We start from the raw sequence: 237,999 nt of genomic DNA, 5'->3' as shown, positions 1-237,999 counted from the left end.
TTCATGGCATTTTTAGTTTTAAGGAAGTCCCTTTTTACCGAAAATCAAGCTTAGGCGGAAAGTGTTGCCCTGATTAGCTTGTGCGGAGAGAGAGAACTGTAAATAGTCTCTTACACTAGACGATAATTAGGTTTCAATGACCATTCGATGCTCACGCAACAGTTAACGTCCACTCAGCCAATACATATTTTAGTTCAAAGCTTGAAACAAATATATAAACATAATAATCCCCAGGCTGTGGGCCATGTCGTATTCAAGTAATTATATAAAAAAAACATATGATATGAAGGCTTTTAGTAATTACAAAAGTGATAAAAGTGCTGAAAATTTTGAATTATTTAAATTATTAAGAAATAAATGTAAATGCTTAATTGATACAGCGAAAGAAAACTTCTTTACAGAGTCTCTTGAAGCTAACAAAAATGACTCAAAGTCACTCTGGTCTATTCTTAAGAATCTTGGTTTACCATCTAAGAAAGGATTATCTTCCTCTTCTAATATTTGTCTCAACATTGATGGAAATATATGTTTTGATAAGGAAATTATTGCAGATTCTTTTAACCATTTTTACACTACAGTTGCCTCAAAGCTTGTTGATAAATTACCAACTTGTGTTCTTAAGTTTGGAAAATCATTTGTCATTAATTTTTACGCTAGCATTGGTGTTAAAGCTGCTAACAGTTTTTCTTTTTCTTTAGTTTCTGAGAACCAAGTACTAAAATATTTAAACCAGCTCAGTTCTAATAAAGCAACAGGTTTAGACGGTATGCCCTCACGTTTTGTGAAAGATGGGGCCTCGATTATTTCTCAACCTCTTACTCATGTTATTAATTTATCTCTTATACAGGGTGTTGTTCCAGATGATCTCAAGTCTGCTAGGGTTGTTCCTATTTTTAAGAAAAGTGATACAACCTCTGTTGGTAATTACCGTCCAGTCTCTATTTTGAGTATTTTATCTAAAATTTATGAAAAGGTTGTATATGACCAAGTTGAGTCATACTTCAAGGTTAACAAATTGTTATATAAATTTCAGTCTGGTTTCAGAAGTGGTTTTTCAACGGACACCTGTCTCATACATCTGACTGATTATATCAGGTTGGAAATGGATAAAGGTAATCTCGTAGGGATGATTCTTCTTGACCTCCAAAAGGCCTTCGACACTGTAAATCATTCTATACTTCTCATGAAATTAAGTGCAGCAGGTCTTGGTGATGATATATTAAGGTGGTTCAATTCATACCTTTCAGATAGACAGCAACTTGTTGATGTTTCAGGCACTCATTCCGGTACAGCCCCAATATCATGTGGAGTTCCACAAGGGTCAATTCTAGGTCCCCTGCTCTTCCTTATCTATGTTAATGATATGTCTGCTGTGGTTAAAAATAAGCTCCTCCTATATGCAGATGACTCAGGTATTCTGGTGTCTGGTAAGTCTAAATCTGATATTGAAAGGTTATTGAAAGAAGGTTTGCATCTGGTTAGTCAGTGGTTGGTTGACAATAAGTTGTATCTGCATTTAGGTAAGACGGAGTCTATTCTATTTGGTTCTAGGCATAAAATCAGGTCAAACTTTTCTCTTGATATTTCTTGTAATGGTACCATTATTGAATCTACATCTTCAGTCAAATACCTAGGGGCTACATTGGATCAAACGTTGTCCTTTGATACCATGGCTCGTTCAGTCATTCAGAAGGCCAACTCCAGGTTAAAATATCTATATAGAAAAAAAGAATATCTCACTCAGCAAACCAAGAAACTTCTTGTCATGTCTTTAATCCAATGTCATTTTGATTATGCTTGCTCTATATGGTACCATAGTCTCACAAAAATGTTACAAAATAAGCTCCAAACCACCCAGAATAAGTTAATGCGGTTCTTTCTAGGTCTCGATGCAAGGGCACACATTGGGCCAGAACATTTTCGTTTGCTCAACTGGCTACCAGTCAATAAACGTGTAGACCAGATTGTTCTTGGCCATGTTTTTAAGATTCAAAATGGTTTGGCCCCTGACTATATGGGAGAACATTTTATCCCGCAGGCCTCTATTCATTCATACAGGACCAGGTCAACTCAAAAAGGTGCTTTTGCTGTCCCCAGGGTCAAAGGTTTCGGGTCAAAGTCCTTTTGTTACACGGGATGCTCATTATGGAACAATTTACCCTCCAGTATTACACAGATTGACAGATTGCCTGTTTTTAAGTCATCTTTAAAAAATTATTTATTAGAAAATCTGTAATTTTTTATGATGGTGTAATAAATGATGCTATCTGTGATATCTAATTTATTTCTTACACATTTTTTAATAGTGTATTTTTAGGATCTCATAATTAATAATGATATCTGTGATATCTTAAGTATCAAAATGGTCTGTGATATACATGCATAGTATTTAATATATTTATTTAAATTATGTTGGTCATTTTATTGATGTAATTTTGTTTAATATTTAAGTGCCACTCTATGTCATGCCACCAGCTCAAAGGACCACAATGGAAATATGGGTTTACCCATTTTTGTGTTATCCTTGGTGTTGGTATGTATGTAATGGTATATTTATTTTCATGTATGTTATATTTTATATTTTGTACATGTTGTAAATGCCCTTGTATGCATTCCTTGCCGAAATAAATCTATCTATCTATCAAGGTTAACAACTTGAAACAAATTTACTGGCACAAAATGTTAAGTGGTATTCAAGTTTAATGCAAACTTGATGATACTTATATCGATGATGGAGAGAAGGCGGAGGAAATGATGCGTATGAAAGGACGTTTCTGATGTTTAGAATGTCATGCTGTCGTTTTATGTTGCAGCGTATGCTCCTTTCGTTTTTAACCAATTTATGCCTAGCGTCTAGAAAAAAGGCCTTGGCAAACAGCGTAGACACAGATGAGACGCCGCATGATGCGGCGTCTCATCAGGGTCTGCGCTGTTTGCTTACAGGAATTTCTATAAGAAATATTCTAAATATAGAAATAAATATACTAGACAACCCTAATTTTGGAAATAAATTGATCCAATTTAGAAGGATGGGAGAGTCCACTAGGCATAAATGGGTTAAGTTTATTTTGTACAGCTGGCGATGATGATGAGAATGGGTATTGGCTTTACAATTGTTTTTTTATCGAGATTCCCCACCTACAAATAGTTCTGATATGTTATCCCGCCCATAGTTATTAACATTTGCTTACAGAAACGGGCAGATCAGACTCCGATGAGCTTCTCAAGAGTTGGTTAGGCTACCCTGAACAAAAAAGGAGAGAAGGTAACTACATTTGTACATGAACAAAGCTCTGTTCATGAGATCCTGGGATCGAACAACATTTCTATAGATAAGGGCCCGTATTCAGCAAACAATTCTTAGACTTAAGTCTAAGAATAAAGAAAATTCTTTAAATTAGAATATTCAATAATTTCTTTAATTTTGAATCAAACTCTGCAGTAAACACCTCTTTCTATATTATTCTTCATATAGAACATTTTGTTAATGACATAATCACCAGTGGAGGCATGTATATATTCAAACACTGAACACATTTTTCTTGGTTCTAAGTATATTCTTTATTCTTAAGTCTAAGAATCGGTTGGTGAATACGGGCCAAGGTTAAATCAAGATATAATGATGTCTACTGAACTATATCCGCTTCGAATTGCATGGAGCTATAGATAGATAGAAATGTTCTGCTTACAAAAAAACAATATTAGCAAATTTTAGTAATGTTTGCTTGTTCAAAACTTTTAAATTTTCAGTTTACTATATTTGACGTAGGCACTCGGAATCGCTTGATCGGGGATAATGATTTCTTACCACCACTTTGTTTTTTCGTTTCAGTGTGCACTTGCACATTTTTCCAATTCAGTGTTTTATTCTAGACATTTTATTGCAGTATCTAACAATCAGATTAGCAAAACAATGTAGGTTTTATGTGTAAATATTTTGGTTAATATATACTTGTGTTATTAGTATGTTTAATGTGTTGATATAACTTGTAAAAAAAAGGAGAATAACTTGGAAGTGCTTATTTCCAATGATACAATAAGAGCTTCCGAGTTAGCTCCCATTTCAATAAGTTATAAATAAGTAATATGTTTATGATGTAAGGATTAACTTGTCTCTTGTAACTCAAAATTGAGTGGCAGCAATGATTGTGTTTTATGTTTTGAAGTACTTGTCTATATGCGATTGTATGCAATAATGCTGATGAGACTATAATGAACTAATAAACTTGAAATTATGATGTATCGTTTGCTCGCTTTTTCACGTTTCAAAATTCGATTTCTTCCAATTTCATAGAGCATATAATAATTGATTTGTTACAAATACCATGTATCATGTATACGTATAGTAGACAACTGTCAGATACAAGGACAATTATTACCAATATGAAAGTATCAAGCCACCTTAGAATATTTCTCCATGAATGTTTCATTTCTTTCCGAACAGGTTCCTCTCCGCAAACACGTGCATATGTCAGTCGATGTATTAGTTTTACAAGCGGAAATCGTATATAGTCAAGAACAATAGATGATAATTAGGATTCATTGACCATTCGATGCGCATGACACAGTTAATGCCCACTCAGCAATTACATATGTGATATGAGTTTAAAGCTTGAAACAGTTATATACATGGTAGACATGAAATACCCGAATGAGGCCAGTTTATATGCAAGGAAGAAAAAAAAAACATATGTAATATAAGTAAAATAAATGAAACAAATTTACATGCACACAATGTAAAATGGTTCATAGTCAATGCAAACATTTTGATAATACAGAATACATGCACTTTTATTTCTTTTGCTTATTCGTCAGGGGTAAGCCAGCTGTCTATTCCAACACTTCTAAAAATAATTGTTAAACATTTGACTAGATTGCAAAGAAGTTTCATTCATTTTTTCATTCATTTGCAATTCAAATTGTCAAAAAATGTTGACGGTGTTGGCGTTGATACTAATCATGATAAAAATGAGTATGGTGGTATTACGACAATGAGAATGCTGATATATATAATATATTATGTTTATTCATTTATTTTAATTAATATATATTTATATATTGAACAACAGCGATGATATTTATTCTGATTACTTAAGCAAAATTACGGTTTTATATTTAATAGTGTTAACTTCTATGACGCATTTGCATATAAAGGAAAATCTTTCAAAGACACCTACGTTTATTTAATACAATGTCATTGTAAAAACGATTTCGAATTTTCGTAGAACTCTTTTTGTAAGTATACTTTATTGAAAACAGCATAAATATCATTAAGGTGTATATAGCCAATGTAATGACGGATGGAAAGGGATATTGTGTAATGACAGTGAGATTTCAAGTGATATTATGGAACACAACAAAAACATAAAAAATATCATATACACGTATGTAAATAAGATAGGTTACGTCCGCATATAAAACTGTAGACATCTATGACCTAATATCACATGATTGGAAAAACTTACAAATGCCAGCGAGCTTAATAAATATAAAGATATTGTAACAAACGATTTACATACATTTTATTGTTAAAACGACATACACGTATTTGTTTTCAGACTGCCCAATCGGACGTTACAGCGTTAACTGTCTCAAGGAATGCCATTGCCGTGTGGGCCCATGCGACGCTGTTACGGGCGCATGTAGTAATGGGGTCTGTCAAGACGGATGGAAGGGAATAGCGTGTAATGAAAGTGAGATGTTAATTGATTTTCCTGAAACATAAACAAACATAAAACAAATATATCAAATTCTTTAATCAGATCGCTTCCGCATTTAATACTCTAATAACCTTCACTATTTACCTTTTTAGAAACTTAAATGTTAAAAGATGTGTTTGAGCACATATATAGCCTACATCAATGTCGGTGTAGATTTAGACAGATTATTTGATGAATTAGTTAAGCATATTTATTACTTTCGTTCACGAAAATGGTACTAATGGTAATTACGTAGTTATACAGTAATGGAAATACACACTTTACAAAGACATTCGGGCTCAATCTGTGCAATGTTTATTGGAATATACTATTAGAATTTTCGCAAAGTGAATTGGGATTTCTCCTGATAAACTTAAGTACACGTCACACATGTTGCCAAACTTTTCAAAGCACTTGCTCACTTAGGTGATCTAAAATGGAGCGTTTACACATTCATAAAACAATTTGCTTTATAGAAACTTTTGTGGCTAGCCGCTGGTCTATATGCCATTGCCACGACTTCATAATCTGCAATAATAATATTGGTACCTTTCGCAATGCGCATCTTGATGTGCGCAGTACATCTGCATCGTATGTGCGTCACTGTATGTGACTGAATAAAAACATCAGTACATCAGTACCACAGCTAATACTATCTTACAAACAAATAACTAGTTTATGGAAAAAACGAGACACGCGATTTTCCTCAGACAAAGAAGGTTTGAAGCGTGTGTTATTCCTAACATTTATAGACGGAGCCTAGGTGGAGCCTTTGATTGAAAGAAAATTAATCCCAATATTGTTCGTACTTGCCTAACAAGACACATTTTCATAATTTATTCTGAAGTTCTTTAAGCATATGTGAACAGTTATGTCCTGCACCCGTTCATCACATGTAATCATCACAGAGACGTGAAGATAAATGCAATTCGTAGCGTTTTTGCTTATAAATCCTTATAATAAATAAGAATGGTTTGGAAGAAAAAATAGTTGATTATTTTACAAATGTCTTACCTTCAATCGGCTCTTAACTCCCCAATCGTATTGAGCAAATGTAACTAATAGAGATTGCCTCGAGGGTACTTATAAAGCCATTCGGCATTTGAGCACGTCATGCTGTTAAACCATTATTTTAAACTCCAGATCATGTTTTATTCAGATGTGTGTTTATTAGACATCGTATGTTTTATGCCAGCTCCCTAAGTCAATGACAAGGACATTTCAGTTGATGCCTCGGAATGAACAGAGACGGAATCACTTAATGCCCGTCGTAGATCTGCGATATCTTTCAATGAGCTTTCTCTTTTGTTCTTTTGTTCTTTCACAAATGATCTTGCTATAAATATTCACTATTATAGTGATGTTATTGATGTATTCTCTACTATATCTTTAATCAAAGTACTGACAGTACTGGTATGACGATGCTTTTAAAGAGGATTGATATAAAAGCTTCTATTTAAATTTATCTACATCACCACAATTGTGTATGTGCGTACAAAAATTTTGGGTAGGAAAAAAATGGGTACGAAAATTTTGGCTACAAAAGTTATGCAAAAAAAAAATTAAGTACGTAAAAAGATTTGGTTATGAAAAAAAATTGGGTAGGAAAAAAATTGGGTACGAAAAAAATTTGGTTACGAGCAAAAAATTTGGGTACGAAAAAAAAATTTGGTACGAAAAAAATTGGGTACGAACAATGAAGGGTACGAAAAAAAAAATGGGGGTACGGGGAAGTGGTACCCGAGGGGAACTTGATCCTTTCAGCGAAACTGGGACGCGGGTTACATTCTCGATCAAATATAACAAGAAATATCTTTAAAAAGGTATTCGACGTGTATTTTCTGTACTACTTATCTTAAAAAACTGTCTGTTACTGTAAAACGTGTGTGGGTTATAACATTACGTTTCAGCATATAAAATCACAACTTGACATGCTCTTTAATTACAGCATGCTCTTTAATTTAACATGTATATCATACCAAACTTTATATTTCGTTGTTTCATTTCCTAAGTTAATGATGCTATGTGTACGGACGTGATTTTACAATCCCATGTGCATGAACATATACTTTTTTCTGTTTTGATTATTGTTCTTTTTCTCTAATTCAATAAGCTAAGGCATGTTTGTTCGTTAAGTACGGCAATAATTTCGTGATGATTCCCGATCGAAAGTGGGTATGAGCACATAGTCGTAAGAGCACTTGAATACTAGAGTTCGCCCATGAACACATGGTAAGGTTAACTAAATCTCCGCGATATGACCTAATATGTGTTTAAAACAGCAAACAATATCCAACAAACGAATGAATTGTCAAACAAAGTATGTGCACTGATGTGGCTCTGTAATTTATGTTTGAAAAGTTTATTAAATATGCAAAATGAGAAAACACGCAGAAGAGCGAGTTTCACAGATATGATACGGCTATTATGCTGTTTATATACCATAGTCGCTACAACGTTTACAAATGGCAGGTTCAAATTAATTCGTTTTCTTTACACTCATGATCGCGTTGAAAGTTACAACTACTACTGCTACTACTGCTACTGCTATTTCTACTACTACTACTACTACTACTACTACTACTACTACTACTACTACTACTACTACTACTACTACTACTACTACTACTACTACTACTACTACTACTACTACTACTACTACTACTACTACTACTCTACTACCACCTACTACTACTACTACTACTACTACTACTACTACTACTACTACTACTACTACTACTACTACTACTTCTACTACTACTACTACTGCTGCTGCTACTACTACTACTACTACTACTACTACTACTACTACTACTACTACTACTACTACTACTACTACTACTACTACTACTACTACTACTACTACTTCTTCTACTACTACTACTACTACTACTTCTTCTACTACTACTACTACTACTACTACTACTACTACCACTACTACTACTACTACTACTACTACTACTACTACTACTACTACTACTACTACTACTACTACTACTACTACTACTACTTCTACTTCTACTACTACTACTTCTACTACTACTACTACTACTTCTACTACTACTACTACTACTACTACTACTACTACTACTACTACTACTACTACTACTACTTCTACTACTACTACTACTACTACTATTACTACTACTACTTCCACTACTACTACTACTACTACTACTACTACTACTACTACTACTACTACTACTACTACTACTACTACTACTACTACTACTACTACTACTGCTGCTGCTGCTACTACTACTACTACTACTACTACTACTACTACTACTACTACTACTACTACTACTACTACTACTACTACTACTACTACTACTACTACTACTACAAGTACTACTACGACTACCACTACTACTACTACTACTGCTACTACTACAACTACTCATACTTCTACTTCAATAACTACCACTACTAATAATACTACAACTACTTTTTACACTATTATTTCAACTAACACCACCGCTTATTATATTTCTATGTTCACCTCTTCTTTTGTAATGGTACTTCTTATACTTCTACAAATGTTTAAATTATTACTTATCAGCACTTGTAGCAATATAAGTATAACTTCGATCAACACTGTAACAACCACTATTACTGCAACTAATGGTACAAATACTTATACTTCTGTTTCTTTTTATACTTATTCTCAAATTACTTCCACTACAATAACTACTTGTGCAACACAACATGAACAACTACTACTCAAACTTTTGATACTTCTAATACGTTAACTTTGTCTACTTAAAGTGTTTCGTCTGCATACACGTACTTGTGCATACACACCTGCAACAGCTACAACAACAGAGACAACAACACTACTTTATAGTACAATAAATAACAAAACAACAACAACAAGAACAGCAACAATTACGTCTACATCTTTTATTAATACTACTTATTTACCATAACTAATATTTCAACTGCTACCAGTTGTATATTGTTGTGTTCTTAATACAAATGGTGTTAATTGTATGTTGAGCCAAATCCGTTAAATAGCATGATTTTATTCAAAAATAAGTTCCATATCTTCATAATGGTTACTTTTTAGTTAATGCAATAGCCAAGGAAGCCAAGGAAGCAAAGGAAGATACAATGCCATTGTCGAAAATACTAGTTATTTCGATTTCAACGACTTGCGGAGTAGGGCTGCTGATAATTTGCCTCACCGTTGCTCGTGTGTGTATCGGAAGGAAGAAAAGTACGAAAAGTAAGAAACAGTAATAATTATTGTGTCATGTTCTGACAAAACTGGGCATAATGCATGTGCGTAAAGTGCCGTCCCAGATTAGCCTGTGAAGTCCGCACATGCTAATCAGGGACGACACTTTCCGCTTAAACTTGATTTTCGGTAAGAAGGGACTTCCTTCAAACTAAAAATACCATAAAAGCGGAAAGTGTCGTCCCTGATTAGCCTGTGCGGACTGCACAGGCTAATCTGGGACGGCACTTTACACACAAGCATTAAGCCCAGTTTTCTCAGAACAAGACTCTTATGTGCTAAATGAAAGGTGCTGAAGTCTTGTAAACAAGAAGGGGTTGAGTTGATACTTGTACTTATTTTATTGCACGGCTGTTAATCACGGGCGCCACCTCTTTTATTAAGATGTATTGACACATGCGCCTATTCTACTTGCGCGTTGGCGCTAAGCACCGGATGTTTTGAAATGTCACGCTTAATGCCACAGAGTGATTAAGTTAAATATGCCTTTTTAAAACACATTTCGCATTTTTTTTGCAAATCGGGCATTGAAATGTGGTTCAGAGAAGATTTATTCAGAAACACATGTACAGAAACCTATTAATACCCACTTGGAAACATTCATAAGTTTGTTGCATGGTGAAGTTTTAAACAGAAAAATGTTATTTGCCTGTGTGACGAGCAAGCTTCCGCCCAATGAAATTGCTTACAATTTTTTACCATTTCTTTGACTATGTATAAGTTCTTCTATTTACAAAAAGATTGGCTTCTTGTCGATTCAATAGATTATTTGGTATTTTTCCAAAAACTAATTGAGGCAATGCCAAGGATGTGGAGCCAATGCACATTGTCAGCTTTAATAATTGTCGGAGTTGACCATCCACTTTTTGTGTCGTATTTTAGGTTAAGGATTCGATTTTATCATAATTACATTTAATGCAAACAGTTAAGTATACATGATAATGAAGAAACGTGTGTTGCAAAGAGATTTTGAAAATTTCTGCCATTAAATATATTACAAAACTGGAAAGAAAATTGTGTATAATTAAAACAGGTTACCAATTATTGCCGGAGCTATCTTAATTTTTGGCAGATGTGTGTACGAACAAACGGCATATTTTAGCCTATTTAAGATTCCTTTACCTTTGCCTTTTAGTGAATTAAGCAAATTGAATAGGGAACACAACTCAACGTTTGTAGCGAAAGTCACATCTTTAATTATTTTTGTGAATTATGCTTTTGTATAAACACATTTGTTGTAGCAAACAGTTTTTTGTGAATGTCAAAAACTGAGTAATTAAGTGATTTATTTAATAGTTAATATTTTGGGATTATATCGTATAATATGTTTTCAAGTTATTGACTTCTTAATTGAGCTGGTAATTTATACATTAACATGTTTACATCTTTTGTATAGTATGTTTACATCTTCTGTATAGATTTGAGTCAAAGTATTGATGATGAAAATTAAAATGAAATATCAAAAAGTAACATTATCTATCAAATGTAAGTCATGTGATAATTCATAAATCGTACATTGGCGCAACATGTCCTGAGCGCAAATTGATTGCATTGACTCCATCTCGTTTAGAAAAATACAAAATTATCTATTATATCTGCAAAAAGTCTATTTGTGTGCGCATGCAGCAACTAGCATATGTTGAACGCAATCGTTTGATGTCGTTCGTGAATTAATTGTGTGCAAATTTGCTCGTTACACAGGCAAAAGACATCGATTGCTTTGAAAAACTTCACAAAGCCACAACTTAATGAGGTCCTCACGTTGTCAAATGTTTTGTGATTGTACGTTTCTGTACATTAGCGGATGAATTTATATGTGTCTTGTTCTGAGAAAACTGGGCTTAATTCATGTGCGTAAAGTGTCGTCCCAGATCAGGGACGACACTTTCCGCTTTAATGGTATTTTTAGTTTCAAGGAAGTCCCTCCTTACCGAAAATCAAGTTTAGGCGGAAAGTGTCGTCCCTGATTAGCCTGTGCGGACTGCACAGGCTAATCTGGGACGACACGCTTACGCACATGCATTATGACCAGCTTTCACAGAACGAGACACATATTCGCTGAAACGCATGATATTGCCCGATTTTGAAAAATATTGCGAAATATATTGGAAAAAAACAAACAACTTAACCTGAAGAATTATCCTTGAAGCTTCATAACATCCGGTTCTGAGCGCCACCTAGGAAGTAGCATCGGCTCATTTATTAATGCATCGCAAAAGGTGGCGCCCGTGATTGAATCGTACATAAAACGATGCAATTCTGTTTTTCTTATATATTATAACCATTGAGTTATTTATTTGCCATTTACTTTTACTCCCTTGTTTAGTGTTTTATTTGAATCGCGATGATATGATATGCATGGTAATTCAAACACATGTGTTTTGTGGTTAACTATGTACTAAGTGTTAGGTTAGACTAACCATCTACCGATTTAAAAATATTATGTTTTGGATTGACCCTTGCAAGGCGGTAATACATGTTTTAATTCGTGTCTTATGGGAAATGTTTGTATTGTATGTATCGTCGTTCGTGTATTGTATAGACGCTTGGCAAATAAACAAAAAGTGGACGTTAACAAGAATATTTCTCCTTAGGTTCTGTTCTTTATTTTATATACGCTTGGTGTACAAACACAGTTTCAGACATTGACCAGACATTTATTTTTACAGCAGAATTTTCTTTGGAACAATACCAATATTAAATAATAAAAAAATTATCTAATTTAGTAAATACGCTTTTAAATTCCAGATACAAGGAGGAGGTCTCAGAAAGCCGTTCAAGAGTATGTTTTAAACACATAACCTATTGTTCTAATTTGGATATTGAAATAATATAAATAATGTGCGAATATAAAAAATAAACATTGTATTGAAATCACCGTTATCAATAAAATTATATAGTTTACAATATATTGAAAACTTCGTTATTTCACGTTTAGGAATAAACCAAAACCATCGGATAGTCATCAAGGTGAGTGCTTGATATACTTCAGATATCATAATATATTAAGTACTTAGTGACCCATGCGTTATTTTGGAAAAAAATATTTATTCTAAAATTTGTCTCATTGTGAATACATGTTTAGGGAGATTCATGTAATGGGTTCACTAAATAAAACGTTCACATAATTGTATGAACCGGTAAATGACAAAACAGTTATTAATGTGTATGACGTGCTGCAACCTTTTGCTAGCTTTTAATGACAACTGTAGTATATTGTTATCGCAGAATGTAATGAGAACAACGGCGATCATTATGATGTCTTGCCCGACGTTGTCCTTGACGACGGTATCGTTCCTTATAAAGTTATCTCCAATGACATAACAAAACGTATGGCAAAACCTATGCAAACGGAATTCCAGGTAACATTTACATTGATACTTTTTGTTGACATATATATGGTTTAATTTGCACTATACATCAAATTGTATTCGTTTATTCTTAACTTTTTTAAATATGTTAATGTAATAGTCAAGAATAACTGAAATTAGAATACAAGCAAAGATATTCTTTATCTTGTTCGGATTGCAATATTTAACTAGAGGCTATTAGAGAATTTCATGCAAACTAATCGAAAGCCTAAATTGTGAGATAAATAAATAATAACACTGCAGTTGATACAATTGACAACATTTTGAAAGGCGTTGGTTGAAAAAAAAATCAACCGTTTAAATCGCTATTGTGTTCCTTGTCCGGTCCAAAGCAGTTCAAAGCAGTGAAAACTTATCTTCATTTAGGTTTTACCTTACTGGCTTGCTTTGTCATGGCATTAGGTTGACATGCGTATGGTCGAATGTTGTCTGTTCTAGTGACGTCTTAGCAGTGGCATTGTTCCAATATTGTCTTTCAATTTATCAACAGATGACAGCTACGCATCTGTACACTGATTTGTGTTTGCGGCAATCTAACATCACGTCACCAGCACCATCTTATGTATTTGGCCGAACGACTGAGAGAGAAACTTCAGTTGAGACAAATTTTGCAGTTGTCGAAGAACTATACGATGACGCTATGTCGAAGACAAAGAACACGGCGACCGATGAACGTCTTAATGTCGCTAAAGGGAAAGCAACTACCGCAGAAGCCGGAAAGCTTTTTCATTACGGTAAAGGTGAAGCAAACTTAAAAGTTGAGACAAACAACACAGACGCCAAATTGCAGGAAAACGCAGACAAAGGGGAGACATATAACGCAGACTTCGAATTGTTGGAAAATTACAGTGAAGATGAGAAACACAAAGAATTCGATAACAAAGAGTACTATTTTGTAGACAAACAAGAGTAAGAACATACGTTTTATGAACATAACCTTTTATTCAAATTTGATATTTCAATGATAAAAATGAAGTGTGAACATAAAATAGTAACAATTGTATTTAAAGCATCGTTATAAATAAGAGTATGTAGTTTATCATATATTAAAAACTCCATTATTTCACGTTAAGGAATACATCCCAACCATCGGATAGTCCACAAGGTGAGTGTTTGATATCATCGGATAGTCCACAAGGTGAGTGTTTGATATCATTCAGATACTATAATATATTAAGTACACAGTAACCCCTATGTTACTTTTTTTAAATAATATATTTGCTTAAAATATTTTCCTCACGGTAAATATGGAAATGTACGTGATGGATTCACATAAAAAACGTAGACATAGTTTTATTAGCCGGGTAATGAAACAAATTACAGTTATTAATGTGTATGATGTGTTGCAACCATGTACACGCATTCAATGACAACTGTGATATATTGTACTTGTAGACTTTAATGAGAACAACGGCGCTCATTATGAAGTCATGCCCGACGTTGTCAATGACGACAGTATCCTTCTTTATGAAGTTATTCGCAATGACGTTACAGAAAGTAAGGTATCACCTATGTACACGTCATTCCAGGTAACATTAAAATTGATGCTTTTAGTTGACTCAGATATGGTATAATGTACCTAATACATAAAATTGTATTCGTTTAATTGTATTTTTTATCTGCCAATGTAGCTGTCAAGAATAACTGAAGTTAGGACAAAGCATATGTATTCTTGATCTTTTTCGGATTGCCATATTTTAACTAGAGGCTACTAGAGCAATTTCATGCACATTAATGTAATCCTTACTTTGTTGATAAATAAATTATTACACTGCAGCTGATACAATTGGAAACATTTTGAAAGGCGTTCGCTTTAAAACAATACAAGCATAAGCACGACTATGTGTGATATAGGTTTGCCTGTAAACCATTTAAATCCACATTGTGTTCCTTGTCCGGTCCAAAGGCAGTGCGAAGCATGTATAATTATCATCAGTTTAGGCTTTGTGTTTTTTGACGTACTGGCTTGTGTTGTTATGACAATTGGTATAGAAGCGTATGGTCGAATGTTGCATTTTCTAGTGACGTCTTAGCAATGTCATTAGTCCTGGTATGTCTTTTAACTAATCAACAGATGACAGATACGCATCTGTACACTGGTTTGGGTTTTCAGGAATCTAGCATCATGCCCCCAGCACCATCTTATGTACTGGGACAAACGACTGAGAGAGAAACTTCAAATGAGACACATTTTAACGTTGTCGGTGAACTATACGATGACGCTATGTCGGAGACAAAGAACACGGCGGCCGATGAATGTGTTAATGTCGCTTAAAGGAAAGCAAATAACGCAGAGGCATAACAACTTTTTCATTACGGTAAGGTATGGGGACGCTTAAAGTTGGGACGAATAAAACAAACGCCAAAGAGCAAGAAAACGACGACAACAGCGAGGCAAATTTAGCAGACTTCGAATTCGGAAAATAACAGTCAATTGGAGAAAAACAAAGAATTCGAAAACAAAGAATACTGCTTTATTGACAAACAGGGTACATATAAAGGCATTGCTTCCGAATAGAGCATGTGTTGATATAGCTTATACTCGGTCAAAGTTTAAATTTTTCAACGCCAATTTACATGCAAGTGTTGCAGGTATAAATATATACTACTATCATCATGCTGGCTTCATCAAAATGAACGCCCAAGCAATTAACCCCTTGATTTCAGCATTTCTAGGATAAAGCTACCACGTACATGATTAGAAAGTTAGTGTATTAATTTACATGACTTCACTTTGTGTTAATGTGGTACGTTCGTTGGTTTATTGCTGTATTTCTTTTTTGAAAAGATTATGCTGTGTGTTGGCTTTTTAAATATAGACGGACTATTTTTAAATAGTGAACGATCAATAAAGCACTAGCTCTATTTGTCGCACAAATATATGTACCAATGCTCATAGTTAAGGTTTATAAACCTGACTTACTAATTATATATCAACACATTTTCTCAAACGAGTTTAGATAGGAACATTGTTTGAAGCAGTAGTAGAATCACTGCGAGCTTTTTTCGCGTAATCCCATGACGCGTTGACAAAAATATGGCTGGAGATATGCATGTAACTATTTTCAAAAAAAGAATAAACGATACTCTTTAAAAAAAAACACGGTTATAAACCCTCAAAGTTTATAAAGGATATTACGTCAATTACTTATGCTATTTACCATGTTACCCCAAAGGCAGTATGCTGTTTGCGATTCAAAACAATAAAGCCCTTACGAAAACACAAGTGTCATCTTACAAATATTTTACATTTGTATTTCTTTTTCTTAAAAAAGCAGTGTGTGTTCACAATTAATAAGGTCTATTTAACACAATAATTTCAAACTGCAATTATATTATATCTAATGATGTATCTTAAATATAAAACCATGTTTATTTAAAGGTAACTTTAGGATGTCTGACCGTACTTTATGTGCTGTAATATTTAAATCTTATATTCGTCCAGAGCTTATTTCTGGTTTAAACATAAATGTGTCGACAGTTATGGTTTGCAATTCAATTCTTAAGATCAATAATGTTGTCATGTTTTTTTCTCAAGTAAATTAAGTACGCATGCTGTTATGTTATTCTAAAAGAATACTCCATCTACTATAGTGTATTACTTTATCATAAGTGTTTCCTTAACGATGATGTGACTTTGACTTAAATGCAGCAGCATTCTGGTACGAAATATTTTGGTAAATTAACGTTATGTGATTGTTTATTAAACTGCAAGATGCCTCTGTTTATAAAGACAAATGGTTTCCATATTTTTATCAAGGATTCCAAAATTTAAATATCAGGGTATATAACCAGGCACAGTGGCTCTGGAACATGCGAGTTGTATGCTCCAGATGCGAGGAAAATAGCTTTCCGAACTGTCCGTCCAACAGTCAGGAAGTCCGTACTTTTTTGTTTCCACTCTCTAGATGACGTCTACGCCAAGTTTGAATATGGGTCATTCCTGGTCAAAACCTAGGTCACGGGGTCACTAAGTGCGATTTAAACATTCAGCATGTTGTACGCTCTCTAATTCCTCTAGTGATCATCCAATCCTCATCAAACTTGGTCAGAAGTTTTATCTAGATGATCTCTAGGCCAAGTTTGAACTAGGTCACGGGGTCACTTAGTGCGTTTTTTAACATTCAGCGTGGTGTCCGCTCTCTAATCTCTAGTTTACTTCCGATCATCACCAAACATGGTCTAAAGTTTATATAGATGATCTCTAGGAAATGTTCGCACTTGGGCCATGCCGGGCCAAAATCTAGGTCACGGGGTCACTTAATACGTTCTACACATTCAGTATGGTGTCCGCTCTCTATTTCAAGTAGTAGTCATCCGCTCTTCATCAAACTTGGTCATAAGTTTTATCTAGATGATCTTTAGGCCATGTTCGAACATAGGCCATTCCGGGCCAAAAACTAAGTCACGGGGTCACTAGTGCGTTTTACACATTCAGCATGGTGTTCCCTATTTCAAGTCCTTTTCATCCGCTTTTCATGTGGGGGTATTCGTCACGTCTGTGACAAAGCTCTAGTTTTCACATCAATTTTGTCCGGAGCATAACTCAATACACCGGGGGGAATAAGTGTACGTCGGATATATTTCTTGAATTCGTTTGTTTTGACGCTAAGTGTTAATAAGTTTACAATCAGTGTTTCTTTTAGCCATTAGCATTTTTAAAATGACTGGAATTTTACCATATTTGTTTTAAGTATTTTTGCATGCGTTTGCTATTCTGTATGTTTTACATACTTTGTAGATTTTATTCTTAGTTCTATTTCAAGTCATTTTGTAATTATATATTTTACATTGCATCAATTGCTTTTTGCACGTTAGATGTTTAAATGCACCGAGTTGATCACATATTATATTGTATGCATATGTAAATCAGCATTGTTTACTCAGACACATGTATTCCATTATTACGTGTTTACTGCACGTTTTCTGACATGCAACTATAACAAAAACTAATTATATTAATGTTCTTAAGTTTAAGGAAGGATTCAATTCGAATAATTTGTTGTTGAACGTTGCTTTAATTAATTGCACATGTTCAGTGATTGTTTAACAAACTTCCATAAACGAGTCCTGGAACTCGATGACTTGCAAATGTACGAGTCCAAAAATTGAAAGAACGAGTCTCAACTTTTTTTAATTAAAGAAAACTGTTACAGAAAGTTGTAAAACTGGCTTTTATACACTTAAAGCTGTTGAGAACCCGCATACTGATGATTATTAAGATATTTTGCAAGCTTCAAAATAAAATTGTGTTAGAAATCTCAATGCATCATTGGGACTCACATAATTTAAAACTTTGCATCCTCACTGATTTTTGTGAGTCCAGGACTCGGGACTCGCAGGTAAAAAAAAATACTGCATTTTATTGTAGCAAACTAATAATATGTCGAACATGTTTTCCCACTTCTCTTCTGATAAGTATTTGGTTTTCAAAACATATGTGCGAAATATATATCTAAATCTGATTTTTTTTTTCTGGATTATCAGTTTTGTGTTTGCTTTGTCCTTCTCGAACACATTTAAAAATCTTTTTCAAACCTTATGTAAAACATTAAGCATGATTGTATTACTTTGTACATTTAATGACTGTGTATTTGCGCATTGATATATTCTGTATAATACTTTAAATAGGCGAACGTAAATCTAATCATTACGTGAACAATAAACGTGTGGAAATCTTTAAATAAAAACGCGATTTCAATGCTCAAAAGTTAATGTCGCATAAAACGAGTTCCAATTACGATTAATTCGTTATCTTTTCGTCACTGTTTTTGCGTTAAAATTGGCGAAATTTTCTTAAGGTATCATGGAATTAACAGCAACACTTTCTGTCCAACCCGACATGCTACGTGCAACTTTAACTCTTGGAAAGGAATACATCATGTGCTAAAATTTTACATTCCTAGTTACATTATAAAGGTCATGTACGCTTTATACAATTAGTCTATTTTAGTGATGTTGTTTGTTTACGTGTGTTTGTTTTGCAACCATTTTCAGGCGTTGTATATTGCGGTCGCTATAAATACGCTGGCTGAATAGAAACACATGTCTAAATTTCTAACCCGTACTTACTATATCTTATTTAGTATATATCAGTGATGTTATTTAAAATTTACAAAAGAATATATATTTGAAAAAGTAAGTTCATCATTATAATTAAATATTTGTTTTCTCCCGAATGCATAAATTACACCATTAAAGTGATATTATGGGCATTTTTCACTGTTAAATTGAGTTGAAAAGAATTAACAGGTCAAAAGAGTTAGTTATTATGTGGTAAATGACCAATTATCCACAACTTATCTTGCTACCAGTTTTTCATAAAAAAAATATATATTATATTAGATATTTTACATGACTCACCCAGTCCTCTAAGCCGAAATGATCCGTAAAACAAAATTGTGTCTTTGTGTCGTATGAACGAATCTGCACGAAAACTACATTTAGACTCACATCGTACATCGAATTATTTCTGTTGTCAGTTGTCAAAACGAAAGTACGGTTGATATTCAAATGCATTATTTTTCTATTTCCGGGATATTGTTTTAGTATGTTGATGCTGCATTTACAAATATAAGTGTATATGAAGTGAAAACACCACAAATAAACAAGGGTTGCGATATACACCTATAAACATAGCATATACTGTTAGATGCCCATAATATCACTTTAATTACACCAAATTAACGAACAACAACGTTTATTTGGTGTAATTAATACTTTTGGTTAGACCATGGTTGTGTGATGGAAATTTGACAGTTGTATCCCTTGTATACATTTATAGTATGAAGAGGTCTTAAAGGTCACTGTGGTTAAGCAAGAAATTATAGTTGATTCATGCTTTACTTCGCATCGTTATTTTGCTCTTTAATTATTCAGGGGTGTATTTGTGTGCTTTTTCTCGCACAACAACGCTTTTTTTGTTGCTAAGAGATCGTATGTAACCTCACCCATGTCTCATTCATCCGAGGTTTATGTATTTAGTATATTCATGAGATTTTCATCATTATATCACAAGCATTCGTAAGTTATTAAGGAGAAAAAAACATGAAGTGATTTTTACTAATGTAGGAGCACTTACACTGACCAAACAAATGCATTATCAAATTCTAGCCGAAGTCAAGTTAGTGTTCGAAAACAGTTACTGTGCATTTATTGTAAATTAAATCTTGAACCTCAACCGCATCATAAGCAATCATGGGCGATGTATCGCTACAAGGTTTGATTTAGTAAAAATATCAGACGTGCGACGCGTGTGTGCGTACAACATCTGTGACAAATCAATATAAATATAAATTTAAAGGGTCCTTTTCACAGATTTTGGCATGTATTGAAGTTTGTCATAAAATGCTTTATATTGATAAATGTTAACATTTGGTCTAAAAAGCTCCAGCAAAAACAACAATATAATTCAAAAAAGAGAAGAAAAAACCCGCAACTGGAATCGAACCACTGACCCCTGGAGTCCTGGAGTAAAAGTCTACCGCTTAGACCACTCGGCCATCCGTTCTCATACAATGTGTGTGGTGTTTTATACTTTTTATAAGCAATCCTCGTAGTATCACACAATAGAACGACAGAACTCTTCAAAATTATTCAATCGTTTCGCGTTGCAACGCTTTATAATTTTCAGGTTTTTAAATCGTCTAAAGATGCATATAATGAATATTTTGAGCATGGTTAATGTTCAGTATTACTGTTTCCTAACACATATCATAAATAAAACGAAAATTTGCGAATCTGAAACATTTTTAAAAATAAATTTTCATTTTACCAAAACGTGAAAACATCCCTTTAAGTACTATAAGATGAAACAAATGTATGTTACGCCTATCTTCGGAACGCCCCTTTTTGCAATCTCTTGCACGACGGTTACATTACATTCACCTCTGTGTTGGGCTCAGAACGGACTATTGTTATGAAAGCGTCTCATTCATGGCATGAGCATTCCAAGCGTTCATCATTGAGGTTACAGTATACTAAACAATCTCTTGCACGACGGTTACATTGCGTTCACTGCATTAAAGAAAACAATCTCATACCATGATATCTTATATCAGTCTTAATTCATTAATATGATAATAGGTGCTGCCTAATTTACGGGCAAAAGCTTATTTAATAACCACGTATCGTAAAACATATTTGGACATTATTGTGTACAAAACATTATAATTGTTTCAATAATAAAGTAACTCAGCTAAAATAAATCTTATGTTTTGCTTGATGAAAAAAATAGCGTTTTACATCTGCCAAGCTTTAACATTTAATATCTCATAATTGTGTGCTTTTTCAGCGTCTGGAATTTAAAGCTGGTTCGGTGGCTGCGGCGTAGTAGATATGGTGTCTGCTTAGTGACTTGGGGGTCTCGGCATTGATCCCTTAAGTGGAAGTGGTCTTTAGATAACCCTTAAGATGCCAAGTACTGGTCCTACCCAGGAAACAGGTTATTTCATCAAATGTCTCAAGTCAAAGTAAGCTGTTGATTCAATCATAAACTGATGTAACATAATCAAAATAATGTAATGTGCCAGACCAATTTTGATTGACAGGATTATCAATGTATAATTATGTGAACTGTAGGATATCTTACTTATTTTATTTTTTTTGCAATTGAAATATTTCATTAATACCGGTATCTCCCAAGGTAACAGGGTTTTTTTGCAAACTATTGTCGCATAGTTTAAATAAGGTTTCCACTAAAAACGAGCCATTTTGTAGTAATTCAAAAATCACAGTTTAAACTGCATACACTAAGTTTGTAGCTGTATGGTAAATATTTGAATGCAAACAAACATAAGGTTATATCATCCATATTTATTTTTTTAATTTATACATTTTTTTTACACAAACAACACACACATATATTTCAGTAATCATATGATCTTATCGTCCCCCTTCAAAGGTGAAGGGATATTGTTTTGGCATTGTCCGTCTTTCCGGCACTTTTGTGTCCGGAGCCATATCTTGGAAGTGCTTTGGTGGATTTCATTGAAACTTGGTATGAGTATATATATATATATATATATATATATATATATATATATATATATATATATATATATATATATATATATATATATATATATATATATATATATATATATATATATATATATATAAATATATATACGGATAACAGGATGATGCACACCAAATGACATTGTACACCATCTGTTTATAACGGAGTTATGGCCCTTTGTATACATTCTGTGTAAATGCAGCATGTGGGGGTATATGTCACGTCTGTGACAAAGCTCTAGTTTGGCGGGGGATATCAATTCAACGAATTTGCTTGTTTATATGTCAGTCTGTCAAGGCTTAGAAGAAGCATGTTAATTATGTTAGTATATTCAGTCCATATAATTATAAAACTTATAGCTTAATGCATTGCGATACAATATAAATAGTGAACACTTCACATCATTTATTTGCAAATAAAAGACTAGTAACACAATCAGTAATGCTTAAACACTGTCATCAACTTACAAGAATATTTATGTATTATGTAGTTACAAAGTGATGTTATCTTTTGAAAAACTGTTGAATGAATTCCTTATGTATCACAATCCATTCAATGCATTATGAAAAACAAGAATAATACAGAATAGTATGCAGTTTATTCAAAACAATATAATAAACATACAATTTTATAAATAAACAATGCTGGTTTTTTACTAGTGTATAAAATATTTATCATGGGACAACAACAATAAACAGCCAATTTATTATTATAGCTAGTTGCTACTGTTTATTATTACACTGTCTTACTAAATGATCACAACGTCTACGTATGGAATTCTTTTACCAACTTGTGGTAAGTTGTTTTATTGCAAGTTTAACATTTAGTTGCAGACACTGGTCGACATATAGGCTAAATTTGCATCCGAACAATCGCTTTTCTTTAACATATTAATTGCCTTCAAATCGTTAATTTAACAACCCATTGACAATGTTTGCACATACGTGTTTTATAATGTGACAGCTGATTTTTGTTTTCAGAGAGACAGATATAGACTCTACAAAGTTCTATAAGAGTTCACATATTTTCCTTTGAAATTGAAGTAAACTTACAGAACCAATTAACAAGATCACCATGGCTAAAAACTTCATTCCATGGAAACTTTGATAGTTCAGGAATCCCTCCTTTGTTGATTTCTGGAAACCAACACCATCAGTTTTGCTCAATAGAATGGCTTGTGTGATGTCCAGTGCTTGGCAGAAAAGCTTCTAAAATGGAGAACCAACAGTGAGCACAAATCTTAAAATTTGATAAATGATGCAGGCGTTTTGTAAAGTGTTTTGTTTAATTTTGAACAATCTTGAATATTGTGGTACGAAAATCCGACAGTGTTAGATTTAGGGGATTTAGGCCTAATCTGTATATAGTGATATGTAACCTCGGCAAAGTGAGACACAGCAAGGTGTAAATAAGTTGAAACTAAGCTAAAATACAAAACAGTTAAATCGCAATATCGATACATTTTGTAAATAAACTTGTTTCTAAAGGATTACAACCGCAACTTACCAGATTATTGCTAATGATCACATGTAAAACTCCTTTCTGAGAACGAATGCAAATTGTGTCATGAACTCTGACATGTGAACAGCACGTACTGTAGGGTGGCGCATTTGAAATACCGCGAGAATACCTATGCCGACTATAATATTTTAAATGACATTATTTTTAAACAAGCGTTTATTGATTTATGAGGATAATAATAACAATCAGAAATCAAATATATCGAAGCAAATAGATTCGAAAGAAATCTGGATTTATGCAATACATTTAAGACGGGTTATATTACGGGAAAATATGTTTCCCAAAGTTATCGCGTTTTGTAGTAACCAGTCTGTGGAATATGAGTTGTTGCCCGTTACGGCTTTAGGCCGGGAAACAGGCAAACCTGAAGAAAAACAAAAAATTGCATTTTGGCGGTCAAAAACATATAATACAATAACATAGAGTACGATTCGCTACTTAATAATTACTGCCATGCCATATTATTTCATGAGGAATGCATCTGAAGTGCGTGGAATGATTCCATCTGCGTAAATGGGCAATAAAATAGTTCCAAAGAGTTGCATTAAAACTCGCAAGTTTTTGCACGATTTATCGTACATTTAAAAGTCATATTTCTTAATTTAATGCATGCGATCTTAAATATCCAATCAAATATACATCGAATGCGTTTGCTCGGTTTTACCTATTTTATAGGCAAAATTATGGCAAGCTGAGCATTTCGCACAGTTGTATGTGAGAGCAAGGAACGACAACTCTGCGTGGAGATTGCCCTTTTTGCTCTAGTTTACGGTCTTCGCTATCATTCTGTATTCCGAAAACGCAGACGACAGATATCGCATAAGTACAAACCTGTGTGTGCGTGTGTGTGTATTTAGAAGTTAATTAAATGAGTTCTCGCCATGCCTAAGGCTAAGGCTGCATAATAAGTCTATAAGTTGCGTACCTGTGAAAAGAAATTGGTGCACGTTGTTTACATAATGGCAGACGTGGAACTATCCTCCGATGAATATCCGGGATTTACAGGTACATTTCCATCGAAACCAGTTTGTATTCATATAGGAGAATGCGATGTATATCGGTTTGCTAAAATATGTCAGTCCGTCTGTAATCCCTATTATTACTTGTGATTTTCGCTCTGTTCAATTAGGTATCGCTATTTTCACAGCAGTTGTTATCGAAAACTGATCTAATTGATCTATTGGCGCTTGTTTCGAAATATATTTCATTGTCTTGAGTATATACTTTCATCAGTTGATCAGTCGGGATAAGCATTTTAATTTTAACTGATTACACAATTTTTCCTATTCACAGATAAAAAAAACTTTGATTTTCGTTTAGGTGTTGAATGCCCGGAACCATTTATTACAATGCCACCACAACCCAAAGTTCAAAAGCCAGGCCAATTAACGCCAGAAAAAGTACAGGAGTATTTTAACCAGGTAAGATAAAGATATAGTAGCATATTTAAACGAAGAACAAAGGTTTATTTAGCAAAAAAGTTAGCGAGGTATACATTTACTTATTTACATTCACAATCATTTATACGCATTATTACATTAAAAGTACTGTTTATGATGAAGACAGTTTGTTTCAAAATGTCATTTGGTTTAATAGATAAAATATAACAAACTTTAAAGTTCGATAAGGCTACATGTTGTTTTTTAAGTGTTTTACATGTACGATGTGGTTTTGATTTTCTTACCATGAGTAATTCAATATTCGTTGTTACAGTATACTGTACATATATTGCAAATACAGACACATACAGATTTGCAAATCATTGCATGACCTTGAGCTACATGGCAGTCAAACTGTACAGATCTGATAAAAATGTTATCAATCCAGATAATTATTTGACGGCGTGTAGCTTGGCTTTAATGGGATGGGGTTGCCCGCCTTCTTTCAGTCTTGGCCTGTCAGATGTGCGTTTTAGGCGCTTAAAAAATTAAATAATAACGTTTCGCAAATCACCGTTCTCATAAACAAAAAAAGATAAATGTTTTAAATGAACAATCGTTTAAAATTATTTGATAAATATATTTTAATGTTTAAGCTGTCATTTTTCATTTAAAGCATAGCAAAATGTGTTAACGCTATTGAAAATGACAATTCACCATTTAGTTGTTGCACTTACTGTTGTTTATACTTTCCACTATACCACGTTGTTTATATGACCGGCATTTTTTTATATCGTTTAGTAATTTATTACTGTTTTGGCAAACGAATGAATAAGGCTTCCCCTTTGCAAATAGGCCAATATTCCCTATTAATTTACACTCATTTTACTAAAACAATTGAGGCTGTCGGGTCATCAATATATGAATTTATAATTATTCGTTTTATAGACCAGTCATTTGAACTTTTCTATCGTTGTTGAGCATTGAACAATTCACTTTGTGAGATTCTGAGATAAAAATTGATATTAATATATAGATCATTAGCCCATTTATGCCTAGCGTCTAGAAAAAAGGCCTTGGCAAACAGCGTAGACCCAGATCATGCGGCGTCTCATCAGGGTCTGCGCTGTTTGCTTGAAGGAATTTCTGTTAGAAATAATCTAAATATAGAAATAAATATACTAGACATCCCTAATTTTGGAAATAAATTTCTGTTTCTTCTATATTCTTTTACAAAAAATCCAATTTAGAAGGATGGGAGAGTCCACTAGGCATAAATAGGTTAAAGGTTTCGCGATCGATAAGAAGCTTAAACCCTAATTGCACTAGTTATGCACTAGTTCTGCACTTCATAATAATCTTAGTATATATTGTATAAAGGTTGACTAATATCAGTCTTGTTATTTGGCGAAGTTAACATCACGTAAGGTCAAATTAGATTCACTGTGAGATAAGTTGACATTGTGTGAGTCCAATTTTACGTTCCGTAAACGTTATCATATAACCAACATCGGGTCGATATAGACATGTGTGCTGGTCACGAATAAACAAATGCAAATTAATCCCTGAATTTAGAAGCATTAACAAATTGCCACTTGTCTTTCTACTCTATATGGGAATAATCCCACAAATATAATATATAGAAGCCGTGCTCTTGGAAAATGGGGTTTAATGCTTGTGCGTAAAGTGTCGTCCCGGATTAGCCTGTGCAGTCTGCATGTGCGTAAAGTGTCGTCCAGGATTAGCCTATGCATAATGCATGTACGTAAAGTGTCGTCCCGGATTAGCCTATGCATAATGCATGTGCGTAAAGTGTCGTCCCGGATTAGCCTATGCATAATGCATGTGCGTAAAGTGTCGTCCCGGATTAGCCTATGCATAATGCATGTGCGTAAAGTGTCGTCCCGGATTAGCCTGTGCAGTCTGCATGTGCGTAAAGTGTTGTCCAGGATTAGCCTATGCATAATGCATGTGCGTAAAGTGTCGTCCCGGATTAGCCTGTGCAGTCTGCATGTGCGTAAAGTGTCGTCCAGGATTAGCCTATGCATAATGCATGTACGTAAAGTGTCGTCCCGGATTAGCCTATGCATAATGCATGTGCGTAAAGTGTCGTCCCGGATTAGCCTATGCATAATGCATGTGCGTAAAGTGTCGTCCCGGATTAGCCTATGCATAATGCATGTGCGTAAAGTGTCGTCCCGGATTAGCCTGTGCAGTCTGCATGTGCGTAAAGTGTTGTCCAGGATTAGCCTATGCATAATGCATGTGCGTAAAGTGTCGTCCCGGATTAGCCTATGCATAATGCTTGTGCGTAAAGTGTCGTTCCGGATTAGCCTATGCATAATGCATGTGCGTAAAGTGTCGTCCCGGATTAGCCTGTGCAGTCTGCATGTGCGTAAAGTGTCGTCCCGGATTAGCCTGTGCAGTCTGCATGTGCGTAAAGTGTTGTCCAGGATTAGCCTATGCATAATGCATGTGCGTAAAGTGTCGTCCCGGATTAGCCTATGCCTAATGCTTGTGCGTAAAGTGTCGTCCCGAATTAGCCTATGCATAATGCATGTGCGTAAAGTGTCGTCCCGGATTAGCCTGTGCAGTCTGCATGTGCGTAAAGTGTCGTCCCGGATTAGCCTGTGCAGTCTGCATGTGCGTAAAGTGTCGTCCAGGATTAGCCTATGCATAATGCATGTGCGTAAAGTGTCGTCCCGGATTAGCCTGTGCAGTCTGCATGTGCGTAAAGTGTCGTCCCGGATTAGCCTGTGCATAATGCATGTGCGTAAAGTGTCGTCCAGGATTAGCCTATGCATAATGCATGTGCGTAAAGTGTCGTCCCGGATTAGCCTATGCATAATGCATGTGCGTAAAGTGTTGTCCAGGATTAGCCTATGCATAATGCATGTGCGTAAAGTGTCGTCCCGGATTAGCCTATGCATAATGCTTGTGCGTAAAGTGTCGTCCCGGTTTAGCCTTTGCATAATGCATGTGCGTAAAGTGTCGTCCCGGATTAGCCTGTGCAGTCTGCATGTGCGTAAAGTGTCGTCCCGGATTAGCCTGTGCAGTCTGCATGTGCGTAAAGTGTCGTCCAGGATTAGCCTATGCATAATGCATGTGCGTAAAGTGTCGTCCAGGATTAGCCTATGCATAATGCATGTACGTAAAGTGTCGTCCCGGATTAGCCTATGCATAATGCATGTGCGTAAAGTGTCGTCCAGGATTAGCCTATGCATAATGCATGTGCGTAAAGTGTCGTCCCGGATTAGCCTGTGCAGTCTGCATGTGCGTAAAGTGTCGTCCAGGATTAGACTATGCATAATGCATGTGCGTAAAGTGTCGTCCAGGATTAGACTATGCATAATGCATGTACGTAAAGTGTCGTCCAGGATTAGCCTATGCATAATGCATGTGCGTAAAGTGTCGTCCCGGATTAGCCTGTGCAGTCTGCATGTGCGTAAAGTGTCGTCCAGGATTAGACTATGCATAATGCATGTGCGTAAAGTGTCGTCCAGGATTAGACTATGCATAATGCATGTACGTAAAGTGTCGTCCAGGATTAGCCTATGCATAATGCATGTGCGTAAAGTGTCGTCCAGGATTAGCCTGTGCAGTCTGCATGTGCGTAAAGTGTCGTCCAGGATTAGCCTATGCATAATGCATGTGCGTAAAGTGTCGTCCCGGATTAGCCTGTGGATTTTTGCTAAGAAGAGACTTTTTCTAAATGAAAAATACCATAAAAGCGGAAAGTGTCATCCGTGATTAGCCAATGCGGACTGCACAGGCTAACCAGTGACAACACTTCTTCGCTTGATTGTTTTAGTGCTCTAACTACCATGTTCATTTTTTGGAGAAAAACGCATGTAAATGTTCACCCGTTTGTAAAAATGTGAGAGCAAAATGGAATCGAACAACTTCTTCTGTGACGACTGAATCTTGAATCCGATTACATCATAGTAAATATCTCGTTCTCACGAACACTGCGATATAAAAAAAACTTGTTTTTAAAAAAACTGGAGATAAATCACTATAGCAATAAAGCGATGACTTTACACACATGCAGTAAGCGATTCGCATTACTCTCAGTGCTCAAACTCGTAAAAACACGTCAGAAAACATGCTGTTTAATTTACTCAATGTTATATTGACGGTATTGTACAAAAGAATAAGGGTACTGATTTCAATGTCTTTATCCATTATCTGTTGGTTTTATAAGTGTTAACCGTGTCAGCAAATGCGCGGAAGGGTCGAACAGACTTGACACCTGAAAATTGTCGATTAACATTGTTTAAATATATTAATTTATGTAACATGTTAGAGAAGTCACATTACAATATATATTATATATCATTTACTTTATTTCAATAGTTTGCTGTTTATCTCTAAAGGCAGTTTTTATCAGATTTTCTGCAGACGGAATGTTATATCGTCATTTGTAAATGTATGTATTAATAACAAAAGGTGAAAGTAAAGTTGTGCATAAAAAATATGCATACTTATAAATTACATTTAATTTACTAAAAAATCAATGATATTATTGAGTTTCAATTTCAATATTTTACTGCGATTGGAATAAAAGTCGCATTTTGGAAATGGCTGGGTGCCTACGCTGTTTCCGCCACTTTTTAATCCTCCTGTGGGAGTTGATTACAGATTGTCGAAATGACAATTTTTCATTTTTTTTGTCCAAAATTAAAAATGTAAATGAGCTCTATCAATCTCGGAGCCAAATATTACTTATGGCGTACAAATAATGAAAATACTGTTGCGTTTATGAATACTTCTCACTTGAAATTGATTAAATTTTAATCCGTTACAATTGAGTAATTTGGAATGTTTCTGTTCTTTTTGTTACATAATCACTTATATCAAGTGTAACACGTGAGAATCCAAGGACAGCCTGTTGATCCGACTCACACTGTTTCAAGATAATCTGGGGAAAACCTGTTTAAATTTAAAATTATATTGCTATTGTTATGAAGCCATACAGTGTCGTTGTCATTTTCTTTTCTTTGTTCTTAATTTCAAGAACAACGTTACTTGCACCCTTTTTTTATAAAAGAATATATAGAAGAAACAGAAATGAAATCGAGTCTATGAATCTGATAAAAAAAAGACAAATGAGCTAAAAATGAAGAAACTTGCATTATTTATTTATGTCTTAATGCGCAAAGGATAAGTAAAAAAAATATTCACAACTCATGCATGTATAATGTAACATGTCTGTATTTTGTATTTTAGGTCGTTGGCCTGTGATTACGAAATAAATTGACTTGTCATGTCTTGCATTGCCTTTCCTTGTCAATTAAAGGCATACGAAGAATGCCAAAATCTGTGCGCCCTTTAAACCCGCGTTCACAAAATTAATACATCGAAATAGTATAATCCTTTATGTGATAGTCACGTAATTTATAAAATATATCTTAAATCGATATAAATTTAATTCTTCAAAAAGTACGGATTGACAAGATCAAGTTCGTAACTCTATTTGTTTAATGTCTAAAAAAAATGCGTAGCCATATACTGGAACTGCCCGAAGGAAGACATGCTTCTTTTGATTTACACCGTAACGTGGGAGGAAAACGACTTCCTTCCATATTATAATGATATGTAACGGATGCTTAACAAAATATTGCAATATGTTATAGGGATTTACAGTGGCGGATGGATTCTTTACGCCAGAAAAAATAGAGCCATGCAAGCAATCGTATTCCCGTCTAATAGGTGAAATCGCGCAGAAACTTTACGATGCTGGGAAAATTAAAAGTATGCGTATGTGCAGTGCATGGCCATGAGCTACATACCCTTGAATATACAATAATTATATGCAAACACAGAATGAACATAAATTACCAATTAGCGTTAACTTTTGTTTTCGTCGAGTGTTCGTGCTTGTTACCCTAAAATACTAATTTATTTTATTCTGGAAATTTTATCAATTATTTTCGTTTTCAGTTCTTTTACAATATTCACTGGTTATTAATGTTTATTGGTAGGTAACTACAGATATGCATGGAATAAAGCGCATCGAAAACAATGATATATTTCCATGAAAAATCGTATGTCAAACATTGCGGCTCAATGTAAAAAGCCTCTTTTCTCATCCAATTTCTTTTATAGTTGAAGCAACCGCAACTTCGTATAAACGTGACAAGAATGGACAAACTGTATTTGCTCATTCTATTCACATATTGTGACAATGTGCATTTTGAAATCAGAAAACGAACTGAAGAACAATAACCCAATTAAGAAATCAATGTCACAATTCAAAGTCAAAAGTCGCATATTATGTAAAAGGCCCAGCATATGTCTCCTAGAAAACATTGTAAACCTTTTCGTAAATGTCTGGCTTGGCGTTGTTAATATAACGTGTTGTTACATGTCAAAAACCACATATTATCTAGAATCAACCTTTTGATGATTAAGTCTCTCTTTATTCAGGATCTCTTTAGGGTAAAGCTAACTCGTTATCACACTGAAAACAGCAAATTCGAAGTGACCTTTGTCAAGCTTTTAATGATGACTTGTCTAATTTGGCGTTTAAAGTGTAGAGTGTTATCGCAGTAAATATATTCTTCGATTTTTGTCAACCTTTTAAAAAATTATGTCTTTCCTTTGGTGAGTAAGCTAAAATTAATTATCACAATTATAACAACTCAATGTTGTTTTAGACCATTGTGTACGAGTAAATGTTAAATTGTTTTCATCATACGTGGAATAATAACTCGTAATTACACTAATTATGAAATTATGCTAAGCGAATGTTAAACAAAAATAGCGTGCACAACAGGTTTAAACACCACGCTTCAAATAAAAAGTGTATGCCTGTCACTTGTCATCAGCGAATCCGTTTCAACTTAAAGGCTGTGTTTTAAAATTGTATGATTTTTTTTTAAATATTGCACTATGTGTCCTATTTTTTGTAACATGTAATATTTCTATTCCACTTTGTTCCCTGTCCTGATATAATGACGAAAAATCATTTTAAATAGCATATAGTATATATTGAAATAAAATATAAGAAATATTTGGAATTTGCATAAGCCAGCAGTCCAGTACAAACAGTGTGTATTCTTTAAACGTGATACAATCCACCTCGCAGGAGCAACACATGTCGGACTGTCTGTGTGCGCATCTTCAGTCAAAGTCAGAATATGTTACCGAAGTTTGTCAGTTTGCTTTTTATAACACAGTCTGGCACAAATTATCCAGCCGGAAAGAAATCTGCGTCATAATGAAATGCTAATATACCACATAATTCTAAATAGTTAAGAAACTTATGTTAGATACATGAAATGCTATTTGAACACACATACAACATAAATGTACGGAATCCGGATAGTGCCATCTATAATCTCGCACTTCTTTCATCCAGGGCGACACTAGACACACGAAGTGATACTTGATATTTTTCTTGACAGTCGCGGCGTTGCACGATATTTTTCTTGACAGTCTCGGCGATATATTTAACACGATATATCGCCCTTGTGTCGGTAGCCCAAAAGGCGATATATCGTGTTCAATATATCGTGCGTCGACGCTACTGTCAAAAAACTATCGTGCGTCGCCGCGACTGTCAAGAAAAATATCGTGCGTCGCCGCGACTGTCAAGAAATTAATCGTACGTCGCCGCAAATGTCGCGCAAAATATCAAGTATCGCTTCGTGTGTCTAGTGTCGCCCTTTGAACGCGACACTAGACACACGAAGCGATACACGATATTTTGCACGACAGTCGCGGAGACGCACGATATTTTATTTTTCAAATATCGCCCATTTTATCCGAATCTCGTGTATCGCGGTCTTATTTCAGACCGCGACACTAGACACACGAAGCGATACTCATACTTTTCGCGACAGTCGTGGCGACGCACGATATTTGTACTGTTCAAATATCGCTGTAATAATATCGCCTGTCCACTGTCAGGTTTTCAAGAATATCGGGGGACACAAAAAGGTGATATTTTCACGTCATCAAGCATGTGCATCATGTCGTATATATATCTTTTGATATACTGTTATTGTATAATAATGTTTATTTCTGATCAGCAATTAAAATGTATATGATTGATATAGCAAGCTATTCGCTTCTTATACTTCAATCTGGCTATAAATAAATATTTAGTATTACATACATTTTTTATATAAACGTATATTTGATGATAGGAAAATCGCTTGGAATAACGATTTTGAATATAAGACTGAGTTCCCAAGGTTATGTTATTAGTTGTTCGATTCTACAGTTCAACGTGCATTACGTGCTTTTGTTTAAATCATATTTGATATGCACAAAAGTAACAGCGTGAACTTTATCTGAATATAATTATATAATAGTCATTTATATTTTATCTGGAACCCTGTTAAGCAATATGAAACAAACGTTTTTCGCCCTTCAAAAGCGTTTTTGTTAGCCAATATGAATATCATAAAATTGTTGCTTGCACTGTATGCAGTTTTATTTTTGCCGATAATTTATTTGATAAAGCATTATAAAAGGTAAAACAATACCAGCAACAAAAATACCGTCTGATTAATGTATCAACAGACTGGACATTCATGTTGCTCGTCAATAATCTAGATAACCTATCAATGACGATTTCAAATGTACTGAAAATAATTCTTCCATAATAACGATATATTCAACACGATATATCGCCTTTGGGCTACCTACACAAGGGCGATATATCGTGTTAAATATATCGTGCGTCGCCGCGACTGTCAAGAAAAATATCGTGCGTCGCTGCGACTGTCATTAAAAATATCGTGCGTCGCCGCGACTGTCAAGAAAAATGTCAAGTATCGCTTCGTGTGTCTAGGTGTCGCCCTTGATTAAAGAAGTGTGAGACTATAGATGGCACTATCCGGATTTCGTATAAATGCGATTTGATGTTACATCATGTATTACTTCAAAATTAGAATAAACGCCGAATACCGTTTAAAGATATTTCTTGTTAAACCTTATAACGTTCAATTGTCCATTGTTGCATTGCTAGTATAACGAGTTATTCGACTGAGAACAAGCACACATCCTCTATGACTTATTGCTTATCTAACAGACTTATACGAAGGATACAACATGAGTGATCGCCTCATCAAACTGGAACAGGAGTGGCCGGGGGCAGTGGTCATGTTGCTAAAACTGGGTCAGCTCACACCGGTAACTGTTTTGAAATTCCTTTTGTCATAACCCGAGGTTAATCCGTTTAATGTTGTCTTTGAGTGGCATGAAAAGACTCAACATAGCTTTAGCAACCTTATACGGTAAGGATATCTGTAAGTCTTTGTTAACTTAAATAAAATTGATTGTATCAAAGGGCAAATACTTTAGGAAGAGTCAACACATTCCTCTTGACCATTTCCTTTAAAAAAATATTTTTGTTAAGTCAAGCCCCTAACTATCAGGCAGTTCATTTACAATCATGTACTCGATGCTCGCATTGTATGCTTTACCTAGGAATTCGCCGCACTTTATCAGCACGAGCGGCTTCTCAACGCCATAGAGCAGCTAGTGGGACCGGAAATAGGGGCCAGCCCAGTGTGGAACACCCGTCCTAAGACCCCTAACCACGCCGAAACAGAAGTCCCTTGGCATCAAGGTAGGTACTTGACATTAGTTGCATGTTGCGTCCTGGAGAGCCACTGGTTCGTTCCCTACCCTAGGGGTGTTCACAGAATCCTCTAAAAGGGACTTGATGTCAGATTTAGGCTGGCACGAAACATATCATTACATATGTTAACACAAATTTGTTTAATGTTTCGAAATGTCTAAACTAATTATAATAGCAACAGAAAAGGTTCAAGTTAAATTATCGCCGCCAACGGGATTCGAATCTAGGACTTATTTAAGCAAAAACTAGAGCACTACCACTTCTAAACGCTTGCTAACTATGAACATTGATTATAAACCTTATTATTGTACTTACCTTTTTTCTCAATTGTTATCGAGGAAAATAATAATTATTTTACTGATTGCGAGTGATGATTATCCTTTAATGAACCAATATTGTTAACGTGTGTCCTAGTCAGGAATGTTATTTCACATTTTGTTCTGAATAATACTTAAATACATTCGGCTTTTCACCAAACAGTGAACACGTCAGATTTAATCAACTTCTTTGGTGTACGCATGAACGAACATCTACATGTACACAATCATTGTATTTTAACAATACCCGCCTATTTAAAACACAGATTCTTTGGTGTATGCCTTATACAAACGTCTACTAGAACACAATGATTGTATTTTAACAATGCCAGCCCATTTAAAACACATTTCCTTGGAGTACATCAAATAATCTTTTTCAATTCTTAAGATGACGTAACTCAGTTCCTTTATCGCATGTTTTAGAAACGTTTTGTCTCAATAAGCGAAACATAATTCATGGTTTGAATGCTCACAGAATCTGTGTAATTCAACAAAGAGGACATCGAATAAACGTTCACAATTATAACTGACTATTTTTTTATGCCCTATTTTTTAACATTGTAATAGTCTTGAGAAACAAAAAATGTGTGTTTTCTACACTCATAGATTCTAGTAATGATGCAAATTATTCGATTTTATAAAATACTATATCAACTGACTTCATGATACCCATAAACGCGCGGAGTCTTTCAACATTGCTACTCCTCATTTAATGCAACTTTTACCTGAGAATGCCGTGATGATCATACATAAAATTGTTTCAATCTACTCACAGACTCGGCGTACTTCGACAAGGACAGCTACCGGATGTTGATCGCCACGGCTTGGATCGCGTTTGTTGACATCACTCGTGATAATGGCTGTATGCAGGTTCGATACCACCTCACCCTCCACCAACATCCTTCAGCTAACCCCACTCCCGTCATACCGATTTGGATAGCACGAAGAGTTTCCATGTTTAATCCATTTATTTATGCATAGTGGACTCTCCCATCCTTCTAAATTGGATCAATTTATTTCCAAAATTAGGGATGTCTAGTATATTTATTTCTATATTTAGAATATTTCTTACATAAGTTCCTTTAAGCAAACAGCGCAGACCCAGATGAGACGCAGCAACATGCGGCGTCTCATCTGGGTCCATGGGTTAATAATACATTTTTTTAATTTTGAAATTAGTCTTCCGATATGTTACTAATCATTCTTATGATTGTTGTCCACATAAATGCTGCCATGCTTCTTTAATCAATTGGCAGTTTCGGTGTATCAAAATAAAGAACACTTTGAAAGCTTGCAAGGAAGAGCATGCATCTCAAGTGTTAATTATGTGCAGTATACATTTAGTTTAAAATAGACAGTTGATTAATTAATACCAACTACTTATTTTGAATAAGATTGAAATACAGGAATATTTTAATGGCTGCCAGTGTTGACAGACAGACAGACAAACGGACAGACAGACAAACGGACGGACAGACAGTCAGACGGACGGACGGACGGGCGGGCGGGCGGGCGGACGGACGGACAGACATACAGACAGACAGACAGACAGACAGACAGACAGACAGACAGACAGACAGACAGACAGACAGACAGACAGACAGACAGACAGACAGACAGACAGACAGACAGATACACAGACACAAAATAGTGAAAAGATAAACAAACACGAATAAACGGACAGAAACACGCCCACAAAGAGACATCAATATTTATAGATTACTCAAATAATTCCGAAATAACATTGTGTTTATGCTTAGTTTACCTGACTAAATGACATCCCCTTTACCAACGAAGTGAAAACTAATGGTTTAATGATTTAATTGGTCTTTTGTATTTATCCGAACAACGTTTTCTAGTGTTAGCGCAACTTATTTTCGTTATGCAGTTTGTAAGAGGTGGTCATAGAAAAGGAATGGTTTGCGTCCACGAATGTTGTGACAACTTCTACCTAATGATCAAAGATGAAGAGCTGCAGAATAGGCTAGGTAAATAATTTAATGCATTTCTTTAAACCATTCTCCAAAGCTGAACCAAATTTGACCAGTAATAAAATTTAATTAAAGTCGGATATATTAAAACGGCTGCGGACGTATGCCCTCCCGTCACATTTGAGTTTCAAACTGACGTATGGATTCCCGCTAATGTCACCCTCCGGGGCAGGCCAGGGCAGGAACCATTTAAAACATTAAAGCTTGGATACCTTAGTGTGTAGTAATGAGCCAACATTGTAAAAATATAGTACGTCAAAAGAATGTTTTAATATTCAATAAAAATCATTATGTACTCTGTTTCACTTATCAATATGTGAAAACTTAATGAGACACTGATTAGAAAGTATTTAGGTTTAATATCCAATGTGGCGTATGAACAAGCGAGTGCGTGTTCGTATATTTCCGAGACTGCATCTGGCCGGCTTCCATACGCAACTGTTGTACGGGAATGTGTAAATACTTGTTTTGACCTAGGAGACTTACACTTTTTTTTGTTTAAGAAAAGTGAAACGACGTGTTTTGATGTATAACATGGGGGAGCACTTGTTTTGGTTTATGACAGGTGCGAACCCCGATACTGACTTCATTTCGTGTCCGGTGAAAGCGGGCGGCATCGTCTTCTTCAACAATATGACGCCACATCGCAGGTAACGTTCTATATTTACAATGAGCTCTGCAACTACGACAATAAGTGCACGTCACTTTATGTTTACTGGTAGCTTCTTAATGTTTATCGTGGCTTCTTTATGTTTACTTGTAGCTAATTTATGCTTTCTTGTAGCTACTTTATGTTTCAAGTATCTTCTCCATGTTTACTGGTAGCTTCTTTATGTTTACTGGTAGCTACTTTATGTTTCAAGTATCTTCTCCATGTTTACTGGTAGCTTCTTTATGTTTACTGGTAGCTAGTTTATGTGTTCTATTAGCTACTTTATTTACTAGTAGCCACACAATGTTTACGGGTAGCTGTTCTGTTTTAACTAGTAGCCTATTTATGTTTACTAGTAGCTACTTCATGTTTACTAGTAGCTTATTTATGTTTACAAGTAGATAGTTTATGTTTATTATTACTAGTACTAGTAGCTGCTTTATGTGTACTTGACGCTACTTTATGTGTACTAGTAGCTACTTTACATTTACAAGTAGCTTATAGGTAATTAATGTTGACTGGTAGCTAATTAATGTTGACCAGTAGCTGTTTAATATTTTCTAGTAGCTTCTGAATGTTGATTAGCAGATATTTTATGTTCACATATAGGTTCTTAAAGTTCACTAGTAGCTACTTTATGTTAAGTGGTAGTAACTTTTTGTTTACTTGTAGCTGCTTTATGTTAAATAATCGCCATTTTATGTTAAGTAATAGCCACTTTATGTTAAGTACTAGCCATTGTATGTTTAAAAGTAGCAACTTTATGTCAAGTAGAAGCTACTATATGGTAACTAGAAGCTGCTTTATGTTCAGTAGTAGCCACTCTATGTTTGCTAATAGCTACTTTATGTCAATTAGTTGCTTCTTAATGTTAATTAGTAACCTCTTTATGTTTACTAGCATTACTTTATGTCAAGTAGTTGCTACTTTATGTAAAGTAGTAGCCACTTTATATCAAGTAGTTGCTACTTTATTGTTAAGTAGTGTCAACTTTGTGTTTGCTATTAGCTATTTAATGTCAAGTATTTGCTAACTTATGTTTTGTAGTAGCAACGTTTTGTTTACTAGCAGCCACTTAATGTTTACTAAATAAGTAGAAACGTTATGTTTGCTAGTAGCTACTTCATGTAAAGTAGTTGCCACTCAATGCTTACTAGTAGCTACTTTAGGTCAAGTAGTCGCTACTGAATATTAAGTAGTAGCTTGTTTAAGTTAAGAAATACCTTATTAATGTCAAGAAGTAGCCGCTTAATATTAAGTAGTAGCCACTTAATGTTAAGCAGTTGCAGCTTTATGTTTACTTGTAGCTACTTTATGTCAAGTTGTTGCTTCTTTATGTTAAGTAGCAGCTTCTTCATGTTAAGTAGTAGCTTCTTTATGTTAAATAGTAGCAACTTAATGTGAAGTAGCCACTTTGTGTTCACTAGTTGCTGCTTTACGATAAGAATAGAGCCACTTTGCTTTCACTAGTGGCATCTTTATGTTATGTAGTACTTCGTTATGTTTAGTAGTAGTAACTTTATGTCAAGTAGTAGCCACTTACTGTTAAGTACTAGCAGCTTTATGTTTACAAGTAGCTACTTTATGTCAAGTTGTTGCTACTTTATGTTAAGAAGCAGCTTCTTCATGTTAAGTATAAGCTTCTTTATGCTGAGTAGTAGCCACTTTATGTTAAGTAGTAGCACCTTTATGTTTAAGAGTAGCCACTTTGTGTTAAGTAGTATCTTCTTTGTGTTAAGTAGTAGCAAGTTTATCTTTAGTCACTTTAGTCACTTTTTGTTTACTAGTAGCTTATTTATGTTAAGTAGTAGCTTCTTTAAGTTAAGAAGTAGCAAATTTATGTTAAGTAGTAGCAGCTTTATGTTAAGTTTTAACAGCGTTATGTTAAGTAGTAGCAGCTTTATATAAAGTAGTCGCTACTGAATGTTAAGTTGTAGCCACTTTATGATTACTAGTAGCTTCTTTATGTTAAGTAGTAGCTTCTTTGTGTTAAGTTGTAGCTACTTTATGTTTAGAATAAGCTACTTTATGTTAAGTAGTAGCGTCTTTATGTTAAGTAATAGCCACTTTATGTTACGTAGTAGCCACTTTATTTTTTTACTAGTAGCTCCTTTATGTTAAGTAGTAGCGTCTTTATGTTAAATAGTATCATCTTTATTTTAAGTAGAATCTACTTTATGTTAAGTAGCAGTAGCTTTATTTTAAGTGGTAGGTACTTTATGTTAAGTAGTAGGTACTGTATTTTAAATAGTAGCAGTTTTATGTAATGGATTAGCATCTATAAGTTATGTAGTAGCTACTTTTTGTTCAGAAGTAGCCAATGCATGTTAAGTAGTAGCAGCTTTATGTTACTAGTAGCTACTTTCAGTGGCTCTTGTCCGTCAACAATCTGAAAAACGTATGGTTTACAGGGCTCCTTGACAGCTGCTTTTTCTGTTGTAGGTAACTGTAAATTCTACAAGGCCCTGCTATTTTGTAATTATAGAAAAATACATTTACTCTTTTACAATAACGCAATCATGTAACCATGACAATATTCGCCTTAGCACTTTGATATCATTCTGTACAAGGCCTACGGAAATGGCATGCACAAAATGGGGTGTGGATTTGCGCACGGAAATTTTTATATCTTATTTAACAAAGGGCAATAACTCTTTAAAAGATAACGCAATCGCGAATGCTTGAAAATATGCGAAGTAGCACTTCGGATAAATATTGAAGATAAGCTTTTCGAAATTCGTACGCATATTGCTGGAGGAGTTGCTTGCAGAAGCGTTGTATTTTATTTAAAACAAAGATCTATAACCCTTTACAAATAATGCAATCGTGAAACCTTAAAAATAAATGCGATGCAGCACTTAGAGAGACAAAATAATTATGTAAAATGTTTGCTAAAATCGCACGAAACATATAGGAGGAGGAGTGCAAATAAGTTTTTATTTGCAATTAAAATAATAAATAATCGCCAAACCTTAACGATATGCGCTGTGGTTTTTGGAGATGAAAGTTGGAAAAAAATCTCATGCAAAATGTAGGGGGGGATGCGCAAAAAAAGTGTGACGGACGGAAGCTCGATCACACGAACTCATTTCCGCCTTCCATTTCTAAATATTAATATCCCTACACGTTTTGGCGATATCAATATGCATGTATAGGACTCTTTTAATACGTGTATTCTATTCCCGTGCATGCTTACAGTCTACCCAACCGGTCTGATCACATCCGGTTCGCAATGGATCTGCGGTATCAGGACGCGAACAAACCCTGGGGCTTTTACGGTATGAGCAAGGGAATCCTTCTCCGCTCGCCGTCACATCCGGGTCACGTGCCTGATTGGGACTTTTACTGCAATCAGAACCGTTACTCGGAGATCGAGAAACGTTCGGTAAGAGACTTTGATGTTAGTTCTGAATGTCACTACAGTCTGTATTTCAAATTCGTGTACAGCGTTTCAGTTTTGAACTGACTATTTTAGTTCCATTGTATTTGTGACATGAGCTTTAATAGACGCATTCGAGTCCATTCTCCGGGAAGAACCAGCACTTAGCGTCGTTACTATTGGTTGCTCGGAACCTCCATATCGCACAGCGAATACCATAACTTCAACAAACGTCTCTGCGACACGTGGATTTTTGCGAAATAAAATAAACGAATAAAGCTGTGTTAAAGACTCCCAAAAAATGAAAATATTCAGGATTATATCCGGCTTGTTTATTTGATAATGATATATAATAGTACGCAAAATTACGTCCAATGGTTTCTAAGCAAAATCGATAATACCATGACGTAGATAAAAAATAAACCACCACCAACAACACGTAATTGGATTTGGTGTGAACGCATGGATTTGACTTCAGTAATTCTCGGGCCCAACATCCGCGCAGCGATACAACTGATACCGAGCATACCGTTTATTGGCATATGGAGGTAAACGTTACGCGGAATCTGGCTCGGGACTAGTATCCAAACTAAAAGACAATGTGACCTCTTCTTATGACCCATTACGAAAATAGATGTAAACTTTCAAGAATATCATCTTCTGCCTTCATGCTTGGGATTACCTTTAAATGACACTTGACGTTCAATAATATTTCGCAGCCCGTCGCACATTTAACCAAAATCTACGTCACAGAAACATAATGGGATTTCACTGTGTAACACCAGTACTTGTACATCTTGGACCTTTCAACAACAGTTTTGCGAAGCAAAATGGTGTGTTTTATTTCTAGAAAAAATACATATCCTGTACATATTCAAGGTATTTGAGCTTTTCTGTGCATTTTAAACTTTATTTCACGGTGAACTTTCTTTATGATTAACTTCTCTCCCCCCCCCCCCTCCCAACCATCTGAGTAACCGTTGGGACCGCAATAGCAGAATTGTTGAAGGTCCCTTCTGAAAACAAATATTTAGACTACGTACTTTCAATACCTTGTGTATATATAAAACATTTACCAGATATTCCTTGTGAATATCATCGCAGAGCATTGGTCAAAATATACTTCAACACAAACAAACCATCCAAACAGTCTGGTAGTAACTGTTATGGGTTGGAGGTGGAGTAGGGCCCGGGTGGATCAACAAAACTGTTTTCTTTGGGCAAAGTCAGATCTCTGTACGTGTGTATGCTTTCTTAACACTGACGATATATTACGTCACCGCGTCTTCCGATGTTTTTTTTTTAAATGTCAGGGTGACCTTTCGGACGGGTTGAACACGTTCCTGACCGGCCCACACATGGAGATGTGGAAGATTGTAAAGGCGAGTCGCCACACGGAGCAGTACTTTAAAGAGAAACGTGAAAAGGAAGCGCAGAAATGATAAGTGTTCCGAATAACGAAATGCTAGTTGCTCTTGTTCTAAAATGAAATAGTATAAATGTTTTATGCTATCGTATATCACTGCAGTAACTTCATGAGCATGTAACAATGATCGTTTGTAGTTTTGTTTACAACATGAAATGTTTTATACCAGATTATTGTTAGTGAAAATAATGCATTTTAATAAATGTGTGCACGTAACATGTAATTGCTTTTTTGTTAATCAATTTCAATTAAATTAATATGGCATGATTTTTGTTAAATTGTTAAAGCTTTACAAGTTAACTGTATAGTATTGTGATTACAACACGTTACTATTTATATTTGTATATCCGTCGCATTAGCAAAATCTTCAATCGTTTTTGATTCACCTAACTGTAACGTAACGTATATTCCCTTCTACAGTTTTTAGTTTGTCTATTTAGACGGATCTATTTATTTTAAAGAGAAGTCGTTTTAACGTCAAGTACCATGTCAACATGTATACGTTCTGTGTGAACTGTTGAAAAATAAAACGCCAGTCAAATATCTCGTTTGTTTGTTGTTTGTCGGCACTGTTTAATCAAACCTGAAGCAAGCCAGTCATGTTAAATCGATCCGTTGTTTGGTTTAGAAGATGTTGTTTTGTCGTTTAGTGACGAAAATATAACAAGGGAACCAAGCGGGGATTTAACCTTCTGGCAAAATCGATGGGTATTTTCTCTATCCCCATATCAGAGATTAAGTTTATGTAGTTAGATTGTTTGTGTTATGTTAGCTTGTGATGTTCACATTTTCTACAGTATTTCGCTCATATCGCTGCGGCCAGTCAACCTTCTGACGCCTTGTGGGTAAACTGGTTTACCAGTATGGAGTGGTCAGTGACATACTATGTCTATGAACAAGGAAAATGGTTTACCAGTATGGAATGGTCAGTAACGTACTATGACCATGAACTGGGTAACTGGTTTACCAGTACGGAGTGGTCAGTAGCATACTATGAACATGATCTGGGTAACTGGTTTACCAGTATAGAGTGGTCAGTAACATACTATGACCATGAACTAGGTAACTGGATTACCAGTATGGAGTGGTCAGTAACATACCATGACCATGAACTAGGTAACTGGTTCACCAGTATGGAGTGGTCAGTAGCATACTATGAACATGATCTGGGTAACTGGTTTACCAGTATGGAGTGGTCAGTAATATACCATGACCATGAACTAGGTAACTGGTTCACCAGTATGGAGTGGTCAGTAGCATACTATGAACATGATCTGGGTAACTGGTTCACCAGTATGGAGTGGTCAGTAGCATACTATGAACATGATCTGGGTAACTGGTTTACCAGTATGGAGTGGTCAGTAACATACTATGACCATGATCTGGGTAACTGGTTTACCAGTATGGAGTGGTCAGTAACATACTATGAACATGATCTGGGTAACTGGTTTACCAGTATGGAGTGGTCAGTAACATACTATGACCATGAACTAGGAAACTGGGTTACCAGTATGGAGTGGTCAGAAACATACTATGACCATGAACTAGGAAACTGGTTTACCAGTATAGAGTGGTCAGTAACATACCATGACCATGAACTAGGTAACTGGGTTACCAGTATGGAGTGGTAAGTAACATACTATGAACATGATTTGGGGAACTGTTTTACCAGTATGGATGGTCAGTCACATACTATGACCATGACATGGGTAACTAGTTTACCAGTATGGAGTGGTCAGTAACATACTATGACCATGAACAAGTTAACTGTTTTACCAGTATGGAGTGGTCAGTAGCATACTATGAACATGATCTGGGTAACTTCTTTACCAGTATGGATTGGTCAACAACATACAATGACCATGACATGGGTAACTGGTTTACCAGTATGGAGTGGTCAGTAGCATACTATGACCATGAACTAGGAAACTGGTTTACCAGTATGCAGTGGTCAGTAACATACTATGACCATGAACTAGGTAACTGGTTTACCAGCATGGAGTAGTCAGTAACATAATGTGCCCATTAACTGGATAACTGGTTTACCAGTATGGGGTGGTCAGTAACCTTGTGGGATAACTTGTTTATAATTATGGATTGGTCAGTAACCTTGTTGGTAAAATGGTTTACCAGTATTCTTATTCTTATATGATTTTGTACACAATGCATACAATGTATATTTCGGCAATATGCATACTCATGGTAAACCGGAACTCTCTGAAAACCGGAAGATCAGGCCGGTCCCCAGACCGTCCGGTTTACAGAGAGTCTACTGTATTGTATCAGAACACCCAATGCTGACGTGTACAATCTTGTGCAAAATCAGAAGCCCAAAGATAGCGAAGTAACATGATATGCGATATACAAATAATGAAGTTTAGCCCGCCATTTACATTCCCTGCATACTCCACGTGTGTAATTACCGAGATAAGCAATGATTAATTAACTTTGTGTGCTCGTCTCGTATAGTATGATGTTATTTACAATTACCATCTGTATAGCCATCTGATATCATTTTGATGCATGTAGCCGTCAATTAATTAATAAGATATAAATAGAAGGTACACTGCCCTATCTGATCTTTTGGTATTTCGTGTTCAATTATTATGCCCCCCTTCGAAGAAGAGGGGGTATATTGCTTTGCTCATGTCGGTCGGTCGGTCGGTCAGTCGGTTGGTAGGTCGGTCGGTCGGTCCGTCCACCAGGTGGTTTCCGGATGATAACTCAAGAACGCTTGGGGCTAGGATCTTAAAACTTCATATGTACATTGATCATGACTCGCAGATGACCCCTATTGATTTTGAGGTCACTAGGTCAAAGGTCAAGGTCACAGGTGAAGGTCACAGTTACTGGAAATAGGCATTTTAAGGATTTAGCATGGTTCCAACAAGGAAAACAACTACCGTTTATGCATGTTCTTTTTATTACAGCATTTGCCTCCCTTTAATTCATTTAAAATCTCATTTTACAGCAGAGATTCCAAATCTGATCTGTAAATGAGCCCCATATTTACTGCCAGTGCTAGGTTACCTTTTCCCATTTGATCATTCTTAAGTATTGGTATTGTAATGCTACTGCTACTGCTACTGCTACTACTACTACTACTACTAATAGTACTACTACTACTACTACTAATAGTACTACTACTACTACTACTATAGTACTACTACTACTACTACTACTACTACTACTACTACTACTACTACTACTACTACTACTACTACTACTACAACTACTACTACTACTACTACTACTTCTACTACCACTACCACTTCCACTACCACTACCACTCCTCCTCCTCCTCCTCCACCACCACCACCACCACCACCACCACCACCACCACCACCACCACCACCACCACCACCACCACCACCATCACCCACTACCGCCACCACCACCACCACTACCCCCACCCCACCACCACCACCACCTTCACCACCACCACCGCCACCACCACCACCACCACCACCACCGTTCACAGTGACAAAAAACGTATTCACACAATGGCTGCTACTACAACTTATAGCCCATATAGGGGGGCATGCATGTTTTACAAACAGCCCTTGTTTCTTTATTGTGATTCTCGGTGTATAGACATTTTACGCACGTGTAACCAGTACATTTTGACAGGTATGCGCTACTGTATTGCCCTATGGAATTGTACAATGACTGACGTACCTGTTCATATCGTGATTTCATAAACCTGATAAATTCAGTCAACTACATTTACTTTTTGGTGAGGCAGACAGTATTTTTATTATATACAATCAGCATCATAACTCGTATGCCTACCTATTGATATATCTCAATGTCGGGTCTTATTCTCTAAAATATGAGGATGCCAAAGTTTTGATTTACATCCCCGGATATTATATGATCACACGACGAATTGGCAGCCATTCTCATATAAATTTAATGCAAAAGCATTCGTCCACAAGGCATACAAGCAAATGGCGGTATCTTTTCTGTTAAGCTTAACACGATTTATGACAGAAATCTCTAACTCACCTTGATTTACGGGTAACCGATTACTTGCAAACTCGTGCATCCATTAAACTCTTAAGTACCGGCCGTTACTTTTGAATAACGGGTAGCCGAGTAACCATAGATTCGTGCATCCATTTAACTATAGGGTACATTTAAAACAGGAATTTAATGCGCACATATAGTTAGATTTTAACTGCGCTACACGCGACAGAAACATATTAAATTTTTACCCTAAATTACATACAACCTTCGATATATGTATATACAAACTTACCACCATCTCTACCAAAACGCAAAATACATTACATATATATCTAAATTACTTTTTTATTGTCTGTCTCACACATTAACCCTATGTATATTCGCAATTAACATTACTTTTCTTATTTATGTGCTTATATTCCTAATTTTTTAATTGTATAAATGCATTAAACCATATAAAATTAATCAAGTATACTGATTTTTGTGTACGTCTCTGAATTCTCATCTATGTGAAGGTTCCTAGTTCATATCTTATTTAAAATGACGTAAAATTCGGATACTTTCTAATTTATATGACTACCTTCTAATTTCCTATATTATAATACAAACAATATTAAAAATTCTTCAAACATCCTTAATTACGTATACGCCTCTAATATCTGTATTCCCATAATGTCAAATTTAATGTAACATTATTCTTATATTCTCATTTCCTCATACGTTCTAATTTCATGAAAATTTGCAAAATATCAACAATTAAAAATGTATTCATCTTATACAGAAAAAATGCGTCCGTACATAATTCTATATTCAAACAATCCAAAAATATAAAAAAAATCTTAAAAAACTCTCGATTGTTTGTTCGCCTCAAATTTTTTTTTCCATAACTCATCAAATAATGTAAAACTCAAATACATTCTTATTTATTCATTGTATTCTCAATTCACCTATATTTATGAAAAATTTACCGATTAATTCAATTTATTTTTGATTTTGATACTTGCAAAATTTCTCCGTATCTAATTTATTATTATTATTATTATTCTTTTTAACATCTAACTACGTGCAATTCTTTAAAATAATTCTTAAAAAAATTCGTTGTCATATCGCCTTTAACTTTTTATTTCTTACTTTATAAATTTTGAAAATCGCTCTCCCAGTTTGCCACAATTTATGAATACGCTGACCGTTTTCCATGTCGCGTTGTAATTGTTCTGTTTGCTCGTGATGTCCGTTTAGTGGATTTTTTACTTCTAGGTTCGCTTCTGGCACGGCAACCATTTAAAAACTGTGTGGCATAGCTGACAGAGAACACAATGACACGATAAACATAGACAGAGTCAATTTCTGATTTCTTTACGTTTTATTTCTGCTTATTAACACAACATAACGTTCGATTATTATATAAACCAAATACTGCTCAAATTGTGCGTTATGTTACATTATATACCAATTATGTATGCAATAAAAATGGAAATTTGATGTACTAATAACAACAAAAAATGGGCACATTCGATCGAAGCCAAACAAAAATAAGATACTATATTCTATAACTCCCTTCAGAAAGACGAGTAAACGTTAAACAATATGGCAAAGCCAGTTTATTGTAATTATAAACAAATACTATTACGTACTCGTTGTTTCTAAAAATGGAAGAATAATACCTCTCCTAAGTGCAGATTAATTGCTATTTACACCTTGAGTAATGCTACTTTTAAACAAGCACATTTACATAAGTAATAATGGTTCGAAGTAATGCCTGTGCCACTGTCTGGTTAGTAGAGCGTTCCTGAGTACATGTGTGATTTATATAAGAACAGAAGTCGGTTCTCTCAAATGTTAATCAGCTTATTCATAGATTCATTGACATGACATCACAAACAGTCAATACAGCCAGCAACTGTACATATACATATGTTAAAAGATAATGACTTCGAAAAATACTTCTATACTTAGTAATTAGCACCATAGCGAAGCGGAAGACTTGGAAGGACATACAGCTATGTGTTTTTTTAATAATGGCCTCTTAATACTATAATATATGCTTTAAAAGTATGATTGTTTCCACAAAACTGACCGGCGCAATTTAGGACCCGACCCGACAAATAATTTTCATTACAGGATGAAAAGTCCAGCACCATAGCGAAGCGGAAGACTTGGAAGGACATACAACCATGCTTTTTTAATAATGGCCTCTTAATACTATAATATATGCTTTAAAAGTATGATTGTTTTCACTATCCCGACCGGCGCAATTAAGGATCCGACCCGACTAAAAATGTTCATTACAGGATGAAATTTTCACACATTTTAACTATTCGATATTTTTTCCTTCATTCGATAATGTTGGTTCTATAAATTTAAATGTCACTAACATAAAAAGTTAAATGTCAATATTGAAAATTTCTGCACGCAAGTGCATATCCTTGGCAAGTGGTTAATAAATCTGTTATTAAAAAAATTAGGTCAAGAAAACGAAAGATTAGCCGCCCTACCAATCCTATTTTTGTAGATTTTAACGGAAACAAAACAATATGTTTTTAGCTGTTAAAGAGGGTTAAGAAAATCTGTAAGTGAATGACGAGTCTTTCATTCTCTGATTGAACACGGTGTCAAAATACTCGCTCTGTGCGACTGTGAACCAGTTCTTCCAGTCACCGACTTGACCTGAAACATTATACATTAAATAAACACCCGTTTAATGTATACGGTTACTGTTTGTTATGACGTTCAATTCAAAAGCACCAACACCAAACAGACACATCCTTAATACATAGGATTGTAGATCCAAGTTGTAAATCATCAACTTACTTATAAAGTTATAACACAATTAATTTACAAAAATAAACAGTTCACTTTCAGTCATCCTTTAATAAGCTACCCTTCTTAAGTGTCCACTAGCTATAGATTTTACACACACACACACGCACACTCACGTCCTACATAAACCGGTGTCGGATCTATTCCCAAGGCTGTTCTAAACCGTTAATCCTATATCATTTATCATTCAGTTTTTACAACAATAATTCCATGTCTGTTTTTCCACTTCGCCATTACAATTATATTACGGACATCTGTCTTAAAAAGAGCAATCTGTAGAAAAGCGTGATGAATATTTCGCTGATTTAGAGACCCTGTCTAGCTTCAATTAAATTTTTGCCTGAGCAGAAAAAAAAATAAACTGAAACAAGAGCTGTGTTTTTGAAACGAATGCCTCCTACTGCGCCGCGTTGAAGCCGCACGGCAACTATTTTAGAAAAAATGACCTTTGACCTTGAAGGATGACCTTGACATTTAATCACTCAAAATGTGCAGCTCCATGACATACACATGCATGACAAATATCAAGCTGCTATCTACAACATTGCTAAAGTCACGACCAAGGTTAAAGTTTTGGGACAGACAGACAGACTCACACAATGCCAGGCAGACAGGCCAAAATCAATATACGCCCGATCATTCGATCTGGGGCATAACAATTCCGGGATAAAGCTTTTGGTTTACACTCTCAATAGATATTAATTCCAATTAAATGTCACCTTTCCGGTACATCCCTGGCTTTGCATCTTTCCAGCCCTTTGTATTTTCCAGTGGGTCCTTTTCCTTCTTCATTGCACTAAAATCACATTTGTCCGCAATTTCCGCTATCAGCTCCGTGGACGATTTAAGCCCCAGAAACACACTAAGGCGACCTATTTCGGAGATTGGGTCCTAAAATTGTTATTTTTAATATATTGGATAATATTTTCTTCTTGAATATGCCTTAAAAAATTAACAACTTACTTACATTAATTTCAGTCAATACTTGGTTTTTAATTTAATGTTTTGAATACAATATTTCAAATGACATTTAATTGTTTGTGCGAGTCGCTGAGCGAGTTATTTTTTAACACGTTTTAAAAAATCTCCAAAAACATACATAATTGGAAGTCTAAACATCGAGCAACATACTTTCAATGCCATAATACCCATTTTACTTATACAATTAAGTTAATTGACTTATACATATAATTTTGTTAGATTTTATTTATTCAAGATTTTTTACGAATAAAGCTTTCAAGTGAATACATTAAAATAGACTTACCGATTTCATGTCTTCGTAGCTCATAATATGAAACGGATGTCCGGGGTTGTCACGAATGATTTTCTCCCAATCAAGAGTGTATTCGAACCACGAGCCAAAGTCAACTGCAAAATAGGGTCGCCGAGGCGAAATTGATATGGTGTCCGCCTAGCGACCGGGAGGTCATGGATTCGATCCCCGATATGGGGGCGTTCTTTAGATATCATCCATAGACACCAAGTACTGGTTCTAATTCCAGCAAACGGCATTGAGAGCGTTTCAAATAAGCGTTAGGCTTTCAATGCGATGTAGCTAAAATAGATGAAGGTTCAAACCTAACTGCAAAATGAAATCGTTAAGTATGTTAAGTATTATGCGTGTATATACAGTGATAATGTTTTATTGATAAAGAATATATGAAAACTGGCCTATAAATATCATGATATTAACTTTAAGTCACTCTATTAACTAACACTCAGAATCTAATGTACCATGTTCCGTCTTTCACCCATCCCTGTATGAAATATATGACATTTTTTCGTATAAATCTTGGGTTCAGTGTATTTATTTATAAAAAGCAATGACATCAATGATGTTTTGTGGGTTAAGAAAGTAAGTAAATAGTTTGCGCACAAAAAAACAAAATGTTGGTAAACATTAAGAAAAAATAGATACACCTGCTTCGAAAAAGTCCGTTATGTTGTCAATAATGTGTAAATATTCACTCTGAAACGTTTTGCTGGTTTTTATTAGTATTTTTGAAGATATGTTCATAAAGGTATATCAAAATAATAACAAACAAATAGTGGTTTCTTTTAAAAATGATCACTGTACAGATTTAAAGGAAAAGTAGCTTCCTAGTTACAAAGGAAATCTGATTTTTAAAGTTTGTTTTAATGGTAGAATTAATTAAGTTGAATGCCCTATGGTTGTAAAAAGTATGTTCCTTCAGGATATAAAATCAATTTGCATGGCTGAATAAACAGGTTTAGAGAATGTATATAATTTTTGCAGTTACAAAAACAAAATCAATACGATTAAAGAAAATTCTTAAAATTTAAATTCAATAGAAAGCACAATTAGCAGAGAAGAAAGTAGTACCTAGTCCTTTCAGAAACCGGTTGACGTAGTTCTCAAATTTGCCGTTGAATTCATATTCGACGATTTTGCTATGGTGATTAAAAAATGAGACGCAGATGTCCTTTGGGTTCCTCTGGACGAACACGATCTTGGTTTTGTTGGATAAAGTGTCTTTCGGCATCAAACGGAGGGGTATGTGCGTGTTGAGGACCCGGGGAGACGGGATGTTCCTGAATTGCTCCTCAGTTAGAGCCTCTAGCATAGCAGTCTCTGAAACAAATAGAGACTCGTTTCGGTATAACTAGGCGTTATACATGTGCGTAAAGTGTCGTTCCAAATTTGAATGTGCAGTCCACACACGCTAATCAGCGACGATAATTTAAGCTTTCGTGTGATTTTTTGTTTGTTTACACGAGGTCACAACAACAATCCAATCCAGACGCTAAGTGTTGTTTCTGATAAGATTGTGCGGACTTCCCCGGCTAATCTGGGACGACACTCTACGTGCATGCATGCGGACTTCCCCGGCTAATCTGGGACGACACTCTACGTGCATGCATGCGGACTTCCCCGGCTAATCTGGGACGACACTCTACGTGCATGCATGCGGACTTCCCCGGCTAATCTGGGACGACACTCTACGTGCATGCATGCGGACTTCCCCGGCTAATCTGGGACGACACTCTACGTGCATGCATGCGGACTTCACCGGCTAATCTGGGACGACACTTTACGGGCATGCATTCTGCCCAGTTTACCAAGAATATTTGGTACGCTGTAATAGTTGTAAAGCACCTAAAACAAGCCTGAATCGATTTTATTACGAAAGCTGTTATAACAGATTCACACTCAACGGCTATTTGTATAAAAGTTAACAAATTCATGTTTACGATATAAGCGTAAAAGTCGAAAACGTTACTGCATTTTTTAAAGGTTAGCATCTTCATCTCTCGACTAACTGGACTAACTCATCGAGTCACCGACCGTACAAGCGATTCATATGTTGTCACAAAATACAAGGTACAGGTGGAATATGTATGCGTCTGTGACAAATATCTGGAAAATTGTCTGTGAACACGACTTTTTAATGGACCTTCTTTATATTGGGTTGCTGTAATTACTTCAAACATATTTGCAAAAAACACGTTACTTCAGAAACACTACCTTGATCTTTTTTACAGTGTAATAATAGCTGAACACTTGGCTCATATCATTTTTACGCATCTATACACCAATATCATCACAACGTTGTAATGGCTGCCGCAAATCCTGTGCATTTTAAATGAACCTAATCTCTGATTTTTTTTGGGACTCTTTTTATCTCTCAACTGATATCAATTATGACTTGCAAGGGGACAATTTGGAACATCTTGAAACCTCGCAATAATTGATGTATGGGATTTTATGAAGAATAACTGAAGAGTATGACGATTTCAATCCAAAGTTGTATTCAACTGAACTTACGTGCATAAATAATTCAAAGCCTTCACACTCGAGTTCTTATTTTAAACATCTTGTTAAAACTGGTTTTACTTGTGCGTATAGGTATTGATTGCTAATCCGGCGACTCATATAGAATGTCATTGGTATTTAAAAGAAACATGGCACTAGATAAATATTGAAGATAAAAATTTACAAAGGCAACATAATGTTGCCATTTATTGTTTAACTAATTTATTTGTAATTAATTTTTGCGAATATGGTGTCCACTGTGTGAACAATTAAGTATACCAGGACGGTTTAAGAATTTCACGTGGTGCGAATCGTTAAATGACAACAACCTGTTACCTTTAATCAATTTAACTCTGTCGGCGGACTGGTTTATCAACATGGACGACACTTCCCATAGCCAGTGGGTACCTGAAAAATGAAGAATGTTTGTGATGATAAATATACGCGTAATATGGATAATTAGGTTGATACACATTACATAACGAGGTCACCTATCATTACGCACAATATAGATGGTTTGCATGTCTTTAAATGTATGTTTTTGTACAAATGACTTTAATACATGACTTCATATAAATGTCTTTGAATGCATGTCTTTGTATGTATGCCTTTGAATGCATGTCTTCGTACACATGTCTTTGAATAAATGTCTTTGAATGCATGTCTTTGTATCCATTGCTTTGTAAGCATGTCTTTGAATGCATTCTATACATGTATTTGATGCATCTCGTTGAATGCGTGTCGTTGTATGCATGTCTTTATAAGCAAGTCTTTGTAAAGGTGTGTTTGTATTTATGTCTTTGTAAGCTTGTCTTTGTATGCATGTCTTTGCATGCATGTATTTGTATGCATGTCTTCGTATGCATGTATGAATGTCTGTGTTAGCAGGTCTTTGAAAGTATGGTCTTTGTAAGCATGTTTTGTATGCATGTCTTTGTATGCATATCCTTGTATGCATGTCTTTGTAAGCGAGTCTGTGTAAGCATGTCTTTATAAGCATGTCTTTGAATGCAAGTCTTTGTTAGCTAGTCTTTATATGCATGTCTTTATATGAGTTTCTTTGTTATTCATGTCTTTGCAAGTGTGTCTTTGTAAGCATGTCGTTGAATGCATGTCTTTGTAAGCTAGTCTTTGTATGCATGTCTTTGTATGCATGTCATTGTATCCATATCTTTGTATTCATGTCTTTGTATGCATATCTTTTGATGCATGCCTTTTTATGAATGTTTTAAGGTCTTTGTATGTATGTCTTTGTATACATATCTTTGAATGCATGTCTTTGAATCTATGTCTTTGTAAGCATGTCTTTGAATGCATATGTTTGTTTGCACATCCTTGTATGCATCTCTTTGTATGCATATCTTTGAATGAATGTCTTCGTAAGCATGTCTTTGTATGCATGACTTTGAATACATGTCGTTGTAAGCTTGTCTTTGTATGCATGTCTCTGTATGCATGTCTTTGTAAGCGTGTCTTTGTTAGCATGTCTGGGAATGCATGTCTGTGAATGCATGTCCTTGAATTCATGTCTTTGTAAGAATGTCTTTGTATAGGTGTCTTTGTAAGCGTGTCTTTACATGCATATCTTTAAATTCATCTCTTTGTAAGCATGTCTTGGTATGCATGTCTTTGCGAGCGTGTCTTTGTACGCATGTCATTGCAAGTGTGTCTTTGTAAGCATGCACTTGTATGCGCGTTTTTGAAAGCGTGTCTTTCAATGCATGTCTTCGTTTGCATGTCTTGGTATGCATGTCTTTGAATGCGTGCCTTTGTATGCATGAGTTTATGCATGTCTTTGTATGAATGTCTTTGTATACATATGTTTGAATGCATTTTTTGTATGCATGTCTTTGTTAGCATGTTTTGTATGCATATCTTTGAATGCATGTCTTTGTAAACAGATTGTGTATGCATGTCTTTGAATGCATGTCTATTTAAGCTAGTATTTGTATGCATGTCTTTGTATGCATGTCTTTGTTAGGTTGTCTTTGAATGCATGTCATTGTATGCATATCCTTGTATGCATGTCTTTGTATGTATATCTTAGTTCACAAACACATCATGATTTTGGAATACAATGGAACTATTTGTTATTCATAAATGATACAATTCAAATATTAAAATACGTTCTTATCATTCTCGAGACAAAGAACTCTACGGTGTAAAAGAAGTCGTGAGCCGGAGAGAAGTAAACTGAAATACAATATCTATTCATTTGCAAATAAACGTGTTAGATCTTAAACAATCGAAATTAAGTTCGCATTTATATGGTTTTCTTTCGGAAAATAAAAAAAAAACAAGGTTCTCGGATGTGTGGCTATGGTAATGGTCCGTCAAATATAATAGTATTGGTCCTTTTTGATAAAAAAAACGATTTTTGTAGCATAAATGCGATATTTAAGATTACTGGCCTATAAAATCACGAATGTATCGTTTGTGTCTTTTAAATGTTGTTTATTTGATGAAAATGTCCATAATTAACGCCTTGGTTAACATTTTTTTAACGGCATAAAATGATCGTAGGATCTTTCATAGAACAGGAATCATAACTCAAAATATTTTCATATAAAAGTTGATTAATTTAAAATTGCGTTCATTATTCCAAATTCATGAATTATCTGCGTCGTTGAAGTTGGAGATGAGTGTACATATTCTTCACGATGAACAAATTATCTGTTATCAACATAAAATCCGATAACTTAGCTGCGCATGATCATTATTTGAACATTAAAGGGAGTTAAAGTAGTTGCTAAGGCAAAATAATTCGCAGTAACCACGTTTTATCGGTGGGCGCGTGAGATTAATTTGTATGGATGGAATCGACTTCCACCGACATAATAATGTTATAGATTGCATATGCTTTGTCTGCTAGCAACCCATAAGCTAAGTCAGTACCCAAAGCTTCAAAATGAACCACCGATTGAAATTAGTCCTGGCAAAATCGGATACATGTCTACGTTTGCGTATCATCGATTGTTAGTGGTGTGTGGCCTTCGGATGAAAAAAGTAGTTCGCACGATTCTGGAAAATTGCGTTTCTGTAGACCGCTGCCTCTAATTAAATAATCGTTTTAAAATACAGTACTTATTTTGTAAATAAAATACATGTAGCAGAGATGATCGTACCTGCTTTTGGGTAGGCACAAATAAATACGTCGTCTGGCTTGACTTGCCAGTTTGGAATCCTTCTGAATTCTTCCTCTTGTCCATTCTGGAAAACCTAAGCATGTTTTGCGTTTGAAAAATAATGTGATTGTAACTGGTAAGATTCGCCCGACAATCGCGTTTTAACATGGCAGACAGACTAGACGACTCAAAAGAAAATATTAAATGTAGGCAATTCAGTTGAAAATATGCTACTTTTTCTGATTCATGTAACAAGATTATTGATATGGAATAGGTAAGTATGAAATATTGTTATTGTGCCGATGCTAAACATTTTCCGAACAACATTCAAATTGCAAAGACAGGTAAACTAATATTGTTTATAATAAACAGAGACTTCAATCGATACCTGTTGATATTAGTAACAGCAAAATAATCTTGAACAAGAGGGCCTTAAATGCCCAAAGTCGCTCATCTGAGATAACAAGATATTATTGGGAAAAATCTTCTGACCGAGTTTCATAAAGATCGGAAAATAAATGTGGCCTTTTAGAGTGTTAACAAGGTTTTACTATACCCATTTAAGGAAAAATGCCCCGCACCCTGGCAGCCATGTTTTTCAACCAACCGGCATCATTTTTGAACTCGTCCAAGATATTATCGGGATGAATCTTCTGACCAAGTTTCACGAAGATCGGACAGTAAATGTGGCCTCTAGAGTGTTAACAAGATTTTACTATAGCCATAAAAGGAAAAATGCCCCCCCCCCTTGGAAGCCATGTTTTTCGAGCAAACATAATTATTTTCGAACTCATCCAAGCTATTATTGAGACCAATCTTCTGACCAATTTTCATGAAGATTGGACAATGCATGTGGCCTCGAGAGTGTTAACAAGGTTTTACTGTAGCCATATATAACCATATAAGGACAAATGCCACGCCCCTAGTGGCCATGTTTTTAAAGCAACCAAAACCAGTTTCGAACTCATCCAAGATATCATTGGGACAAATCTTCTGACCAAGTTTCATGATGATCGGAAAATAAATGTGACCTCGAGAGTGTTAACAAGATTTTGCTATAGCCATATATGGAAAAATGCCCCGCCCCCATGGTAGCCATGTTTTCCAACCAACCGACATCATTTTTGAACTCGTCCAATATATTATTGGGTTGAATCTTCTGACCGAGTTTCATGAAGATCGGACTATAAGTGTGGCCTCTAGAGTTTTAACAAGATTTTACTATAGCCATATATGGCCTTATAAGGAAAAATGCCCCGCCCCTCGGCAGCCATGTTTTTCAAGCAAACGTAATCAGTTTCGAACTCATCCAAGATATAGATAAGAAAAATCTTCTGACCATATTTTATGAATATTGGACAATAAATGTGGCCTCTTGAGTGTTAACAAAGTTTTACAAAAGCCATATATAAACTTATCAGGAAAAATGGCCCGCCCCCTGATGGCCATGTTTTTTTAAAGAAAATAAAACAATTTTCGAACTCATCCAAGATATAATTGGGACAAATCTTCTGACCAAGTTCCATGAAGATCGGAAAATAAATGTGGCCTCTAGAGTGTTAACAATGTTTTACTATGGCCATATAAGGAAAAATGCCCCGCCCCCTGGCGGCCATGTTTTTCAACCAACCGGCATCATTTTCGAACTCGTCCAAGATATTTTTGGGATGAATCTTCTAACCAATTTTCATGAAGATCAGACAATAAATATGGCCTCTAGTGTGTTAACAAGATTTTACTATAGCCATACAAGGAAAAATGCCCCGCCCCTCGGCAGCCATGTTTTTCAAGCAAACGTAATCAGTTTCGAACTCATCCAAGATATCAATAAGACAAATCTTCTGACCATATTTCATGAATATTGGACAATAAATGTGGCCTCTAGAGTGTTAACAAGGTTTTACAAAAGCCATATATAAACTTATCAGGAAAAATGCCCCGCCCCCTGATGGCCATGTTTTTTGAAGAAAATAAAACAATTTTCGAACTCATTCAAGATATCATTGGGACAAATCTTCTGATATAATTGGGATATAAGTTCTGACCAAGTTTCATGAAGATTGGACAAAAAATGTGGCCTCTAGTGTTAACAAGATTTTACTATAGCCATATAATAAGGAAAAATGTCCCACACCTTGGCAGCCATGTTTTTCAAGCACAGATTACCATTTTTGAACTCATCCAACATATCATTGGGACAAATCTTCTGAGAAAGTTTCATGAAGATCGGAAAATAAATGTGGCCTCTAGAGTGTTAACAAGGTTTTACTATAGCCATATAAGGAAAAATGCCCCGTCCCCTGGTGGCCATGTTTTTCAACCAACCGGCATCATTTTCGAACTCGTCCAAGATATTATTGGGATAAATCTTCTGACAAAGTTTCATGAAGATCAGACAATAAATGTGGCCTCTAGTGTGTTAACAAGATTTTACTATTAACATATATAGCCATATAAGGAAAATGCCCCACCCCTTGGCAGCCATGTTTTTCAAGCAAACGTAACCATTTTGAACTCATCCAAAATATCATTAAGACAAATCTTCTGACCAAATTTCACGAAGATTGGACAATTATTGTGGCTTCTAGAGAGTTAACAAGGCAAATGTTGACGCCGCACAACGGACGACGGACGACGGACAAAAGGCGATCACAAAAGCTGACAATGAGCACGTTGTGCTCAGGTGAGCTAAAAAGACTGATAAAACGAAGCGCCAAGTCAAAGAATGTCGTAACATCAATTCATTATTAGATATAGAATAATAAAAAAAATATGTTAAACGGTTGTGATATAAATGATATTTTAAAATAAGCAAACATGCATGTTTACTCCTAAAACATGTACTTAACTGATAACAGTTTCCTTATCTATTAGGATCCGTTCAAGGCCACATTCGCCAAAAATCATAAATACGGCGTATTGCCTCAAGATTGAAATCAAAATGCATTTCACCTCATACTTAACAACAACTTATATGTTATTGTTGCAATTTGGACATTTACTGCTCGGGTTCGAGCATTCGTGGTTGATACGCTTCTCCTGACAATTTTTGTATTGACTAATAAACAACATTCATGTATATCAACTGTTTTTGATGAAAATTCCAAAAACACCGCCCATGCAAATACCGTATCAAACGTCCCTGTAAGGTATCCGTCAACTTCTAGCACGCGCAACGTCTCACCGGAACCGTCGTCGATGTTCTTAATTGGCATATTTTGGTTTTAATACCGGAACTTTCGTGCGCATTGGAGGTAAAAAGAAGAAGAAACATTGTAAATGTAAATTCAAATGGACATGTGGTACTTGTATATTACGCGTTGAAAGATAAAACATAGATCACTTAACATTTCTCTTGTATTTCTTAGGTTTTTTGTCTAAGAGTGTTTAATTAATTGTTTTTTTAACCGTGTGTTATTTGTGTGATATTTCACCATATAACTATAAGCAAACGGCATTCTTAACAAAGCCTGGACTTATTGCAAACAGGCATCTAGCTTGAGTAGTTGTATTCTTACAATTCATGGAATCTCCTCACAAACCTGTTAAATACATGAAGTACACTATAACATATTCGTTATCCAGTCTCAAATAAGGACACTTTTTAAATCCTTTTTGCAAGTTGCCTCGGTCTTACCTTTAAATGTGAATATAGTACAGATATCCACAGAAGAAATGGTACATGGACACGATTGGACTAAAAGTTTTGCTATAAGTTGTCTTCCAATATCATTCAACACAACAAAAAATCATATACGCAAAAAAAAGCATGTAAACATATCGTACACACAAACTTATGCTTCTACTTATCAACCGATTATATATTGCCTACCAAAGAACTTTAACGCCACGCACTAACAACAGACTGAAGAAATTGATATTTCCTATATACGAATTGACATCTCGCTCAATATTATCCGCGTAAATCGTATGCCCTAGGGATTAATGCACTGGGAAAATGAACTTGGGTCAATTTTCTGGATTCAATTTAGAAATCTCCGTCAAGACAGCTAATTCTTCATCCTAGCATGGCAAAGGCATACAGGCGGAATAGCTGACCGGGTTCTGAGAACGAGATATTTAGCAATGTTAGACACACCGTTATAGATTCGCTTTATATAAAATCTTAAGACGAGTATGAACCTCGGTCTGTGAAAACGGGGCTTAATAAACATGCGCTTAGTGTCGAACCAGATCAACATGAGCAGTCCGCTCACGACACTTTCCGTTTGTTTGTGCAAAAGACGTATTTCTTAAAGAAAATCCGGTTAAGGCGGACATTGCCGCCCCTATTTAGCCCACGCAAAAAATGAAATGATCATCGTATAAAAGAGCAGACGGATATCAATTCACACAGATTTTCAGAGCAATTTCAGATCACATTCTTTTGGAGCAAAGAAAACGTTATACAAAAATATAACAATCCATTAACAAAAGACTGCAGACGTGTATATCCATTCAACTTAATCGATTGTGGTGTGGAATTTCAAATTAACTTCTAGTTCATAATTGCACACTTTATGCTAGATCTAGCTTTATTTATAAAGACAAAAAAAACTGAAAAATGCACTATCTTTGCAAACTAAATAAATAACCATAATTTCAAATTAACTTCTTGTTCATAGTTGCACATTATATGTAAGATCTAACTTTACTTTAACAAAAAAGAAAAAAACACTATCTTTGCAAACTGAATGGATAAACAATTTTAATTCGCTATGAAGTTATAAATTATTGACACTTCAAAATCATAAACAAATCTGCTTTTAAGTTCCATTCGTGTTCAAAAAATAAATTACAATACCGAAAGAGGCAATGCATTTTTAGTCGCAATCATGTTCGTAACTGTGAAAGTAACTACCAAATACTTTAGAATCGAATGGGATACACGGGTTACCAGTATATACAATATCTCAATATAAAATATGTGAGACATTGAGCGCGACACTTTACTATCACTTTTACATAAAAAAGTTTTTAAAAAAAAGTAATTTGTTGCCACTAATCCGACCGATCGTACTTTTTTGGTGGCGACCCTTACCTTTGTTTGATTTCCAGATTTAATATTCGAACAATTTTGCTAGACTCTCTTAGAAAACTACAATATTTGCGATCATATGTGCAAAATTAGATCATGGGATTCGTTAAAAAGACAACAAAACAATAACACCGACCTACCTACACTAATTTTTGGCGATGTAAGTAAAAACGAATTACTTTGATTGCCCTATGATTTATTCTTAATACCCACTAATAAACAGGAATCATATAGGATAAAGTTTTTAAGACCAATCTTGCATGTGCCAGCACGTGCGGCTTAATCGAAAAGAGCACTCGCTTTGGTTTAATCGTCATGATCTTTACGGCACCACCTGCATTCGTTGTTAATGTCGACATGATGAAGCACAAATAAAGTAGATTATAGATAAAGTATACGAATGTTCAATAATGATGAGATCTATTTATCAAAATACCTCTTATACGATCTTGTCAAATATTTGTTAATAAATATAAAATGTGTAAAAAACTTGTTATACATATATTTCAATATAAACTAAAATAAAAGTAAAGAAGAACATGTGTCGAAAAATGCTAAATAAGCCAGATATTTAATTCTGAAATCGAAAAAGGCTGTACAGCCGAATTCGCCAGCATGTATATCATGCATGTACGATGTGAATCTAAATTTAGTTTAACGGTTCATTTGAAATTCCTGCAGCTATATCGATTCATACGACACACGAACACTTACTAAAAAGACGAATGCATCGGTTATTGTAGGAAAATAATTACGAATTATCTTCGTCACAACCGGCTCGGGGCGCTAATTTGTATTTGCTGTATTTTATGAAATTCGTCTTAAATGTATCATTTTTCTTGCATATTGTGTGTTATTATAACATATTTGTATCAATATTTTACAATTCAGCACATATAAAAATCGTATATACCCGCTTTAACGGTCAAAAGTATACTCAATGCTTCATAACAACACAGGTTTATTTGTGTACTAGATTCTGTAGATCCGCTGGTAGTTAATTGTGTACACTGAATCGCGGCCGTACTGTAATGTACTGAAATGTAGCATGTTCTTACACATCTAAATAAAATGTATATGCGAAAAAGCAATAACTTGAAAACTTACCTCCCTAGTAAGGTATCCTTTAAGTAACGGAATCAAGTATTACTTTTATGAAAAAGTTTGTGTACCAGTTAAACCTAACCTTGATATCAATGAAAAGTCAGTATCGGAGGCGTTTATCTGTGTTCTATTTTAAGCACATCCTTCGTTCTATGTGCATACATGTAGGTGTAAATAAAGTTGATGGCAAATTCAGTGTATGGCGTGAAAATTTAAAGGGGTGTCTTTGCAGATTTCTTTTGCATTTTTTATACATGCCTACAATTAATACGGCGCCAATGTGGTAACTCAGATTGGAACACATACACTGTTTAAATTTAATTTTTAGTAATATTAATTTATTAATTAAAAAACATAATACCTGTGTGATACAAATTTGCCATCATTATTACGATTTAAGTTATTTCAAACATCTGTAAAACAACATAAGTGATCTTTATTTTTAAGTCAGATGGCAACCAAGCAAACAAAAAATGTATGTATTTTAATGAGACCGCAATGAGTCAACTGATCGAAGAGTTAGTTCTCTTATTATTTAACACTTCAATATCATACCAGTAAAAATGAATGTCATTAAATTACAACATGAATGTCACATAGTAACAGTTCCAGATCTCTTACCTTGACATAAACCTTAAACAAGTAATAATATGGGAAAACCCTAAATTCCCAACACATACAGAAAGCACTATACATACATCTGACAATATTATGACTTGAAGATATACTTGTAAGATACAAAAACAAGTTTTGCATCAACAGCACATCAAACCGCGAAGGCTGTTCAGAAATTTTCAAGACAAATTTGTAAATAACAAACTCTTTCTTAACCTTTAAAAAATATCTTTAATAATGGATTCAAAATATAATTTGCTCTGATTAATTTACGACAAGAGGGCCATGATGGCCCTTAAACTTTAAAGGGATCTTTTCACGCTTTGGTAAATTGACAAAATTGAAAAAAAGTTGTTTCAGATTCGCAAATTTTCGTTTTAGTTATGATATTTGTGAGGAAACAGTAATACTGAACATTTACCATGCTCTAATATAGCCATTATATGCATCTTTTGACGATTTTAAAACCTAAAAATTATAAAGCGTTGCAACGCGAAACGATTGAATAATTTGGAGAGTTCTGTTTTTGTCGTTAAATTTTGTGAAACTACGAAGATTGCTTATATAACGTATAAAATACGTTTAGCATGTGTTCTCGGCGGAATAGCTCAGTAGGTTTAAGCGTTTTTACTTCAGGACTCTGGCAGGACTCCAGGGGTCACTGGTTCGAAACCTGCTCCGGGCAATGTTCTTTTCCTTTTTTTAATTTTATTCTTGATTTTTTACTGGAGCTTTTACGATCCAATGTTTACATTTATCAATATAAAGCATTTAATGAATAAGTTAAAAAAATGCCAAAATCTGTGAAAAGGCCCCTTTAAGCGTTCAACTGACTTTCAGGTATAACGGATATCTAAGACTTGACCAAGTGACCTGGTTTTACTTCACCCAAATTCAAACATGGCCCTGACATTGTGAATTAGAGGATATTCTTAGATTTTACACAATAGCTCATCATGACACTCAGGGGCTCAGGTGATCTAAACAAGAGTGGTCTCTAGAGTGGTATTTACGGGTTGGAAATGAAGCCAATTTACAACTTGAATCTAGTATGAAAGGTCTTCGATTAAATTTAACTTTCTGAGGGACTGCAAACACATCAAAATACGTATCAGTGGTAAACAGTTTAAAGTTGACAACGCCCATCACATGACACAGTCGACAATGTCAGAAATAGGCAGATCCAGTTTTTGGATGCAATTTATCCAGATATGAACTTGGTCTAGATATTGTCAAGATCAAAATGCTCAACAAGTTTAATTAAGATTTAGTCATAAATGTGGTGTGCTAGAGTAGTAACAAGGATATTCTTACATTTTACACAATAGCTCATCATGACACTCAGGGGCTCAGGTGATCTAAACAAGAGTGGCCTCTAGAGTGGTAAACAGAATAAACCTTTCCCACTCGCAGTCTGTTCAGGTTTTATGCTGTTTTCTGCTATTCAGTATCTAAGGGTTGAAAAAGAAACCGTTAAAAATTGAATCTAGTAAAAAAGGTCTTTAATTAAATTTAACTTTCTGATGGACTGCAAACACATCAAAATACGTATCAGTGGTAAATAGATTAAAGTTGACAACGCCCATCACATGACACAGTCGACAATGTCAGAAATAGACAGATAGGTGAGATAAAAAGTTAACATTCCAAATTGAATATGCCATAATTTGCATAGTGTTAAAAATAATGTCAAGACACAAGAGGTTAAATATACAATGATACTCAATGTAATACTGATAAATAAAAAGACCCAAGTTATAAACATGTCAGTAGAAAACAGAGTAAATATTCATGTTGTGCATAGTTACCGTTTTCTTTATCAAATACAACATGTATTAGCAAAAAACAAATCAGACAATCCTTGTTTAAAAACGTTTGCTGTAAGTCGAAAAATCACACTCTTACATCTGAAAAAACTCTTTCTGTAGCTGACTGTATATTGCTGTATGCAAGATATACTTAAGGCATAGGGAATAAAAGTCATGAAATTCTTAGTTGTTGCAGGTGCTGGTATTTTGGTATATTTTGTATAGTATTGCTTTCTATAACATAAAATACAGTTCATCCCATGTTTTTCAGTCAAGCTTTCTAACCCAGATTTCGACATTTATAACAGCCAAAATGATGGAATAATTTTCTGCCAAATGACCGGTATGAATAAAACTCTACTACTGCATTCGTCAAAAATGAAAATTATAGAAATAAAACATTTTGTTTTTTTCAACGATGCTAACTGAATGATGAGTTTGAGCAATTTGCATCTCATAAACATAATAAGCAGGTTCAACAGCTCAAAACAAAACTCTCAAAAATCAATAAATTAAGTTGTACCAATGTACATTTCTACTAGAGGGATACCTTTTAGACGTGATACAATGCAAGTTAAAAGCATTATCCAATAACGAATGGTGCACAATGCATTATTGCAATACGGAAGCTTTCATTATGAATCATTCATGTAGCGTTTTGCAATATAGGCGTTACATCTATGTTTTAAGGTTGATTTGTTCAAAATTGTTAATTGCACAAACTTAAGACTGCGCAAGTGTCCGCAATTTAAATTGAGTGAATTGGTACCCAGCAAATTACCGGTAAAGTGATTTCACAGTACCTTCATATTTCTACATAACTTCAACTGTGTGTTGCCAGGGGACTCACATAAGATATACATTGTACCACTGTGTAAATAGGATAATGTGATTTCTTAAAGGGACCTTTTCACAGATTTTGACATGTATTGAAATTTGTCATTAAATGCTTTATATTGATTAATGTAAATATTGGATCTAAAAGGCTCCAGTAAAAAACAAACAAGAGGGCCATGATGGCCATGAATCGCTCACCTGACTTACCTTGCTTCATGAACTTAAACTTTATTAGACCCATATACAATCCCAAGCCAAATTTCATTAATTAATACATTCTGACAAAATTTCATTAAGACGTGATGAAAACTGTGGCCTCTTTCATCTACACAAGGTTTTACTAAAATTGGCCCGGTGACCTAATTTTTGACCCCAGATGACCCATATACGATCCAAAATCAGATATTTTCAAGATAAACATTCTGACCATATTTCACTAAGATCATATGAAAATTATGACCTCTATTATCTTCACAAAGTTTTTCTATGATTTTACATAGTGACCTAGTTTTTGATCCCAGATGACCCTAATACAATCCCAACCCAGATTTCATGAAGATTAATACTTTTGCAAATTTCATAAAGATTTGATGAAAACTGTGACCTCTACTGTCTACAAAAGTTTTTTAATTTGACCTAGTTTTTTACCCTAGATTACCCAAATTCAATCCCAACCCAGATTTAAACAAGACAAACATTCTGACCATATTTCATCAAGGTCTGATGAAAACTGTGACCTCTATAATATACACAAGGTTTTTCTATTTTTTGACCTAGTGACCTAGTTGTTGACCCCAGATGACCCAAATACAATCCAAACAGGGATCCCCTGGCCCAAAAATTTCTGTAGCCAACATTTTAGCCAAATGGAATTTTGTGTTGCCAAATTTTAGAAACTGTAGCCAAAGTTTTAGCAAAGCATTCGGAACCACCTGTTGTAAGTCTAGGCTAAGGAGTGTTAAAGAAGAAACTACAAAACGACGCTTTAATATGTTTATTACTATAATCATCATGTGTTCATAACAAAATTAACAGTTTACAACAAACCATTTATAGAAGTACATAGTGTGAAACATTTCTTTGAACTTCTTTGTTCCCCCATTAAGTACCATCTGAATTTGCGAAAGAGTGGACATGCTTTTTTGGAGAATTTGAAAGAATTTATACACAGAATTCAGAATCTCTTGGTATTTCACCAAATATGGAATGGTATCGGCTGCCATGGCACAACTCAATGCCAACCGATGTGCTATGACGTGTGTTGCCAACACACCTGGTACTGCACGCTTCAGACGGGAGACTACCACAGAATTTCGCCCAACCATTACAGAAGCCCCGTCAGTGCTCACCCCACATAAATTTTGAATGTCAATTCCCTTTTTACCAAGCAAAGTAACTACATTCCCATGTATGCTCTCTGCATTTGCTCATTGAAGTTCAGCCACAACTAAAAAGTAAGTATGTGGCAAAGCCATTCCAAACTCATCAGTTTCCAAAAGTCTAACATAGGTCACTAAATTTTGCTTCACTGACATGTCTGTGCTCTCATCGATCGTGATACTGTACTTGCATGATGTCTGTATCTTCTGGAGAAGATAACTCTTCAGAACGTCTGCCATACAGTTTTGAAATTCCGACACACTGGAGCTGTGTTCATATGACGTGTGGCTGTCAACTCGAAGGTCATTGAGCTGTGCTGCACCCTGAAAATATTTAAATACAAATTTGCAACCTGAAAATATAATTTATGATATTTAAATATATTTTGCTCAATATTTTTAGCAAACTTAAAAAAATTATCAATCAATTTAAAATAAATCAAATTTGTTTTAAAGATGTTTTATTTATTTGTTACCTGCAAGACACACAATCTGTTCAGGTCTGGAACCAGCGATGATGCGAGAGTATGTTGTGCAGCAAAGTACACATTAGTCATAGCCGACACTACAGCTGCTTCACTTTTGGATATTGCTGCAGCCTGCACATTTGTCATTGATGTTTTACGACTAGAAGATTGTGGGGCCTCTTTGTGATCTGAAATAAACAAAATCAAATATGCTTAATTTAAAAACAAAAAGCTCATTTTGAAAAGTGTCAATATATATTTATTATGAACATAACAAAATAGTAGTGTTATTTGTAATATATTATTCATATATTTATGTATATACATTTAAATATTGGTTGCCATTCTTTTTATTACCTTTTGATTTTTCGTGTTTTGAAATGTTGTCTTTTTTCAACATACTACACCCAGATGTGAATGAATTTGATTTTTGAAACTGTATGCATATTTTTCAATACATCGTTTTTGATTTTGCATTATAATCTAACCACTTGAATTCCGAAAGCCAAACATCTTTGAATGATCTATTATCAGATTTGATTTTTTTTGAGACCGGGTCGTTAGATTCGTCAGAGTCCAAAGGACGCTTATTGCCTATGGCCGCCATAATAACAGTCGCAAGTTCCGACACTTTATACCCGAAAATGTCAATGGTTTTATAAACGTTCATCTATCATCAATTACAATTGTAGCTAAAGAAACTTCAGCGTACAGTTTATATAGTATTGACATACCTGTACGCTGAAGCCAACCGCGTATCGAAAGTCAACCAGAGTCGTAACATATTTATGTCACGCTATAAATCAAAGAAAGCTCATTTTCTTGGATACATTTCTACATATATTGGTGAATTAATATAAATTACTGCATCGGGGAATATTTTTAGGTTCAAATATTTCAAATGCATCTTACAATAGATGAAAATAACTCTCATCAGTCTGAAATTCACAAATTTGTCGCCATTGTCGCTTTGTCACGTGACGAGTTTTCATTTGGATACTTTCGGGTCGACCTTGACATTTTTTGCTGAAATTGTATACAGTACTTTCGTTTTCTGAAATCTATTATTTGTGATTAACAACTTACGTCTGGTGGATTATAAGACTGATTTCAGTGTGAATCAGGTAGTTTTAAATAATATTTACTTTGAGTTGGTAATTACACAACAATTTATTTACAAAACAAGCCAGAATAATCTAAAATATTGGGGAATGTAATTCTGAATTTGAAAACTCTTGAGCACATGGTATGTTACTAAAACTAGAAATAACGTCATATGACCGTGAAATCTCGGGAGATTCGCATTTCAAGAAAGTCTCATATCGCTGTTTTTCTCGATATGTAAGAGCAGAATAGATACATTTTAAAGGTTCAAGATAGTATTTTGTGAAAGAATATATCTTCAGTTAAGGTTCATGTAGAGGCTTCAATTTGACAAATGTGGGACCCCTAGAATTGAACTCAAATTTGACTAAAGGAGGAGTGCCACATTGAAAATGTATACATATATGCTTTAAAGGATGTTTTTCATTCAAACTGCTGCCAATTTTGTACATCAACGTATCATAACATCCACAAAATCAATCAAAATACAAAGCGATTTTAACAATAAAATATACATTATTTTCAAAAATCTGAATCAGGTTTATTCCACGTATTTTGGCGGAAAAATATATAACTAGTGATTAATATCGACAATGACGAGGGCAAGTTACGCTTAAATAGTAGAAAAAGTTTACATATCTAGAAATATCAAAACTCGAACACATGTCATTTCATCACCATGGGGGCAGCCATTTTTACTCACTCATCGCCTAATTGACATTCCAAACGGTTGACGATGATAAATGCATTGAATCTTTCCGTTGATGTTTGCAAACTGCACGATCAGACCTCATAAACACTCAAAAGAATAACTATGTAAGAAGCATTTCACCAATGTTTACAATCGTTGTCGAATCACATTACTTATATTATTGCGCATAAAATAGTACGCTTACAGACTGACAGAAAGATCGATACGTAACTCCGTTCAATTCATCACGATATACTTTTATAATGATGATATATAATAATACATCGCTTTAACAATCTAAAAGTAGAAATAATTCGTTTAAACGGAGTTTTTAATAACGCAAGTGAAAACAACGGAAGTTGGATGGATATTCTGTGAGATGCACTTCGGCTCCAGAAAAACAATACAAATAAACTAAAAAAGACGTGTAGGGGATTATTTTCAGCTGGAAAATATTTGAAATAGGGTAAGTGACGATATCTCTACGTGGTCATTTCTGTTATTTAGTGCGATCTCTTGCTGATTAATATTAATAGTTGTTTTACTAGTTGCCACCCAACTGTCAAAATAAGTTATTATGTGTTTTCTCAGGTATGTGTATACACATACCCGGTTTTCTCACAACTGCACGTGGTTTCGACCGATTTGTTTTGCACGTTTTCTACGGAGCACAGCGATGGCCACGCTTTCAAAATGGGTAGAAGGAATCGAAATATAAAATCAATCGGTTTGCCAATTTCTTTATATTCCTTTACAATTGTTTATGTCGTCTGCAATCTATTTCAATTTGAGATGGTTTAAAATTTGCAATTTGGTTGAGAGGTAAATAACAAAATTGTTAAGCCTTTGAAATAGAATTGTGACTCTTATTATCCACCATACCTGGATTTTTAAAAAACTGTTACGTTTTAGTTATTTTTAAAACTTTATTTAGGAAATTTTTCCAAAAAAGGCAGTTGAATAAAAACTCATTTGTTGTTTTATGACAATAATTTTCTGTGAAATGTTGCTAACTTGACCTTGTATATGTAAATAGCTTTGTATTTATTCAACTTAAGGTAGTGCATATCCTTCCTAACTTAAGATTGAGAATTTGTAAATTAGTGTAAAAATGTATTGGTTTTAAACCAAAATATGAATAAAGCACACAAATATTGAATGTCAAAAATGTGATTATGTTATTCTATCCGTCTTAAGCTTTAAAATGATATATAGTTTGACCATACTGTACCACATTGAATGAAGAAAATATAAAGCGAAGTTTTAATGAATTTTATCCCCCCCCCCCCCCATGAACCTTAAAAGTGAAAAATGTCAATCTTTCCGATCCAGTTGTTGATTTGGGCCAAGAACTGCATTTTAAAGCTTTTTGGACCGGTCTTTGTTAACTGTCAAATTTTCGGGGATTTCTGGTTGACTTTCCTAACCAAGATTTGATCAAGACAAACATTCTCACTAAATTTCATAAAGATTGGATGAGAAATGTGACCTCTATTGTCTACACAAGGTATTTCTATTATTTGACCTAGTGACCTAGTTTTTGACCCCAGCTGACCCAAATGCCATCCCAACCCAGATTTCATCAAGATAAACATTCTGACCAAATTTTATAAAGATTTGATGAAAACTGTGACCTCTACTGTCTACACAAACAAATTGTTGACGGACACACGCACGCACACACGCACGCACATACGGACGCCGGACATCACACGGTCACATAAGCTCACCATGTCACTTCGTGACAGGTGAGCTAACCAAACTTAGAAAAAAAAGTAATCTTCAACTGGGCTTGAACCACTGACCTCTGGAGTAAAAGTCTATCGCTTAGACCAATCGGCCATCCGTGTTCATTCAATGAGTGATGCATTTTATACGTTATATAAGCAATCCTCGTAGTGTCTCAAAATATAACGACAACAACATAACTCTCCAAATTCTTCAATCGTTCTGCTTGCAATGCTTTATAATTTTCAGGCTTTTAAATATTAAAAAGATGCCTTTAATGGATATGATCCAGAATTCGTTGTCCAGGAATTTCTGTTACATCTCAAAATGTTTGGTGTCCAGGATTTTCACAACATGATACTTAAAATAAAATGATGTGAATATTTGTATTGAAATAAGACGGTTGTACTGTGAAATTGTCAAATTCATATTTAAGATGTGTACCCTTATATTATGATGTTTTGTTTTCCCTGAATTTGGAGATGTAACATGGACTCGATGGAAATTTATGCCTTTAATTTTGGAAATAGATGAACAGTTCTAATGAGATTCATTCCTTTCTTGAATTACCAACAACTTCATGTTCCTAGCATAGATTTTCCACTCCAAAGTGCCATGACATTAAAATATGTGCAATTTTAATCGAAGATGTAACTGGACACAAAAATTGAACATTTATTCAATAAAAACATTAAAATAATCAAAAGTTTTTCCTTTCTTTGATTCCAAATGAAAGACTAGTTACTTAGAAACATTTAAAACGATAGCAGTTCATAATTCTTGATTATAAATGACAATTCTGACATGTTTTTAGAAATCAGAGACTAACATTGGACGACAAAATGACTCTCGTTATCTCGATGTCAAAGAAATCAGACAAATTGCGAAGAGATAACCGAAGTTTATCCTATTTTCACCTTTTCATGTATGTAGTTTAATGCTGATTGAAAGAAATGCTGAAAGCTCCTATATTTCAGCATTAATTCCAACCTGCATTAAACAATGTTAACTAATTGGTTAGCTAATTGGTTAGTTAATTGGTTCACTTTTCAAAATAAAAAACTAAGCACATTACAGAACTTAAAAGGGGCTAAACACCTTCAAAAATTAAACCACAAATCTGATTTTATATCAATATATGAATGACAAGGAATATTAAACTATATTCAGTGCATATTGACCAATCAGATAAACGGATTTTAACTTGCAGGGTAATAAAAAAATAATAGCTTTTAAGGAGACAGATAGTAATTAACATATTATTTATTCTGAGATTTTCACAGACTAAAACAACAGCAAACTCTAAACTGCAAACATGGTATTTCTCCCTCTCTCTCTGCTTCACTTGTCTTCCTTGTAACCTGGAAATATAGGATGAGTTACATATTTTTAAAATTCAAAACAAGAAGTCAAAATAAAGTCAAAGACGGGGGAAATGCTTCAAAATCTGAGAAAACAAATGTATGTAGGTAAAGGTTTTGTTTATTATAGTGTCACCCCATTTAGAAGGGTAAGTCAGTCTGGCTTATGAGACACTTCCAACTGATTATACCAAGTACCTCCCAACTTCTATCACTAGGCAAGATGCCAGACGGATTTCAGTCACTAACCATTAATTTAACTAGCTCGCGGCTCAGGAACTGGCCATTTTATAATAAGTCCCAAAAGAAACATTTCCTGGACAAACGCTCCCTCTTGGGCTCGAACCTTCAACCTCCCGGTCCCAAGGCGGACACCTTAACCATTAGGCCACAGTACATTTACAATGTACATGTCACAGTTGATGCATACTTAATGTAACATTAAATACTTCAACTTACTTTCAAATCTGTAAAGTAGCCGACGACCTAGCTTGGACACTTTAGGTGGTTCCAACTTTCTCTGGATATCTGATTCAAGGTTGGTATGCCTTATTTCATTCATAACCCATGCATTATCTTTATATTTCTTGAAGAATATGACCCACGGCCATTCATCCACCTAAAATGTAATACATGTTTAGTTGTTAACTATTGAGTTAAAGTTGCTGCTTATATAGTAAAACAAAAGCTTCTATACTATTGTTACTTATAACAAGTAAGGTGTTTCTAGCTTTAAAACAAATGCTTGCTTGATTCAATGGCATGTTTAGCTGCTTCCTATTAAATGCTCACTTCAGTACTTAAGTGTTGTTTATGGTTTGGAACAAGAAATTGTCTCATTAAAAAAACACCTTTATTTGAAATTCTGAATTATCTCCAAAAATCAAATTATAAATTTATTAAATATATACATGTATACAAACATATTAAAAGTTTGCCAGACATTGATTTCAAATTTCAAAGACAGTTCAATATAGTTTCAAACTAGAAAGAAAATGAATTCTTAAAAATAACTGTGAATGACATTAACCCTTTGCAGCATATACCCATCTTTTATGTTACTACTCAATTTAAAAAAAACAGTTCCAATGGTACACATTTCATAGACATAACAAATTTTGTTTTGCATACCACTATATAGATTATACCAGTATAAAGATTAGTAGTGAATAGCATGAAACAAGATCAGCCGGCTGATTCATGCTATCCACACATGGCATTTTCAATTTCATTTTGACCGCCATGATATGACCGAAGCTGTTAAAAAGCGACGTAAACCCCATCACTCGTCACAACACTATTCTATTTTCTTAATTAGAATAGTATTAAAATGATGTACCTGAATGAAGTCATCTGGTCACTGGCTATGTGCTCTGTCTGGTCACTGGCTGGCTGCTTGGTCGGGTCATTGGCTGTCTGGTCACTGGATGGCTGCTCGGTTTGGTCAATGGCCGACTTCTTGGTCTGCTTACACAGAGACTGTTCGAGCTCCCTGTCGTAAAACACATACTTATACATACATAAAACTTATGAACACTGAATATGTCTATGTTTATTTGTTTTGAACCAATGTGTATGTATGGTAGGACCACAAACGTACATCAGGTACGTTGAAGGCATCCCAAATCTTGCCCCGACCGAGACACAAACCTGCACTGTGAGGGCCCCGAGAGTTTAGCGACCATAACCTCTGACCAACCCCTATTGCACTTTTAAAAAATGTATCAAAATAATTTAAAACCTGTAGACTTGGTGATCCTAACCATTAAATATTTCGAAGACTATGAATTATGAGGACTTGGCACAACACTATTCTATCTTCTGAGTTGAAATAGTCTTGTGCTGAATCCTTAAAAAAAACTGTTTAAAAATGTATTGAAAAGATGTACCTTAATGAAGTTTTCTGGATACTGGCATACTGCTGGGTCTGGTCACTGGCTGACTGCTGGGTCTGGTCACTGGCATACTGCTGGGTCTGGTCACTGGCTAACTGCTTGGTCTGGTCACTGGCTAACTGCTGGGTCTGGTCACTGGCTAACTGCTGGGTCTGGTCACTGCATCAGACGTAACATGGACATCAATTGCTAGTGTCCAGTTACATCTCTTGGCACAGACATCAGGAAAAACATGTGTTTGTTAAATGCAGATAAAAGAAAAAGCATTGCTGATCAATGTATGAACTTACCTGCACTGCAACCATTTAAAGTACTTATAACACTTTGATGCACATACAACTATTACTTGTGCACATTGAAGATGTAATTTTGACACCAAAACAAAAAAGTCCCTGTAACAAAGACACAACTCATTGCATCAATGTTACATCTTAGAAAGCAAACTCAATTAGAACAGTGTATAGTTAATTTATTGTATGAAATAAATAGGGAAACAACTCAGGATGGAATGGATTAAAAATGTCATGATGATTTTCTTCCCAACAATTAAATGATCAGAAATTGCCTTCTGATAAGACATGGCATGTAACTAGGACACGACGGGTTTCCCAATTAATTGTAGTCCAAGTTACATCCTTTATGTCGAAAATGTAGTCCACGTTACATCTTTTGTTCAAACACTGTATTTGGTTAAACATAACAATTTAAAACATGGAACAGGGTAATCTCTAATTTGTTTCCATCCAGGCACAAGTATGTGGGAAAATATAAGTCGTAGCAGACAACAAAGACGACTAAATGCATTTTCATTCCTAAGATGTAACTTGGACACGACGTCTATTTTGAACATCGCCATTGAATCTTGCAGTTCTGTCGTCCTTTATTCATTTGCATTTTATTTTCGTACCAAAGTCAAATCATAATTCTATTCGAATTACTTTAAAACAATAAAACGATACCTAAGGCATGTCGTTTCACAAAAAAACTCGGATGTTTAAGGCTAGGTTAGGTTATTTCAGACGTAACTCTCTTCACTTACCGAACTCGTGTCGAAGATTCGGCCATGTTGTCAGCTTTTGTGTACACAAATTCGTTGAATGCGTTCTACGTCATCAAATAATGTGTGCAGTTATTTTCCGGCGCCTTTGCGCAACCGATATGTGAAAGTAAACAGCGTTATCGTAAAAAAATTGATTTTTCGAGACGTAACATTTTGGACACAAAAGGTCGCCCGATTTTATTTTTAGAAATAGCGGAAATGTAACGTTACCCCCCCAAATTGATTTATTCTGATGATGATTGTAGGTATTTTGAAGGCAACACCGTACCATTGTAAGCACTGATTAGACACAGACTTAAGTGTAAAACTTATATCTGTAAAGACGTAACAAATTGGACTCGAAAATTACGTCTCGAAGGACCAATTTAAAAATCTATTTTTCTTTTAAATGGTTTACAGAGGCTCTTCTATTTTGTAAGCATGCTTTAGGGGTTCCATCTGTTAATTGATTATTTACTTTGTTCAAGACGTAACTCGGCATAAAGATGCAACATTAAACGCGATTTATGCACTATCAAAAAAAATCTAAAAAAATGTCCACATTTTCACCACATTATGTGGATTTTCCCCTGATCGTGGAAAGCTGTAATTACATTTACCAGTGATGATATTCGCCAGTTTAATGCACTTATCCATGAAATAAGAAACTACATGCACAAACAGCAGGAAGTTAAGGTAAAATGTGATTCTTTGAGATGTAACAGAAATTCCTGGACAGTGAATTCTGGATCATATTTCAGAGCATGGTTAATGTTCACTTTTACTGTTTCCTCACGAATATCATAACTACAATGAAAATTTGCGAATCTGAAACTTTTTTTATTTTGTCAATTTACCAAAATGTGAAAAGATCCCTTTCAGAACAATCTTTTCTAAAAAGCACAACACACACTTACCATAAATAAGAATACTGAAAATGCAGTGTAAATGTCATTGAGCTTTTCTGTTTTGATAAATAGATAAATTGCTAAGACTGCAACACAATGCGTGTTCCTTGATCACGTGGAAGTTTAGTAATTCTAAAAAGGAACATATCAAGATTTAAAGGTTCAGTGAATCTTCCTTGCAGGCAGGTGGTCCTAGGCTCAATACACATTACGGGAGCAATCTACATTTTGCAAAAACACAGATTACTGGCGCTTTCAAGTAAAGCAACACAAACAAAGTCACGAAGGGATGGCTTTTAATGACCTGTAGCTAAAACATAAGTTAAAACTAGTAGAATATTGGATGCTCTTGTCAATATTCTACTAAAAATACTGCAGATTAAAGTTAAAATCTTTCCAAGCAATAGTGAGAATGGTTCCAGTTTCACACATGACGTAGCACATTAGTTTAGCTAGCTTTGAGCTTCCTTTTTCATTTTGTAAAATTGGTTTTTATTATATATCATACTAACTAACTAACCTGGACAGAAGATGTAACTATCAATCTATTTTGATTTCATTCCAAATGATTAAGTAAAGGCACGAAAGCTGCATAGTTGCAATAAAAAATCATTTCTGTAATAAATCATTCTTATTAATTTAAGGTTAAAATCATGCAAATTTATATACAAGAATGTATCAATTCAGAAAATTAACAACAATACAAAAACACCAGAATGACATACTATTTAAAAATGCACCAAATATGTTCTTCACAAAGGTATACATACATAAGGTTATTAGTAAAAACTTATTAATTATATAAAATATAACATATATACAACGTAATATCCAACAATTAAATCTATATTTATCAGAAAGCTTCATACTTCATGATACTGCCTTCCTGTTCGTATATTTTTTTAAAGATTTGAAATACATGTTTATTGATTGATAATGTAGTTTGCACAATTTTGTAATTATCAATCCATACTTGGTCACTCTGACTAGCAAGTACAATCTTCTGAGCATAATCATAGAGCACTTAAGGAAAATTGTGTTAAGGTTACCATTTATGATTATTCTTTTGCGTCAAATAAAATCATTTCTGCTCAAATTTGGTTTTTGCCAAGTCAAGACATTTCTTTTAAGTTATCTCTTAAAAAATGTGTGGATATGGGCCCTCGGGTCAGTTCAACGTCCCGCTATGCAAAGACATGCCTTTAAAGATATGCATACAAAGACATACATAAAAATTCATGCATACAAAGGCATTCATTCAAAGATATGCATAAAAAGGCGTGCATACAAAGATATGCTTAAAGAAATTCATACAAAGACATGCGTGTGAAGACATGCATTCAAAGACACGCTAAAAAGAGAAGCATTCAAAGACATGCTTACAAAGACACGCTTGTAAAGACATGCTTACCAAAATATGCATACAAAGTCATGCTTACAAAGACATGTTTACAAAAACATATATACAAAGACATGCACACAAGGATATGCATACAAAGACATGCATTCAAAGACATGCTTACAAAAACATGCATGCAAAGTTCATTTACAGATATGCGTAAAATTCGAGCTTCGACATCGAAAAATTGATTGTAAATGAACTGCCTTATAGTTATGGGCTTTACTACACACCACTTTCGTTTAATAAAAAGAAATGTTCAAGATTTGTTGAAAATTCTTAAAGGGGCCTTTAAACGTTTGGGTAAATTGACAAAATTGAAAAAAGTTGTTTCAGATTCGCAAATTTTCGTTTAAGTTATGATACTTGTGAGGAAACTGTAATACTAAACATTTACCTTGCTCGAAAATAGAAATTATATGCATCTTTTGAAGATTTAAAAACCGAAAATTATAAAGCGTTGCAACGCGAAACGAATTAATAATTTGGAGAGTTCTGTTGTTGTCGTTATATTTTGTGAAACTACGAGGATTGCTTATATAAAATAACAAGAAATATCTTTAAAAAGATATACGGCGTTGATGTAATGTTTGCGACCAGTAAAAGGAGATGGAATAAAGCGACCATGTATTTTAATGAAGGTAGTGAGTGATAATAAGATATTATATTTTAATGTTTTAACAAATAAAAATGAAGAACAAGAAGAGGTGAAATTGTATGTTTTATTGTCAACAAATATTGTAATGACTAGGTTTTCATAATTGAACGAGTAATACATAATTTCAATAGGAAAAGAAAACATATTCGCCACTGAAAAACTATGAACAATATGTTGGAATGAAATAAAAGATAATGTGTTATAATGTGTACAGATGTTAGTAGAATGTAAACATAAAAGACTCAATATTGCAAGCATCATAGTGATATGATTTTTTTGCAGAAAAACAGAACTTTACATAAAAAATGAACAAAACAAAGTACAAAGAAACATATTTACACTAATAAACGCAAATATGGATTATAATAAATCAAAACAGATATATTTCCAACACCTTTATATTTCCTTAGTATCGCGGTCTACCGCCCCAAACCCCCGCTTTGTCAATATTGGTAAATAACTGCACACCGGTAAACTAAGGAGAAACGTTTCGATGTAATGTTTAGAGGATGTTTTGTATCATGACAGTTTTTAATTTATTGTAATTTACATGTAATTTACAATATATTCATATTTCATTTTCAGTTCAAATGATATGCATCCAATGTTTAGTCTGGAAACCAGACTACCAATGTTTACGGTGATTTTTGTATTATTAGCCAATGAACAATTCGGGTTTATTCATTTCGGATCTATCGTGAATGAAGGTCATCAAAGGTCAAAAGTGACGTTAAACAGCTACGCCGAAAAAATACATCTTGCATTGTATCCGGAAGGATGGCCGAGTGGTCTAAGTAGTAGACTTTTTACTCCAGTACTCCAGGGGTCAGTGGTTCGAGCCCTGCTGAGGGTTACCTGTTTTCTTTTTTTAATTGTATTCTTGATTTTTTACTGGAGCTTTTTATATCCAATTTTTACAATTATCAATATAAAGAATTTAATGACAAACTTCAAAAAATTCCAAAATCTGTGAAAAGGCCCCTTTAAGCGAATCTAGTAATATATAGAGTACCATTGGTTTGTTTGTTTATACATGTATTTTGGATTATCATGAGGCATAATTTTCAATGCTTAAATCATAGATGCACATGTTTAATTCCAATGATTGTTTTGGGACCAGCTGTGGAATTTACATTTATATTGGGATTGTGTGTATATTTTTATTAACTTACATTAATGGTGTCCACTAGACAGTATATGATTCTATTTGATAATGTTTTTTTACAAACTGTTTGAAGGTGAAATATCAAAAAGCAATCTGTAATAAAGTGAAAAACAATAACAGAATTAGGATTTTAAAACTGCCAATATCCGTTTTTCATTGCATGCTTTTGGTAGCTTAATTACGTACTTACCTACAAGTCTTTATATTGTACACACAGTCATGTTTATGATGTTTGTACTCATGCAACCAAAAATAAAACATCATATGTATCACTTAACATGAGAAAACGAAATTGAAAAAAAAAATCATTCAAGATTTTCACCATTTCCCACTTCAATAAAAAAATGCGAAAACTGTGTCAAATCTCTATGTAAACATTATTTTTCAGTTATTTGTTGTTTATTAAAATAAGTGTTTAAAAGGGTAAGTAAAAAACACATTGAGTTTTAGCTGAGATAGTATGATTACGCAAGAAGTGATGCTGAATACGAATTAAAAGCAAATATATTTATTCACATTGACAACAATCTCACATTTTACGCACATATCATTTTGCTAAATATTTTTATAGAGCTTTAGTGTACTTTATTTCATTAACTGTCGGCGCAGATACGTTATTTTATATCAATAATGTATGCGATAATAATGAGAAATTGAGATACTAATAACAATAACAAATTCGCACATTTGATCGAAACCAAACAATTCAAAAATAAGATACTATATTCTATACCTCTCTTCAGTAAGACGAGTAAACTTTAATCATTATGGCAAAGCCAGTTTACTATAATAACAAACACTTACTTATTCGTACACGTTGTTTCTTAATAAGAAAGAAACAATACCTCTTCTAAGTGCAGATAAATTGCTATTTACACCTTGAATGATGCTACTTTCAAACAAGAACATTTACCCAAGTAATAATGGTTCGACGTTTAGCCTGTGCCACTGGCTGATTAGTAGAGCGTTCCCGAGAACATTTGTGTTTTATATAATTACTGAAGTCGGTTGTCTCCAATGTTAATCAGTTTATTCATTTACATGGCATCACAAACAGTCAACACAGCCAGCAACTGTATAAACACATGTTAAAAGTTAATGACTTCGAAAAATACTTGTATACTTAGTAATTAGCACCATAGCGAAGCGGAAGACTTGGAAGGACATACAACTATGCTTTTTTAATAATGGCCTCTATCTTAATACTAGTATATATGCTTAAAAAGTTTGCTTGTTTCCACTTATCCGACCGACGCAATTTAGGACCCGACCCGACTAATAATTGTCATTACAGGATGAAATGTCCACACATTTTAACTATTAAATATTTTTTCCTTCATTCGATATTGTTGGTTATATCAATTTAAATGTCACTAACATAAAAAGTTAAAAGTCAATTTTGAAGATTTCTGCACGCAAGTGAATATCCTTGGCAAGTGGTTAATAAATCTGTTATTTAAAAATTAGGTCAAGAAAACGAAAGATTAGCCGACATACGTATCCTATTTTTGTAGATTTTAACGGAAACAAAACAATATGTTTTAAGCAGTTAAAGAGGGTTAAGAAAATCTGTAAGTGAATGACGAGTCTTTCATTCTCTGATTGAACACGGTGTCAAAATACTCGCTCTGTGCGACTGTGAACCAGTTCTTCCAGTCACCGACTTGACCTGGAAAAAAATAATCAAATAAAACACCCGTCCCCTGTGTACGGTAACTGTTTGTTATGTATGACGGTCCGTTCAAAAGCACCAACTCGGCAATATTCCGAATCAGACAAATTCTTAATACATAGGATTGAAGATCCAAGTTGTAAATCATCACCTTACGTATGACGCAAATACACAATTAATTTACTAAAATGAACGCACACACTCACATCCTACCAATGTCGGTGTAGGATCTATTCCCAAGGCTGTTCAAAACCGTTCATATTATATCAATTACAGTAAACCATTAAGTTTTTACAACAACCATTCCATGTCCGTTTTGCCGCTTAGCCATAATAATTATGTAAAGGACATCTTTCTTTAAAAAAAAAACAAGCTGTAGAAAAGCGTGGGGAAATTTTCGCTGACAGTACCCTGTCTAGCTTCAATTGAATACAGGTTTTGGTTTACTCTCTCGAAAGATATGAATTCCAATAAATGTCACCTTTCCGGTACATCCCTGGCTTTGCATCTTTCCAGTCCTTTGTATTTTCCAGTGGGTCCTTTTCCTTCTTCATTGCACTAAAATCACATTTGTCCGCAATTTCCGCTATCAGCTCCGGGGACGATTTAAGCCCCAGAAACTCACTTAGGCGACCTATTTCGGAGATTGGGTCCTATAATTGTTATTTGTAATATATTGGATAATATCATCCTCATGAATATGCCTTCCATTTTTCAAACAACTTTTATTTTCTACGTAAATAAATTTCAGTCAATACTTGGTTTTTTATTTAATGATTTAAATACTCAATTATATACGTTACAATAATTCAAATTACATTTTATTGTATGTGCGAGTCGCTGAGCGAGTTATTGTTTAAAACCCGTTTTAACAAATCTACAAAAAACATACAGACTTGGACGTCTACACATCGAGCAACATACTTTCAATGTCATGATACCCATTTCACTTATACATTCAAGTTAATGGACTTATACGTATAATTTTGTTAGATTTGGTTTATTAAAGGTTTTTTTTTACAAATAGAGCGTTTTAATGAATACGTTAAACGATACACTGTGACCTTGACCTTTAACCTAGTGACCTGAAAATTGATATGAGTCATCTGCCAGTCATGATCAATGTACCTATTAAGTTTCATGATCCTAGGCGTAAGCATTCTTGAGTTATCATCCGGAAACTATTTTACTGTTTTGAGTCACTGTGACCTTGACCTTTGACCTAGTGACCTGAAAATCACTAGGGGTCATCTGCCAGTCATGATCAATGTACCTATGAAGTTTCATGATCCTAGGCTAAGCATTCTTGAGTTATCATCCGGAAACTATTTTACTTTTTCGAGTCACTATGACCTTGACCTTTGACCTAGTGGCCTGAAAATCAACAGGGGTCATCTGCCAGTCATGATCAATGTTCCTATGAAGTTTCATGATCCTAGGCGTAAGCATTCTTGAGTTATCATCCGGAAAACATTTTACTGTTTCGAATCACTCTGACTTTGACCTTTGACCTAGTGACCTGAAAATCAATAGCGGTCATCTGCTAGTCATTATCAATGTTCCTATGAAGTTTCATGATCTTATGTGTAAGCATTCTTGAGTTATCATCCGGAAACCATTTTACTGTTTCGAGTCTACCTGAAAATCAATAGGAGTCATCTGCCAGTCATGATCAATGTACCTATGAAGTTTCATGATCCTAGGTATAAGAATTCTTGAGTTATCATCAGGAAACCATTTTACTATTTCGAGTCACTGTGACCTTGACCTTTGACCTAGTGACCTGAAAATCACTAGGGGTCATCTGCCAGTCATGATCAATGTACCTATGAAGTTTCATGATCCTAGGCCTAAGCGTTTTTGAGTTATCATCCGGAAACCATCTGGTGGACGGACCGACGGACCAACAGACCGACGGACCGACCGACATGAGCAAAACAATATACCCCCTCTTCTTCGAAAGGGGGCAAAATATACTCACCGATTTCATGTCTTCGTAGCTCATCATGTGAAACGGATGTTCGGGGTTGTCACGAATGATTTTCTCCCATTCAAGAGTGTATTCAAACCACGAGCCATAGTCAACTGCAAAATAGGGTCGCCGTGGCGTAATGGATATGGTGCCCGCGTAGCGACCGAGAGGTCATGAATTCAATCCCCACTGTAGGGGCGTTCTTTAGATATCCCAAATTGACACCAAGTACTGGTTCTAGGCCCAGGAAACGGCATCGAGAGCGTTTCAAATAAGCGTTCAGGCTTTCGATGCGATGAAGCTAAAATAGATTTAGGTTTAAACTAACTGCAAAATGAACTAGTTAACAAGAGCTGTTTGTAAAACATGCATGCCCCCCATATGGGCTGTCAGTTATAGTGACCTAGTGACCTGAAAATCAATAGGGTTCATCTGCCAGTCATGATCAATTTATCTATGAAGTTTGATGATCCTAGGCCTATGAGTATTCTTGAGACATCATCCGGAAACAATTTTACTGTGTCGAGTCACCGTGACCTTGACCTTTGACCTAGTGACCTGAAAATCAATAGGGGTCACCTGCGAGTCATGATCAATGTAACTATGAAGTTTCATGATCCTAGGCGTAAGAATTCTTGAGTTATCATCCGGAAACCATTTTACTGTGTCCGAGTCACCGTGACCTTGACCTTTGACCTAGTGCCCTGAAAGTCAATGGGGGTCATCTGTGAGTCATGATCAATGAACCTATAAAGTTTCATGATCCTAGGCCTATGCGTTCTTGAGTTATCATCCGGAAACCATCTGGTGGACGGACATACGGACGGACAGACGGACGGACCGACATGAGCAAAAAAATATACCCCCTCTTCTTCGAAGGAGGGCATAAATATTGCAATTATTATATGTTTAATTACAGTGTTAATATTTCATTGATAAAGAATACAATGTATATGAAAACTGGCCTATAGATATGATGATATTAACTTAAAGTCAGTCTATTAACTTACACTCAGAATCTCATGTTCCGTCTTTCACCCATCCCAGTATGAAATATATGACTTTTTTTTCTAATAAATTTTTGGTTAGTGTATTTATTTATAAAAAAATCAATGACATCAATGATGTTTTGTGGGTTAAAGATTAAAGTGAACAGTTTGCGCAGAAAAAAATAAATATTGGTAAACATTACGCAAAAATAGATGCCCATGCTTCGAAAAAGTCCGTCATGTTGTCAATAATTTGTTTATAATCTGAAACGTTTTGCTGGTTTATATAGTATTTTTGAAGATGTGTTCATTAAGGTATAACAAAATTATCACAAAAATATAGTGTTTTCTTTTCAAAATGATTACTGTACAGATTTTATGGAAAAGTAGTTCCTAGTTACAGAGGAAATCTGATTTTTAAATTATATTGTCATAACTTTGTTATAGTGGTAGAATAAAGTAAGTTGAATGCCTTACGGTTGTTAAAGTATGTTCCTTCAGGATATAAAATCAATTAAGCTGCATGGCTGAATAAACAGGTTTAGAGGAGGTATATAATTTATGCAATACACGAACAAAATCAATACAATTAAAGAAAATTATTTAAATTAAAATTCTAAAGAAAGCACAATTAGCAGAGAAGAAAATAGTACCTAGTCCTTTCAGAAACCGGTTGACGTAGTTCTCAAACTTGCCGTTGAAATCATACTCGACGATTTTGCTATGGTGATTAAAAAATGAGACGCAGATGTCCTTTGGGTTCCTCTGGACGAACACGATCTTTGTTTTGTTGGATAAAGTGTCTTTCGGCATCAGACGGAGTGGTATGTGCGTGTTGAGGACCCGGGGAGACGGGATGTTCCTGAATTGCTCCTCAGTAAGAGCCTCTAGCATAGCAGTCTCTGAAACAAATAGAGACTCGTTTCGGTATAACCGGGCGTAATGCATGTGCGTAAAGTGTCGTTCCGGATTAGACTGTGCAGTCCGCACACGCTAATCAGAGACGACACTTTACGCTTTTATGGGAATTTTTGTTTGTTACACGAGGTCTCAACAACAATCCAATTTAGGCTTTAAGTGTTGTTTCTGATAAAAGTATGCGGACTTCACCGGCTAATCTAGAAAGACACTTTACGTGCATGCATTCTGCCCAGTTTACCAAGAATTTTTGGGACGCTGTACTGTAAAGCACCTAAACGAGCCTGAATCGATTTTATTACGAAAGCTGTAATAATAGCTTCACACTTAACAGCCATTTGTATAAAAATTAACAATTTCATGTTTACGCTATAAGTGTAACAGTCGAAAACGTTACTACATTTTGTAAAGGTTAACAACTTTATCTCTCGACTTACTGGTCTAAGTCATCGAGTCACGGACTATACAAGCAATTTATATGTTGTCACAAAATATAAGGTACCAGTTGAAACACTCCAAATAATAAAATCGACTCGCATTTGTAACGCTTCACAATATGTATGCGTCTGTGACACATATCTGGAAAATTGTCTGTTTGCCAATCTGTGAACAGTATTTTAATGGACATTCTTTATATTGGGGTGCTGTAATTACTTCAAACATATTTCCAAACAACGTTACTCTAGAAACACTACCTTGATCTTTTTTACAGTGTAATAACAGCTGAACACTTTGCTCATATCATTTTAACGCATCTATACACCAATATCAGCACAACGCTGTAATGGCTGCCGCAAATCATGTGCAATTTTAATGAACCTAATCTCTGAAGTATTTTTGGGGACGCTTTTTATCATCTTATATCAATTATGACTTGCAAGAGGACAATTTGGAACATCTTGAAACCTCGCAATTGATGTATGGGATTTTATGAAGAATAACTGAAGAGTATGACGATTTCAATCCAAAGTTGTATTCAACTGAACTTATGTGCATAAATAATTCAAAGCCTTCACACTCGAGTTCTGGTATTAAACCGCTTTTACTTGTGCGTTTGTATTGATTGCTAATCCGGCGACTCGCACATAATGCCTCTGGTATTTAAAAGAAACATGGCACAAGATGAATAATGAAGATAAAAATTAATAAAGTCAACATAAGTTATCGAATGTTGCCATTTATTGTTAAGTTATTAATTTTTAATTATTTTTTGCGAATATGGTGTCCACTGTGTGAACAATTAAGTATACCAGGACGGTTGAAGAATTTCACGACGTGCGAATCGTTAAATGACAATGTTCAGTCTGTTACCTTTAATCAATTTTACTCTGTCGGCGGACTGGTTTACCAACATGGACGACACTTCCCATAGCCAGTGGGTACCTGAAAAATGCAGAATGTTTGTGATGATTAATATACGCGTAATATGGATAATTAGGTTGATACACATTACATAACGAGATCACCTATCATTACGCACAATATAGATGGTATGCATGTCTTTATATGAATATCTTTGTACGAATGACTTTTATACATGTCTTTATATAAATGTCTTTGAATGCATGTCTTTGTATGCATGCCTTTGATGCATGTCTTTATATAAATGTATTTGAATGCATGTCTTTGTATGCATGTCTTTGAATGCATGTCTTTGTATACATGTCTTTGATGCAATTCTGTGAATGCATATCTTTGAATGCATTTCTTTGTACGCATGTTTTTGAATGCATTTCTTTGTATGCACTTCTTTGTAAGCGTGTCTTCGAATGCATATCTTTGAATGCATAACTTTGTAAGCATGTCTTTGAATGCATGTCTTTGTATGCATGTCTTGGTATGCATGTCTTTGAATGCATGAGTTTGTACGCATGTCTTTGATGCATGTCTTTGAATGCATGATATCTGTGTTAGCATGTTTTTGTATGCATGTCTTTGTAAGCATGTCTGTGAATACATGTGTTTGTTTGCATGTATTTATATGCATGTCTTTGAATGCATGTCTTTGTAAGCTAGTCTTTGTATGCCCGTCTTTGTATGTGTATCTTTGTTAGCATGTCTTTGAATGCATATGTTTAAATGCTTGTCTTTGTAAGCATGTCTTTGTATGCATGTCTTTGCAAGCGTGTCTTTGTAAGCATGTCTTTGAATGCATGGCTTTGTAAGCTAGTTTGTGTAGGCATGCCTTAGTGTGCGTGTCTTTGTAAGCGTGTCTTTGAATGCATGTCTTCATATGCAAACCTTTGTATGAATTTCTTTTAGCATGTCTTTGTATGCATATCTTTAAATGCATATCTTTGCATGCATGTTTTGTAAGCATGTCTTAGAATGCATGTCTTTGTATGCATTTCATTCTATTCATGTCTTTGTATATATGGTTTTGTAAGCATGTCTTTGAAAGCATGACTTTGTATGCATATCTTTGTAAGCATGTCTTTGTAGGTATGTCTTTGTATGCAAGTCCGTGTATGCTCGTCTTTGTATGCTCGTCTTTGTATGCATGTCTTTGTATGTATGTCTTTGTATGCATGTCTTTGTATGCATGTCTTTGTATTCATGTCTTCGTATGCATGTCTTTGTAAGCGTGTCTCTAAATGCATGTTTTTGTTTGCATGTCTTTTAATGCATATCTTTGTATGCATGTCTTCGGAATCATGTCTTTAGATGCATGTAACGGTAAGCATGTCTTTGTAGGCATGTCTTTGTAAGCGTGTCTTTAAATGTATGTCTTTGTATGCTAGTCTTTGAATGCATATCTTTGCATGCATGTCTTTGTAAGCATGTCTTTTTGAACGCATGTCTATGTAAGCATGTCTTTGTATGCATGCCTTTGTAAGCGTGCCTTTTTCAGCGTGTCTTTGTAAGCATATTTTTATATGCATGTCTTTTTATGAATATTCTTACATGAATGCCTATAAATGCATGTTGTGCATGTCTCTTCAAATCTCACAATCAAACAAGTGCATCCAAAATTTTCATGGCGCTGATAATCAATTAAAAAATTTACCGGATGTTGAAACAGTTCAGAAGCACGCCATGATTTTGGAATAAAAAGAAACTATTTTTCATAAATGCTAAATATTCAAATGTTAAACCCAAATCGAACATAATACATCCTGATCATTATCTAGACAAAGAAGTCAACTGTGTAAAATAAGTCACGAGCCGGAGAGAAGTATATGGTTTTGTATCGGACAATTAACAATTATAAGTCTCTCGGATGCGTGGCTATGACAATGGCCCGTCTAATAATATATCATGGGTCCTGTTGTGAATACAAAACGATATTCGAAGTAGCATAAATGCGCTATTTATGATTACTGGTACATACAATCACTTATGTATTCATTTGTGTCTTTTAAATGTAATTCCTTTAATGAAAATAACGATAAATAACGTCTTGGTTAACATTAAAAACAGTCTTTAAATAAAATTGTCGTAATATCTTCGATATAACAGGAACCATAACTCCAAATATTTTCGTATAAAAACTGATACTAGTATATCTAAAATAATAATATAATGTATGGCTTTTTAAGATTGCGTATCGGAATATATTATCGTTAATCAACAATTTTATTGGAAATCGATGACTTACCTGCGCATGATCATTATTTGAACATTTTATAGAGTTCAATGAGTATACGTGTATCATCGGTGGACGGTTGAGATGTATTTGTAATGGTGGAATCGACTCCCACTGCCCTAATTGTGCTATAAATTGCATATACATGTCTGCTTGCAACCCATAACCTAAGTCAGTACCCAAAGCTTTGAAATGCACCAACGAGTGAAATTGGCCTTGGAAAAACTGATACGTTTGAGTAGTATCGATTGCTATATGTGTGTGGCCTTCAGAGGAATAAAAACAGTTCGCAAGATAATGGAAAATTGCGCCTCTTAAGATCGCTGGCTTTACACAATCGTTTTAAAATGCAGTTCTTATTTTGTAAATGAAAAACATTTAGCAGAGATGATCCTACCTGCTTTTGGGTATGCACAAATTAATACATCGTCTGGCTTGAGAGGCCAGTTTGGAATGCTTCTGAATTCTTCCTCTTGTTGATTCTGGAAAACCTAAGCATGTTATGCGTTTGAAAAAGAATATGATTGTAACTGATAAGTTTCGTCCGACAATCGCTTTATAACATAGCAGACTAGACGACTCAAAAGAGAATATTAAATGTAGTGGGAGCAGTGGTCTTATGGTAGGACGCTGGCTTAGGGATCGAGAGGTCCCGGTTCGAATCCCGCCCTGACAACTGGAATTTCATTGAGCAAGAAATTTATCCCACATCTTCTCCTCTCCGAAAAATAAGCCAATGTGCCGTGGCTGCATACTTCGCCAAGCTGCTAACGGACGACTTTTGACTCAGTGATCAGGGACAAAATGTAAAGCGCCTTTGAACGCACATCTCGAGTATGAAAAGGGCGCTATATAAATGTGGTATAAAAATGTAGGAAATTCAGTTGAAAATGTGTTACTTTTTCTCGTTCACGTGACACGATTGTTGATATGGAATAGGTAAATATGTAGTATTGTCTTTGTGCCAGTGACATTTTCCGAACAACTTTCAAATGCAAAGAAAGGTATTATCATTCTTTAAAAAAATAAAAAAAATAATAAAAAAAACCAAGCGCCCAGTTAAAGAATGACGTAACACCAATTCATAATTAGTTATACAATATAAATACAATATCTTAAACGGTTGTGATATAAATGATATTTTAAAAGAAGACTTTTGCCAAGCAATTTTAAGTCCCCTACCTCCCCATATTGCCATCTGCCCATGTTTCATGAAAAAATATGAAAAAAAAGTTATCGCAGGATCCACCATTTTCTAGGCTTTTTGTTGCCATAGCAACCAGAATTCTTGACGTAGGAATACAATGAAATGACGTGCATAATCGCCATATTGCCATCTATCCATGCTTCAAGTTTCATGAAAAAAATATGAAGAACTTTTGAAGTTATCGCAGTATCCAGAAACGTGTGACGGACTGAGAGACTGACAGACAGACTGACGCACAGAACACAAACCATATAGTCCCCGGTAGGGGACTAATAAGCAAACATGCATGTTTACTCCTTAAAAATGTACTTAACTGATAACTGTTGTTTTTCCTTATCTATCAGGATCCGTTCAAGGACACATTCGCCAAAAATTATAAGTATGGCGTATTGCCTCAAGATTGAAATCAAAATAAATATCATCTCATACTTAACATCAACCTATGAGTAAGTGTTGCAATGTGGACATTTACCGCTCGGGTTCGAGCCTTCGTTGTTGATACGCTACTCATCAAAATCTGTGTATTGACCAATCAACAACATTCATATATATGAACTTTTTAGATGAAAATTCCAAAAACACCTTCCATGCAAATACCGTATCAAACGTCGGCGCAAAGTATCCGTCAACTTCAAGCACGCGCAACGTCTCACCGGAACCGTCGTCGATGTTCTTAATCGGCATACTTTGGTCTTAATACAGCAATTTTCGTGCGCCTTGGAGGTAAAAAGAAGGGGGAATAATGGTAAATGTAAATTTAAATGGACATGTGGTACTTGTATGTTACGCGTTGAAAGATAAAACATGGATCACTTAACATTTCTCTTGTATGTTTTAGGTTGTTTGTTTGATAGTGTTAAACTAATTATTTTTTAACCGTGTGTTATTTTTCTGACATTTCACCATATAACTATAAGCAGACGGCACAAAGCCTAAACATATTGTCGACAGGCATCTTGCTTGAGTAGTTTTATCCTTACAATTCATGGAATCTACTAACCAACCTGTTAAATATATTAAGTAGACTTGAACATTGTCGTTATCCAGTCTCAAATAACGACACTTTTTTAAATCCTTTTAGCAAGTTGCCTCGGTCTTACCTTTAAACGTGAATATAGTACAGATACCCACAGAAGAAATGGTAAATGGAAACGATTCGACTTAATATGTTGCTATAATAACTTGTCTTCCAATATCATTTAACACAACACAAACTCATATACGCAAAAAAGCATGTAAACATATCGTACAGACAAACCTTTGCTTCTACTTATCTCGAGTATATATTGCCTAACATGAAACTTTCACGCCACGCACGAACAACAGACTGAAACAATTGATATTTCCTATATACGAATTGACATCTCGCTCAACGTTATCCGCGTAAATCGTACGCCCTAGGGATTTATACACTGAGAAAATGAACTTGTGGCAATTTTCTGGATTCAATTTAGAGATCTCCGTCAAGACAGCTAATTCTTCGTCATAGCATGGCAAACGCATACAGGCGGAATAGCTGCCCGGGTTCTGAGAACGAGATATTTAGCAATGTTAGACATAAAGGTAATCGTAAGATGTGTATGAACCTCGGTCTGGCAAAACGGGGCTTAATGAACATGCGCTTAGTGTCGAACCAAATCAACATGAGCAGTCCGCTCACGACACTTTCCGTTTGTTTGTGCAAAACACGTATTTCTTAGCGAAAATCCGGTTAAGGCGGACATTGCCGCCCCTTATTAGCCTACGCAAAAAATGTAATGATCATCGTATGAAAGAACAGACGGATATCAATTCACACAGATGTTCAGAGCAAGGTCAGATCACATACTTTTGGAGCAAAGAAAACGTTATACACAAATATAACAATCCAATATAAGAAGACTGCAAACGTGTATATCCATACAACTTAATCGATTGTGGTGTGGAATTTCAAATTAACTAGTAATTCATAATTGCACACTATATGCTAGATCTAGCTTTATTTATAAAGAAAAAAAACTGAAAAATGCACTATCTTTGCAAACTAAATAAAGAACCAATTTTAATCTGCTATGATTTTATAAATTATTGACACTTCAAAATCATAAACAAATCTGCTTTGAAGTTCCATTCGTGTTCAAAAGATAAATTACATTACCGAAAGAGGCAATACATTTTTTTAGTCGCACTCATGTTCGTAACTGTGAAAGTAACTACCAAACACTTTAGAATCGAATGGGATTTACGGGTTACCAGTATATACAATATCTCAATATAAAATATGTGAGACATTGAGCGCACCACTTTACAATTACTTTTACATAAAAAAGTTTTTTTAAGTAATTGTTGCCCTAATCCGACCGAACGTACTTTTTTGGTGGCGACCTTTACCTTTGTGTGATTTCCAGATTTAATATTCGAGCAATTTTGCTAGACTATCTTAGAGAACTATAATGTTTGCGATATGTGCAAAATTATATCATGGGATTCGTTAAAAAAGACAACAGAACAATAACACCGACCTACCTACACTACTTTTTGGCGATGTAAGTAAAAACGAATTACTTTGATTGCCCTATGATTTATTCTTAATACCCACTAATAAACAGGAAACATACAGGATAAAGTTTTTAAGACCAATCTTGCATGTGACGGCACGTGCGGCTTAATCGATTTAAGAGCACTCGCTTGGTTTAATCGTCATGATCTTTACGGCACCACGTGCCTTCGTTGTTAATGTGGACATGATGAAGCACAAATAAAGTAGATTATAGAAAAAGTATACGAATGTTCAATAATGATGAGATCTATTTATCAAAATACCTCTTATACGATCTTGTCAAATAATTGTTGATGAATTATTGAGATCTATTTATCAAAATACCTCTTAAACGTTAACAGTCAAAAGTATACTCTGCTTCATAACAACGGGTTTATTTGTGTACTAGATCTATGTTAAGATCCGCTGGTAGTTAATTGTGTCACGGAGTGTATATTGTAATCTAGAATCCGTGATTGTGTACACTTAATCGCGGCCGTACTGTAATGCACTGAAATGTAGCATGTTCTTACACATCTAAATAAAATGTTTATGCGAAAACGCAATTACTTCAAACTTACCTTCCTAGTTTGGTATCCTTTAAGTAACAGTATCAAGACTGTTTTACTTTTATAAAAACGTTCCTGTACCAGTTAAACGTTAAACCTCGATATCAATTGAAAGTCAGTATCGCTTACGATGCGTTTATCTGTGTTCTATTTTAAGCACATCCTTCGTTCTATGTGGAACATGTAGGTGTAAAAAAAGTTGATGGCAAATTCAATGTATGGCGAGAAAATTTAAAGGGGTTTATTTGCAGATTTCTTTTGCATTTTAATACGTGCCTACAAGTAAAACAGCGCCAATGTGGTAACTCAGATTTGAACACATATACAATGCTTTAATTGAATTTTTTTATTAATAATTTATTAACTAAAAACTAAATACCTGTGTGGTACAAAACTGCCATCATTATTAAGATCTAAGTTATTTCAAACATCTGTAAAAACAACAACAACATAAGTGATCTTTATTTTTAAGTCAGATGGCAACCAAGCAAACAAAAACGTATCTACTTTTAATGAGACCGTAATGAGTAAACTGATCGAAGATTAAGTTCTCTTATTAAGTTATTAATACACACTTCAATATCATACCAGTAAATATGAATGTCATTTAATTACAACATGAATGTCACATAGTAACAGTTCCAGATCTCTTACCTTGACATAAACCTTAAACATGTAATAACATGGGAGAACCCTAAAATGCCCAACACATACAGAAAGCACTTGACACACATCTGACAATATTATGACTTGAGGATATACTTGTAAGATATAAAAACAAGTTCTGCATCAACAGCACATCAAACCGCGAAGGCTGTTTAGAAATTTTCAAGACAAATTTGTTAAGAACTAACTAATTCTTTACCTTTAAAAATATCTTAAATAATGGATTCAAATATAGTTTGCTGTTATTAATTTACTACAAGAGGGCCATGATGGCCCTAAAGCGTTCAACTGACTTTCTGGTATACCAGATATCTGAGACTTGACCAAGTGACCTGGTTTTTAACCTACTTCACCCAAATTCAAACATGGCCTTGACATTGTGAATTAGACGTAATAACCTAGATTTGAACTTGGCCAAGATATTGTCAATATAAACCATAATAAAACTGACAAAATATCATCTGTACTGAGTCATTCATGTTGCTATTATGTTGTTATTAAAACTCACAAGGTATTTCTCATATTAGACCTGCTGACCAAGTGTTTGAGAGCATGTGAACCAGATTCAAACTTGGTAAACATACATGTATTGACAATATAAACATTTTGAGCATGTTTAATTGAGATTGAGTCATGATTGAATGGTAACAAATATCTACAATTTAACCTAGAAATCAAGTTTTTCCATTCACATGACACAGATTGGAGCTTGGCCTCGATATTGTCAAGATCAAAATTCTCACAAAGTTTAATTAAGATTTAGTCATAAATGTGGTGTGTTAGAGAAGTAACAAGGATATTCTTAGATTTTACACAATAGCTCATTATGACACTCAGGGGCTCAGGTGATCTAAACAAGAGTGGTCTCTATAGTGGTATCTACGGGTTGGAAATGAAGCCTATTTACAACTTGAATCTAGTATGAAAGGTCTTCGATTAAATTTTACTTTCTGAGGGACTGCAAACACATCAAAATACGTATCAGTGGTAAACAGTTAAAAGTTGACAACGCCCATCACATGACACAGTCGACAATGTCAGAAATAAACAGACCAAAATAGGTGAGATAAAAAGTTTACACTCAAAAATGAAAATGCCATAATTTGCATTGTGTTAAAAATAATATCAAGACACAAGAGGTTGAATATACAATGAAACTCAATGTAATACTGATAAATACAAAGACACAAGTTATAAACATGTCAGTAGAAAACAGAGTAAATCTTCATGTTGTGCATAGTTACCGTTTTCTTTATCAAATACAACATGTATTAGCAAAAACCAAATCAGACAATCCTTGTTTACAAACTTTTGCTAAAAGTTCATATTAAAAACACTCCTACATCTAAAAAAACTCTTTCTGTAGCTGACTATATAGCTGTATGCAAGATATACTTAAGGCATAGGGAATACAAGTCATGAAATTCTAAGTTGTTAAAGGTGCTGGTAGTTGGTACATTTTGTATAGTATTGCTTTCTATAACATCGAATACAGTCATCCTATGTTTTGAGGTCAAGCTTTCTAACCCAGGTTTCAACGTTTATAAACAGCAAAAATGATGGAAAAATTTTCCGTAAAAAAAAATATTTCTATTACTGCAGTTGCAAAAAATGAAAATCATAGCAAGAAAACATTTGTTGTTTTTTTTCAACAATGCTGACTGAATGTTGAGCTTAAGCCATTTGTATCTCATCAACATAATAAGAAGGTTCAATAGCTCAAAACAAAACTTTAAATCAATAAATTATGTTGTATCAATGTATATTTCTACTAGAGGGATACCTTTTAGACGTGATACAATCCAAGTTAAAAGCATAATCCAATAACAAATGGTGCACAATGCATTACTGCAATAAAGAAGCCGTCATTATGACACATTCATGTGGTGTAATTGCCATATAGGTGTTAAATTTATGTTTTCAGGTTGTTGCACAAATTTAAGACTGTGCAAGTGTCCGCAATTGAAATTGAATGAATTGGTATCCAGCAAATTGAAGTGATTTCACAGTAATTTCACATTTCTACATAATTTCAACTGTTTGTTGCCAGTGTCAAACATAAGTTATTATACACTGTAAATACTGTGTAAATGGGATGATGTGATTTCTTAAGAACAATATTTTGTAAAAAGCAAAAAACACACAAACCATAATTAAGAATACTGAAAATGCAGTGTAAGTGTCATTGAAGTTTTCTGTTTCGATAAATATCAAAGACTGCAACAGAATTGGTGTTCCTTGATCATGGTGGAGTTTAGTAATTCTAAAAAGGAACATATCAAGATTTAAAGGTTCAGTGAATCTTCCTTGAAGGCAGGTGGTCCTAGGCTCAATACACATTACGGGAGCAATCTTAACATTTTCCAAAAACACAGATTACTGGCGCTTTCAAGTAAAGCAACACAAACAAAGTCACGAAGGGATGGCTTTTAATGACCTGTAGCTAAAACATAAGTTAAAACTAAAATGTATATTGGGTGCTCTTGTCAACATTCTATCAAAAAATATATGCAAGACAGAGGTATATTTAACATTATAAGTAGCAAAAAATACTGCTGGTAAGGGTTAAAATCTTTCCATGCAATAGTGAGAATTGTTCCCGTTCTGCACATGACTGAGCGCTTTATCAATACATAATTAAAGCATGCCTTGAGCTTCCTTATTCAATTTGTAAAATTGGTTTTGATTATATATCATATTAACTAACAAACCTGGATAGTACATCTAACTAGCAATCTATTTTGATTTCATTCCAAATGAGTAAAGGCAAAAAAGCTGCATAGTTGCAATACAAAATAATTTCTGTAACAAATCATTCTAATGAATTTAAGGTTATAATCATGCTAATTTATATACAAGAATAAATCACTTCAGTAACTTAACAACAATACAAAAACACAATAATGACCACACTATTTAAAAATGCACCAAATCCGTTCTTCGCAAAAGTATACATACATAAGATTATTATTAATAACTTACTAATTATACAAAATATAACATTAATACAACATAATATTCCACATTTAACACTATATTTATCAGAAAGCTTGATACTGCATGATTTGTTTAAAATATTAATCCAAGTCTCTGGTGGGAAAACCCGATTAGAATTGTCTCTTGTACCTACATATTTGTGTGTTTATTGATATAATTATCATATTTTATTATATCTATATTATTATAGATATTTTGGCCTACCTGTGAATATTTTTTTGTTCAAAGATTTAAAATACATGTTTATCGATTGGATAATTCGAGTATTTTGAACAATCTTTAATTATCAATTCATACTTGGTCACTCTGACTAAGCAAGTACAATCTGCTGGGCAAGTTCATAAAGCACTTATAAGGAAAATCTTAAGTTGTTAAAATTAAAAAGTAAGATTATTCTTTTGCTTCAAATAAAAACAAATTCTGCTTAAAACAAAAATATTTTTTAAGGAATTTTTTCCAAGTTATCTCTTAGGACCTTTGTGAATATAAGCGCTCGGGTCAATTGGAATGGAATTTTATGAAGCAAAATCCTACCAACCTACCCATCCTGAATAAGTATACCGGTAAGTACAGTATAACTTGAGCATTGATTAGGGAATACTTATGATAACTCAAATGCAGTTATATGTCCCGCCCATGCAAGTCTTTATTATTTCAATCAGAAATTACCACCTTTACGCTTGAACAAAGCTAACTCTGGCATGTTGGTAACTGCTACATGCAATATTGAGATTCACCCTCTAGATCTTGAGGAGGTTATTTATACATCTGTGTAGGACTGTCTGATGGGTAAACTATTCACACCTTGTAAAAAAAATGTATAGCTGTGAACAAATGATAGAGATGTGTTATCAAAACAAGTCAATTAGAAGACTTTAATTAGTGTAAATAGCAATTGTACTCCTCTGATTTTTGGTTTACACTTTACACAGCTAAAACTAGATAATAATAGGTGGAATGGATATTATGTTGTATGAACAAGGTGTAAATATTGTTTAACATAAGTTTAACTTCCATGAATTAAAATTTACCCCATCATAATACCAGCATTAACAAGATATCACTCCATCTGATACATTTTGGTGTAATGAACAATGTATAGCAAAAACGTGCAATATAGAGACATAATTTAGTTAATTTCAGTGGAAATAACTAATATATAATTGTTCACAACCAACGAAGAAGTAGAGCAAGGAATAAAAGTTAAACAATTATTTTATGGCCCCACAGAATAAGTGAAACAGGAAACAATTATTATTTATTTTCTAGTCCCAGCAGCATCCTCAATTGTTTTTCTTCTCCTCCTTGACGATGTAGATGTAATTCTGGCTGCCAATGGCCACCCTAGGATGGCTGCCCTTGTGGTCATTGTCCAGGCAATAAACGCTATGAGCCAGGTCCAGCAACTGACCGGTGGTCTGAGAGCAGGTAAACAAATTAACCAGACTTTTGACATACACAGTAATACGATTATAACAACCGTGTCCTGCTTTGCACATGTTCATCGGCAATTAAAAGTGGGGATGAAAAGTGTCGCGTTGCGATGACTTATTCTAATTTTTATATCTGGGCCCCACAAACTTATCTTATTTTATGTCGACCAACATACAGACAAACAAACTGACTCGCAATGTAGCTGGATGAGTAATATTTTAAGGCAGCCTTTATGAGCATCATGTCTTAATTAAACCACAGAGTTTAAGTGATTTTCCAATACAATAAAATCTAGTGAATTTGTGGTTGGTGCATGGATGCAGATTCTATGCAAAATTATAACAAACCAAGCTGCAGGCTCTCTGTTTGCTTTCAGACTAAGCAATACATTGAGGGTCCTTCTAGCAATAAGGCTCTCTGTTTGCTTTCAGACTCAGCAATACATTGAGGGTCCTTCTATACAGGCTCTCTGTTTGCTTTCAGACTAAGCAATACATTGAGGGTCCTTCTATACAGGCTCTCTGTTTGCTTTCAGACTCAGCAATACATTGAGGGTCCTCCTATACAGGCTCTCTGTTTGCTTTCATACTAAGCAATACATTGAGGGTCCTTCTATACAGGCTCTCTGTTTTCTTTCAGACTCAGCAATACATTGAGGGTCCTTCTATCAATGATTATCCTCATATTAAAATATATATGTTTTTGTATAAAAATGTGTACAAATTATATTGATAATCCATCAGTCAATTACTGAAGTAAAAAGGTGGAGAATAAACTATTACAGGAAAACATTAACAAACATACCATGATGTATGATACGGTTCCCTTTAATTATGATTCTTGTCATAATTGTTCACATAGAAGTGTGAATAAACTTTGATTAACAGTCTGAGTCTATCTTTGACTGAGACCGAATTAACCAACACAAACTTATAGCAGAAAGCATGAACAAACTTACATTGAGGGTCCCCCGATCAATGATGCGGGCCATGTTATGGTTATGTCCCCCTGATATGATGCTCTCACTTCCCAGCCACTGGCAACAGTACACCATGGTGTTGTTGAGGGGTTCTGGGGGAACATCCTTTATCTTCAAGGCTGTGTTGAAGTCCCAGATCTGTGAATTATGGAGAACAGTTCAAAGAAGAGCATACAGACTTGTAATTCTTCAAATCAGTTATACTGTTACTAAGAATGAGATATAGCATAGCTCTTGAAATGATACATGAAGTTAACACATTTCTTTATATCAATCATGTTCTTTAACAACCTGTGCATTATGAAGATATATAGTTTTTATTCTGAACTCAGAGCAATATGGGGTTTTTCAATTATTTATAATAGAATATTGAAATGACCTAAGCAAATGAGGTTGTTCATTACCATTCAAAGTAGAGTTTCCTCAGATCTTGTATCAATATGCAAATAATAAAGGTGAAAGATGTGCAAATAACAGTACAAAGTTGTTTGTAATTCACAATTGGTTGAGTACCAAATAAAGCTTATAAAAATTCCTGTAGCGCTTCTTATCAATTTTCATATAGATTATTTTCTAAATAAGAATGTCAAAATGGCTCTTTTTTTTACTGAACCAGAAAACCATATTTGAAGGATTTCAATGTTTCCTCAAGCATATTTCTAGCAACTGTTCTTCTGAATAGTTTCTTCCATACCACTATTTATTTGAGATGCAGCAGATAACTAACGTATTGAACTGTGTAAATATTATTGTGAACGGTGAATGAAATAACTCAAAATCCTCAAAATGTTTAAGAATAATTTCAAAAATGTCATATTGCCCATACACATAACTTCCTTAAAACTAAAGGAAGTGTACGACTTTAAAGCTTACATTTGTTACATAAGCTTCTAATTAAATAGATTTACCGATGTTTGTTAGTATTTATATTTGATTATCCTATGTTAAAGCACAATATATGTAATAACAAATAATAATGATCAATTTATGTACCTTTTTTTGGAGAAGCCACTTTAAGTTTGTGTTGTATTGCTTGCAGCAATTTTTTTTTTAATTTTTGCATTTTACTTGTTTCTTTATTCATTATGTTTTCATTTTCTAATGTTTAAAATTAACTTTATGTGAGAATGATAGTTATTTCTCTTTTTCAAAAGTCAACCTTTAAAGCCCATAATCACTCAAATTTCCAGCAACGATATCACAACATTTACGAGGGAACGCAAGATTGGCATCAGGCGCCAGCTTTGGAAGCATGACGTACTTCTCATAAATACATCTTGCCCCTAAAGCTGCCTTAAGCAAGTCTCGTAGTTCTCATAAATACATCTTGCCCCTAAAGCTTCCTCAAGCAAGTCTCGTAGTTCTCATAAATACATCTTGCCCCAAAAGCTGCCTCAAGCAAGTCTTGTAGTCCTCATAAAAACATCTTGCCCCCAAAGCTGCCTCAAGCAAGTCTCATGTAGTTCTCATCAATTCATCTTGCCCCTATAGCTGCCTCAAGCAAGTCTCGTGTTCGCTTGTAAATGTTCGGATATCTTGGCAGGAAATTAACATGGAATATATTGTCGCACAAAAATAAAAACGAGCATTTTGTATCGCAATAAGTCTATGTTACCATATCACATCTATCGTCGAAATTATGGCTATTGCTGGAAGGAACGCTGATTTTATATGGGTACACTTTATTTTTTGAAATTTTGGTCAAAATTAGTTGATTTCAATCAACCAACAATTTCAGTCAGAGCTGCCTGAAGACAGTGAGCACAACTTGATTTTATACTATGTCTATTTATAAGTTACCTGTAGAGTAATCCCTGCGCACCAAGAGCCAGTCAAGATATGATTGTGCCGCGGATCAATATCGATGGCGTCCCCACATATATGAGGTCCGCTAATATGTCTAAAAACAAAATAGAAAAGTCTGATGATGACATTCAGTGTTTTCTGGAAGCAACAGCAGCCAGCGATTTCACAGGTTACTTATAATCTTGGCGCCGGCTGCTTGCCCAAAAATATCAGTTCAATTTACAGCGCTAAAAACGCCCGTTTTAGTTCTTAGTTGCTGGCTTCTTTAAAAATATAAATGGCTACTCACAATTATATGGAGAACACTGGGTCACCTTACATGTATAAATAAAATCATGACACAAACACTAAAGACACACTCAGTTTCATGCAATTTTTTCTCCACTTGAATCTGGAATTGCGGATGAAGATAGTCTGAGATATTTAAGAAGTTCAGCTGCCTTGATGAACTGGTAAACTTTTGCATTATTAAATGTGTCTTGTTCTGATAAAACTGGGCATAATACATGTGAGTAAAGTATCTTCCCAGATTAGCCTGTGCAGTCGGCACAGGCTAATCAGGGACGACACTTTCCGCCTAAACTTGATTTTCGGTAGGGAGGGACTTCTTGAAACTAAAAATAACCATAAAAGCGGAAAGTGTCGTCCCTGATTAGCATGTGCGAACTGCACAGGCTAATCTGGGACGACACTTTATGCACATGAATTAAGCCCAGTTTTTTCAGAACAAGACACAAATTCTAATGCATGTTCTACATGTTCAGATTTGATTCCATTGCTTTCCACAAATGTTTTAGATATGTGTCTTGTTCTGTGAAAGCTGGTCATAATGCATGTGCGTAAAGTGTCGTCTCAGATTAGCCTGTGCAGTTCGCACAGGCTAATCAGGGACGACACTTTCCGCTTTTATGGTATTTTTAGTCTCAAGGAAGTCCCTCCTTACCGAAAATCTAGTTTAAGCGGAAAGTGTTGTCCCTGCGGACTGCACAGGCTAATCTTGGACCACACTTTACGCACATGCAATAAGCCCAGTTTTATCAGAACGCGGCTCATATAACTATTAACAATGTTGTTCAACAAATAAATTGTAATACATTCATTCAAAGTACTAAAATGATGGCTGCCATAGCAGGGCAAATATTATAAATATGGAAAATAACTGGATCTTAGTTTGAAATGTAAATGAACTTAAGTTGGCTAAAAACAAAATAAATAACCTTGCCAATCACAAACACACCATCTATAGCCCTATTTAGATGCTACATAATATTGCTTCTCCTTGCGATAACATTAAGCCACACATAAATTACATTGTTGCAACATTCGGTATTAAAATGGGATTGCACTAACAATATATTCCTTTCAACTGATCTGTTAATTTCATGAAAAAGCTAATAACATACATATTGATTTTAGATAATAAATTTTGTATTTCAAAACTATTGATGCACATGTTATCTCAATTATTCCAGCCATCTCATAAATGTATCAATGGCAATATGAAAAATGCATTTGAAAACAAAGCCCTATTTACCTCTCATTGAAATTAATATTTCTTTGACAAAAGAAAGCACTAACTTTCCGTAAAAATACTATTATGTGAGGTCAGAATAAGTCTTACATCCATGTTTCACACATTGAATGAGGCCACACTGTATACATGTATACTTCATACTGGTAACTATATAGTAAACTGTAAATATCTTTATTATGATCTTTTACATTTTGATAAATATTCAACAAATGTATCATTTAATTTGCATTTTAATCAATTCAGAACATATGATTTTGGATTTGGCATTATTTCAATTTTCCATTAGATTAACATTTGAAGTTTGAGACATACAATGTTTAGATAGAAATGTGAGGCAATGGTCACAACTGTAGATTTGTATTGGATTTTAAGAATTCCTCTACAAACACTTATTAACTATTAACTTTACTGAGAAAATTTTTTCTAGCCTTAAACCAATAATAAAACATTGAAAAACAGCAATTTAACTTACAAACTACAGTAGGTTTGATGTGTATTCTCATCTCACAAAACACAGTGACTAAAGATTTCACTACACCATTGTTAGCATCAAACTCTGCGAACGCTTGAACCTCGATCTAGCAAAACAGGGTTTAATGCATGTGCGTAACGTGTTGTCCCAGTTTAGCCTTAGGGAAGACACTTTCTGCTCTTGTGGATGTTAAGAAAACAAAATCCAGTTTAGGCGTAAAGTGTTGTCTCTGATACAAATTTGCAGTTTGCACAGTCTTATATTAGACAACACTGGTACTTAAATTCAGCACATGAATAAAGCCCAGTTAACCATGAATGCGACTCAGTTAAATGGAGCCTTGTTCTAAAGAAACTGGGCTTAATGCATGTGTGTAAAGTTTCATCCCAGATTAGCCTGTGCAGTCGACACAGGCAAATCAAGGACTATACTTTCTGCCTAAACTTGATTTTCGGTAAGGAGGGACTTCCTTTAAACGAAAAATACCATTCAAGCGATAAGTGTTTTCCCTGATAAGCCTGTGCAGACTGTGGGACGATACTTGACGCACATGCATTAAGCCCAGTTTTCTCAGAGCATGGCTCAATGTTGCTTTTCTCTGGCTTGGTGCACCACAAGTACATCTTTGTGCTCACGCGACTTACTTATGTGAGTGCCTTTTCCGATCATCCCAATACTAAAATACAACATCGAAAAATAAACAAATATGGTGATTAAAGAATGAAACGTAAAGAAACACTGTCTTGCTGTAACAAGCTTTAATACCAAGGAATTACAAATGTGCAGAGAAAAATATGCATAAAAGATGCATATTATTCAACCATTAATGTTTAAACTAACATTTATTCCAAAGAACCTCATTTTGTTGACAACATTACTCAAGAACAAGGCTGACAGTGTCAAGTCGGGTTTGCCTGAAGAGTTCAATGAATATTGTTTTTAATAAAATGATAACATGTTGGTTTCTTTGTCATTAAATGTGTAACAGCTGTAGTGTTTCCATTTATCTCCTGTCTATGTTTATTTATTTCTGAAAAAAAAGACTAGCACAGTATCCAATTAAGTCCCTAGATAGTAACCACTTAATGAAGGATTTATCAATGTATTACCTTGGTATTAAGGAATGTCATCGACCACTATGACAGCGTTTCTAGATGTAAAATACAGAGAAAGACTTACTTTTGTGAATGTTTCAATCTATCATCCCAGTACTGCAAAGGAAGGTACACCGTTAACAAATAAAACCATGTTGACAGACAGTTGAAAAAATAATGACAAACCATCAATGCATTTTGTAAATCTACAGTTATTTTGAGGCAATCAAAGATTTTTATGTTTGCCGTTAAAAAAAAGTTTATTGGTTGTCATTTTAACTAATGCTTGTTAAACACGTTTTATAATAAACATTAAATGACTGGAAAATAATGTTAAAATAGAGATTTGAAAGACTGGGTAACAAACTTAATTGAAAAAACATTTTTTTAACATTCATTTTTCTCATGTTAAGGGATACATTATGATGTTTTATTTTTTGGTTGTATGAGTACAAACATCAAAAACATGACTGTGTATACAATATAACGACTCCTTGGTGGGTACTCATTTAGCTGCCAAAGGCATGCGCTGAAATACTGATGTTGGTATGTTTATAAAAAATGTTTTTGCATATTTTAAAATCCATATTCTTTCATTGTTTTTCACTTTAATTACAGATTGGTTTTTTCATATTACAACTTCAAACAGTTTGTAAACAAACATTATCAAATAAAATCATACACTTTCTTGTGAAATATAGAAGTTAAAAAAAAAACAACAACAAACATTCCAATATAATAGTAAATTCCGCAGCTGGTCCCAAAACATTTTTTTTATTTAAATTTTAAAAAAGGCCTTCCTTTATGATTATGTAAGTAAAATGTGTACTTTTGAAATTTGTGATATAATTAATCAAGTACCAATGTCTAGTTTCTACTGGGTATCAACATATGTTCATTATATACTTTTTATTCATTTTCTTCCCAGTATTTATATAGATGGGATCATTCGGAGTTCAGCAACTTAAGTCCATATTCAAGTAGAGCTTACATGGACAGTATCATCCCATCCCCCAGATACAAACACATGCGGGATGGTGGGGTGGTACATCAGCGCAAACACGCGACACTTGTGGCCGTCCATTATGTCCCGACCATCACTGAAACAGACATACAGAAAACAGACTCATCATTGGGACAAAAAGACTAGGCAAACCCAAACTGACAAAACAAGAAACAACAATTGCAAAATCCAAAAGTCTATGTTTTGAAAACTGGCATTCAAATGCTATTCTCTGAAGATTGTCACCATATAACTTGTCACAGAAACAGCTGGGCTTAACACTTTGAAACGAAAGACCAAAGACCACAGGAAGCAAATAACAATTATTAATTACTGAATCTGAAAGGCTATGTATCCAAGACTAGTACTTAAAATTAAACACCCTCTACAAATCAGGACATTACTTTCTCTAAAAATGTATCAACTATTACAAACACTTTTAAAATAATAAATTTCAACTGATAATTATAAATAACAATGATATTTACAGTTATCTTCTTTGTTATTAATTAATCTTTTTTTATTTTAATTGAAATTTTTGTATTTGTTTGTGAAAAATAGTTAGGGTTTCATTACAGATTCAAATATGCCAAAATATTTTTTTAACATTAATAAAAAGAGAATTCTGCCTCAAATTTGACTGTAACCTTCATGTTCATAGGTAAATAACAAAGGAATATTTTGAATACTGGGTATAAAAAAAAACCTGTCTTGTATATCAACAAATGATGGAAATGACAAATTTCAATTAATTACTAAAAAAATGATTAAGAAATTCCTGCCACAAAATAAAAATTTTCATGCGGACTGAACAATCAACTGACTGACAAAGTGACTCAAATATGCCCCTCTGAAACTTATATAATATACAGTCCAAACTGAGAACAGCAGTCAGTCAATGGCAATGGCCAAAGTGACCATTATCAACAAGTGACTGCTGTTCTCAGATCGACACTTTTTAGATGGCTGGCCATTCAGTAGTTTTGCTACATCTTTACCTAATCTACAGGGATCATATTTTTTCGGTTTTGTCGGTCCTAGACCGATTGGGGTCATGAAAGACCGATTGAATATCCCAAACAGTCGGTCCGATTCTGTTTGCTATTAAAATTCCCATGTCATGAAATTGATTACACAGTGTACATACTAACACACCCTAATGACATTCTTATCTCGATTAGGTGTGATAAACCATTCGCTGCAGTCTCTAAACCGGTCAGGACCGGTTTATTGCACGTCAGACCAAGAATCAAAAACTTGTGAACAGCGGATTAAAGACGCATCCGAAAAGACGCGTCTTAATGCCCGCGCTGTAACTAAACAAAACATGCCGATACATTTTCCACCAGCGTAATAATCCAGTAATATAATTTTTATGAATGAAAGTCGCCGATCTGATCGACAGAACAGCCGAAAGTTATTTTTATGGGAGGAACTTCACATAAAATTATAGTACACAAGAAAAATAATATACATTGAATAAATCTTTAGTAAAACCGTGTTAGAAACGAAATAATTCGTGTACTTTATACTTTGTTGTTGAATATCTCACGACCGGAAAATTAGATGCGTGGTTTCAAATGCTTCGCTCTCGTGATTTAATCCCTACGCATCTAAACTATCGGACGTGGTCGTGGGTATTTGACAACAAATTAATTCTTAATTATTTGGTTTGTTGTTGTCAGTAGCCTACCTACGCACAGACATTTGTTTGGATCAGTGCATGTTTGTAAGATATTATCGAGTCGACAACAATTTAAAACATCGGTATAGACTTACACAGATTAATAATATTGACAACGATGAAACAAGTCTGATAAAACAGCACACGAAACAACAATGAAATACCAAATGATAAAACCAGTTGAGAACTTGTACATGTTTTATACCACCTTCATGAATAGCAAAATCAATGGTATATTTTTTAACGTAATTTGTCATGATTTCGGATGCACATTTTTGGATACTTTTCCCCATTTATATCCGGACCGATTGATGTTGCGGGAAAATATGATCCCTGCTAATCTATATAAGTATATCAAGAGGGCCTGAAAGGCCCAAAGTCGCTCACCTGAGATAACAAGATATTATTGGGACAAATCTTCTGACCCGTTTCATGAAGATTGAAAAATAAATGTGGCCTTTAGAGTGTTAACAAGGTTTTACTATAGCCATATAAGGAAAAATGCCCCGCCCTCTGGCAGCCATGTTTTTTGACCAACCAGCATCATTTTTGAACTCGTCCAAGATATTATCAGGATGAATCTTCTGGCCAAGTTTCATGAAGATCAGACCATAAATGTGGCCTCTAGAGTGTTAACAAGATTTTACACTAGCCATATATAGCCATATAAGGAAAAATGCCCCGCTCCTTGGCAGCCATGTTTTTCAAGCAAACGTAACCATTCTCGAACTCATCCAAGATATCATTGAGACCAATCTTCTGACGAAATTTCATGAAGATTGGACAATAAATGTGGCCTCTAGAGAGTTAACAAGGCAATTGTTGACAACACACAACGCACAACGGATGACGGACAAAAGGCAATCACAAAGCTCACCATGAGCACGTTGTGCTCAGGTGAGCTGAGAGAAAATTCGCTGTCATATACTTAAAGTACGTTATATTGTATCATTCTGATTCTAAGAATATGATGCCAAAATCTTGCAACAATTTATTTAGTTTGTTATAAAAGTTGAAATTCAATGTATGTTTTTCCATTAATTAACCATCACTAATCCTATTATTGCCATCTTATAACAACACTTGCGAGCTTTTGAGTGTTGTTTTTAACACTTTATCAGCGATAAAGATCTATTGACTTGAAAGCGCTAATGCTGCTGTGTCGTTATGACTGCAACAGATAATTGCTACTAATACACATCGTTATTGTTATGTGCACCTGTCTCGTTTGTGTTTTTACTTTTCGCAACTCGAAACAACTGACGTGTGAACATTGTTTTCAGTTCAAACATGACTTTTGGAATGAAATAACCTGGCCATAGGCTGTTATGGACAAGTGACCGTTAAACTTAAGCGTAATATAGAGTTATTATCATTGAGGGAGGAGGGGCATCCAGGCTGACCGTTGTCTGCAATTGACCATTATTCTCAAGTGACCATTAGGTCACTTTTGACTGTATATATATAGATGCATCAATTTGTGTTTATTATTCCCCGCCATAGGCATAGGGATTTTGTTTTGGTGTTGTCTGACCATCCGTCTTTCCATCCGTCCGTCCGTCCGTCCGTCAGTCCGGCACTTTTGTGTCCGGAGCTATATCTTGAAAGTGCTTTGGCGGATTTTATTGAAACTTGGTATGAGTATATATATATATATATCGATAAGAGGATGATGCACACCAAATGGCATTGTACATCATCTGTTAATAACGGAGTTATGGCCCTTTGTATCTTTAAAAAATGCACTTTTGTGTCCGTAGCCATCTTGGAAGTGCTTTGGCAGATTTCATTGAAACTTGGTATGAGTATATAAATGGATAAGAGGATGATGCACACCAAATGGTATTGTACACCATCTGTAAATAACGGAGTTATGGCCCTTTGTATCTTGAAAAAATGCTTTTTTATATAAGCTTAGAGATATATCTCCATTAACACAAGAGCCAGAGCCATGAAACTTGCCATAGTTGTTCTCAAGCATCTGGGGGTGCTTCACATTCATAATCCTAGGGGCTAAGGTCAAGGTCACACATTGAGGTCAAAGGTCACAAATTTGATGAATTATTCATATTTTAGTCATTCCTTAACTATGCATCAAGGGATTCTGTAATAACTGTCCACAATTGTTCTCCATTATCTAGTAGCTAAGTGTCAAATATAAGATCTTTTGTGTCCAGAAGCACATTGGCAGAGGATATCAATTCAACGAATTTGCTTGTGTGAAAAATGTCACAAAGTATATCATTTTCAAAGCTAAACAAATACATGCATCATACCTTGGTTCTAGAGTGGATACTTTCTTTTGTGTTTCAAGGTCATAAAGATGTACCCGTGGGTCATCTCCTGTCGTGCAGAACAGTGTGTTCTCTGGGTTGACGGCCAGAGTGAGGATCTGACTATGGTCCGGATCATTGATTGTGTGGAGACATTTTCCCGACGTGTAGTGCCAGAACTTGATCAACCCAGAAGCATCTGTTTAGAGTTATACAAAGTGTTTACTGTTTACTTTGTCTATATCTATATATTATATGATACGAGACTATAAGGTGATATTCTCTGACACTTGGTCTGTAGTTGGATATATATATTTAAGGGTTTCAGGCAAGGGAGGCAGGTATATCCCCTTTCTTTTTTTACCAATATTTTAATCAACACCAAACTATCTTACAATAAACTTAAAACTATTCAAATAAAATTAAATTGTAATTCCTCTCTTTCTTTTGAGAAGCATCCACCTTCACTTATCTAACGGAAGCCTTGGCATGCTTGCTGTCTTTGAGCGTTCAAAAATATAATTATGAAATGAATTATCCCTTTCCGACTCATAAGCAAAGTAAAAAAGCTATGTGCAAACAGCATATAACCAGAACAGCCTACGATTAACTCGCAGTCTGTTCAGGTTTTATGCTGTTTGTTGCTCATCAGTATCTAAGGGTTGGAAATTAAGCCTTCAAACTTGAATCTAGTAAGAAAGGTCTTTAATTTAAATTATTAAATTTAACTTTCTTAAGGACTATAAAATGCATCAAAATGCATATCTAAGTGGTAGAGGGTTAAGTCAGACATTGTAAGCTTTTGCCAAGACCTACAACGGTCTCAAGGTACTCTTACAGCATGCAATGACAATCCTCTTGTGCTCTGGTTTGTCAGTGGGCTCGAAATGCTTGAATCTGATCTGGGTCACGGGGAGCCTTGCCTTCATTGTGTCCTCGTCCTGTAGACTGTGCAGGCAGTTACATGTCAGAGGCTCTGTTTCGTAAATCTGAAAAATATTAATGATGTATTAATTGCAAACAGGGTTTATGTGTGATCAGATGAAAAAAAGTAAAAAAGAAAATCTTAGCGCTTTTTGCTATGTTATGGAATGGTCTATGAGAAACTTATGAGATTCAATCTTTTTAATAGAAAGAAATAGGATTAACATGTTTTTGCCTTACACTTCAAATGGTCATTATTGTGACTGCATAACATGAGACGTATAACAAGGACAATTGTAAAACCAGAACGATACAATTTCTTTTCCCTTGTACACTTTCAATTACTAAGATTACAAATCTCTGATTTAACAAAATTATGCTGCAGTTGCCAGTTTCAATGCTTAATTTGCACTTTAATATACAGTCCAACCTGCCCGAGCGACCGCCTGTTAATAGCGACCAACAGTCAATAACGACCACACCAATTTCCTCCCGAACGATTTCACTATATATTGAACCTGCGAATAAAGCCCACCTGTGAACAAAGACCAACGACCACCCTTTTACATTCCCAAATCTCCATTTTGATAGCTTACAACGACCACTGCAATCATAAAAATCAATGATTTCGCAACTTTCAAAAAACTAAATGGCCGCCAGGACGCTGCGTAGTCACGTGATAAACATCTTACCAGTGGACTCGTCGGTCGCTATGGAGATATTGGCAAGTGACAGTTTATTGCACTCGATAGCAGTTGTTTGTCTATTTAACATGCATTGCTAATTGGTAGTCGCTTGCTTCTTTTATGCATTTGACAGTTTGTCAAAAGTGTAAAAATTTGCCTATGTATTTAAGTGACTCGCGATTAATGTTCTAATTGCCGAAAATATCAAAGACAAATTTGGGGCTTTCATAAACTCATTAAGGAAATTAACGGTTTCATATCATTTACGATGCCTATTAAAGACAAACATTTTGATAGTCATTCTCTTCTTAAATTTCTCCGTAAAAAGACGTTCATAGATTATAGAAAAGTAAATAGTCAGTCCAAGTTAACCACCATGGCTTCCAAGCGTAAGTTCTTGACGTTGGAAGAACGCGTTAAGGTCATTAGTTTGTTAGGTAAAGGACACAGTTGTAGACGAGTGGCTAGTGATCTTAGTGTAGGAAAAACTCAAATTCAGAGCATTTTAAAGTGTTAACATGAGATTATGTTGTTTCTACTGGTACGTTGAGTATCTGTCTGGAATCTTATTCTTGGATGTTTTCAGTCTTATATAAATATGAGCTGTCATTCATTGTCCACTATTGTCAACTATACTGGTTGTGTAGTAGTGATTCATGTATATCATGTATAAATGTTTGCTATGTTATGTGTATTTTGTACTTTGTTCTTTGTAGAATTACATGTACATGTACGTATACATGTATGTCAATAGTTATTTATACAGTATATGATAAATTAAATAAATAATAAAAACATAAGGGAATAGAAATACAACATGTAATAAATATACAAATGTAAAACAAAACTGTGTTTTCAATCCTTTATTTTATTATACATGCATAAGTATTAACACATTTAAACAATAGAACACATACATAGATACGGTACCTGTTAAAAAACTACTAGCATATTTTGCAAAGTTTCTATCGACCCTGCGAATAAAGACCACCTGTGAACAAAGACCACAACGACCAAATCCCTTGAGTGGTCTTTATTGACAGGTTGGACTGTACTCATATTTTTGATCTCACACTTTTGAAACTGAAAAATCTCCATTTTTCAAGAATAAGAGAGTTTAAATCCCTGATTTATTGATATTGAAAACTTGAAACTAACAATAGTTTATATGCAGATTGATTATGTGTGCATTAGAGCTGTAACGATTCGGTTTGATGCATCGAAAAACCGGTGCAATGCCGCATTTCGATTTCGATACCAATACGGCATATTTCGATTCGATTCACTGAATCCCGATTGATCTGCATTTTAAAAGTTACTTTCCAAATCTGTCGTCTAAACGTTCTTGTCATTTGTAATACGTTTTGTGATTGGGCAATAGCCAATATGGCAACCAATGAATGAATGAATAACATGCTAAGCATTACATCAGCCAGTAAAATGGCTTCCTTAAGCCAGCCGAAAGACACACCGTCAAAATTAAAATCATAAGTATGGTGGGAACATTTCGGGTTTCGCGAAGGTTCTGAAGCAATAGCAACTACAAAACGCGTTTTGTTGACGTAAGTTACCCATATGGTTCGTTAACTAAACTGTGTCCATTTTGTTAAGAAGTCAACTGGAAATTTGTTTATATACTTACATGTTTTTTGTGTGTGTTTTTTCTGTTGAACACATAATTATGTATTACATTGTGCATGTTATGTTATTAAGAATAACTTAACAGGAAGCTTTGTTCAATAAATTTGTTACTTATAAAACAATGTTATGTTTTGTTTTTGTTTTCAAAATTAAAACACTTTAAATGTACAACATAATAACTTAATAACAAATACCAAGCATATTATTTCATGATCTGGACAAACAAAACATGAAATAGTTTGAAAAATAAGCAGGAAATTTAAAGCAGTTTAATTTGAATCGAAAATAATCAAATCGGACCATTTGGTATCGAAATCGAATCGAATCGAATGATAAGTGAATCGTTACAGCTCTAATGTGCATGATACATAACCATGTCTACTGTAATTAATTACATGCACTAATTGTTTATGTTTTAATCAAAGCCAAAAATTAAGACATGCTTATCTGTAAGCACTTGAAAACTAATTTAATTCAGTTATCAGATACCATAGTGCATAAGACACTTTAAAGTTATTTGAAAACAAATGTACTTATTCATAACCAAAATAACTGCACATTTCAATGGACTTTTTCACATTTTGGTAAATATCAAAGGTGTGTCATGCTTTGACTTTTAAAAGGGTAACACCTCAGGACAGGAACATTATTTTATTTTCATTTTATTATAACTATTTCAAACAATTTCATTTCTACAGTTATTTTTATTTAATTCATTTAGAGACATTAAAAAACAACAACACAAAGTTCTTTGATCAAGTTTTATTATCAAGTTTCTCTTTTTTTTTATAGTAAAAATGATGTAAACTTGTATTAATCTTTTATTATAATTTGTACGTTCAACTTAGGCTACAGGTGTGTGATTCTACTGATGTGCTGTTAATTTATAACTATGAAATGTGCTTGCCCTGTCACACCTTTTATACATGTGTAAGTCATTTAAATGTATGAGAGTGAAATTTAAAATAATTTATGTTAGTCTGAATTAAATTAGAAAACAACACGTTTAATGTTTGCTGTCTTACTAGCCAGTATTTCTAGTATTTACCCACAAGACAGTTAAAAGTTCAACATGGAGTACCCCTACATTAGTAACTGAGTAATTTACCATTAAACAAGACTAGAAGCAGAAAATCAGTTTTGATACAGAATTCATATTCTACTCAGCTCTATTAATAGTGCATTGAAACATAAGAACCCTCATACAAAAGGTAATATTTTTTCAATCACATTATAAATATAGGCACGCAATCGGCATTCAAACATTTGACAAATTTAATGAATTCAATTATGGAGTTGTGCCATTTCTGTTGATCATGAATATAGATAAAAGCACTGATGGCCTGACCTTTTTCCTCCTGCTAAGATGGTTTATAACAATTTTGTTCTATATGACACAATATAAAGATTTAAACCTAGATCATGGATGTGATGATTTATTATTTAATATTTACATGAATAGAATCTGATTTAATTTAACACAAACCAATGTACCAAATCAAATATCTTTTTGGCAAATGCTAATTAAAAATGATTTTTTTTTTTTTTAAACAAGTGTGAAGTGTGAAAAAAAAGCTTTTAAATTGTCAGCAATTGCGTACCAACAAATATCAAAGACAGAGTCGTGGCATTTTATTTTATCTTTTATTGTCAGAGACCATTATGAAGCCCTATATTAGTATTCCTTTCTAACATATTACATGTGAGATAGATGGCTAAACACTGTATTAGTTAAGTTGGAATATGACATATTGGAATGGACATTATTTTGGTGTTTTTTCTCACAAAACTGTTTGTTGTGTAAGGTTAGAGTATATTGCTCATATTAAGTGTAAATTTCTTATGTAATGAACAAAAGTGTAAATTTCTTATGTAATGAACAAAAATATCTTCATGACTTTTAATTCAAAGTAGAATTAGTTTTAAATTATTTTCATTATGTTTTTAAATTGTGTACATGATGCAATCAACATCATTTTAATTTGTGCCCATTTTTAAAAGATCCATTATGCTACAATTTTAAGTCTGCAGTGTTGTGGTCAATCTGTTTCAATGATGCAATCATACATTCTTATGTCTATTATACTAATTAGATGTCAAAAATCATAAATTTAACTGTTCAACTGTTAATAAAAGCATAGTTCCAACATAATTTTATTCCAATGTTGATATCTTTTTCCATTTTCATAATTAATGATCTGTCTCGTCAGTGACTGAACAATAAATATCCAAACATTCAGTTATGGCATCTGATTATCCCTGCTGTGTTAAGTAATTCAAATTTCAATAAGCCATTTTATTTTACACTAGCCTTATCAATCAATTGTTCCTTGTTCAATTTTCCATAGATATAACAATGCCCAATTTATATTATCACATGACTAAACAAGGGCTGTTTGTAAAACATGCATGCCCCCCATATGGGCTGTCCATTGTAGTGGCAGCCATCGTGTGAATACGTTTTTTGTCACTGTGACCTTGACCTTTGACCTAGTGACCTGAAAATCAATAGGGGTCATCTGCGAGTCACGATCAATGTACCTATGAAGTGTCATGATCCTAGGCAAAAGCGTTCCTGAGTTATCATCCGAAAATCATTTTACTATTTCGGGTCACCGTGACCTTGACCTTTGACCTTGTGACCTCAAAATCAAAAGGGGTCATCTGCGAGTCATGATCAATCTACCTGTGAAGTTTCATGATCCTAGGCATATGCGTTCTTGAGTTATCATCCGAAAACCATTTTACTATTTCGGGTCACCGTGACCTTGATCTTTGACCTAGTGACCTCAAAATCAATAGGGGTCATCTGCGAGTCATGATCAATCTACCCATAAAGTTTCATGATCCTAGGCGTATGCGTTTTTGAGTTATCATTCAAAAACCATTTTACTATTTCGGGTCACCGTGACCTTGACTTTGAGCTAGTGACCTCAAAATCAATAGGGGTCATCTGCGAGTCATGATCAATGTACTTATGATGTTTCATGATCCTAGGCCCAAGCGTTCTTGAGTTATCGTCTGACAACCACCTGGTGGACGGACCGACAGACCGATTGACAGTCCGACCTACATGAGCAAAGCAATGTACCCCCTCTTCTTCGAAGGGGGGCATAAATATGCTCACATATTCAAACATCAAGTATCTCTGATAAATCATAATCCATATGTTAATCCCTCTTTCTCTCTGATGTTTCAGGATGATTGATTGTTGTAAAATAACGCTTGTTGAATTAAAAACTATGATTCACATGCATCTATACAAACATTTAGAATTAAACCAGATACAAGTTGCAAATATACTCTTTGACTACTTAATTTAGCAGACATTTTAACAGAGATCTACCATGATGCATGCTGAAAGTTGAACCAATTATAAATTATAATCAAAGTACTGACAGTACTGGTGTGACGATGCTTTTGAAGAGAATGGATATAAATGCATCAAGTTAAGTTTATCTACATCACCACAATAGTGTATGTGGGTACGAAAATTTTTGGTACGAAAAAATAATGTGTACGAAAATTTTTAGTACAAAAATTATGCAAAAAAAATTGGGCCCTAAAAAAATTGGATACGAAAAAAAAATGGGTATGAAAAAAAATTTGGGTACGAAAAAAAATTGGGGTATGAAAAAAAATTTGGGTACGAAATAAATTGGGTGCAAAAATAATTTGGTACGAATAATTTTGTGTACAAAAAATTTTTGGGGGGTATGGGGAAGTAGTATCCTTGGGGAACTTGACCCATTCAGCGAAACTGGGAGGCGGGTTACATTCTCGATCAAATATAACAAGAAATATCTTTAAAAAGATATTCGACATGTATTTCTGTAAAAAAAGTTCTGTTACAGTAAAACAATTGTGGGTTATAACATTATGTTTCAGCAGATATATTCAAAACTTGACATGCTCTTTAATTACACCATGCTCTTTAATTTCACATGTATATCATACCAAACTTTATATTTCATTGTTTCCTTTCCTAAGTTAATGATGTTATGTGTACGGATGTGATTTCACATGCCCATGTGCATGAACATATAATTTTTCTCTTTTGATCATTGTTTTTTCTCTAATTCAATAAGCTTAGGCATGTTTGTTTGTGAAGTACAGCAATAATTTTTATGATGATTCCCGAAAGTAGTTATGAGCACATAGTAGTGCTGCAACAATACGTCAAAAAGCGTATTGCTATATATTGTCAGTTCAAAAACCCGTATTGCAATATATCGCAATATATTGCTTACTTGTACCAGAATTATAACTCGCCAATAACCCGATAATCCCGTATATTCCAGTTTTAAAGCAAATTCTGGTAAATGTTTACTATAAAAATGCTCAAGAATAACACAAAACACAAACATTCACCAATTTTCTTAAATATCAAATACATTTTGGCATTTGTTACTATTTAAAGATGTGATGAAATAACTTCCAATCGGGCGTTTTTTTCCCCACTGAACACGCGTAAATCGCCTGATGTGATGTTCCCGTTTTATACAACACAAATACACCCACACTTTGCACGCGACGTTCTACATGTCTGTATAATTTTCGCGTGCTTTTTATTGAGAAAAAGAATAAAGCACTTTTTTATTGTCGCGTTAGCATTACATTTCGGAAGCGTGTTTCCGAAATTCGGATAACAAATTTAATAATGCTCATTTCAGAATCGAATTTAGTTGTGTGTAATTAATTCAACGATAATTCGTATAAAAGCATAGAATGAATGCTCCCATGTAACAACGCTACTCTGTATAATAGACTTTTTAGAATGCCATTTTTACGTAAAAATTTATTTTAACAAAATACCGCTTTGTTTTGTTTACCTTGATATCATTATTTTGGATGGCTTTTCTGAACGAAATGTAGATGCATGTTTGTTAAATTTTCATACCGGTATGACGAAAATCGTATCGCAATACAATATGCGGATTGCGTATTGCGATATATACTGATATACCGGTATATTGTTGCAGCACTAGCACATAGTCATAAGAGCACTTGAATATGTGACTTCGCCCATGAACACATGGTAAGGTTAACTAAATCTCCGCGATGTAACCTAATATGTGTTTAAAACAGCAAACAATAATCCAACAAACAAATGAATTATCAATCATCGTATGTGCACTGATGTGGCTCTGTAATTTCTGTTTGAAAAGTTTATTAAATATGCAATATGAGAATGCATGCATAAGAGCAAGTTTGATAGATGTCGTACGTTGTTGTTGTTGTTTTTCTTTTTATTGAGTGCACCGGGATTGTCTCCCATATGGCCATCGCCCCCAGAAAGACGTGTTAGTTGGTTACGGGGGATAGTGCAAGATACAGGAGACAACCCGTTCCAGAGGTGACCCTGGGTCTTTTAGTGCCCGGTGTATAGCACCTAGTACACTGCACCTCGGTTTAACATCTCATGCGAAAGACGATTTAGTAGGTTAGGTGCAGCGGGGGATCGAACCAGCGATCTCTGGATTGTGAAGCCAGTGTGTTACCACTAGACCACGGATCTGCTACGATAGGTGTCGTACGGCTATAATGCTGTTTATATACCATACTCACTATAACATTTACAAATGGCAGGTTCGAAATAATTTGTTTTCTTAACACTCATGATCGCATTAAACGTTAATTATACACGTTTTCATTCGCAATTTATTTACAGAATCACAACAAATGTCGAATACAATACAGAAAATGCATAGTTGTTTCATTGATCTATAAACATATAATGGATTGAATATAACTGATTTAAAATTAACGTTTTTAAACTATTATTAAATCTTTTTCCCACAATATGTTGTCGTATTTATAGCTGAGCTTCCTTTACCTTTATCAATGATAATCAGCAAGTTATGCCGATTAGAAAAATCTCAATCGGACTGGCTCGGTCTTTTACATAGGTCTACATTGTGAAGAATTTTTTCATGGTATGATAACTTAGACGAGCTGCTTTGCAGCATCGTCAAAAACAGTGAGTGCATCACATTCCTGTAATCAAAATATACTTTAAATCTCAGATTGCTTGGCATTGTTGTTTTGTTTTGATTTTTATCAACTTTAACATACAAAGCTCTGTTCGTTGTTTCACTACAGTTTTTCTTAGACAAATTATTAAGAAAATAAATTACAAATTCTAAATTGTCTATATTAATTGGCTGTGTCCCTCAAAACGAAATCTAAAAATTTACTTCAATCGGATGATTGTATAAAATATCTCAATACAAATCATTTAATGCAAACAAATATTTGCTCTGTTGATCCCAATCATGTTAAAATTCAGTGATTCAGTGGTGTGCAACAGTTTAAGTGTTGAACTATTTGGCACTAATGGCTAGCTGAATAACGTGTGAGAATTGTGACTGGGACTGTGATAACAGTTCGAGCAATCCAATTATTCGACCCTTGCCAATTTCAGCCATCCAAAAGAAATTTATATGAATATATAGCAATAACAAGAGCACTGCATAACGGGTGCCATGCTCGGCTGCAAAAGCCTGTCAGAATTTTTTTTTTTTTTACTTTTTTTTTTTTCGAGGTCACAGTGACCTTGACCTTTGATCTAGTGACCCAAAAATGGGTGTGGCGTGTAGAACTCATCAAGAAGCATTTACATATGAAGTTTCAAAGTTGTAGGTGGAAGCACTTTGATTTAAAAGGCAATGTTAAGGTTTTTGCGCGACGCCGGCAGACGACACGACACAACACTTCACGACGAGTTGGCTATGACAATAGCTCGGGTTTTCTCCAAAAACAGCCTCGCTTAAAAATTGGTACTTCCAGGAGATTTCAAGCCAACCAGATATTCGAGCCAAGCAAGTTCAAGCCAGGGAGTTTTGACAGTACTTTCTACAAAAGATGCTTGATAAATCAGCACCACAGTGCCATAAAGCACTTTAAGATTTGTACATCAACCAAATGTCAATAAAAAGGATGTGGAATCAATGGCATGATCAATTTTAGTCTCATAAATGTTGAATACTTACAAAACAGATGTTTATAACCCAATTCAACCTCAAGAGTTAAAAAAGAAGTTGAAAGCCTGACAATTCATACAATAATCAGGAGTGCATTTCCTGGGTAGAAGCACTGTACATAAAGCGTCTTTTGATGATCAGGGACACTCTACCAGAGATTAAACTCATTAATTCTGTACTGCACAGCAGTGACAACAGTGTTCTCCAAAAACACCGGCAGCTGGCGATATCATCTGTTACATTCAATCTAGAGGACGGCAACTTTTCCCCAAAATATCAATTAAAATTGCACAAAAACATCCATCTTTTGCAGTCTCCGGCTACTTTGAAAATATAACTGGCTAATCAAATTTTTCTGGAGAACACTGTGACAAGTTCCACCATTACCAATTAGGTTAACTCGCCCTAATGAGTCCATTTTGCCCTTGAGTCGGACATTTTTATCTTTGTCGTTTGCAAAGATAAGTTCAGAAAGCACTTTGATGCATTAGAAGTCTTTTAGAATATATAATTAAATGTACGTTCTTTCTTTATAAATTCAAGTTTGAAAGGCTTCATTTCCAACCCTAAGATACTGATGAGTAGCAAACAGCATAAAACCTGAACAGACTGCCAGTTACCATTTTTACTCTGCTTCTAAGTGAGAAAGGGTTAACCAGAACACCTGTGTCTGACAATCAGGTAACCTTAAAACCAAAACAATAACAATTTCAGACTACCCAGACAATATACTTTGGGTTCAAACAAGTCAAGCATACATGATTAAGCCCTAACAGATCATTGGAGTATTTACGTATTATATGATAAGACAGTCATGAAAAACCTGATTTTTTGTTCACAATAGACATGCGCTAAGATTGTTATCACTGCAGAACATAATTGCTTGCAAACATGTTTTGTATTCAAAATAAGCTTTCTAAAACCTTGAATGGTCTTCCCCCTGTAAAATTCATGTCAATAAGCCAATTTGATTTGATCAAATTTAAATATGAACCAAATAATGGAGACTTGACAACATTTAAATTGAAATTTAAGAAAAATGTTCTCCCTAAATTGTGCATTGATTATATTTGACACAGCATAATACTCAATCAAACCGTTGAGGTAAACAAAAATCATCATTTTCAAATTTCATAATAAAATAATATTAATGTATATAATAATAATATGATACTTATATAATAATAATACAAGTAAAACATTGAAAATACGTATTATAATGTTGGTATTGTAAATGATAATTAAAACCATAAACAAGTCAATATGTTTACGTTTATTATAAACTTAAAAACAACAACATTACAGGCTATTTTAATAAACATATTAACAACAACAATTCTTATTTGTCTAACTAAAATTGTTAATACAATCTATACCACATTTGGTAATGCATTTTATATCATTTTAATTCATAAGTTGACTTTAATAAATAATTTTATTCATTGACCATTTGTTTGTCCAAGGGTGCTCTGTAAAGCATTTTAGTATGTAACCATGTGCTTTTGTCTATAAGTTAAAATATAAATGCATTGCTGGGTAACTTAATTGTTTATCAGTGTTTTATTCCAGTACATTTTGGGAATAGGTCCAGGCCCTGTGAATTGCCAAAATCTACGACATTTAATAAAAAAACATTATGCTCAAGAATACACATTCAAAAGTACAAAAAGTATTGTTTAAAAATATGTATTAATGCAGCATGAACAAATGTATAGATCTAACTTAAAATGTATATCCATATCAACAACAGCAAAGTTCTTTGTTGCAATTTCATGTATGTACCAATTAGCTGGATTGAAAATTATATTCTACACATGTTTTTACATTAATTTAAGAACAATGAAATAGGTAGCAGAGTATGTATACATTGATGTAGGAACAGGGACTAATATATTACAAAGAACAAAAGACAATAGAAAAAAATACAAGGCAAAAATCTAAAATACTTAAAATATCACATAACCAGCATTATCATGTCCACTTTCAATAAAATATTTTACTGAAAACAAAAACAACATAAATATAAACATAATTAAAATTTTCATATTTTGAAAGGAAGAATACTTCAGAAAATGGGTCGAGGGATATAAGACTTTTAACTTATCATTCAAATAAATCCGAAAATGATAGTAATTTCCAATCCAAAATAAAACTTTTAAACAATCCTCAATGACCCATTTTCACTTTAAGAATATTGGAACCAGGTAGCCGACAGAGAAAAAAATCTGTCCGCCAAGAAAACCGAAAAAGAACAACCAGTCAAGAAATCCTGAAATCATTGGCCACGTGACCTTCTTGCCTTGGTCAGAGTTGACCTCCTTGCCTTGGTCAGAGTTTGAAGAAATGGACCAATCGTCTTCGGAGGAATGTGTTTCAAAGGGTTCAACAGTATGTGTGTTTTTACAGGCTTTCTTACATGACTGTATGCAAGAAAATAAGCTTTGGTAGATTATCGGCACTTTCTCGGATTTGTCCTTGTGGTAGATTCTCACAGTTAATATTGTGGTGACGGCCATAGCCCCACTGAAAACCATCATTATGAAGGTATAATAGCTGAGGAGAGACATGGGTGCTGCAGCAGATGGAAGAAAACCCATTATCATGTTCAACAGGACAACGTAAGAGAGGTAGCAGGTAACAGCAAATCCAACTCTTTCACCTGATTCTGTTGGTAAGATGAAGGCAAAGGAGTTCAGGACCCCAAGAATAATAACCGGTGTAATAATATTGATAATGTAGTACATGGGTCGACGCTTGATTTTGATTCCAAGCGAGAGCATTGACACATCATCTTCAACAGTGCTCTCAACATTTGTCTCGCGTATCTCCCATTCTCCATTTTCATCAAACTGCTTGAACGTCCAATGATTTATGGAAGGGGTAATATTGACTTCATTGCTTGGGTAGCCCCAAATGGCGAGCTTTATCACACATTTCTGCGTATCAAAAGGATAAAACTTCACATCAGGTGAGCATCCAACCCGTGTTGTCACCCAAGGCATCCAAGTGCAGGTTTTCTTTTTATAATGGAAGCGTATCCTTGTTTTTGCGGCATGGCCAATTTCTTCAAAATATGACAAAGAATTCAGTATCATTATTGGTGGTTTCCACATAAGGTCATATTTAATTGTGTCTGAGCCATCATAATTTTTAGTGTTTGAGGTATATATGTCTGCTACCCACTCCAGCTTTAGGTAGCCACTAACTTCAATGTATCCATTGGCCTCGTCAAAATCATTGATTGACACTAAATTCCAGGCCACATTAACGGAAAGAGTTAGATCACTGTCCGAAATTGGTCGAAGATTATTATTGTCATTAATCGTGCCTATATCTTCCGCTACCACTTGCAAATTTGCTTCTTTGACATCGTCAAAAGTTACTGCATTGACACATCCAGAAAATTCAAGTATGAAATAAAAACAAATGAATAGTGATCTTAGTTTCACAGAAAACATTTTTTCATTGACACTCATTATTGACCATCATCAAAGAACAAACTGACCTAATGTTTGAAAGTCATGGGATTGCCTTTATAAAAACTTAACATCGCAATTGATGATTCATCTTTTTTTCAACCGAATTATAATATAAGCTTCTTTTGCCAATCTGATATGTTCATTCATCTGACAGATAGATCAAATAAATATTAAACATGCCAAACCTCAATTGACTTTAACATTCAAACTATTTTAATAATCATTAGTATAAGACGTTCATTGTAAACTACCATTAATCTAAAGTAAGGACAATGTACCAGGAATAATGATTCTGATCTGATATTCAAATAAACAATTATCATTAGAAACAATTGATATAGCTAAGTGAATCAAAAATAAATTTGATACAAGTAAAATGAGAGGGCTCAACGGTGACCCCTACTCCTTGGTTGGATTTCAACAAATAAAGTCACTATAATAGCACATTAAAACACCTGCTGAATTGGGACAATGACAGGGCATTTCTTCAAACAAAAGAATATATATTTATAGGCCAGTTAAGCGATACTCAAATTAAAGTATTAAACCCAAATTATCTCTTTAAAAATCAATAGTTGGTGTTAATTGTTTAAATAATAACTGAAAACTGACATTTATACATATTAAATCAGTGTATTTAAACACTAGAATTTTTAAAATGTTTATGTGTACCACTTGTTTATATTGTCTTCATCTTTAGCAAATGTGAAAATTACATTTACTCATACTGGCCTATTGGCGGAAAATGTTTTCAACTTTTCATTTGACATTAACAAAGGTCAGCATAGGTCACAATCTAGGTCAGAAAGCTATGCCCCAAAAATAATACTACATTGTTGACAATCACCCAAGGAAAATGTGTATAAAACTATTTAAAAATACAAATCAGTGAACTTTGAGCATATTTTAAGTTTTTCAGTGTGTTCAAACTTTACAAAACAAGAGCACCGCCTAGCGGGTGCAGACCCTGCTCATCTATTTTTCTTTTTCGGCGTAAGCTGTATTAAGCCAGCTTTTCACCCTGACTTGACCTTTGTAAGTGTCCAATAATATTCAAATAAAATTTCCCGCGGCTAGGTACGAATGAATACACTTCATTTATTCCATTGGCTGATTTAAGAATAACACCAGAACATTGGAAACATATCCGCGTCTTTGTAACACTGTTTTACTGCATGAATCAACTTTATCTCTAATGAAAAGGCTCAATAGATAGAACAGTTTTACAATCAATTTTCGAAATAAATACAGTTTGTGCGTTCGCCTTTTATTTTCAGAGAATTACCAGCGCAAAAGCGTTTATACTAAAGGCTATATTCTCATATTTAGTACTTACTTGCATTGCATTTCAACCCGCTAGGTTTCGGGTCAATTCGCGGCCAGTATGTGAAAGTCAGAGTTTATATACAGTTCATCACCGGAGTTCGCAGAAGGGGTTGCGATCTTTTCATTGAAGGAAAAAATTGGAATCTATGCTATTTTTGTCTGATGGAGTAAATAGTTTGTTTAGTTGCTTTGTCGATATATCAATATTTTAGGCACAGCTGTTGCCTTGGTCGTGTACAGTTGGCGTAAACAAGCCGTCGTTTCAGCAGCAGAATTGTTACCTAACTTTAATGCATTGCATTCCAATCCGCAAGGTATCAAGGTCAGTTTGCGGTCAGTTGCAGAAATCTTTATATAAACGCCGTCTCGTAAACTTTGTGCACTTGAAGTCTGTTTTGATCAGAAAGATACTAAATAAAGATATTCGGCGATATTATTGTGGTATGTCAATCATCGATTTTTAATATGTTTTCAACATTTGCATGATAAGGACCAATTTTGATAAAATTAATTAGAAATATTTATCCATTTAGACAAGTTTATTAAGCATGAGCACAATAATTCACTATACTATAATTATGCAATTAAATAAGATTCGAGTATTGCTGGCTGACCTATATGCACTCGTTTATTTTCATGTTTCTTGTGTTTTTCTATTCTGTAAATATAGATATCTGACTAATAATATCACATAAGGCAAAATAAGCCACGAAATCTGGCGCAACACCCCGTAATTGATTTGCTTGTGATGTAGCTAAGAACTGCGCAGAAAAAAGGCACCCGCTACTTTTTATCTCATAGAGATAACTTTTGATTGTTCATAAACATCGACCACAATCAACGCCGTATATCTTTTTTTAAAGATATTTCTTGTTTAAAGGTGAAGGGACCTTATTAATCTCAATACTTCAATTAAAAAGGGGGAGGGGTGGGGTGGAGAGGGGTGTATAGTGTGGGGGTGTGGTCATTTATTACATTATCTTTCAAAAAAGAAAAACTATATATTTATGTTGTTTTTTGGGGGGGGGGGGATTCTTGGGTGGGATGGTTGGACAGTCTTTCAAAAATAAATTAATAAAAATAAATATTTGTCTTTTCTTTTTAACCACATTTCAACAAAAAAACAAAACATGGGGGAGGGGGTCAGGGGGGGGGGGGGAGGTTTGAGAGGGGGCTTAGTGTGGAAACTGGTCATTTATTAGATGATCTTCCAAAAATAATAAAGAAATGGGGAAAAAATATGTATTTTCTTTTGGGGGGAGGGATTTTATGGAAGAGAAAGACCGCCAATAAAATTCATCACGAGAAATGTAGCACGTGTTGAATATTCAGCTGATTTGTTTAGCAGAGAATTTTTAAAATGCGTAAATACAACATTTTAATATCTGTTTTGTACAATTGTAAAATGTTGTATGTTCCGATTCTACAAAATCAATATGCAAATAAATCAATTATGAATATGGAGATATTTTCATTTTTATTTGATGGATGTCCACAGTACGCATGTGTAAACTTGTAACTTCAACAAGTTTAAATGTTTAAATACAAACATGTAACTTCTTAAACTTCAGATCTGAAAATGAAGAAGTTGATAAAAAATTACATTAGCTTGTTGATTATTGTCTAAGATGTACGATCGGTTTTAGTAATCTGCTACAGGTCAGCATCTAACAAGTGTACACTTAACATTTCTACAGATTACAAGTTGACAAATCACAATTCATCATTTTACTGCTTAATGTTATGTGCAGATGTGCAAAACAGATTCTATATAGCAGACTTTAATCCAGGGTATATCCCAGTGTATATTCGTCATCAGAAATTGAGTACCTTCAGCTTTATGGCATGTGTATTCTCCGGAACAGATTTAGATGCCGACTAAACTATTAATTGTATTATATTTATTTAATAAACATCATTCGCCTTCTAATTGTATGATTTTTATTCAATAAACTATATTCATCTTCATCCGTACAATCTTGTTATATTTTTTAATTGCGATTGAGAACTAATGAAGCCCTATAAATCTGCACCCAGTTGACATTGACATACGCTTATACGTTATTGTGCATTATAAAAAGATATTATATAGCTAAAGCAATCCTATCGATCTGCATTGCCTGAACATAGAGAGTGCTTATAAGGGCTGTATTGCATTAAATGCGATATGAACACCTAATCATCTACGTCTAAACACTCTTAGATGGTTCTTAAATGGGGTTAATTTTGACAATAAAAAACTAATGCAGCCTTAACAATCTGCATGTGTTCCGACAGCCTTGACAGTTTTATATTTGTTTTATTCCGCAGCTTAGATTTACATGTGCTTATCAACACTTCATTGCATGAAATAAGTAATGTACCCAATGCTAATCTTCTTTGAGTTAACACTTAGCGGGTGCTTATCAGATCTGTATTGTATTAGATACGTAGTGAACGCTAATCATCTGCATCTTAAAAGTCTGAACAGGTTCACGCACCCGTCTGATAATCTTCACATGGCATTTCTCATGTTGTTATATTGGTTTGATTGCGATGTAGAACTAATAAAGCTTTACTAATCAGCATGCATTTTGACAACCTTCGCAGGGCATATCCTAGCTTTTATATAATTTGCGACAGAAAAATGATAAAGCCCTATACATCTGCATGCGTTTCGACAATCATCAAAATTAATGGCATTTCTAAGATTCTTATATGGGTTTACTTGCGACAGACATAATGAAGCCCTATAAATCTGCATGCGTTATCTTATCAGATTCTATTATCGATTTAATTCCAACGGGGACCTTGTGATACCCTATTAACCCTTACGCGCGCCAATAACCTTCACATGGTATTTCACAGTTTTTTACATAATAATAGGGGTTCATTTGTTCACCAACGCTATTAAATCCGTATAAGAACATTAGAATATTCTATGGACACAGATAAATAGAAGTTTATTAGTTGGTACAATTGATACCGTATACACAACCTCAATAAATTCACTCAATGCAGATTGATTGGGTTACATCAGCTCATAATGCAATTAAGACCATATAATTGCATGTGAATGTTAACTGGGTGCAGATAAATAGATTAATATACAACGGTATAAGCACAATGTGGACGTTGTCTGGATGCCGTAGTGTTTTTAGGGGCAGGGGTGCTTATTGGTTCTACAATTGTTAAAAAACAACATATAAGACTACGCGGAGATTTGATGGACGTACATAAATAGAAACAACTTTTGTGATGCAATTAAAAGCATTTAAGCACACTGAATGTGTTGACTCGAAGCAGATCGATAGGGTTCTATAAGCTCTGTAATGCACGTACGACCCTATGTGAATGTCAACTGCGCGCGGATTATACCGTTACCCATCATTATGTATCCCGAATATAACCGTATACGCAGGATGTGTAAAACATTGTCTGGAAGCAGATTAATAGGCGCTCTTATGTTCGAAACACAATAACACTCGTATTCGCGCAGATTGTACATAAATAGAAGTTCATGAATTATCCCATGCATAAATAGCGTATAAGCTCACTCAATTTGTTGACGCAGATTGATAGGGTTCAACTATAGGCTTATACGTATAAGGGCATGTCACTGTAAACTGAACACAGATCAATAGGGACCAATAACTTATAAACCCGAGTTGAACATTTTAAGCAGGATGTACACGTTATCTGGATGCAGATTTATAGGTGGTCATTACTTCATCAACGCTATAACGCCCGTAAAAAACTTGCATAGAGACACAGAGAGGCCGGTAAATAGAAGTTACAGGATCTGCACTATAAATCTGTATTCAGAACACCATATGGTGTGCATGTCTGCATCTAAGGCATCAAATCTGCACTATAAAACTGTATTGCGAACTCCATATGGTATACATGACTGCATCTAATGCATCAAATAGTTCACGCAGACAAATATTTATAATAGGAAGAGGATAACGACAACGAGCAAGGCATGGTATTGTAAAATGCGCATGGGGGGGGGGGGGTTAGAGGGTAAGGGGTAGGGTTAGGGGTCTGGTTTGGTTTAGGGTGAGCCTTAACGCTTACCTTCACCCAAACTCCCCTATACCATGCCTTGCTCGTTGTCGTTGTCCGCTTCCCATTTATAACATGCATAATCCATTATAACTGAGCAGCAAAATAAACAACTTGCACTGTTCATTACATAGAGGATATTTGTTGGATCCGGTGGATTATCGATTTTAATTCACGAGTGATCATAGAAAATAATATTTTCACGAGTGGCGCAGCCACGAGTGAAAATATATGTTTTCTATGATCACGAGTGAATTAAAGTCGATAATCCACCGAATCCAACAAATTTTCTTTTTATTTAATGCATTTTTCACAGTTTATATACATTGTTCAAGAGTTTAACTAACGAATTTTGCTGGGATAATGACGTCATTTCGTCAAAAAAATGACGTCATTTCACAGTAAACAATGAAAATTATCGATAATTCTCACTGATAATTTTCACTGTTTGAAACAGTGAAATTATCAGTTTTAATTCACTGATATTTCTCTATAAACCACCGGAAAGCATTAAATAAATAGTACACAATCTGCATATAAATCTGTATTCCAAATTCAATCTGTTGTGAACGTCTGCACATAACACTAACCAGTTCGTCAAAGTTACTGTTGCACATTTGAAAGTTTTATGTGTTGTGTATGCGATTTAAAAATACAAGTAAATGTATATTTTACATTTGGAATATTTAAGTTTTAACTCATTGAACAGTTTTAATTGGACAATGAACAAGACGAACATTTGAGATGTCTCCACCTTCACCTTAAAAATGAACATCGTTGAAAATTGAAACATAAAATATCGAACATTGCTTATTTGAACGGATATTATTTGACATGTATGTATAATCTATAATTGCAAGATGAAACATATCAGCTTAATACTCAACACGTGCAACATTTCTGGTGATTAATAATATTGGCGATCTTTCCCTTCCATAGGATTCTGGGGTAGGTGTTATATTACAATCTGATTTAAGTTTCTGAGCTTGAAAAATGGAAATGCACACAGAAGAAAACCTTTAAAACCATGTTTTTATAATATGCATATTAAACAGCTTTATTGTGAGATTATTGTTGATAGCATTTCATCAGTTCTTGAAAAAAAAAGTTTCAAACTAACATTCAATTAATCATATGTGTCTTGTTCTGAGAAAACTGGGCATAATGCATTTGCGTAAAGTGTCATCCCAGATTAGCATGTGCAGACCGCACAGGCTTTTCAGGGATGACACTTTACGCTAAAACTAGATTTTCGGTTAAAAGAGACTTCCTTTAAACAAAAAATACCATTTAAGCAAAAAGAGTCGTGCCTGATTAGCCTGTGCAGACTGCACAGGCTAATCTGGGACGACACTTTATGCACATGCATTTTGCACAATTTTCACAGAACAAGACACATATAAGAAACAGTTTCCATGTTGCTATTTTTGATGAATAATCAAAATAGTTGTCAGATTTTGGTTATGGGTCAGTATACAAAATGTTTTTTTTGTTTTTTTGAGGAACAATATATTCAACACATGTTCATGTACTAAGTAAGTGTTCGTGTGTCGTATTAAAAGAGATGAAAAGTGGGAAATCGAAATGGAATATATTGAGCATTTAATGATTTGTATCTCTTTAAATCTTTGTAACCATAACACATCTAGCGTTGAAATTTTAGCTATTACTATAAGGAAACCTTTTTTGGGGTTAACTTTATTTTACGAAATACATGTATTATGTGAACTGTACATTGATTTTGTGTATTTATGTTACTTTAATTGCTACTTAATCTTCATGCTGGTAATGCGGATACTTCGATAAGTGATGGCATTTCGATAACAGATAACAACAAAAGCCACGCGCGAGAGATAAGTTCCTCAGTTTTTTCAAAAGTTATGTCCTAAAGATTAGTGTTTGGGACAAGGCACATGGTAGAGCTGATAAATGGTGTATCCCTTTATATTGGGAAGAAAAAAATCATGGTTAAATGGTAGATTTGTGCCCCAAAAATAGAAAGTTCGGTCGAAAAACAGCATAAACGGGGTGAACAATAAACATTTCAACACAATAAAACTACAGTCAATCTTGTGTTAAGAGACAACTCAAGGAGGAACCAAAAGTGGTCTCTTAATAAAATGGTCTTTAAATAAAAAAGGCCATTCTGGAAGAATGCTTACCCTCAATTTTAATCTATATTAAGGATAATCTCTTTTGTCCATAATGATTTAAACTTTTATAATAAAATGAATAAAAACACAATAAATAAACAATATTTTACTTAAAATGTGTTTTATATTTTCACTTATTATAAATTATCATTTATTATAAATGAATTGTGTGTACATATTTATTTGCAAAAACAACATAGACAAGGAAATATTTTTCCTGAGAACAAAGAATTTGGCTAAAAATGTGTAACAGTCTACATATACATGAGAACATCTAAAACTAGAAATAAATGTCAGAAGCCAAAAGCTATGATATTTTATCACATGTATTTCTCTTTCCGTTTCTATATTGCTTTCTTTGCGAAGAAGTCTTCAATTTTTGTTTGCTTGCTGCGCACTTCGCACCTACCAGCGACAAAAAGCTCTTGTAATTTCATTATGTTTGTTAGCATTTTGTTAGTGCGAATCTTTTCAATTTTTCTACCGTATCGCATGCTTCATCCATAGTTACAGTTTCATCTGCACATGCCCCAGTATCCAACACATCATCTTCATCATGTAGCAGGGTTTGGTATAAGGAGAACTTATACTGCCTTGCTATATGAGCTAGCTTTTATAGCGAGGCAGTAAAAGTGTCTGCCTGATTTGGAACCGGGAGGTCCCGGGTTTGATCCCCAGTATGGTCGGGGATTTTTCTAGCTGGGTTTCATTGGCGCCCGAAGTAAAAAAAAACCACCAGGTGTGTCAGACGTCCCAGAGATGTCATGGCAATAGGAAACTCGTGGCAGAATTTCAGAATTGGAGGGGGTGTATGTAGCAGGGTTCAGTATAAGGTGAACTTATACTGCCTTGCTATATGAGCTTGCTTTTATAGCAACGCGGTAGAGTGTCTGCCTGATTTGGAACCAAGAGGTCCCGGGTTCGATCCCCAGTATGGTCGGGGATTTTTCTAGCTGGGTTACAATCATTTTCATCGTTTTCAGATGACTTCAATGACTTCAAAATGTCTTCTGCATTCTAGTGTCATTAGATATTGAATACTGAACCGAAATTTGATAAAATAGCGCTGTAAAATATACTGTCCAAATACTTAGAGACATTAATTATGGACGAAAACTCGTGTGTCCGAAAATAAGAGTCATGAAAAATAATTATTTTTGCTAAAAAAAGGGGTGTTTGGAAAACTTAGAGTGTCCGAAAACATAGAGTAATTACAGTAATGAATTCAAAACAACGGCACTGTCAACCATATAATCATGCTTCTCAAGCGTAAAATACTCTTAAACAAAATTACCTTTATTGTCCCATTAATCAGCCCAACAGCGAGAAGTGTCCCATCATCATTAAATCTGTTGCACATCACATCAGCTGGACAATCACTGAAATATTAAAGTGATATTATGGGCATTTTTCACTGTTGAATTAAGCTGAAAAGAATTAACAGGTCAAAACATTTTGTTAAAATGTGGTTACTGACCAATTATCTGTAACTCATCTTGCTACCAGTTGTTTATTAAAAATATATTTTATATACAATTTTTTACGTGACTCACCCAAACTCTAAACCGAAATGATTGGTAAAACAAAATTGTGTCTTTGTGTCGTATGAAAGAATCTGCACTAAAACTAAATTTAGGTTCACATCGTACATGCATGATCAGTTATCAAACGAAAGTACGGTTGATATTCAAATGCCTTATTTTTTTCTTTCCTAGATATTGTTTTAGTATGTCAATGCTGCATTAACAAATATAAGTGTATATGAAGTGAAAACACCAAAAATAAACAACGGTTGCGATAGACACCTATAAACTGTTAGATGCTTATAATATCACATTAATACAGCAATGTAGAAAAAACAGGGCTTTATGCATGTGAGGAAATGTCATTCCTAATTAGTCTGTGCAGTCTGCACCGGCTAATGAGAGACAACACTTTCACTTGCTTTTCATATGAAAAAACTCCTATAAACAAAAAACATCTATATAAGCCATATGTATCAAATTTGATAAGCCAGTTTCGAGGCATACTTTTGAAGACACTTGATGCACATTCATTAGGCCCATATTTCCAAAATGTGGCTAAAATGTAAATCAGGCTTGCATATACCTGTAAATGCACAGGCTAATCAGGGACAAAAAAAATTCTGCTCTCATAGATTTTTTAATTTAAAGGAAGGCTTATCTTTACTTACGCAAAAACATTTGTGCTCAATTTTTTTTTCTACCAACATCTCCTTTTTGAAATTTTGACAGATTTTAACCATACGCTACTTTATTGTGTGTGTTGTGCTGTATAGTTTACTGAAATAGCATGAAACTAAACATGTGAAATACAAGATATAGAAAAGTAAACAAGTTAAATATATTTATTTAACTCAGTTTACTACATCAGTAACCCAAAGACAACCCTAAAGTATGTTTTATTATTTTTATTAATGTGTTCCCCATAATTTATGATATTAAAACTAGAACTCCGCGAGTTGGATGTGTCGCCTGATGGTAGCATACCTGAGTTAATTGTTAACTATTATATCGAGGATGGGACATATTACCCTTTTTGTCTTATTTAGTAACACATTGAATAAGCAAAACTTTTTTTAATGAATGACCAAAATAATTTTGTATGAATATTGGTAATCTAATAGCAAACAGACAAAAACACACAGGCAGACCAAATACAATATGCCCTCTAATATGCTTTGAAATGGGTAAAAAAGAAATTGTTACCTTTAAATAAGTGTAAGTCCCAAATGAGGTCAAGGTCAACATGAGGTTGGGTGATGTGGGTGTGTTGAGGGTGATCAGAGACAACATCTATGCAAGTATCAAAGCTGAGTAGTAAGCAGTATTGATGATTGATAAAATGATCAAAATGGGTTAACCAAGAAATTGGCCCATATCAAAAAGTCTTAGTCCAAAATGAGGTCAAGGTCAAAAAGAGGTTGGATGATGTTGGTGTGTGGAGGGTGATGACAGACAACATCCATGTAAGTATCGAAGCTCTGTATCAAACGGTATTGATGTCAGATGAAACCATCAAAATGGGTTAACCAAGAAAATATTTTATTTGCCCATTTCAAAAAGTCTACGTCCAAAATATGGTCATGGTAAAGGTCAAAATGAGGTTGGGTGATGCTGGTGTGTGCAGGGTGATGAGAGACAACATCCATGTGAGTATCAATGCTCTGTAGCAAGCGGTATTGATGTCAGAAAAACGGTCAAAATGGGTTAACCAAGATTTTCGTACTGACAGACGGACAGGACCAATGCTATATGTCTCCCGCATCGAAGCATTGGTTGCGGTTGCTGATTATGAAATCTAAATGTTGACCCTTAGTTCAAGGTCAAGGTCAAAGGGGACAAAACTTTTATGTGCATGGAAAGGTCTTGTCCAGATACACATACGTACCAAATATGAAAGCAATATCTGAAGGGACACAGAGGTTAAGAGCTTTTTTGAATCACAGTTGCAGATTTCGAACCTGAATGCTGACTCCAAGTTCAAAAATTTCATGCGCATGGAAAGGTGTTGTCCAGATACACATGCATACCAAAAATAAAAGCAATATCTGAAGGGACACAGTAAGTTTGAGTCTTTTTTTAAATCGCAGTCGCAGATTTCAAAACCTGAAAACTGACCGAAAACTCAAGGTCAATGTCACAGCGGTCAAACATTGTATGCGCATGGAAAGGTGCTGTCCGGATACACATGCATAACCAAATATGAAAGCAATATCTGAAGGGACACAGTAGGTATGCAGTGATTTTTGTTTGCTCAAAATTACAGCCGATTTTCTGCTGCTTCCCAATTGCAAAAATCCACGTTTTTTCCCAAAATCTTACCAAGAAGAAGTCTCTTATAACTTTATGATGATTTCTTTACTCTAGATCTCAACTTTATTTTTTAAACATCCTACAAAATATATAACTTTAATTTAGTCCTTTATGTCCATAAATCATTCCTAAATTTGCCACTTGTATTGATTAAAAAAATCCCAATTTGACCAGACTCCATTTCTAGAAAAACCCCTGAACATGCACTTAAAAACAATATTAATTCTGATACTTATATACCTATTTTTTTTATAATGCTTAATTTTTCCCAATGTCATGGTTTATTGGGCTATTTTTTCCAATTTAAATGACACAGGCTGTAACGAATTAAAACAAAAAAAATCACTGGTATGAGCCTTTTTCGAATCGCGGTCGCAGATTTCGAAACCTGAACACTGACCTCAAGTTCAAGGTAAATGTCACAGGGGTAAAAAGTTGTATGTGCATGCCAAATATGAAAGCAATATATGAAGGGACACATAAGTTATGAGCCTTTTTTGAAAAGACTTGTGATTCTGCGGACGCCGCCGCTGACACCGCCGAAGCAAGTAATACCTATATGTCTCCTTACAATAGTCAGATGACACAAAAAAGGATGTTATTAATTTGATTAAATTCATTGCATTGCGCAATGTTTAAATTGTGTGTGCATGCCAAATATTAAAGCAATATCTGAAGGGACACATAAGTTATGAGCATTTTTCAAAAAGTGTGACTCCGCGGACGCCGCGCCGACACCGCCGAAGCAAGTAATACCTATATGTCTCCTTACAATAGTCAGATGACACAAAAAAGGAAGTCATTAATTTGATTAAATTCATTGCATTGCACAATGTTTAAATTGTGTAGTGAAAAATCTATAGATTATTGGAAGTTTTAAATGAATTGTGAAATAATATGAACTCAACATTATCTAATTGTAAGTAAAAAAATGCAATTAACATGCTTTTATTAAAAAATTTAATACTGTTATACATAATCATATAAATTTTTGTTTCATTTTTCCTTATTTTATAGTTTATTACGATATTTTTTACCCATCCAAAGACACGAGCCATAATATATTAAGAAAACAAATAACTCTTATGCATCTCACAAATGCAGCCATGCACAAATTAAAACACTCACAGTCAATGAACAGCAGGGTATCCTAAAAGCTCCTAATAAGGCTCGATTGGTCATTGTCAGCTCGGAACTACTAACATGTACCCCGGGTACTCTTAAGTATACTTACATGTACCCAGGGTACATATTGATATTCTTAAGTACATGTATACTAGCTGACAATTACCATTCCAGCACTATTTTTAAGCTCAACATTGAAGTAGTTTAATAATCTGTTTTGCCAAACTTGTTTTGCTACCGACTTTTTAAGCACATAACATATCGTTAAAGTACCTCTTCTCGAACCTCACCTCTTTTCAAACCCTTCATTTGCTTACATTTTATGCGCATGCAGGCATGCGCACTACATTATCCTTGTTTGTGTATAAGTAATTTGTTTACGCCGACTCGGGCGTAGCTGCAAATGAACGAAAATGCGTCAAAAACCGATAGAATAAGTAGATTAATCATAAAACACGTAAAAATCATTGTATTTCTTAATGCTTTTTACATATATAAGGATTTTCCGTAAAAAACTATAAAAACATGGTCTGGTCTAATTTTTGTTCTCAACTTTGCTTGACAATTTACACATTTCAGCTGCTGCAATAAGTCACGTGACCATGGTCAAAACATGTGACTTATTTATTTTAAATGTTGTACATTGAAGGGTTCGAAAGCAGGTATTCGTTGCTTGGGAGGCATTGGTAGTTTTACATGATATGGTGGTGCTGGAAACTTGAAAAATCTGTTTTCAAAAGAGGATTTACATAGCAATTACAGTTGCCCATACATGCCATACGTCCCGGATTGTCCGGGACAGTCCCGGAAATGAAGAACTTGTCCCGCTGTCCCGGAAATCTGTCAAATGTCCCGGAATTTACAAAATCCATATATACATGTACCTTATCTTAATCTTAAATGCACCTCGAATCTGTGTATATCTGCAGCGTCTCCATGACAATGCCTACCCGAATAGGCAGACTACGCTACGTGTCAAAATCGATCAATTAACAGGGGTCCTGTTATCATATCAATTGTCTCACGTTCGCGGTCAAACCGAAAAAGCGGCATTGTTTAATGTGGTTATTAATTGACTTTAAAATACTACGTCATTATTTCCCACTGCGTAAGGGCAAAGGATAGTTGTTCACACATCTGAAGACCAACAGATTTTAAGTTGACGATCTACCGGTACTGTTTTGTTGTGTTTGTTTTATTGCGATTGGTTGTATGTCTTGTGAATTGATTTGAGTTGACGATCTAACTGTACTGTATTGTTGTATTTTTTATTATATAAATGTTATAAATGAATTAAGGCGTATCAACAACTACGCGTTACACACCGGTCTTAATAACAATAACGCAATGACGTCACCATCTATGTTTAGAACGCTTACACTGAAAACATGTGGCTTGTATCTAGTAACGGAAGTAGTAATGTTTAATTTTACGTTAATAGATCAAGTGTATTTCGGATAGGCTTTCGAACTTTTGCAATTAACGATGCGAAACAAAAAAAAACGTACCAAAAATGCATATGTCTATAAATATCGCTACATTTTATACATGTCCCGGAAAATCGGCAAAAGTCCCGGACAATTTAACTCAATGTCCCGGAATTGGTCTGAAAAATTATGGCATGTATGCAGTTGCCAGCCATGTAGAAACAACGTATTTATCAAATAGAGTACTTATAAATATGTTTCACTATTTTCAATATTATATTTGAGTCAAATTGACGTGTCAAAAATTAAGAGGTTTGAAAGATGGTTCGTCCATGATATATGACAATGAGATGTTACTGCAACTTAAACCCATCAAATATACATCTAAATTGGTTTAAATGTCACATTCCTTGGACTAGAGCAAATTTGGATCTGGATGGGATCGGTACTTCTATTAGTTTTACTGGCTTTTACTCAATGGTAATCAGAATTAATCAGCACACTATCTTTCTATAAATTATACTCAAACCCGGTTAAGTCGCGGGTCGGGTTGAGTCGCGGTATTTCATTAGCGCCCTCTTGATTTTGTTTATTAACAATCCTGCGTGACCTACTTGTCAAATCTGACAGAAAACATGTCTCCCTACAGATTGGAATCGATTTTTGATAATTAAATGTCGTAAAACTCAGACTTTAACAATATTTGAATTTGTATAGTTCAGTTAATTGTCGTAACGAAAAAAATACGACATTGCCTAAAAATAACTGTGCTATTTATTTTATTTGATGTCTTAAATTCCATATATTTAAATTGTTATATACTTTATTGATTGTTACTTTGAAGAGTATGTCAGAGCTTTGATAATTCATGTTTAATTTAAAATTGGTGCTGTTTAATCTATTTACCGCGAATCTAACGGGAGAAAAAATAAACAACAATGGCGGACAGTGGTGTTGGATTTGTTTCTACGGCAGTTAATATTGAAGGATTTTCGCCATAAAAAGGCCTTTGTCCAATAAAGTTAAGTAAAAATATGATTGTCCTTTAAATCATTTATCTGATATATGAAGATTGTTTCTAGACGCAAGTGAATATTCCTCAAGTACCGCGAGTCAACCGTGTTGCAGTATAATGCTAAACATGCTAAGTGATCTTCTCTGTGATTTTTTTTACTTTATCATCCAAACAAAATGAAAAGGGGTATTAAATACAAATTTTGTAACAATAATGTTTTAAACCTACTGTACTAAACCTACATGGTTGCGAGCAGTTTCATGTGGCCTTCCAGGTATGGCCCAGTTTGGTTGGCGTGTCTGGAGGTGTCCCCAGAAATATCTGACAGGTTGGAAACTGACTCCGAGGAACGACTCGTCCCATTGCCTATGCCACCAAAATCTAATCCAGGCATCGAGCTACCAAGTTGTCTTGTATGCTGCAAAACGAACATATCTGCATTTGTACTAACTGTTGGGAATATGACTTTTGCCTTCTGCCAGGCAGGTATCCTATGTAAATATTACCGGACCGCGTGTAATAAGATGCGGTTATCGATTAGCTATAATTATTATTTAAAGCGGGTTACAATATATCGCTCATGAAAAAATAATTTTTAATCATGCAGTTTTTTTTGTTGAATACATAAACTGTATTATGTCCAATAAAGTTAACAATTAATTTAAGTTTATTTACTGCTTCTCGTAGTTACTGTAGGTGAATTTACACTAAATCCAAAAGTGTTGGTTTGTGATATTTTTCCAATCTTGACGCAGAGTTGTCGCTCCTTGCTCTCACATACAATATCCAGCTATGCTGTTTTCCGTAAAATCCCATGAACAATCGAAAGTATTGAATCAATGACAAAGCACTATTAAGGCGAAGTACATGCTTTTGTAAATTTCTTTTAAATTTTCTTTTACAGTGACATAAAATAGTAAAGATTTATTATACTAAAGTGAAGAAAACGGACGTGATGCAAACTGCACTGTCTATGCATGCATAGTGATATCTCTTTAAACGGGATAATGGTGATAAAAAGCGGTACCCGCTTAATACGTTTATTGTTAAGCATACCATTTTTACAATATTACAATATACAGTTATATAAACGGGCAGTACCCGGCTCAAAATAACCACCCGAATATATGTTGTATTCGTCTTTATTATTATACGAATTCCATGTCACTGAAACATATATAAACATGGTATCAGACACTATATTATTATATGCAAAGTAACAAATATATAAAACATATCATGTGTGGCCTTTAACAAGTTACAATGAAATATATATAAAAGATCTGGTAACATGATAAATGGTACATATACAGCATAAACATACAATTACATGAGATCTCAACTCTTTCTCGTTCTCACTTACCATTTGTGGAATGTGTACGGAACTCTCTCTCAATCGTATACAATTCTCTGCGGGTGCTGTGCTACTGCTGCAAATAAGATTATACATGTGAAGAGTATGGGAAACTGTGAATTATAGGAATCGTTAGCACGTTTAGGATGGCAATGCTGCTTTTCTGAATTTAACCTAATTACTTATCAAATATGAGTTATATCAACTCACAACATAAATACAACTCAATGCAAATACAAGAAAGAGTAAATGCAAACAGGTAGAAATAGAACTAACCTTATATTGAAGTAATGGCAACTCTGTACTATAAATGTACATCTTAAAAGTAGACGTGTACAGCTCTGTGTTCAAGTTAGAAGTGACCAGAAGACAAAGGAAAGGGCGGGAAAATAACTGGTCAAGCCTGACTGAACAATTATATAAACTGGACATGTGTAACTCACATGCTTGACTGACTTTAACTCTAAGACTGGCCACAGGAGCACAGCTTAATAAGTAACCCAGGTAAACACAATGCGTTATATGGAAATAATAACATTTAAAACAGAACACATGAACAGAATCCGTGAAATGAATATTTCAACCCTGTTACAGACTTCCCTGGCCCGAAAAATGATGTCCTCATCATAACAAACCAAGAAGAAAACAAAATTGTCATGTCACAGTAAAAACAGAATCGTCCGTCAACAAATAACCTTTCTATACAAAATAGATACAATACCTATCTATCTCACTATACTGTTTATAATAACAGCATTGTACAAGCAAGAACAACATACTTTATCGAAACTACATCCACTAGTTATACTACTGAATAACTGATACATACTTACCTTACATAAATGTATAAATATGATTCTGACTCTTTTCCTCCTGCTCTTCAGAACTGTGTCCTCACATTAAAATAATACATTAAAAAAAATCAATTGATACTATATGCAATATCAGCAATTCACATTGTTAATAAGAAAGTTACAAAAATAACATCACGTCACTCGCATGAAAACTCACTGAAATTTATTTCAGAGATAACTCTTTCTGATAATTATTAATCAGAATAATACTGCCCGAACCTTGCAAAAAAAAAACAACATCTGATATAAAATACACACAAAATACATACACAATATTGTTTAAAATATGTTAAAACAAATTTTTTAATGAAAATTTCATTGAAAAATACTAGAAACCATACGTCCAGCTGTCTTACTGTCTAATTGATTTAAAACACCTGAGGCAATCAATTTATTTAATGCCTCAAACCTGGCATCTTGTGGTCTTGGTACCACACAAGCATTCATCTGGTAATCCTTATACCGATCCGGAGGTCGTCTCTCTCTGACAGATTGTCTTGGTTTTGGTGTTGGAGCTCTAGTATCCGATGTAGACGTCTCTGTCCTTATCGGTTGTGCTTCATCCATTTCTATAGGGACTTCAATTTCTTCATCTTGATCTTGTATAGGGTATTCAGTAATGTCTGGTTCTTCAGTGATGTCAGCTTCTTGCGACAAATCTACTTGATGAGGTACGTTTTCAGGCATCTCTTCTTCGTTGTTCTCTTCTTCATTCCCTGCTGTAGATTCAGGAACATCTTCAACAACGTCATCTACTCTATCCTCTGCTTGTATTAATTCTTCCCTATCTTCGTTTCGTTGTTCTCCGGGAACTTCACTAGAAATATCATCTCTGTCTTCTATCCTCAATTCTTCTGTAGACATATCTATGTTTTCCGTCCTTGATTCTTCTCTAGACATATCTATGTTTTCCGTCCTTGATTCTTCTCTAGACATATCTATGTCGTCAGCTAGGATATGGGCGTCCCCACCTCTTGAAAAATATACAAGATCTCCTGCATCAGACTCATCCTCATCATCGTCTTCCATCTTTTCTACTTCTTTGGATGCATCCATGGTCTTCTTGTCTGATAATTCTTCTACTTCTTCTTCTGCTACGTCTACAGGTATGCTGTTACCTGAAGTAGTCTCCTGATTATCCCGGAACTCTTCTGCTTCATCCTGATTAACCAACAGGCGCAGATGATTCCTGTGCAGAGTTTTCTCCTTACCTGATTCTGACCTGACACGATAGACTGGTATATGGTCATTTACTTGTTCTAGGACAGTAAAAACTTCCTCTTCAAACTTATCTACCAGTTTGTGTTTTCCTTCAGTATGGGATAGGATTTTTACAAGAACCTTATCCCCTACTTGAACTCTTGCTGCTCGAGCTTTCATGTCATAATACTTCTTTTGCTTACCTTTGGCATTTTCTACATACTGTTCAACTATTTCTCTTGTCCTCTTCATTCTCATCTTTAAATGTTCAATGTAATCTTTGGTTTCTTTGGTCTTGAATTCTGATGTTACTTGTTCAAACTTGGTGTCCATGGGTAATTTTGCTTTACGTCCGAACATTAATTCGAAAGGTGATACTCTTGTCGATTCGTGTGGAGTACAATTGTAGCAAAATACCAGATGCTTAATGTAATCAGTCCAATGTTTCTTCTGATCATTCTCTAATGTTCCAAGCATGCCTAGTAATGTTCTATTAAATCTTTCTGGAGTTCCGTTTCCTTGAGGATGGTAAATAGAAGTATGAGTTTTCTTTGTATTGGTTAATTTGCAGAGCTCTTTGATTATCTGTGATTCGAAATTGGCTCCTTGGTCAGAGTGTAAAGTTGTTGGAATACCATACTGAACATTATATTGTCATCCTTCTTAATACCCCCCAAAGAAACTGCCTTGTCGTACAAGTCTTCAAGCTTAGAAGAAAATGATGCAATGGACTCTGCAGGTTGCTGGGAACAATTGTAAAACTTTCTTAGAATAGTTTCCTTCGTTTCAACATTTCCATATGTACTCTCCAGCTTCCACATAACTTCATTCACTGTAACCTTTGTTCCTAGTCGTCTTAATATGTCAGCCACATCTTCTTTGGCAGCCTTTCTTATTCCAAATAATATTTGCTCTTCTCTGAATATCCTATTAGCCATCAAAGACTGAACTTCAAACTTGAAACTCTCCCAACTGGCTTCTCCTTTTCCACTAACCCCTCCAAAGGTTGATATCCTGGGGTAGCTACTACTATTGAAGGTTCTGTCATCCCCATATCTTCTTTCCTCAAAGGTTCTTCTGTCCTCAAAGTGTCTTCTGTCTTCAAAGTGTCTTCTGTCCTCAACATATCTTAAAGTATCAGCTGACCTATACCTATCTTCAGCCTTTTCCCGACATCTATATGTGGACATAAATTTGATTAAGTCTTCTGTATTTTCAATTTCAGGCTTAACATCAAGCTTCTTAAATGCTTCAAGCAATTTCCTATCTTCCTCTGTAATATCCTGACCTCCTTCTTCTTGAACAGTCTCCATAATCTTCCCTTCACTTGATGCCATGTTCATTTAACTTCAAATTCAACTTTCAATTATCAGTGATTTAATGCAACCTATCAATTAATCAATTAATTAATTCTGTCAAATAATCAATTCATGTCAACTTCAAAGTCAATAGTTTCCGAAGAAATAATGATAACCCTTCCAAGTATATTGTGTTTCAAAGAAACACTAATCTCTTCCAACATACATAGTATAATATAGCTTAGACCAAATAAAGTTCAAAGTCAGTTAAATGCTACCCAAAATTCAAAGTTGCTGCCAATAAAACAACAAACAAACACCTTCCAATTCTAATTATTAATTAAAAAAAATAATAAAGTTAAGTCAGTATTGCATCAACTCAACCTTAAGTTCAACCAAATAAATCCTCAAAGACTAATTAAGTTGCAATTCAAAGTGAACTTCTATAAAATCAATTCAAAGTATAAGTACAAACAAATGAATCCACTTTAAATCAAATTCAATAAGTGAAAACACCAGTTAAATCACTTTTGCACTGTCTGAAAGTCAATCAATAATCACCAAGTATAATGAATAATAAATAAATCACTTGTGCGCAAACGGATCCTGGACTAAGAATATTATCACAAAGTATAAAAAAAATAAAGTTAAGATACAAGTAAATTAATTGACCCACAATGAACCAATCAATCAAGTATCACAACTAAAACAAAACATCAAATTCAAACTTCAAAGTATGAACAGTGATGCACTTTCACACAATTTCAGCAACGTTCAAACTAATTCGGTCACAAAAGCACAAACCCAAAATTGAATGAACTGAAAAATAGACTCCAAAGTACAAGAACAAGCTAACACACTATTGCGTCAACTTAAGTCACAACTAAACATGCACAACTTCAATCACCTATATCAAACAGAACTTCAACACACTATGTGTAAATGGAATGCAATGTACATGAAAATAATTAATTATCCAAAATGTCCAAGAATAATTCCAAATAAGATATGAAATGAAATTAACTAAGTATTTCCATCCGTAAACTGCAAGGAAGAACCTAAAAATCAAAGTCCAACTTAGAATAATACAATATAAATAAAACCAAATATTTCAAATCAAACCTAAGTATCAATAATAAATGAAAATATTTCACAAAAAAATAAAGAAGTTTAAATAAGTGTTCAAAATAATTTCAAATTAAATTCAAATGAATAAATTGCACCAAGTATTTTAATTCAAATCACTCAACCTACACTGTGTTATAAGTATTAACTTCAGAAATATTAAACGCCAAAATAAAAATGCAATGCCCTGAGACAAATCAAATTAACTAAAATAACAACCAAAGAAGCCGACCACAAATGTGTAAACAGATTTACCTGATATCAGCTCACACGGGAGACATCTGTCCAAAACAGACCTTACCTACATGTACATATACTACTACACTGTGTTGAGAATTACTACTCTACTACAACTTCCATATAAGGTAAAATAGTAGTCACATGGTCTGTCAGTGAAAAAAATTCAGTCATGTGTCAACCAATGAAAACCAAGGAAGCGATGATATCCAAACTCAGTATGCAAATTAGGGAATTCTATATCCAATCAAAACCAAATCATGTATAATCAAGGTGAACAAGTGTAACCTGATGTACTGTTAGCAATGCATAAACTCAGGAATGCAACAAATCAAAACAAACACTCACACAGTAATAAAATGGAATACAATGGACTAAATAGAATTAAGGCCAAAATGTAAAAGGGCTGGATAAAGGTATGGACACTGGGAAAGGGATTATATGAGAATTTATAGAATAAAGAGGTTAAAGGGATAGCAATGAGTTGGTTACAAAATTAATGAATTTATAATCACTTTATGAATAAATTCAAAATAGCAGCATTTCAATGTTTTTAGTAACTGTTGATAAAGGATGAAGAATAGATCTTATAAAGATGTAACCGTCACCAAGTAATTAGAGCAATCAATTATATTAGGTAAACAAATAATATATTCTCTCTCTCACTCACATACATATACTCACGGTTACGAAGAAAGGTGAAGAATACACATATGCTGAATATAGGCCACAAATGATTAAAAGTCTGAATTAAAGTCAGGATTAAAAATCTGAATTAAAGTCAGGATTAAAAGTCTGAATATGATACACGATAAATATTTAAAGATGTCCACTTCACAATTGTCCACACGGTAGGTACACGATATTGCACTATAAATCCTCGGAAATGTTCTAAATACACGGTTAAACGACTCCCACTTCCGCTACGTCTTCAACGACCCGTCCAATAAGACTCTTCCTACGTACGCTCAGTCCTCAACGACCCTTCCACGACTTCTCCGCTTTCCACGGGCCGCCATCTTCCTCTCGGGTCCGCAAAACACGTTGGGCGCCAAATATAAACGGGCAGTACCCGGCTCAAAATAACCACCCGAATATATGTTGTATTCGTCTTTATTATTATACGAATTCCATGTCACTGAAACATATATAAACATGGTATCAGACACTATATTATTATATGCAAAGTAACAAATATATAAAACATATCATGTGTGGCCTTTAACAAGTTACAATGAAATATATATAAAAGATCTGGTAACATGATAAATGGTACATATACAGCATAAACATACAATTACATGAGATCTCAACTCTTTCTCGTTCTCACTTACCATTTGTGGAATGTGTACGGAACTCTCTCTCAATCGTATACAATTCTCTGCGGGTGCTGTGCTACTGCTGCAAATAAGATTATACATGTGAAGAGTATGGGAAACTGTGAATTATAGGAATCGTTAGCACGTTTAGGATGGCAATGCTGCTTTTCTGAATTTAACCTAATTACTTATCAAATATGAGTTATATCAACTCACAACATAAATACAACTCAATGCAAATACAAGAAAGAGTAAATGCAAACAGGTAGAAATAGAACTAACCTTATATTGAAGTAATGGCAACTCTGTACTATAAATGTACATCTTAAAAGTAGACGTGTACAGCTCTGTGTTCAAGTTAGAAGTGACCAGAAGACAAAGGAAAGGGCGGGAAAATAACTGGTCAAGCCTGACTGAACAATTATATAAACTGGACATGTGTAACTCACATGCTTGACTGACTTTAACTCTAAGACTGGCCACAGGAGCACAGCTTAATAAGTAACCCAGGTAAACACAATGCGTTATATGGAAATAATAACATTTAAAACAGAACACATGAACAGAATCCGTGAAATGAATATTTCAACCCTGTTACAGTTAGGCTTCAATACATGCACAATCGTTTATACGCACGGCCGTTAATCACGCGCTCCACCTCTTGTTGAGATGCATAAATAAATGAGCCAATGCTACTTCCAATGTGGCGCTCAGACCCGGATATAGCTGATCTTTTTTATATTGGTATGAAAGTGTTTGTATGTTAGAATTATCTAAAATTAAACAACTAGATTTAATTCGATGTTTTAACCTTACTAGCAGGTACATTGATGACATACTTAATTTAGATAACTTATTCTTTGAACAATAATTACACTATATTCACAAAATCTACCCGAATGAACTAGTCTTAAATAAATCGTATAAATGCAATACAGACGCTGCGTATTAAGACTAACATGTTAAAATTAATAATAATTTGATCAAAACTAGTTTATTCGACAAACGGGACGACTTTAACTTTGAAATTGTGAATTTTCCGTTCCTAGATGGCAACATCCCTAAAGGTCCATCCTATGGTATTTACATTTTGCAGTTCGTACGTTATGCCAGAGTATGTTCATGTATTAAAGATTTTAATGATCATAATCGCGCATATTAACAAAGAAATTGCTAAAACAAGGTTTTCTGTATCATAACCTTAGAAATATATTCGCTAAATTTCACTCAAAGTATGGTGATTTAATTTCTTAATATAATCTTTCTTTAAAATGGCATTTAACTAATGGACTTTCACACTCATCATTTTATGGAGATGTTTTGAAGCGTGTTCACAAATTAAAATATCTTAAAGGAAATGTTAATATTAAAGTTTTCAATTTAATAAACTAATTTGTTTCAAAAGGATATGATGTTAACGTACTTAAAAACACTTGCTTGTTAGTTTTCGATTCACTATATCTTGCTTCTCTTAAAATTTGGAATCATTAATGGTATAACCATTTTATATGTTTGATTCTTAAATATTAAATCATCGCAGCTAGTTTCATTGTTTATTCAATTTTTACAGTACCACACCTTTCATATTTTTATTTTAATGTTACAGTACTGCCCCTGGATTTTGTTCACGTCATCGTGTCTTCGCTTGTTAATTACGTCATATGATACTTTCTTTCTGTTCCTGGCTACATTGATTTTTGTGATGTCATCGCTTTTATAATGCTTCATACCACATACTTTAACTTTTTTAATCTACATGCATAGGTCATTGAGTTTAAAACGTTCAATTTTTATTATATTTTCTATCTAACAGGCATTTCTTGTTTGATTTATTTTTGCAGTCATATAAACAACCAAGCTATGCAATATGGATCTTTTACACCCATTATTGGTGCTTCTTCCTGTATGTGCGCGATGATGATCTGAAATATTAACTTCATGACGCTATATTCTAAAATCTTTTTCTATAAAGAAGGAATGTAGTTGATACTTGTTCATAGTTTTATTTCATCTTACCTCAAAAAGTTGTAACTCTGTTGCTCTGGTATCTTCCCTACTATGGAGTAATTAAATGGTAATTAAATTGAATGCCTTTTAATTCCCATTTATTATTGTTTAATTTGAGTTACAATGCTATGAGGTTAAATTTTATTTACACGTAAATGTATCATGAATATTGCTGCGCCAAGTGTGAGGTTGAGCGCTCTTTAACCAGTTTAAACCCCCAATGCTTTGCATTGACCGTTCCAAGGCGGTGACCCCAGCTTTATTCTTATATGTGTTTATGTTGTTTTGTATTGTGCTGTTTTGTACTGTTTGGGCAATCGGTCACTTGCCTTAAATAAAGGACCAACTAATTGTTTATAATAAGAATTAAATACTGCTCCGGCAGCTGGAGTTTCACTTCTTTATATTGGAATTTAACGGATAATTTTACAGGATGATAAGGGTTAAAAAAGTTCACTACATTTCGCATTATTTGAAGAAAATCGTCCAATGTAGTGCGATTCAGCGATAATAAATTCATCTAAAAATGCACTGGAACATACTATCACTACCCATTTAAAAACGTGAGGCATGATTTAATTCATTAAAGCAAATCGATGTATTTTGCCTGTGTGATGAAAAAATTCCCAGCATATTAAATCGCTCATTACATAAAACGATTGCTTTTAATGTGTACAAGTTAATGCTTGCACACAAACATCAGCTTCTAGCCGATCTTATAGATAAATTTGCATTACTTTTTCAAATAGTGAAGGAGCCAATGCCAAGGAGGTGGTGCTCAAATGAGGAGATGGTGCAAATGCACATTTATAGCTATTATAAAGTGAAATAGTTTACGTCATGGTTTATATTATGTTTATAAGACTTAGATTATTTTTTGTAAGTTTACAACTTCAGCACATTTGAGTCGCGCAAGTTTTTAATTAGAAAAAAGTAGTTTTCTGATGATGTCTTGATGGATTTAAACGTTTGTCTTTCTAAGAAAACAACATCTAACATGTATGATACAAAAAAGTTAACAGATAAAATTAATCTTTTTTTTAGAGTCGAAAGTGGGCAAAAAACATCATGTATATGCGTAATTAAGTTTCGTTGACCTTGGCCTTTTAGTAAATAAAGCACTTGGATTAAGGGCCACAAATCATCGTTCCAATAAGAAGTAGTATCTTATATTTATCTTATATTCAGAGCATACTGTATGTTGTACACAATCGTTTGACGCCGTGAGCGATTTCATTGGGTGGAAATGTTCTCGTCAAAAAGGAAAAACTTATGGAAATACTTTTTAAAACTCCACCATGACACAACTTATAAAGTTTTTCACATTTTTTAATGGGTTAAGAATGTATGTTTCTGTACATTTTTGGATGATTTAATCTTTGCTGAATCGCACTACACTGCCCGATTTTAAAAATAATGCAAAATATGTTGAAAAAAACAACAACATATAAATCCTTATCACCCTGTAAATTTATCCATGATATTTCAAAACAACCGGGCCTGAGCGCCACCTCGGAAGTTGCATTGGCTCATTTATTAATGCATCTCAAAAAGAGGTGGCGCTTGTGATTAACGGCCATGCTACGCTAATTTTGACAATGCGGACATTCGTCAAATACATTTATTTTTAGAACTCGGATGGGTTCCTACGTTACTTTTACAAACCGGATAATCTTTTCTAAACATTGAGGACATTCTTTCCTAAATAACTTTTACACCCGGACATTTGTTCCTACAATTATAGTCAAAACCTTACCCTTGAAAACAATATGTACATGCATTTATAGTGATGGGTCGTTTCTTCAAATTCACGCAGAGATCTACACAGAAAGCGTTCAGAATATTTATAAAGTTTTCTTTTTTTGATTTGTATATGTCATTTTGTTTTCTTTGCTTTTTAAAACGTCATATTATTCTGGATTAAATGTGGTAATACTGACTGGGATAGCAAGAATGCAGGAACAAATGCCTGACATTCGTTCCCATGGACAATCTCTCTTACGCATATTTTGACACAGGTGGACATTCGTTCCTGCGTTTTTTGACAATCCGGAAATTCGTTCCCTTGTTGTTTTTTATCTCCGGGTCATACTTGAAGAGAAAATCGCCTGTTCAGCGCAAAACTGTTCTAACTCACTTTTTTTACAAAAATGACATTTTTGCATTTTTGTCACTGGTTTAAATAGATACACATAATATTTATAAAAAAATCAACATATTTCTAAAAATAGGGGTCAAAAAGGGCCAGTTGGCATTTAGTTCTATCTCACTTGATATGTTTAATTCAGTGCAACACTGTTCCAACTTGAGTTGGAGCAGTGTTGCGCAAAATAAAATGATCATGATCACTTTTATTTTTAGTGCAACACTGTCCTAGATTTGTTAAAATCTATGACCTCACTCCAATGAAGAATGACATCATAGTAAAGTACTATGATGTCATTATTGTATGATGTCATTATTGTATGATGTCATGAAATACTAATGTTTGGTCTTGTTGCTAAACAACACAATATTTCCACTATTACTTTGATCTTTACCAGACTGCTACAATGTACTTTAATAGATGATTCAGATTCTTCTTTTTGGTGAGTAAATGTTTTAATAATAATAATAATAATAATAATAATAATATTAATAATAATAGTAAACAAATTTATTTTATTTTTTTTTTGGGGGGGGGGGGGATTCATGGGTGTGATGACAATAGCTCATATTTTTTTCAAAAAAATAGATGAGCTAAAAATCTTATAATAATCATAACAAATTGTTAACTCCTTTAGTATAATTTAGTATCCAGTAACAGTATAATTAGCAAAATGCTCTATATAAATACATTATCTTGTGGTGCTGTTTGCATATAAATACTGATTATAAATAAAATGTTTTTCCTTAACTGCATCAATAATATAAATATATATACATATATATATCAATACAATTTATTTAATATTATACAGGCATACATCTTTGGAAACAATGTTGCAAGCTTCAAGGCATCAAGGGGACAGCATGTTCAAAAACAGTGGGCGCCAATGTATGGCAAATTCCTTATCGGCCATTCTTACCAGCTACATACAGCCACCACCATTCTGGGACAAACAAGTGATGAATAACATTCTTTTTGATGGGGATAACATGTACACTGAAATTATTTCCAAAACAAAAAATAATTACATTAATGTGGACGAAATACCTTCAGCAATTGGCTCCTATTCCATTGCCAAAGATACTCCTATCAGTGGCACTATACATAGAAAAACAACAGAAAAGCCATTTTACTGCCTATCAGATGTTTTCACACCATGCTTGAGTGATAAATTCTTCATTTTTACCATGGGTTTTGAGCCACCAGCATACACTAGTGCTATAGTTTTTCACAAACAACAATTTTACTTTTTTGACCCTCATTCACGATCGGAAACAGGGATGTGTACGCCCGATGGGTTTTCCACAATGACTGTCCATAAATCTGTGGACAGTCTGTGTAGATTTATTCAACACCTTGCAGCATCAATTTTTCATGGATCTTGCCAGGACACTCCATTTGAGGCTACGCAGTTAGTTGTTGCGGAGAACACTGAGGACACTCAGAAGCTGAACTTCACGCACGAGGACAGTACTGATGCAGAATCAGAGTTCTCTGGTTTCAGTTCACAAAGTGAAGGGGATCTTGTTTGTAGACTTTTTTTAGCACAAGAATCATTGAACGATAGTGATAGTAACTTTTCATTTTCAGATAGCAGTATTGTTACCATGGACAGTGTCACTAATGAAGATGTTTTGAAAGACCTAAATGATACAAATGATTTAACTATGAGTGAGATAAAGAGTTTGGGGTCTGATTTACATGAGATAGAGGGTGTGGGGTATGATCTACATGAGATAGATGGTGTGGGGTCTGATCTACATGAGATAGAGGGTGTGGGGTCTGATCTACATGAGATAGAGGGCGTGGGGTCTGATCTACATGAGATAGAGGGTGTGGGGTCTGATCTACATGAGAAAGAGGGTGTGGGGTCTGATCTACATGAGATAGAGGGGGTGAGGTCTGATCTACATGAGATAGAGGGTGTGGGGTCTGATCTACATGAGAGAGAGGGTGTGGGGTCTGATCTACATGAGATAGAGGGTGTGGGGTCTGATCTACATGAGATTGAGGGCGTGGGGTCTGATCTACATGAGATAGAGGGTGTGGGGTCTGGTCTACATGAGATAGACGGTGTGGGGTCTGATCTACATGAGAGAGAGGGTGTGGGGTCTGATCTACATGAGATAGAGGGTGTGGAGTCTGATCTATATGAGAGAGAGGGTGTGGGGTCTGATCTACATGAGATAGAGGGTGTGGGGTCTGATCTACATGAGATAGAGGGCGTGGGGTCTGATCTACATGAGATAGAGGCTGTGGGATCTGGTTTACATGAGAGAGAGGGTTTGGGGTCTGATCTGCATGAGATAGAGGGTGTGGGGTCTGATCTACATGAGATAGAGGGTGTTGGGTCTGATCTACATGAGATAGAGGGTGTGGGGTCTGATCTAAATGAGATAGAGGATGTGGGGTCTGATCTACATGAGATAGAGGGTGTGGGGTCTGATCTACATGAGATAGAGGGTTTGGGGTCTGATCTACATGAGATAGAGGGTGTGGGGTCTGATCTGCATGAGATAAAGGGTTTGGGGTCTGATCTGCATGAGATAGAGGGTGTGGGGTCTGATCTACATGAGATAGAGGGTGTGGGGTCTGATCTACATGAGATAGAGGGTGCGGGGTCTTATTTGCATGAGGATTTAGAGGTTGTGGTGTCTGATTTAATGATAGGGCAGAATGACAGTTTCAGTAAAGCTGATAGTGATTTGGATGATGAAGATATACCTCTCATTCACCTCTCTAAAAAATACCATAAAAAGCAAGTGGACATTACTGCACAACAAGCAGACAAACAGCATGTAAGTAGCTCATCTGATTTAAATAATACAATGACTAGTGGAAGAGGGAGAAAAAGGGTAAGAAACATAGAAGAGTGGAAAAGAAATGTAATGAAAAGACGTCGCAACGAGGGAAAGAGTTATGAATCCCGAAAAGGTAAGTTACAATCCCAACGATGTGTCAAGAAAGGTTGTGGTATGGGGTGTAGATACAAGTGTCACAATAACTTCACAGAAAATGAACGCCATAAATTGTTTGATGGATACTGGCAAATGGGAGATGTTAATAAGCAAAGAAATTTTATAATCAAATTTGCAATTCAAAAACCAGTAAATACAAGGCGTTCCAACATTAATTCAGTAAAACGCACATCAATGGTTCTATGGACACTTCCAAAAAAGATGCCAGACGGAACAACAGTACCGGTAAGGATTTGCAAGACATTCTTTCTTAGTACCCTAGATGTCTCTTCAAGAATTGTATCTACTGCTCATGCTAAGCAAACAGATATAGGAATGTGTGCAGATGACTGCAGAGGTAAGCACCATGTAAGACCCAATAAGACATCTGAATTGCAGGAGCAAATGGTTAAACAACATATTGAGTCTTTTCCAAGAATGGAAAGTCATTATCGTAGAAAGGATTCAAAAAAAGAATACCTAGCATCTGACCTAAATGTTGTGAAAATGTATCATTTGTATGCAAATTTCTGTGAGGAAAATGACCACAGTCCTGTTTCAATTTTCATATATAGGCAAATATTTGATGAACAATACAATCTGTCATTTTACAAACCATTAAAAGACCAATGCGACCTGTGTGTGTCCTTTAAAAATGCAAATGAGCATGACAAAAGTGAAATGGCCAGTAATTACAAACGGCATTTACAAAACAAAGATTTAGTTAAAGCTGAAAAAACTAAAGACAAAGAAAAGGCCAAACTTGTAAACACAATGTGTGTTGCAAGTTTCGACCTTGAGCAAATTTTGCAAACACCACATAGTTTTGAGTCTTGTCTTTTCTATAAAAGAAGATTGAATTCATATAATTTTACATTGTATGATATGGGAAACTCAAATGGTTATTGTTATGTTTGGAATGAGACTATTGCAAAGCGTGGTGGTTGTGAAATAGCTTCATGTGTGAAGTTATTCATAGAACAGAAAAGTAGTGAAGGTGTTAAAGATTTTGTCTTTTACAGTGACAATTGCCTTGGGCAGAATAAGAACAAATTTTACCTGTCCATGTTATGGTTTTGTTTACATAAATATAATCTTAAGAGCATAACACACAATTACTTGGAAAAGGGCCACACTTTTTCTGAAAACGATTCAATTCATGCTGCCATTGAAAACGCAAGCAGAAACATCTCTATTTACACAACGCCGCAGTGGGCAGCAACAATTAGAACATCAAGGCGTAAAAATCCATACTCTGTAAGGGAAATGTCATTGTTTGACTTCCAGGATTTCAAATTACTTTCAAGTTTACTAAAGAATTTTGACAAAAATACAGACGGTGATAAGGTTTACTGGACTCAAATCAGGTCAATCCATATCTCTGAAAATCTCAATAATGTATTTGAATATAGATCAGATTTCAATGGACCAGTAGGGCAGGTAGACCTTTTCCAAAGACTACGTACAAAGGATCAGCCAAATCCAAAACTGTTGTCCCTTTCTGTGTTAAGACAGGCAGAACTCCCCTTGTCCAGGGAAAAAATGATGGACTTGGTTGGGCTGTGTAGAAAAAACATAATACCACCCGTTCATCATGCATTCTATTTGCTGTTGCCCCATGAATAAGCACAGGGCCATTTATTCAGAATGGGAGTGGAGTTCTGAAGATAAATTCAGATTTGTTGATATATTATCTATGAAAGCTTTTTTTCCAGATCGTTCATACATATGGGGGAATGCACATACCCGGTAAATTGTGTCCATAATTGTGGGTAAACTGCTTGGAATTAACTATGTTGTGTCCAGACTTGTTGAGATATTTCAGAATTGTGTCTATTATTGTGGGTAAACTGCTGGGAATTAACTATGCTGTGTCCAGACTTGTTGAGATATTTCAGAATTGTGTCCATAATAATTCATTAATTGTGGGTAAACTGCTGGGAATTAACTATGTTGTGTCCAGACTTGTTGAGATATTTCAGAATTGTGGGTAAACTGCTGGGAATTAACTATGTTGTGTCCAGACTTGTTGTGTCCAGACTTGTTGAGATATTTCAGAATTGTGTCCATTATTGTGGGTAAACTGCTGGGAATTAACTATGTTGTGTCCAGACTTGTTGAGATATTTTGGAATTGTGTCCATTATTGTGGGTAAACTGCTGGGAATTAACTATGTTGTGTCCAGACTTGTTGAGATGTTTCAGAATAAATGCCATGATTGCCACAATGTATAGTGAGATTATAAGGATAATGTAAAGGCATTTTTCATACAAAGTTTGTAGGTTGTGTGTAGATTTATAAAATGTTGCAGCTATTAATAGTTACTTTTGCATACTGTTACAATTTGAAACAGATATTACCTGTATATTAAAAGTTTAAGGCAAAAGTAAGTCTTTTTATACAATGCACATTATAAAATCATTAGACGGTTATGTATATCAATATCATCATTAATAAAGGTCTCAATAAGGTAAATGTGTTAAAGCAATAACCTTTTCTATTCTTAAACCTTTTCCTATGAAGGATACTTATTGAGATAAAGCCGCCATAACTGTACATTCTGTGTTTATATTGTTTAATCATGTATCAGATTATATCAATGTAGTTAATTGTATCAATTGCCTTTCATTTCGTATGTACAGGTATGTTATTCATAGTATTTTTGTCAACAGCTGCCTTAAGTATAGATTTTGACAGTGTTCTTTGAAGTTATCAATTACTGCTTGTGTTTAATACTTTGAATATTCATTATGATATTTAAATGTTAATACATTAATACAAAATAATATGACAAGCATTTTGCATTATTAACAAACAAAATGTTAATATATTATGTAAAGTTTTGTGTACCAGAAATTTAATAAAGTGTTCTTATATAACATTAAAGTTTATGTCTTAAATGATTATTGTTTAAAACAACCATAATTGAATAGGATAGAATCATAAAGTCACTTGGAGCAGTGTTGCACATATTTAATATAAGCAAACAACAATAATTGTTAGGTGGAATACTGTTCTAACTTGAGTTAGAACAGTGTTCCACTAAATAAAAAACCCATGTAGGCACGGTTTTAAGTGGGAAAACTGTTCTAACTGCAATAATGTTTAATATCTCTTTTAAAATATATATTTTTTTGTAGTAAAGAGCTATTTTATAAAGTATTTGAATATTACATAATTATAAGAAAAAAACATATGACATATCTAAAGAAGCAACATAAAACCACAGTTTTTTCTTCCTCCTGAAAACTTTTGTAAAATGGAGTTGGAACAGTGTTGCGCTGAACAGGCGAAATGAACTCTGTAGATATCACCCTCTTACACTGCGGTTCATTACATACATGTATGTTGAGGCACGAACGACAACTCTGCTAGGAGAGTATTTAGATGAATGCACTACTTTGCAATAGTTTAGTGGAATATAACCTGAAACACTGCAATCGTCTGCTGATCCAGAGTGGAAACACTGATCTGTAGACAACAACAACGTCATATTGACAGTCACAGCTTAGCTATCGAATATCAAGGTAATTGCGTTCATTCTTCAAGAATCAATTGTTTAAAATATTTACACCATTTAGTTCGTGTGTTTTGATCTAAAGGTTATACTGTTTTTCAAGTAATGTTATCACCGATGGACAAGTTTTCGAAAATGATTATTTTTCGGATGTGTATGCATTACGGATATGATCGGATGGAGCACGCATTATGTAGCAATTGATTAAAGCAGTTTTCAGAAGACTGTTTGGTTTCCTGCTTACTTTTAGTGAAACATATTTGAGTATCCAAACACACTAAGTATACCAAAAGTCAAGCACACTTATTCTTGAATCAAACACTTATACAGTCCATAGCAATTAGCATACATTGGGTAACCCAGGTCTTGACACTAACTTTTTTTGACAGGGTTCCCAGAGGGAACCCTACTTTCAACTTTCGGTGACCCTCACCCAAACTAGGGTTCCCTCCTGTTTCGACGCACAGCGTAAGGGCAAAAAAGTACAAAAAGTATACTAGTACACATTTTTATTTCCAATATTCAATTCAGTTGCCATTTAAATAAGACCCATTAATAGCTTATAAGCCTTGTTTTGTAAACTTTGGATATCATGTCTTTCATCAACATCATCGTCATTTTTGTCATAATCATCTTCAGCATTATCATCTTCAGGAGTAAATACCATTTGAAAATATTATAAACCACACAGTCCTTTTATTTCTGCTATAAAGAACTTCGAAAATAACTTAAAACGGACGAAAAATAATGTATCCGAAAACAACAGTTGAAAAATGTGCATATTGTTTGACTTCAGAAAATGAAAACCAGTAATTAGCAAATATACATATTGGTTGACATATTGCTTAACAATAGCATATTTTGTGGGTAAGAAAAAAATACTTAAATATCACCTTTTCAGGGACTACCCTACGGGCGACTAGAGCGATTATTTCGCTCTAACGCCCGTGATATCGCCTTACGAGCCCAGAAAAACAAAGATCAAGCCGCCCGATTTTTTAATAAACAAGACCAGAAAAGCAAAAATCAAGCCGCCAGATTATTATTGCCAATGCGTGCTACGGCCCGCAGGTGATTAGCAAGTTTATTCTTTGTTGTTTATCTAACGGTTACACAATTTACCCCCGCACAGATTGTTAATTGACCCTGACAAAGAAGTCTCTTAATATTGGTTGCTATAACAACACACTCGTGCCTCTTCGCGTGTGACGTAAGTTGTCTAATGATAACGTGATAATTGATTGACCATCCGATAATTGCAGGTTTTTTCGCAAACGGCACGGTTAAGGAAAGTTGGCAAAAATAATTAAAGAAAAACAAAATTGATCAAAGGTCTATTAATTACGTAGATCCACTATTAACACCCGTCTTATATAAACTGGAATCACAGTTCATTTTTTGTACTAACAAGTCATAATACTACACATAAACATTGAGAAAACACATTTCATGGATTAGATATAAATTATCCGAGTAGAATTAAATTGCTACGTCATGACCATCGACATGCAAATAGCGGACGTATTGTAACATTCAACCCGCGTTCAATTCAAAGCTGGCGATTCAAATTACAAGTAATGGTGATTAAATAATGGAGAAAACATTAACTGGATTTAAAAAACATTTGATAAGGTTTGTTAAACCAGATAACAATAAGGACAATTTGGATTATAAAAATTAAACAGGTAAGGCATTCTTAAGTGTTAATATTTCGGACATGTATAGTATTCAGATAAACGGTAATAGATATACTAGATGTATTATGCATTACATTTTGTTTTGTTACAAAAGCAGTCATAGGGATGATGGTTATATAATGACGATAAATGTGATGAAAAGATGCTACCAGTACATATCTTAAATGTGTTAAATTACTTAAATGTGTCATGATGAAGTAGATTTCAATGAGAATTTATTGTGTTTTTTTTACAAATTAACATAGTATAATGATAGAAATAATAAAAGTTGTGAAATGAACATGTTTTGTTTTTGATATTGTTCGCACAAACGTCTCCCTGATTTTCCAAACTTCTCCCTGTTTCGGAAAAAAGGAGAAGTTACATCACCCTATTTTTAAGGCCTAGGGTAGTCCCTGCCTTTTAATTTCAAACGATAATCCGCAGAAGGTGTAACATCATCGACATAAAACTAATTATTTAATTATCATCCTTTTATTCAGATCGATAGTCCGGAGAAAGATGTTAAGTGATCAGTTTGAAATAAAAAAATTATTGTTACGTTTTATTTTCATTTGTTTATCTATAAATATGACGTTTGCTATATTGTTGGCGGACGACAATATCAACTGTGTATTCCAAGTATACAGTGTCTGCGCATGAATGACCCAATATTATGTGTGAGCAAACTCAATGCTGATTGGCCAGCTACCAATTGCGCTTCAATAACAATAAGGTCAAGCGATGTCTCATGCTCTGGTGCAGACCGGTTTTCATTTTTTGTTCAAAGTGCGAACACTTTCATTGCAAAAAAAGAGAAAAATATAGAAAACCGGTCTATATTTAAATGGTCAATCAATACGAAGTGGTTCTATAAATTTAGGGGTCCCGGAGGATCACCCGGCTTGAAAGAACTGGTTACCCTCGCCAAAATCTGGTGTCCTCGGATTCTTGGGACAGCGTTAGTGTCAAGGCCTGGTAACCCATTCTCAGACACAATAAAATATCCAATGATTAATTTAAAACTTGCAATGACAGATTAACCAGGAGGGATAATATGGTTGAATCAAATTCTTAACAAAGTAATGCTAAAAAACTTACGATGGACTCGTTTACCTCTGTTTCGCTTTATCCATGAAATAGTAAAACGGACAATGGTCTATTTGGAATAAAGGGCAACAGCTTAACTTAACATTCACTTATCCTCTAATTTTGATTGTGATATTAACAAAAGGCCTCTTGAAATTAATATTATTGAAAGGTTGCTACAAGTGATTAATTTACGTTTTCAAGAGATTATCATAATTGGCACTAATAGACATCATTCCTATATTTATCCCCACGCTTTTCAAAAATAAGATATTGTGGTTATCTCCTCCGTCTGTCTGTCCGTCTGTCAGTCCGTCCTGGCCACTATCTCCTCCTACAATATAAGCACTAGAACCTTGAAACTTACACACATGGTAGCTATAAGCATATGTGCGACCCTGCACTTTTTGGAGTTTTGATCTGACCCTGGGGGTTTGAGTGGGGCCAGGTTAGAGATTTTCACTCATTTTTTTATGTTATTTTACATTTACTTCTTCATTTCTACACCGATTTACTTCAAATTGATACTGAACATCTCTTATGACAATACGGTCAATCTCAACTTTGCATGGCCCCATTACCAACCCTAGGGTGCCCCGCCCACATAGACCACGCCCACCCAAAATTTCCTTTTACTATAACTTCTTCATTTCTACACCGATTTACTTCAAATTGAAACTGAACATCTCTTATGACAATACGGTCGATCTCAACTATGTATGGCCCCATTACCAACCCTGGGGCGCCCCCCCCCCTACAAAGACCACGCCCACCCAAAATTGCTTTTTACCATAAATTCTTCATTTCTACACCAATTTACTTCAAATTGATACTGAACACAGTGTTTTTTATGGCCGTTTTGGGGCCGATATTCGGCCCCATTCCCCTAAAAAAAAGAGTATATATTTTTCCCCACTTTTGTTGAAAAAAATCCCCTCCAAAAGTAAAAAAAAAAAATTAGTTTTTTTTGTTTTTTTTGTTTTTTTATAAACAACTGTCTAATGATAAATATATCTCAAATTTATTTTATAAACAACTAACAGGAGTATATAACTATAATTAATATGATTAATATGACTTTCTATTATTATAAAGAGTTATATTAAATTAGTTTTTCCCAAATCAGTGGACTTTTCACATTAATTGCTTTTTTTTACAAAATGGCCATGAAAAGGCCTGATGTGTCAATATTTGTTGATTACAACATTCTAATATGGTACATTTTATTGAAAAAAAAAGCTCAAACTTGCCATTTTATCGATTTTAAAAAATCCCAATTACCAGGGTAGACTCAAATTGGCTTGGAAAACTGAGACTGTGAAAGACGGCTGAACTGTCTGAAACTAATGTTGAAAAAATCATTGATATATATTTAAGAAAAAGGACAGAGACATTCAGCTGTGAATATTACATTCATACATACATGTGTATTCATATAATAAATATCATTACATATAAAAGAGTGAATTTTTAAATTTCTCCTTTTCCTAAATAACAACGCGTTTTTCCCCTTTGGACGGGCCCCACCACCATTCCCCTATAGGTGAAAAAAAAACACTGGAACATATCTTATGACAATATGCTCAATCTCAACTATGCATGGCCCCATTTTCAACCCTGGGGCGCCCCCTGGGTCAAATATGCAGCGTGGGGATACGCGTCAGCCTCTGCCGCGCCATTTCTAGTTGAATCTTGATTTACAATGTTTTGTGCATGACCATTTACTGAACAATCCTTATTCATTGGTCCACTGGTTTTATAACCATCAATGATCATCCTGTACAAAAACATGTTCATGGCGCTGCCTTATTAAATTGAAGAAATCAGATTAAACATTGGTATCAATAAAAATGTCCAAAATAGTCATTAATTTTAGGCATCCCTAAAAACATCATTATCATCAGATATTGTTGACATGGGTTATATTTTATTCAGACTTGAGGATTTCCATGTTGTATTACATGGGAAAATACGGTACTTGAAAAAGCAGACCAGCACCTGACTGTCTGCACTAAGGGCTAGACAGTTAGTTTAGCTGTGAACTTCAATGCCTTAGAACATAAACACATTTGAAAGAGGTACTTGTGACACATTAGTGAATACAGAAGTACTATTACATGTCATTCTGTATTGATTGATTGATATTTTGATTATAATAAATACTGTATTTAACTTATCATAGTTGTATATTCCATGTTGTAGGCTTCGTAGTTCAATGTCCAAGACAATTGCTCGATGTTTTTCAACATCGCTGCAACGCAGACGTGTTGTTGTAACAGGAACAGGTCTTGTAACCTGCCTTGGAGTAGGTACCCAGCATGTTTGGCAGAAGTTGTTGGCGGGAAAATGTGGCATAACTGCCATTACAGATGATAGTAAGAACTGACAGATGTTTGTGATAGTTAAATTTTATCTGTACACAGTAACAGTTTTGTTTTTTTGTACCAATAAGGGGCCGTTATACAGAAAAAGTAAATATATTTATTTTGTATAAATCAACATTAAGATCTTCTTCCATAAAGCCCTATAAGTTAAACCTTAGTTTATATAATATTGAATACCTTTTGATTCTCAATTTTAAACTATTTTTTTAGCAAAAACAACAGCACTTTTTTGCCGATTTGAGTCAAAAAAATGTGTTTTTCCCAATCCAAAGGAACCAGCCCCATTTTAAAACTAGTGAAAGAAAAAATGACAGTTAGCACTTAAGATACCAGATAACTGATGTATTAACTTTGTGAAAAAATACTGAAGGTGAAAATTAAATCATGATGTTGATGTTTGAAAATACAAGTATTTCAGAAAATGTTTACTCAATATTATTTTAACATTCTGTTTGTTTTACAATACCAGGTATTGTTGTTGTTGTTTTTTGTGGAAGGTTCAATGTATAAAATTTTGTCATCAACGATCATATTTGACAAGAGTCAAATTATGATTAATGTGTATTCTTGTTCATATTGGGAAAAATAAATTATCCTATCATACTTACATATCGCCTACTGAATGTAATAAGTTATGTAACTGACATTTTTATACATTTTTACTTTTTTCCATTTTTGTGTTTATTAAGGTGACATACATCAACTGATATATTATTAAGTCAGCCTTTTTGGTAAAAATAATGCTTTAATCCAATTTTCGAAATTGACAGAACAAACGCATGTCATTTTCTGAATGTAAAAAGTAAGTGACATTTTGTTAAATTTTCACGAGAAGCAAAAAGATGTTTTATTAAAATAATAAACATTTTTCCATATTCAAATTTTCTGATTAGTATTATAATAACACTTGAAAAACGAAACAAAACTCCAAATCGATATGTTTTTTTTAAAACAATCGAAAATTAAGAAAGGAGCAGTTATCATAATTTCAACACTGAAATATTTTGAGCGCAAAAAATAAGGTAAGTGCTCTTACTGTATTTTGGAAAATGTCTCAAAATATGCTTCCCTGAACAATTCACAAAATGTCAGTTACCCTAGTTATTACATTTAGTAGACGATATGTTAAACATGTAGAAAAATAGCTGCAATTGTTTTATCATTCATATTTTTATTTCTATTAAACTTACCTCTGTTTGTATCATCTTCTATCTATATTCTCTTCTTTTGTTCAGGATTCAAAGATATTCCTTGTAAAGTTGCGGGCTACGTTCCTAGAGGAGACAGTCCAGGGGAGCTAAATCTCGACAAGCATGTGGCACCTTCAGACCAAAGAGTTATGTCCCTTGCTACTGCTTATGCGTTGGTGGCAGCCAAAGAGGCCGTGCTGGACTCTGGATGGAAACCAACCTCTGAAGAAGAACAACACAGAGCAGGTAAAAAATATTTGAAAGTTTTAGCTGAACTTTGTAATAAGTGATCTAAGCTATAATACTCAACCAATTATCAGCTTTTGTTTTGGCATTTTGGTAAAGTTATGGTTGAAGTAAGGTGCAACATCTTCAAATCACTATTTCTCTGTAAGGTATTCAACTGAAACTTCAATCATTTTATAAGTCAATGACCAATAACCATAAATCTGACCTGCACTTTAGCAGAATTATGCCCCTATTGTAATAAGAAAACTGCAAAAGTAAACGGGCAACATATCCGTATCACTGTTTCTTACCAGTGTTTAATATATTCTATGCACATGTGTTTAGGGTCATTGTGTGAGGTCACTATCACCTCTTTTGTGCTTAGAAAATTAAAACAAAGGCGCTGTCAAGTTGAGATGTTTTATCTATAAAGAAAATGTCTTTGTATGCTTACTCATTGAAAATGCACTTGCCTGGTTTGACAAGCATACAACAAAATAGGCTTGCCCAACAGCACTGTTTATTCTCTATGACAAGCGAGTGATTGGAATTGTTGGCACCTGTTACTATCAAAGTGGAAAAATAGTTGAGCACTTTCACTTAGAACATCTTCAGCGATTTTTTTCCTTCTTTATAAAGTACGATAAAACGACACTATGACTTTCCCAATTTAAAAGAAAGCTACAAATGTCCTAATACACATGTACATGTAGCTGTCAAAAAAATTCCTAATTGTATGTTTCGTAAAGAAATTATTATTAATAAAATGCAGCTCTATATGGCTTGAACCTGAGTGAATATAATATTGACAACTTTATAACTCATGGTTGTTGTACTTAAATTTGTAATTGTTGTAAAAGTAATATGAAACTGAAATCAATTAAATCAATTAAGATTTTTAATTGTGTGATGCCATACTGTCTGGCAGTGGTTTTAATAGGGGCCTGTGTCAGCAACCCTGTCATAAGCTGTGTTTATGGAAGATATGTGAATATAACCTGTACTTCGTTAGTGGAACCTGCACTTAGTATTAATTAAATGAAAATTAGTAATAAACATAATATGCAATTACCAACATAAACACTTGTTACATATAGTTCAAATTGTATTACAGCATAACCAAAAACATATCCGGACTTCAAATCAAAGTTTACGCGTACACCTTTTTCATAGTGAAAATAAATCTATTTATACGATGTTTTGTCAAATGGCAGTAACGTGACTTATGAATGAAATAGTGAACTTTTGCAGACGAAACGGATGCATTATCCCACGGTCTTATTAACAAAGAAAATTGGGTGTAAAGTGTTCAAAAGTTTTGCATTAAGTAAAATACATAAAAATCCATCAATTGCAAACCGATCAACCATATCTTACCTTTTAACCCGCTATTTTCCACATAACAAACAATAACTATAGTAAATTGTGCGTAGAGTACCATGTGCTATTGTATGACGTCAACGGATGTCGCTTATGTATCAAACATAAAACACAAGGGTAAAAATATATCTGGAGTCAGGGTTTTACGGGACTCGATATTCTGTGTCAAATACGCATAAAATGCCAGTGAGGACCCATCATATTTGTTGATTTACGTCCCATTTGACGCACAATCATTTTGACGTATTGGTTTTCGTAATATCAACAAGAAACTCTAAATGACAACTGCAGTGCATAATTTTCTAGAAGGATGTACAACTTGTCTCACTTGTTGATTTAACGACCAATCGTGCACCTGCTGTTGCTAGTTGTAATGTCCCGAATTGAGATTTAAACATTGCGTAATTAAATGTGAGTTATTTATGTCGCTATCAAAGAAAAGCTTACTAAGGTTACGATAAGCTTATTATCTGGCAAGCAAGATTAACAGTTACTATTAAATAAATACAATCTTTAATTGTATAGGTGTGTGTTAAATCTCTGCTATTGTTTACGTAAATAATTGATTACCTTACTTTTAACTAATGGACTTTGATACAGCCAGCATATTCATTGGGACCCCCATTTTTATTGACAGGACCCCTGAAAATTATTAACAAGAGTCCTAGGGACCCCTAAAATTTTACATGAATGTAAAACCCTGTGGAGTTATGGCACTTTTTCAGCAAAAAAGATATTTTAACTTCATTTTTCAAACAATCGGCAAGCTAGTCTGCTCTCCCATCAGCATCAGTCTGTGAGTTTGGTTAAAGTTTTTCGGTAAGCATGTTTCTCAGGAATGGCTTGAGGGATTTCATTCAATTATTCCATGTACAATGTATTAAAGTGACCCCATAGCAGCATTGTTTTTTTTGCAATTGGGAAAAGTACCGGTACCTGGGCAAAAAAACTGAAATCGGGAAAATTTGCATTGGGCAGTCATCAGAGTGAAGGGACATTTGTGCATTTGATTGTTGCCTACTAATACTTTAAAACTGATTGCTTGGTGTTATCAATAATATATGTACTTGACTAAGGTTCAAGCCATAGAGCTGCAAAGGGAAATTATCTAAATGTTGCATTCTTTTTACAAAAATAAATAAAACAACAAAAATTGGGAGGGGGGGCTTTTGATTTTGATTTTTTTTTTTGCTCAAAATTACCTCCAAATTTCCGGCTGCTTCCCAATCGCAAAATTCCACTTTTTTTCCCAAAAATCTGACCAAAATTTCCAAACAAAAAGCCAAATTAAACAAGAAATATAAAAAAATTAAGAAAGAGGTCTCTTATGACTTAATTATGATTTTTTAACTCTAGATCTCAACTCAACTTTATTTTTTAAACATCCTCTAAAATATATAACTTTAATTAAGTCCTTTTTGTCGATAAAAAATTCCCAGATTTGCCACTTTATTGATTAAAAAAAGCCCAATTTGACCAGACTCCTTTTCTCAAAATGGCTTGAAAACCCCCTGAACAATATGAATTATGTTACTTATAATCATATTAATTATGCTAAATTTTTCCCAATTTCATGGTTTATGGCACTATTTTTCCCAATTTCACAGTTTATCGCTCTAATTTTCCCACTTCAAATGGAACAGGCTGTAACAAATAAAAGCAAAAAAATCACTGCCTATTGTGATGTTTTGGACAGCAATGTGGAAGCTTTAATCTCCCCCATTGGATCAGTATCGTTTTCCAGTACTTAATTATAAGGAAGGAAAAAAATTGCTGCAAAGGCCAAGGTTGGTAACCATATTTTGAAATAACGGGCCATAGAAATTTGTATTTGCATGATACTGACAGGTTTAAAGTTTTTTTATAGTTACATTGTTACAATCAACAATACATGTCACGCTTCGCGCTCTATATGTGGTAGGGATAGTACTTAGGGCCTATGATAGACAACCATAAAAATGGATAATAGATGTGGTGTTTGCATTTATTTGTTAATATAAAAACACGTGTATTTTTTATAAGATATTTAAGTATGTAAGAAATTTTAATTAACGTTGTCACCACGCGGCATCCATTAATTTTAATAAAAATGTCCAATTGTAGTACAATGGATTTTAAAATGTCTACATAAAATAAAGCTTTATTACATTAATTAACCTGACTGAAAAAAAAGTGAGCCGCCGAACTGTTCGGTTCGTGCCGTAACCCATGATTGAACTGGGAGCCTTTAGATGATTGCTGCGTAAACAACTCCAGTCTAACGCTCTCCCAACTGAGCTATTCCAGCTGACATCATTTATGTACTGCTTTTTGGTGAAGTTGTGTATAGCGATAGTTATTATATGTCTATTAATAAACTAATAGATTGTACGTTGTTGTACCACTACGCCTTCCAATAAACTTGTTTGCGCAATAGGTTCTACATTGATTCTCCACTCAATAAGCAAATTAGAAAAACCACAAAATAAATATATTTGGATTATGTTTTGTTTTAATACAAAACCAGAAAGTTCCGTGTATTTGCCCAGTCCTGTGATCTTTCCCCTGTGATCAGTTGTGAATCAGTATTAATTAAAACAATTAGCCTTGCATTATTGGCAATAAATGTTGTAATAAATGTAATAGGCACAAACGCAGTACTTATTTACACTAATTTACACAAAAAATCACCACTATGCAAGATATTCTTAAAACAAAAATATATACATTTATCCGTAAAATAACTTCTCCTCCCATAAGTGAAAAAAAAATGCATTACATACTAGTCGCCGCTCTCCAGAGTGACGCCAATTACAAAAAAAGTTTTATCTATAATTGTTAAAAACGTGTAACATAAACAATGTTCTTATTCATTTGAAATTAAGTTTACACAAAATTGCCTATTTCATGGCTAAATGTCATATTCCCAAAATGGTGAGAAAATCTTCTCCACACACATGTAGCTGTTCCATAAAAATGTGTTATTGCAGATGGAGTCAAGGTCATTAATGTTAAATATAGGTCAAATTGGTTCCCGCTTAATAACTCAATAACAATATGAGCTATTGTACAGAAATGATGTACATAAATGCAATATATTCATATCTAGTATGCATATTTGGTATGTTGGATCAAGGTCACTGCATGTAAGTGTAAGTAGATATTGACAACTGGCTTGTTATCAATAACTTTAAAAAATTGGGCCAATTTTAATTAAACTTTGTGCATAAATCATTTTATCCAGAGAATGTTTTGTGGATGGTAGAGATATAGGTCAAGGTCACTTGAACTAAATATGTGTTCGACCCTTACAGGAATCCCCTGGTCCAAGACTCCAGGAAATGAGACTCTTGTTTTGTTTCAAGGAAGTCTGTTGGAATCTTCAAAATCATCTTTGAATGTTAAAAAATCCCTTGATTTAATGTTTCGCCAGATAAGAATGTCTGAAAGTTTTGCAGATCCAAAATGTATGACACTCATCTATCTGCTTTAATGCATTGAAAAAAAATACATATGCAATTATTTATTTTGGTTCCCTGTCAAGGGCTGTGAGTGTAATAATAGAGGACTCTATATGTCCAAATCAACATGATGGTTGCAGTTTTTGTTTCCTCTGATATTGTCTTTTTAGTAAACTAACTTTTGCTGAATAGTCTCAGTAGAACACAACAATTCTTGATAAGGTGCTTTCTAAATTTTTGCGGGCTGAAATTGATTGTTTACTTATAAAAACACATAAAGATGGATCATTTTCTGATTGGATTTGTACCTTTGGTAAAAAAACAAAAGATATTTCTTTTATGTAAACTTACTCAGGGCTCAACATTAACCTAAAAACCAACTTGCCCTGTTGGGCAAGTACTTAGAAAATCTACTTGCCCTGAACGTAAGCCACTTGCCCAAACATGAAATACCACATTAACTGTAAACTGATACAAGACAAAACCTTTGTTATTTTTGACGATTTAACAAAATGATAGCAACAATTAAAGTCTAATTAAAGTCTTAATTAAATGCTCTTTGTTCTTTTTTGCACTTGCCCGGGCTGGCAACTAGATTATAAAATAACTTGCCCGGATCTAACTTTTACTTGACAGGGGCACTAGGACAACCGTTTTATGTTGAGCCCTGTTACTTATGCTGAATAAGTCTTGATAGAACACAGCAATTCTGGACAAGGTGCTTTCTAACTGTTTTGGGACTGGAATTGATTGTTTACTTAAACAAACACAAAGATGGATCATTTTCTGATTGTCTTTTTACCTCTGGGAAAGCAAAAGGTCAGTGACTGCAGTTCTTATATATCTGAGACAGAGAAAAATAAGGCTTTTGAAAGTACATTAAAAAAATCTTTACAAAATTCAGTGCTTTATACCTCTGGTAAAAAAAGAAGATATTTCTTTTAAGTAAACTAACTTTTGCTGAATAGTCTCGGTAGAACACAACATGACTTGATAAGGTGCTTTCTAACTGTTTTGGGGCTGAAATTGATTGTTTACAAAAAAACAACACAAAGATGGATCATTTTCTGATAAGCTTTATTTCTTTTATACCTAATGATAAAATATTACATTTCTTCAGTGAAATAACAGCAATTGTTATTTTCACAGGTTAAAATTAATTTTTGGAACTACTTTTTCTATTTTAAGATTATCATATCAAGATTTACTTCAAGATTTATACATGTTTATATTTGTTATGATCACGAGTAAATAAAAACGATATTCCATCAAATCCAACAAATGTTCCTTTTATTTTATGCTTTTTTTCAAGGTTTATTTACATTGTAAAAGAGTTTAACTGGAGATTTCCCTGGCATTTTGACATCATTTTGTGTATTTAAACGTATTGAGGCACGCCATGGGAGAAAGGGTAACTTTTCAGCGAAAGGGAAACAGCTGTTAATGACTTTCTTGAAAAAGGGGCATAAAAGAAACAGAAAATATGTTAATGTTAGTTTAAGATTGTTTGTTCTTTCACGAGTGATCATAGAAAAATAATATTTTCACTCATGGTTGCGCCACTCATGAAAATATATTTTCTATGATCACTCGTGAAAGAACAAACGATCTGGCACTGACATGAACAAATATCCTCTATATCTTCAGGCCCATTATGTGAGGACAATGACCAACACCCATAAATACTTATTGCAATTAAGGATCTGTATTATGCGCATGTTGCTTTTTAATCCTTTACCACCTAGATACTTATTTTGACGCATTTGTAGTCCCTTAGAAAGTTACATTTAATAAAGGCTTCATTTTTAATCTTTAGATACTGATAAGCAGCAATCAGAATAAAACCTGAACAGACAGCGAGCTACTGACAGGCTGTTCTGGTTTTATGCTGGTTGCAAAAGCCATTTTCACTTTGCTTCTTATGTGGGATAGGGTTTAGCTAAAGTTTGCATTCCATTGTATAAAACCAATCCATGAGTATCATCATCAGATATTTCAATAAAATTGAACATGTACCTGGTATATGGTAAAATTAAAGTTAATGGTCAGGTCTTTTTAAACAGTCACATGAAGATTAACCAGCCTTTTATCACAACTGAACCTCTTTTTGTACTTAATAAAGCTAGGTTAATTTTTGCATGTAGGATGAAATATAGTTATGAAATAAGGTGTGTGCAGCAACTCTCTAAGAAGATATTAATTTCAAACTTCACATATCCTTTAGGCACCTGGTAGATTTTTGCAGCGAAACGCTGTACCGTATTGAAACGTATACAATTTTCTTTTCTCAGAATCGGGGCTTTTATGCCCCCCTTCGAAGAAGAGGGGGTATATTGTTTTGCACATGTTGGTTGGTCCGTCCGTCAGTCCGTCCACCAGATGGTTTCTGAATGATAACTCAAGAACCCTTAGGCCTAGGATCATGAAACTTCATAGGTACATTGATCAGGACTGGCAGATGACCCCTATCGATTTTCAGGTCACTAGGTCAAAGGTCAAGGTCACAGTGACTCGAAATAGTAAAATGGTTTCCAGATGATAACTCAAGAATGCTTAGGCCTAGGATCATGAAACTTCATAGGTACATTGATCATGACTGGCAGATGACCCCTTTAGATTTTCAGGTCACTAGGTCCAAGGTCAAGGTCTTAGTGACTCGAAATAATAAAATGGTTACCGGATGTTAACTCAAGAACGCTTACGCCTAGGATCATGAAACTTCATAGGTACATTGATCATGACTGGCAGATGACCCTTATTGATTTTCAGGTCACTGGGTCAAAGGTCAAGGTCACAGTGACTCGAAACAATAAAATGGTTTCCTGATGATAACTCAAGAATGCTTACGCCTAGGATCATGAAACTTCATAGGTACATTGATCATGATTGGCAGATGACCCCTATTGATTTTCAGGTCACTAGGTCAAAGGTCAAGGTCACAGTGACTCGAAATAGTAAAATGGTTTCCTGATGATAACTCAAGAGTGCTTATGCCGAGGATTATGAAACTTCATAGGTACATTGATCATGACTGGCCGACCCCTATTAATTTTCAGGTCACTAGGTCAAAGGTCAAGGTCACAGTGACTCGAAACAGAAAAATGGTTTTCTGATGATTACTCAATAATAATTAGGCCTAGGATCATGATATTGATTTTCAGGTCACTAGGTCAAAGGTGAAGGTCACAGGTGGGCGACTTTGGGCCTTTCAGGCCCTCTTGTTTTAAATACATTTTACGGTTTACAACGAAAATCGGGCCTAAAATACGTTTTTACCCGTCACAGTTGTTTATCGTCAAACAATTATCTGCTTAAATACGTTATAATTTGTTTTACAAAGGGATGCCCAACAGCAGTTTCTTCCGTATTTTTACGCTTTTATACAACTGAAAAATGAAGTGCATGAGAATACTAAAAAGAACTGTAACCTATTTTTTACGAACTTTGTCAATAGCAAATAAACTTTTGTAACATATAAAAACGTATTTTTGAAAAAAAACAATAAATTTCAATAAACAATATTACACATGATCCATTGTATGATTTGATCTTTTTTGCCAAAACGTTGTTATATAAACATTCAAAATGCAGAACTTTACCACACTCATGTTAGAAAATCATTGTTTTCAAAATACCACTCATTTGCTTTTTTAAGATGAATTTTGAGAATTTAAAAATTTATTGATTTTTAACTCTCAATTATTAACCATAAATGGTCTAAACTTTATTTGACAAGTTTATAGTCAACAGACTGTATATTGAACATTCGAACGTCGCAGTCTTATTTTAATTTTTGTCTTTGATTAAGTTTCAGTTCATTTACAAACATTGATACTTGTATTTATGCCCCCCTTCGAAGAAGAGTGGGTATATTGTTTTGCACATGTCGGTCTGTCGGTCGGTCCGTCAGTCGGTCCGTCAGTCGGTCTGTCCACTAGATGGTTTCCGGATGATAACTCAAGAACGCTTAGGCCTAGGATCATGAAACTTGATAGGTAAATTGATCATGACTGGCAGATGACCCCTATTGTTTTTCAGGTCACTAGGTCAAAGGTCAAGGTCACAATGACGAAAAACATATTCACACAATGACTGTCACTACAACTGACAGCCCATATTTCATTCCTTGTATGTGTGTGTCCAAAAACTTTAACCTTGGTTAAAGTTTGATAACTTTTGCAATATTGAAGATAGCAACTTCATATTTGGCATGCATGTGTATCTCACTGAGTTGCACATTTTGAGTGGTGAAAAGTCAAGGTCAAGGTCAACCTTCAAGGTCAAAGGTCAAATATCATTGTATTTTTCTTTCCTAAAACTTTAACCCATTTATGCCTAGTGGACTCTCCCATCCAGCTAAATTGGATCAATTTATCATGACTGGCAGATGACCCCTATTGATTTTCAGATCACTAGGTCAAAGGTCAAGGTCACAGTGACAAAAAACGTATTCATGCAATGGCTTCCACTACAACTGACAGCCCATATGGGGGGCATGAATGTTTTACAAACAGCCCTTGTTTAAGAAAAAAAGTTTCAGGGTTCCTACGCCTAAGAGGGGTCAGGTTTTTGAACGAAAGTTGTATGCGTTCTTTAACATTGTAGTCGTTCACTGTAAAAATTTCCCTGGTTTTGAGGAGAGAAAAAATGTGTACGTTCAAATACGTTACAGGTGTGCAAAGGATATGCATTATTTGTACGTATGTATGTACACTAACATAGACTGATATCTGTGACCTGCATTTTGTCAATTGTGTCTTAAATTATAAACACTGAAATGTCAAATGAGGGTTTGAATTCAATTATCCTTGTAACTGTAAGTCACTACTTGAGGTCACAAGCAATAAAATAAATATGAACTACAACATCATCAAATCTATTGAGGTCAAGTTAGTAAAGGTCAAGTGGCATCAAAAAAGGTCAAATCTTAGAAAAACTGGTTATCACTATACAATTTACACTTTAGGGGATGCAAATGGAGCTAAATGCTAGGTCATCATGTTAAATTTTATAAACACTATATGCCTCTTTTGTGACCTACTAACAATGGAATTTTCCTCATGACCATAAAGACCAAGTCTTAAACTGCTTCACACGATTTTAAAGACATATAGTCATCAGGTCTAGATTTAGTTGATAAATGTTGTACCCACATAGATTCTCTGTTATGAAAGTGAAATGAACACAAAATTATTAGATACATGTAAACATTGTAAATTTTATTTCTCAAGTTTATGTCTAATAAAATGTTATCATTATTTTTCTAATCAAATATATTTATTGCAACTTTTGTATAAATTATCCATTCTTTGTTATTCAATGAACACAGTCATACATTATTAATTATTTTAATTTTGACAATATTTTGACATATTTCTTCGTGTCCATCGGTGGACAATATTTCCTTACTATGTTCTTCATAGATCTTACAACAAACAAGAAAATTAGCATACAAATGTAGTTATGAGTAAAAATTTTAAGTATTGAATAATATTTTTTTGTACTTACAATGTTATACGGCAAACTTTACAAACTCAAGATGAGAATTAATGCACCAATATATTCACAAATTTTAAGTTATTTTTTGTTTATATATTATAATTTTATTATTGTAAAATAGTTAGACAGAATACCTAACATACACTATTTATTGCTGTGAATGAATTTTTGTCAGAATAACTTTTAAACTTACCAGTCGGTTAAGTTTCCTTTTAAAAGTTTAAAAAGATTACCGGTATGTTAAAGATTAAAACCTGTTTCAATCAATATTTAAAGAGTGGTTCCTTTAGGTTGATATATATACATGACTGCCTTATAATACATGCATTGTCGCTAGTAATCTAACTCGCCCTGTACTTAACGGTCTTAAGCTATTTTAATAATCAAACATTATTTTAGGATCACATTTCGCATTGTTTTAAGAATGGCTTACAATGAAGGGCTATTTGTTTACTTTGAAAAGTGAAATCAGATCAGCCTTTTCTATGGCCTGCAAATGTTTATATACAAAGTAAGACCTATATTTACCTTGCGATAATTGTTTTCCTGAACCTATTGATCAGTATCGCAAACATTTTTCATTAGGAAGGACTTAATGGTATATCACACTGTCATATATGTGTTACATTTCAAGAGTTTGTTTGAAACTCTTTGATCTTTATCCTGACCACTTTCATTCACTCCACAGGTTTAATACCAGTATTTCCTGAAGCATACACATAACAAATTTCATTTGAACTCACCCAAATCCCTGAGCTTGGGGAAGAAATATTTGTTGGAGTTGGTTGCTTCAAATATAATTTTATTTACCAGATATATAAACAGTGTTATTTGCCCAAAATAATAGCCTCTTAAAAGCAGTTTCCCAATTGCAAAAAGTAAAAAAAGGCTATTTCTCTAAGGCAAAAGTAACATTCCCCCCCCCCCAAATTCGATAAAAATTTCCAAAAAATATGCCAAACCTTTCCAATAAACTCAATAATTGTTTATTGAGTTTATTTTGCGGCAATTTAATTCGAAAGCAGTTCAACGTCGTGCACTTAATGAACAAGTATATTTATAATCATATTAACGTGCATTCTCAATTAGAATGAACACCCACAGAAAAGAGTAAAAAAATATGAACTATGCTATATTGTCAACTGAATGATGTTTTTAGAATCCTAGATGACTTATTTATAAGTTGTGTAATTTTTTTCATCATCAGTGTACTGGTTTTCTTGCAATGGTTGTTAATTCGAGATGACCCTGACTGTAAATAGAAGTGCTAAAAGGTTTGTGAAAATGGATACCATACAATTTAAAGCACCATTCAGTAATATATGATAAATTAAACGAAATTGAAACACATTCCTTTGAATAAAACAGTTGTTGAACTTAATACTTAAAAAAAACTTATCTGATAAGTCAGCTTCATAAAGTTTAACTTGGTCTGAATCTTTGGCAAAATATCATCGAACAACTATATTAATATCAAACTATTAAACCAATTTTATTAAAGACAATATCATCCCATATCGGAACAATAAAAACGCATATTATGCTGTTCTACACCAAACTTTATTCTATTACTTGTTATTTAAAGAGTAGCGAAAACTGTACTATAATATTTATCTTCAGGCAACCAAGTAAGACATTCTATGTGTAAAATCACGAACCTTTTAGTACATTCTAAGAACAATATAACTATTTGTTTTAGATTTATACTTGCTTCTGATGGACAGAAATGTAAAACATATGTATTATTTTGAACAATTTTATTTAACCAAACTTGTAAAACACATTTTAAGAAAAATAATATTCTGAAAATATCCTGTCGTTTTTTAAAATTTATGAGCTATTGCTAAATGTTAGAACATAATAACTAACTCTGGTAGTGAACCACGAACAAGAAGAAACTATGTTACTAACTGCATTATGTGCATAAAGAATTATATGTTTATATGAACCAGTACACTCCCACAATTATTAATAATATGGTGAAAATTGCGTAAAACATGTTTTTGTTAATCACCAACCTTTCACAAATATTTTTCTCGCACATACTTTTATCGCACATACTGTTCAAATAAACTCGTAATCTCTACAATGTGTTATTAAACTGTCACTATTTTGATGATTTAATGACGAAGGTACTATAAGACAGCAAACTGTCAAATCCATCGAGCTTAAATTTTGATTATAGAGTATAGTCTTCTGGAACCTTATGAACAAGTGCAGTACATAGTATATGCAACGTTTAAAACAATGTGAATATAACGAAATCAAAATACTTATAACTCTGTACATGTATTGTTTATCATTGTTTTACAAACACACTATTCACACAGTTACTGTACTAGACTGACAAAGCAGACCGACAAAACAATGCATTCATTGGTACAATCTGGGAAGAAAGGTTCGTTACGCTTTGACGCTACCATTTCTGGCGTCAAAGAATGTTTGAATTAGTTGAAGTTCTTGTTCTTCATACTTGAACGCTCTCTTTGTCCTACCTGTTGGCTTTGGCTTTCCGATCTTAGTAAGTATGTCTTCACATTTTAACCATATTTTGTCTTTGGATGCGGGCCACTGAAAAGTAATACACTTATTAGATTTTATGAAACTGATATCTAGTTCACTTTCGTCTTTGTCGATGATTTCACTAACATACCACTTATTCAAATATACTGCGGCCACAAAGTCTCCGGGGCTATACTCATCAATATTTGAACTGTCATCTTTTGTAGAGGTTTCTTCACTTGCTTCTAGCTCATTGAACCTTACATTTTCACTTGTAGACTTTTCACCCTTTGGTTCGTTGCAGTCCTTTTCAAGGTCGTTTGGTGCCGTAGTCTGCTCATCAGGTTCTTGTACTTGAACAGATGGTTCACTTGTGTCTAGCTCATTGAATCTTCCATTATCACTTAAAGACTTCTCACCATTTGGTTTGTTGCAGTCCTTTTCAAGGTCGGTTGGTGCCGTAGTCTGCTCATCAGGTTCTTGTACTTGTACAGATGGTTCATCCGCTTTTCGTTCACACCTACTTATTGTCACTTTCTTCCAATGTTCACACATGTCTCCTGTTCTACACTGTGAGCAATAACAGCTTACATTGGCTACATACACATTCATAAGCTCCAGTCCACCTTCTATTGCATGAAGCTTCATCGTTCCTGGAACTGGTTTAATCACAACTCTGCCAAGTTCTTCAGCCTTCCTTGTACACTCCTCACTGGATACAAATATGAAATCAACGTTTTTTATCGTGCAATGGGTAGACTGAGTCCAGACATGAAATTCGGCTGGGTCCTGTATTGTTACTTTTCCCATGTTAACAGCTTCATCAGCAAGTCTCTTAGTTAGCCCGCCCAACCCATCACATGGGCCCTTCCCATGCCATGCCCAAATTCAAAATAATTCCAGGATGCTTTAACTCTGAATAACTCTTCATGCCTTTCCACTGCGTCAAAGATGGTTTTGTTCCGGTATTGACTCGTCGGACTATCCGTCCAATAATGAATCCTTTCTAGTCCGTTGACCAACGTTTTCACTTGTGGTATTGCTTTGTCCAAGAAAGCAAGAACGGTTGACGAATTATGTCCCTGCTCATCGACAACCATAACCATACTTTTATGTGAAAGCGTGTCTTCGTCTCCCTTGTAATAAACTACTATTGGGTGTAAGGTGACCCCTGTTTTGTTCCAGTACGCTGTTTGTATCTCTTCGACCGATTTGCATGTGTAGTTCTCCGCGAAATCCATGTGTAAAATGGCATCTGTAGCTTTCAGGTTTACTTTCAGCTGCTTTATTTCCTCGTACTGTCTCTTCACTCGGTAAACGTGTTCACTGAACAACTGCATTTGTTCCTTGACAAATTTCAAGAAATCTTCTCGTTTGAACTCACTTTCGACTATCTTCATAATCATTAACCAGGTTTTCCGAAGGAAAAAACTGGTTATTAGATTGGCGAATGCGGGCGGGCTGGCTGGCTGGCTGGCGGGCTGGCTGGCTGGCGGGCGGAACAAGCTTGTCCGGGCCATAACTTTGTCGTTCATTGTGAGATTTTAAAATCATTTGGCACATTTGTTAACCATCATTAGACGGTGTGTCGCGCGAAAAAAATACGTCAATATCTCCAAGGTCAAGGTCACACTTTGAGTTCAAAGTTAAAAAATAGCCATAAATGAGCTTGTCTGGGCTATAACTATGTCATTCATTATGAGATTTTAAAATCATTTGGCACATTTGTTCACCATCATGGGACGGTGTGTCGCACGAAAGAATCACGTCAATATCTCCAATGTCAAGGTCGCCACGACTAAAAATAGATTTATTTTAAAACAAACTTACAAAGGGGGTTAATTTTGTTTGTTCATTTCAAAAGTTCAGTTTGAGTTGTCTCCCTTTATCAGATTTTTTTTCACAATGAAAACCTGGTTTTGTGACAATTTTGTCCCTTGTTTTCTTTTTACCTTTCTCTTCCACAGGGACACACATTCACTGTCCAACTTTTATTGAATCTGGAATGTCATTTTCAAGTACATGATTCAGCCTTTCATCTTTAACAAACTCCTCTAGGTTGATAGGTAGATTGAGTTCACAACCCCTCAAAGCATAGCAGATAACGACATAATTTGATGTTTAGTGCAAAGGCATGAACTCCATGTGATGAATGCCAAAAGTTTAATGCTGCGAAATGGTAATTTGCAAAATGAGGAAAGAGAGAGTTTCACAGTTGGATTTTCACCCATAAACTTATGATAAAGATTCTTCATGTAATCGGTCAATGAACGTGTTTGCTCTTGGCAATTAGGTGTCTTAACTTTATCTCTCTTCCCAGGGTTTCGATCTTAAGTTATCATCTTGTGATAAAAAATCTATGACTTGCCGATTGTACGTCCTGGTCTCTCTTCTTCTTGTTATGTCACGTATGCTCAAACCGTTCAAGCAGTTTCTAGATAACCCTGTGTTCATGCTAACAGTCTTCTTCAATCCGTACTTCTTCAAAATTGAACCAATGTGTGTTCTGAGAGAGCCTTTCTCTGTTGGCTTTATGCCACGCTTCTCTGTTTTCATTTGATTTTGTACGGCAAAACTAAACAGGAGTTGCTTGTGTACCTTTGACCTTTGTTCTCGGGATAATTTTGCCATTTTCATCATACGTTTTGTTTTGCTATTTGGTGTTAAAGTTTTATTTATATTCAGTGACTCTTCATTTTCCTGTTGAGAAGAACATTCACTTTCGTCAGTTTTTTTCTCTGCTTTTTTATATCTCTGTAATCCTCTAAGAGTTCTCTGGTATTTCAAGCGCATTTCTTCATTTTCAGCTTTCAGTCTGCGTAATTCTTTCTGCTTCTTAGCAAGTGCATTTGATACTCTCCTTGGTCCATTTCTTTTATTTGGAAATTGAAAGTCGAAAACAAGCGGTGTACTTTCTGATCGGCCTGTGCCGTAACCACTTGACTCTGGTGTCGGTTGGTCAAGGTCTCTTCTAGCTGTTTCTAACTCTCTTTCAAGTTTCTTCTTCTGCCGATGTCGACTAAGGTATTCTTTACTTTTATGTCCCCCACTATAGTAGTGGGGGACATATTGTTTTTGCCCTGTTTGTTGGTCTGTTGGTTGGTCTGTTGGTTGGTTGGTTTGCGCCAACTTTAACATTTGCAATAACTTTTGCAATATTGAAGATAGCAACTTGATATTTGGCACGCTAATGTATCTCATGGAGCTGCACATTTTGAGTGGTGAAAGGTCAAGGTCAAAGGTCAAATATATGGGTCAAAATCGCTCATTTAATGTACACTTATGCAGTATTTCAATATTCAAGATAGCAACTTGATATTTGGCATGCATGTGTATCTCATGGAGCTGCACAATTTGAGTGATGAAAGGTCAAGGTCAAGGTCATCTTTCAAGGTCAGAGGTCAAATATATGTGGCCAAAATCTCTCATTTTATGAGTACTTTTGCAATATTGAATATAGCAAAACTTTTACATTGGCCATAACTTTTTCACTATTGAAGATAGCAACTTGATATTTGGCATGCATGTGTATCTCATGGAGCGACACATTTTGAGTGGTGAAAGGTCAAGGTCAAGGTCATCCTTCAAGGTCAGAGGTCAAATATATGTGACCCAAATCGCTTATTTTATTAATACTTTTGCAATATTGAATATAGCATCTTGATATTTGGCATGCATGTGTATCTCATGGAGCTGCACATTTTGAGTGGTGAAAGGTCAAGGTCAAGGTAATCCTTCAAGGTCAAATATATGGGTCAAAATTGCTCATGTAATGTCACTTCTGCAATATTGAAGCTAGCAATTTTATATTTGAAATGCATGTGTATCTCATGGAGCTGCGCATTTTGAGTGGTGAAAGTTCAAGGTCAAGGTCATCCTTCAAGGTCAAACATCATATAGGGGGACATTGTGTTTCACAAACACATCTTGTTTTCACTACGCTTTTCCTTTTCCTTTTTGGTTAACTTTTCTGCAGCAACATAGTTTTTACTCTTCCTGTTCCTTGGCTGTGAAAGGTATTCCCGATACCTTTCTGGATCCTCTTTCATTCGCTTGCGGAAGTCCTGCATAATCTCTGCCCTTGACTTGGCCATCATGTATACCTACAATGTAAAAATAAATAATATGTAAATCGTTCTTTTTCTTAACAACATGAATTTGAGCGTTTTTTCTCATTGAAAGGTTCGTGACCATTAGTAACAAGCCTTTCATTTGAAAAAGTGCTGTTTATATTTGTTCAGCATGTTTTTTAAGTATAAAAGTTTGTTGAATCATTTAAATAATTCATTTTTTACCAAAACATGTGTCCCTGTTAATATATATTGACATACGGTTTTTTTTTAACTCAAAATTATCTGATTTATAGAATTTATTTACCAATAAACTTCAGCCTCTTCGTTATAATATCTCGAATTATATAGATACTTTTTCTCCCTCTTAATAAATATATTATACACTAGACAATACTAGAGACGATATTGAACCTTTATTTTATGTGTGAAGCATAAGTTGTACAGAAAAACTCTAATAGAAAAGTTTGTGATTAAATGTAACGAACCTTCCCTCATATATAACTACACATATTCAGGATATATAACATGAAATGCTTTAAATAAAGCAATGGCAATTGAACACAGCACCCTGTTCAATCAATGCCATGTCATAAAATACTCTGAATTTTTTTTCACACACACAATAAATCACAACTACTTACCGAAGGTTTCTGGTTAATTTCCCGGTGTTTTTTTACACGATGCGCTGACAGTCACAGAAGCAATCATTTTGGAAAGAATGGTGACGTAATAACCGCATGACGCCATTAAAGTACATACTTGTCAAGTACAAGCTGTGTTTCACGCGTGATTGTTAAATAAATATAAATTAATGCTGCACCTGCACGAACCTTTTGTCACAAACCTGTTTGGAACACATTTTCTTGTTCTTTACACGTATGAAAGGTTACTAGAATAGGTTAAATTCTTTCTTACAGGTTCCATCCACAGCATTCATGGTGTTAGCGGATGTATATTTCGTAAACTTAGTGTGTAATAAAATTAATCGTGGTAGCAAACCTTTTCACTTTAAATCATCTCGCAAAAAAATGTGGAATGAGTAATTTAATTTCAAAATTTCGGAAGCATACATACTTACCCACATTATTAATTCATTATATGGTATTAATACATGCTTTAGAACACTTCAATTTTAAAAAATAAGAGAATTTCAGGTGATGATGTAACCAGGTTTTTAACGTAATTCCTTTTGTATGCAGCTTCGACGACAAATATTATTGCATAGAAATTTAAATGTTTATTATCATATTACGTACTTATTTCGCATTTTCCAAAACATCTGTGTTTAAATGATAATGTAGTGTCAAAAGAAGCCAAATTTACTGTGTTTAATGCATCTGGATTTGTATTTATATTGTAAAATTTGGACGGCGACAGTAGCAAACCTGTCATTTTGACATATTTTATATCTTTTTTTCAAAAACGATGATTGGTATTTTTATTGTATATGTGTTGTGATGAAGGATACATATGGTCTTACCTAAAAATATAAATGAGTGATTACCATCCAATTGCATTTGCGAAAAAATAAGCAGCGACAAGCATTTTAAGGGGGTGTTCATTCTAATTGAGAATGGCCGTTAATAATGTTTAAATTGTCCAATTCCATGGTCTGTCATGCTTTTTTTCCCAATCAAAAAGGCTGCACTTGCATGTTGTTAAATATAAAGGGAAAAAATCACTGCATAATCTGGCATTTTTGTATTGCCCACAACCTGAGTCAATGGCTTTCACATTATATTGTAAGCGCATTGAAAATACTTTTTTATTTGTCTGCAACACAATTTTCTTCCATTCTGTCAACAGTTTCACTTCTGTTCACACAATTCTAGTATATGCAATTAACATTCTTATTTTTCCCAATCAGGAACAGCAATTTACAGTCTGGTTAATACATTAACTACTGAAAGATTATTAACTGCGTTGAATATACTGAATGTCCTGGAATATAATTTAAGCGTTTGGAACAAATATTTACTGCCTAAAACATAACAGCTGTTGCCTAATACATTTGAGCCTGGGCCCATATTCACCAACCGATTCTTAGACTTAAGAATAAAGAATAGACTTAGAACCAAGAAAAATGTGTTCAGTGTTTGAATATATACAGGCCTCCTCTGGTGATGATGCCATTAGCAAAATGTTCTATATAAAGAATAATATAGATAGAGATGTTTACCGCAGAGTTTGACTCAAAATTAAAGAAATTCTTGAATATTCTTATTTAAAGAGTATTCTTTATTCTAAGACTTAAGTCTAAGAATTGTTTGGTGAATACGGGCCCTGGACATAATTGTCTGAAACATTATATCCCTTTATGGTCAAATTTTTAAATAACATTATGAATTCTTTTCAGGAATTCTTAAAAAGATTTGCTTCCTTAAAGGTTAAATCTGATAGCCAAAACACTATTTGATACCCAAGTCAGGGACCTATACAAACAATTTGTATAGGTCCCTGCCCAAGTGTATTACTTGAAGCAATTTCAGAAATGCCTTGACAATCATTTGAAAGTTAATAACTTAAAGTCACTTTTATTGATAGAACATCACTTTTGAAAGAGTTAATTTGCTTCAAATTAAGATTAAGCTTATTGAGCTGTTTTGGATAGAAGGAAAGTAAGATTGCCAAAAAATTTTAATCTTGTTTGGCAAATGTATTTAAATATTTGTTTGGCAATACAGCTTCAGATAAGAGGATTATTTTTGTGCAAGAAGAGGCATATATTGTACAAAATTTAAAATGCAAGAAATGTAAGAAATGGAAGATTATGGTTGTTAAAATGTTATATATATATATTTATCATGTTATATATAGACCTGTGTAGAATAAAAATGCTGAAGAAAAAAGACCATTTAATATGTCTCAGGATTCAAATATTGATTATAAATTTGCTAGAGCTATTGAAAACTGATATTTTGAAAGATAAAGTCTTACCTTGAAACTACTTGTGTGTTGCTAAATAATTTTGAATTGCCTTTTAACATCCAATCTTTCTGTCAGGAAATTGAAGGTTCATCGATATTAGTCCCAGTTTGTTTAACTTTATCTGCAAACTATTGTACCCAAAACAAATGACTTTGGTCTTATTTAAAGCTCAATAATGATCAATTACGCTGAATTTACCCAACCTGATGCAAAACTACCATAGTCAAATCAGGATTATTCCTGGCGTGTGAAATTAAAACCATGGATCATGTTAGAAAATTGTAAATTGTCTTTTACATAAAATCTTTTACGTCCAGCTATACTCTGTATATTGGCTCAGTATGATTTATTTAATGAGTTCAAAACCATATTAATATCCATCATCCTAAGGATGTTTTTTATATCCATTGTTTGATTACACTATTGCTGATTACCAGTATGTATATATAACTACCTTTTTAAAATTGTTTCTTAATGGTCTATATTTCAAAATGCCCCTGGAGGGAAATAGAATGTTACTCATATCTTAATTTGAGTTGTTTCTTTATATTATCAAAAAAAGTGAAATGTGTTTCCATGTACCGGTACAAAATATTTTTTATTAGACAAAAATAAAGTTTTTGACTATGGGCCTTCATGTTTTTTTTTCAAATTAACTATCATGAACATTGGTTGAACAAAGTCGGTTATTTGTTTGAAAATTGCTTACAAATCTTGGTGTTGAAATTGAAATGTTTTAGTCTAAAGTATTCTGATACTTAAACTCTATATCATTTTGCTAACAAGGGCGATTAATTGCATTGATCAATTCAGAACTACTTTACCTTAAGACTCTTATATTTTTTTTAACAACTTTAATCTTGCTTGCAGTTTATTTACATCAATTTGTTTCCTCATCGTCACACATTAACAGATCACATTATGTTGCATGAGTTGTATCTGTGAATTTTTTCTTTGAATCACTTATCCTTAGTAATTTCTTTACTGATTTTAATACTTATCAGGAATGATTCCTGAAATCCTCTTGGTCAATAGTGTATGTAAGTCACACGAGTTAAACAGAGATTTTTTTTAATGAAAACTTCACAAATCTTCTCTTAAACCCCAAGTGTCACAACTTTTATATTTTTATGCCCCCGGTAGGGTGGCATATAGCAGTTGAACTGTCCGTCAGTCAGTATGTGTGTATGTCAGTCTGTCCGTCAGTCCGAAAACTTTAATGATCATAACTTTTTCAATATTGAAGATAGCAGCTTGATATTTGGCATGCATGTGCATCTCACAGAGCTGCACATTTTGAGTGGTGAAAAGTGAAGGTCAAGGTCATCCTTCAAGGTCAAATGTCTAATATATGGCGTCTGTCCGTCCATCCAAAAACTTTAACATTGGCCATAACTTTTTCACTATTGAAGATAGCAACTTGATATTTGGCATGCATGTGTATCACATGGAGCTAAACATTTTGAGTGGTGAAAGAGGAAGGTCAAGGTCATCCTTCAAGGTCAAATGTCAAATATATAGAGTCTGTCCGTCCGAAAACTTTAACATTGGCCACAACATTTTCAATATTGAAGATAGCAACTTGATATTTGGCATGCATGTGCATCTCACAGAGCTGCACATTTTGAGTGGTGAAAGGTCAAGGTCATCCTTCAAGGTCAAATGTCTTTTATATGGTGTCTGTCCGTCCTTCCAAAAACTTTAACATTGGCCATAACTTTTTCACTATTGAAGATAGCAACTTGATATTTGGCATGCATGTGTATCTCATGGAGCAGCTGAACATTTTGAGTGGTGAAAGGTGAAGGTCAAGGTCATTCTTCAAGGTCAAATGCCAAATATATGGCGTCTGTCCGTCCGAAAACTTTAACATTGGCCATAACTTTTTCAATATTGAAGATAGCAACTTGATATTTGGCATGCATGTGTATCTCATGAAGCTGCACATTTTTAGTGGTGGAAGTTCAAGGTCAAGATCATCCTTCAAGGTCAAAGGTAAAAAAAATTAATTCAAAGTGGCATTCTCATGAAGCTGCACATTTTGAGTGGTGGAAGTTCAAGGTCAAGGTCATCCTTCAAGGTCAAAGGTCTTTTTTTTTTCAAAGCGGTTTCCATTAAGCTGCACATTTTGAGTGTTGGAAGGTCAAGGTTACCTTCAAGGTCAAAGGTAAAAAAAATAAATAAAAAAAAATTATTTTTTTTTAAGCGGCGTAATAGGGGGCATTGTGTTTCTGACGAACACATCTCTTGTTAGTATGTGACATCGTGTAGTGGTCATCTACTAAGTTTGATCAAATCATTCCCCATGGCTTGCTGGCCATGCCCCAGGGTCCATGTTATTTGTATACACTTACAAAGAAGATACCTTAACAAATCTTGTTGTATAAAACTGCAAGATTAGTATTTGTTGTATATCTCCCCTCCTACAAAAATGACAAATGGCGATTGGCTTAGAGCGGTCACGTGCCCATGGTGTATTTTCCATACACCCCGAGTAATTGCCATACACCCTGAGTAATTGAGTAGTCGGTTGAGATATACTGTAATCGTTACACAGTTAGTAACTGATGGTGTATGAGATATACACCCTCAGTACATTCATACAATACTCGAGTTTAGCTGTCGTATGATATGAAATTACTGAGGATGTATATCCCATACACCAGCAGTAATGGACAGTATTTAAGTATAAGTATATAAAGGAGACAACTCTCAAATAATTCACTTTGCTGTATTATGACTTCAATGCCTACCTATATCATTGCAAACAATTTTGTTTTACATCAGAGGAGACAACTCTCAAATAATTCAATTTGCTTTTTCTTGAGAGTTGTCTATCTTGGAATTGTTCATCCAGATAATTCCTTAATGTTGACAGGATTTACTCATAGTTATGAGTAAATTTATTATTCTATAAGTCTGGCAAACACCGCGGTTATTTTCAAAATTTCTGACTCACTCTGAACCAGAGTCGGTCTTATCAGTGTGTGAAGCATCAAATTACCCATGAATTCTTTGTTTATAACTGGGGGAATACAAAGATTAGAGGGACCAAATGGACATCTTACAACAAAACACTACTGATAAACAGGGATACATTTACTTGACAATTTTCAACCTGCATACAGTCCTTAATTGTTCAAGTTTACTCTAAGACCCAAAATTCAAAGATAATTATGTTAAATACATGTAGTAGATTTACATGTACTTTAAGTGTTGTAAGGTTAAACTATCATAACAAAGGGATCTTATTGTAATAAAATGACATTTGGTACACAGTAAGGTTAAGTCTAATATTGCAATTGTGTGATCAGATTTTTAGAAAATTTTAGTTCATAATAAAACTTTACATGTATTTCAAAGTATTTTTTAGAATATAATAAAAAACTTAGCTGCACTATTTTGAATGATATTTTTTCTATATTGCTTGGTAAACTGTAGAAATCAACATTCTGTGTGTAAAAAAGCTGAAAAGAGTGATTCATTGAGTTATGATGGACCTTTTTTGAATGCTCTGAACTACTGAACAGGTTTGTGTCTTTATTTACTCTGTATTGTTCTCTTATAATGCTGTGTTTATTATAATAATATTGTTTTACAGTAATATCTGTTTTGGCAGGTGGTTAACATTTAAAATGAATGTTCAACCCAGTTAGCTTTGCAGTATTTTCACATTACATAAAAGACATAATGCAGTCAAAGTTGTATGTGTGTATTTTTCAAAGCAAACATGGCTGTAATGAAAAAGTGTAAATGTTTTGTACAGTGAATTATAATGGCTGGGTTTTATGGTTATTGTAATCTTATTTATTTTTTTAGCTATTTCTGGTCATGATATTAAACAGATTGCTTTCCCACATATTTAATGAGTACTTTTATATTTTAATTTTGAAGGTTAAACTCTTGCCCCAAGGCAAAATTTACATTAAACAGAAGATCCTAAGGAATGTGTGCACATCGGCTGCCAAAAATGGAGCGAAAGGGAGATGTTACCTCATGATGTATGGACTTTTAGACAAGGTACCCTGCACAAGTTTGCCAGCTCAAGGGGAACAGGAGTGGGAAAACCGCACCCTGGTGATGAGCAAATACCTTTCCTTGGCCGACAATCTGGATTTGTTGAGAGGTAAATTTAAACAGGGTATTGCATTAATTGAGTAAATGTTTTAAAAGTATTACCAGAAAATGCGCAGTCAAAGTGATTGTTAAAAATAGTTTGAAATGGAAAAGTTCAAAATAGAGATGTTTCTCACTTTTTCGAACCTATTTTGTGGTAAATATGCATACTTTTTAAGTAGATATGGTATTTAAAAGAAGGTTTGTAACTATACAAAATAATTTTTATGCACCCGAAGGAGGGCATATAGTGATCGGACTGTCCGTTTGTGTGTCTTTCTGTCACACTTTGCATTTAGGTGTCGCGTTTAGGTTTCGAACAATGCTCATAACTTCTATATCACTTCAGATAGCAACTTGATATTTGGCATGCATGTGTATCTCATGGAGCTGCACATTCTGACAAACACATATCTAGTTATTTTTTATTCCGCTCACTTTCCAGCCATATTAGGAAAATAGTTACTGGCTTTTATTTCATACTAATATTCGCTCAATATCTCACCTTTACTTGGTGCGAAATTTCTTAGCGGGATGACCTTATAATTAGGGCTACATTAAGAAAATTTGCGGAGAGTAAATTCGAGATATAAGGCGAATTTAAATACGAAATAAACGCTAATCACCTTTTTACTGATTATGGCTGGAAAGTGAGCGTCATTTAAAATATAAACAAAAGTAATAAAAGGTATAAAACGGCGAAAAAAATTACGGTCTCGGTATGGACATCGCCATCTTGACTATCACGTCATTACCCTGTCTGGTTACTGAATCAAAGCGGTTACTGAGTTATTGTTACAGTCGTGATTAGGTATTTTAGAAAGTAATATGAATTTTTTTCTGAATGTTTTTTTCTTTCTGAAAGTAGATCGAAAAGCCACTTGCAAACTTTCAGAGTATAAATTTCAGTTAATGCCAACAAACTACTTGTAAACTACTTTGAATCATAAATGTTTACTGAAATGAACAACTTTCAAGTAGACAAAATTTGAATAAATTATATACTGCTTTGTGTAGTGATCAATATGAAATATCTTAAGTAGACTTAATAATGAATGAGAGTTAGAATAAAGAAATTCCATCTCATGATTGCTGCGCAGTGACTTTTAAAGATGAATGGCTATTATGCTTTTTCTTTCAGAGATCATGCAGAAGCAGTACAAGGTCAAATCTGTGCAAGTGCGAGAGAAGATCCGCAGCCTACTGAAACCCAGCAAATTAAATAAACAGTTTTAATAAATGATGGGAGTTCTATACTAAAAACAGTACCCTGGTGCTCATGTGTACATATTGTGACATAATATCTTAAAATAATTCTGTGTCAAATCATGTTTAAAGAATTTCCATTGTTTCTTTTGTTTCTTGGCATATAGCTCGGTTGTTTTCGGAGATAACCCGAGGTATTGTCATAGCCAGCACATCATGTCGTGTCGTCCGCTGTAGGCGTCCTGCTAAAACCTTAACATTGGCTCTAAAATCAAAATGCTTCCAGGTCAAAGGTCAAGGTCACTGTGACCTCTAAAAAAAATATATTCTGACAAGCTTTCATTTATTCTCAAAACTGCACCCGCAGCCGAGCGTTGGCACCCGTTATGCAGTGCTCTTGTTACAAGGTTTGTGACTGTACATTGCTGGACTTATTTGTATTTTTATGGCTTTGAATACACTTTTTGAGGGTACTATACTGTTATTTTGCCACTTTTTATTGTTTAACTAAAGACAGGCGTGTTCTTCTATGTAATGGCAAGTTTTTTAAGTAATGGACCTAGAAGATTTGTATGCATGTATTCATTTTTGTAGACCAGGAATTTATTTTTCCTTTCCAGTGACCATGGTATAAGCTGGACAATTTTCCATGTTATACCAGGCAACCATGGAATATTAAGCATGGAAAACCCTGGAATATTTTCCAGGGTTTTCCAGCCAGCAAGGAAAAAATACCGTCCGAATACTCCATGTAATCTGGAAAACCATGGATTTTTTTCCAGGGTTTTCCAGGCAGCATGTAATCTGGAAAACCCTGGAAAAAAATCCATGGTTTTCCAGATTACATGGAGTATTCAGACGGTATTTTTTCCTTGCTGGCTGGAAAACCCTGGAAAATGTTCCAGGGTTTTAACTTGCAGGCTGGAAATTGTTCCAGGCTATTTCCTCATACCATGGACAATTTTCCACCGTTTTTTTTAAATATTGACGCTGGAAAAGGCTGGAAACTTAGTCCGAATACTCCAGCCTCATATTTTCCATGGCTTTCCATGGAAAACCCTGGACAATGTACGCCCGGGAATTCTCAAAATACTATTAAAATCTTATCATCTTTATAACCCATATAATCATCATTATCATTATCATACAAATAATAAACCAAAGACAAAATAGGAGTGAGTGCTTGTATTTGACAGGACCTTCAATATATAAATGTAAAAAACGATTCTTCTGACGCTGGTATGTGTTATATGTGCAATGGATATAGACCTCAACGGCACCGCTCAGTTGATGAGTCTCGAGACGACTGGAAACGGTGTAACATCTTTGTTCAGGTGTATAAAGAACTAAAACGATACTATTTAAATGCTGTAGGGCGTGTAATTATGAATACTTCACATGCACATGTGTGTCATGTGAAAAAAAGTACAAATTTATTCATAACAATTAGACGTCAAGTATATATCTCACATAAAGAGTTACTGTTTGAATAATCTGATCCCCGCCGATGCCCAAAGTGCACATAGGACGCCCCCAATGCCCATCAATCACGCTAACTTGCTTAAATATTATAAATTAACAAATGTGAAACATTAATTTTTTTCAAAGAAGCTGCTAATATCTGCAAGATTCATCCACCACCACCAATCAAGAGAAGTGTACATGACTTCACATACACCCCATACAATAATCAGTAGTAATAAACGATTCAGGTAAAACCGCGAGCGGGATACGTAACCCTACTGCCATTTTGTTTTCTTATTTTTTCTTTTAATGGCAGGGGGACGTATGGTCAGGCAAAAGATGCACCTTTAACGCACATGTGTGCTTTTTGTGAGTGCGTTTTTTGCTGCCATTCATGTGCATTAATTGTGCGTTTTGTGTGGGTTATAACTGCGCTTAACGTGCGTTAAATGTGCGCTTTTTGTGAGTTAAATGTGCGCTTTTTTATTTAAAAAGCGCACATTTAACGCACATAAAAGCGCACATTTAACACACATGTGCGCTTTTATGTGGGTTATAACTTCGCTTTTCGTGAGTTAAATGTGCGCTTTTAAAATAAAAAAGCGCACATTTAACTCACAAAAAGCGCACATTTAACGCACTTAAAAGCGCACATTTTACACACATAAATGGCAGTCAAAAACGCACTTATAAAAAGCGCACGTTTAACGCACATTTAACGCACATAAAAGCGCACTTTAACACACATGTGCGCTTTTATGTGGGTTATAACTGCGCTTTTTGTGAGTTAAATGTGCGCTTTAAAAAAAAAAAAAGCGCACATTTAACTCACAAAAAGCGCACATTTAACTCACAAAAAGCGCACATTTAACGCACTTAAAAGCGCACATTTTACACACATAAATGGTAGTCAAAAACGCACTTATATAAAAAGCGCACGTTTAACGCACATTTAACGCACATAAAAGCGCACATTGAACACACTTATAAAAAGCACACGTTTAACGCACATAAAGCGCACATTTATCCACAAAAAGCGCACATTTTCTTGTTTGGTTGTTTGTTTTTGTTAAAAACTCACTCGGTAAGAAAAAGCGCACAAAAAACGCAGTGCCAATACCGCCACGTTTAACGCACGCAAAACGTACGTAAAACGTACATTTCACACACTTTTTTGAGAAGGGGTCAGGACCCATGGCTCGAGACCGGTGTCTAGGTCCCTTCATCACCTCCCGAAACCTCTAATTTAAGAGAAATCTACAAATAAGCAGCTATTATTATACTGTAAACATTAAGTATTCTTTAGTAAAAAATGTAATTAAAACATTATCAATTTCATTGCGCAAATTAACATAACAAACAAACATGAAAAGCATCCCGCACACACCCCGGACATCAACAAGAAACAAACAAATCACTCAAGCCATAAAATCCATAAAGCACCTAAAAAGAATGTTGATAAATCATAAGTATTCCGAGAAATATATAACAGCTATATTAAACCGACTTCAACATCTAACCAGTCACACCAAAATGAAAATATTTAGTAATCTTACAATAAGAATGTCTTTTAAAATTAAATGTTCATTACGAAAGACATCAAAAAATAATAACACTGACATTTAAACATACCAATATTTCAATAAATATGCTGGAGGTACTATCTCCAGGAAGTGAGAGTCTCGAAAAAACATGACACCCATAACTTAAAAAATCTCATTCAAACACAATATTAAGTAAAAAATGAGTCAAAATAATCAAGAAAACTGCAAATATACTAAATATAGACTTTATAATTGCAAAATTATAAACATAAAAGCAATGTAACCAATTATTTAACCATACGTATGTTCATTAGGGGCGGGTGGGCGGGGTTATCACCCTTTCGTTTTCTTGTTCCATAACGTTTGCCTGTCAAATACACCCTCAAATGGCGACTCAATAGATGTGCAAATCATATATACCCCAAAGCGAAAAACTCGTGCGCTTTCGCGCTAAAACATGCACACAAAACCCGTGCATTATTCGCGCTAAACCATTACCATAATCTCTCTTCTAAATAACACGTATTAAACCATACTATACCGTATTTATCAAACCGAGAATAATTTCATGTAAGTGGGTTTGACTCTGACTTATTACCACTTAAGTTACAGTATTCTGGATATTTGGAGGGGAAGGAAGATTGTTGTTGCAGTCATTTGTTCTTTTATCCCATTGCTTTACCTTGACAAGATTGTTGCAGTCATTTGTTCTTTCATCACATTGCTTTACCTTGACAAGATTGTTGCAGTCATTTGTTCTTTCATCACATTGCTTTACCTTGACAAGATTGTTGCAGTCATTTGTTCTTTCATTACATTGCTTTACCTTGATGAGATTGTTGCAGTCATTTGTTCTTTCATCACATTGCTTTACCTTGACAAGATTGTTGCAGTCATTTGTTCTTTCATCACATTGCTTTACCTTGACAAGATTGTTGCATTCATTTGTTCTTTCATCAGATTGCTTTACCTTGATGAGATTGTTGCAGTCATTTGTTCTTTCATCACATTGCTTTACCTTGACAAGATTGTTGCAGTCATTTGTTCTTTCATCACATTGCTTTACCTTGACAAGATTGTTGCAGTCATTTGTTCTTTCATCACATTGCTTTACCTTGACAAGATTGTTGCAGTCATTTGTTCTTTCATCACATTGCTTTACCTTGACAAGATTGTTGCAGTCATTTGTTCTTTCATCACATTGCTTTACCTTGACAAGATTGTTGCAGTCATTTGTTTTTTCATCACATTACTTTACCTTGATGAGATTGTTGCAGTCATTTGTTCTTTCATCATATTGCTTTACCTTGACAAGATTGTTGCAGTCATTTGTTCTTTCATCACATTGCTTTACCTTGACAAGATTGTTGCAGTCATTTGTTTTTTCATCACATTACTTTACCTTGATGAGATTGTTGCAGTCATTTGTTCTTTCATCACATTGCTTTACCTTGAAAAGATTGTTGCAGTCATTTGTTCTTTCATCACATTGCTTTACCTTGACAAGATTGTTGCAGTCATTTGTTCTTTCATCACATTGCTTTACCTTGACATGATTGTTGCAGTCATTGGTTCTTTCATCACATTGCTTTACATTGACAAGATTGTTGCAGTCTTTTGTTCTTTCATCACATTGCTTTACCTTGACAAGATTGTTGCAGTCATTGGTTCTTTCATCACATTGCTTTACCTTGACAAGATTGTTGCAGTCATTTGTTCTTTCATCACATTGCTTTACCTTGACAAGATTGTTGCAGTCATTTGTTCTTTCATCACATTGCTTTACCTTGACAAGATTGTTGCAGTCATTGGTTCTTTCATCACATTGCTTTACCTTGACAAAATTGCTGCAGTCATTTGTTCTTTTATCAGATTGCTTTACCTTGACAAGATTGTTGCAGTCATTTGTTCTTTCATCACATTGCTTTACCTTGACAAGATTGTTGCAGTCATTTGTTCTTTCATCACATTGCTTTACCTTGACAAGATTGTTGCAGTCATTGGTTCTTTCATCACATTGCTTTACCTTGACAAGATTGTTGCAGTCATTTGTTCTTTCATCACATTGTTTTACCTTGACAAGATTGTTGCAGTCATTGGTTCTTTCATCACATTGCTTTACCTTGACAAGATTGTTGCAGTCATTTGTTCTTTCATCACATTGCTTTACCTTGACAAGATTGTTGCAGTCATTGGTTCTTTCATCACATTGCTTTACCTTGACAAGATTGTTGCAGTCATTTGTTCTTTCATCACATTGCTTTACCTTGACAAGATTGTTGCAGTCATTGGTTCTTTCATCACATTGCTTTACCTTGACAAGATTGTTGCAGTCATTTGTTCTTTCATCACATTGCTTTACCTTGACAAGATTGTGTCAGTCATTGGTTCTTTCATCACATTGCTTTACCTTGCAGGTGTGGCAGTAGGGATGGGAATGTGTTCGCTGCAGCAGATTGCAGATGCTGGTCAGATTCTACGGGAGAAGGGCTACCGCAGACTCAGTCCTCACTTCCTGCCTCTAGTTCTAGCCAACATGGCTGCCGGGCACATCAGTCTACAGTTTGGCTTGCAGGTAATTTGAATATGTGACGCGGCAATACATTTTCACTCCTCTTTAAATTTGGTCTATTGCCCTTTATATTGGAAATAGGGGACCTCATTCATAAATCTCCTTTAAATACTTAATAGAAACAGGTAGGTCCTTAAAGTTAGTTTATTCTACTTTTTATGGTTTATCTATATGAACTACTACTAAATTTATATCTTTTTTTTCCTTAAATTGATAAAGTTGTAGATTGTGTTTATGATAGATACATGCTTTTTGAATTTATTTTTATTAGCTCATCTATTTTTTGAAAAAAAATTATGAGCTATTGTCATCACCTTGGCGTCGGCGTTGGCGTCCGGTTAAGTTTTGCGTTTAGGTCCACTTTTCTCAGAAAGTATTAATGCTATTGCATTCAAACTTGGTACACTTACTTACTATCATGAGGGGACTGGGCAGGCAAAGTTAGATAACTCTGGCGTGCATTTTGACAGAATTATGTGCCCTTTTTATACTTAGAAAATTGAAAATTTTGGTTAAGTTTTGCATTTAGGTCCACTTTTCTCAGTGAGTCTCAATGCTATTGCATTCAAACTTGTTACACTTACTTACTATCATGAGGGGACTGGGCAGGCAAAGTTAGATAACTCTGGCATGCATTTTGACAGAATTATTTGCCCTTTTTATACTTAGAAAATTGAAAATTTTGGTTAAGTTTTGTGTTTAGGTCCATTTTATTCCTTAAGCATCAAAGCTGTTGCTTTCATACTTGCAACACTTACTAACTTTCATAAGGGGACTGTGCAGGCAAAGTAATGTAACTCTGACTGGCATTTTGACAGAATTATGTGCCCTTTTTATACTTAGAAAATTGAAAATTTGATTAAGTTTTGTGTTTAGGTCCACTTTATTCCTACAGTATCAAAGCTATTGCTTACATACTTGCAACACTTATTAACTATCATAAGGGGACCGTGTAGGCAAAGTTATGTAACTCTGACTGGCATTTGGACGGAATTATGGGCCCTTTATACTTAGAAAATTTGGTTAAGATTTATGTTTTGGTCCACTTTACCCCTAAAGTATCATAGATATTGCTTTCATACTTGGAACACCTAAAAAACTATCATAAGGGTACAGTAAAAGGACAAGTTGCATAACTCTGGTTGTCATTGTTACGGAATTATGGCCCTTTTTTGACTTAGTAACTTTTAATATATGGTTAAATTTTGTGTTTCGATCCACTTTACTTCTTAAGTATCAAGGCTATTGCTTTCAAACTTCAAATACTTTCATGCTATCATGAGGTTACTGTACCTGGCAAGTTGAATTTGACCTTGACCTTTGAATGACCTTGAGTCTCAAGGTCAAATTATTAAATTTTGCTAAAATTGCCATAACTTCTTTATTTATGATTAGATTTGATTGATACTTTGACGAAACTACTCTTACCTGACATACCACAATAGACTCCACCCAAACCGTCCCCCGTGCCCTCCCTCCCCCCCCCCTATTTTTTTTTTTTTTTAAGATCATCTCACAAATGACCACCACACCCTCACACTATACCCCCACCCCACCCCCCCCCCCCATTTTTTTTTTTTTTTTTTTTTTTTTTTAAGATCATCTCACAAATTACCACCACACCCTCACACTATACCCCCCCACCCCCCCCCCCCCCCCCAATTTGTTTTTTTTAAACGGTTATGTTTGAAATACTGTCCAACCATCGCACCAAAAAAATCCCCCCCCCATCGCCCTTCCCTCCACCCCCACCCCCCCCCACCCACCCCCCACCCCCCCCCCCCCCCCCCCCCCCGCCCCCGATTTTTTTATTTTTTTTTTCGCTTTTTTGGAAGATAATGTAATAACTGTCCACAACCCCACACTAAAATCCCTCTTCACTCCACCCCTCCCTCCTTTGTGATTGAAAATGAGAGTCCCTTCACCTTTAAAAAGAAAATAGATGAGCGGTCTGCACCCGCAAGGCGGTGCTCTTGTTAAAGTATGTTATTTATTGCTTCATGCATAAGGTTATTACACAACTTATTCCTTCAATAATACTTTAGAAAACAAAGATTAGAACAGAGAATTCCATGTTGGACATGTGTTAAGTTTAGACTGCCTTGGTCTTAATCTGTCAAGTGAGATTGCTAAGGTTCCTGATTTTGCATCTTGCAATTATGCTGTTTTAGTAATTAGGAATCTCTCTGGAGTTAAAGTTATTTTCTAATGCATTTATTTCTGTACTGCCTATAGTGTACCAGTAAGCACGAAATAAATATTTCTACAAAATATATAAAATAAAAATAAATATAATATTAAATATGCCCATAGGCTACATGAATGAAGAAACAGACAGACCAAAGCGACCAATGATTGACACAGTAATCATGGAGACTTCATGAATATGGAAAATAAAAGCATTGTTTTAATAATTAACGAACACTTTTCAAAAGTTTACATTAAAAGTGACTAATTATTAATGATTTGAAGTAGTCTTAAATCTTAAGTAATCTTTATTGCATATAACTTCTAAACTGGCCAGACAAAACATCAGTTAGTTTAAATTTTGCGGATTATCAAAGTGCTGTGGGAGCTTTCTTTGACAGAGTTGATTAAAGTATATCCCATTATTGTTTGTATAAGCAAGATAATCATGGTCTTGGTTATTTATTTTGCTCTTCTTACCTTTTATTTGTCATATTTTGCAAGGTATTGCATGCATTAAATAATATGAATGCAGTCATGAAATCCACAGGGCATCATCACGTTCTGTCCCGGCATAAGACTAATGTTATTTATGTGTGAAAAAAAAGCCATTAGTAGAATGTTTTGGGCACATTAACAGCAATTTTGCCAAAGATAATTTTCAAAGCGGGTGTTAAAAAATGTAAATAATCAAAGCAAGAAAGTCTTAGCTGTTGTTTAAAATCTCAGTATTGCCAGTAGGGATTTATTTATACTTTGTGGAACATAAATCAGTGCCAAAATTACAATAATTTCCACCAGAGATATCAACACATTTCTTGAAGATAAAATTTCAGCCTCTATAACTTCTATTTTGATTGAAATAATACCTGTAACACAAATGGGAATGTATTTCAGAAACCTATATGGGACTTTTTACATCTCTTTGCGTTATAAAAAGACAGTGTCATTTATATCATAAAGGGCTAAAAGAATATTATCATCTAGATCTACATGTTCGTGGCATATTTAAATTCTTCCACAAATGCTCACATCTTTATTTCTCCAGGGACCTAATCATTCAGTGTCCACGGCCTGTACAACTGGTCTGCATGCAATTGGGGACGCTACCAGGTTCATCCAGCATGGAGACGCTGACCTCATGGTTGCGGGAGGAACCGAGGCAAATGTTGACCCGCTCAGCATCGCAGGATTTTCCAGAATGAGGGCGTTGAGTACAAAGTTTAACGACTCTCCGGAGAAATCATCTCGACCATTTGACAAAGATAGAGACGGTTTTGTTATGTCTGAGGGTGCTGGAATTGTCGTGCTAGAAGAACTTGAGCATGCTTTAGCTCGTGGATCTAAAATTTATGGTGAGGTTTTGGGTTATGGACTTTCTGGTGATGCGAATCATATCACAGCCCCTGCTGAGGATGGGTCTGGGGCCTATAGGTGTATGGCTCAGGCCTTAAAATATGCAGGAGTAGGCATAGACCAAGTTGGATATATAAATGCACATGCTACCTCAACACCTCTCGGGGATAAAGCAGAATCTAGTGCTATCCATAAACTGTTTTGTTCAAATAGTGATTCTTTATTAGTTTCCTCCACAAAAGGTGCAACTGGTCATTTACTTGGTGCGGCTGGAAGTGTTGAAGCTATTTTTACCATTTTTGCTTGTCAATCTGGCAGAGTCCCTCCCACTTTAAATTTGGTTCAATCGGACACTGGCTATGTTTTAAAGTATGTTTCAAACAAGGCTTGTGATTGGCTGAATGTAAACTGTGGACAAAGAAGAATAGCATTAAGCAATTCATTTGGTTTTGGAGGGACAAATGCCAGTATATGTTTTGCTTCTTATTGTGAGAAGTAAAAATTAAAAGTAAATGAGAGTTTAAATTTCTTGCCTGTTTAGCTCACAAGACCACGATGCTATGTGGGCTATTAAGATCAGTCACCATCGTGTGTTCTTTGTCCATTATCAACATTCTAATTTTACCTCTTAACAACTTTTTTCAAAAGCTCATGGTGGATTTTATCTGTACATGGCATCAAAGTTGCTGTGTCCACAGACTGAGTCAGGCACAGATGTTTTTCCCAAATTCTGTCATTTCAATGCAATGCTTTTGAAATTCTGTTTGATAGGCTAGAAAATGTGTACAAAATAATTAACTCAGAACCAAAAAGGTGATTGTCACTATAGCTAAGTTTGCAAAGAGACATTCCTTTAAGAGAGCCTCCACAAAGTATTTTCAAATACGTTTCATAAGGAAACATGAATTAACTCTGGAAATGCTATTTTTTGTATATGTTATTTGGTTCTTTAAACTCATGTGATACAGTGCTATTTTCATGCATTAAACAACAACTTGTAACCAATGGAAGGCCGGTGGAGGCAATTAAATGAAGGTTGGTTGAGGTAATGAAATGACAGTTGTGCTAAGAAAATGAAGATTGGTTGAGCTAATGAAATGAAGGTTGGTTGAGCTAATAAAATGAAGCTTTGGTGAGTGTATTAAAATTAAGGTTGGTTGAGCTCATAAAATAAAGGTTGGTTGAGCTAATGAAATGAAAGTTGGTTGATGTAATGAATTGACGGTTGGTTGAGCTTATGAAATGAAGGTTGGGGATGAGCTCATAAAATAAAGGTTGGTTTAGTCAGCCTATATAATGAAATAAAGGTGGGTCAACTCATAAAATAAAGGTTGGTTTAGCTAATGCAATGAAGGTTTGTTAAGCTATGATATTTGCTTTTTAGCTTTCCACTTTCACTTTTAGTTATATTTATGCCCCCCTTCGAAGAAGAGGGGTATATTGTTTTGCACATGTCAGTCCGTCTGTTTGTCCGTCCGTCCACCAGATGGTTTCCAGATGATAACTCAAGAACGCTTATGCCTAGGATCATGAAACTTCATAGGTACATTGATCATGACTCGCAGATGACCCCTATTGATTTTCAGGTCACTAGGTCAAAGGTCAAGGTCACGGTGACCCGAAATAGTAAAATGGTTTCCGGATGATAACTCAAGAACGCTTATGCCTAGGATCATGAAACTTCATAGGTACATTGATCATGACTCGCAGATGACTCCTATTGATTTTCAGGTCACTAGGTCAAGGGTCAAGGTCACAGTGACCCGAAATAGTGAAATGGTTTCCGGATGATAACTCAAGAACGCTTATGCCTAGGATCATGAAACTTCATAGGTACATTGATCATGACTCGCAGATGACCCCTATTGATTTTCAGGTTACTAGGTCAAGATAACGGTGACCCGAATTATTAAAATGGTTTCTGGATTATAACTCAAGAACGCTTATGCCTAGGATCATGAAACTTCATAGGTTCATTGATCATGACTGGCAGATGACCCCTTTTGATTTTCAGGTAACTAGGTCAAAGGTCAAGGTCATGGTGACTCAACTTAGAAAAATGGTTTCCAGATGATAACTCAAGAACGCTTACGCCTAGGATCATGAAACTTCATAGGTACATTTATCATGACTCGCAGATGATACCTATTTACTTTCAGGTCACTAGGTCAAAGGTCACGGTGACTTGACACAGTAAAATGGTTTCCGGATGATTACTCAAGAAGGCTTACGCCTAGGATCATGAAACTTCATAGGTACATTGATCATGACTCGCAGATGACCCCTATTGATTTTCAGGTCACTAGGTCAAAGGTCAAGGTCACAGTGCCAAAAAACGTATTCATACAATGGCTGCCACTACAAGTGACAGCCCATATGGGGGCATGCATCTTTTACAAACAGCCCTTGTTGTAATTGTTATCATTTAATTGCTGCATCGTATTTTAACATAGTTTTCATTCAGGTTATTACATTATCCAATTTTACAGGTCAATTTGTTGATTAAACATACCAGGGTTAAATGAAGCAGCATTATTGTGTCATTTTTGCAAAAAATGTCATTATTTGGAATAAACTGAGGATTTGGATATGATTTAATTGAAGCTTAAATCTAAATGTGAGAAAACATGTACTGTTGGCACTGGCAACAATTAGTACAATGTTGCAGAGTGTAACATGCATTTTCTGATTAAAAATTGATTTAATTATTTGACAATTGTTGGCTGCACTGGGCTAAATTGTATGTGGGATCAATTGACCATTGCTGATTTGAGCAAAATATCAACAACAAGGGCTGTTTGTAAAACATGCATGCCCTCCATATGGGCTGTCAGTTGTAGTGGCAGCCATTGTGTGAATATGTTTTTTGTCACTGTGACCTTGACCTTTGACCTAGTGACCTGAAAATCAATAGGGGTCATCTGCCAGTCATAATCAATGTACCTATGAAGTTTCATGATCCTAGGCCTAATTATTCTTGAGTTATCATCAGGAAACCATTTTACTGTTTCGAGTCACTGTGACCTTTGACCTAGTGACCTGAAAATTGACAGGGGTCATCTGCCAGTCATGATCAATGTACCTATGAAGTTTTATGATACTTAGTGTAAGCATTCTTGAGTTATCATCCGGAAACCAGTTTACTTTTTTGAGTCACTGTGACCTTGGCCTTTGACGTAGGGACCTGAAAATCAATAGGGGTCATCTGCCAGTTATGATCAATATTCCTATGAAGTTTCATCATCCTAGGCGTAAGCATTCTTGAGTTATCATCTGGAAACCATTTGACTGTTTCGAGTCACTGTGACCTTGACCTTTGACCTAGTGACCTGAAAATAAATAGGGGTCATCTGCCAGCCATGATCAATGTACCTATGAAGTTTCATGATCCTAGGCATAAGCGTTCTTGAGTTATCATCTGGAAACCATTTTACTATTTCGGGTCACCGTGACCTTGACCTTTGACCTAGTGACCTGAAAATCAATAGGGGTCATCTGCGAGTCATGATCAATGTACCTATGAAGTTTCATGATCCTAGGCCTAAGCGTTCTTGAGTTATCATCCGAAAACCATCTGGTGGACTTACTGACAGACCGAAGGACCGACCGACTGACATGTGCAAAACAATATACCCCCTCTTCTTCGAAGGGGGGCATAAAAATGTAAACATTGATTTATTTAGCAATTAACATCAGTTAATACAATAATACAAATTGTAAAAACTTTGCAATTGTAACTTTGCTCACAAGATAATATTTGGAATGTTTTGCATTATGTCATAAAATGCTTTTAACTGATGATGTAAATATGGAAAAGCTCCAGTATAAAACAAGCAAATGTAAACAAGAAAATAAGTTATCCATAACTGGGCTCGAACCACAGACCCTTTGCGTAAAAGTCTAAGGCTGAAACCACTAGGGCATCCTTGCTGACGCAAAACCATTTGCATGTTTTACTTTTTGACGATGCGAACAGCATCGTCCAAGGTTTGATAATCACCCTAAATTTTTTTACAATGGCGGCCTATGTAATAGACCGAGCCAGTCCGATTGAGATAACTCGATTTTTCAGTTACTTCCCTTTTGCATACGCCACTGCGTAGGAGCATTGATAACATTCACCTAGCAGAGTTGCCGTTCGTGTTTCAACATTCAACAATGGCCGCCTTAATAAGAGTCTCGATTCAAAACTTTCTTATTGCATACATAGCTTGTTTCGCTATTTAGAAGCTGTCATTTAGGATATATGAATTATTTATTCACTAAATCTCCGCTTATGACAACAATAGTTGGAATTCGAAGGATATATACTCGATGTGAATGAAGGACTTTCTGGATCGTAACAGCTTGACACGGCAAAACTGGCATACTGATTACTGGTATTTTTAGTTATCAATATAAGTCACATTGTGCTTTATAAATTGTATTCGAGCATTTTGCGACTTATTGAATGACTATGATACCCGATATCAACATTTCATCGGGGATTTGCAGATCACCAAGCTGTCCTGAGATTCAACATTGATTTCAAACTCTTTACTGGTTAGTACTCTTTCTTAGTGTTAGTACTTTTTATCATTTTAAAGTTAAATGAACTGTGTCACAGTAAAAGAAACATTAAGCGATTGTGGCCAGTTTGGATCTAGATCAGCCTGCAGTCGCTTGAAAGCTGTTTGCTTAAAAGCGTTTTTCTGACAATAACAAATAATTTAATTGGATACTGATTTGACTGCGCTTTTCCTGTGACCTGGCTCAAATAATAGAATTGTCATTAATCAAATTATTGATTTCGAACATAAATCAATTGTTTTTCTTGTCCCTCAGGATCAATGACTCCAGCACTTTCCTGTTCAGAATTGAATACTGCTAAAGGGGATGCTAGGGGGCGTGAGAGATGTTGCACCTTCCAGTATCGCTCGATTGTTCATTGTCAGCTCGGGTACTACGTACATGTACGCCGGGTACTCTTTAAGTATACTTACATGTATCCCGGGTACGGTAAATATACTAAAACGACCCGGGAAATTTAACCCTAAATCAGTTGTTGTCGACAATTTTTTGTAATAATTATATATACACATCAGGGCTTAACACTAACTTTTTTCAACTAGCCCGTTCGGGCTAGTAAATGCAGAACCTACTAGCCCTGACCAATCTTTCATGTGCCCTGACCCAAGTATTATAATAACCTTTATATTTATCATTCAACTTGTATTTTCTTGTGCTTGGAGATGCGCAATTATGATTAAATCATTCTTATTAGCTTGCCTTACTATATAATGCTATTGAATTCAATATTTCATTTATTTAAGACAACTATTTGTAATCTTCACGCCATTTCTGGAGAAATTTTCTTGTTTTTTTATTTCCTCATTCTTTCTCTTACTTTCCTCCTTCCCTTTTCTTTTCGTATCCGAGGAACCCCCATGCCCACCCGTAAAGCCAAACTTAAACAACGACATGAACGTTAAAACCTTTTTTACAAAGATTGCCGGGTAACCGTCTTAAAAGAAATGGTAAGTGAATCTTAGCAAAATAAATAACGTGTTACGGTAGTTGTAACAATTGTACAGGGTTAACTCTTTACTAAAAGCCGGGATCGACCATTAATATTAGTTTTGCTAATTGAATTGCGTAAAAAATATTGTCAAAACACTTCTAATCTAAATAAAGTCTCTATCTTCCTCTAAATGGATTTATAAATCGTCTAAAGGATGGAATAACTTTTCCATAATGACAACAAATTAAACTTATTTAAAATTGATAAATAACTATTAATTTTATAGTTACTTTGTGTTAATGTCGAGTTTTATACCTTCATCATTCCGGACGATCCTGGGCGATCCCGGCTTTTAGTTTCAAATGTATTTTCATTGAGAAAACACGTCACTTCGAGGAAACCAATCAAAAACCGTGTCTAGCGGCATTCCGTTTAAGAATAGGTACTGACGTGTTTTACCAGGAAAACCGCCGGGGATTTTCTGAATTGTCGGCCTCTTTTTGATTGCAATCAGGGGGTTCCGAATCTATTTCGAGATACGATCCGTTCGTTGTCTCCGAACTCACTCTGGGATTTAATTGTCATCTGATCGTACTGTATCAAGATTTGTGCATCTTTGAAAAGCTTATTTAAAACGCAGTTTATTGATATAGAACATATAATCCCGCCCAAAATACACACGACCGGTCGGGCATGTTCCTGGGACATTGGCTAGCCCGGACCAAGGTACAGGCAGTGAATGTCGTTCGGATGTGCCTTAGTGTTAAGCCCTGCACATTTGTGTCAATTTTCTGTAGAATGGCCTCTATATTATCGGAAAACATACTCAAAAAGCATTTTGATGCAGTGTTTTTTGAAGAGAAGTGTGTTTAAGATAATCGGTTGCGCGTTTTACGACATCGGATTTTGGGCGCGAATACAACTCGGGTACAGTCTAATATGGACCGAGTACAATTCCGTTTATTTACCGTACCTGGGGTACATGTAAGTATACTTAGAGTACCCAGGGTACATGTAAGTATATTTAAGAGTATCCGGGGTACATGTAAGTAGTACCAGAGCCGACAATGACCAATCGAGCTCCATTATCCCTCATGAACCGACTCAAAAAACCGAGTCGGCAATATTTGACTTAATTTTTGGTTTGGTTGCTCTCGAGGGATCGAAAATTTCAGAATCTTCCTAAAAGCCCTACCGGTTTGATACCCAGAAGCGACATTGAAAACTAGCATACTTTGTTATCTAAAAGGCTGCTAAACCTGATATACAATGATAATGTGAATTTTGGTGTGACTAGTAAGCAAAAATGGGTCATTACTTAGAGGCCACAACTGATCTATGACTGTATTAAAACAAGAAAAATCAGTGTCTGATTTAGATTTCCTTAGATAGTTCAATAAAAACTAAATTCATAAGCCTAGTAACAGTTTAACGGTAATGCTACCAATGTGTCACACCAGGGCCTTGAATTTGAAATCTAGGACATGCATGGTCATTTCTTCATGAAATCAGGACACAAAATTGTATTTTAAGTCCTTAATTGACCTGGCTATAGTTCTCAGATTATTATAAGCTCAATGAGTATATTTATATCATTATTTGTGCTAAATGTGTATTGTAAACATATACACAATCATGCAGTTACATGATAGCAATAAATAATATCAAAGCTACCCATACTATAAAGGTCATTGACAAAGCCTATGGTCAAAATTTGAACACATTGAGTGTAATCGCCCTCTGTGCCAGCAAAAACAACACGTTGACAGGTTGTCATTTTTGACAGTTCTTTCACTTTCATTTTGTGATATCAAACTATAAACAATTATGTGGCTGAGAAAAATATCGCCATTGCTTTTTATGCCCCCGGTAGGGTGGCCTATATCAGTTGAACTGTCAGTCAGTGTGTCAGTCTGTCCGTCCGTCCGTCCGAAAACTTTAATGGCCATAACTTTTTTAATATTGAACATAGCAACTTGATATTTGGCATACATGTGCATCTCATGGAGGTGCACATTTTCAGTTGTGATAGGTGAAGGTCATCCTTCAAGGTCAAATGTCAAATATAAAGCGTCTGTCTGTCTGTCCGAAAACTTTAACATTGGCCATAACTTTTTCAATATTGGCGTGCATGCGTATCTCATAGAGCTGCACATATTGATTGGTGAAAGGTCAAGGTCATCCTTCAAGGTCAAAGGTCAAATTTTGCAATATTGAAGATAGTAACTCCATATTCGGCATGCATGTGTTTGTCATGGAGCTGCACATTTTGAGTGGTGAAAGGTCAAGGTCATCCTTCAAGGTCAAAGGTAAAATATATGACTTCAAAGCTGTGCAGCAGGGGGCATTGTGTTTCACAAACACAGCTCTTGTTTAATATATTTTCTGCACATTTCTTCAAAAAACTGACATCAATACACGATTTTCTTCGTTAATTCAATAATTCCTGACAGACTTGTGTACATATTTCGCTTACATTTTGACGCGCGTAGGTAGGACCGCATTAACGCTTCCGAAATGTGTATTCATACTATTGCCTTCGAGGAACTTATCTGATGTTTGACGGAAAGGGCCGAAAATGTGCGAGTGTGGGTGAAGTTCCCCACAGGTACTACTTTCCCGTTCCCCCATTTTTTTTCCGTACCTAAAATTTTTCGTACCCAATTTTTTTTTCGTACCCAATTTTTTTTTCATCCCCAATTTTTTTTTCGTACCCAATTTTTTTTTCGGTCCCAATTTTTTGGTTCCCAAATATTTTTTCGTACCCAAATATTTTTTCGTACCCAAATTTGTTTTCATACCCAATTTTTTTTCGCAAATTTTTTTTAACAATTTTTTTTTCGTACCAACATACACAATTGTGGTGATTGTGGTGATGTAGATAAACTTAGCTTGATGCTTGTATATCCATCCTCTCAAAAGCATCGTCACACCTGTACTGTCAGTACTTTGACTTATATAAGCAATCTAGTTAGTATCACAAATACAACGATAGCAACAGAACTCTCCAAATTATTCAATCATTTCGTTTTTTTTAATACTTTTCATTTTCAGGTTTTAAAATCGTCAAAAGATGCATATACATGTAATGGATTTCTTGGAGCATGGTTTATGTATAATTGTTTCCTCACTACAACAAAACTGTGCTTATCTGAAACTTTTTTAGCTCACCTCACAATGATTATGCAGTCTTTATGAATAAAATCTCCAGTTGTAAAGACACACCTCCGCATTGGACCAATGAAATCACTTGTTTGTTTAAAATGTCAGTTAGTTTAAATGTATTTAAACAAAGGTTTCAAACGGCGCTGGACAATTAGTCTTGATGCATAATGTAACGACAAGAACGGTAATATTTTTCATACGCTTTTTTGAATTATGGTATCGAGCTACATGAACTTTGTAGGGAAGATGCCGTTTACTCCATGAAGATTTCAGTCTTAAAGACTGCATGATCATTGTCAACTGGGTCATGCGAGTTGTGTATTGTGTTATTTCTTAAAAATTGACCCAGCATTTGTAAAATATATTGCAAGACATATACATTTCCAGAAAGGAAATTCATTTCTGCGTTGAATAAGACTGATAACGTGAAAATCGCTGCGCAATTGATGAAGATATGGCTGTTCAAATCGATGCACCCCGTTTCGGGGGTGATTTTGAGTTGCATACCTTGTTATATATATATTTGATAGTGATTTTTTTTTCATAAAATTTAATTTTTCGGTTTAATATGATATTTTATCATTCAAAATGATGTTTTCACTAATTAATATCATAGCCACACGCTAACCACATGTGGTTGTGCGGCGTAGGGCATCAACATTTGCCTTGTTAACACTATAGAGGCCACATTTATTTCCAATCTTCAAGAAATTTGGTCAGAAGATTCTATCTTGGACGAGTTCGAAAATGGTTACGATTGCTTGAAAAACATGGCCGCTAGGGGGCGGGGCATTTTTCCTAATATGGCTGTATACGGCTATAGTAAAACCTTGTTAACATTGGTTAATAAATTTTGTCAATTTTCCAATATGTGAACAGGTTCCTTCAAGATAGTTAACATTTATTTGACAGACTCTGTTTGTCATTTTATTTTATGACATATAATAAATATTACAATAGTTTTTAGGTATGTCACTTAATCGCTTGTATTTTATGTCATGTGTTTGTCTTTTCCCGTAAAAATCATTTGGGAAAAGGGCACATGTTGTTAATTGTTTAACAGGGCATGTAGTTCTAAATTTGTCAATTCCATAAATTAAATCGAATGATTTGTTCATTAGCCATTACTCATGATTACTCATGGTAGTATATCCTGCGGCTTACATAATGAAGCGCGGTGCAAAAAATCAACCCTAAAACCGCAGCCAAAAACACATAGAACAGCGCCCGTGAACTGTGTGAAATCTTCGCCATCACCAAAACACATATCTCCAACCACAATATCCCTGTACTACATTTCACGAACAACTCCCAGACCCAGTAGCAGTTATCATCTTCCCAGATGTTGGTTTCGAATCTTTTACCCAAAATGTAATAAAACAAAACAACGGTCATCACTCCTAAAACGGCCATATTACCCATCAGCAGAATAAAAGCGGGAGTAATCCCCTTGAGGGTAAACTTAAGGGATTTCAGTAGATTTTCGAGACCGAGCACAAATCCTTGCGTCCCGTGTGTACTGATGTAAGTTTGAAATGTCGTCTGCAGAGTCGCGACCTTTTCGGGTGTTAAATATTCGGATGCCTTACTTCCTGACGACACATGTACCTGCAAACACGACACAATATGCTAACAAACCATTAATAATTAAATAGAAATATCATGTTATGTTCCGTTATAGCTTAAATCTCGGTCATCTAATACATTCATGTTATTAAAGTCAGTATGTCAGTCATGTTATTGTCCCACCAATGGTATGTGCCAGTTTTTAGCCTCTCGGTCATTTTGACACTTAAAATGTACGTTTCAATTCGTTCGAAAATTGTGCATGACTATATAGTATTCTCGTAACGGATACTTATTATAAGTTTGCTTTTGCCTTCTGATGCCTGAAATCGTTATATAATGCTTTCACAGGGTACAGGACAAAGTCTGTAAATGTCATTATAATGGAAATGTTTCCTTTATAATAATCTAAAACGACATTAAATTAAATAAAACTCATTTATCTAAAAAAAACAATTAGTGAAAGTCGGTAATACATGTATATGTATAGCGCGGGTTTTGATAATGGACGTACGTGTCACGATTAATTTTTATTTGGAAATTGTAAGTGTTCATCAGCTTAACTCAAATCATTTTATAGTGCGCATATTGCCCTCCGTCCTGAACTATAGCAAAACATACAAAACAAAAGAAAGCAACTTGATATAATTGACCTTTACAATCAAAAATGACTTTTTAAATAGATGAATCATTATTTGGCTTCATCAAAGTAGTGAATGTCATTTGATCTATCTGCCACTAAACCAATTGTATAAATGATTCGTTATGCTAACATGAATAATATAGACCCGCTTGCGTTCGGTGCGCACCTTGTGAAATTCCTTGCAATATAACACGATGACGTCATTTCCACAAGAACCGATGTCCCACAATGACCGGATGCCATCGGCAAACAGGCGCATGATCTCTTCTTGTTCCTCCTCCGTCGGTATCCGACGACTTATGTTTAAGGCTGGCTGAAGTCTCCCGCATTCGTTCTGGCATCTTAACAAAAACGTTGACAAATGGTACTTTTCAATTAATCATAGTTGATTGCGTTCGATGAATATACAAATTTGAATGAAGCTTATATACTAAACACTGTAGTGCAAAATGCATGTGAATATACACAAGCACATACACATGTGGACGTTGGCAGAAGTAAAATGGAATGGTTGTAATTTTAAAGTAAATCTTATTGTCAGTATTGAATTGTTAAACGTCATTTGTGGATCAAAAAAGTACCCTTCCAACGATACCCTTCGACTTCGACATTCGTGATGTGTGTAACCTACAGATCCGGGCTGTCCATATCCGGAATGTATATCCGGTTGATGAGGGCAACTGCCACGCGGAAAGTCTCGCGGATTCCCGCGCTATTCACGCACACGACAGACGTTCGCTTCTGGATTGTCTCCAACAGTTCATCGATTAATGGCACTGAAATACACATTTAAAGGATGATTTGTCCACATTGTATTATAAAACAATTATTTTGTTAAATCATACGCAATATAAGAACTGCGTTGAGCTCTAGAACTTCTTCCATAGTATAGAACAATCATGCTTGTATTATGTTTCATCGCGTTTGAAAGTGGTTAAATGTAAAAGTTGAACTAAAGTGCAGCTTGAAATATTGGTTAGTAATTATGCTCGCAACTAATGTTTAATTAGCTGATTAGAATGCATTACCATGCGGCTTATTATCGCAAGCATAGAACCTTATAGGCTTTATGAGACTAGATTATTTAGATAAATATCATCGTAAAACCACTACACGGCAGCGTTTGAGAATGTTTAATTTTCATTTCATATATTGTCAACAAATGTTGTTTTAAAATAATTGTTTAAAATAACATCGTATTGTCATTCAGATTTTAACTTACAGTGAACATTAAAATAAATCATGAACTATTTATCACGCGTACGCATACAGTTTCCGACAACTCAACATACCGTCAGCAACACGATCAAGTATGTGGTCGGGATCGCACAAGAAGCGTTTCTTGTCGGAGCGCGGTCGACCGCACCGGATGAGGTCCCCAAACGGACTTGGAAAGCTGCAGTGCGACCACACCCTCTCGCCACTTGCAGCGTCAAACGTGAAAGTGTATCCATTGAAAATGTACGCCAAACCCGTACATGGCGCGTAGTCACGTGAGGTGACACCGGTCACGTGTCCTACTAGTAATGACGTCACACAGAACGAAGCAAGAAATGTCAGGGTCATTTTGGCTTTTAGTTGCTTAACTGACCTGAAAATGAGATATTTTAATAACTTTTAAATTGCGTTAGCTCGTCCATTTCCAAATTTAACGGAATAAATAGTTTACGTCAGGTAAAAATTCCTGACCTTGCTATGCTCAACTACTTTTAAGACATCCATCCAGCATCGTGTTTACCGATATTTCTAATCGATTTACTTTCAAATTGCAACGTGTTTGAAGCTAAGTTTCTTTAAATGTAACACATTTAAGATAGTTGTTCGCTTTTCTTCCTTGACAAATAATTATATTTGCATCGGTACGGGCGCTCGTTTTGATAATGGACCGGTATTTAAGGAAAATTCTCTATCATGTTGAGGCCGCACAGTATAAACCAAGATATTAACGCACACGGATTGTGTGCATTTAATTAATGTTTTTATAGCTCTTCATAACTTTTGCAATATTGAACACAGCAGCTTGGTAGTTGGCATTCATGTGTATCTCATGGAGTTGCACATTTTGAAGGGTGAAAGGTCAAGGTCAAAGGTAAAAAAAAATCAAAGCGGTGCATTAGGGGGCATTGTGTTTATGACAAACACATCTCTTGTTTTTACATATCTTCCATTTTTATTAAATGTCTCGTAAAGGTACTTTTTTAATTAGCCAGGTGGACAAACGAATGCATGAATATCCTATTACCCTATTTAGCAACGTACTCGCGGGGACGGGAAATAGTAATGCTGATCATGCTTCATTTATCCAATTCAGTTCGTTTTTTTTCATATGAACATCAACTAATGGTAAATCTTACCATATATAGCAGGTGATATACGATTGGATAGAGAACAACATAAGCCTTTTAAATTACATAACCACCGTAAACGGAAGTCCTGAACTGTAGCCCTTACTAGTACAATATAGCCTTAATTTCAAATGCTCTGCCAGTTATAAGTCATATCAGTATAAAACAGAACGATTCGCATCAGCGTTATATATGGATACATAAACAATTTAGTTTCGTTATTAAGCATCGATGCCATACATCAATGGCTTACGTTATCGTAATTTAACTCAACATCGGTGTTTATTAACCGATACACACTGGTATATTAAAACTAACGTGACCTTATGGTTAGAGCGTTCGCTTGCAGATAGGTGTGACTCTGCCGTTTAACCCATTTATGCCTAGCGTCTAGAAAAAAGGCCTTGGCAAACAGCGCATCTTGCGGCGTCTCATCTGGGTCTGCGCTGTTTGCTTAAAGGAATTTTTGTATGAAATATTCTAAATATAGAAATAAATATGCTAGACATTCCTAATTTTGGAAAAAAAATGATTCGATTTAGAAGGATTGGAGAGTCCACTAGGCATAAATGAGTTATAAAAAAAACAGCAGCTAGTCAAACTGGGGGTACGGATTGCATTCTTGCAAAGCGCCCAAAATAAAAGAAATTTCGGGCATTTAAATGGTCATTCGTAAAGGTGTCTCAGACGTCAAACCTCGCTGGCCCTTAATCGAAACTGGTGACACAATAATTAAAAAACATGTCACTTCACTTTTATAAATTATTTATATAAAACAACACCTTATTTTTTAAGCATGTTCGCAACATCATTGTGAGTAACTTACCTGTGATTGACAAACACTTGTAATTCCGTACTTAAGCACGCATGACTTTACGTGAATCTTTTTGTCCACGTGCAGTTTTTAGCAACAAATATTGGTTTTGCAATTACATGTAATGTCAATATAGCCTCAACAGCGTTGTATCTAGTATGTATGATGTTTACGCAACCCTGTACGTCAAATGCATGATATTCTTTGCAGCTGTATTATTTTGTGATTGTTTTGTACGAAAATTAATATTACTGTATAATACAGCTGTAGTAAGATGCATTCCAGATGAAGAATTCATATGAAAATACGATCACTATTTCGTCACTTGAATGCGACCGTTTAAGGGCAAACTTTTGTCATTATTTTCGTTTAAGATATGCGTGTTTTGTATACAATCAAATAATTGCTTATAGTCCATCGTGACTAGATTATATCTACTGGTTATTTTATTCTTTCAGGTTTGCTTTTGTTGAGGTTTCTATATTCCAATAGTTGCTTTAATTAACCCATTTTCCTGAAGCACATTCTGTAAAACATGTATGCTTTTTATATAAAATAATACTATAATAAAATCCGAAACACTTTTGGACAACACATTAATGCACTTGTATGTTTGTTCCCAGGTGTGTAGAATAGTTGTAATGTAATTACTTTGAATCCAAACAGAACACATAAGAAACCTATAAATAGAAATGTCTGATCGATGATGTTAAATTGAAATCCATCTTTTATGTATATTGAGGTCTTATAAAGCCATTGTTCATTAAGATGACGGGAGCGAATCGTTAAAGAGGCGTATGTACGGTTTGAAAATAACTCGCCATTGCCGGAAATATGGAAATTATATTTTATTTTATTTTTTTCAGTTAACTGCGCTCAATACGTTCTCGTTAAAAGCAGGCAATTAGAAAGTTTAAATTTCAAATTTTCCTATTTAGAAAGTTTCAAAGAGTATCTTGGGTAGACGGTGCTACACTGGTACATAGTCCCTCCTTAGTATAATGTAGATTTTTTGCTGAAATCTCATCGGAAAAAGTATTCCGTCCTCTAACAAACAAGGTCGCCACGGAGCGGGACAATTGTCCTTATATAAAGCGATAAAAGCGCATTAAAATTGTGTATGCAGTGTAAACCAAATATTTTTCCAAATCTTCATGAAACCTACCCATATGTTTCTCAAGTGTGCATCATTAGAATATATACCGGGTAACACTGGTTTACTTCCGTTTAAAAGATGGCAACCTAAAGACGGATACTTTTCCTTACATGCCTTTATTAAAAATGTTTATAAAACGTGTTTACTTTTTAGAAAAGTTGTAACAAATAAACATAAAATATTGTTCATAAAACTTGTCAAAAACATTTTTTTTTCCAATGGCAGGTTGGCTCAATACAAAACCGTGACAGTTATGACAAAACACTAGGTAAACGTGTTGAGAAAGTTATTTTACACTGTAGAATTCACATGTTTAGCATTGGCCTTGAAACTTGCTCAAAACATAATGTATTTGTTAAGATTTTTAAACAACGATTTACAATATTTTTTTACGCTGAAAAATATCTGCTAAACGACGGTGTATTTTTTTGTTCAAGTTTCTCGAAACATTGTCAAAGTCGGTAAATCCCAAAAAAGCCATGATATATAACAGGGGCATTTGCACAGATTTTGGCAGATATTGACGAATGTAATCTACCAGTAAAAGCTCTGATAAAAAAAAACAAGATTAAAATTAAAGGAAGAAAAAAGTAACCCTCTACTGGGCTGGAACCATTGAACCCTGGAGTAAAAGTCTAACACTTAGACCACTCGGCCATCCGGGCTCATACAATGAGTGATGTATTTGATACTTTATATAAGCTAAGCAATCCTCGTAGTGACACACAATGGAAAGACCACAATTCCAAATTATTCAATCGTTTCGCGTTGCCACGCTTTATAATTTTCAGGTTTTTAAATCGTCAAAAGATGCATATAATGGATATTTTAGAGCATTGTAAATGATCAGTATTACTGTTTCCTCACAAATATCATAAATAAAACATAAATTTGTGAATCTGAAACATTTTTTAAAATTTTGTCAATTAACATAAACGCGAAAAGGCCCCTTTAAACTTTAATGACCGATATATCGGCCCATGAGGGCAATATTGTGTTATCGAACTGGGTTTTCATGTGTTCGTGATTAATTGCGCCGATCCGTGGTCCTATATCCATTTGATCCCTGATATTTCCTCCATGCTGGGTCACGACTTGTATTATTGAACAAATCGACGTCAAATTAACCAGATAAGCCACAATCAATGCGCATTCCTTGAATGGCTGCTTGTATTGCGGAACCCCTGAGATAATCTATATAAAATTATTTATTACAACGCAGTTAACCTACCGATCACATTCAATTTTTTATAAATGCTTCGGGTTATCACTCGCCGTTTACCTATCAACTTTTATCTTGACAATGACATCATAGAAAGTTGGAAAAAAGTATATCGACACAAACCAACCACCAAGTTGACCGGGGGTCATGCCGCGTGGTTTGATGGGAGGGGGGGTGTTCAATTCCAACTTTATTGTAATACCTTGAATGTATGCTTATCACTAGAAATAACAACACGAGAGCTCAACTTGAGTAGTTAAATAGACACTGATCAGAACGATAAAGAACTGTTCACCGACCGTTACACTCTTTCGAAGAAAAAATGTTTCGACAGCATACATAATATGGCAAATCTTTTTGTAAAATTGAAATTAGAACTTAGTTTTACAACGCTGCTCGGGACTACTTTTTGAGTTATTTTACGTGGTAAGCACAATAATTCAAATGAGTTCTATAAATGTATAGCAAACTGTATCTTCTAACATATATTATATATCTTGTTCTGGAACTGAATGTTGACAATTAACGTTTCTAAACTATTACAGCAAAAAGAAAGGTTTAATGTGTGTTGTTGGTATTTACTTCAACGTACACTAACATGAAATATTATGTTTTTAACATTACTTTGTTATCGGTTTTCAAATACAGTTTCTTCACACACATTATCACAAATTTACATCTCATTGTTTTTTGTTTTGGTTTTGAAATGAACAATCTAACCAAGACTACTGTCAGCGATAACCTTACCTGTTAGTAGCGCATTACGCTTTCTATGCGTAAACTCTCAGTACGGATCTTGAAGGCTTATAGACAATCCCAGAAATCGATTACTCCCGGATTACCGCCCTTACCGCCGCCATCAAGATACTGAAGGTACTGAAGAACAATGCAGGGACCTATATGTTTGTATAGGTCCCTGAACAATAAAACGAAGTGACGCAAATTTATTAAATATATTTTAAGATTTAGATGGTTTCTGTTGTCGATACAATTATTATATAACAGTTCGTATTTTTCAAATAAGCATTTTATCAGGTCCATCTGCATTGTTTAAGAGTCATAAAACCAGAAACGAAGATCTTCGACTCTGATAAAAATCAGCATGAATTAGGCCTTTATTGTCATTTGACATATTATTAGAAGGCGACGCATGGTATCTTTTCTAAACAGCATCTACACCTGTGGAGTATATGGTGTCACAGACATACCAATTAACACTTTTAAATGTAAAGTTTTAATCCACCATTCGGACATCGTCTCCCACTGAGGGAATGCTTTCGTTCCTCAATCGCAGATGGTGTTTCTTTTACCATGTATTAATATAATTAAATTGACAACCCGTAATTACCGAAGAAAAACATCACTACGTTCGTGTTTAAATAGTTTATTTTAAATCTTAACTGTATAGTGAACATTTAAGAAAGAAATTTATACTTTGACGAAATGCAGGGAACATTATTGGGACTATTTAGGTTTACGTATGACTACATAAGTGTCATGTTGAGCATATTATGGTAATTTAGATTGTATTAAGAAATTAAGTTAAGCAAGCAAACAATTACGTAAATATTTAGAACAAGACAAACACAGTTTTTTTTCAGGCTTCAGACTTTGATTCTAACATTAGAATGGTATTTAAATGATACAATAAAATAAGGTTATAAGCAAAAGCAGATATTCACTTTTCAATTAAAAAACCTGTCATGTTTTGACATTCTACATATTTTCGCTAATGAATATCCCCTGAACAAGTGCATTTAAAATGATTTTTAAATAAAATATATTAATAAAAAAAAACACAGTTTTAGACTAAACCATATACTTTTAAATAAGAAAAGTCTGCCACTAGATGAAATCGTACAGAGTTTCGCTTATATATTTTTCCCGACCAATTTTAGTTAAAATCACCAATTTTATTTCGGCTAGAGCTTTTTAATTACCTTAAAAATTATACTTTAATAAGAAATATTATTAAAAAATTAATACATCTTAAGAAAAACAAAAATATGTACTATTCAATAAAACAAGTCTGTCTCGGTATTGAATCATATACATTTTTAATGTGTATATCTGGAACTATAAACCTTTTTTTATAAAGAAATAATTATGTTTTAATCAAAGACAGATATCTGATAGAAATTGTATATCTCGGTCATAAATCTTAAAAAATTTCGCTAATTAATTTCTCCGGAATTATTAATTTTAAAAATCACAAAGTTTACTTCAGACTTTATTTGCGGAAATAACCTTTCTAATTATCTTCGAATAATAAAATTCAATAAAGAATTGTGTTTAAGCAAAAGGCATAAACTGAAAGGATTTCTTTTAAAATATTACAGCAAATTCGGCCTTAAACATTACGTGAAGAATTTGACAGATAACAGCGTTCTACATGTAACCCATGTAGAACGCTGTGATCTATGGAGCACCAAAGGGGTCGAAACTTTAACTTCTGCTGCAAATTACTGCTCGAGCAGCATATTTGATGCTCGAGCAGTATTTAGATGCTGCTCGACCAGGAAAATCCATGCCTGAGCAGCATATTTTTCTGCTGCAGCAGAAAAATCCTGCTCGACCAGCATTTATTTTTAAAATAAGCCCTTGAACCTGTCAGCCAATCAAATTTGAGCTTACAAACGGACGACATAAGTTACCTCTATGGAAACGAATAATAACTTTAGAAAAACTGCAACAAAATCATAAACTGTGTTTTAATCAATAATAATAATTAAATTCTCATCCTTTTTTCGTAGTTGTTCATAAAATAATAATTAAGCTTTAAAATCTGTTAGTCATGTAGGAACATTCAAATTTGGTTGATACATTGCTTCAACGTTACATGAATTATGCCTATGTGTCATCTGATTCTGATTGGCTGATGCCAATTGAATTTAAATGCTGCTCGAGCAGCATTTTTTCTGCTGCAGCAGAAGTTAAAGTTTCGACCCTTTGGTGTGCCATAGTGATCTGTTAAATTCTTCAGTACCAAGCTGGCGGCGGGGTCACGTGATAGCCAATATGGCGGCGGTCAATTTATCGATTCTGGGATTGTCTTGTATTAGGAACAAGGGCAGACTTTCAACAGATCAATGATAATTTATTCACGTTTTATAAGAACATTAATAAATCTTAATTACTGAATTGTGTCCACACGTTGGTGTCAGCCATAATTGGTGTTGAACTCTAAAGTACGTTACTATTGGAAAACCTTTTACTGTAAACCAGACTTTGTTATTGAACATCGCGTATATTGTTCTAAATTTGTTGTTTCAAATCTTGAAATAAAAGTGGTTCATGACCATTTTAATCATTTCCCATTTTAATCCTTCGTCTTATCTTCCTAACCATCACCATAATAAGTCTCATAATATCACCATCATCTTCACCTCAAAAACAACATAAAAACACCATCCACACCATCATGTTCTTTTTTCATAATCATAAAAAACAGCAGCTTCCTACCATCACCGCCATATTTTTTATCGTCTCCGTCATCAAGATTGTGATATCATTTAAATCTAAACCGTTATCATATTATTATCATATCACGATTACACACATATCATACGCGATGTATACATCATCATAATGAGAGTATTAATAATACTTTTCAAATCAATAAATCAGTAAACAGACATGAGTTTCTTTGATATTCGTATATAAATAAGATCGATGATTGCAATATTAATACTCTGGTGATGAGAACACGTTTCAGATTATACTAGGCTGACGTTGGTTATGTCATTGATGACGGTAAATATACGAGGATTGTGGCAGCATGTTCAAGCTATTTACCACAGTTTTAAATAAACGTATAAGAAATTTCTGAACGGACAATAATGATATTTCGGATACACAATTCGGATTTCGTAAAGGGCGTTCAACAGCAGACCCGTTTTTAGCTCAACTGAGCGATAGCTCGAGGTGAGCTATTGTGATCACTCAGCGTCCGTCCGTCCGTCCGTCCGTAAACAATTTGTAAACATCTTCTTCTACTAAACCATTGAGCCAATTTCAACTAAATTTCATGTGGAGCATCCCTGGGTCATGGGACAAAAGAATTGTTAAAAAAAAAATTGATCGCATAACCAAGATGGCCGCCATGACCATATATGGTAAAAACCTTAAAAAATCTTCTTGTCAGAAACCGCTCATCAGATTTTCAAAAAATTTCACAGGGATGACCTTTGAGGGCTCCCCTTAAAAAGTTGTTCAAAGAAATTTGATTCGTCAAAAAACATGGCCGCAGGAGCTCGTTGAACTTTGCATGTTTATTCGTTTTTGCCTATTTTGTGAAAACTTTCAAAAATCTTCCACATTTTTTGTCCGATCCTTTCCAAATTTGCACAGTGTCTTTATTTCAATGAGGACACGAACCCAACAGTCCAAATTTTTCATCCAATTCTTTCCAAACTTGTAAGGATTTAGCATGGTTCAAACAAGGGAAACAACTACGGTTTATGCATGTTCTTTTTATTACAGATTTGCCTCCCTTTAATTCATTCAAAATCTCATTTTACAGCAGAGATTCCAAATCTGATCTGTAAATGAGCCCCATATTTACTGCTGGTGCTATGTTACCTTTTCCCATTTGATCATTCTTAAGTATTCGTCTTGTAATGCTGCTACTGCTACTGCTACTGCTACTGCTACTGCTACTGCTACTGCTACTACTACTACTACTACTACTACTACTACTACTACTACTACTACTACTACTACTACTTCTACTACTACTACTACTACTACTTCTACTACTACTACCACTACTACTACTACTACTACTACTACTACTACTACTACTACTACTACTACTACTACTACTACTACTACTACTACTACTAGTACTACTACTACTAGTACTACTACCACCACAACCACCACCACCACCACCACCACCACGTCTACTATTACTACTTCTACTACTACTGCCACTACTACTACTACTTTTACCACTACTACTACTACTACTACTACTACTACCACTACTACTACTACTACTACTACTACTGCTACTACTACTACTACTTCTACTACTACTTCTACTTCTACTACTACTACTACTACTACTACTACTACTACTACTACAACTACTATTACTACTACTACTACTACTACTACTACTACTACTACTACTACTACTACTACTACTACTACTACTACTACTACTACTACTACACCACCACCACCACCACCACCACCACCACCATTCACAGTGACAAAGAACGTATTCACACAATGGCTGCTACTACAACTTATAGCCCATATAGGGGGGCATGCATGTTTTACAAACAGCCCTTGTTTCTATGGGATTTTAACCACAACTGTTCATGTTTATCTCCGACACATATTTTTAGGTCACCTGTCATGAAGTGACACGGTGAGCTTATGTGATCGTGTGATGTCCGGCGTCCGTTGTGCGTGCCTGCGTGTGTCTGTGCGTCCGTCCGTCAACAATTTGTTTGTGTAGACAGTAGAGGTCACAGTTTGCATCCAATCTTGATGAAATTTGGTCAAAATGTTTATCTTGATGAAATCCGGTTTGGGATTGTATTTGGGTCATCTGGGGTCAAAAACAAGGTCACTAGGTTAAATAATAGAACAACCTTCTGTAGACAATAGAGGTCACAGTTTTTATCCAATCTTTATTAAATTTGGTCAGAATGTTTATCTTGATGAAATCTGGGTTGGGATTTTATTTGGGTCATCTGGGGTCAAAAACTAGGTCACTAGGTCAAATAATAGAAAAACCTTGTGTAGACATTAGAGATCACAGTTTTCATCCAACCTTTATGAAATTTGGTCAGAATTCTTGATGAAATCTGGGTGTGATTGTATTTGGGTCATCTGGGGTAAAAATCTAGTTCAAATAAATAGAAAAACCTTGTGTTGACAATAGAGGTCACAGTTTTCATCCAATATTTATGAACTGTGGTCAGAATGTTTATCTTGATGAAATCTGGATTGGGATTGTATTTGGGTCATCTAGAGTCAGGAACTAGGTCACTAGGTCAAATCATAGAAAAACATTGTGTAGACAATAGAGGTCATAGTTTTCATCTGATCTTAATGAGTCAGGTGAGCGATTCAGGGCCATCATGGCCCTCTTGTTTATTTTACATTCTCTTGTCCAAAAATACCTAAATAAAAAATGAGGCTCTACGAAATGAAAATGGACACGATGAAATGCTTTGATTCCATTTATAGAAATGCACTTTGTTAAAAATGTTTAATACTGGTATCGATTAAAAATACTACTTTGAATTGTAAGAGACATGTACCAAAAAGTTAATCTTGTATTAATGTATGCTGTTCTTATGCTGAATATTTCAATTACGCTGTTTGGTTAACTACATGGAGAGGTAACTTCACCTCTATTGTTTTCATTATTTGTTGAATATTTAGAGCTTTATTTGCAGTACAATATTGATGCAGGCTAAAGTATTGATTATTTTATTGTGATTTTGTTGTTGTTTGCTGATGGTATGGCTATTATAATGGAAGGGAAAGATCGCCAATATTATTCATCCCCAGAAATGTTGCACGTGTTGAGTATTAAGCTGATATGTTTTATCTTGCAATTATATATTATACAGACATGTCAAAAAATATCCGTTCAAATAAGCAATGTTCGATATTTTATCATTATGTTTCAATTTTCAACAATGTTAATTTTTAAGGTGGAGACATCTCAAATGTTCATCTTGTTCATTGTCCAATTAAAACTGTTCAATGAATAAAAACTTAAATGTTCAAAATGTAAAATATACATTTACTTGTATTTTTAAATCGCACACACAACGCACAGGTGGTTAGCGTGTGGCTATGATATTAATTAGTGAAAACATCATTTTGAATGATAAATAATCATATTATAACGAAAAATTAACTTTTCTGAAAAAAAAAAATTCACTATCAAATATATATATAACAAGGTATGCAACTCAAAATCACCCCAAAACGGGGTGCATCGCTTTGAACAGCCATATCTTCATCAATTGTGCAGCGATTTTCACGATCTCGGTCTTATTCAACGCAGAAATGAATTTCCTTTCTGGAAATGTATATGTCTTGCAATATTTTTACAAATGCTGGGTCAACTTTTAAGAAATAACACGATACACAACACGCATGACCCAGTTGACAGTGATCATGTATTCTTTATGAATGAAATCTCCAGTTGTAAAGACACACCTCCGCATTGGACCAATGAAATCACTCGTATGTTTAAAATGTCAGTTAGTTGAAATGTATGTAAACAAAGGTTTCAAACGGCGCTGGACAGTTAGTCTTGATGCAGAATGTAACGACAAGAACGGTAATAATGTTTTTTCATACGTTTTATTGAATTATGGTATCGAACTACATGAACTTTGTAGGGAAGTTGCCCTTTACTCCGTGAAGATTTCAGTCTTAAAGAATACATGATCACTGTCAACTGGGTCATGCGTGTTGTGTATCGTGTTATTTCTTAAAAGTTGACCCAGCATTTGTAAAAATATTGCAAGACATATACATTTCCAGAAAGGAAATTAATTTCTGCGTTGAATAAGACCGAGATCGTGAAAATCGCTGCACAATTGATGAAGATATGGCTGTTCAAAGCGATGCACCCCGTTTTGGGGTGATTTTGAGTTGCATACCTTGTTATATATATATTTGATAGTGAAATTTTTTTTTTCAGAAAAGTTAATTTTTCGTTATAATATGATTATTTATCATTCAAAATGATGTTTTCACTAATTAATATCATAGCCACACGCTTACCACCTGTGACACAACGCATTAAACTTACAAATGTGCAACAATAACTTTAACGAACTGCCAATATCCACTGTTAGCATGTTAACATGTCTAGATTGGTCAACGCGTATCTTTACACATTGCAATGTTACAAGTTTACATCTGCACAGTTGACAGATGTGAAGTCGGTTTAACAACAATCTATATGCGGTGAATAATATTGACGGTCTTTCCGTTCATATAACGCGGTGGACGCGTCAAAATTATTTTTCGTCTTAGCCAGGAACCAATGCCTCGCTTACGGACCGGGAACCATCGTAAATGTAAAATTCTTCTGGTGCACAGGTGCTGGGCGCAAAGCCAAATCATTTTAACACTATCAATATCTCATAATAAAACATTTTTCATCATTTTGTCCAAACATTTTTTTCTGATATTATATTTATTCCTACATCAACATTTTTAAGCCATTAAGTTCCTAAATAATTGTAAATCACCTAATGTTGTGTACGCGGTCAACTGTCGTCGCTGTCGCAGGTACGTGTATGTGGGAGGGACCGGCGGAACTCTGTACCAGCGACATTTGTTGATTCCGTCGCGTATTCGCACACAGCACTGTGAACCGGTAGCTGAACATTTCTGTACAGACGGACACTCCATGGATGATTTCCAAATAATGGGACTCGAAAAACTCAGCGGGTCGGACGAGAACCGCAATACCATGGAGCAATTGTGTAAGGCATCAACGTACAGAAGTAATCATCATGAATGGGCGCGAAAACAACGCTGACGCCGGAAATGCACAACGTCATATCCGTACAAAATAAAACATCTAGAAATAAAAAATGGTCGCTGATAAAGACCGTTAGGTTGAAAGCTTCGGAATAAAATGAATACAACGTTTTTGTTTAAATAATACAAGGCTTATAGAGACTCTGTTATATATATATATATATCTTTTTTTTTTCAAAATGATGAAAAATGTTGTTTTATGACATATTGATAGTGTTTTAGTGACTTGTCCAGGCACCCAACACCTGTGGCTACTACTAATGACAATTTGTACCCTAACACCGGTTGACTTGAAAATGCGTTGTAAAATGTTGAATTGTGATATGTCAACTTGTAATCTGTACAATTGTATAGTATACACTTGCAGATGCTGACTTGTAGCAGATTACTAAAATCGATCGTACAACTTAAGGAAATATTCTACATGCTTATGTAGTTTGTCATCAACTTACTTTCAGATGGATCAATTCTCTTTTATTTATTATTATGACTACACTATAAGGTATATGAAGATGTAGTCTTTATAAATGCATTATCTTCATTTTCAGATCTGTAGTTTAAGAAGTTACATGTTTGTGTTTAAACATTTAAACATTTTGTAGAATCGGAACATGCAAGATTGTACACTTTACAATTGTACAAAACAGATATTAAAATGTTGCATTTGAAAAATTCTCTGTTAAACAAATGAGCTGAATTTTTAACACGTGCAACATTTCTGGTGATGAATAATATTGGCGGTCTTTCCCTTCCATATATTATAGGTAAAACTCATGCGGAATCTCAGAGACATTTAGATCTTTTGTATTCATATTGTTGTACGTGGGATCTAACTGTAACTATAACGAAAAGGAAAATAATGGTTTTTCGAAAACGTTTGGCGCTATGAGCAAACGAAAAATGGACCTATAACAGCCACCAATTGAAAGTGTTGATGATTTTGAATACATGCGGATCGTAAATGAAATCGTAAGTCAATGATTTAAGATTAGATCCGCTAAGATAAGATCTGTTGATAAAACGGCCTCCTGCTGGTCCAAAACCTGTTTAGTCTGGCCATCGCTACCGTCGCCATGGCAATTCTTATTCGAACCTCAGCCGTACTGGTACCATCCTTAGACGGGGTTGCGCCCGAGTACTTGCATCTGGTCACTTTTTCTAGATTCTCGGGGTTCATGGTGATGTTTGTGCTGGTGTTGCTCGTGCTGTTCACCATGATCTTCGACTTCTCCGTGCTGACCTGCAACTTGCATGCTCTTGCTTTTTCATAGAGTCTGTTGGTGATCTCTTGAAGTTTCCTGAGAAGGTGCCACTAAGTTAAACAGTATTGGAGGTCAATGCCATCAGCGACTCTCAAGTTGGAGATGGGTCTTCCGCCGATGGAGATATGGTTTGGTGGTCATGGAGTCACATGCATTATCTTCTCAATAAAAAAGTTGAGCAGGATTGGATAGAGTATACATCCCTGACGGACGCCTACTGATGTCATGAAGAAGTCCAAGGAAGTGCTGACAATTAAAAAAACAACCTTCTTCCCGCTCCTATCGCGCTGCGTCGCCTGTATGGTCCTTTTAGACGTCACAAGCCGTCGACCTGAACCCCAGAACGGCTTCCTTAGCACGTTGAGATTACTGAGTATCGCCGTTCTGTGACACTTGCATTATCTTCAATCCCCTCGAAATCCTGGTCTGCAAGTCTGCCCAATGTGAGCCCCGTCCGATTATCACGATTTTTCTGAATTAACAGCGTTTAACTTATCATTATGAACCAATAATGAGATGGAATTATATGCATATTAAAATTTTACTTCCCTTGGCATTCGCCACTGCGTAGGAGATTGCTCGTTGATTTTCATTGATAACATTCTCCTAGCAGAGTTGTCGTTCGTGTTGATAAAGGTAAATATTAATAGAACAGCATATCCTGGGAAAACAGATTCAATAAGTGTGTCAGAACGTTAATTTCAAATTAGTAATTTTACATCCCTTTTATTTTATGGAGCAATGAAACAACTATATATTTTCTCTATTTTGTTTGATATTTGTTCTCGATTTATTAAATAAATTGCGAATAAAAACATGTAAAATTAACTTTTTACGTGATCACAAAACTAAAGAATGCGAACGATTTCTAACCTGCAAATTGTAAACGCTGCACTGCTATGATATATATAGATAAAACAACATTTCATTGATTAATTGTCCGTCCCGCTAGCGCAGTGGTAAGGACGTTCGCTTTTTCACCTTTACGACACCGGTTCGATTTCCGCTCCCGGCGCAATGTTATAGTTTGTATGTTTTGTGGTCACCATTCCTGACAGTTGTTTTTTTTTTCCGGAAAATCACATCCCCCCCCCCCGCAGCATTTGACCATATAAAAAATTAAAAATTATTTCATTACAAAACAAATAGCTGGAAATTGCAGCTATCATTCAAAATTCGTCCCAACTGTCGTCAATCTAATCTTATTAGCTAGGAGTGCTGGACACACTCCGGGTCCCTACATTATGCAGCCTCAGCGCGGAGGTAATTCATTACCTTGGAAAAACACAAATACACACACTGGGTGCAGCCTAGGAGCGTATAGACTCAAACAAGGCAACAAACTCAAGTGCGGGCACAATCATTTAAAAATTTTCGTACCAAATTGTTTTTCGTACCCAAAATTTTCGTACCCAAATTTTTTATCGTACCCAAATGTTCGTATCAACATACACAATTGTGGTGATATAGATAAACTTAAATTGATGTTTTATATTCATCCTCTTCAAAAGCATCGTCACACCAGTACTGCCAGTACTTTGATTTTTTATTGGGACTGTCGATCAACGGTCCAATTCTGGATGTCTTTGATACTGCCCCCCCCCCTACATGTTGTGTGGTAAGAAATATTCAAATCGACATTTTACTTTTTGTTCTATATGAGTACCGACGGCAGAACGTGTATGTCAGTCTGATCACCGTGTATTATGTAAGGATATACACGTTAGAAGAGTGTCAAGCATCATCAGTTGAATTCAAAAAGTTGATTGTGACCACCAGACATTCGACACCAAAGAGCTACAATGACTATACATTTCTTAGATATAAAACATTTATCAATAATTATACAATTGTTATCTCGCAGCTCATTAAACGCTGATGGTTGAAGCATCGTATTACTAACGCCAGGTTCGCTTTGTTGCGAATTATTTTCAATTGTGTCTTTTATCAACAACTCCAGTAGATGCTGACTATTCTATAATGTTAAACATGTTCTGGACTAAATTGTATGTATGCTTAATGGCTATTGCCGATTTAATCAAAATATAAAAAAAACATGTTAAAATTATTTATTTAGCAGTTTCGATGTAACACAACAACCTTTACATAAATTAAAACAAAAATAAAAACTGATACAACTTTGTATAAGGATAAAATATATTTTAGGAAAAGCGTAAATGAAATATTGAGCACTCGAAATGTATGGTCTTGGTTAGTTTAAAGCTTTTTTACAATTATTTGATATATTTTATGTGTTCATTTTTAAAGGAGTCATGGCTAACATATTCCAAATCTTGTTCGTGTATGTTACTGCATTACTTGTATGTTGTTTGATATGAATGTCTTGACGCTTTTTCCGGTGGAATCGTTTTTTGCACGTCCACATGAACAGCGTTCATGTTGTTTATTGTTTAACATGACCTTTATTGCTAAATATTTCATTCCAATAAATTAAATCGAATGATATGTTCATCAACCATTTCTTGAATGTTTAATATTGTATTCTACAGCTGGTATTCTCAAGCGAGGTGCACCAAAATCTAACTCATAATAATGCAGCCAACAAATCACAGAGACACAATTTACTAGACCTAACATATCGGTATTGTGTTTAACCTCGTTCTTCATCGTATAAATCATTGAATGCTAGCATTCGTTGTCGGCATTCCGTATTTTTTAAAGATTAAAAAGTATTTCCCGATTACATTATGATAGAGTGTACCAACATAATGAATTAAGATTAAGGTTTAGTTCTCGTATTTGTAATTGCCTCTTGAATAAATCAAAGCGCTGGAGGCACTGAATATATATATATATATATATATATATATATATATATATATATATATATATATATATATATGGGCAGAATCGTATGAAAATGTTTTTTTATTGAGGATATCACTGAAAATCCGGTTTAAATTGGTTGAAAACAAACAATAAAGCGATTTTTAATTTGGGGTCGAATACGGTAAATTACGAAAACGACCAAATTAATATTCATGATTCGATACGTTAATTCAAACCTAAACAAAAAAAACTGTTGATACGGGCGAATTTAGCGGAGAGACGGTAAGAACAAATGCAAATACATCTGTTACAGACGGAAACAGTTGCAACGCTACGTTTTTTTCTGAATCTATATACAGTGACCCCGCGTTTATCCGGATATCGATAGTTTCGGATCCGGACCCTTACCGAAAAACAGGCCTCCTGCAAACTGTTCTTTTTCAGTTTGCAGCAAAGATGCAGCAAAGTTGCCGCAAACATGCTTTCTTGCAAATTTTTACCATGCAAATGAGCTTTGCGGCAACTTTGCCACAAACTTCATTTGCATATGGGTTTGCAGCAACTTACATGTAAAAAGTTTGCTGCAAATTTTCCGCAAAGTTCTTGCCATGTTCCTGCAAACTTCATTTGCATATGGGAGTTTGCGGTAACTTTGCTGCAAAGTTCTTGTAAAATTGCTGCAGAGTTGCCGCAAAATTCTTGCAAAGTTCTCGCAAACTTCATTTGCATACGGGACTTTGCGGTAATTTTGCCGCAAAGTTCTTGCAAAGTTGCCGCAAAGTTCTTGCAAAGTTGCCGCAAAGTTCTTGCAAAGTTATCACATGGTAAATGTTCTGTAAATGAAATTGCAAGCATACAAATATATAGCTTTATTTTGTAAATGTTAGAAATGTCATATGAATGCTTCACCAATCATAAAACTAAAACAGAAAAGTTTTATGTTTGATTGACTATTGTATAATTTTGATTACGTTACAAACTATATTATATTAAGTTTTTGCTTTACACCTTTTAAGCGATAGCAATACCTTTCTTATATATGTTAGTGAAAAAAAGGCTTAACATTTCGTGGCAGAGTAGTTTTTCATAAATAAATCTAAGTATTGGTTACATTGCCATTTCATTTGGTCACTGATTAAGCAATTTATTGTTACAACTATGCTGGTTCTGTAAGATAGAGATACATTTGACTGACTTGATATGTCTTTTATGTGACCTACCGCATTATTTATTTTAAATGTAAATCACCCACCAAAACAGGTATTTGAAACTGCTAAACAATATCATTAAATTAAACTTAACAGTATAAGAAAAACAATACAAACCTGTTTAACAGTTCAAAGCATTTCCAAAAGGGCAACTTCATAACTCACTGAATTTCTCCTTTAGACTTGTTGACACACAAAATTTTGATTTCCACATTCTACTTAATTGTTTAAGCATGTTCATCAAAGTCAGTATTTCAGGATATTGTTAAAACTTAAACTTTAAAAAGTCCAAACATCGCTTTCAAACTACATTTCAAACCAGTAACAGGTCCTGCGTGGATCTATGCATGTTTGAACATTCAAATTTGGCTCACAATCTGCAATTAACCAATCAGAAGAGATCCCTTACATAAACAGAATGTTTGCTGCAACTTTGCGGCAACTTTGCTGCAACTTTGCGACAAACTTTTTTGTTTGCGGGAAGATTTGCAAGAAAAAAAAGTGCAGCTATTGTCTTCAATCTGCCATCTGAGTCAGCGTGAATTGTTAAGATTCTTGGCTAAAGAGGAAACTTGTAAATCTGGGATAACGATAGAGAATTGTAGTATTATATACTAGTATATTATTTACTGTTACAATTTGAAATATACGGTGGCACGTGTGAGGTCAAAATTTAGATAAATTTAAGTTTTTCTTTAAGTCAATTTCGTATTAAAAACTTTTCTAGATATCCATTTCAAACTTGGACCCAGGACATCTGTCCACTCCATAGTGGCAAGGTTGGTAACCCTGTGACCTGTATTCATAAAGTTATCTACTCTTGTTTTGAATTAGTACATAACTATAATGGCCATTTTCAACTTAGATGGATTCTCAAAAACTATCAAATCTTTCAACTAGAAACTTTATGCACATTATAATTCGATGACCTATATACTTATATTGACTTGAGGCGACAACTCTGTCAAGAATTTGTAAGAGTTATTCCCCTTTTTTTACTAAAAAAATTGTATTCGTCAAGCACCTGAAGTCGAACGTCCAGCATCCTTTGTAAGTGCTTTTGTCGTCTGAAGAATAACTCCAAAATAAGGAAGGGATTCTAGTGAATTAATTTTTGTAAATACATTTTCATACAAATGGAAATTAAAAAGATTGCACTTTTAAATAAACATATTTAACCATACAATTAATGTTTTTATATTATTTCCCTATTTAACTTTACGTACTATTCAAAGAATAAGGAGAGCTATCATACTAATCACCAGAGCTTCTGCATTCTTGTCTTAATGCTACTTTGAAATATTATTTAGTCCATCGACATATTTTATTGTTTGTAATGTTGCGCAGTTGTTTACAATCATGACCTCACATTTAAATCAGGCAAGAGTAGACATCTCTCTGCTCTCTGATGCATTTTGTTGAAAGTATGCCCATTTTGACTAAGAAAACTACTGTTACTATAGTAAGCCAATGTTAAGAGTGTTTACAACAGTAATATTGATAGGATCAAACTCAGTTTATATTCTTATATTGACATTTAGGGCATTAACATTTGTCATAAAATCCGGAGTTTCTGGCAAAGTTCCTGCAACATCAATATTGTATCAAAGTTTCTTGCAAATTTCCTGCAATGTCAATATTTTTAATAAAAGTTTCTTGCAAAGTTCCTGCAACACTAATATTTTTAAAAGTTTCTTGCTAGGTTACGCATGCGCAATTAATTTCCTTTTATATTACATATAAAATAGTTGAAGTTGGATATCAATTTTTACCATGATCAAGCAATGACCCACTATATCATCATACATCAGTGGAAAGATAAATGCATAATCATTTGAAAAAATGATGTCATTAAATTATATACGTTGTAACTCAAAATATAAACCTTAGAATAGGCACACCGGTTTTGACAGCTGTGCAGGCGACCATTTTGGGCTCAAATAGTATGACCTACTTTCAAAGCCGGGAACCATCAACAGAAAAAGTAGAGCACAAACATGGCTTTTTTTTCTTAATGCTTACAAATATACCTGCAATTTGATACCAAAACCAACCATTTGCAATGTATTTTACAAATGCACTGAACAATATGTGCTAAGTATCAAGTTGACTGCCCTTCCGGTTTGGGGTTATGTGACCTGTAATTGTATACTGTTCAAAATGAGTATTCCTAATCAGCCTCGAAATTTTGCTTTTTCTAAGTGTACATTCAGGAAGAAAAAGCCAGAACAGCGTTCATTCCAATCTAGTTGGTTTGATTCGTTAATATGGCTCCACTACGATGAGGTATGTATATTAGTATTAAATTTTAATTTGCGACCGTTCTGACCTTTTATGAACCTAACGTCGATCTAAATACAAACGAAATTTAGAAGAAAAAACAACACGACATACAAATACTCGTATTGTTGCTTATTTTTTTTAATTATTATCATGAATATTGTACACAAAATTTATTACATAAAAAATGTTATTCTTTTCAGAGCCGGGACCTTGCGTTCTGCCATCTCTGCATGGCGGCCAACAAGACGGGCAAGATCGGTAACACGAAGGTGGACGGCAGCTTCATCAGTGACGGCTTCTCCAAATGGAAACAGGGCCCCGTGAAGTTCTGGAAGCACGACGGCAGCGAGTGCCACAAGGCGGCGGTCGAGCGACTGGTGACGCTTCCCGCCACTTTGCGTGACGTGGGAGAGACGCTGTCAGCGGGACACGCTAAGGAGAAGCTCGACAACCGGAAGCAGCTGCTGCAAATCCTACGCAGCATACGGTTTCTCACCCGCCAAGGCATCGCGCTACGTGGGCATGACGACGATGAGGGAAATTTCATGAAGCTGCTACAGCACCACGGTTGTGTGTTGTGAATGTAATGTTAATGTTATTATTTCTCATATCACTTGTTAAACTCCATCATTAAAATACATACACATTTACTTTATTTTATGTTTTAATTAACATGCGTTTTTGGAAAGAAAAAATAACTGTTGAGATTTCTGGGTCGTCGTCGGCGGCATTGGACAAACTGATTTCATGACAAACTGAGAGTGAGACAAAAATCGACCATTTAAATCAACATGAAAGTTCACCCAAAACTCACCATATTAATTGTAATCGTAAAAATTTTACGGAACCACTAGAGAGGACAACCCTCTAAAACGAACCCCATGTTCCCAGTACAGAAACTGGACCGCCTCCCCAATGTTTGGAGGTTATCTACGCCCCTGCAAACATTCGCAACAATGCGGAATTCATTAAAGACAGTTTGTTCGTGTAAAACATTTTACGTAGGAAATAGTTGTTTGTCGTTTGAAATCCAGGTCCCAAAGAGTGCTTTAACGGAAGTTAGTTCCTATCAGAGGGTTTAACCCTATTTTTGGCAATAAATAAGTTATTAGTGATTGAAATGCAATAACCGTGATTTTAGTTATATTTTATTGTACAAGTGCATTATTTATGTGTATTATAAGAGAAAAAGATATGTGTACATCCAATTTTTCGAACGTCGTCTTTTTAGTAAACAACAGATTTGTGGACGGTTTTATTCAATATCTTTTTTATCCCGACGTCTGCGATTTTGAAACAAAAATCCTAGGGAAGCGATAGCACTGTAAAGCCGAAAGGGCGAAATCATTTAAAAAGAATACAAATATAGCGAGGCTTACCGGGTTAAAATGGTCGCAAATTCCTCACGAAAGCCACGAAAACGACGCCATCTTGGAAGTAAGTTCCAACTTACCTCATTCTAACCCGGAAAGCTCCCGTATACGCATCCCCCCCCCTTGCGGTATAAAGTCAATACAATATCCATTGACAATTACAATTTGCTAACATATGTTATTAATCGACGAGGTGGTGACTGACAGGGCGCACAAGCAAATAATAACCATACATCAATTTGCCTGTGTACCAATATGCAATTGTTAAATATAAGCACGGCATTGTCATAAAGGAACATGCATTGAGTCACATATACGGACTGGTGAATATTACCTTCAAATGGAACAATTTTCGAAAAAAATGATTGTATACTTGAAAACAAAGTGGTATCAAAGCCCACGACGACAATGCCAGTTATAAGCGCTTAATAAATAACAAGAAATATCTTTAAAAAAGATAAACGGCGTTGATAGTTCAATGAATGAGATCAATGATAGCGAATGTCTTTTTCTGTGCAGTTCTTAGCTGCATCACACGCAGTAAGGGATGTTACGCGGAGTTTTCGCGGCTTATTTTACATTATTACATATTGCTGGTCATAAACCTTTAGATACAAAACAGAAAACCAAAAGAAGAATGGAAGTTAAATTAAAACATATGTGTCAACCGGCCACACGAGAAGTATCCGTATAAATTTATAGGCGCGTTCTTCGAACAAACCTGTTTTAGTGGTTTGTCGGACATTGCTATTTGATTCGATTATTAACTGTATCGAGAATCATCGCGCTCATGCTTAATGCAATAGTCAATATGGTGGAATAATTATTGTTAAATTAATCTAAAATAATATTTATCATTGTATTTTTGAAAACACATTAATAATCTATAATTGACATATCTTAATTATATTGCTGAATATCTTCATTTAACATATTTCTATTCTAAAGAAAATTCCTGGTCACCTAGTTCACGGATAGAGTCTTTATTATATAACGATTATTTTACTGGCTGCGAACTCCGGTGATGAACTGTATATAAACTCTGATTTTCACACACTGGCCGCGCATTGACCCGAAACCTCGCGGGTTGAAATGCAATGCATTAAGGTTCATGGGGGGGGGGGATAAATTTCATTAAAACTTCGCTTTGGTTTTTAGCATAGGTGCGTTTACGCACCTATGCTTATGGTATATACCACATTTCGAAAATCCACATCGATCGGCTGCCCTTTATAAAGCCTTACCTAATCAAAAATCAGACGAAATATCTATTTAATTTAGTATATGGTCATTCTTACAAAAAAAATTTGGGAACGTTTTTCTAACGTTTTCTTCCAAGAATATTGCTGACACCGTTTTAAGTGAAATTTTCTAAGACCGTTTTATGTTAAAAAATCTTCTTATAACCTAAAACAAATTTCGTTCGTAAAACAATTCTATCTGCACTATAAATCTCAATCTCCTACGCAGTGGCCTCCCTTATACTAGAAGTTACTGACCGGGCGAAGCAAGGGAAGTAACTGCTGTGAGGAGTTTCTATAAAAATCTGCATTTAGAAATCTGTATTCAGAACTCAATCTGTTGTGCACGTCTGCATTTAACGCTTACCACACGTTTTACGACGAATTCTTGACGCAAACGAATAGGGTAGCGTCTATTTTCATTTGTGAAAAGAATAGTTCGATACAGATCTGTCCGTGCTTAAATTTTGAAAGGCTTGGGTAATTATTTTTCATAAGCGTTTCAAACACTGATGTAAATGGAAAGATTATCTATTTAAATAGTCGGTAATTGTTTGAAATTATTGATTTGAGAAATTCGCGGATGGCGATATCGAACTACATTATACCACGTGACGCCATTCTTCCCTGTATCTTGCACCTATGCTTTTAACGCCATCGGCGCTCTCGTTCTTCATTGAATGTGGTACAATATGGTCAAACTATATATCATTTTAAAGCTAAAGACGGATTGAATAACAAACACATTTTTGACATTCAATATTTGTGTGCTTTATTCATATTTTGGTTTAAAACCAATACATTTTTACACTAATTTACAAAATCTCAATCTAAAGTTAGGAAGGATATGCACTACCTTAAGTTGAATAAATACAAAGCTATATACATATACAAGGTCAAGTTAGCAACATTTCACAGAAAATGATTGTCATAAAACAACAAATGAGTTTTTATTCAACTGCCTTTTTTGGATAAATATCCTAAACAAAGTTCTAAAAATAACTAAAACGTAACTACTTTTTAAAAATACAGGAATGGAGGATAATAAGAGTCACAATTCTATTTCAAAGGCTTAACAATTTTGTTATTTACCTCTCAACCAAATTGCAAATTTTAAACCATCTCAAATTGAAATAGATTTCAGACGACATATAAAATTGTAAAGGAATACAGAAATTGGCAAAACTATTGATTTTATATTTCGATTCCTTCTACCCATTTTGAAAGCGTGGCCATCGCTGTGATCCGTAGAAAAACGTGCAAAACAAATCGGTTGAAACCACGTGCAGTGGTGAGAAAACCGGGTATGTGTATACACATACCTGAGAAAGCACATGTACTTATTTTGACAGTTGGGTGGCAACTAGTAAAACAACTATTAACATTAATCAGCAAGAGGTCGCTCTAAATAACAGAAATGACCACGTAGAGATATCATCACTCACCCTATTTCAAATATTTTCCAGCTGAAAATTGTCCCCCACACGTCTTTTTTAGTTTATTTGTTTTGTTTTTCTGGAGCCGAAGTGCATCTCACAGAATATCCATCCAACTACCGTTGTTTTCACTTTCGTTATTAAAAACCCCGTTTAAAAGAATTATTTCTACTTTTAGATTGTTAAAGCGATGTATTATTATATATTATCGATAGAATAGTATACCGTGATGAATTGAACGGAGTTACGTATCGATCTTTCTGTCAGTCTATAAGCGTACTATTTTATGCGCAATAATATAAGTACAGTGATTCGACAACGATTGTAAACATTGGTGAAATGCTTCTTACATAGTTATTCTTTTGAGTGTTTATGAGGTCTGATCGTGCAGTTTGCAAACATCAAAGGAAAGATAACAATCCAATGCATTTGTCATCGTCAACCGTTTGGAATGTCAATTAGGCGATGAGTGAGTTTTTAGCATGTTTCTTTCTATTTTATTAATTTAAAAATGGCTGCCCCCATGGTGATGAATTGACATGTGTTCGAGTTTTGAATTTTCTATATATGTAAACTTTTTTTACTATTTAAGCGTAACTTGCCCTCGTCAATGTCGATATTATTCACTAGTTATATTATTTTCCGCCGAAATACTAGGAATAAACATGATTCAGATTTTTGAAAATAATGTATATTTTAGTGTTAAACTCGCTTTGTATTTTGATTGATTTTGTGGATGTTATGATACGTTGATGTACAAAATTGGTAGCAGTTTGCAGGAAAAACATCCTTTCAAGCATATATGTATACATTTTGAATGTGGCACTCTTCCTTTAGTCAAAGTTGAGTTCAATGCGGTCCCACATTTTTCAAAATGAAGCCTCTACATGAACCTTAAAGTGAGGCCTCGCTTCCACTGCTCTTTATTGACGATGCGAACCGCATCGTCCAAGGTTTGATAATCACCTAAAAAAAATTCACAATGGCAACCTATGTAAAAGACCGAGCCAGTCCGATTGAGATAACTCGATTTTTCAGTTACTTCCCTTTTGCATTCGCCACTGCGTAGGCATTGATAACATTCTTCTAGCAGAGTTGTCGTTCTTGTTTCAACATTCAACAATGGCCGCCACCATGAGAGTCTCGATTCAAAACTTTCTTACTGCATAAATTGGCTTGTTTCGCTATTTAGAAGCTGTCATTTAGGATATATGAATTATTTATTCACTAAATCTCCGCTTATGACAACAATAGTTGGAATTCGAAGGATATATACTCGATGTGAATGAAGGACTTTCTGGATCGTAACAGCTTGACACGGGTCCATACAATCACCGAAAAGCACCGAAAAGCACCGAAAAGCACTCAATTTCTCTCTATATATATGCAATTTATCGTTTCTAGTGTGTGTTAACGAGTTTAATTAGTAATAAATGGTTATATGATTGTATGATTATACTACATTTTGCCCAAAATGGTAAATATCGGCAATATACCGACCGAAAAGCACTTCATGTGAAGACCGAAAAGCACTCAATTTCTCGCTATATATATGAAAAATTGCGTTTCTATTGTGTGTAAACGGATTAAATTAGTTATAAATGGATATATTTCATGCATATTTATACTACCTTGTGTTTATTATGAGGTATTAATGCCCAAATTGGATAAATATCGGCAATATACCGACCGAAAAGCACTTCATGTGAAGACCGAAAAGCACTCAATTTCTCGCTATATATATAATATTTGCGTTCCTGTTGTGTGTAAACGGTTTAAATTAGTTATAAATGGTTATATTTCATGCATATTTATACTACCTTGTGTTTATTATGAGGTATTAATGCCCAAAATTGGATAAATATCGGCAATTTAACGACCGAAAAGCACTTCATGTGAAGACCGAAAAGCACTCAATTTCTCGCTATATATATATGAATATTTGCGTTTCGATTGTGTGTAAACGGTTTAAATTAGTTATAAATGGTTATATTTCATGCATATTTATACTACCTACTAGCCCTGACCAATCTTTCATGTGCCCGGACCCAAGTATTATAAAAACTTTATATTTATCATTCAACTTGTATTTTCTTGAGCTTGGAGATGCGCAATTATGATTAAATCATTCTTATTAGCTTGCCTTACTAATGCTATTGAATTCAATATTCATCTATTTAAGACATCTATTTGTAATCTTCACGCCATTTCTGGAGAAATTGTCTTGTTTTTTTATTTCCTCATACTTTCTCTTACTTTCCTCCTTCCCTTTTCTTTTCGTATCCGAGGAACCCCCATCCCCACCCGTAAAGCCAAACTTAAACAACAACATGAACGTTAAAACCTTTTTTACATAGATTGCCGGGTTACCGTCTTACAAGAAATGGTAAGTGAATCTTAGCAAAATAACGTGTTACGGTAGTTGTAACAATTGTACAGGGTTAACTCTCTACTAAAAGCCGGGATCGACCATTAATATTAGTTTTGCTAATTGAATTGCGTAAAAAATATTGTCAAAACACTTCTAATCTAAATTAAGTCTCTATCTTCCTCTAAATGGATTTATTAATCGTCTAAAGGATGGAATAACTTTTCCATAATGACAACAAATTAAAAAAAAAAAAAATTGATAAATAACTATTAATTTTATAGTTACTTTGTGTTAATGTCGAGTTTTATACCTTCATCATTCCGGACGATCCTGGGCGATCCCGGCTTTTAGTTTCAAACGTATTTTCATTGAGAAAACACGTCACTTCGAGGAAACCAATCAAAAACCGTGTCTAGCGGCATTCCGTTTAAAAATAGGTACTGACGTGTTTTACCACGAAAACCGCCGGGGATTTTCTGAATTGTCGGCTTCTTTTTGATTGCAATCAGGGGGTTCCGAATCTATTTCGAGATACGATCCGTTTGTTGTCTCCGAACTCACTCTGGGATTTAATTGTCATCTGATCGTACTGTATTAAGATTTTTGCATCTTTGAAAAGCTTATTTAAAACGCAGTTTATTGATATAGAACATATAATCCCGCCCAAAATACACACGACCGGTCGGGCATGTTCCTGGGACATTGGCTAGCCCGGACCAAGGTACAGGCAGTGAATGTCGTTCGGACGTGCCTTAGTGTTAAGCCCTGCACATTTATGTCAATTTTCTGTAGAATGGCCTCTATATTATCGGAACACATACTCAAAAAGCATGTTGATGCAGTGTTTTTTGAAGAGACGTGTGTTTAAGATAATCGGTTTCGCGTTTTACGACATCGGATTTTGGGCGCGAATACAACTCGGGTACAGTCTAATATGGACCGAGTACAATTACGTTTATTTACCGTACCTGGGGTACATGTAAGTATACTTAGAGTACCCAGGGTACATATAAGTATACTTAAGAGTACCCGGGGTACATGTAAGTAGTACCAGAGCCGACAATGACCAATCGAGCTCCATTATCCCTCATGAACCGACTAAAAAAACCGAGTCGGCAATATTTGACTTAATTTTTGGTTTGGTTGCTCTCGAGGGATCGAAAATTTCAGAATCTTCCTAAAAGCCCTACGGGTTTGATCTCCAGAAGCGACATTGAAAACTAGCATACTTTGTTATCTAAAAGGCTGCTAAACCTGATATACAATGAAAATGTGAATTTTCTCTCACATGATGTTCATCAGTCATGTTATATAAAAACTTACAGCAGTAGTAAACAACTGGAAAATAATTAATGAACGCATCTTTCATTTGTCTTTGACACTTTGATTTTGACATGACCTAGATTTAAATATGTGACTGGACTTTACCAGCACTCTTGTAACAGAGCTAAAGTTTAAATGTACCATTGAAGATCACCTAAATCCAGATTTGCTATTATAGACATGTGGAAAGCTTTAAGGGTGTGACAAGTAAGCAAAAATTGGTCATTACCCAGAGGCCACAACTGATCTATGACTGTATTAAAACAAGGAAAATCAGTGTCTGATTTAGATTTCCTTAGATAGTTCAATAAAAAACTAATTTCATAAGCCTGGTAACAGTTTAACGGTAATGCTACCAATGTGTCACACCAGGGCCTTGAATTTGAAATCTAGGACATGCATGGTCATTTCTTCATGAAATCAGGACACAAATTGTATTTTAAGTCCTTAATTGACCTGGCTATAGTTCTCAGATTATTATAAGCTCAATCAGTATATTTATATCATTATTTATGCTTTGTGTATTGTAAACATATACACAATCATGCAGTTGCATGATAGCAATAAATAATAACAAAGCTACCCATACTATAAAGGTCATTGACAAAGCCTATGGTCAAAATGTGAACACATTGAGGGTAATCGCCCTCTCGTGCCAGCAAAAACAACACGTTGACAGGTTGTCATTTTTGACAGTTCTACTTTCACTTTCATTTTGTGATATCAAACTATTAACAATTATGTGGCTGAGAAAAATATCGCCATTGCTTTTTATGCCCCCGGTAGGGTGGCCTATATCAGTTGAACTGTCAGTCAGTCAGTCAGTCAGTGTGTCAGTCTGTCCGTCCGTCCGAAAACTTTAATAACTCTTTTAATATTGAACATAGCAACTTAGTTTTTGGCATACATATGCATGTGCATCTCATGGAGCTGCACATTTTCAGTTGTGAAAGGTGAAGGTCATCCTTCAAGGTCAAATGTCAAATATAAAGCGTCTGTCTGTCTGTCCAAAAACTTTAACATTGGTCATAACTTTTTCAATATTGGCGCGCATGCATATCTCATAGAGCTGCACATTGGTGAAAGGTCAAGGTCATCCTTCAAGGTCAAAGGTCAAATTTTGCAATATTGAAGATAGCAACTCCATATTCGGCATGCATGTGTATGTCATGGAGCTGCACATTTTGAGTGGTGAAAGGTCAAGGTCATCCTTCAAGGTTAAAGGTAAAATATATGGCTTCAAAGCTGCGCAGCAGGGGGCATTGTGTTTCACAAATACAGCTCTTGTTTAATATATTTTCTGCACGTTTCTTAAAAAAACTTACATCAATACACGATTTTCTTCGTTAATTCAATCATTCCTGACAGACTTGTGTACATATTTCGCTTACATTTTGACGCGCGTAGGTAGGACCGCATTGCCGCT

General features: G+C 34.7%; 11 protein-coding genes and 4 long non-coding RNA genes across 33 annotated transcripts; 6 read left to right on the top strand and 9 right to left on the bottom strand.

Moving 5' to 3' along the window:
• The first annotated feature begins 295 nt into the window (after nt 1-295).
• Nucleotides 296-2,645, top strand: LOC127836138 (uncharacterized). The gene is made up of 2 exons (XR_008028621.1): nt 296-1,112; nt 2,452-2,645. It is a non-coding gene; the product is annotated as an uncharacterized LOC127836138 (long non-coding RNA).
• A 21,972-nt stretch (nt 2,646-24,617) lies between these two features.
• On the top strand, nt 24,618-43,132 carry LOC127835988 (phytanoyl-CoA dioxygenase domain-containing protein 1 homolog). Its single transcript, XM_052362409.1, has 11 exons — nt 24,618-24,673; nt 24,741-24,855; nt 25,171-25,271; nt 30,866-30,983; nt 34,273-34,373; nt 34,671-34,812; nt 35,917-36,011; nt 37,030-37,129; nt 37,698-37,782; nt 40,983-41,169; nt 42,477-43,132. Exons 2-11 carry the CDS (start codon nt 24,810-24,812, stop codon nt 42,603-42,605), a joined length of 1,104 nt encoding a protein of 367 aa, XP_052218369.1. The 5' UTR covers nt 24,618-24,673; nt 24,741-24,809; the 3' UTR covers nt 42,606-43,132.
• Nucleotides 43,133-47,902: 4,770 nt separating this feature from the next.
• LOC127836052 (sulfotransferase 1A1-like) lies at nt 47,903-62,588 on the bottom strand. 2 transcript variants are annotated; one of them, XM_052362477.1, is made up of 8 exons: nt 62,424-62,588; nt 59,407-59,514; nt 56,279-56,372; nt 53,490-53,561; nt 51,723-51,971; nt 50,643-50,746; nt 50,098-50,269; nt 47,903-49,225 (listed from the first exon to the last, which is right to left on the bottom strand). In XM_052362477.1, exons 2-8 carry the CDS (start codon nt 59,491-59,493, stop codon nt 49,116-49,118), a joined length of 888 nt encoding a protein of 295 aa, XP_052218437.1. In that variant the 5' UTR covers nt 59,494-59,514; nt 62,424-62,588; the 3' UTR covers nt 47,903-49,115. The 2 variants fall into 2 exon arrangements, with proteins under 2 accessions (XP_052218437.1, XP_052218442.1); XM_052362482.1 differs by having other exon boundaries at nt 56,279-56,363.
• Nucleotides 62,589-72,296: 9,708 nt separating this feature from the next.
• On the bottom strand, nt 72,297-75,561 carry LOC127836092 (uncharacterized). Of its 2 annotated transcripts, none has more exons than XR_008028580.1 (5): nt 75,345-75,561; nt 74,300-74,513; nt 73,750-73,902; nt 72,870-73,029; nt 72,297-72,410 (listed from the first exon to the last, which is right to left on the bottom strand). XR_008028580.1 is itself a non-coding variant. In XM_052362550.1 (5 exons), the coding sequence occupies exons 1-4, from the start codon at nt 75,368-75,370 to the stop codon at nt 72,969-72,971; spliced, it is 405 nt and encodes a 134-aa protein (XP_052218510.1). In that variant the 5' UTR covers nt 75,371-75,560; the 3' UTR covers nt 72,297-72,410; nt 72,870-72,968. The 2 variants fall into 2 exon arrangements, 1 of the variants encoding a protein (XP_052218510.1); XM_052362550.1 differs by having other exon boundaries at nt 74,300-74,464; nt 75,345-75,560.
• A 973-nt stretch (nt 75,562-76,534) lies between these two features.
• Nucleotides 76,535-96,299, bottom strand: LOC127836066 (sulfotransferase 1A1-like). 6 transcript variants are annotated; one of them, XM_052362499.1, is made up of 8 exons: nt 93,560-96,299; nt 90,416-90,534; nt 89,009-89,102; nt 86,337-86,408; nt 84,761-85,009; nt 83,128-83,231; nt 81,628-81,799; nt 76,535-81,143 (listed from the first exon to the last, which is right to left on the bottom strand). In XM_052362499.1, exons 2-8 carry the CDS (start codon nt 90,500-90,502, stop codon nt 81,034-81,036), a joined length of 888 nt encoding a protein of 295 aa, XP_052218459.1. In that variant the 5' UTR covers nt 90,503-90,534; nt 93,560-96,299; the 3' UTR covers nt 76,535-81,033. The 6 variants fall into 6 exon arrangements, with proteins under 6 accessions (XP_052218459.1, XP_052218486.1, XP_052218453.1 ...); XM_052362526.1 differs by having other exon boundaries at nt 89,009-89,093; nt 93,560-96,298; XM_052362493.1 differs by lacking the exon at nt 93,560-96,299 and adding an exon at nt 92,918-93,080.
• Nucleotides 93,353-161,995, bottom strand: LOC127835959 (uncharacterized). Of its 4 annotated transcripts, XM_052362386.1 has the most exons (11): nt 155,214-155,231; nt 148,886-148,974; nt 137,732-137,907; nt 131,381-131,465; nt 109,686-109,836; nt 108,851-109,046; nt 104,879-104,987; nt 103,438-103,469; nt 100,782-100,881; nt 98,961-99,119; nt 93,353-97,986 (listed from the first exon to the last, which is right to left on the bottom strand). In XM_052362386.1, exons 2-11 carry the CDS (start codon nt 148,907-148,909, stop codon nt 97,852-97,854), a joined length of 1,167 nt encoding a protein of 388 aa, XP_052218346.1. In that variant the 5' UTR covers nt 148,910-148,974; nt 155,214-155,231; the 3' UTR covers nt 93,353-97,851. The 4 variants fall into 4 exon arrangements, with proteins under 4 accessions (XP_052218346.1, XP_052218351.1, XP_052218339.1 ...); XM_052362391.1 differs by lacking the exons at nt 103,438-103,469; nt 148,886-148,974; nt 155,214-155,231 and adding exons at nt 103,973-104,004; nt 161,846-161,995; XM_052362379.1 differs by lacking the exons at nt 103,438-103,469; nt 155,214-155,231 and adding an exon at nt 103,973-104,004.
• LOC127835948 (neuronal acetylcholine receptor subunit alpha-5-like) lies at nt 120,389-122,896 on the bottom strand. Its single transcript, XM_052362371.1, has one exon. The coding sequence runs from the start codon at nt 122,555-122,557 to the stop codon at nt 121,262-121,264; it is 1,296 nt and encodes a 431-aa protein (XP_052218331.1). The 5' UTR covers nt 122,558-122,896; the 3' UTR covers nt 120,389-121,261.
• On the bottom strand, nt 138,616-141,536 carry LOC127835920 (uncharacterized). The gene is made up of 2 exons (XM_052362344.1): nt 138,853-141,536; nt 138,616-138,656 (listed from the first exon to the last, which is right to left on the bottom strand). The coding sequence occupies exon 1, from the start codon at nt 141,372-141,374 to the stop codon at nt 140,013-140,015; it is 1,362 nt and encodes a 453-aa protein (XP_052218304.1). The 5' UTR covers nt 141,375-141,536; the 3' UTR covers nt 138,616-138,656; nt 138,853-140,012.
• LOC127836118 (uncharacterized) lies at nt 144,655-145,479 on the bottom strand. The gene is made up of 2 exons (XR_008028607.1): nt 144,892-145,479; nt 144,655-144,695 (listed from the first exon to the last, which is right to left on the bottom strand). It is a non-coding gene; the product is annotated as an uncharacterized LOC127836118 (long non-coding RNA).
• LOC127835889 (uncharacterized) lies at nt 149,315-154,307 on the top strand. Of its 4 annotated transcripts, none has more exons than XM_052362333.1 (3): nt 149,315-149,471; nt 149,844-150,812; nt 150,933-154,307. In XM_052362333.1, the coding sequence occupies exons 1-3, from the start codon at nt 149,368-149,370 to the stop codon at nt 153,613-153,615; spliced, it is 3,756 nt and encodes a 1,251-aa protein (XP_052218293.1). In that variant the 5' UTR covers nt 149,315-149,367; the 3' UTR covers nt 153,616-154,307. The 4 variants fall into 4 exon arrangements, with proteins under 4 accessions (XP_052218293.1, XP_052218286.1, XP_052218280.1 ...); XM_052362326.1 differs by having other exon boundaries at nt 149,844-150,842; XM_052362320.1 differs by having other exon boundaries at nt 149,844-150,872.
• LOC127835930 (3-oxoacyl-[acyl-carrier-protein] synthase, mitochondrial-like) lies at nt 155,370-196,865 on the top strand. 2 transcript variants are annotated; one of them, XM_052362361.1, is made up of 6 exons: nt 155,386-155,516; nt 160,207-160,349; nt 160,474-160,646; nt 161,891-162,091; nt 192,643-192,800; nt 196,033-196,865. In XM_052362361.1, exons 3-6 carry the CDS (start codon nt 160,487-160,489, stop codon nt 196,837-196,839), a joined length of 1,326 nt encoding a protein of 441 aa, XP_052218321.1. In that variant the 5' UTR covers nt 155,386-155,516; nt 160,207-160,349; nt 160,474-160,486; the 3' UTR covers nt 196,840-196,865. The 2 variants fall into 2 exon arrangements, with proteins under 2 accessions (XP_052218314.1, XP_052218321.1); XM_052362354.1 differs by lacking the exon at nt 160,207-160,349 and having other exon boundaries at nt 155,370-155,516.
• LOC127836104 (uncharacterized) lies at nt 185,298-187,690 on the top strand. Of its 2 annotated transcripts, XR_008028596.1 has the most exons (3): nt 185,298-185,425; nt 185,790-186,021; nt 187,153-187,690. It is a non-coding gene; the product is annotated as an uncharacterized LOC127836104 (long non-coding RNA). The 2 variants fall into 2 exon arrangements; XR_008028589.1 differs by lacking the exon at nt 185,298-185,425 and having other exon boundaries at nt 185,451-186,021.
• LOC127836128 (uncharacterized) lies at nt 191,884-192,280 on the bottom strand. 2 transcript variants are annotated; one of them, XR_008028615.1, is made up of 3 exons: nt 192,156-192,280; nt 192,012-192,059; nt 191,884-191,963 (listed from the first exon to the last, which is right to left on the bottom strand). It is a non-coding gene; the product is annotated as an uncharacterized LOC127836128 (long non-coding RNA). The 2 variants fall into 2 exon arrangements; XR_008028616.1 differs by having other exon boundaries at nt 192,108-192,245.
• Nucleotides 196,866-205,918: 9,053 nt separating the features above from the next.
• Nucleotides 205,919-224,522, bottom strand: LOC127835998 (uncharacterized). 3 transcript variants are annotated; one of them, XM_052362425.1, is made up of 5 exons: nt 224,397-224,522; nt 208,507-208,805; nt 207,846-207,990; nt 207,381-207,555; nt 205,919-206,613 (listed from the first exon to the last, which is right to left on the bottom strand). In XM_052362425.1, exons 2-5 carry the CDS (start codon nt 208,778-208,780, stop codon nt 206,140-206,142), a joined length of 1,068 nt encoding a protein of 355 aa, XP_052218385.1. In that variant the 5' UTR covers nt 208,781-208,805; nt 224,397-224,522; the 3' UTR covers nt 205,919-206,139. The 3 variants fall into 3 exon arrangements, with proteins under 3 accessions (XP_052218385.1, XP_052218393.1, XP_052218379.1); XM_052362433.1 differs by lacking the exon at nt 224,397-224,522 and adding an exon at nt 216,097-216,120; XM_052362419.1 differs by lacking the exon at nt 224,397-224,522 and adding an exon at nt 210,386-211,102.
• LOC127831610 (uncharacterized) lies at nt 213,029-229,410 on the top strand. The gene is made up of 2 exons (XM_052356629.1): nt 213,029-213,177; nt 229,030-229,410. The coding sequence occupies exon 2, from the start codon at nt 229,060-229,062 to the stop codon at nt 229,408-229,410; it is 351 nt and encodes a 116-aa protein (XP_052212589.1). The 5' UTR covers nt 213,029-213,177; nt 229,030-229,059.
• The last annotated feature ends 8,589 nt before the right edge of the window (nt 229,411-237,999 follow it).

The sequence above is a fragment of the Dreissena polymorpha genome, chromosome 1 (genome assembly GCF_020536995.1).
Source record: "Dreissena polymorpha isolate Duluth1 chromosome 1, UMN_Dpol_1.0, whole genome shotgun sequence".
NCBI lineage: Eukaryota > Metazoa > Mollusca > Bivalvia > Myida > Dreissenidae > Dreissena > Dreissena polymorpha.
The sequence above is the reverse complement of the archived record's forward strand: the minus strand, read 5'-3'. Positions and strand labels throughout refer to the sequence as shown.

What these genes read in the sequence shown, in the direction of transcription:
- LOC127835920 (XM_052362344.1), bottom strand. Translation starts at nt 141,374, where the DNA reads ATGCTTGGAACATTAGAGAATGATCAGAAGAAACATTGGACTGATTAC.
- LOC127835988 (XM_052362409.1), top strand. Translation starts at nt 24,810, where the DNA reads ATGGCAGACGTGGAACTATCCTCCGATGAATATCCGGGATTTACAG. An exon ending in AATATGACGCCACATCGCAG is followed by an intron (nt 37,783 to 40,982) that starts GTAACGTTCTAT and finishes GCATGCTTACAG; the next exon opens with TCTACCCAACCGGTCTGATC. An exon ending in CGGAGATCGAGAAACGTTCG is followed by an intron (nt 41,170 to 42,476) that starts GTAAGAGACTTT and finishes TTTAAATGTCAG; the next exon opens with GGTGACCTTTCGGACGGGTT.
- LOC127836092 (XM_052362550.1), bottom strand. Translation starts at nt 75,370, where the DNA reads ATGGCCGAATCTTCGACACGAGTTCG. An exon ending in GAATCTTCGACACGAGTTCG is followed by an intron (nt 74,465 to 75,344) that starts GTAAGTGAAGAG and finishes CGTCTGATGCAG; the next exon opens with TGACCAGACCCAGCAGTTAG. An exon ending in ATCCAGAAAACTTCATTAAG is followed by an intron (nt 73,903 to 74,299) that starts GTACATCTTTTC and finishes GTTTTACGACAG; the next exon opens with GGAGCTCGAACAGTCTCTGT.
- LOC127831610 (XM_052356629.1), top strand. Translation starts at nt 229,060, where the DNA reads ATGGCGGCCAACAAGACGGGCAAGATCGGTAACACGAAGGTGGACGGC.
- LOC127835948 (XM_052362371.1), bottom strand. Translation starts at nt 122,557, where the DNA reads ATGAGTGTCAATGAAAAAATGTTTTCTGTGAAACTAAGATCACTATTC.
- LOC127835959 (XM_052362386.1), bottom strand. Translation starts at nt 148,909, where the DNA reads ATGTCCACCTGTGTCAAAATATGC. An exon ending in GAGGATTGTCATTGCATGCT is followed by an intron (nt 109,047 to 109,685) that starts GTAAGAGTACCT and finishes AACTCTAAACAG; the next exon opens with ATGCTTCTGGGTTGATCAAG. An exon ending in GATGGGATGATACTGTCCAT is followed by an intron (nt 103,470 to 104,878) that starts GTAAGCTCTACT and finishes GTTGTATTTTAG; the next exon opens with TATTGGGATGATCGGAAAAG.
- LOC127836052 (XM_052362477.1), bottom strand. Translation starts at nt 59,493, where the DNA reads ATGCCAATTAAGAACATCGACGACGGTTCCGGTGAGACGTTGCGCGTG. An exon ending in TTACAGGGACGTTTGATACG is followed by an intron (nt 56,373 to 59,406) that starts GTATTTGCATGG and finishes AAACATGCTTAG; the next exon opens with GTTTTCCAGAATGGACAAGA. An exon ending in CAGAGTTAAATTGATTAAAG is followed by an intron (nt 51,972 to 53,489) that starts GTAACAGGTTGT and finishes TATTTGTTTCAG; the next exon opens with AGACTGCTATGCTAGAGGCT.
- LOC127835998 (XM_052362425.1), bottom strand. Translation starts at nt 208,780, where the DNA reads ATGACCCTGACATTTCTTGCTTCGTTCTGTGTGACGTCATTACTAGTA. An exon ending in GATATGGACAGCCCGGATCT is followed by an intron (nt 207,556 to 207,845) that starts GTAGGTTACACA and finishes GTTTTTGTTAAG; the next exon opens with ATGCCAGAACGAATGCGGGA. An exon ending in ATTGCAAGGAATTTCACAAG is followed by an intron (nt 206,614 to 207,380) that starts GTGCGCACCGAA and finishes TCGTGTTTGCAG; the next exon opens with GTACATGTGTCGTCAGGAAG.
- LOC127835930 (XM_052362354.1), top strand. Translation starts at nt 160,487, where the DNA reads ATGTCCAAGACAATTGCTCGATGTTTTTCAACATCGCTGCAACGCAGA. An exon ending in AACTGCCATTACAGATGATA is followed by an intron (nt 160,647 to 161,890) that starts GTAAGAACTGAC and finishes TCTTTTGTTCAG; the next exon opens with GATTCAAAGATATTCCTTGT. An exon ending in GTCTACAGTTTGGCTTGCAG is followed by an intron (nt 192,801 to 196,032) that starts GTAATTTGAATA and finishes TTATTTCTCCAG; the next exon opens with GGACCTAATCATTCAGTGTC.
- LOC127835889 (XM_052362313.1), top strand. Translation starts at nt 149,368, where the DNA reads ATGTTTGGTCTTGTTGCTAAACAACACAATATTTCCACTATTACTTTG. An exon ending in GATTCAGATTCTTCTTTTTG is followed by an intron (nt 149,472 to 149,843) that starts GTGAGTAAATGT and finishes AATATTATACAG; the next exon opens with GCATACATCTTTGGAAACAA. An exon ending in CATGAGAAAGAGGGTGTGGG is followed by an intron (nt 150,903 to 150,932) that starts GTCTGATCTACA and finishes AGAGGGGGTGAG; the next exon opens with GTCTGATCTACATGAGATAG.
- LOC127836066 (XM_052362499.1), bottom strand. Translation starts at nt 90,502, where the DNA reads ATGCCGATTAAGAACATCGACGACGGTTCCGGTGAGACGTTGCGCGTG. An exon ending in TTGTGCATACCCAAAAGCAG is followed by an intron (nt 86,409 to 89,008) that starts GTAGGATCATCT and finishes TGCATTTTTCAG; the next exon opens with GTACCCACTGGCTATGGGAA. An exon ending in GCTACGAAGACATGAAATCG is followed by an intron (nt 81,800 to 83,127) that starts GTGAGTATATTT and finishes TAACAATTATAG; the next exon opens with GACCCAATCTCCGAAATAGG.